Genomic DNA, 288,358 nt, shown 5'->3' on the forward strand with positions numbered 1-288,358 from the left:
GAATCCACTCGTCTTTACACATTGCCACTCACCACCACCTCCCGTTACTTCATCTCGCCCTCCTCAGTTATCCCTAGCTGAATTGTCTTTGCTGTTTCTTGACATCAAATCACCAAACATGTTGATGCCTTGAAAATATATAGCCTGGTGATGGGTATTAAAGAGGGCACGTTCTGCATGGAGAAACGGGTGTTATATGCAAATAATGAATCATGGAACACTACATCAAAAACTAATGATGTAATGTATGGTGATTGACATAACATAATAATAAAAAAAAGAAAAGAAAAGAAAATATACCCACTTTCTAGACTGCTCTTCTCAAATCACACTCTCTCAGGCCGTCTGGGTCCCTGCCCTGGCACATCTCATGCTTCTGACATTCTTCTGGGTAGCATACATCACTCTTGGCATATCGTTTATTTTACCTATGTGCTTTATTTATTGCTTATATTTGCAACACTGCAATACAGGCTCTGTGAGAAAATGTTTTTTGTTTTGAGTATTTTGTCTTCTGTAACATGTATTTGTTCAGAAAATACATTCATCTCACTCATTGACCAGGTCCTTGCCCACAGTAGAAGAACAAGTTGGTCAAGCTGCTTGATGCCTCTGTGTGTCAGTATCTTCATTTTTATCATTTTTTTAAGGTGAGTTCGACTCCCAACATGGAGCTTGAACTCATGAGATCAAGAGTCGCATGCTCTACCGACTGACACAGCCAGGCACCCCAATACCCTCATTTTTAATAGGAGCATAATAATTACATTTATCCCATTGAATTCCTTTGATGGTTAAAAAGAAGAAAATGCACGTAAAAAGAGTTGTTATTATGCCAGACACATAGTAAGTCTCCATTAATAATAACTACATTAATAATTATGGTGAATGATAATGATTTGCTACATGATTCAGGGAATGCTTGGTTGGATTTGGTTTCCTTCTTTTTTTTAAGATTTTATTTATTTATTTGAGAGAGAGAGAGAGAATGAGAGATAGAAAGCACAAGAGGGAAGAGGGTCAGAGGGAGAAGCAGACTCCCTGCTGAGCAGGAAGCCAGATGCGGGACTCGATCATTATGACCTGAGCCGAAGGCAGTCGCTTAACCAACTGAGCCACCCAGGCACCCCATGGATTTGGTTTCTTAAAAAACAACCAAAACCAAAACCCGACTGCCTATTCCTTAAAGAGCTAGCCAACCAAAGGCTAATTGGCCACGAAAGACTCATGTTCTCAGAAGTTTATTAGCATTTGCTTGCCATTCTGCATTCGCCAGGACAGTACACTTCAAATCTATCTTGCTGATTCACTTTATTATAACTTTCCTGTCAATATATACCGTCCAACCAAAAATCATCTTCTGAAACAAAGGATTCTCTTTTCCCTGGTTTTATTATTCAAGCTGTGCAGTCCAAAATGCACAGGCAAACATTTCATCTTCCCAAGGATTTAATTCTCAGAGGGAATTGCAGCCTCCAATTCATTCATCCCAAATCATTTCACTTTTTTTTTTTAAGATTTTATCTATTTATTTGTCAGAGCACAGCAGAGGAAGCATCAGGCAGAGGGAGAAGCAGGCTCCCCGCTGAGCAAGGAGCCCAACGCAGGACTCGATCCCAGTACCCTGGGATCATGGCCTAATCCGAAGGCAGATGCTTAACTGACTGAGCCACCCAGGCATCCCTCATTTCACTTTTTAATATAACTTCTGTTTAAATGTATTCCATTTCCGCTAAACAACAAACCACTTTCCCTTCTACAATATTGGAATGTTACTTACATGTACCCACCCTTTCTTGTTGTCATCCTTAACCGTATGCTTTTACTCTTTTGCCACACAGCCTAAAATGTCATTCCCTAGAGAACTGAATACTATTTTACCAGCAATTTAGTAATACTATTATTACTTCATCAAAAACCTTAAGAACACAAATGTCAAAATTATCAGATATTACTATTCTGCAATCAGCTTTATCTAAAGATCACACTGATTTTAGGTATACTATAAAAGACATCATCTTAGGGGCACCTGGGTGGCTCAGTCGTTAAGCGTCTGCCTTCAGCTCAGGCCATGATCCCGGGGTCCTGGGATCGAGCCCCGCATCGGGCTCCCTGCTCCGCGGGAAGCCTGCTTCTCCCTCTCCCACTCCCCCTGCTTGTGTTCCCTCTCTGGCTGTCTCTCTCTGTCAAATAAATAAAAATAAAATATTAAAAAAAAAGACATCATCTTAAATATGTTCCAAACACATTTTTGTATCGAATTTTGCAAATTAAAATTTCAATATCAGATTTGAAAATTGAACTCAGAAGCTGAAATATGTATATGGTCCATTTCAACAGTTTTACTCAACACCATTCAAATATAAACACCAAAAAAAGTTACCTTGTTTTTACCCAGAAAAATGAAGATTTTTAAGGCCACACTCATAGGTTGTTTTGTTTAAAAAAAAAAAAAAGAGAACAAAACAGAAATAGACTCACTAAATATAAACAATAAACTAGTGGTTGCCAGGGGGGTTGGGATTTGGGGGATGGGTGAAATAGGGGAGGGGATTAAGAGGTACAAACTTCCAGTTATAAAGTCAGTCAGTCACAGGGATAAAAAGCACAACATAGGAAATATAGCCAATAATATTATAATAACTTTATATGGTGACAGATTGTAACTACACTCTTCACAGGTGAGCATTTTGTAATGTATGTAATTGCCAAAGCACTATGCAGTAACCTGAAACTAATATAATATTGTGTGCCAATTTTACTTCAAAAAGATTAAAAAGGAAATACATAACATTAAAAAAACTAGTGAACTAAACATTGAACTAAACTTTTAAAGTTTAATTGCGCTTTGACCTTACCACAAAGAGATATGTTTGCTGATTAAGTCAATGTTAAAAATCCTTGCTGTTTGAAAGTAATTATTGAATTCCATGATAGAGTGGACTTGTGTATGCACAGGCTTGTATTGATCCTGGAGTTTCTTCTATAAGATATGATTTAAAGGGGAAATGAAAAGCCTAAATTATCAAAGAAATAATTCTTGGAAAAAATCATTCCCTTTTGATGAAGGCATTGTATAATCTATGTACTTACGGAAGATGCCAAAAACAAATTCAAAGCATAGAGGATAAATGCCGTTTTGTTTTTGGGAAAGAGGATAATGTTTAGTCTACGAATGTGAGCAAAAACTGTCATCTTCTTGGGTGCCTGGGTGGCTCAGCTGGTTAAGCTTCTGCCTTTGGCTCAGGTCATGATCCCAGGGTCCTGGGATTGAGCCCCATTTGGGTTCTCTGCTCAGGAGGGAGCCTGCTTCTCCCTCTCCCTCTCCCCCTGCTTGTGTTCCCTCTCTTGCTGTGTCTGTCTCTGTCAAATAAATAAATAAATCTTAAAAAAAATTGTCATCTTATTGGCTATTTTTATGGGAAAAGCAGTATCACAATTGTTATCCAGATAAGGGTGTTAAAATGTTCATATTTTAGTTTGTGAGGTCTTGTGGTGGTAGGGGTAGTGGTGGCTGTTATGTTTTCTGACTTACAGAGGCAGGCTATGGGATAAAACTACATGAGCCTAGTTATTCTGTAACCGGTTGTAGAGAGTATAATTGACGACTTCATCTATGGGATCTGTCAAGCCGTCCTTTGCAAAAATGCATGTGGGAAGTTAATTTTCATTTTTCTTTTCTTTTTTATACAATGTTACGCTTGCCAGATTAATCCACATTGTTATCTGTGGTCTAGTTCCTTTATTTTCATTGCTTTATAGAATTCAATTACGTAGACTTACAATTTATTTTTCCTTTCTACCATAGCAGGACATGTGGGGTTTTTGCTTTCTCAAAATTATGGACAACGCTACTATGAATATTCTTTCATGGATCCTGGCATGAATGTGCCTGAATTTCTCTAGTGTATGTATGGAGGAGTGAAAACGCTGACTACAGATGGAGATACCTTTAATTTTAATACATAAGGCCATATTTTCCTGTAGAAAAATAAATAAAATAACTGTCCCTCATATCATTTTGCCTGCAAAGTCAGCCCAAATTCTCAGTCCAGTTAAAACACAAGGTAAGACCTTTTAAGTCACATATTTCTGTTTCTTTTTTTTTTTTAAGATTTTATTTATTTATTTGAGAGAGAGAGAATGAGATAGAGAGCACGAGCGGGAAGAGGGTCAGAGGGAGAAGCAGACTCCCTGCTGAGCAGGGAGCCCGATGTGGGACTCGATCCCGGGACTCCAGGATCATGACCTGAGCCGAAGGCAGTCGCGTAACCAACTGAGCCACCCAGGCGCCCACATATTTCTGTTTCGTTTCTCTGTCCTTTTAGTTCGTTCGGTCATGTTCTTGTGTTTGATTTTTAAAATAATTTTATTTAAATTTTGCAATTCTTTGTATTTAAAAGGCTACCTCAGAGTCTTTGTGGTTAAGAATCTAAAAAGCAGGGGCGCCTGGGTGGCTCAGTCGTTAAGCATCTGCCTTCAGCTCAGGTCATGATCTCGGGGTCCTGGGATCGAGCCCCACGTCAGGCTCCTTGCTCAGCGGAGAGCCTGCTTCTCCCTCTCCCACTCCCCCTGCTTGTGTTTCCTCTCGCTGTGTCTCTCTCTGTCAAATAAATAAAATCTTTAAAAAAAAAAAGGAATCTAAAAAGCAGAAGAAAGAGTAAAATAAAAAATAAGTACACAATAAATAAAAGGGGCAGATATTCATAAGGGATATAAGGAAGGGAACATATTAATTTGAGAATAAACAGAAAATTATATATGTATATCTGTTTAGCAGTGATTAGGTGAATATATATATTTTTATATATAGATATATATATATAGAAATATATATATGTAATGTATGTATGTATTCCAATAAAAGTCTCACTTACCATCATGGGTAAGATCTGACTCAGAGGTATAGTTCTCCTCTTCAAGTCATTTTATAAATCTCAAAACTTCTATACGACTGAATAACAATGTAATTCTGGAGGTTTGTGTGGAGTGCTACACATTTCATATTTGATATTTTTTTAAAGATGGAGAGAAGAGCAGAGGACATATTCTGGCAATTTCCTGTCGGCCTAGAACTTGAGGAATTTATCTGTTCAAATTGTTAAATTATTTTCAGAATTATCATAGTCTCCTAGGCAGACAGAAAAAAATTCTTCATGTGATCCCCATCTCCTATTATCAATGCTTTTATGTAATCCCCAGACTCGAGTGTGGCAGGACCTGTGGCTGGCTTAAACAGAATGAGTGTGGCAAAGCTGATGGGATTTAGATGGTTACATACATGTGACACATAAAACCTGTGGCACCTGTCTCTCTGTCCTTTCCGGGCTTTGAAGAAGCAAGCTGCCATGAATCCTATAGCCCCAAGGAAAGTAATATTTCTTACCTGTCTTGATCATATTACTTCTAAGTAGGAGAGTTATTATAATGCATAACCTAATTATTTTTTTAAAGATTTTATTTATTTATTCATATGAGAGAGTGAGAGAGAGAGGCAGAGGGAGAAGCAGGCTCCCAAGGAGCAGGGAGCCCGATGCGGGACTAGATCCCAGGATTCTGGGATCATGACCTGAGCCGAAGGCAGATGCCTAACCATCTGAGCCACCCAGGCGCCCTGCATAACCTAATTATTAATCAAAGATAAGCAGGCCCATATATTTCTCACCCAAGACTGGAAGACCACAAGAGTCATTTTAATTAGACTTTATCAGAAAAATAGCACTCAGCAACTACACTGAATCTTTTCTGTTAGAAGCTACCATTGTGTTGATAATGAAAGGAATGAGGATTAAGGAAGAGTTCAGTGGGCTTGTATCTAAAACCTTCTGCAGGATGGGTGGAACTGTAATCACACACCCATTATTACCTGAGGAATGTTTTCTTGTACCATAGTTCTGGAAGAAAATATGATATATCCTCACTGGCATGACATTAACTTCTATTTGGAAAATGATTATGGAAAAGAAAATTGTTCTACAGTTTGGCAAATAAGATGTCATCCAATTACCAAAAAGAATTATTGACAATTTAAGCCACAGCATGAAGCGTACGGTTTGAACCATCCAGATTGTTTACACAGAGGTCTGGTGCAGACTAGAGTCACTGAATTTTCTCCATTACAATATTAGTTTCCTCCTCTAGACTGAACTGAAATTATTCTATGATCTGAGGGTCTCATTTGTAGATAAATACAAAATAGTCCTCCTAATGTGTTAAAAAAAGGATCGGAGTATTTTATCTATTTTTCATATCCTCTTTTCACTTGCATATTTATTTTGAAATCACATAGATGTGAATGCAGGCATCTAAAATAATAACTGTTGCCTCTTTCTTCCCTCTCAAACAAAGAGCATAATTTTCACATTTCAAACTTTCTGGAAATGTATATAAATATATGTATACCAAAAGATATTAGGTCATTTATTATTTTGAAACTATAATCTAGTTAGTTTTTACGTATTGAATAGACATGAATTCTAACACTAATTAAAATAAACACTTGGCTTAGTGATTTGGCAGCTTAGATTTTTTTAAAAACTATTCTGAGGTGGAGTTTGGCTGACTAGCTTCTTCAGTATTGTTTCCTTTTTTGGTTTTTGCCAAGTCAGCTGTCAGTAAACATTTTCAGGTAAGTCCATAAATGAATTTCCTCCAAGAAAGCCTCTACACTGAGGAATTTTTTTGAGAGAAAACTGAAAACAAACCTGTTAATCATACCAAAATGTATCTGCCATGTTTAATTTTTTACTAGATATAAATTAAACTTGAGTTATAACGAGAGACTGGATAGAGGTTGGCACATGTCTAACCTAACCAACCAACTCAAAGAATATACACTGTATTGGTGCTCATTTTCCAGATATTGATTAGGGTGGTCAATTCAATTCAATTTCTACTGACATTCCCATTGATCTGTCTGATTTTGAGGAGATCGAGATCTATCTACACCATTGATTGGCTATGCCTTCATTTTTCTTTTCATAGATGTGAGAACTTAGCTGTAAGTTAAAATTGTTTTTTTTTTTAAAGATTTTATTTATTTATTTGAGAGAGCGAGAATAAGAGAGAGAGAGCACATGAGAGGGGGGAGGGTCAGAGGGAGAAGCAGACTCCCTGCTGAGCAGGGAGCCCCATGCGGGACTCGATCCTGGGACTCCAGGATCATGACCTGAGCCGAAGGCAGTCGCTTAACCAACTGAGCCACCCAGGCGCCCTGTAAGTTAAAATTGTAAAGGGGCAACTCTGATTTTCATCTCGTCAAAGCTCACACAGTTACAGGGGTGAAAATATATGTGGCTTATATATGAATATCAGTCCACATGTGGTCTACATTGATGGGTCACTATGCTGAACCCCTAGGTTGAATGAAAGGGTGAATGTGTAATCATTTATTACTTAGTGAGAGGTGATAACAAGTTTTTATGTCTATGCAAGTAGTTACTGGAAAAATATATTTTACTGCATACATTTTAAGCTCTAGTAATTTAACCAGTGAATCATTAATTATTAAAATATAAATAATGGAAAACCTATGATATTATGTCAGAGGACTCCAATTTATTTGCCCACATTGGGTATTTTTTTTTATTCCATCTTGTAGCAGAGATGAATAGGAGTTACTTTTCTGAAACATGTACGTGATTCACTTTTTTTAAAATTTTATTTTATTATGTTATGTTAGTCACTATACATTGCATCATTAGTTTTTGTACCTGATTCACCTCCAGATTAACAAGTGTTCCAATATCAGAATTGTTGTTTTCAATCTTTTCTTCTTTACAATTTACATTTTACCATTGTTATTTAAATTGATTTAATGCACTTAACTGTAACAAAAAGAAGGAAAAGAGAGGAAATAAACTTTCAAATAACACTTCCCTTTGGGGAATGGTTCAGGTAATTTGGAGTGCTTGATTGCAGTGCTTGAATAAAGAGACATTTTGTGAAAGTCTAATGAGATCTAAAAAGATCTGAAATTATTGGTTCTTTGGAGAATTGTTGGTTTTCTCCTTTTCAGGTAAGGAAACCACATAAAATGATTTCCTTTTTTTTCTTACCTGCCAGGAATGAAATATTACATTCAGTTATACCATCTATATTAATCTTTACAGTTAGAGTATACTTTTTGCTTTTTTTCTCATCTCTCTTGTGTATTTGGTTTTATGTATATTTTCCTATAACATTTTGTAAGCCTCATAAATTCTTTTTTCTGGGGGATATAAGCTATAAATAAAGTTTAATGAAAAATATATTGGTTTCAGGGGAATGGAAATTGGGGAGTTCATTTTTCCATAGTGTATGTTGGAAGAGCCAACTTTTTAAAATACGTATCTGATTCCATCATCCTTTTAAAATTTTAGAAGTTGTTTTCAACATAAAAACCCAACTATTTTCTGTGGCTTATAATATATTTTATGAATGGGTCTCTACTTACCTTTCTAATTATCTTCCATATTAATCCACTTCTCACATCCCATGTTCTAGTCTTTCTGAACTACTTATATTTGCAAACCATAATAAGGTTTCTAAACTCTATGAATCTATACACATGGCTTCCTTTACTTCTCCTCCTTTTCATTATCTATGTAATTTCCTCAAATCTCTGTGAACAGTCTTAGTATTACTTACAGCAAAATACTTTTGAAGATCTTCCCACCTTCTTTAACTTCACCCATTCCCACCCACACAGGTCTGAATTGCTCTACCTTCTTTCTCAAGCCCCCACAGTACCCTGTGCAGTTATGTTTCAAAACATTCAGGACAGTATATTTTAATTATCAGTCCATAACTCTCAAGCAAGAGCTCCCCCTATATAAAAAGGCTGTTGGACAATTGGAAAGTTTTAGTAGGAGATTGGAGAATTTAGTAGGACAAGTTTTAGTAGGGAAAGAAACCAAATAAATTATGTAACCGGTGACTAAAACATAACTTACTGGTTAATAATAGATGATTGATATGAATACTGGTCATTCGCAGTTTGTGCTCCATTTCAACTGCAACCAACATTTTGACTCTCATCTCTGGAGAGAACTGCCCTCTTCAAGACTATATATAATGCATACTTCCTGAAGCAATTTTTTCCCTCCAGCTTGGTCATCAATAATTACTTTAACCAGATATTAACAAGACTAGAGCTTATAATTAATTCTAACTTTTTTTTAAAAAGAAACTATATATTCCCATCATGGTATAGATCTCAATTTACCAAATATTTGGCACTTGATGTCTTCTTTATAGCTGAATATCAACTCTGTAAGTGGTCCAGAATGGAAAATGCCTGTGTTAAACATGATGAGTCTTATATTAGTTAAAAAAAAAAAAAATAACAGCAACAACAACAAAATAAACTGGCTGGATGACAACCAGTTCAGTCACATATCCAAATCTAGATATTTTAGGTAAAGGTGTGGATAATGTGAAAAATGAATCCAGAATGTAATGTTAACATGTTACCGTACTACAGATCTTATGTGTAGGGAAATAGCGAGTAGAGTCAAACTTATACAGGCTTATAAAAATATGACTCTATTAACATAATTGTCTCATTCTGTGCACAATTTCCCCTTAATATAGCTTTTTATATAAAACTGAGAAGTCACTTTAGCAGTGAAGAGGGGAAAGAGATAAAAGTGGATAATAAAAATAACATTTATTTAGGAACGTTCAATAAGAAAGGAAGCCATAAATCTCATTAGACTTCACAATGGGATATAGGGTGGAGGACAGGCTATCTGCTTCATTTACAAAAATAAACCTGCATCTAAGTGACATTTTCCATTTTGCCCTTCTCATTTGGTTAGCCACTAAAATTTAAACCTGATCAAAGTGCCAGTGCCCAAGGGCCCATCCAGAGTCTCTGCATGCAGTTCATTGATCCTTTGGTTAAAATACAATGGGATTTATTTCTAAAATTAATTTCTAGGTTACAAGCTTTCGGACATTTTAAGGGTCTATGTAGCATAGTAATATTTATCTGTCAACAAATACTGACACCAGCTTGTAGGTTGATCTACTGAAACTTAAATAAACCCTTAATATTATATTGTTTGCGGATCATGGGGTGGGGTGACCAGCCAAGAAAACAGTGGCCTTGACGTCAAACACAAGCTTGACATACAATGTTCAAGACATTGAAGTTATGGGTGCTACTTTCATTCTATTTCATGAAACCGTTTTGCTTTTGTTTTATTTTGTTTTGTTTGTTTTTTGTTTTTTGTTTTTTGCTTCTCTATGAAGAACTATAAAATAATACCTGGTCAGACATTTGCTCACAGACTATGACAAAAATAGATTCCTAAGGGAATAATTAAGTAATGTCTTGTTAAATATGTTTCCTCACATGGAAGGATGTTATTAATGAAAATAAATGCCTGCCCTTATTTTTAAATCTACAGAAAAATATATTTAGATTTGAGGAAGAAAGTATTTTTGTTCAAATTATATTCTCTTTAGATAAAAGATGATAAATAAGAAAAGTGAGGTAGTCAGAATAATAACCCCTCAAGTCCACCTCCTAATCTCTGGAACCTGTGAATATGTTAACTTACTTGGCAAAAGGGACTGACATATATGATTAAATAAAGGACCTTGACATGGGAAGCTTATTTTGAATTATCTAGGTGGGCCCAGTGTAATCACAGTGGTTTTTAAAAGTAGAAGACCAAGGTAGAGGAGTCAGAACAAGATGTGTTCATGGAGGAAAAGCACAGAGAGATTCCATTTTTCTGATTTTAATGATGGAAGGAGGGGGAAACCAGCCAAGACTGTGGCCTCTGGAAACTGGACAGATCAAAGAAATGAATTCTATTCTAGAACCTTTAGAAAGAAAAGCATCCCTAGGAGCATACTGATTTTAGCCCAGTGAGACCCCTGCTCGACTTCTATCTATAGTCCATAAGATAATAAATTTGTATTATTTATGTTGCTAAATTTGTGGTAATTCATTATAACAGTGATAGAAAACTAATACAGTTAACTAGGGTTTCTTCTCAAAGTGGCAGATCAAATATAAGCATTAATCTCTGTGGCTTCCTGGAACACTGAAACAGAAGGCTTTTAGGGGGATTTTAAAGGCATAGCAGAGCAAAGATGTGAGGAAAAGGCACGCTTTCCTTTGTTCTAATCAAGTCAACCTGTTAACTGTCCCTTCCGCACCCTGGTAAAAAGAACTGAAGATTTATTTTTGTTTGAGGGGAAGATAGTATTTAGAATTCAGAACCTACACACAACTAAGAATGAGGATGCTGTTCTGAAATCCAGGGATAAAGATAATCTTTTCCTGAACTCACGTGGCTCTCAGAACACTGGTCACCAGGTACCCCTTCTGCAAAGAGGTGATTAAAAGAATCTTATCGGGGCAATGTTATTGACCTTAAAGAAGCAGCCCAAAGATTCTGACTTCAGGTACATAGTACAAACCTGTCACTCAACAGTGAAGAGGGTGGTTGGACTTACCCCATACATTTGCACAGAGCCTCAATCATCTTTGTAATTGGTCCACTGGAAAATAGACTAAAAAACACATATTAAAAAATAGTAGAAACAGAATGTAGAAAAGAAAACATTTAAAATACACTACAATTAATAATTCGAAAGACCTAAGATCCTTTATCCATGATACAAGGAAAAAAACCTTTAAAAAAAGAAACATGTGGAGAACCAAAATTTTTTTAAAAATCTTGATAATTAAAATTATTATACAATAAACTAAAATCTCGGAAGATAAATAAAATCAAATAAATGGACATAAATGGTCATAGATGATAAAATTAAGAAAATCTTCAAGAAAGTAGAGAAAAAAATGCAGCGATAACAAAAGTGCAACTATGAGACTATTAGAACATAATTCTAAGAATTCTTACATCCAAATAAGGAAAACCCTAGAAAGAGAGAAAAAGGAAAATGGTGGGGAATAAAGAAACAACTTAAGAAAATTTCCCTGAAGGATATGAGTTTCCAGATTGAAAGGGCACTGCAAAATGGACTAAAATGTGCTCATACTGAGGCAGATCGTCTTGAAGTTTTAGAACACTGTGGAAGACCAGCATATTCTAAAACCTTGAAGGAGAGGAATGCTTCATACAAGGGACTGAAACTCAGAATGGCGTCACACGTCTTCATAGCAACATTGTCACTGAAATTCAGAAGGAAAGAAATTTCTACACGAGGTCAAACTATTAACATTAATTATGAGGAAAAGATTAATTTATTTCAAGATCTTGAGGACTCAAAAAGTTCACTGCCATATTTTCTTTCTCAGAAACTTCTAGAAAACGTGCTGCACTAAAAAGAGTAAACCAAGAAAGATGAAAACCTGTGTTCCATGAAACAGAGAGTGTAAGGAAAGGAATCCTCCAGGATGATGATAAAAGGAGATCCCAAGACAAAAGCAGCACAGTAAGACTTAAATTCACGTAATTTAGCAAGTCAGAATGCTTTGGGAGAGATTTCCTCAAGAAGATAAAATTGTTCAAATATTAATGTGTTTGATGAATTAATAGGAAAGTATTTCTAACTGGGAAAGACACTGTGGCTGAATTAATGGCAAGTATACATATAAATAAGCAAAGAAAAAAACAAGACAATTATTAACCTTATGGGGGAAAATGCTGTGAAGGGTGAAAAAAAGGATCAAAACACATGAGTTCAATTGTAATAGCACTAATGAAAACACTGATAATTAATAAAAAAATTAACACTATTGGAAATTTAGGGTAGGGTGGATGTGGTGCAGGTATAGTAGGTAGCAGGAGTTGAAACTGAACTAGATCTTTATCTACCACAGTAAAAAGTAAATAGATAATGCCCCCCAATGGAAACTCAAGAAGAAATATTATAAGAATGGTTAGAGATTTGCATATAAATAACAACAGCACCACCCAGAGAGCAGGGACTACTCGTGTTTGTGGATTTAATTTAACTAAAAACTGGCTCAACAGCCTCTCTGAGAATCAGTTTCTTCAAGCGTGAAATGGGGCTAATCTCTACCACGCAGAATTATTGTAAAGATTCAAATAATGCGTGCAAATTGCCACACGAGTGATTGACACAGGGAGCTGGGAAAGAATAAGAAGGGGCTAAGGATGTGATTTGTAATAAGCAGTGAGGAGCTAATGGGCCTTACCGTATATGCTGTTTATAGCATCCACTGATCATGTGCAGCCCAAATATTCTGAAACAGCCATGATTTCAAGGCAACTTTTCAGGTAAAAAAATCAGAATTTGGAGAAAAAAAATTCTACTTACTGAATGATGAGGAGCACATTCTTTGAACTCCACTAGGCCAGAAGCTTCAGGAACTTGGCTTTTTAAAATTACTGCTATGCGGTGCCAGGGAGCTGGACACATTACATACCACAGAACTCGTCTGATGCCAAATTAGGAACATGCTTTTTTTAAGGAACATTTTTAGGAAAAATAACTCAACACTTTTTAAAAAGGTGATTTGATATTTAAACAAAATTCAGAAAACTATGTATTTATCTGTTTTACTTACTATGACTTTTGAAACACTGATTCAGCGAAGGACAGGATGGTCCCGAAGATTCCTTTAAGAAATGCAGGTCGGAAATAGTCTGCATTATTATGTGCAGGGTCCATACCACTGAAGCATCTCACCAATAAAGAATAAAAACGAAAGTAACCCTCCAGGAATGAGTTGTGATGGATTGAATCGTCTTTTAGGAGTTAAGAGTCTCGTGATAAACTGAATCGAGGACTAAGAGTAATTCACTGTTGGAAAGTGGAAAAATGATGAGCACACTGTAAAAATTAAACCTAGTCATGTTTTGAAAGTTTAATATAGTTTTTATAAAACTGAATTTGCAGTATTGAATACATGAATTTATATTTTTGTAACCTAAATGACCTTGCACATTTAAATAATTAATTGCATGCCAGAAAATGCAATTAGCTTGATTCTAATTTGAATACTATGTACAATGTAATTCAAGCACAAATTCTGAAGTAGAGCCCACAGAGTTGCTGTGCAGTCAAGCTGAGCACAACTCTCAGTACTGAGACAACTAAATACCTTCAGTACTGAGACAACTAAATACCTTTCTTAGGATTTAAAGCTATATATGGATGAATTCAAAGCCACAAAAGGATTTTTCAGAAATAACTAATGATAAAATATCCTTATTTTTAATTTGTATATACTTACAAAACTATTCACATATTGCTGAGAAGAATATTTCAATTGAAGATAGACATTATTAAAATAATCATATTTCTTTTATTCACATCATTTTGATAAATAGAATGAAATATTTTACCATGACAGGAGCTATACCATGAAAATCCCACAAAAGGGACTAGTTTCCAGTTGGTAAGTAGAGTTATTCAGTTCAATGAACATAATTACATTTTGCTTTCCAATAGTCACCACATTGGTGGGCTGACAATTATCCTGGCTTCTGTTGACTTTTATTCTATTTGATTTGAGTTCTTGTAACTTCCTGGAATGGAAATACCAGAGATTTATGTTTTATGCAGTCAATAAAATTCATTACTTTTCACTGCTGAGAAAACATGTCATATACAGATTGAACAAATGTTACACGAAATCACTTTGATAAGAAGTCCTGGAGGCTGAAATATACGAGACGGAGATGATTTTTCTTGGAATGATCAGTGTCAAAAAAATCAGCAAAAAGAGAAGAAAAAGCAATTCTTTATTTTTATCCAAATATATCAGACTTCATAATTTAGTTAGTTTCAACAAAAACATTGAGTCACCATATAATGTATCATCCAAACCAGGACATTCGAAGAGTGAAAGGGAGTGCTATTACTAATTACACAGATACAAGAGGTATAAACTGCGTTCCAGTCCCCGGGGAAACTGGGACCTCCGATCAACTTAGCAATACGCGCTAAACTGCAATTACATGCAGAAATCATACCTTTCCCATACATATGTGGAAAAGATAAAGGAATAGCATCACTGAGAAAAATTAATTTTGGCAACAGTGGTTCTTTCTCATTACGCAGATGTCTGTTGAAATATCACTCCCTCCCTAAGCCAGTCACCTCTTCTAAAATAATCAATTCTTAGTCCACCTAGTCATTTTCCATTTTGATGTCTTGTTTTTCTTACCTTAAACTGATATTTTGAGTATCTGAAATGATCTCATTTGTGTTCTGTCTCCACAGGGCCCCTCCCCACTCTCCTAACAATACGCAGTGTTCAAATGGGCAGCGACCTCCTCTGACTTAGTCATAGCCAAATCTCCAGGACCTAAAACTGCCTAGGACATAAAAGGCATGCAAAAATTTTGTTGAATGAATGAGTGAATACATTCAGAGAGTTTGTTTTTGGTCCCATATTCTCCTTGGTACCAAAGACAATAGAATGACTCCTCAAATTAAATTATGGCTCTGTTTAGTGTTAAGTGTTTGGACTAAATGATCTATGGAGTTTCTTCCACTGATAATAAATGTCTCATGCCCCCTAGACCCCCTTCTCTCTCTGCTATTAGTTCATTTTCTATAACCAGCAAATGGGATCAAGGGGTAGAGCAACTAGCTCTATTCACAGTGGATGAATGCTCAAGGTTGATCATTTTGCCAGTAACAGTTCCCTGGGATATGTTTGCACCTACAAAATTTGGTTGATACAGAGGTAGCCAGAAGGTATTATTGAAGTTATGATAGAATTGTTGATGTAATCATTTTCCAATAAGAAAATCATCACAGGATTGCTAAAAAATGGGAAATGATGGGAGCCCAAACCAGCCATTAAGGATTTAGATATTAATAAGGAGAAATAGCTTAATTCTGGAGAGACTTACAATGCAATGCCCAAAGAAATTTTATAGGAAAATCCATGATATTTTGATAAGGAACACTTATAAATTTTCATAAAAATCTCTGCATTCCAAATCTTTATTTTGTAGGTGTTCTTCTGAGCAATAGTTTTTTTTGTTTTTTTTTTTTTTATTTCCACTAATGAGTAATAAGTATCAGACCTTGGGGTTAGAAAAATAGTACTGCTAAAATTACTTTGGTAGGCCAGGGATCCAAGACACCCATAAAGTCAGTGTTTACCAAACAAACAAGCAAACAAAAAAAGCCCACATGGGTAAAATATCTTCAATTCATCTAATTTAAAATTCTCTCAGGTATATACAGAACATTCTTCCTGAATGGAGTGACAGGCATGGGTGGGATAGGTTCCCCAGATGCGGGAAAAAGTCTGTCCTGATACAATAAATGCCACAAACAAGAGAACAGCATTAAAAAAGAGACTCATTTAGACATACATATTTTAAGCATAAATATTTATCATCTGTTTCATTGTGTTGTTGTATCTCCTCAAAATAAATTATTGGTTTTTAAACTGACAGAAATTTCAGAAAAAGAGTGGAAATGTTACCAATTGACTCAGTTTGAAACAGGGAACATTAATTATGTAATTTCAAGCAGATTCTGATATATTCAATGTAAGTTGGCTACTGATGATTACAGTGATTCAGCATTTGTTCATAGCTCATGTTTGTGTTAGATCATATACAAAACAGATTTCCAGACTTCAAGTAGTCCAGAAAAGGACCAATTCTCAAATTAACCAATTTTTCCCTAGTACTAGCAACTTTTAAAAATCATAAGAAATTTTTAGCATATTGGTATGCTCTAAAATTTACAAGTTAAATATATAATGGTTATATTTATGCGGGGCCAAAAATAGCATAGACTCGTGTGACTCCCTCATATAAAGTACAATTGATAACCTCCCAGGACCTTAAACAGCAGAAAACATTAAATCAGATTTTAAAATGACAAATAATTTAAGGCTAAAATATTTGGTATTAATAATTAATGCCAGAAGCCTTCCTAGCCTAATAAAGTAAACATGCACAAGAACTACAAGTTTGAACAAAACATCACAATTTTATCGGATATATATATGTATGTATGTATGTGTGTGTGTGTGTGTGTGTGTGAGTGTACATATATATATATGTGTGTACACACACACACACACACACACACATATATAGTTTTATCGCCCTGAAAACTATCCACTCATGTTTGGCTTAATATATATGTTAGAAATGTCGTGAAGAGTACCACCTCTTTAAATATATATATATTTTTTTCCATAATATACAATATAAATATACCATATATAAATCATGCCATAAAACTAAATGCAAAATTTGCACATTATTGCATGCTTGATGTGATAATACATGCCCGTTAATAAGAACTTTCTTAGGATGTCTTCCCTTTACATAACTTTTGCTTTCTGCACAGTGGCAATACTTGGGAAGAAAGGGTTCTCAAATAAGCATATATGACTGGGGGGGGTGGGAAATGTACCTTTCGGATTCCTTCGAGAATTACCTCATCAGCCAAATATTGGACTATTACTAAATCAAACAGCAAATAATGCCAACGGGGGTGTTTTGTTATGTGAATCGATCAGAGTTCATTTTTCTCAGTTTGGCCGGGAGATTCCCTTCCATCCTCGCTGCTCCTCCAGCCATCTTTTGAAGCTTTGGTGGCAAGTCAGCCACGGACTGGCTCATGGGGTCAGACAACATCTTGGTGGTTTTCGATACCAGTTTTTCTTCTGAGTTACCGGGAACTGAACTTATTCGTTGAAGTTTCATGGGCAAATCTCCCAAGCTGTAGGCTTTTTCTGAAGTTGTAGAACTCATCCTCAAGAGTTTTTTGGGAAAGTCTTCTCTTCCGGTAATTTTCTGCAGTTTAGATGGAAGTTTTGTAGTAATGTCATCTAGTCCATCTAAGCATTCCACAGAATTATGTCTTTCTTTGCTGTTAGTTATGGCTGGTGCTATTAAAGGGGATGACATAAGGAGCATCTCCTCCTGTTCTTTCACACTATAAGGTGGGGTGGGGACTTCAAATGTCGCATGGAACTGGGAGTAATCGACTTTAAAGAACCCTTCTTCTAAGGAAATCACAGGAAAAAAACGATGACCCCAAAGAACTTCATCTTCAGTGTAAGATGTTCGAGCTTGACAAGTCATCCCTATAAGCAAAAAGAAAATCTTTGATAAATTATGCGTAGTAGAAGGAAATACAAAGCCAGTTTGACCTAAGGAATTCATTTTGCTTTCTTATTTAAGCTTTGAACTGTTTGTCTAAGTAAACTGAATAAAAGAATATGTTAAATTTTTTCATGTTAATAGTTTTGATACATATACTTTCTTCCAATGAAAAATACAGGGAGCCTTTACTGTACATGTTTGGGGGGCAGTACATCGAGGTCTAATTAATTGCTTTGCATCCATGAACAAAAAGTAAAAATGGCACAGACCAATTGCAGAACATATGTGTCTCTAGAAGAAGTGGAGAAATCACAAAATCATTTTCCCTTGTTCACGAAGCCATGTGATAATATGAAACAGACCTGACTTCGCATCCAAACTTCACCACTGTGTAAACTTAAGAAAGATACTTAACTAAGTATCATTTCCCTCTTCTGTAAAGAAGACTGAATATACCTGTATCACAGGACGGCTGAACACGACATCAAATAACATACAAAAATGTAAAATGTGTCATATAATGTCTTATTAAATGGGGAGCAAATATAACTATCCCAAGTATTTGCTTAATTAATGAAAGTTGAAAATATTGGGCGCCTGGGTGGCTCAGATGGTTAAGCGTCTGCCTTCGGCTCGGGTCATGATCCCAGGATCCTGGGATCGAGTCCCGCATCGGGCTCCCTGCTCCTTGGGAACCTGCTTCTCCCTCTGCCTCTCTCTCTCTCTCTCTCTGTCTCTCATGAATAAATAAATAAAATCTTTAAAAAAAAAAAGAAAGTTGAAAATATTTTTATACCGGATAATGGAAGGTCATTGCAGTGGTTCTATTCTTCTGGACCTTTAAGGCTAGAAGGAACTTGGGCTCGAGTCTTAGGAATCCATATGCTAAAATGAGTAATCTGTGACAACGTGATGTTTCCAGCTGTATTCCTGCTATGGGAATCTCTGAGCCTGGATGCTGGATATCAGATCTAAAATTTTGCTATTTACATGTTATTTGGGTATCATTTACCTCATGCTACTCTTTTTTTACTCAACTATATTCTCTTCACAAATTATATATTTAGAGTGGGTTACTATTAAATCAGTCAACCTCTGATCTAGACGTGAACACTGGAAGTAAATGAATACACTTAAAACATATTATCAAATTTCAGTCTTATTTTAGCCAAAAGATATAATTTTCTGTAAGTTGTAAAATTCACTCTCTTCCACTTTTACTATCAGACTTCTAGTAGAGCCTATTAAAGCGTAAAATAATAGACATGTTGTAAAAATGCACCTCTGTAAAATTAAGTATAATTTAACCAAACGATGACAGTCTTTCTGCGTACATTTCTATTCTCCCAGTGTCAGCCTATAAATAATTTCCATTGTGTTTAAGCCTGGAATAGTCTGGATAAAGGGATATTCCATCTTTCCCCCTGACTAGTGATCACACAAAGAATACCTGAAATTAGGATAAATGCATAACTGAAAAGCAGTATTGAAGATAATTTCTTCCTTGAATCTTTCCAAAATCTTGCCTTGTATATATCACCAAGGAAGCAGTTATTACACTTACATACCATCTTTTCCAGACGTTTTAAAAATAACTGATGCAGAAGATGAATGCGGATCATATCTCAGGCACTGGGTTAGGTGCTATCTGTATATTATTTCTGATTCTCAATATCATCCTAATAAGAAAATATTCCTATGTCCAATTTAAAGATAAGGAATATGGTGCTCAGAGAAATGATTAACCCTTGACCTTCCTTGGCCACAGCTCTAGGAAGCTGTAGAAAAAAGTACCGTATTATTCTAATTTCTGGTTTGATTTGGTTGTTCTTTTTACTTTGCCATCATGTCTCTGTTACTTTAGTTAGGAACCCCATTCTAAACAACCTATCCAATTAACTGTCACACTGAAAATCTGATACAGGCCAAATACCAGTCTTCACAGTCAACATCTTATCAGGAATTGTTCCCGGAAACATTTATATATGGGATAACAAAACTAGTTTAAAAAGTAATTTGTAAGCCTTAGACAGTAGCAACTGTCTTTTCAAACAATTTTCTAGCTTCTATTTCATGAAAAAAATTACAGATCAATACTTATTCAGAAAAGATTCAAAAATGTATATCCTGATATAGTCACTGGACTTTATCTTGAATAGTTTAAAGATCTAGCAAAGTACCTAGAATAAATGACAACTATCAACGTACCTACCCATTAAGTTACAAAAAATAAAATAAATAAATAAGTACCCTATATTTGTTCAAAGAAGTACCCTTTTGTTTCTCTCCAAAAGCAATCACTCTTGTAAATTCTTTATGGATCTTTCCAGCCCAGGATATTAATTTAAATTTAAGAAAAAAACCATAAATATATATTTATTGCTAAGTAGTAGTACTTCCTTTATAACCCCATTTTAATTTTTAAATATTATTCCACTGAGAATTGATGGTGGAGAGAATTACCTGAAGTAAGGGTACACAGTCAACATAACACAGCATAACAAGGTCTGTAGGTTTGTCCTTTGGTCACTATATATCCATGCATATATTAATAGTCGAAGTAAATTCAGATCCTAAACTTTGTTCAATTACTTGTAACAGTAAGTGAATAAATATTGAAACAAAATTTTATTACTATCACCGTCTTAGCTCATTTCATTTTAGTGACTTTTTTTACATTGGGAAAGGAAGATGAAATTAAAAATCAAAATTCTGTCCCCATTATTTGTCATTTTAACATACCACATTGCTGATCCTTACCCTGAGTTGTTTCCTGTGAAGTTATCAGAAATCATAGAAAAAAACACTAGAGAAATTTAAATGGTGGGGAAAAGTGGGGGAAATAAAGTCTTACAAAATTTTCACTTTGGGGAAACAAGCCATCGATTATTAAGGTGCTTATGGTACAATGTCAGTGGGTATTTCAAACATTTGTTCACATACAAATACCCATAAGCATTGTTACTCAAAGCCAGTGGATGATTCTGACTGAAAAGTATGGTGGGGAGATTTTATTCTACTATATGAAATTAACTAACTTCCCTCCGTAGCAAACTGTGATACTTGTGAGGCAGCATCTTTATAAAACTGAAAAGTATATAAATTTGGCTGTCAATTCTATTACTTAAGTAGCTTGTGAAAATTACCTGAAACTCCCTGAGCTTCCGTTCTCTCTTCTACAAAGCAGAGTAGTATCCTCTCATAAGAGTGTAGAGAGTTTGGGACAAGGGCACAAAACAGTGCTTGGTATTTAGGCAGTGCTTAATAATGACTGCTGGGTTTACTGTTCTGTAGTGATCGTTTGCATTTCCTATTGTCTCTGAAAATTAGTGTTACTGCATTAACATAAGTGGGGAATTTTGACATATTAGTAATTTGTGCCATATTAGCAATACAGAAAGTTAAATTCAAAAATGGCTAGATATAAGATAGCAATTCCCTTTTTGGAAATGTCAGTTAAATATTCAAAATTTTTTAAAATATAGAAAAACGGGGCGCCTGGGTGGCTCAGTTGGTTAAACAACTGCCTTCGGCTCAGGTCATGATCCTGGAGTCCCGGGATCGAGTCCCACATCGGGCTCCCTGCTCAGCAGGGAGTCTGCTTCTCCCTCTGACCCTCTTCCCTCTCGTGCTCTCTATCTCTCATTCTCTCTCTCTAATAAATAAATAAAATCTTTAAAAAAAAATAAAATAAAATATAGAAAAACGTACATTACTCACATTCCCAATTTTTAGGGTTTCTTATTTTCCACCTAAGTATCTGTAGTAGCTTGGGAGACTGAGTGTAGAAGCTTGGGGTGGTATTAAAAAGCCCTGCAGCAAGGTGACTAAACCCATGACAATACTTTAGTAATTATACCAAGAACATTTGCCAGCACTTTAACCCTCGTTTGTTTTCTGCTGTTTCTTTTACACTTTCATTAGATGTAGGCACACAAATATAAACATTTCCAATTCAACAGCATCATATTTATTTTAAGATTTTTTTTTCTTTTTTAAGTTTTTACTTAAATTCCAGTTACCTAACATATAATGTTAGTTTCTGTAGTAGAATTCTGTGATTCATCACTTACATACCCAGTGCTCTTCACAAGTGCCCTCCTTAATCCTCACCATCCATTTAGCCCATTCCTCTGCCCACTTCCCCTCTAGCAACCCTCAATTTGTTCTCTATATTTAAGAGTCTGTTTCATGCTTTGCTTCTCTTTTTTTCTTCTCCCATGTTCATCTGTTTCATTTCCTAAATTCCACACATAAGTGAAATCATGTGGTATCTGTCTTTCTCTGACTGACTTATTTAGCATAATACATTCTAGCCCCAGCCCTCAGGACACTTCTCAATCCCCAAGGGCCTGGCCCTGCCCCTGCACTACCCTTCAGACTCCCTGGCACTTGAGACCCCTACCCCCGCCCCTGCAGTGCCTTTCACTTTTATTTATTTATTTTTTTTACCCAAATATCCAGGGGGGTTGGTAGGGGTAAGTCCTGTCAAGGGGGGCCCAAGGGAGAGGAGGGGATAGGCTTTCAGGGATCCTTTATTCTTGTAGTAATAGTAATACTAACAGTGGGGAAATTGTGTGGGGGAGAAAACCAGACCATTAAAACTGCTCGTGAGGGGTACCTGGGTGGCTCCATCGTTAAGCGTCTGCCTTGGGCTCAGGTCATGGTCCCGGGGTCCTGGGATAGAGCCCCGCGTCGGGCTCGTGCTCCGCGGGAAGCCTGCTTCTCCCTCTCCCACTCCCCCCTGCATGTGTTCCCTCTCTCGCTGTGTCTCTCTCTGTCAAATAAATAAAATCTTTAAAAAATAAAATAAAATAAAACTGCTCGTGGTTTAATCCCCATTCAGGCTCCTCCTACGTGACCTGGACATTGTGGACTTGACAGGGAGCGGGCAAGAGTCAAAGCAGGGAGGCCCTTCCCAGGACAAGGAGACACTGACCAAGACAGACAGGGAAAGCAGTCTTCCTCCACCCAGTTCTTTGTGGTGTCTTTTGCATCCAAGACACTGAGGCATCTACTCATACTCCTCACCTACCCCCCCAACCCCTGAAAAAAAATACAATGCAGAAATGACCAAAAAAAATATATGTATGTATGTATACACACATACCACTGCTTCTTTATCCATTCATCATTTGGGCTCTTTCTATAATTTGGCTATTGTTGATAATGATGCTATAAACATCAAGGTGCATGTGTCCCTTTGAATCAGTATTTTTGTATCCAGCATCATAGCTTTTAAATCTGGTTTCAACTCAGAATATTAATGTGAAGTTAACATATGGATAATGATATTAAAGCATTGTAAGTTGGATAACAGAGAAATGCCTTTGATGGTCAATCTGCAGTTTAGACAATGTTCTAAGATAACACATAATTGACAGACTACCTCTTTTTACAAAAGTTTTCCCAAAATGATGTTAAAAAATAAAATACAATTGAAAAGATTTAAAGTAAATATAATTATGTTTCCTAAGAATATGTGTGTAACATAGTATTCTTCCTTGTAGTTTGCGTTATCTTATGCTTCTTACTCTAAATCATTTTTAAATAATCCATGCTTAGATTCATAATTGCAAATGCCATTTGAATCGAAATAAATGCAGGTAGGTAAATAGCATTATTCACAGGGTAGTATGTGACTGCAACTCTTAACCGGCAGTGCGGCTGTTTGCGTATTTTAACCAGGTTCCAGACTTGAACAAATGTGATGAAAATCAACACGAGCTCATCTCTGTGGAAAATGGTAAAGCAACAGATGCTGCTACTGGAAATAGCTGGGACTTTTGATCCTCAGATGAAAAACATTTTGTGAAAAAAGATGTATTCTCTGCATTAATTCTTAGATAAAAAAGCTATATATTTCTGCTTAATGTATTCCAGCACTAGTGTGTTGATCTAAAATGATAGAGGCAACGGAGTCTAACCTTTTTCCTTTTGACTTTCCCCCTTCTTGATTCTACCTGTATAGTTTCTCTTTAACTGAACTGAACACTCATTCAAATAACAAGTCTGAGAGCTTTTTAAGTGAAAATGGCAAAGCGAGTTGCTATTTGACAAGTCCTTAATGAAACTTTCAGAATGCCTCCAATTCAGTTATTCTCTGTTGTTTCTGCTAGTCAGAAATGGTCGCCTACATGAGGTGGGTATGAGATGGTTAAACACAATATAACCACAGGCCAAGAGGAATGTCTGAATGCTGTGACACAGAAAACATCAAATAATCAATAACTTCTGCACAGCAGAGGATTTATCTAAACCTTAATATAGAAGTTGCTGAGAGAGAGAGAGAGAGAGAAAGAAGAAAGAAAGAAAGAAAGAAAGAAAGAAAGAAAGAAAGAAAGAAAGAAAGAAAGAAAGAAAGAAAGAAAGAAAACTCCCATTAGGGTGGCTGTGTTTTATGTGTGCACTAAACAAAAGGGAAAAAAAGAGAAAATCTCTTTTAATTAAGCCATGTAGTAATGATGATAGGTAACAATAATAACAAGTAATATTCCTATAGGGCTCACTGGGTCCAAGAATCTTTCTAAGCACATTGTACATGTTATCTTGACTTCTCACAACTCTGAGGAAGTACTTGAACCCCAGTTCTGCTACTAATTAATGTGTGACCTTTAAAACAACTATTAAATCTCTTTAATCCTCAGTTTCATCATCTGTAAATTAAGGCCCACTCTACTGATTTTACATAGATATTGTGAGGATTAAATAAAATTAAGTGATATGTATAAATTGCATGTGCAATAAATATTGCTTATTTTCTTCTAGAAGAGTCCCTAAATGGAGGTTACCTGACTATGCTACAAGTTTCATTTATATGCATACACACACACACACACACACACACACACACACTTGCAAATTTTAGCCAAATAAGACATTGTTTTTCTTCATCAAATCTGTCTTTTTGTCTTTTTTTTTTTTTTCCAAATCGGCAGTGGTTTTTATAAATGAATCGACTAACAGCTTAGCATGTGTAGCATGTGCTATTACCCCAGCAGTTTCCTAGACTGCCCTACGTTTTTTGCTCTGAGGATTACTAAATAAAGTCTGTAGCCACTTCTTCCCTGCAGTACTCCCAAAATTTTGCCCATCCCCCAAGCTACCATAACTGTAAGGCTTACTTGGCATTCTTTGCCTGGTCTCTGTTGTGGTGCACTGAGCTGAACCCAAGTTTAAACTATAAACTTTCTGAAGAAGTATATGATGTTTGGTTTTTTTTTTATCTTGTTTATAAAACAAAGACACTGTGTACACCACTGTTCAATAATACTAAGGTTATGGCATCAGGCTCCTCTGGGATATAGGTTGCAAAGCTATTAAGAATATATAAATTGCTTCCAGAAACTGCAGTTTTCAAGTAGATGGAATCCCTTTAAAGCACAATATATTCTGCTCAGACACTTTTAGAGAAGAGTACAAGTTTCTGGCATGCATTCAACCCAATATTATCCTCTATTATTTACAGCACTTGGTCTTACAATGTGTTAGCAGACATAAGCTTGCCATTATTGCTCAAGCTAGGTCAAAAAATTCTAAAAAGATTAAAAGATAAACGGAAGAAGAAAAACCCAATTACATTTGTTAGAAAATAAAATGTCAATAAGAAACTTAGCAACAAAGATTTCAAATGTAATACTTCAGGTTTCTCGGTTTCCAGAAGAAGAAAAGAAAGGAAAATAGATTTTTAATGACAACAAAGAAAATGTTAGACTCCCAAAAAGGAATATAAATGCAGGTGTGAAGAGTTAATGGCAGGTAGAAAATATGACAGATAATTCATGGTCATACTGCTGAAAACGTATTTAAGAGACTCAAGCTTATATTAAGCCAAAGAACGCGGGCTTTGAATATTGAGGTTGCTGTGGTTTTAACCACACACTATTAGTAAGACCTTAGGCATATTATTGAAATTATCTGAACCTTAATTGCTATAAAACATGGACAGTTATAAGGGATAAAGATATATAATTTATAAGGTTATTGCAATTACAAATTATATGATCTATTTAATGGGTCTACTATATTACCTGGTAAATAACAGAGGCTCAACAATTGGTAGCTATTATAATTATCATTATTGGGGTTCCAATTAGCTCAAAGGTCATTTTTAGATATATTTTGATTCTTTAGTGATCACCCCATTTCTCAGAAATAACTCCCAAGCAAATGAAATAATTTTTGCATTTTTGGTTTCTATTAATTTGACATAGACCATGTTGTCCACATTTATCTGAAATAAGTGGAAGGCCCATTAGTACATATAATATAAACAGAGTAATGCCTGGCACTGTCAACATGGTGTACCCTGCACAAATGTGACTGGCTTTACAGTAGCAAATACTTCCCTTGAAATACAATTAACCTCTCTGCTGTGTTGACAAGGCACTACAATCAGCTATCCACTCCCACTTCATACAGAAGCATTCCAGGATTTGACCAATACACTTTCAACTGATTATCATTTCCTTAACCCAACAGTGGAAATGTTCCATTTTGAGAGTATCTCTTTCTCTTTTCCTGTATGGCACCAATTAAAACATGTTTCCTTACACTGACAATTACAGAACCAGAACAATAACTACCTAAATCTATTCCTTCTATAGTTTTCTCCTGTTAAAATAGGATTTTTAGCTTCTAAAACATCTTAATGATGTAAATATAATGGAACCAAATTACTGTTGGGGAATACCCCATATTATAAGACTGACATCAGAAAAGATGTTTTTCAAAGGGCAAATGTAATACAGTTCTCACTTAAAAAAAAAAAAGAACATTTTTCAGATAATGCTGGAATTTAATTATTTTGAAGAACATTATCTCTAGTCATAGGGAAGAAAACTTTTTTAAATATTGTCTAAAGCAATAACACACATCAGCTTTTAAAAACTGTTACATATAAATTACAATAATTAAATGCTTACATTATTTCCTGTTTTTTTTAAAGATATTCCTAGAACTGTACTTTAAAAAATGTCATTCATATCCACTTTGTATGGGGTTATGAACTGAAAGTTTGTGTCCCCTTAATATACAGGTTGCAATCCTAACCTCTAATGTGAGAGTATCAGGAGGCAGGGCCTAGTAGCTTTTAAATTATGTGATATTTAAACAAAATAAATAAAATTTAAACAAGAAATAAGAAACAAACCCAAAACTTACCAGCATATCTTCCTAGCTCCTTCAAACACTAAGTGTCCGTTATAGTTTTATCTCTTTAAAAACTCTTAACAATAACTACAACACACAGTAAAAGATATATGCTATATCCAAAGTATTTTCTATGTATATTGTAATTCTCTCCACCATTCTATGAAGTACGTAGCCTTCATTTTCTCATATGATAGATAATGATACTGAGGTATTAGGAGGGGAAATAGCTTGTCCAATGTCACATGACAAGACACGGTGGTAGTAAAGGTGTAAAGTCAAGCCCTCCAATTCCATGCTATTCTTTTTAACCTCTACATTATTCTGCTCCAATTTTCTTTTTTTTAAAGATTTTATTTATTTATTTGAGAGAGACAATGAGATAGAGAGAGAGAGCATGAGAGGGGGTTGGGTCAGAGGGAGAAGCAGACTCCCTGCTGAGCAGAGAGCCCGATGCGGGACTCGATCCCGGGACTCCAGGATCATGACCTGAGCCGAAGGCAGTCGCTTAACCAACTGAGCCACCCAGGAGCCCATCTGCTCCAATTTTCTTGAATGGATGGCTTTCCCATTAAAAATCACTATGTTCTAGGGGCGCCTGGGTGGCTCAGTTGGTTGAGCAACTGCTTTCGGCTCAGGTCATGATCCCAGGATCCTGGGATCGAGTCCCACATCAGGCTCCTTGCTCAGCAGGGAGCCTGCTTTCTCCCTCTCCCTCTGCCTGCCACTCCCCCTGCTTGTGCTCTCTCTCTGTCAAATAAATAAATAAATAATCTTAAAAAATTACTATGTTCCAGACATATTACTTGGTCCATGTATCAAATACTTGAAATGTCCTCTCATCTCTCCACCTCTTGACATAATTCCTCATATTCAAAGCTCAAATCAAATGCCATTAAATGTATGAAATCTTTCCTGATTTTTCTACTTTAATGTCTTTGAAATATACCATATTGTCATGCACACACACACACACACACACACACGTATGCATAGGCACATACACCCACATTTCTCACCCACTAGTACTATAAATATCTCAGTGACATGCATAATTAACTTCATTCAGTAATAACACTTAACATTTATTAATTTATTAAACATCTCTTTTCTGCCAGGTACTCTTCTACATGCTGAACGACAAGATGCTATGGCAATGGAATGAAGGATCAACCCACTCAACCTCTATGTTTAAACCTAGTCTCGAAAAACAAGTAGTAGTTTGTTACACGGTCCCTGTCTACCATGTGAGAAAGACACATTCTGGGGTGGGTAGAGAGCATATGCAAAAGCACAACCAGCTGCACCTGAATTTAAGACACAGTTTCTTTTTTTTTTAAGATTTTATTAATTTATTTGACAGAGAGAGAGAGCACAAGTAGGGGGAGCAGCAGAGAGAGGGAGAGGGAGAAGCAGACTCCTCATCAAGCAGGGAGCCCAATATGGGGCTCGATTCCAGGACCCTGGGATCATGACCTGAGCCGAAGGCAGCTGGTTAACTGACTGAGCCACCCAGGTGCCTCTAAGACACAGTTTCTATTTGTCCATTCGCTGCAGTTACAAACACATATCAGATTGGAATAAGCTTCTTAAGGGAGCTCTTATCTACCTTGGCATCCCTAGTATCCAACACTGTGTCAGGTATTAGATGCTCAATGCATTCTTCAGTAGAGATACTAGGAGGAATGGAGGAACAGGAAGAATAGGAAAGTTAAAAATGTCAGTGCTGGAGAAGTCAACTTTTTGAATGACACAGAAGTCTCATACTGGTCAGTAATCTACTAGATTGCCAGATCCACTAGAAGAGGTCACTAACAAAAATGCAAGGGACATAATGATACTAAGAGCTTCTTATTTTGATTAGTGAAGTGGGGCAGGGGAGAATATAAAAATAAATTATATATAATCACTATATAAAATATGAATGACTCTTCTTCCACAAAGAAGCAAGAGACACTTGCTCATAAATCACATTCAACGGTAACCAGTTAGTTTTTTCCTCACCTTTTTGTGAAAATATACATGGACAGATGTAGGTCTAGATTTATTTTCTAGAGAGGTTAGATTTATTTGCATTTAACCATTAAGCCACATGATAATTAAATTAATTGGATATTTTGATACACTTGAATACTTGACCTCTAGTTAAATCTAAAGTTTTGGTGAAATTTCTATCCCTCATGCCACTGTAACTGTTCACTTTAGAAAATGCAGTTATATCCATTTTTACCTGACAATTTAAAACTTGTTTTCTCCCAAAGTTATAAGGCTTACTTTTTGTATAGGCTGCTACATCTTTTTCAGTCTCAAACTATAGCTATTTTTTGACATCTCCTTTGGCAGAAATTCAAATATTTTTTTGTTTGCTTGCAGGCTTAGAACAGAACCTGGATAAATATTTATAATTCAACAGTTATTCTGGTTCTGTGCTTTGCAATCAAAAGAGACTTTCGCTTCTAATTTTTGCTCTGAAGTTATATATAGAAACTTATTGAAGTGTAAAATAAAGTCTCTATAATTTTATGGACACTATTACCGAGTGCCTTTTATTCTAGATGTGAAAATGTCACTTCGAAGTAATAATCACAAACATATGATATTTAGCACATGTATTTTAAAAGAAAACTGAATGATTGGCTTGAACATGTACATACATGTCTTATGAAACCATTTAATTTTCTGCCATGACGTAAACAGGTGTTTAAAAATTAAAGTATTAAGTTTCCCTATCAACATCACTCATCATCAGGGAAATACAAAGCAAAACTCCAATGAGATATCACCTCAAAGCTGTCAGAATGGCTAAAATCCAAAACAAAAGAAACAGTAAGTTTTGGCAAGTATGTGGAAAAAAGGAACCCTACTGCACTGTTGGTGGGAAAGGCAAACTGGTGCAGACACTGTGGAAAACAGTATGGAGGTTCCTCAAAAAATTAAAAACAGAATTACCACATGTTCCAGTAATTGCACTACCAGGTATTTACCCAAAGAATATGAAAAAACAGAGATCTATCTGAAAAGATATACACACGCCTATGTTTATTGCAGCAGCATTATTTACAATAGTCAAAATATGGAAGCAACCCAAGTGCCCACCAATAGATAAGTGGATAAAGAAGTGGTGTGTGTGTATGTGTGTGTGTGTGTGTGTGTGTGTGTATACATATATATATATATATAATGGAATATCACTCAGCCATAATAAAGAATGAAATCTTGCTATTTGCAACAGCATGGATGGATCTATAGGGTATTAATGCTAAGTGAAATAAGGCAGTCAGAGAAAGATAAATACCCTATGATTTCCACTCATGTGGAATTTAAGAAACAAAACAAATGAACAAAGAAAAAAAAGACAAACAAAAAACCAGACTCAAATACAGAGAACAAATTGGTGGTTGCCAGAAGGGAGATTAATGGGGGATGGGTGAAAGAGGTGAAGGGATGAAGAGTACACTTATTGTGATGAGCACTGAATAATGTAGAGAATTACTGAATCACTGTATTGTACACCTGAAACTAACATAACACTGCATGTGAATTATACTAGGATTTAAAAAAGGTTTCCCTAAACCACATGGTTTCTCAGCTTCTTTGATATCATTTTAATTCACTTTAATTTTTTAACAAAAGAAAATCACTTAAAAAAAGGCACAATATAGAAATGCTGAATAATTAACATATGGGATGCAATCAGAAACTTCCTTAAGATTGACATTTTCTAAAAGGAAATGATAACTGAACTCCCTAAAGTTTATCTTAAAATATAACTGAACTCCTAAGGCAGCCTAGATTTTCTCCCAGATTTTTAAGTGAAAAATGATCTGTCTACAAGCATTCTGTTAATAGTAGAGAACCACGGTATACTGGCAAAATTCTTATCTGACCTGGTGATCTTTGGGGGAAATTTTATCTTATATATCTTTGCAGAATGTTTTGACATTTGTGAACAGAATTATTTATATCATACAAATAATACTAAGAGAAACAATATACAATAATGTCTAATAGTCAAAGGCTTATTAATATTACAAAACAATATGTTTAAGGTCTAAACAAGGAAGAGAGAGAGAAGGAAGAAAAGACAAGTGAGTTAATCTACTTGGAATAATAGAAATCAAGCTCTCTGGCCAGATGCCTACAAAGGAATCATAAGATAGAATAAATAATTGGTGAAGAAGCTTGCATTTTGTGGCCGTACATACCCACAGGTATCAATTTTCGTGTCACTCATAATCAGAAACTGCATTCCTATATATTGTACCAATTTTAATAAACTTTGAATTAGTGGTGTTTATTCTTAGATATATCACTTCTGAACAAGCACCAAAAAAAAAATTAGAAAATAATTTAATCATGCAGTTACTTTCTCTGCCTAATAAACATTTCAGAAGTTAATAAGGTAATCCTTCATTTGATCAACGTGCAAGATATATGAACTGTGTCTGATTAAATCCTCCTATATATATACGTACATATATATATGTACGTATATATATATATATATATATATGAGAGAGAAAGATAAGCACCCAGTATCATTCTGAGAATGTTTCATTTATTAATTCAAAAATTCCATAGGAAAAAAAATGACAAAATTTCTCTGCATTTAGGTGATGTGTCGGGAATAATAGAAATATTTTAAGCCAAATCACAAAGAAGAATATTGAGAGACTATTTTTTTTTAAATGGGAAAAGAAGCTGGTTGGTGGGGTGGAGTGGGGAGAATATTGTTTCAGACATGTTATGAAGTTAAGCAGATAGTTTATAACAAAAATATCATCTAATATTTACTGTACCTATATTCTAGGGTCTATGCTAAGATATCTAAATGAATTAGTTTATTTTCAAAATCCCTGTGGAATAGTTACTATCCTTTCTTTTTTTCAGATGATAAACCTGCCCCTAAAAAAAAAAAATGGGCAAAAGATATGACCAGACCCTTCATCAAAGAATATATACAGATGGTAACTGATCATATGAAAAGATGCTCCACATTATATGTCATTATGAAGCTGAAAATTAAAACAACAATGAGATACCACTAGGTACCTATTTGAATGGCCAAAATATGGAAGACTGAAAACAGCTGCATTCTGGAAAATGCAACTATGCAGACAGTAAAAAGATCAGTGATTACCAGGATTTGGAGATGAGTAGGTGCCAGGCTATTCTGTCTGATACAATAGTGGCTACATGTCATTATACATTTGTCAAAACTTAGAATGTACAACACAAAGAGTGAGCTCTAACGTAAACTCTGGACTGAGGTTGATAATGATGTGCCAATGTTGGTTCATTGATTGTAACAAATGTACCACGCTGGGCCTCTATGGTAACAGTGGATGAGGCTGGCAGGGCAGGTGCTGCTGGGCTGGGGGATGTATGTATCTCCTGCACAATTTGTGAGCCTAAAACTTCTCTAAAACATAAGGTCTATTGATAATAAGTACATTAAAAAGTTAAAAAAAATTAAAACAAAAATAAAAAAGTCAGTACCTAAGAGAGATTATGTAACTTGCTCAGGGCCTCATGGCTTGTAAGTGATGGAACCAGGTTATTTCTGTTCTTGGTGTTCACTATGCTGCATCTCAAGAGCCCTCATCCTGGCTTATATGCTATGTTTCAACCATTCCACTAAGCCATAAATGTGGACCTATATACTACGATGCATATGGTGAAAAAAAAGACAATTAATATACAAATTAGCCACCAAATTTGTCTTTTTCTCTAACAAGTTCTAAATTTTGATTATTATAGTTTAGGAAGCCATAAATAAAGAGGTTTTAAAAACTTAAAATTTTACTTTAAAAAATTGCTTTTGAGGTTAAAATGAGAAGTCACATAATCAAACACCCTATTTTGTTGTTCTCAAATGTGTATATTCCAAATACCCTGCTTACTGTGTTCGACCATATCTAGCGTATTCATACATATACAAGTAGGCACATCAGTTTTGCTGTACCTATGTTGTATCTCCATGAAATGAATGGAGGCAAGAAATAGGTATGTTTTCTATGCAGGCTAAACTAATTTCCAAAACCCATGTCTAATGTCAAAGTTTCCACAAACAAAGTTTGTGTTAAAATTACATAATTATTCTTTCACAATATAAAGACAATTTCCCCTCTGTGATTCGAAGCCATCATTATCACTTAACACCGTCTTTGAGGGCTCCATTCTCGCTGATGCTGACAGCTCCTGGTTATTGTGGAGGCTGCTATCATGCTCTTTTAAATCCACTTCTTGCCTCCAGCAATATATATTGTTTTCTTAGTCTTTCTTGAGACATCAATTCTTTTAAGTGTGTATAATATCTAATAAACTGTGGAAGAAGTAGAACTCACTATAAACTACCCCAAGATCTAAGTCTAGCGCCGTTATTAGAATATGGTAGGATTTTAATGCAGAAATGTTCCTATCACCATAAAAGAAAGGGAAAAGTACATAGACTATATTTCAAGACAAACACAGTAAACACTCAAAGGTTCAAACTGCCAGAGGAGGACTTAACATGACACTTAACAAAGCTTAGGTTTCAGAGACCTTCACTAGCACAGTGAAGCACATTTTCATACATTTGATGTCATAATTTTATATTATTTTTATCTTAAAGAGAAGCCCCCAGATTATGCGAGCGTCCACTGCTAGATAGATTTGCACCTGCAAAGTGTTATAACATGTAATCCAAACAAGGCTCAGTGACTCAGACTGCATGCAGTTAGAAAGATTTGCTATTCCCTTGCTGATATCATTTTATACTTCATCTGTCCTTAATATTTATTAACTCCAGAAGGAGAGTACACATTCAGCATACCTTTTATAGGCATTTCCTATTTCACCTCAAGTGTGTACTCACATCTCATCCATACAAATTGCTCACTGAACACTGGTCTTAACTTGACATCATGCTCTCCCACCCAAAAGCTGTGCAAGAATCGGCCTTCCACAGCACCTGACAATGATCTTGACTATGGACTCTTCCTCACAATTTCCATTCCTGTCTTTCATAAAGGACTCAATAAGTGTTAGCTGTGATTACTATTACTATTATTTATGTTTTAATATCTACTTTCAGAGACCAAGATCTTATTATGCAAAACTATTTTTACAGTGAGAGGTTAAACTTTTCTATTTCCTTGGAATGCTGAAAACCTCTATCGGATAAGGAGTATTTGGTGTTGTATCTTGAGGGGATATTGTACTTATCACTTGAAAAAACACATCAGTCCACTCACTGGGGGGCTGGGGGCATAACTGGTGTGTTTTATCAAAGGCTGTGGCACAGTCTGACAGTGTTTGCTAGAAATCACCTCGACTGCTCTATGAAGAAAAATATCTGATCAGGGCAAGACTAAAGCAGGCAGACCAGTTGGGAAGCTCTGGTGAGGGACGATGGCCAAACAATGGCTGTGGAGATAGATCTAAAAGATATTTAGGAGGTGAATCTTTTTTTTTTAAAGATTTTATTTATTTGACAGAGAGAGACACAGCGAGAGAGGGAACACAAGCAGGGGGAGTGGGAGAGGGAGAAACAGGCTTCCCGTGGAGCAGGGAGCCCGATGTGGGGCTCGATGTGGGGCTTGATCCCAGGACCCTGGGATCATGACCTGAGTCGAAGGCAGAGGCTTAACGACTGAGCCACCCAGGCGCCCCTTAGGAGGCGAATCTAACAAGACTTGACAATTGATCGGATGGAGAGGGTTAGAAAGACTGGCGACCAACAATTTCATATTATTAGAATGATGAAAATGGACATGCCATGAAAGTTTACTTGTACTCATAAAAAAGAGAAGCTAAAAATAGTAAATTAAATCATACCCTTTTATTTTCTCAACTTTCTGATTAAATTCGTCTGACAGTTTTGTACTGTCGTGCCTGCCAACTTATAGTCCGAGCAGCCCGTAGCATGAGAAAAATAACCATTCTCATCTAATCATGTGCCATTAAACTAAGAACAATTACTTCCAACTAAACTGTCTCTCCATTCTGCTAAACTCAAAGGAAATGTTATGACCGAAATGTCACCTCAAATCTCAAGTTTCTATATCTGGCATTAATTTCATTAATTATAGCTTCATTGTTTTACTCCTGATCTGCTGACAGAGCACTGGCTGGGTCTCAGCCAACTAATCAGATTAAATACATTGTGTCTTTGAAATGTACGATGTGCATCTTAATGAAACTGTTTTTCCTAGGCTCCTTTCTAAACAAACAGGTATCAATAATCTTATGGCGATTTGGTGACATTAAAATATGTTTTTAATGGAAGGCTTTAACTTTCTTATAATCAACGGGAATCTGTTGGAGTACAGCCAAATTCACTACTTCTTTTTCAGGAATATAAGAGCGAAACAGGCAAAGAAAATGTACTTTATTAAGAGCTTTATTGAGACAAAGAATTATGTCTGTTGTAAATCTAATAACCTTATTGCCTGAATAGTGCAATTAAAGAAACACATAATAATTTGAGTTAGAGAGGCCTTAGGAAACAATCTAAAACACTAACTTGTATCAAAGAGGGTAACTGAGGTACAGAGGAGTAAGAGACTTTACCTATTTTCACTTTTTTTTTTACCTACTTTCACTTATTATAGCACAATTTGGTTTAAAGATGATGTCAACACTAGAGAGGTAAAAGGACAACATGGGCTCAACGACCAGATGATTTGAACACAATCTAAATCCTTCCTCTAAAATGAGAAAGGTTATTTTGTCTAAACTCTCCATATTAACTTAATTCTCTGTATAGGTTTAGTCACATTCTGAGCTGCCCCTTACTTTAATTAACAGCTCTAGTTGCTATTACAACATGTGAAGGGAACAGCCATCTGTCTCTTTCTCTACTGTCATTTAAAAATAATAAATTTGTGTTTCGGTTCTTGGTATACCTATTCTGAGGTCCTATCAGCTCCTTTGAATTCAACCTCTACTCAACTAGGGCAAGGAGGCAAGTTACAGAACCAAGATGGTGTGGTGGATGAAAATACACTATCAAATAGATGATTTTTTTTTTAGTTTATTACTTTAGACCTAAGTATTACATAAAATCTACTATATGAGAGAGCATAATAATATTTTTGATATAGTGATTTGGTTAAAAAATCTGTTTTCCACTGTCTTCTGTTTAAAAAACTCAAACTAAATATTCTACTCCTAAATCTATCTAACAATATAGAGCAAACTTTATTGATTTTGAAGAATATAAAATTTTACATGTCCAAACTATGGACAAGAAGAGAGAGTAACAAGAAAACTTCCAGCATTGCCAGAAGGATCACCACTCAAAAGAACAGCTTAGGGCGCCTGGGTGGCTCAGATGGTTAACCTGAGTCTTCGGCTCAGGTCATGATCCCAGGGTCCTGGGATCGAGTCCCACGTTGGGCTCCCTGCTCCTTGGGAGCCTGCTTCTCCCTCTGCCTCTCTCTCTCTCTCTCTTTCATGAATAAATAAATAAAATCTTATAAAAAAAAAAAGAACAGCTTAGGTGCAAAGCTTGTGTTTTCCACACTGGAATAGAATAACCTGGTTTTACTTGAGCTAAGAGTCCATGTTTATCTGCTCTTCTCATTTCCATTCCCTGTTGATGTCTCTCAACCCTGGTGGTCCTAAGTCAACTGATTACTTCAAATCTCCTGACCAGTCTTGACAAGTGACCTCACAGAAATGCCAACACTCCTCCCTCATCCAGCAAACTGATGATCTTGAACATATTTAAAACTTCTAACTCAACCTTCTTCCCTCCCAGCACTGGGGAATCCACCTTTCCCTGCCTTGGTTGTTCTTGCGTGTAGGAAGTGGGCAAGACAGAGATCACTATCGGTCCTAGTAGACTATCTAAAGCTCTTTATAACCTATTCTAAACATCTGGGCAGGCTCTCCAAGGTTCAGGTACATAAGGTTTTCATATGATGGCTCTTGTCAATGAAATCTACACATCCAGTGATCTTGTGAAAGCCATGCTTTATAATTTTTAAATGCAGACAATAGTAGATAACTAGTTCGTAGTGATTTCAAGGAGTGACTCATTGTATTCTGGCTGTTTATTTAATCTTCCAGGATTTAATTTGAGCATAACTACAATGCAAATGTCAAAACTGTATCACCTATTTAATATGAAGGTAATAGAGCACAGAAATGCATTAGAAATCATATTCTTGAATCTAACATATTATTAGACTCACTAACATATAACATGTTAGTGTGTGTATATATGTATGTATACATACATATGTACTATATGTATACATACATATATACTGTTACTGATATATAGACACCAGCGTATATACACACTGGTGAATATATCAGATGTAGCTAATGTGATAAAAGCCAGTTAAGAAGGAAATATTTTAAATGCACATGTTTAATAAAATTGACAATTTTCTGAACATTTATAGAAAGCACTTTTATAAACCTGTCTTCAATTTGTTGACCCCTCCCCATCTATCCCGTGTTCTACAAATCTCACCAACTTGTGAGACTCCTAGAGATTTAGAGCCTGCTGTAAATTGTATTGCAAGCAGAGACCATCACTAGAAAGGGGCAACAGTCTCTTCATACTTTCCAAGCAGAGAGAGTTTCATCAGCATGGGGCAGCCCATTTAGTAAAAACATCCGTTAAGCTGATTTAGTAAAAATATCCTTTAGAAGAACTGGGGGGGGGACTTTCTAGGTTATAGCACTAAGCCACAGAAATGGTGATGGCTTTTATCAACACACATCAAAAGGAATGAGGGCCTCTTTAGAGAACTTCTTGATTGAAATATATTTTTAAATAATACTGCAAGCCCCCCCCAAAAAAATTATTGCAAGCCCATGCCTAGAACATTTTGCCTCCAAAAGTTAGATTTTCTCAGCAAATCAAAGAGAACATAAATTAGTTAAAAGACACGCTTATGTCATACCAGCGGAATGGGAAAGTGAAGGAAAATGAAGGCAGATTTATTGAGATAGAGGAATGAAGGATTTGATTTGTGCGCGGCTGGGCCGCGGGTGATGCTGCTCCGGAGTTTGGTTGGGGGAGGCCGGACGGCGGCCGCCACTGCCTGCGGTCCGGGGCCACGTGGACCCTCCAGCTGAGACAGGTGCCAAAGGCTTCCTGGAGGTGGCAGCGTTCTTTACAGGCCGCATGCCTGGGTCCAAGTCCGTGAGGGCACAGAGATTTTTGGGAAGGACCATGTAGAGGAGGGCTCTCAATCAGGGGCAGATGGCACAGGGCAGCCCAAGTCGTCCTTGCCTGGCAGGGGCCCTCCAGAAGCCCTGTATCCCCCGCCGCCTGAGCTCCAGCCCCCAACAAACTGCTGCATGAGTGGCTGCCCCAACTGTGTGTGGGTGGAGTATGCAGATGCACTGCTGCGGCATTACCGAGACGGTGATCAGAGGGCCCTGGCTGCCCTCGAGGAGCACGTGGCTGACGAGAACCTCAAGGCCTTCCTCAGGATGAAGATCCAGCTCCGAGTGAGGAGTGGAGGCTGAGCCGACTTGCCCAACACCCACGCCAGCTCCAGCCTGACAGCTCCTTCTCAGGAAGCAGCACGGAGCTTTACCCGTGGCCCTTCGTGAGGCCGGAGTCGGGAATAGAAGGAATTATTTAATGACTTTATCTGAGAATAAATAAGTCTCTATGGTGATTAAAAAAAAAATCTTAGGGAACAGACACTACCAATAAGAAAGGGAAATGGGGATCTTGGAGGCTCAGATAAACAGCCACAGAAAGACAATGGAGATGTACACCCTCTAACCTGCTCTTGAATGTGAAACTGTACAAGATGCCTGGAGGCCCCCAAACCATGTATCCTGTTTGTGAACAGTCACTAGAAATATATGCAAATTTATTAAGTTCAAATTCCTGTTAAATGAAGTGCACATGCTTTCAGTGAAAATGAAGCTGCAGAAAATATCCTCCTACAAACACACACACATATAAATATACAGGTAGCTTTATTCAAAAAATGAAACGTTTGGTCAAAATACTCATCACAGCACCGGTGCTCTCTTGGATTCAACATGCAGCATTTTGCAGCACGTTGGCACAGGATGTGTTGCCCGAACTCAATCCTACCCAATCTAACTACCATGATTATCAGGGTGCTCTTGTCAAACAGAAACAACTATTCAAAAGTATCCATGTGTATTTATTTCTAGTTCAATATAAAATGGGCTTTAGCATTACGTCTGAAAAGCAAATTTTAGTGACAATTCTCAACAAATCATCTGTGTGGAAACAGTAAAGGTTTTTCGCACGTTAGATTAAATGGGCAAAACTCCATGAGCCGACACTACAAACGACTGACATCTTCACTAAATTCCCTTTCGTGTAAGTAAAAAGAAAATAAGGGTTAAAAAGTCTGTAAATATTTATAAGTATCTGAAAATTTTCAAATACAAAGGTTAACATTTCAGAGAAAAAAAAAAACCTGTTTCTGCCCAAAGTGCTATGTTCTCTAAACTGTTTCTTTATGGACATTTGGACATACCCCATTGGACAAAGACTATTTCCTATTCATCTGTGCCCTTTCTAATGATTATTTGAGGCAGGTACATACTTGGCTCTCAATAAACAATTCATGAATCTTGAGTAGCAATCTACCAAGTGACCAAGGATAACAAGAGGAAGACAGGGCCTCAGTCTCTCTTCCTCATTCTCCCCCCTAAACCAAATATGCACCAAATCTACCCTGTAAGATTAATAAATGGGAGAGAAGTATTGCTGAGGATTTTTTTTCAATAAAACAAATAGTGAGTTCATGTCAGTTAACCACTGATCTTTGACTAATACAATTTCTATCCCAGCCCTGTGTTGGTGGTGGAGTGCAAATGTACAATTAAGCTTGTTTGTAATAAGTGATCGCTAATGAAAAATTTTGCATGGGCCCCTGGGGCCCTGACCCTTCATTCCTGAGATTAACTTCTCAAAACTACCACTTGCTCCTTAACATTCCTCCAAATATTTTAGTTATGTCATCAATATATCCATTCACACGTGTGTGAGGTACCATACGAGGTACTCAATATAAATCAGTTAGCAAAACAGGTTTGTTCTCCACTCTAGTGGATGTATGAGTCTAGCACAGAGTAGATTTTTAAACACAACATTTCACTGAAGTGTGATGAATTCCATCCCAGCCCTTTTGGAACACAAAGTTGAGTCATTCACCCTGGTTATTAGAGGTCAGGGAAAGTGAGCTTCCCAAGGTGGGTAGTACGTGGAAGGATGATAAAGAACAGGTAAGTTGGAGGAAGACTGGTCCAGCCCAAGAGACCTGCATACCAGAATGCCCAGAGGGGAAGCTAGAAGGCACCTCGAGTATGCTGAAGGAAACCAGTCATGGACAAAGAAAGCACAGGCTGCTAAAAAGAAGGAAGGGAAGAGACACCAACTAGACAGTGACCAGGCCACAGGGAATGATGAAACCATAGTAATCACACTGAACTTTAAGAGAACTATGTAAGCATCAAAGGATTTTAAATGTATCACATATCTAGCAAGTGATCACTGCCCTTTCAGATTTGTTTTCCCTTTCAAAGGTCTCCCTAATACAGACTGTATAGCACTACTAGTACCAAATACATTTTATGACTATCTTCCCATAAAGGAGTTTTACATGTGCTTCACAGCAACCCTTTTGAAAAGACCCCATTATGGTCATCAGTTTATAGTAATTGCTTTGGCCTGCATCCCTTGAAAGGTTAGCTATAAATGTGTTTTTGTTATAAGCCATCTTGTAGCTACATGATCCCTCATCTGGCCCTTAGCAACATCCTTTCCTTGTGCCTGGATTCTGCTTCTTGATTTCCATGCATGAAAATGTGTATATGGCCTATGTCATATGATTTAAAAATATACACAGCTTTCTTATTTTGCAAATGCTTTTGCATTTTTCTCAATAGAAAGGATACCATTGCAAGCAAGAGGTATATCTCAAGCTTCTCATAGATTGTTCACCGGTTTCATTTCAGTGGTAGACCCTCAATGAACACTAGACTTTAAATGACTTTGAAAGAAATCAAATTTGTTGTAGTGTGACATTAATGTCAATATTACAGTGATATAAACCCAAGTGTAGGATAATTTAAGGCAAATAGACTTTCCTCAAATTCACATCCCTTTAAAACCAAAGCAAAGAAAGTACACTTAACATGAAGAACCCTGAGTAATATATAGAACTGTAGAATCACTATATTGTACACCTGAAACTAATATAACATAACTGTATGTTAACTATACTGGAATTAAAATTTAAATAAAAACAAAGACAAATATTGCCCACCAATAGTTTTACTTGAAGGAAGTGGCAGGTCTTTAATAATCTACTCATACATTCAAGAGTTCCATGATGCCAATCACTAAATGATAGTGAGACCAGAGATGAATAAATGACACAAGACCCCTGACCCCATGTATATCACAGCCTTATATAAAAGGCAAAATTATACACAAATTCCTTGCAAAAAAGTAATATGAATAAAACAAGAAATTTTCATATAAATATTAAGATAACAGAAAAAGAACTAATTAATATTGGGCGTTATGAGTGACAGCAGGGACACTATTCAAGAAGAGGTAGTAAATGAGCTGATACAAATCAACTTATATGATTGATAAGAGCAAAAGGAGACAAGGAATAGATAAATGGACTAATGAAGGCAGGGAGATGTGAGACTACATATGAGAGATGGAGGCCACATGTGAGTGATATAGGCATTAGGATCTATGAGATCACCACCTTATACGTTTAAAAAATATTTGTTGAGGTAATAAAAGACTAAATAAAACCATTAAGTTATCACTGGACTTTGGTCATTGACTAGACATGGGAAGAGAGAATGTGGGAAATCTCTATGGTATCTCAGTTGTCTTTATTTACCTTGGCCTTTGGTTTTCCTTCTGTCTTCTAATTCTGTATCAGCATTAACTGTTCCTTATCTTTTTGTCTTTCAATATTGTCTATTTATTATTCATATAATTACATTAATGTACAGTAGTAAATGGGTAAAAATCAACTCAAAGTTGCATATGCATGATTTATATACCATACTTTTTGTTAGAGTTGTGTCAATATTATTTTGCAATATAAATATTAGAAACAGCTGTTAAAATTCCAAGCTATCAAATAAAAGATACAGTGCTATCATTACTTCAGTAAAATAATACCCTTCATGTTAGAAAAGAACTCCAAACTAGCATTTCCACAAAATATCCAATGCCAAATTTAACTTACAGCCTCAACTACTGCATAGTCAAGCAAAAAACATTTATGATTATAGTCCTAAAAATTGTTTTTCTATCTACTTCTACATCGGATTACTTTATCCTAATCTTTATTGGCATGCTTATACACTCAGATGCTGATGCTTTTAGAAAATACTTTTCATTTTAATAATTTTAGCAATTTAAAATATGTTTTTAACAATATCTTATTAGCATATTAATTAAAATAAAGATTCGTTTACTTGGAACAATTAGAACCTTACTCTTGAAATCTCCTAGGGATGTTCTGTTCCCATTCAAACACAAAGTCCATTATTACACCAAAAAGTTCAGAAACCACACTACATGTATTATCAACTACACAGGCTAAACTGATTACAGTTATCTTGTCAATGAAGCAAAGGCAAATGTAAGGATATCTATTTTCCGTATCATAATGAATGGACAGGTTGTCATGGGCCCAATTCTTCTAGTATATACCACACTCACTATTTCATTTTGCAATGACAGAAACTAAATAAAACAGATTTAAATGTTATCCTAGGTCAGTTAGAGCTACTCAAATGCCCCAGTGGTTCAAGATAATTATGAGGCACATAATGATGAAGATGATGAAGATGAGGAAGAAGATGAAAACACGATGAATACCTGTTAGTATTGTAGTTTAATATTTTGCATATTTAAAAAACTAAGTGATCATGTATATATGACCTATTCCACCTCAGATATTTGAAAACCTGCTCAGTCTCATTTGCAAACATCTTCAGATATCATACTTCAAACCTAAATACTGGAGTCAGGAAAATATGACTCTGCTACTTGTTTTCCATGTTTTTGTGTAGAACATCATCATTAAGCTTGACAAGAGTATTGTAGGTAGTGAGCAGTAACAGTGGCCTGCTGAGGTACTCTGAGTCCAAAATAAGGAAGTAGCATGACGGCAGTCTTTGGTGTAGTTCTGCTGTCAGACAGATGCACACTTGTTTGAAAAAAAATTAGCATATTCTCTTTTGCTTTTCTGGAAAGATTTTGGTGCTAGCATTCCCATTTAGTCACTGTAGGCTTCTGAGGTAGGTTTTGCTTTCTTGAAACTGGAAGGCCATCCCAAGAAAGGTGCAAGATACAACTCATAAAATCTTGTTAAAGTTATTGTGCAGAAAATGATTTGGAGATAACATGATTTTTGAAGGGCTGGAGAAAAATTTTTTATTTTTTGTATACAAATTCATTTAATCTAAGCAAGGGGGTACGTTACAAATAGCTACATATTAGAATACATACACACACCATATATTTCCCCCGTGCTTTTTATTGAGGTATATTTGATATATGGTATTGTATTAGTTTCATGTGTACAACACAGTGATTTCATATGTGTATACATTGTGAAATGGTCACCACAATATCACAATGACCAGCTGTCCTGATACAAAGTTATTACTATTATTGAATATGTTCCCCATGCTACACATTACATCCCCATGACTTACTTATTTTATAACTGGAAGTTTGTACTCTTTAATCCCCTTTACCCATTCTCCCCCAACCGCCTTCCCCTGTGGCAACCACCAATCTGTTCTCTGTATCTATGAGTCTGGGTTTTGTTCTGTTTTTTGTTTTGTTATGTTTTTAAATTCCATATGTAAGTGAAATCATGTGGTATTTCTCCACCTGACTTCTTTCACTTAGCATAATAATCGCAAGGTCTATCCATGTTGTTGCAAATGACAAGATTTCATTTTTTTTTACGGCTGAGTGGTGTTCCATTGTGAGTGTATGGGTATATATGACTTAGGTTGTTTCCATATCTTGGTTTTGGTGAATAATAATGCAATGAACATAGGGGTGCATATATCTTTTCAAATTAGTGTGTTCATTTTCTTCTGCTAGATATCTAGTAGTGGAATTGCTGGATGGTAGCTCTATTTTTAATTTTTTGAGGAAATGCCATGCGGTTTTTCACAACAGCTACAAGAACCTGACACGGAGCTTTATCCCACAATCCTGAGATCACAATCTGAGCTGAAATCAAGAGCCGGACACCCAACTGACTGAGCCACCCGGGGAAAATATTTTTTTTTAAAGATTTTGTTTATTTATTTGACAGAGAGAGACACAGCGAGAGAGGGAACACAAGCAGGGGAGTGGGAGAGGGAAAAGCAGGCTTCCCGCCGAGCAGGGAGCCTGATGTGGGGCTTGATCCCAGGACCCTCAGATCACTACCTGAGCCGAAGGCAGACACTTAAGGACTGAGCCACCCAGGTGCCCCCCGGGGAGAGTATTTTTTAAATACAATTCCTAACTTCTAAACCTTGGAAGTAGGTTATTTTCTAATAGTCAATCACCTAATGTTCTGCCCAGGAAAATCATGGACTTCAAGGAAGTGTCCATGTTTTTGACACTTGGTGTCCAGGCTATGCATTCTCAATACCAATTTCACACACACACACACACACACACACACACACACACAAAGGATCCTGGGCTTTTTGAAGAATTGGCTCATTTGAGGTCTCAGATAAGAAATGCACAGGATGAGATTCTGACATTTTGTTACTCTGAAAAACAAAAAAAGTGTCGGAGTCTAATGGGGTTGTAAGGAAAGAACACAAGAACCAGATCATAAGCTAGGACTGATGAGAGATGGGGAATTTCAGTGTGAAAAAGAATAATGGGCACAATGAATGGAAAAAGCGAATGTAATGTATACAAATCTATTAACTCACAGTTTTATTTAAAAACACATCTATAGATATAGATATAAAGAGAGACAAAGTCCTCAAAGAAACAAAATAAAAGAGAAAAATAAAATCTCCAGTGTTCATTGGAGGTAGCTAGAGCACCAACCCCTTATTTTTAAAACTTAGTAATTAAAGGGAGAAAATTAAATTTCAGGGTGTTATAGATTGAATTGGGTTCCCTTAAAATTCATATGTTGAAGCCTTAACCCCCAGTACCTTAGTGTGTGACTGTATTTGGTGACAGGTCTTTTAAAGAGGCAGTTAAGGTTAAATGAGATCATAAGGGTGAAGCTCTAAGACAGTATGACTGGTGTTCTTATTAGAAGAGGAAGAAAATCCAGAGATTCACAAGCACAGAGAAAAGGCCAAGGGAGGACACAATGAGAAAACTGTCATTTGCAAGTCAAGGAGAGAGACTTCAGGAGAAACCAAACCTGCTGACATCTTTTTTTTTTTTTAACCTGTTGACATCTTGATCTTCGACGACCAGCCTCCAGAACTGAGAGAAATTGCTGTTTTTAAGCCACCCAGTCTGTAGTAATTTATTAGGGCAGCACTTGCCAACTGAGCCGAGGGCTTTCTGTGTATTATCCTTATCTGATAAATGAGGATAATACACAGGGTAACTAAATAATTCTAGCTGTTAAGGGCAAATTTCTCTTTACAGGGTGGTTCCAGATAATACATTATAAAAAGGAACATAAAAATTAGAAAAATATCACCGTTTTGAAATCCCAAACAAAAGATTAAGGCAATGATTATCAATGGATATGAAATTAAAACATGAAACGTTGATGGGGGAATTTACAACATAATAACCTCACTGTGAACACCTGCAGCCCCAGCCTATCTCCATCATTTAAATGGGATACGTGTGTCTGATGTGATACGAAATTAAATACACAGCATAGGCTTTGAAGTATTTTTGTGAAAAAGATGAACCTAAGTTGAATCAAACCTTTTTTTTTTTAAGATTTTTATTTATTTATTTGAGAGAGAGAGAACGAGAGACAGAGAGCACGAGAGGGAAGAGGGTCAGAGGGAGAAGCAGACTCCCTGCTGAGCAGGGAGCCCGATGCGGGACTCGATCCCGGGACTCCAGGATCATGACCTGAGCTGAAGGCAGTCGCTTAACCAACTGAGCCACCCAGGTGCCCCCTGAATCAAACCTTTTGATATAACTTCCAGTTCTCAAGAAAAATACTGGATCCAGGTACATAGTCAATAAATACCACGAGGAAGTAGTCGGACAAGTTCAAAATGGAGGACATTCTACCCTTCATTTTTTTTTTTATATATATAAGTTTATAAGGGTAGGCAAATATGGACTATAAATCAAACCAGGTGTCCTTTCAATCCTGGAAAAAGAAGGGCACCAGTAAAAAACAAAACAAAACAAAACAAACAAACAAAAAACAGGTAAAATTAGAATAAAGTACGTAGTTTAGTTAATAATATTGTACCAATACTAATTTCCTCATTTTTGATCATGGTTATAAGATGTTAAACTTAAGGGAAGGTACATGAAGGCTTTTCTGGAACTCTGTGTGATTTTTTGCAATGTTTCCATAATTGAAATTATTTTGAATTTAAAAGTATAAAAAAGAGAGAAAGGCAAAAGTGCACAGCATATTTGGTTCCTGATTTGAACATATCAACTTACAAGTGGACAGTTTTTAAAGACAATCTAGGAAATTCTAATATGAATTCAGTATTAGATATGCTGAATTTTGTAGGTATGAAAATGGTACTGTGGTTATAGAAAAACTCCTTACTTGGAAAAAATACAAAAGCACTTAGTGATAAATATCATGATGCCAAGAATTTAACTTTAAAATTCTATAGGAAGGAAAAAAGGGAAAATGAAGCATTGGCTATTTTCCACTGATGGGGTGAATCTGGGGATGGCAAATGCGAGTTCATTATAACATCCTTTTCACATTTGTGTTTCTTTGCAAACAAGAAAAAGCTACTAAAAAGTGTGTCTTCTATAACTTTTGCTTGGCCATGCCACTACAACAGAGTTCTGGGCATATTCTCAGTATCTACCCACAGTGTTCACTGCTCTGTGTTGCTGAGTGGGACAACTGCTTCGAGACCTTGCTAAGGTGAGGGCTTCCTGGTATCCTCTGTGCCTGCTTTTAGGTCTGCAGGAGGATTTCACAAGACAAAGAAAGATTTTTCAACTAAAGCTCAAGTGCTACAGGATTCCTATTACATTTAGTATGCTACTGAATTCTAACAAAACAAACAGAATGTCAAATGCGTCCTTCGTGTTTTGTCCACCATTATGATTTTCAGAAGTCTGAACATTCCATTCATGGAATCAGAGTAATGAAAGAAGTACAGTTTCTTAAACATCTACATACTTAGTAACATTAAGTGATAATGAGCTATGTTAATTCTGTTCTCAAGATAGAAAAGTAGATGTTTCTGTTGAAACAATGCTGGTCATATGATAGGATATAGATAGCTAATTTATGTTCACTTTTTTATTTTTTTAAAGTATGTGGTTTCCCTCACTAGCCATCTGTGTCAGAAAATATTTTCAAAGTTAACTCTAATCCAATACCCGTGATTCAGGGGGATTTCTGAGATTGGGGAAAGATATGTTGGTCCCCATAACCTAGAGGAGCCCAAAGTCATACGTGGTATGATAAAAACATACTCCATTTCCTGATATCTGTTGTCTTAGACAGCTTGGGTTACCACAACAAAAGACCATAGACTGGGTGGCTTAAACAACAGAAACTTATTTTCTACTGTTCTGGAACCCAGAGGTCCTAGATCAAGGCATCAGCCGATTCTTTTCCTGGGGAGAGCTCTCCTCCCAGCTTGTAGACAGCCACCTTCTTGACAAGGCCTCACAGGGCCTTTCCTTTAAGTGCACAAGGGGTGAGAAAAAGATCTGCCTTTCTTCCTCTTCTTATGAAGCCATCAATCCTACTGGATTCAGGCCCTACCCTTATGGCCTCATTCAACCTTAAATACTTCCTAGAGGCCCTATATCCAAACATAGTCACACTGGGGATTAGGCCCCCAACATACGAGTTTGGGGGAGAGGGGAAAAACTCAGTGCACAGTACATGTCCTGGAATATTTGTTTTAACTCTCCCTCTACCACAAAGAGAAGCTGGGTGATGGTGGTGGGGCGGAACATCTCTGATTTTTGATATAAGGACCTGGAGGCAGAGACAATTATATAAAAATGATTATCTCAGTTTCAACTACACATGAAATCAGGATATTTCTTAGTTGATGAGTAAATATGACTTTGGTTGGACAAGTTTTTTACCCTTCATAAGTTTTCTTATTGCCCACATTTTGAATCTCAATTGGTTAAATATAAAACTTATTTGATATGTGGGCTGAATATAAGGAACAGAAACAAATGGACAGTAAAACAAAGGTTAAAATAAGAGAATAGCATGAAATTAAAGGGGAAAAGATGTAGCAATTAGGAAGCACTTCCCAACAATGAAATCTATTAGAGCAGGGAAAGTTCTCCTGGGGGAAGTATAGAGGTCTTATGGACCAAGTCATTTCAAATAGACTAGACAAAATAATCAAAAATGGCATTAAGGGAACAGTCCCTCAAGAGAAAGACAGGGGTAGGAGGTTGATTAGATAATCTAATAGAGCTGTCTCATCTTTAAATTTCTTTGAGTCTAAAATTCTATGAGATTTTTTTAGACAGTTTGATCACCCAGTAGAGAGATTTTAATTTCATTTTTTATGACATATCTAATAGGTGAACAGCAGTGATCATTCAAGCTTGGCCTGGCTTGCTCTCTGGGGCTTGGATTTCTGGCACGGCACTAACTACAACTCTAACATAAACCTCAATGAAACCAATAATTACTAAGTAATCCCTGTGCAGAATTTCCATCAGACATCGAAGGCTCATACCAGCACTGCTAATGTAGAATTATTGAAATTTAAATCAGAAGTGTTTATCCAACACTGTGATGAGATAAAATGATTTGAGATTGCTTATCATGATTAAGCCTGCAGATTGCAGGTTATTATTAGGACGCAAAAGGGATATGAAATTAATGGGAGGAAAACCAAACATAGGTTCTTATTACCAGGGAAGAGAAAAAGAATGTGTCTTGAATGCAATTAATGCACTAAAACGGTTGCGGTATTCTCTTGTTTCCTCCCATTAATCACTTTTATAACCGAGGACTGGCATGGGTATGACACAATGCCTCAGGGCCGAGTGACTTGCCAGCAGAACAAAAAACAAAGTCCTGAGCTGTCTAAAATCTCTATCTCATAGATCTCATCTTTTACATGCGAAACTATTATTAGTGACTAAAGTAAAGGCCGATGAGAAATTGCAGTACGGATAAAAAAAAAAGGACGGACTCGGAACTACACTTTAAATCCACATTTCCGAATATTCCGATAGAATAATTACTCACACTTATACAAAAATGTCATCCCTGGGGAATTTTTTTTTTCCAAGACTCACATAAACTGAACATTTAATGGCAAACATTATGTGCTATGACATCTGCTGATGTATACAGAATTTTCTAATACTTTTTAACCCAAAGTTATAAAGATATCTGCAGAGAGAGTCTACCAACTCGTAAGTATTTACATTTATTAAAAAGTATGTGTATAACATATTATAGTACATTGTCAGTGCTTTTATGTTTTCAACAGTACACATCTCCTTAATATTTGTAGATGTGCTTTCATTTCCAACTAGAAAATGACCTCCTTTGGCTTAGGGATCTCATTCATCTAAATACCACATTGTGTGATGTATATACAGCAGGCAATCCAAAATATGTGTTGCATGAAGGGAAAAAATTAAAAACAACTCAAAACCAAAAACAAATTATGATTTTTTTCATCAGTGACAACCATACTATAGTGTGCAAACTATTTTTAGAAATGCACAGCTTTTGAAAAATATTGCTCAAGTCCCAACAATCAATATTCCCTTTCATATAGTAACAAACAGCAATTTTTCCTCATTGTAGCTTCTTCATAAGAGATTGTTTTGTTTGATTAGGTTAACTGATTTACTCCCTTTTATTAGTATTCTGAATTTCTCATCAAGAATTGCTTCATCATTTCAATTATAAATAATTTTGAGAATACACTTTGTAACAGGAAAAAGACCACCTCATGAAATTGATATTCTAATGGGAAAAGCGACAGAAAATAAAGAAATAATTGAATAACATCATACCAGGGAGTGATATGCTCTCTAAAGAATAATAAAGCAGTGTGATGAGGAATGCATTCACATATTAGGCATCAAGAAACACCTCCCTGCAGATGTGTAAATAAAATGAGCAAAGGAAGCTGTGAAATTATCTGGCAAAACAGGGTTTTCACAAAAGGACAGTAAATGCAAAGGCCCTGAGGTAGATGCAAACTTGGTAAGTATGAGTAACAGCAGGGAGTTCAGTGTGACTAACAGGTAGGGAGTGAGGCAATGAATACTAAGAATTGAATCAGGGAGTCTGCTCAAGAGGCCTTTAGACTGAAGCAAGGAGGGGCAGGGTATAAGGAAGACAGGAAGGGGATCTGTCCTTGGTCAAAATGTATGAGCACTTCATATATGCCTATGCCTAAGTACAAATAAGGTCAATACTGGTTGATTCATACATTTTGCATCTATCCAGCACTGACTCTTTCGGGTGAACAAAGGCATCTGTAATAAACCTATAAATAAATTATAAACAGGAACACTGTAGGAAGCTGACAATATATAATCAATATTAATATCTAATGCAATTTTTAAAAGAAAAAAGAGGAGGAAGAATAAAGACCTGAATGAAAGATGCAGAACCTGTCTGCTATCACCAGTTACTAATACTGACTTTTGAACAGAGTTAGCAGTTGAGATTTTTTTTTTTAATTCCTGCATATTCTCTATAGCAGAATTAAGAACCCATGTGTATTCACCTTTTTAGGACTGAGTTAAATTCAAAACATATGTTGAAGAAGTTAAGACGAACCTCTTCTTGAGAAAAAAAAAATGATACAGAGAAATAATTTATATAGAAATATGGCTTTAAAGGAAATGTTTATATCAAACAGAAGTCAAATCAGGCCACTCTCCTCTCCTATCTGCCTGACTCTGGGGGGCAGCTGCAGCTATTCCTGCACACTCAACATGCCATAAATACACAAGCCTCGCTTCTGGCTAAGTCACGGTGCCGGCTTTAACTCTCTTACCTATTTATGGCTGTGATCTTTTCCAGAATGGCTTTCTGGCTCTGCAAGTAGTTTGTTAAATTGTCTACCTTACAATACATCCTTTTGTTACCACTTTATTCTTAGGATTTAACAAAGATTCTAAAACATTTCAGGGTGGCCATCTTTCACAATAATGCACATACCATCACTGATTATTAATTTTCACCTGCAGGCCTTGAAAGGCATTTCCACTCAGATCATTATAAAAGAAAAAGATCGAAAGGAAGCAAAAATAATTTTTATCAACTTAATACACTGAAGGATTTCCTCCCTTATCCGATGTTATTTTTTATATTCTACAAATTCACTGTGACTTATACTACTATTATACCAGGCACCATACATTTGAAAGCTTTGCTAGTAATGCATGGAATTGCATCTGTCCCCTGGGAATGGAGCTATGACATCTTTTGTCAAAAGTCAGACACTTAAGTAAGAAACAAGAGAAATCATTAAATTTAAAAAGTTAAATCATTTAATTTAAAAAGTTAAGCTACAAGATAAAAAAAATGTGTATGAGGTAATAATCTTGACAGAAGAGCTGAACCATTAATGACAGTGTGGGAGAGAATGTGATGAGACCAGAATTCGTGACATAGATTAATTAAAGAGACGTGCAGTCATTGCCCAGCGAGTGGCAACTACGTAGACAGCAGCACTACTGGTTCATTAATATACACATCTTTAAAGGTTACAAGTTGTGAGTATTCCTCTAGGACAAGTAAGTTCAATTTTGTAATATATTATAGGGACAATGCTTTTATGTTATTTCTATATGAGGAAGATATTGACACCATCAGAGTTTATAACTCAAGCCCTCCCCAAATCTTAACATCTTGTCCTTAGGGCAAAAAGGCTGAGTTTACAAGATCAATATGAGGAGTTACGTATTTCAATCTATAATGTGAAATCTGATTCAGCTCACTGGATGATATCAAAACCAAATACATGTTATTTCATATTTTGCTGAGCAATTTATAAAACTGGTCCCAAATAATAACAAATTTGTCTTGAATAGTGGCCAATTATATATCTATCTAAACCTACACTCTACCGGTAGGCAAAAACATGTAAGAAAAATGGGAAAAAATGAGTTAAACATCGGATCTTAAAAGAAGTAAATTCTGCCGAATAGACTGTAGAAAGTATCAGACAATGGAAAGATGACTCTGGTCATGATTCCAGGTATGGTGCAAAAGCCTGTTGGGGAAACAAGGAGAGCAGATCTCAGAGGTCCATGGACAACATGCTCTATCTTGAAGAGGTCATGGGCAGTGGGTTCTTAGCAGCTGTTCTTGGGTAGAGGCTTCAGAGGGCTTCCCATGGTTTGTGCTTGGAAAGGCCACTGTGCCAGGCAGAAAGAGGGGCACGGCTGCAAGGTGGTTACTAATGTGGGCAAATAGGCTCACAAAAAGAGGGTGGACTGCCCCTCCCAACTACTAAACACAGCTATCCAACACACCACTTAGGAGTGTGAGTTCCAGCTACTTACTGGCTATGTAACCTGGGTTAACAAGTTAACATCCAGTCCTTACTAACATCAATTTCTGCATCAGAAAAACAGGAATGATAATAATAATATTAATTTTGTGGACACTGCCTGGATTAGTGGATACTCTGAATGTAAAGCACTAAAATATATGAGACACACAGGAAGTACTCAATAAATATTGGTCAAGATTATTATTAATATCCATAATATCTATAATGAGGCTTTTATTGCCCTTTTCCTAGCTTCACTAACTATGTCATATGACAAGAAATCTAACGTAATATCTGGCAAAGTACATTATAGACTAACTATTTTAATATCTCCTCATCAGATTATGGAGAACCATAATAAATCAAAACAAAATTTTGTAGAAGTTCACATCAACTTCCAATATTGCATCGTGCCTATAGGAATGAGAAAACAGAAAGATCCCAGATGTTTTGTTAAAAAAAAGATTCTTTAATCTGAAACAGGGGGTTACCCTGGAGACTCACAGTTGCCCTAGAGAACCACTGTCTCGCCGTGAAATCAAGGTCCTTCAAAAAATGTGAAACAACTTTAGAAAATTTCTAATTTATCTTCTCAACAGAATTCAAATGATTCTGCAGCTTTCACAGTACAACAGTGATGATACACGAGGAAAGCTTAGAGATTATTTTAAGGTTGCTTTAAAATTAAAAGTATAAATATATATGCTATATATAGATATGTAACCTATTTGTTACAGTTTTTGTCCTTACCCTTCTTTTTCAGCTAACAAATTGGATACATTCTATGTGCTACACATTATGACAAGGCAGTTTGTCAAAATTTCACTGATTATATAAGCACCTGTTTGGTTCTACTGTGCTTTTGATTAGAATTGCATTAATTTTTGAGATCAATGTGAACAGAGTTTTCCCTTTTTAATATTGATCCTTCTCGCCTAGGACAATGGCATTCATATTTTGGCTAATAAACAGTTGATAAGCATTTATGAAAGGAATAAATAAATGCCACCTAATTATTTTTTGCAGTGTTCTTAAAAAAAGGTCTTAACATTTCGCTTCAAGGTTATTTCAAAACGTTTTGTGTTTTTGGTAAATTAAATCTTTTTCTCCTCTTACAGAATTTTCTATTTAATTGTCACTATTTACCAGTTTAAAAGATGCTGAGCAGAACTTTTTCCTTTGCCCAACAATTGACACCAGAAGAGTAACTCTTATGAAAACCCAAAGGAAGCTGTTAAGTATTTTTTGTTTTAAAGAGGACTTCATGCAACACAGCTAGATCCTTCCCCAAGACTAGTCAAGTGCGGCAGAAGTGGATAAAGTATCACTGGTCTCTCCTGTGAGCCCACAGTTCTCTTTCCACTATCCCGTTTCTCTAAGACGGCTGAAAAGCACACTAACAATCACTTCTTACGTGGACATTTCTGAGGAAGGAAGTTTCGCTGGAGTGACTCACGCTGGTAGAATGCGAACGGACAATGGTGTGGTGGGTGGGATCTCACCTTAGCGGACAGGGGCCAAAGAGAGACAAGGCTGCTACTCTCCAAGAAAGTGGAGGGACTTGAAATAAAGTTCAAAACTGTCCCCCAAACACTCTTATCTTTCCTGAGGAAGCAACTTCATTGGCAAAAACTCCAAACACATACAGAACCAATTTAGAGCCACCACCCCCTAATTCCTCTCACATTTAACATAACCTGTTATGTTATATATACACCCCCTATTTAACGCCTATCATATCTCCTGTCTCTCCTTTGACCAGGAATTCCAGCAGATTTAGAAAGGGTGGAAGGGGAGATGTCCCCAAAACACACTTTTTAACCACAAGACTCTGAATGAGTACACTATGGCCTTTCCCCACTCAGGTCCCTCACCTGAATAGGACTATGGCTGGGTTTAAATGGGTTATTATTTATCTGTGCTTACAGCAGTGTTTGGCACTTATTAAATACACACTAAATGTAATGAACATATAAAAGTGAAGAAAATTACCCAGGCTTTATCTCACACAGGAACAAACCCAGTCATCGTATTTCTACTGTGGACAAGAGAATGAAAGACATCACAACAAAATCTTCTAAAATAACATTGGAACTTGGAATAGTGAAAAAGCCACCCATGAGCAACAGCAAATAAAATGTCTTCATACTGACAAAGTTTTGAAAGAGTTTGAAACCAAAGCACTGGCCAGGAAAGAAAGTTTTATGTATTTAAATCTCCGTCTGTATCTATTATAGTTTCTTTTCACTGGCCTAGTAAATGGCCTAGCCACACTACACTCAAATATTTAAATTAGATGCCCATCTAGTTAATTTTGGTTTAAATTTTATTTTTTAGTTCATCTATACTTTAATTTAGTACATTTTTGGATATTTCTCAAAGAGTAAACCAACTGTTATAGTATCCTTTAATGATTTTACTAATATAAATTGATCTGGGAAACTAGGTTTAAGATATGCTGAATCTGTTTCTTGGTCTCCTACTTTGATCAACTGTCTGGTCTAGTCTTATGATTGTATTTTTTAAGTACATAATCTCTTAATCTCATAAATTGCTTTAATAATTGCCTTTATGATATCCTATCTAATAAGATATGATTTTTAATGTGTTCTTGTCTTGCCTGTTTTTCTTACTCCCTGACCTTAATGTGGAGAACACGTCGTAATTATTTTAAAAACCCTTTTTAGTGCCCTGCACATATAAATGCTCCATATATGTGGCACTGAACTAAATTTTGGAAAATGTAAGTAAGATAAATATGTGTATGCATGTATGTGTGTATATCTGTAATTTTCAATGATGAGTAATTTCATATGCGTTATATGAAATAGATAATGTTATTTCTTTATAAAGATTCATACAAAGGTATAAAGCATGTATAAATTTGGTATGCAATGCTGGCTCTTTAAATACTAGACAAAAATAAAATATTATTGTGGATAAGACACTATTCTACCAAGTATGTTGCCGCTCTGCATGAGGACATCGTCAAGGTGGCTTTGGGTTTCAGTTTAAAGTTCATAAACAAACAGACACAATTGACCCCTCTATACTTCTGATGGAAAACCGGTGAATAAAGGAAAAATACCAAGCTAAGGTATAAGAAGTTCAAACAAAAAAAACTGACTACTCTTTTGTCAATCCAATGCTACTTATTCTCAGCTCTCTATGAGTGTTTCTAATTTTTGCTTTGTAGCCAATTCACTTTGCCTCTCAATTTGGTTAATTAACCTGATTAACTTATGTAATTAGCTAACTCTAGCCTAGTCGTTTTCACAGCACAGTTGTAGGTGAGATCCTGCCCTCCTTTTCCTAGTTTCCTGCCTATCAAAATGAAGTTCTAATTTCTCAAAGGTATTGGGAAAACTCTCACTGGTCTTACTTCTCTGAGTGGTCAGGAGAAGGATTTATCAGGAATTGCAGATATTCTTCCTGCTGCCCCTCTATTCTGCACGAAGGTGCCCACCCCTGGACATGGCTACCTACGGTGTGCGGGGCTGCTTGAATACGCTGGAGGGAGGGCAGCAGTAAGCTGTTATTATTCCAGACTCATCAGCCACCCTCCCGCCACATCACTGTGGCCTGTGAAACTAAATTATGTGTATGTTCAGCCTTCAAGATCATTTACCCACTAACCATCTGACAATGGTGCACCTTTTGTCACAAAGGTGGCACCCAACATTGGGTTAACAGTCAAGGTAGTCGATGGACAGTGTAGAAAGTGTAGAATGTCGATGGACATTCTACACTTCTTTCTTCCTGAACTGTCAGTATCATTAAGAAGTGGCATGGTTTAAAAAAAAAAAAAAAAACACCGGAAAGATTTCTAACTCCACCTTCTTCACCTTCTCCTGATCCACTTACCTTAGTTAAGGCGATTTGTTCACTAAATGTCGCAGTTCCCCCAAAATGGTTCTTTTCCTGGTTACCTCCTGAATAATGATCAGGATCACAGGGTGGAGGAGTTGCACTGACCCTATTTCGAAAATTTGGGATTCCACTCTACCATTTCTGGCCATGCCGTTTCTTTTCATCCCCTAACAACAGCCTCAGGTTGGCCTGGCACATACTCTGGGTGGCATCCTGGCCAAAACGTGGCCTACAGAATTCAAACTTAAATCTAGTTCAGCCACCTGAATTCTCTTGCTGGGTTGTTACGGTCATATAGATAATAATTATTAAGTTGTGTACACTGATTCTCAAGTGCATGACAGAGACCCACGTGAGGGAAGGTGGGAGGGAGGGTAATAATGCATCTCAATACATTTTATTAAGACAGTCTTAACCCCTTTGCATGTAACACTCCAGCTGAGAGGTCTGGGTACAGGGAGATGATGAGGGGGAAAGGTGTATTTATAGCTACTAGAGTTGGACACACTGATTTGGGGGAATATAGGGAGAGCAACAACTCTGACATCTGGGAGGGAACACCTTAGAATCTGGGTGCAGAGCAGGGAGGGACACTAATGATCTCTTGTCTTTTAGAACCACCCTGGAATCTTCTTTCCTGTTCAAAGAAAAACATCCTGGTGCAGCTTTCACAAAAGATAGCAGGCTGCTTAATTCAAATGACACCTAGATCTGCCACTCCTCACCAAATGGTAGGTGACCAGGACTTGATATCCAGTCTCTCTAACTTTACTGAGAAGCCAATCAGAAATATTAGGGGGTGATCCCAGTTCCTGCATCTCCCATACAAAATGATTGTCTGCACCTCTAAATGTCTTTCTACCTCTGTTCCTATCTCTATCTCTGAGTCATGACACGGGATGGATGAATACCACTAGCAGGTGGTGTAAACAAATACTGTATCTCAGACTGATGCCCTTATGCAATCCCACCGAACACAGGCTGGACCAGAATTAGGAAAACTAATATTTACCAGCTGGCCACGAAGGCATATTGGAAACTGTTAACCTGTGTCCCCTGACTCATGTAGGTCATATGTGCTGTGAACAACAACTGCAATTAACGCTTTCCTTCCAGGGGCACCCAGCTGCCTTTGGGATTGAACTAGGGACTGAACTTCTTCTGTGGAAGCTAGACATTAACTTATACGCACTTGCTGTGATTTGTAGCTAAGGAGTGATCATAAGAGCTCTTCAAGTGTTTAAGAAAACACCACCAGCAGATCATGTGGCTCCCAGATGACTGTGGAGATCCCTCTGGTACCCTTAGAGTTCTAAAAGGGATAAATCACTCACTGTATATGCACTCATTGGGTAGGTATCCCTACAGTGGGAACCATCCAATCAGAAAATTTGGCAGGAAATGTGTCCCCGGACTTCAGCTGAAATTATCAATGATACCATTTGGATACAGAAGGCATTCAAGTGAGTTTCAACTCACTGGCCAGAACTGCTATGGAAGACAGAATTGCCCTCCACATCCCTCTTTCAAGACCAAGGTGAAACCTGTGCAATCACTTATACATTGCTACACCTGGGTTAATTCCTCTGGAAAGGTGGCAAGTTCAGTGCAGAGACTCAAATAGAAAGACATGTGTCTTTATGTCTTTATGTTTATGGGATTTCTTCAGCCTGCTTTGTCTTGGGCCCTGGGGGTCATGATTGAGGTCAATACTGCAGGTTGGCTCCATCCTGCCACTTGCAGAATTACTGATAGCAGCTTTAATTAAATGTTGTCTGAGACAAATTGAACAAATATAGGTCTAGTCCCTATTGATAAGATTAATCAGAATGGCTCACAGAGCGGCACACTCATGTGAAAATTTGAGTTCGGCTAAGAATGTGTAGGGCTAAGGGGTGGTTTTTGGGAAAGGCAGTCTGCCAGGGCTCTGAGCATCCCTGCATATTCTTGCTGAGTGAGCCAAATTGGAAAGCTTACCAGTCTCCTGATACTGAGCAGTTTTTCTAGCTTGTCACATAAGCAACTAAGTAGGCCAAGTCCACTAGAGTGTGACAACCATGTAACTGCTTGTTTTCCTGTGGAAGGGAAATCTGATATTTTTGCCATTTGCTATAATGTTTGCTGCTTGCTCAAAAAGTGCTTTGGCCCTGGGTCCCTCAGTTGTGAAACAAACCCACTGCATGTGCAGCATCTATCTGGGTCCATGGCAAGGCCTCAGTGGGACTTGGGAGGGAAGAAGGACCGGCAAATATGGGGATGCTCATGCTTCTGGCTGTGCCAAGAGTGATAAAGTTCTTTGTCTCTGACCCAGGAGTCCTGAATCTTCTGCCAGAATGCATGGAACGATGGCTGGCTCACTTGTTGGCTTACAAGTAGGGTAAAATCAAATCTTAGAATGTTTACAGTTCTTGAGAGAAACAACATGAATTTTGAATGGGACAGAACTGTATTCTATCTAAACATCTCTTAATCATCTTCCAAATTTTTTAAATACATCCTTCCAATTAATAAAAGGCACATTAGCTGGCAAGTAGCTGGACTAGGATTTGAATTAGGCAATATGGATGCAGAGTGTGTTTTTATTCTCCTATATTTCTCTATATGTTGATGTGGTTTAAAAGCATTGGAACATTTTGCATCTTATTTAGTGATTTTCCCATGTCTCCTTGATGTGATTCTGTTTATAACTCATTAATCATCAAGTTTTTCAAAGTCCTATTTTCTAAGTTAGTAATCACTTTAAATTTGACAAATCTGATCATTTTCTTTCATTTGTGTATGATAAACATTTTCAAAACAAACTAATTCTAACATGCCCATGTTTCACACCATAACTATCATTTGAATATAGAGAGCAGTTAAAAGAAGGTTGATTCAATATCAATTAAAAAATAATTTAAATCTAGTTATATCATAGCCCTTTAATTGAAAAAATTCCAGAAATCTAGATACCAAAATTTTACAAAATAACAACATAATCTTTTAATTACCTTGTTCCAATTTGTAATTCATAAGATGTGCCCACTTCGAAATTATCCCTGTACTATCATTTACTAATTAGCCAGGAAAAGAAAAAGACAAATTTAAAATCATTTCAACGTGTTATGAAAATGTTTTCTGAGACAGAAAAAAAACGACTTACAGATATTCTATTTATGAGTACAAAATAAGCCAACTTCCCCAGACTTCTACTTCATCTTAGCCTAAGGCTATTCTACTCCTCAAGTTTTTGCTCCTATCCCGCCACTTACACTATTTCAGCAACTGAGCTACCCCAGAGTGATGACACCAAACACAAGAAGGATATCCTGCCTTAAATTCCCATCACTTCCTTTAGCCTCTCCTTTGTCTGTTAGGTCAGAGTTTTTACCAAATACTGCACATCTACCCCTATTTTTAAAATCGTTCACCACCAGTTATTAAGTCTACCTCTTTTGTACACACATCTATAAATTATGACTTTTCACCTACACACCCATTCCAATTGCTGGATAGACTTCTTACAAAAATTGTTGGTTCTTCTCAGAATTCCATTGGTTAGTCCTTCAAAGGACTCAGTCAGAAGGCCCTTTGGGAATTCTACCTATCTTATATACTAATTTGTCCCTTCTGATTATACTAGCTTTTCCTCAACTTTAAAGACAATTTTAAATTTTATTTCTTATCCTCATCTTTAAAAATTGATTTGGAAATGAATTTTGGGACATAATACATTTGTAATTGAGGACTCCCTAGAATTTTATATTAAAATATAGAAAATTTCAAATAACATAATAATGGAAAATTGATAATGTGTAAATAATTAATATTATAGACAATTTTGTCTAATGTTTAATAAGGTTAGGAACATGCCAAACATTGGCAAACATTTCTTCAGCTGGGAGTATGGCTTTGAGTTAAACTGACCCAGGTCTTATCAGTGCCATTACTTTTTAGTATGTGAACATGAATAAACTCTCTAACTCCATCTGTTTTGGGTTATTCATCAATAAATGTGCATAACACCTAGTTTACAGGGTTGGATGTTATAAATGAACCTTGCATGATACCTGACACTTGTCACAGTGGGTGAAGTAAATCCAAGCTGTTATTATCTGATGAGAAATTCAGCAGAAAATTTATCATGAGAATATGGTAGAATATGGTTTCTCCTTCATTCTTACTCATTTGCCCACTTCACATTACAATAATGTGAAATATTTGCCAGGCAATTGGGAAACAGAATTTTTGCAAATAGGGACAATGAAGGAAAATTAAGAAGTCTGTGTGACTGAAAAGCAAAGTAAGTGACATAGTATCAGAAATACCTGTACAGTAAAGTCCCTTGATTAGATTTTTATTTAAAACTGGCACTTTCAGGGCACCTGGGTGGCTCAGTCAGCTAAGCACCTGCTTCAGCTCAGGTCATGATCCCGGGGTCCTGGGATTGAGCCACATATTGGGCTCCCTGCTCCGCGGAGAACCTGCTCTCTCTCTGCCCCACCCCCTTCTTGTGTTCACTCACTCTCTCTCAAAGAAAGAAATAAAATCTTTAAAAATTTTTTTAAAAACTGGCATTTTCAGTTAAGTTGAAAATCTACAACTTTATAACTATTTCCTTAGAGATATCTCATAAGCCTGTCCCCCAGGATTCAATGTTTACTAATCTTTCATGCCACACACTGTGCTGTGCTATTTCTCATGTATTATCTTTCATGTGTCTGAAAAACTACCCTTTGGAGTAGGTATTATTTTTGCTATTTTTTTCTTTTTTTTAAGAGTTATTTATTATTTTAGAGACAGTGTGAGAGCATGAGCATGGGGGAGGTGGGAGGGGCAGAGAGAGAGTGTGAGAGCATGAGCGTGGGGGAGGGGGTAGTGGCGGGGCAGAGGGGGAGAGAGTATGAGCCTGAGCCTGGGGAAGGAGGGAGGGGCAGGGCAGAGGGAGAGAGAGTGTGAGTGTGGGGGATGGGGGAGGGGCAGAGAGAGACTGTGAAAGCATGAGCGTGGGGGGCGCGGGGCAGAGGGAGAGGTAGAGAGAATCTCAAGCAGGCTCCCTGCTGACGGGGGAGCCAGAAGCAGAGTTTGATCTCAGGATCCTGAGATCATGATCTGAGCTGAAATGAAGAGTCAGATGCTTAACCAACTGAGCCATCCAAGTGCCCCTATTTTTACTATTTTATAACAAAAACCAATGCTCAAAAAATAAAATGTCTTGAGAAAAATCATAGCTAATAAAATTCTAGGATTCCAAATTTTGAAACAGCCCCTCAGAACACTGAAATCTTTCTTAAAAATATAAAAGCTTTTTAAAAATAAGCTTGAATACCTTAATATAGAAGGCATTTTAATACTAATTAGATACTATCACAACTTAGATTTTGTAACCTTTCGTGTGCTCTTTTTTTTTTTTTCTTCTGCTCAAAAATAGTACTTAAAGTAGCACAATTTTCTGTAGCAAGAACACCATTATTATTCACGTACAATGTAATCAACATTATTTACTCATTTTTTATTACCCTCCGGCTCAAATTCAGTATTAATCTTGACTACATTTCATTTCCATACTACAACGTATCTTTATTTTTATAGACGCTTGTTAATGAGATGGTCTAATTAACTTTTCATTCTGATTTCAAATCCATGACAGAGAAAACAATGTCAGCATACCCCCATGTTTACATATGTATTTTAATAGCCAGGATTTAAATCCTAGGTTTCTGGAGTTATGATTAGAGAGATACATAATTTAGTTCAAGACTAAAGGATAAAATCATGATTAAGAATATGTAATCTAGAGGGCGCCTGGGGGGCTCAGTTGGTTAAGCGACTGCCTTCGGCTCAGGTCATGATCCTGGAGTCCCGGGATCGAGTCCCGCATCGGGCTCCCTGCTCAGCAGGGAGTCTGCTTCTCCCTCTGACCCTCTTCCCTCTCGTGCTCTCTATCTCTCATTCTCTCTCTCTCAAATATATAAAATCTTTAAAAAAAAAAAAGAATATGTAATCTAGATTTTCTTAGTCCTTCTCTGAAGCTATTTGCTCAAAAATACCATGTAGATATACAGCTGCAAAAACTGGCAATATTAACTAAAACTATATTTGAGATGACAGAACCAAGTCACAGCAGGGACCAGAAGACCAGACAGCCACAACTCTGCTTAGGGTCCCTCACCCAAGGCCCACTGAATCAAGCCTCCCCATATTACGACTCCTCTTTTGTTCCCACCAGCACTATGTTTTTTTGAAGATTTTATTTATTTATTTGAAAGGAAGAGAGAAAGAAGAGCGAGTGTGCACCAGCTGGGGTGGGGGACAGAGGGAGAAAGAGAAGCAGACTCCTCGCTGAGCAGGGAGTCCGACGTGGGGCTCGATTCTAGGATCCTGAGATCATGACTTGATGAAGGCAGATGCTTAACGACTGAGGCACCCAGGCGCCCCTCAGCAGCACTTTCTATATCACTGTAAACAACTGAGAGACAAGAAGGCTAGAGAGAGAGGAGCTGTTGCCAACAAACAAACAAATCTTTAAAACCCTGGAAACATCACATAATGGGTAAATGGGTAGCAGGTTCTTTCATCAAAGACACACTTAAGCAGCTATACATTATTCCTGACTGAACTACAGTCAGAATCAAATAGCCAGAACTGGAGAAAATCCCAAAGCATCAGCATATTGATACAAACTACATTAATACATACTAAGAAAATGAGGATTAAAAAACAAAGAAAATGGGGCTAAGGCTATTTTTTTTTTTTTTGGTTCTGTTGTAATTCTAGGTGTAACACAAAAGGGGAGCCTGGAAAACCTGAGGGGGGTAAACACAATTCCTTCCCGATACCCAAAGCTAACAACTGATATATGTGTTCTTTTTTAGAGTTGAATAATCAGAAACAAATAAATACAAACCCTGGGATCTGTAAATAATTATAAGTAAAATGAAGAATCAATTTGCTAACACATATCATTCTTACTATTTGTCAAACATTCTTTTGAATATTTAACAGGTTTTTCTCATTTAATCCTAACAATAACCCTCTACAGTCAGATGACACTTTATTTCCATTTTTTAGATCAGAAAAATAAAGCCAAGTAACTTACAAAATTAAGGTAAGCGATTTGCCTGGGGTCCTGCAGCAGACCTGAGTGAATAAAAGTGAAATTTAACTCAGGCATCTGGCTCCAGAGGACACAGGTTTAATACTCTCTTTATCTTCCACATCAGTGGCTTTAAAAAAAAAAAAGGAAGTGAGAATGTCTAAGATTCTAAAACACTTAGTGGGCACCTCGTCCAAGTCAGGGGGGAGCCAGATAGGCAGCAGGGTTCTGGAGGCAGGAATGTCATGGGAGCTTGTTCCTCTGAGAGGAAGAATCCCACCAAGTGTCCTGCTTTCACACAGCCACCTTCCAATTAGGCTTTTATATTTTCTACTTAAAACAGAATCTAAACAACAAGTAAAACCTGCCTCTAAAGGGGCTATGGAAAAGCACAACAGTAAAAAATTATTTTAAAAATAGGATTCAAAACACTTTTTTTTATTGGTTTCAAAGATTTTATTTGTTTATTTGACAGACAGACACAGCGAGTGAGGGAACACAAGCAGGGGGAGTGGGAGAGGGAGAAGCAGGCTTCCCGCCGAGCAGGGAGCCCGATGCGGGGCTCGATCCCAGGACCCCGGGATCATGACCTGAGCCGAAGTCAGATGCTTAACAACTGAGCCACCCAGGAGCCCCCAAAACACATTTTTGAAAATAATTATTTGATATCATCAAAGAGTGTCAAGCTCTATGAAACAAGACAATGGGCCAGAAGGAGAAGACAACCTAGAATGAACAAGATATTATAAAGAAGTTGGCAGAAAGAAGGAAAAAAAATGCAAAATATCCTAGACACTGATGCTCAATTAAAAATCATTTTGAAAGCAGTAAAAAGCAGAATTAAAAACTGAAAATTACTAATGGAGAGGAAAAACATATGAAGTACTCTGAAAAGAAAACCAAAAAAACTCACTGAAAGAAAAGTTACAAAAGTTGACAGATGTGAGGGAAAAGAATGGAGAGCAAACCTATACATTCATCCCCATTCCTTCATTCAGCAAATATTTCTTTTTCCTAGGACTGTTCAAACCCCAAAACTTCTTGCTTCCAAAAATCACGTCCAAAACAGAAAAGAAAAGAAAAGAATAAAGGGGTGCTTGGGTGGCTCAGTCATTTAAGTGTCCAACTCTTGATTTCAGCTCAGGTCAAGATCTCAAGCCCCACAATCAGGCTCCATGCTTAAGCAGGGGAGCCCACTGAAGATTCTCTCTCTCCCCTCTCCCATCCACAGCTCAGGCACTCCCTCTCACTCTCAAATAAATAAATAAATAAAATCTGTTTAAAAAAATAAAATCATGTCCATATTTTTATAGAATTCATAAATTAAGAGAAGCTGACCTTTCACACTTATTTGTTTGAATTGTGATGAAATTCCAAGAGTTCCCTTAGAAAGGACTAGAAAAAAACTAAGCTATATTTAAAGATATGAACTGTAAACTCTCCTGAGCTGGGGGCAGAGAGGACCTAAAGCTCTAGATCAAAACAAGTCACCGAAGACCAGACAAATGTAACACAAAGGAGCCAACATGTACATATTTTCTTGACTTCTTTTTTGGAGTTTTGAGAGTAATGAAAACAAACTTTTTACTGTAGAATCCAGCTATATGCACTGCTAGTCCTCTTGCCTCTTTCAAGACCAGGCACAAATGTCACCTTTTCATTGACTCGGTCCTGACAATCCTATTTCAAATTACAACCCACTCCCAACTTAATCCCACTCTTCAGTTTTTATTTATCCTTAGCACTTAGCACATGTTAATATGTCATATAATTTCTCATATGTTATGTCTAGAACATAAGCCCATTGAGGAATTGAACATTTTTGTGTGCTTTATTGATAAATCCCTAGTGAACAGTGCCTGACACATATTAGATATTGTTAGTTTTATTAAGGAATGAAGTGCCCAGGAAGGAGACAGAGGGCAGGCTACATACACAGAAAAAATATCAGGCCTCAAGTGCCTACACTTGGGAGAAAAACCAGAGGGTGATTTGAATGGCAGACTGGGGTCAAATCATGAAGAAGGGTGTTTTATTCTAAGAAATTTGGAGATAGTTCTAGAGACAATGGGATTTATTTATTTATTTACGTATTTATTTATATTTTAATTTTATTTTATTACGTTATGTTAATCACCATAGATTACATTATCAGTTTTTGATGTAGTGTTCCATGGTTCATTGTTTGTGCATAACACCCAGTGCTCCATTCAGTACGTGCCCTCTTTAATATCCATCACCAGGCTAACCCATCCCCCCACCTCCCTCCCCTCTAGAACCCGCAGTTTGTTTCTCAGAGTCCATAGTCTCTCATGGTTCATCTCCCCCTCCGATTTCCCCCCCCTTCATTTTTCCCTTCCTACTATCTTTTTTTTAAAAAATATAATGTATTATTTGTTTCAGAGGTGCAGGTCTGTGATCCATCAGTCTTACACCATTCACAGCGCTCACCATAGCACATACCCTCCCCAGTGTCTATCACCCAGCCACCCCATCCCTCCCACCCCCACCACTCCAGCAACCCTCAGTTTGTTTCCTGAGATTAAGAATTACTCATATCAGTGAGGTCATATGATACATGTCTTTCTCTGATTGACCTATTTTGCTTAGCGTAATACCCTCTCGTTCTATCCATGTCGTTGCAAATGGCAAGATTTCTTTTTTTTTTGATGGCTGCATAATATTCCAGTGTGTGTGTGCGTGTGTGTGTACCACATCTTCTTCATCCATTTATCTGTTGATGGACATCTGGGCTCTTTCCACAGTGTGGCTATTGTGGACATTGCAGCTATAAACATTGGGGCGCACGTACCCCTGCAGATCACTACATTTGTATCTTTGGGGTAAACACCCAGTAGTGCAATTGCTGGGTCATACAGTAGTTCTATTTTCAACTTTTTGAGGAAACTCCATACTGTTTTCCAGAGTGGTTGCACCAACTTGCATTTCCACCAACAGTGTAGGAGGGTTCCCCTTTCTCCACATCCTCGCCAACATCTGTCGTTTCCTGACTTGTTAATTTTAGCCATTCTGACGGGTGTGAGGTGGTATCTTCTTGAGGCTTTGATTTGGATTTCCCTGATGCCGAGCAATGTGGAGCACTTTTTCATGTGTCAAACTCAACACCCAAAGAACAAATAATCCAATCAAGAAATGGGCAGAAGACATGAACAGACATTTTTCCAAAGACAACATCCAAATGGCCAAGAGACAATGGCATTTAGATTTTGAGCTGTCCTAGGTAAAAGAAGTGCTGGTGTTTGAATCCAATGGACAGAGACTTAGAAACATCTGAGACTTGAGTAGACGACTGGCTTCTCCATCCCTCTTCACTTTCCCTGCCCAACTACCACAAATTCATAGAACCATACACAGCGTCCTCAAATACTCACCATCATACATACTCAGTCCTGCTTCTCCCTACTCTAACGCATGCACACCCACAACACCCACAGCCTGTTCCTCAGCCACAGCATCTTGCTCACCACATACCAAATGCAAGATACATGGTTAAACTTCAAAGGTTTCTAGACAAAAGTTTAGTACTTTAAATATGTCACCTCTTCCCAGATATATGTGAAAGTCACTGCAATCTTAATCAAAATCTCAACAAAGTTTTTTGTTATTTTTTTTTTTTTCTGAGTAGATCTTGTCAAGTTGATTCTAAAGTCCATCTGGAAGAAAAATTGTTCAAGAACAGCCAAGATATTTCTGAAAAAAAGTAGAATAATAAGGGAGGACCAGATTTCCTGACATTAAAGCATACAAAAGGTTGCAGTAATTAAGATAGCGTGGTTTCAGTGCAGGAATACCTCAATGAACGAGAATAGTGTCTGTGGCTACCGGAACCTGAGATTTAGGATAAATGAACTATATGACATTTGGGGCAACTTCACTTAGTGTTAAAAACAATAGAGGCAACCTAAATGTTCAACTTAAGAATGGTTAAATAAATCATCATATATTCCATAAAATATGGTATCTAGGGGAGAATGCCAACAATATAACTTTCAGGAAAACAGAGAGAAAGATATAGTACGTGTGTGTGTAAAGGTATATTTTATATACCTATATGTGTATGTATATACAATATAAAATATGCTTCTATTTTTATAAAATAATACTAAAAAGAGGAACAACAAAACAAAATATGTTTGCCTGTATGCATGGACATGGCTAAAAACATCAGAGAACACATTAAAACTGAATGATGCGGGGCGCCTGAGTGGCTCAGTTGGTTAAGCGACTGCCTTCGGCTCAGGTCACGATCCTGGAGTCTTGGGATCGAGTCCCACATCGGGCTCCCTGCTCGGCGGAGAGTCTGCTTCTCCCTCTGACCCTCCCCACTCTCATGCTCTCTCTCTCTCTCATTTTCTCTAATAAATAAAATCTTTAAAAAAAAACTGAATGATGAGGTTTGGGAAGGGGAAATTTTTCACTTTCTGTTTTAGAGTTTTATATTATTGGAAATATCAAATAAGGAACATATTATGTATTATATCTTTTATAATTAAATGTATATCTGTGCATGTATCATGTATCAAATTTCAGGCTTTTAAAAAATATCTATTATCTAATTTATTTTACATCAACTTTGTGAAACACAACCATACATTAATATTCAATTTTACAAACGAGAAAAGAAGTAAAATGAGATGCTCCATAAGATAAGATTGGAATGCTTATACACTGGAAAAGTGACAACCCCCTTTGTATGCCAAGCAGCTAGAACATTAAGTGATGCATTATATGTCTTAGTAAATGCTCAGTGACATGAATAAGAGATAGACTGTTTCTAAAAGCCAGGATTGTGAACACCCAGACTGAGACTCTTCCTTCTCCCACTCCCGGAACAGGTTAAACCCCTTGCTAGACACTACTGAATGGCAACATGCCACAGAATTTTGGTCAGCAATGCTACCACTCAATGGGCTCAAAAATGGGTCTAAAAGATAGAAAGGACTCAGCCAGCTATAGCCACAGATTCTGAAGCAAGAACTTTTAAAAAGACTTTTCTGCTAAAAAAAAAAAAAAAAAAAAGACTTTTCTGCTTTTAAAAGAATAGTTGACACAATTGAATTTATGGTCCCTCCTAATAAATATATTCTGCAACTCCTAAATAACCTTCCAAATTTAAAGTAATAAACAACAGTAAAACTGACAATCATTTGGTAACCTAGGTAACCTACTTTAAATGGTGCCTGCATAAAACCATTCAACTCTCTAATACAGTATCTTTTTTCATAATTATTATCACAAAGAAAACTTTAAAACATGATTTGAATACAGTGACTCAAAAATTGATGAGCAACAGAGACTTCTGTATTAGCTTTTCAAATGTTGAATGCTATGTCTGTGTTTGATAGAAAAACATAACCCAGGAGCTTCAACTGAGTTAATAGCCAAAGGGTGTCACTTCATTGAACAAGGTAGTTAGTACTCAAAAAACACAAAACAAATAATTATATCAATATATATCAGTGAAATCTCTAAGAGAAAATGAAAAAGGCAGGTAATGGGAATACTTAAACATTGTCTAGACAACATAATTGGAAAAACTGCATTTTTTACTTTTGTAAGAGGACATTATGTGGGATCTTTTCTTAAAGATTTATTTATTTATTTATTTATTTATTTATTTATTTATTTATTTGAGAGAGAAAGCATGAGCAAGGGGAGGGGCAGAGGGGGAGAGAGAGAAAATCTCCAGCAGATTCCCCACTGAGCAGAGGATCCCCACGCAGGGCTCCATCCCATGACCCCAAGATCATGGCTGTAGCCGAAATCAAGAACCAGATGCTCAACTGACGGAGCCACCCAAGCGCCCCTCTGCCAGATTGTTTAAACCCACAGAAATCCACAGGAGTTCTAGTGAGTGCCTACTTTACTTGGCATCTTTTCTTTTCTGAATGTATCCCTCGAGTGGCATTCCTAGAATGAATGCTTCTGTTGTAGATCCTGTACCTTAAAGATAGACTTTGATTTCTTCAGATAACCTCACAGGATTATGTAATTTAGCATTCCACCACAACCTTTGTTTAGCACCACAACTCAGTTGCTGCTTAATCCAACACCCATGTTATGCAGGCAATAGCAGGAGAGACACCAATGAAAGAAAGCTGCAATTTAGTAAAGAATAACAATGGTCCCAGGTTTCGTGAATTGGTCTGCAAGGATATTCCAAAGGACACCCTTCTCTTAGAGTTTGAGTTACTGTCATTCATACTCCAGTGGGTAAATCCAATTCCTCACAATCCAATTTCTCAGGTAGAAATCTAATTCTCTAAGTCTTCTCCTACTCTGTAATGATGCCTTGGGCTCCACACCAATTTAATAGGGAGAATAAAAAGGAAAGCACCTCACAAAGCAATGCAAAACTAAAACTATTCTTTAAGACCCCAGAAAGGCCTACTTTTCAAGTGTATATTAGACAAAAGTACTGTTCATAATTTATTTCATTTAGAAATAAGGCAGCAAATCAAAATGAAACATTTAAAAAAAATTTTTAGCCCATTAGGTATTCTTAATGAGCTAAAAGACTTGAAGATTTTTAAATAGGGAAAAAGTTATGTATGAATATAGTAAAAAGATGAGTTTTAGCATTGAAATTTTCTAAAACATTTATAAAAATTAATAACTATTATTACAATAGTGAGATAGCCAAAGGGAATTAATTTTAACAAATGATTGTCCACTAAATGAGAGCACTATATACATATACATACAAATGCATATAGATATACACTCACATATATGTGTAAGTATACAAATATGTATATGTACATGAATACATATATAATATACATATTATAGGCAGTAAAATATAACTTCAGCACTTTTGCAGAGGCAATTTTACTTGATTTTTGTTTTTCTAGGTGACAGATTATAGATTTGTGATCTCCAATTTTATAAAACACATTTTCCTTTAAAATTGTGGAAAATACGTCATTAATGTACACTAAGCCCATCTAAAGGAGAAATGAGAAAGTCAACATAATAGGCTTCCTTAGGCATAGAACATAAGAAAAAAATAGCAAAACTGAAAGAGGCTCTGCACAGATGAAACCAGCATATCTATTTTTTAATACTGTAAATCTGAATATAATCTACTAAAGATTCATGATGTCAACCAAAGTTATTTACTGAAGAGCACTGATTTGTGACAATGGACATGTTACAGTTCAACAATTCATACTCATTTGCTAAATTTAAAATACAAGCCTCACAGAGAAGATAAAAGGAAATTATGGTTGATTGTCCAAAAGTGTAGCTTTAATCAGATTATTCCAAGATACCTGCAAATGTTACTAAGCAACTAGCCTTTCTTGATGAAGCTTCCTTAATGTCCTGTATAACATTTCTATCTTAGAATTACAGATCTGTGTTCCTTACTATGAGTTTCCTGAGGGCCACAACATTGTTTTTTTTCCTTTTTTGGAAGATTTTATTATTTATTTATTTATTTATTTATTTATTTATTTATTTATTTATCTGAAAGAGAGAGAGAAAGACTAGGCAGAGGGAGAGGGACAAGCAGACTTCATGCTGAGCACAGAGCCTGACACAGGGCTCGATCTTAACCACCCTGAGATCACGATCTGAGCAAAATCAAGACTCGGACACTTAACCGACTGAGCCACCCAGGCACTCCCACTGTTTTATACCCATTTTTATATCTCATTACACAGTGACTGGCATATAGTTTGGGTATTAGAAAAGAAAGCAATACATTGTAATTGTTCTTTGATAAGGAAAGTACTAGGCAATGTTTGTGGATGTTCGATATGTCATCATTCACTTATACTTACTAGAATACCTACTATGTGCTGAGCACTGTGCACATTCTATGTGGACCGAACGGGGAGCTAAATTACCTTTGATTGAAAAGGATGAGGAGTCAGATGACTCATTTATTATACAACAACATTTAGTGCTTCACATAAGTTGAAATATTCATCAAAAGTAATGATCACACTTGTTCATAAATTAGATTCATTATGACTTTGAGGGCAAGATGCCATTTGGCAGGTTAATCCCCTTTGCTGGGGAAACGAAAGGAGAATTTAGCTGTTAGTGCTCTTCTAGATATATTTATTCCTGGATCTCTTTCTCTCCTCCACTCAGTCATACCGCAACATATTGCATACTGCTTTAACTTGGAACAAGCACCAACTTCAAAATTCAATTTGGAAAACCTTAAAAATAGACTGAACATATCATGACAAATCAAACATTTTGAAATAACACTGTTGGCAAGGTGGCTTTTACTTAAAATTGAAAATGTTAACATTTTGCAAGAAGGTGAATTATTTTTCTTGGCAGATATGTTTTAAAGAACATAGAAAGAAAAATACTGAATAAGAACAAAAGTTTCTAAAGTAAAATCAGTTCTCTTAAAGGAAATAAAAACATCAAAGAGAAATGACAACAAAATATATATTATTTCCTATCTGACAAAAGCAACACTATCTGAACAAAAGCTTCCTACCAATAAAGCAACAGAAGTTCTTACTCAATAGCCCAAGATATAAAATTACAGAATATATTCATCCAAGGCTTCCAGTTCTATTTGAAATGTCAGCTTTTAATTCAGTAAAACAAAACTTTCTTCATAGATTGGCTCTGAGGAGTTTCTAGACTCCTCCACCTTATACTCCTGAAAGTGAATGCATGAAGCCCTGACTATAGCAAGGCATTTGCTTGGGGGGGGGGGGTGCGTGTAGGGTGGGGGCGGGGGGGAAGAATTACCATAATGTTTGGGCTCAGAATCAGCAAGATGAGTGTCTAGAGGCATTAAATCCTAGCATCTACATTCAATCCATAGTCATTTTTCTTTTGGTACTTTTCACTCATTTACTCATTCAGCCAACAAGTATTTGTGAACTGCCAGGCCCCCTGGGTCAGTTGCTGACTTTACAGACATATGTACTGAAGGTTAGTCAGCAATCCGTGAAAATCTCGATCCCAGCCCTGTGTGTATGTGTGTGTGTGTGTGTGTGTGTGTGTGTGTGTGTGTGTGTGGTGTGTATTTAAAAGAACTATCCAGTAGCTAATACAAGACAAACATAAAATTTGGGAAGCTTATATAATGCTCTCATTCAGAACATGTCTGTTCATAGTTTTTAAACCCACAGATACTGCTTTATGAAATCACTTTAGAAAAATTCATATGTGTAAGGAATATAAAACAGGATTAAGGACCATGGAGTCATAGTAAAGTGATTTAATCACATCTTTCTGAATTTTTGTGGTGTGGTATAGTTCTGGAAATCATATTTTTAAAGAGGACGTTAAAAGGCAGGACACCGCAACACTGCGGTCAGATATACGCCTGCATTTCCCGCGTTCACCATCAACTGACAATCAGGTGTCTACAAGGCACAATTCTGACAGTTTATGCAGTTGCCTTGATTACTCAAAAACGGTTCAGTGTCTTCAGTGGATATTTTCCAGTGAGCAAAAAGTAGATTAAAGGTATTGGACTTCCTCAAAGAGAAAGAAAATACAGTGCAAACTCACCAATATAAGTCTTATGACGCTAACTTGCAGTTTTCGTTAACTCACTGATTTTCCCGGGAACTTGAAGTGTTTTCCTTTCAAGTGCCATGATATAAACCCTTAGAAGCTACACTTGATTCTGAGGGAAAAAAATACCTTGAATCAGCCTGGTGTTTAAATCTATTCTGTTCCCTTAAAACTGACCATTTTAAGAAGCACTTCCCAGTGCTCTATTTAGTACAACTCCAGGTTTTCATTTCAAATAAAACTGTTTTATTTTTATCTCCCTTCTGAAGATTTATGGTAGGGGTTTATGGTAAAGATTTCCTTTACCTCATTCCTACTTCTATGATCTTTATTTATAATCATAAAAGTTTATTTTGTTCGGGAGACAGTTTTCCATTTGAGTGGGTTGAAGTGTGTTTGAAAGCATGATGAATTAAGTTAATATTTTTACGTAGGATAATCATGTCTCTAAAAACCACACGAACACCTAAAAGAGAAATAAATAAACAAGGACAACCATTCTGTGAGGCCGCAGATCTCTGCTTTTGGCCTTGGCTATGATCAAAATTAAGGATGATTCTCCAGGTCGACACAATCACTTATAATTGATTCCCTGATTTAGACAAAGTCTGCAATGCTCCTAATAGAATTTTTTTGGAATTTTACACTACTTAAATAAGTGTGATTATGGGAAGGAGATCTAGAAGCAGGAAAATCCATACTGAAATGCACACATGAACTAATAAGTTAGCCTGTCACAGCTTTATGGATTCTCACAGAAAACATAGGATTCCTGGATCAGGGACATGGAAACTTGATTCTCATAGCAAAAGCAGAAACAGATGTCATCAGCATAGTGGTGCTGGTTCCCTGAGCCCCCAGTGCCATAGGATAACCCAGAGATCTACACGGAGGCTGCAAGTGCAATAGGTTGTGCCGCCAGAGAGGAACCCTGAGTTTAGGGAATCTGCTACTTTTACAGCAAGCAGTAAGCGAGCCTCTGTTCTGTTCAGAGGGAGACCAATAACGCAGGATGCATTCCTGAGATGCATTTCCTCACCTTTCAGAGTCACCTGCTGTACAAACAATCCCAAGAGGGGCATAGGTAAAGGAATGAGTTGGCACTCTCTGCAAAACCCATAAAAGCACAAGTGGACCATGGTGGACTGTCTTGCCACAGTTCTGAAAAATATTTTGTATGTAACCCAAAGTTGGGAAGTCCCATGCTCCTAACTAGAAACATAAAAGCAGTTAAAAACAAACCGTCCACTTCTACTTCTGCTTTGCCCTCTGAAGAAGCTGGATAAGGATGGGGCCTTTATCTGCTTTTCAGACCAATGTAAGCTCAGGACTTAGTAGGGACCTGGGCCCATAATAGGGGTTTAACACGTTTTTCTTGAATGAATAAATGAATTCTGCTTGCCAGTGAACTTGTCCCATTCTATTAGACACCCTGCTGATGGATCACATGGATCTCGTATATTTGCTGCTTTGCTGTCCTTTGCTGTAAAAAAAAAAAAAATGTGGCTTGTTCCTGTAAACTAACACTAAAGGCTTTCTAGTCTCTGCTCCCAGACCCTCGCTCTAATTCTCCTGCCCTTTATCTACCCTGGAGCTTTTACATCACTAGCCTGGTCTTGTTCTCCACAGCTGTGCATCCTTACCTCCCACTCTACTGGTTCTGACACCCATCCATACTGCTGAAAAGGGCAGATTGTCTGGTCAAAATCTAGTTTCAAAACCTTAGTCATCCGCTAGCTGCAGGAGCTATGTCATGCACTGCAATCTCTCTTGGAATCACATTCTTTAAAATGGTAACAATAATAGAATCCACTTCATGAGAATCAAATGAGGTAAAGCATGTGTAACCAGTCTGCAGAGTAGGCTGGACTCAGAAGGATTCGACAAAGAATAAAACACTTATTTTTTTTAACATTATAGGCTTCTAAAATTCACTTTGGAGCACCATTTCTTCTCTTCCCTGGACAAAATCTGGAGCATAACCTTGAGATTTTTTACAACTTTCAGAAATTAATTAACAAACATCTTATGCTATGTATTTTAAGCTACAAAATTTTTATTTCAACCAGTTAAAACTAACATACTACCCTCACTGAGGCACAACCAACCAATTCCAAAGGACAAGCGTGGGGACAAGACTTATGGGTTGCTTTTTTCATTTGTTTGTTTGTGTGTTTGTTTGTTTTTCATTATGCTTCTACTTTAAGCCCCAGTTCTTTGTCTGAGCCTCTACCTCTAAACGTCTTCTGGCTCTCACTCTCCAGATCGTAGGAAAAGAGGAGAAATGTGAGGATAAAATCAAAGTCTATTTAACTAAGGCTGTTGAAATCCAAATACTAGTAATCTCTACAGGGATACTTTTCTGGGTTATTCAAAGACCTCCCTCTCTTCTCACTGGGTCCTCCCACTATCCACTCCTCAGCAGAAGGGGCAAAACCCCTTTGGCCAGACTCCTCAGGACTCTCCCTCAACTCCTGCTGTATATTCCCTATAGCTTCTTTCAGCTAGAATCACCTCAGCCATTGGAGGTGCATGGATTTGAAAACATATGCCTTCCCACTGAGAACACATCCAAAAAAAAATCCCAAGATCTTGATCATCAATAAAAAGGAAACACTCTTACATCTTACAATAATCTTTATAAACCTGTTTGATTTCTTTGAGGGGAGAAGCAACTTTCTTCAAAGCACTTGAACCCCACAACAAAACTGCAGTGAGAAAGGAAAGACAAGCAAAATAGTTAAACATTAATGTATCTGTCATCTAACAAACTGAGGGTTCTAGAGGGGAGAGGGTTGGGGGAGATGGATTAGCCTGGTGATGGGTATTAAAGAGGGCACATACTGAAGGGAGCACTGGGTGTTATACGCAAACAATGAATCATGGAACACTACATCAAAAACTAATGATGTAGTGTATGGTGATTAACATAACATAATAAAATAAAAAAAAATCCAAAAGAAAGAAGATAGTAGGAAGGGAAAAATGAAGGGGGGAAATCGGAGGGGGAGACGAACCATGAGAGACTGTGGACTCTGAGAAACAAACTGAGGGTTCTAGAGGGGAGGGGGTGAGGGATGGGTTAGCCTGGTGATCGGTATTAAGGAGGGCACGTATTGAATGGCACACAGCAAACAATGAATCATGGAACACTACATCAAAAACTAATGATGTAATATATGGTGATTAACATAACCTAATAAAATAAAAAATAAATAAATAAAATGTATCTATCATCATACTCACTAGTCATTCTTTGGGAAGCCTCAGAGTAATTTGAGAGTGTCAGATTCAGGACAAGTATGTAAGAGGAGTAATGAAAGCAAGTGTAGGAGATAACTGAAGTTCATGCAACAGTATAATTAGGGAATCATTAAAAGTGTCAGAAGAGGGTTCAAGTTATGTTTGGCATCTGCTGCTCTATTTCCCTAGCAATTTGGTTGTCAGAGTAAGACTTACTAAATTTAAGGTTTGTTCTACACATGACTGTCTCACCTGTGATGGCAAAACACAAACTCTAGGATATCTTTTCAGTTCTCTGTATTATTTGAACAATTTGGTCAACATGTCTTAAAAGTTGTGCTATGTTTGGAATTCTGTTAAAACAGTATCTGTTATCTATCTGTCATGAGAGGGAACAAAGATCTGCCCCCCAAATGAGAGTAGTATTTATGATACATATCAGATCAGTGGCCTTCCCCTTTTCCTACATATAAAAAAACAGCTGCTTGTTATGGATCAGACTTGATGGAACCTGATTTCTATGAATTCTCAAACATCATAAAGTATTATTAATAATATTCTTATTAGAGAACCCTGATCACATTAAAGTTCATTTTATATTACTTTATTTTGCTCCAAATGCTCTCTGTTGCAAATCTCTATTCTCTTCCTCACAACTTCTTTAAACTTTCTTCTTCTACCTACCTATTTACCTCCGAATAGCCAAAGCCTTTCTTATTTGGGCACTTCAGCATCAGTGTTACACATTTCCCCATAGAATGTCAACACAGATTTTAGATTCTCGATAATAATCTAAAATACCTGGGTGAAAATACACATCTATAGAGTTGAGGACAGAGGATAAAGGAAATTAATTTCTCTATATATCTTTTGTGGATATCTCTTTATCTTGCCAGGACGAGTTTATGTTAAAATAAACTAATAATATCTAACATTTGAAAGGTGCCTCGTATATGCTAAGGCACTTTCGACTGTATTATCTCAGTAATCAGAGTGGACGTCAACACCATTCTGTGAAGTATATTAGAAGCGTAACATGTAGAGTTAGTATTTTTCAAAGAAAATAACCCTCGTTTCTGAGCTCCCTTGGCCCTGCTAGTTCCTTATAAAGCCTCCCATAAAGCAAACTCATACAATTCAGATTCCTTGGTGTTTTCTTTGCATAAAAGCCCCATGATATTCCAAAACACAAAGTAAATTCAAAGAGATAGTGGTTTAATTTCCCTGGGGGCACAGTCTTCATTTTAAGCCTAGCCTGATTACTATGAGGCCCTAGATACATAACTGCTGGGTTTGTTGGTTAGAAGGAAATCTAATACTCAAAGATCCTTGTGCTTTCTCTTATTGCAATATTATACAGCTAAGAAAAATATCAGCCACCAAATCTCTGAGTCCTCAGCAAATTAAGGATTATGGAATTAATATAACACAGGATAACCAATAATAGCAAAAGTTAACACTCATATCAAAAAGTTATTGACCACCTGGTAAAGGTTTCTCACCCCCTAAAACTGCACTTCAGAGTGAAAATCACAAATAAGTCTGAATCAAGAGCAGATTACATAAGTTTGTTCAGAACTCTCATATCCACATCAAGACAAATTTAGGGTAACTTTTTTTTCTCCAGTACATCCTTATTTTTCATGCAACACGTTACCTCATTTCTTGAAAATCAGCTGTCAAATACATTTGACTAGTAGTTCTCATACTTGAGTTGAAAAACATTTCAAACTCAAATAGTGATATTTCTTCATTCATCTTAAAAACTATAGTAATATTAATTGTAGGAAACATAAATATATTTGAAATCAAGATTTTAAAAATAGGAAGAATGGATGACTTATGCAAGCCACATGTCTACAATAAATATTACTAGCTATTTTAAATTTTTCCATCAACATTTATTTAAGACTAGTTTTGCTAGCAGACAAGCAGCTGTGGGTATCAAAGGAACAGAGAAAATGACAAAACATCCACTTAGGCTCAAGAAAACTCTATCCAGTAAGTTTGCTTCCTCTGCAAATTGGGAAAAGACTGCCATATTTCTCAGTTCTTGCAGTACAGCACCTGAACTCAGAGTTGAGAATACCAGCAACCTATGGTATACACGAGGACCACTTGCTCAGTTCATAAGCTTACATTTAAGCAGCCCTTTACTATCAAAAAGCAATGGTATAGAATTATATGAAATAATTTTTACTGTTTTCTTTATTACATTTCAATAGTTCTACTTTGCCAGGTGCACACTTTGGATAAACTATATTTATGTAGATGACATTTACTTTATAATATGGTAAAGACTACAGATACATGATATGTGTGTGTTTCTTCTTACTCTCTCTGATTGGCCTCCTTTTCTGTATCTTATATATTGGTCATCTTCAAGGCTTTGCCCAAGCACCTCTCATCTAGCTTTTCATGCATTTTGTAGCAATATCAGCCACTCCATTTCTTAAATTTCCAAACTGTAGAAATGGGTGTGGATGAATGTCTAGGTATCTTCCTGAGCACTCTTCCCTCCACTCGAGTTTTGGGCCAGTTAACACTAGTGTATGTTGGACTATATTACAAAGAAGGGTAATATTATTGTCAAAAAGTATTGAATCTCATTTAGTTGGAAAGTACCAGAGAATGATAGTTAGAATACTTGAAATGATTAGCAAAGGATGGACAGCTTTTCAAAAGGCAAAGATGAAAGATTTTGTGTTCCACTTAGAGGGAAAATCATAGGGAAAAAACATCATGAATGCAGAAGGACAAAGGGTAGGTTTAAGGAACCTGAGAAGCACAGGCTGAACGGCGGGTATGGTACCCAACACTATCTACATCTAAATCCACCCAGATATCGCTTTTCCATCTATTTATTACTGCTTGTTATGAGAATTGGATTGGGAAGTTTGAGAAAACAGGAAGAATCACAGGGGTAAATAAACAACTCTGTCATGCTTGGAGCAGTCACATTCCTATGTGGCTCCTTGTTCACTAGGGTTTCCAAGAGGCCCCCAGTGGTTATTGTGGTGGGAGGGAAGTGGAAAAGGAGGGAAAAGTACACAGGGTTTACCCAATCATTGGGGCAGAGAAGCTCCATAAAGATATGTTGAAATTCTATTGAAGTTCTTATTCAAAAAGAAGGTGAAAGGGCAAAAAAAGAAAAAATATATACACTTAAACTCAATTTCTTAGAAAGAATACTAGGAGAAAAAGCCATTGGCACATGAATGAATGAAACATCAATGAGAGGAAGACAAGGTCATGTCAGTAATACCTAATGTTATAGAAACACAGGGAAAATGAAATGGAACCTTAATTCCAAAACAGAAGAAAAAACATTGTGTTCTTTCATTTTCTAATTATAAAAATAAATCTTTTTCCCTTTTTTTAAGATTTTATTTATTTATTTATTTATTTATTTATTTATTTATTTATTTGGCAGAGAGAGAGAGAGAGAGAGAGAGTACAAGTAGGGGGAGCAGCAGAGGGAGAGGGAGAAGCAGGTTCCCCACTGAGCAGGCAGCCTGATGCGGGGCTCGATCCCAGGGTCCTGGGATCATGACCTGAGCTGAAGTCATACGCTTAACCTGGCTGAGCCACCCAGACGCACCTAAAAAGAAATCTTTTTCATCTCAATTTACTTTTGAGCTTTTTTTTCAACTGGCACACATTCTTTCTAGTGGCAAAAACAAAACAAAACAAAAAAACACTTAGTAGAAGATTCCAACTAAAAAAGCCAACCAATATCATTCATTAACAGCAGGTCCCCACTTGATAACTCAAGATTCCTCTAAATTGTATAGTAAACTACATTTGAAAACAACAAAATAATATTTTCTGGTGTATATTTGCAAACATACTGTTAAATCTTTTGCTTCCCCTCTAACATGGACATTATCCTCTGATATATTCTGGCTACTTCACTCTGGGTTTGCTCTTCAATTACAAACACTAAAATTCATAATTCAGCTTTTGGAAAATGCTATATTAAACAAAGGAGTATATATACTGCCTTGTTTTCTTTTCCAGTTGACTAAAATGAAGTTATTTTTATGATGATACCTTTATTACAGCAATCCTGATGTTATCAGAAAATATTTTGATTTGTTTTGTTTTGGCCAGAGTAAAGTAATAAATAATAACAAAGTCTTATGTAGGTATGTGTATGAATATATATTTCTATTTATTTATTTTTTATATTAAGACTCCTCTCTCTCTTTCTCCATATATACATATATATGTATAGATATATGCATCTCAATGGTGCAAAATACAGTAGCCTCAAGTACTAAGAAACAATTGGACTGCAAGTAACCTGGGGATGACATTTCATTCCTCATGCAAACTATGTCCAGTAACCAATTGCTAATTATATAGCTTTGGTGGATAACACCATTCATCTTGAAAAACATTCCTAAGGTCCAATTTCTAATTCCCAGAAATTAGTGAAATATTTATAAACTTGAGTAATTTTTTTTCAGGGAATGTTTGGTCTTCGATATCTGCTATGTTCCCACAGGTCTTTGAAGGGAAATTTTTTATAACTTTCTCCCTTTGTTTCTCAAAGTGACAGTATAAACATTTCATCAGAAATTAATTGAACACTGAAAGGAACACTGAATTTTCTAACTGATGATTATTTCAGTTGTAAATATATGGAGTCAAAAGTCCATTTCAAAAGTTTCTATCAGATTTGGAACTCTTTAAAATAGCTTTGGTCTGATTATAGCATAATCAATCCATTACCTTAGGGAATAACCTTCATATCACAATAGGCAATCTTAAATTTCAAGATTGAGGCATTAAAAAGAGATGAATGACATCTGGTCCAGTTGGTCCAGACATTTAGTTACTGGTCTTCAATTCCTTTGCTTCAAATATAACTGTTATAGCCTAAACTGTGTTCTCTCATAACTGTTACATTGAAGCCTTAAGCCCCACTACCTCAGGATGTGGCTGTCTATGGATATAGGGACTCTAAATAAGTAAGTTAAAATGAGGCTATTAGGGTGGGCCTTAATCCAATCTGACTGATGTTTTTATATGAAGAGGGAATTTGAACACACAGAGAGACACGAGGGATGAGCCCAGACCAGGGAAATCCTTTGTGAGGACACAGTGAGAATGGAGTTATCTGCAAGCCAAAGAGAAAGACCTCCAAATAAACTAAACATGCCAACACCTTGATCTTGGAGTTCTAGTCTCCAGAACTGCTAGAAAATTAAAAAAAAATAATTTCCTGTTGCTTAAGCTACCCAGTCTGTGATATTTTGTTATGGTAGCCCTAGCAAACTAATAAATGATTTCACCACACATTGTCACCATTCATATGAAAGAAAATTGACATTTTCTTTAGTCATCATAAGTTCTCTATGAGAGAAAGGTTGATAGCTGCAACATTTGGAGTAATATTTCACTTCCATAATGTTGCCCTGTCTTACCTTCTATTTAGCATATTTAGATCAGTGTCCAGTAAAGCTCTCCTCCTCCTCTTCTTCTTCCTCCTCATTATCACCACCATCAATCCAACAACACCAAAATCTAACTAGAATGTTGTAGGCACTATTCTAAATGCTTTATATATGAAACCATTTAATTCTCATGATTCTACAATTACTGTACTCATTTTATCAACTGGGAAACAGACCTAGAGAGGTAGGTAAGTTGGCCAAAGACAGAGAGCTAGGATAGAAATCCAAGCAACCCAATCACAGATCGTTCCTTGACCACTACTTTATAGGGTTTAAAAACACCTTTCTGCCATTTAGAAAGTGAAACTCTCTTCCATTTTGGCTCAGTTACTCTCCTTGGATAACCTGAATCTTTTTTTCAAGTCTTGTCTACTTTTTACACAAAGACTTTTCTCTTTTATATAATTTCAATAGCTCTTTGGCTGAGATAGACAAATAAGCTAAAGCTAAATTTTGTCCAGTTTAGAAAGGGTCATGAATAATATTTCTGTGATACAGGATAACTTTTAAGTATTCAACATTGTTTGAAAATCCTTGGTAACTCTACCAATTGGAAAACCAAATTTACCCTTGCCACAATTATTGATATATCATTAAAGCACTACCTTAAAATATAAATCGGGTATATTATAAACCTCAAATTTTATCTCCCAACAGGAAAAAAATTTAAATTAGATTTTTCTTTAAAGCTTATTAAATGAAAAGAGTAGCAAACTCTTCCATCATACATTTATAAATCAATGTTAAATTTCATTACGATATGTGTTTGAGAAATTTTTTTCTGACATCTAATCCAATCAAATAACAGTAATCCAAATACATTCTAAGGTTGCAGCACACGTAGAATTTAAAGAGGGCATTTAAAAAAAGACATTGTAGGGGCGCCTGGGTGGCTCAGTCGTTAAGCATCTGCCTTCAGCTGGGCTCATGATCCCAGGGTCCTGGGATGGAGCCCCGCATCAGGCTCCCTGCTCGGCGGGAAGCCTGCTTCTCCCTCTCCCACTCCCTCTGCTTCTGTTCCCTCTCTCACTGTGTCTCTCTCTATCAAATAAATAAATAAAATCTTAAAAAAAATGTACAAACACGGGGGCGCCTGGGTGGCTCAGATGTTTAAGCGTCTGCCTTCAGCTCAGGTCCTGATCCCGGGGTCCTGGGATGGAGCACCACATTGGGCTCCCTGCTCAGTGGGGAGCCTGCTTCTCCCTCTCCCTCTGCCTCTCTCCCTGATCATGCTCCTCTCTCTCTGTATCTGTGTGTCTCAAATGAATAAATAAAATCTTAAAAAAAAATAAAAATAAAAAAAGACCTTGTAATGGAAATAGCTATCATTGAGTTTCTTGTATGGAAAAGAAACACTGTCTCTTGTAGTTCAGAAATGTAGAGTAAAGGTTACTTGAGCTGAAATCTGACTCTACCACTTTGTAGCTGTGAGATCTTGGGCAAGTTCTTTAGCCTCCTGCTAAAGCCTCAGTCTTCTCTTCTGTGTGTATAATCGTAATGCGTACCTAGGAGTTTTTATGAGGATTTAAGCAGTTAATATTTATAAGTCACTTAAAACTATAATTTGGCCACAGTATCTTCATATGTCTTTTAATTCTGTAGTTAACCCAAGATGTTAGTGGTGGCAGAAACACCTGTAGTAAGAAACCATTTCCTTACTATGGTCATGAGGAAACCACATCGCCAACGTTTCCTTGTCTCTGTAACATTCCAAGAGAAACAAAGAATCCAAAAAACAAGGGCTAGATCCTTGAACATTACTAAAACTCATATAAAAATATCTGAATCATGAAAAATGCACCAAGGGATGCAAATAAAAAACTTTAAACATCCTTGACTATTCCAACACTTAAAATCCAAGCTACTTTTTGTTGCTCCAATGTCACCTCTGGATGTTTCTTCACCAAAAACATACTAAAAGTACTCTTTCATGATTTAAGTGCAGAGCTCTTTATTCAAAGGAATTATGAAATTATGTCTTAAGCAATGTAATTTTAATCCTTATTCTCCTTTTGTATCTTTACATACCCTGATCAATGGAGAAAGTAAACAAAATAAGGATGGAATTCTCTGTGCTTTGATCTGAGTAAAACACTACAAAGAAACTGTATCTCTCAGCCAGATCTTTTCACTGAGGCAGACTGCAAGGAAAGGCTTTATTAGTTCCCATGCATGTTACCAGACAGGCAGCTGGGGACATACTTTTACTAGTAGTTATTTTATCATGTCAGTTTGCCTCCATTTTCTGATTTATAAATCGTATGCTGGAGGTAAAAGTGTGTATCTGTGTGTGTGTGTGCACATACTTTGTCAGAAAATGAATATGTACATATGTATGATGTATGTGTGTTTCATAACAGTTCAAAATATATGTTTCAGTCATTTTTAATCACATGTGATGTAAATAATTATAGCTAGCATTTATTTAACACTTACTATGAGCCAGTCACTGTTCTGAATACCTTCATTATATTAACTTATTTAATCCTTTTGACGTGCAAATGAGATAAGCAATATTGCTATCCCCATTCTACACATAAGGAAGGATAAGGAACTTGCCCAGAATGGAAAAGTTGGGCAGGCAGGAGAACCACATGTAACCATATGCTGATTCTGCAGTTCTTCTCTAAGCACTGCCAGTACTTCTTTAAACTACCTCATCAAATAACGCTTCCTAATAACCACGATGTGCATGAGCAAAATGAAGCTCCTAAACAACCACAAATTAAATGATACTTTAATTTCACTGACAGGCCAAATAATTACAAGAAGAGTTGAAAATGCACTGAGAATTATATACCCACTTCAGAACATTTCTCAGCACTCAAAGCCACTGAACATTCTGTCCAGGAGGACATACTGTTTCAGCACTCACCAGTTCGTCTGACCCAATTCAACACTGAACCAAAGCAACTTTATTCATTTAAGGTTTACTGAGTGCCTAAGTAGAAGTAGGCATAGTAAAGAAATAAAAAGTCACAGATGTACCCAACATTTACATCATCAGTCTCTGTGTGGATTAAATACAGCAATAGTATAAATTATCAAACAGTTCAGGCAAGTAAGAATTAACCAAATATTGATGTTTTTCCCTTTAAGATCCATTTTTATCTTACTATATCATCAGTAGCCAAGAAGCAAGCCAATTAAAAGCCAAGATCTTGCATGCTTTTGAATTCTCCTATCATTTCAGTAATTAAAATGCACATTACTTAAGTACAAATTTCTAAACAGACCCTCATGGCTAATTTTTGCATCTATACTTTTGTTTCATTGGGTGCTGCTTCTTTTTTCCTTTTTAGACTGTTTCTTCTACTAGCAAAAGACTAAAATTCAAAGGTAAAACTTCTTTGGAAAGGTTGTATATGATGTTTTAGTACTAATGTATTACTTGTGATCTTAATGTAAATAATTGAGCACGGATGATAGAAAAAAAGTTAGTCTTAAGGCTCATCTTATGTTCCAGCGATGAGTTAATTTCTTAGTGCTACTTTAACAAATTATCACAAATTTAGTGTTTCAAACAAATTTATTATCTCACAGTTTTATAAATCAGAAATCTGAAATGGGTCTCTCTGGGCTAAAGTCAGTATGTTGGCTCGGCTGCAGTCCCTACCGGAGCCTCTAGGGCAGGCTCCATATCCTGGCTTTTTCTTCTTCTAATGACTACCTTAATATTTGGCTCATGGCCCAATTCCATCTTCAAAGCAGGCAATAGCCAGTTGAGTGTTTCTCACATCTCATTACTCTGACACTGACTCTTTTACTTTTCTTTCCCTTCCACATTTAAGGACCTCTCTGGTCACATCAGGCCCACCCAGATAACTCAGGATACTCTCCCTAATTTAAAATCAGCTCATTACCAACATCATCTCATCTACCACTTTAATTCCCCTTTGCCATGTGGTATAACATAATCAGTGGTTCTGGGAGTCATATGTGAATATCTTTTGGCGGACCATACCCTGACTACTGCAAGAAGCCATTCTTTCTTTGATATTTAGAAATCATTCCTATCAGTCTTTCTTTAAAAGCAAGAAGAAAGACTGAGAGAGAGTTTCTAAATTGATATGTATCATATACTTCTATGACATATGCATAATATGTAATATATGTACAAAACAAGGACATCATAACCACAAACTTCCTGAGAGAAGTTCCTCTTCGTCATTTAACTCCAATATTTCTTCATAAGTAAATTCTTCCCTGGCCTTTCCAAAGTGGGATATTTCTTCCTCTGTATTCCCTTAAATAAAATGATACATTTACTACTCTACTAGTGAGTTTATCAGATTACTCTTGAATAAGTATTCTCCCATCTCTTTCTCTCTCACACAGGGACACACACACACACACGCACACACACATGCGCACACACACACACATGCATGCACACGCACACACACACACACCCTTCTCTCCTCTCCTCTCTGCTACTGTCTCTTTTCCCTCCTGTCTGCCTGGGATTTAATCCCTTTGAGGGCAAGGGCTATACAGTTGCCATTTTTCAATCTGTTCAACGTGTAACATTCTTATAGGTGGCACTTAAATATTTGTGAAATACAAGTTATTCTTTTATTATACTATTTATTATTATATAATGTTATACATGTATATTATGTATAATTCTTATCATATTGTTATTATTAGTATTTAGTTACCCTAGCATAAGAAAACTGACTTTTCCTCACAGGACAATAGTGCTGAGGCATATTTTGAAACCCATAGAAAATAAAATTCCCATACTTCATCATAATCCTAACTAGAAGACTACACGAAGAGTCAAACTATTTGGGAGTCTGACTCTGGGAGCTAACTTGGGAGATTTCCTAACCAGTGCATTATTCAACTATCACACTAAGAACTGGCTTGATAAGTTACCAAGTATTTAAGCCCATTGGGTTGGTAGTGGGAGCTCCCATGTTAGAGAAGCAAGTATCTTCAACAACTTCAGGTTTCTAAGCATCACCCGGTGTGCTCTCTTCTTATCAATGACTCTGTACAAGGTTCACAGACACTGATTCCAGGATAGAGATAAGTAACTTCAAACTGACATACTTAAACATCTCAAATCATTCTGAATTCAATCAATCTCCAAATTAGACAATGTGATGAATAGTCAACATACTGTGGTTTCCTCTGTACCACATAAAAGTAAAATAAACTACTAATAGATTAGTAATAAGTCTTCTTTCATTTTTGAAGAGGTAATTCTGTTTTATTTGATGTCTATTACGTTTGTATGGAATTTACACACATTTAATCCTTATAGCAGCTTAATGAGAGGCACACTAGTATCTCTATTTTATAGGAAGAAACTGAAGTTTAGGGTGTTACACCAGCCCCTTGTTACTAAGGTCACAAAGCGTTAGCCCCCTCCAATGACTAAGCACATGCACTTAAACAGTAACCTTTTCTACTTCCCATGAACCTGAACAAATTAAGTGATAACACCTCTTTCTGACATCAGAAAAGGAAGAGAAGGGAGAGTATACCCAATCTCAACTATATAGTCTCCAAAAGAGGCCTATGCATACATACTATGATGATTAAATAAATCAATAACAATCAAATAAAACAATCTCAGTTCCTAAAGCTATTATATCATTTACATGTTTACATACTTAACTGTTTTAAGGGAAAACTATCCATGCCTAACTCTATAATAAATCCCATTATAGGTTAAAAGTTTGAAAGAAGATTAACATTAGACATTACTGTGAGATTCATACTTTGGGGCACTTTGGATGCCTACAAGGACAAAGGGAGGCCACAGAACTAGGAGAGGAAGAAAATGGGAACTGAGACAAGTAATGATAAATAGAACAATGGCTCATTAACATATAAAAAAGGAGTCGCCCTGGCTGGGACCCCATGAGAAGATTAACACTTTAAATGTCAAAAACAATACTCTCTGAGTGATACTGCAGAAAACAATTCCTATTCTAGAGATTTCAATCTACCAGATTAATATAGTAATCTATATTACTATTCAATATAGTAATCTTGGTAACAGCATACTAACCAGAAGCTGTGATTGACGATTAACTCCGTTTTCATTTTTTTTAAAAAATGAATGGTTTCTTTATATTAATCTTTTGAAATTTATTTTTTTTCAAAATACAAATTCTCTCAGTGAAAATACAAAATAAGACTTTGGTTGTAAAAATTTTGAAGAAGGATTTAGTGTTTAAGTAATCATACTGTATAAACATAAAGGTTCTTCAATAAAGAATCAGAAGGTAACACAACTTTACAGGTATTATGCCTCGTGTCTTTCCTTTATGATTTCTGCTTATTCCTCTTCTTTGTGAAGAATAAGTAAGAAAGAATAAGTCACTGAACACACTAGGGAATATCTATTACATGGCATGCAGAGTTTGTGGATGCAGTGGTTCATTGACTCCATTTTTGGCTCTTGTCATTAAAGTTCCACCATCAGAGCTCCATACTCATGTTGCTGTTTTATTTCCTAATGGTACCATAAAGCCAGTCACCTTTATCCCTTCAGTTTTCTTCTGTCAACTTAGTCTATAAATTAAATTGGTTCAATTGACTCAGAGTAGATGAAGTTGAAAAAAATCAGCAGGTTTATACAAAAAATCTTTTTTAAGCCTTTGAAAAAAGCACTTCAAAAGAAAAATAAAATAAAAGTTAAAATACACCCAAAGTCACATCTTTTTTAAGAGAATATGACAAACAGTGGGGTTCAGAAGAAGGGTGGTTGCTGATTCAGCTAATAAAATTACCAGTTTCTGATATTCTACACTATGCAGAACTATAAAAAGTATCAGTTCACTGGCAGGAAATGGAAGAGGGGAAAAGGGTGAAATTAAAAAAAAAAAGAATTTGATAGAAAAGAAGGAAGATAAGTTATGAATTTCACAGGATTGTTGACGGCTGTATAGCTTGCACCAGGTCAGACAAAGCCAACCCGGCTAAGCCAAGAAATGCAAGTAACATTCACTAACAATGAAAAAAATTAAAAAAAAAAAAAAAACACTTGCTGACAACGTATGTCTGTCTGACATACCCACATGTACACACACACCCACTATACATACATCCATATGTTTAAAAAAAAGCCCAGGAATATACAGGAATATGATGTAGTCAAAGTGAACTAACAAGGCCTATAGCAGTTCAATCCACACATTCTCAAGGAAAACTATTTGTAAAGACCCTACTTACACAAAACATTTTTATTTATGTGTGCTGTGTATGAATAGATGTTTTTAGCATGGGTTTACTATTTTGTTCCATCAGACAAATTTAGGTCATGCTTCAACTGCATCTTTCCAATTTGATGACCTGTGTGTGTACATGTGTGTCTTGCCGGAGAGGGGCAGGAAGCAGGGGAGAAGGGTAGGGAGAACATCAGGTGAGAGATTTCTCAAAAAGATTTCTTTAGAACATTTAGAAACTAGGTGATTGATATGTGTGATGATGCCATTTTAAAAAAGAATACTAGAATATAATTCCACTGTTGTGGATTTTTTTTTAAATATAGAGAGTTTTTTTTTCTGTTTATTGCCAAAGGATTGCTAACAAATGTGAAAATACAAGACAAACAATAATAAAATATCAATAATCTTGTGGGACATTGCTAAATATTTAGTACTGTCATCTTTTTCTTTCATTATCTTCATTTAACTATAATAATTTTTTAAGTTGATATTATATATATCTTTTCTTTAGTGGAACCAAGATATTAATTCAATGTAATCAAGAATAAATTTTTAAAGTACTTATGTGTCCTTATTGAATCATATTGTACAGATATGACCATGCCATTGAAAGAATGTTTCATATATTAGTTATGTGACAATTTCAACAATGGAAATGACCTGTTTTACAAAATATTTGTTTTGAAAATTACCATGAAATGTCTGAAATCTTCAGCTTCAAATGAACTAAATTTAATTAAATAGTTTATGAATTAATTCATTAATATGTATATCAATATATCATGTATACTCTAGGGGCCAAGGCAGGCCACTCCCAAATTTGCCACTTTGGCATGCACTCTATGCTGACTGAAAAGAATCAAGGCCCAGAAGTCCTAGGAAGAAACTCTTGATACTGTTCTCTTCCCCACAACAGCCCAAAAGATTTAAATAAAGAACCTGCTTCAGGAAGAGAGCTATCAACACAGATAACTACATTATAATATGAACTAGGTCTGGCAGACAGGGAGGAACCTCCCAAGGCCTGCGTAATCAAAGTCCCCTTTGTTGTTCCCTTGTTTCCATATGAACCAGCAAACATTTGTTAACCAAACATTTACTCTTTTTCATCTTTCCATGAACTGCAGTCATTCCCCATGAAGTTCCAGACCATACCCCTCTTCTCCTTAGTTTAGGATGACATATATACCTCATTCTGTTTGTCTTTGGAATCTCATGTCTGTGTGGATTTTCCATACCTACGGAATGAAATTTGATTTTCCTCTATTAATCCCTCATGTCAATTCTTAATTCAGCTAGAAGAATCTTGAAGGATAGAGAAAACATTTCCTCCCCCACAGTACCTATCGGTCTTTATCATGACCAATAGTGAACCACTGCTTTTGTTAAGGTCCTTCCCTATTTATTCTCCAAACTTTCAGGCAGATAGGGAGGGTGAGAAAGGGAACCATAAGAGTAAAAGAGCAGAGCATCAAGTATCCCTTCTCCTGAATTTCTTTTTAAAATGTTGTTTTTTTTTTTAATTTTATTATGTTATGTTAATCACCATACACTACCTCATTAGTTTTTGATGCAGTGTTCCATGATTCATCGTTTGTGTATAACACCCATGGTTTGACAAACAAAGATGCTACTATGAACACAAAATAAAATAAGAAACAAGCAACCTCAGTATTTTGGAAGGAATTTTTGTTTGTCTCATAGACAAATTAGATTTATCTAAACTCTGGTTTCTCCCTCCTTCCCGGTACTTTTATCTCCCAAGTTTGCCCCAGCCTGGGTCTTGCTTTTTCAATGTTCATTGAAATTACTTATGCCCAAATCATTTAACTGATTTGTTCTATAAAATCTCAAAGGGACAGGCAGCTGTCCTTTGCTATCTGAAAGTAGAGCATTCTTATGAAACCTTTCATAAGCCAAAATGGTGTAAAGCAAAGAAGCAATTATCATTAATTTATACTGAAAATTTTTGAGCATTCTCAGACCCAAAAAATAAACTCTCTTGGGCTTTTCTGATACCTTAGGACACATCTTGCTAACGATACACAAAATAAATTGAGATAAAAAAAAGATGGTCACAGATAACACTTCAAAAACTATGGTAGCTTGTTGCTCAGAAGCTGAATGTAGTTCCTGTGGATGGAACTGGGTGGTGCCATTCTTCCCGCTTCAGGTGAGTGCTGCCTCTGTAAAGGCTTGTTGCAAACCATGCTTAGCATTTTGCTTTTCATTGTCTTTGCTTTCTGCCTTCTTTAGTAAAAGAGAAAAACCTCTTTGGATTTCAGTGAAAACAGGTACTAATGTAGATTTTTCACAGAAATGAAGTGGTATAAAGTGAACTTTTGAAAAGCAAACTTTTTAAAAAGCAGTATACTGTATACTGAATTCCCTTGATTCTAAAATGTACAGTGAATTCCCTTGATTCTAAAATGAATGTTGACACATAATGACATTTGTAAAAATGTGTTCTAAATTCAATAATGTATCTAATTAAATAGTATTATTTGATTGTTTTTGATGTTAACTTAGCTCACAAAATGTGCTGTAAACTCACTTTTTTATACTTTAGCAGTCTATGATATTTAGAAAAGGGGAAAACAAGACAAATTATATATTAGGGAAACACTCTACATAGGATAAGACAGATACCCAAATTCTGAGAAGCAAACAGCACTGTATTACATAAATAGAATACAAAAAACAGAGATGAGTGGTCTAGCAAAAACTGTTCTGCAAAATGCTGGTTCCTGAATAGCAAAAATAAACTGGTCAAGTTTCTTCATGATTTTTTAAAATTTTACGCAACTAGAAAGAAATACAATTTTCTGTGATATTCCATAAATATTATGAAGAAGGCCATTCTTCTATCTTGAAAAAAAAATAAAAGCAAAAGTAAAATTCAATGGAAGAGGTTTAAAAAAAAGAGGAATAACTTCATGTGCTTACCTGAATTTAATAAACAATAAAGTGTCCAATTATTATATTGTCATTATGAAAGCTAAAATAAGTGATATCCAAAAAGGCTAAACATGGTTTTAAGAAAACTGTCTTTTCCCTTTTTCTAACAAGTTCATAATTCTAAGTTTTTTCCATGAATACAGAATTGCTTCTAAACATTACTTATAATACTGATCATTTTAAGTGGAGTGCATGGTTTCCATCAACTGCTCATTATAGTTTTAACCATTTTATCAAAATACTTGCCTCATTATTACTAGTTAATCTCAGAACCAATGAGAACACATTATTGCTCTAAAAAAATAAGTATTTTCACTATAATGATTAATTAATTTACTTTTAATTTATTTATTTGACAGAAAGAGAGAGAGCCCACATAAGTAGGCAGAGCTGCAGGCAGAGGGAGAGGGAGAAGCAGGCTCCCCGCTGAGCAGAGAGCCCGACATGGGGGCTTGATCCTGGAAGCCGGGATTATGACCTGAGCTGAAGGCAGATGCTTAACCAACTGAGCCACCCAGGCGCCCCTATAATGATGAGTTTAAATAATTAAATCCTAAAGTTAAAGATGTTGCAAGAAATTATAACATTAGTCAGTTCTAAATATAAAACACTAAGGAAATCAACTATCTTACTTTGGATACTTGTATTGCTGGGGTAGGATAAATATTGTTATATGTAAAAATATCTGATGTAAAATATTATATTGACTCATCTGACCACAAATCACTACATTAAATTGAAACACTGAAGCAATGCATGTAACCAAGAGGTAGTACAGGAATGCAGCCTTCTTTTATTTGAGTGTTGTTAAAACATTCTTGGAGACGAAATGAGACAGAGTTTACAGGCATGGCAATTAGTTTCTATTTGAGGGAACTAATTCTACTTTCCTTTAAAGCATTTGTCCTGGACCAGCGAGTTTTTTTTTTTTTTTCCATTGGGAAGATATGTGTCATTTTAAACCTTATTTGCTGGAAGAAAATTATGATTGGCAAATGAAAGTTGGTCTACTTGGAAGTAATTAAAATCTTAAAGCATTACTCTCTAATTTTTTTTAATTTAATAAAATGGGAGATCAACATCCATCCTTGGCCAACTTAATTTGTCAAAACTACATCTGATGACCTTTCCTGTAGCTCACTGGGATGCCATAAACAGAAATACGAACTCATAAGAAAGGACAGAATTAAAGAAAAACATTTTAGCAATCATGCATTGGTGGTATTAATAGTTGCATAGTAAGTTTAGAAATAGCTGAAGACTAATGAATTTGTATCTAAAAACTTATTCTCTAACAAAGTATTAAGAAATAATGTAATATCATAATGATTACACAAATGTTTTTAGCAGGTGTAATTTACATATTAAGACATGCTTTCAAGTATGAATATTAGATATTCAATCACCTTAATAACTCTTTAAAACTTCTAAAAGAGCATAAAGGAAAAATGTGCAACCAAAAAAGGAACAGATCTGAATTATTAAAAAAAAAAAAGAATACTAGTGCTATCCAAGTCAGAATAAAAAGGCACTTGGTGTTATACGCAAACAATGAATCATGGAACACTACATCAAAAACTAATGATGCAACGTATGGTGATTAACATAACATAATAAAATTTTTAAAAAGGCATTAATTGAAACACAATTTCACATGACTATAGCTCAACAGTTCTTGACATTTGGGAGACAAAAATCAATTTGGCAGCACCATGGATCTGCTCAAAACTGAAAAATATTGCAAAGGCAAAAATCATCTCCAGATCATAAAATCTGTCCCCATATTCTAGGTACCTCATATCCTAAGGCTGTCCTCAAACTACCCTCAAATTCCTATTTTCAAAATCACACTTAAGCCAACCACTTAGTAAAACAGCCATGGTCCAAAGATATCCCAGATTTAACACCACCCTTCACACACACAGTCTTAAAAATCATATTTTGGTGCTAATCTCAGCAGCTATGAAGAAGAAAGCAATCCCATGGTGTCATGTGTGGAGGAAATACAGTAAGCCATTCAAGGAGGTGTTTATAGATTAAAAACAAAGACTAAATGTATTAAAATAATTAAACAATTAATGTAAATTGAAAGTTAATTTTAATAGTTAAAATATGCCATTTCCCCCATATTAAATGTGATAACTTTTAATCCAGGGTCTCTTCTTATGTCCCATGCTTAATACATTGAACTGCCCTGTCCTAATCTGTTGGAATTTGCCACCCATTTCTTAAAGACTAATGGATTATATATTACAAAGCATCAAAGACTCCAGTGATGGGATGCCTGCGTGGCTCAGTTGGTTAAGCATCTGCTCTGGGCTCAGGTCAATCCCAAGGACCTGGGATTGAGGATCAAGTCATGATCCCAGGGTCCTGGGATTGAGTCCGGAGTTGGGCTCCTTGCTCAGCAGGGAGCCTGCTTCTCCCTCTGCCTGCCATTCCCCCTGCTTGTGTGCACTCTCTTTCTCTCTCTGACAAATAAATATATAAAATCTTTTAAAAAAAGAAAACAAAGACTCCAATGATTTTCATGGAATAATAATAAGGTGAATTTAAATTTGCAACTGTTATTTTAGGGCAATACTGGGTTAGTGAAAATATTTTGTTAGTGAAAAAGAATTCATCAAACTTGCACAGCTTGAATTATTAAAACTTTCTGCTCTTTTTATTTTTTTATTTTTATATTAAATGCCAGTTAATTAACATACAGTGTAACATTAGTTTCACATTTATAATTTAGTGATTCAACACTTCCATACATCATCCAGGGTTCATCAAGACAAGTTCATTCCTTAATCCCCATCACCTAGTTAACCCATCCCCCCAACCACCTCCCCTCTGGTGGCCATCATTTTGTTCTCTGTAGTTAAGAGTCTGTTGCTTGGTTTGCCTCTCTCTTTCTCTCTTTTTTTCCCCCTTTGCTCATTTGTTTCTTAAATTCCACATATGAGTGAAATCATATGGTATTTATCTTTCTCTGACTTATTTCGCTTAGCGTAATACTCTGTAGCTCCATCCAAGTCACACTGAGATTGGTAAAGAAAAGAAGGCTTGAAAAGTTTGCCACTGCCAGCTTATGAGAAATGGCCTCTAAAAGCAAAAGTTTAAGGATAATAATTCAAAATGAACCTCAGATTTCAAATTGCTCTGATTTTCTGAGTTGATGTTTAAATTCAAAATATTTTAGATTGAGGTGACCACGCAGTATCATACTGTCAAAAATCACACTTTGAGAACAAAACCAACTATTAATGTAGATGTAGATGTTATATTACTTGTGTTACAACCATTCCAAACTCCATGATGCATTTTTAATACCCATGAATTGCACATTAGAATTTTCTTTATTCCAGCAGTTGTTAACAAATTTAAAAAATGAACTGAGATAAGAAACTGTTATCCATAGTCATTCTCATCTTTTATCTCTTGCTCTCTCTTTCAATCCCATTGAGAAAATAAATGTAAGGCAATGAAGATGGGAGGATGAGACTGATCCCTTGAGTATATCACATAAATTACAAAGATACCCTGCATCTCTGCAAATGATCAGAAAAGTATTTATCACTGTTTAGATGTCTCCCTAAATTCAAACTTTCATTACAGATGATTGAATGTCAGTGTTGGCTTAAGGCCTCACTCAGAACCAGTCCCCTTTCCCAGTATTGATTTGTGTATTTTTAGCAGCTTGACACCAGATCTTTCATTTCCGTCTCTGCATCTGTTCCAGCACAGGTGGGGCTAAACCTCTAAACACCAAGTGGTTTCTCTGATTAATTCCAAGCATAAGCAAGAGGAATTCAAGCTACTATATTATTTAGATATTTAGTAACAAGCCACCCTTTGTGTGAAGCTACCACTAACATTGGGCTCCAAATTCCCAATCTAGTAACATGCGTAGCTCACCTCGCTAGTATCAATTCCTCCTCTAAGGAACTAGAGTCCAACCCCTGACCTCAGCCTCAGGCTATGGTCCTGTCACCTGGAACCTAGAATCTACTTCCCTTTTGAGCAGTGTCCATTCTTTTTCCACTGGACCTGTAGAGCACAACTTCTTGATAGCTGGCCCAAGGTATAATGGGTTTACCCTTTTAAAATACAGAATCTATCAACCGTGTGGTTGGGTTTGTCCTGTCTGCCCTTTCACCCTTATCTTTTCAACTATCCCAGCCCAGTAGTTCCAAACTTTCCCATAGATTCCTTCTCACTATCATCAAATTAATTTTTCACAGTACCATTCCATATTTACAAAGTAATTCCCCCAATGTTTTTATCTAGTATTTTAATGTTTTAATGTTTATATTTGAATATTTGATAGTTTTACAATTTATCTCACGTAATATGAGGTATGGGTCCAAATTTATTTTCCTTTCCACATGACTGCTTACTTGTCCCAACATTATTTATCAAAAAGTCTTTTGTTGTTGTTGTTGTTTCATGGGGGATAGAATCACTAATGTTTTTTCCATCTTCTGAACAAATTATTTTTAACAAATAACTATTAAAAATCATCTTTTTGAAATTTACTATTTATGAAAGGAAATTTAATATTTTAATCATTACAAACATATTACATAAATCAAATTCTGTTGGCACTTTCAAAATAATGGTTTCAGTAGTTTGCTCTAAGAGAACACATCCAGGGACTAGAGTAAGGAATAACAAAACTGTTTCTGATAAACGAGTTAATGAAAATTATAGGATCTTTATTGATTCTTATGATTCCTAACATACCTCCAATTCACTACTTCTCCAGTACTCCAAGAAAATAACAAAAAAAAAAAATACTTTAAAAATAACAAGCAATGGAATGACTGAAACAGAAGACAATCCCTTATATCAGAAAATCATCTCATTAGCAATGGCATGAAATGATCAAGATACTATACAATAATACATTTTCAAAACACTGTAGGCAAGAAAGAAAGAGAAAAAGAAAAAAAAATCTGAGGCAAAAAACCCTATTTCTCAGTTTCTTCAGTCTGCCAAATATGCTGCATCCTGCTTCCAAGAGCTGTGCTGGAACAGAATTTAGGACTAGGCCAACTTCTACCCACATGACTTCTATTCATCTTTCCAAGAAGTTTTGGTATACAGATTCCTAACTAGATGGGTTGGTGCACAGTGTCTGGAATTTCACAGAGAATTGTTGAGGAGAGCAGTGCAATGCAAAGATATGACAGGGCACGAGAAAGCAAAAGAAAGCTCATTATTATACGTATTTTTTGTAAGTATGTTTAATACTAAGAATTGCAGATTGTTGAATTTTCTCTAAATGACACTGTTAAGGTGTGGAACTCATTCTGAAATTTAATCTATCATTGTAGTACTTTCCCAGAACTAGTAATAATACAAGTTTGAAGATATAATCACCTTACAAAAGAAGTCTTTTAAAAGGCTTGAATTTATTACTGAAAATTTCTGAATTAAAACTATCAATGGGGAAAGGATATCAATAAGCAAAGTTTATTAATAATTTCAAGATTCATATAGTTTCCCTCTCACCCATCTCTACAGTAATTCATATCACCCCAGGATGTTGGGATTGGTCTACAGAGTCCATTACAAATGTAAAGAATGTACAGGCATTAAGTCAGAGTTGGATTTTCAGCTAATAAATTTGATTTCATTACTAATGACATTTACTCCACCTATGGCACAATTTAGTGAAAGTTATTGAAGAAGCAAAAGCAAGGAGATTTGGAGTTTAATGAAAAGTGATAGTTAAGGCCGATTTCAAATGAATTCTTCCAAGAGCCTTATCCAGTACAACCAAAGTATTAATAACTTATGAGTACCTCAGGACCCCTCTGGTAGATACAGTGCTAAGGTCTAACTAGAGACAATAGCTTAGTTTCAGTCTTAACAGACAGACAGACACTGTGAAAATGAAAATATAAATAACAATGTTTTTTAACTAAAATTTCTTGTTTTGAGTAACCCCAAAATCCTCTAAAATCAACCCTATTTTCTTTGAGAATTGAGCTTCAACATAATGGCAGGAGAAAACCTGCAGCCCACAACCATTTTAAGTCTCTTATCATATTTTCTTTTCCAAATCATCATGATGCATCACATCATAAATACATTACAGTCAGACCGCTTAAAATATGTTACTGCTTATATAAGGAACTAGAAACTAGTGTCTATAAAAAGAAAGCATTTCGAATGGAAATGGTTAAAATGGGTAATGCTGAGATTTCCAAACTGTCTCTCCTTGTCACTCCCTGTTTGCCTTAGCCATTGTCTTCTTTAGTCCTTTGTCCAAAAGAAATACCTAATTGTCTATTCATTAGAGAGTTAGTTCAAACAACTTACTAATTATTTATGTCCTTAACAACTTGGTAGTCATTTTAAAGACTAGTAACAGAAATCAAAAGAGAAATGGTATTTTATTCCATTTTCAAATAACCACAATTACTTGCTAATGGCATGTGTGCACCTGTTGTCACAAAACCATTTCTCAAATCCTAGAATCAGTTTGATCATGACCCTCATAATCTGTTCCATATTGATTTTTCTTATGGTAGTTGCTTTGTATCACAGCAAATGTCAAAAACCTAGCTTTGCAAATAGGACATCATCAATAGTAATGTAATACAACCTAATGTTGAAACTGAACTAACTTGAGCTAGTAGTCTGCAAGGTGTGTGGCAAATATTACTCTAGTTTCCTGAAAAAAAATTTAAAATATCCCACAGCTTCTGTGAGTTTCCTGGGCCACCTTAGCATACGGTTTGGGAACCACAGGGCTAAAGATTATTATAATGACAATAACAAAACTCAATGTTGAGACCCTAATGATTGCAAAGAATAACTGATTTCAAAAAACTTTAATGTTATATAGTGGAAAACAAAGAGAACCCAAATCAAAGTTCATTAAGTTTACAAACGCATAATGAGTGCCAGATCTATGCAAGGTGGTATGCGAGGCACTAGGAATATAAAGTAGAACCAGGCAGCAAAAGTTACTTCCTCTCTGGAATTTACATTATAGCAATGAAAACAATTAATGCAAAATATGGAAATAAGTATTCATTCCATAATTTTATTTGTGACAAGTTTTACAAAGGAAACCAATAGACAAATAGGATAGACTGATTTTAGAATAATGGGTTGAAGGAACCAAGTTATTTTAGGACACAAAATAAGGAAATAATATCTCCTTATTTATAAGGAATAATAATTCCCTCAATAAGGAAATAATATTTGCAATAAACTCTAAAGTAGTGGTTCTCAATCCAAGGTGAGTTCACCCCCCATGGGACAGCTGGCAGAGTTCGGAGACATTTTGGTTGTCATGAATGGGAAGTATGCTATAATCACTCTAGTGGGTAGAGGCCAAGGATGCTGCAAACATCCTATAATGCATAGGAGAGTCCCCAAGCACTACCACTCCCAACAAAGAATTTCTGACCCAAAATATTAATAATACTGAGAAGGATTTAAATAGGCAAAGGTATATATGTGGTTGTACATTTGCAGGTAGGGGGCATCAGCAGACATTCCAAGAAAAGGAACCACACATGCAAAGACTCTTAAAGGGTAAGAATACAGTACATCTAATGCACCAACAGAAAGCTACTGTAGATGGAGGCTAGTGTAGACAATTGCAATAATTCTCAAAAGTAACTCAAGGAACTTAGAAGGAAATGTAATCAAAAAGGAGATTTCACCTAAATAATCCTTAGGGTAGAAGGACAAAGAGTAGTGTTTGTTATTTTAATTATTTAAGCAAATGCCTATATATAGTATTCAACTTTTCCTTCTGCTGTAAGTTGTGACACAGCATGCAAAATAAGCGATCTACACAAAGGCCTACTTAGTCATTAAATGGCTGCATCATGGCTTGTGTTGGCCACTGAACAGCTGTGAGATTCTGCAGGTTGATCAAGCATAACTTGATCAAGCCAAAAACCCTGAAGGGGAAAAGAGAGGGCATTTTATAATCAGAGATGTTTTCACTCCTTGGCTTGCATTATACATTACTTCCATGACTTTTGTCATTGACATTTCTTTTCACCCAGCTTATAATTGAGATAGTTACAGCATTTTTAATAGTTAAACAAGTCAATGATGTAGTAAGCTGACAACAAAGATTGATACCACCACTGAGGAGAGGGAGAAAAGCTCATTATTTGAGTGATAACTTTGGATAACTCAGAAGCAGAAGAAATGGCTGGAGGAGAAGGAATATATAATCATGTTGGTAAGAAATACTGGGACTCCTAGCAGCAGAGACCTGTGCAGAATCACCTGAAAAGGACAAAATAAAAGGGCTACATAGAAAAAAATCCGATGGGGGAGACGAAGATTCCATTTATTTCTTCTCCACACTGCACTGGCTTCTGAGCTTTAGTAGGTAGCCACAGGCAAGGGACTATATTCATTCTGATAGCATCATAAAGAACAAATTAAAAAGGTATACTCTAATGTATTTAAGCTTTCAATATCTAGGTGAAATCCTCATAAAAACTGTCAGAAACTTAAATCCCAAAGTTACAAATACAAACATACTGGACTGATGAGTATTTTCATTATTTTGCCTTATTTTATCACCACAACAGCTCTGCAAAGCTTTAGGATTGTCTCAATGTTACAGAGGAAGAGACTAAGTCTTGGAGAAATTAAGTAATTGGCCTGAATGGATAATGGATGGTAGAATGGACAATTCTCTGCACTTTCCTGCAAACCACCTGTGGGCCACTGTTCCCCATCCCGAATCCCCACCCAATATCCCACCCCCTTTCTTTCTCTAGGTCAAACAGCTTAAAGCTTCCCGGTCCTCGCAATAAGCAAGAGAGGTTACTTAAAATATTTTCAAGTCAATATCCAGTGTAATATCATGGTCACAGTTAGAAAGGATCTATTCCATTTTGATTACCAATTTGTTTCTTCTTTCTTACTATCTCCCTTTGTTTAGGCCTTGGGAAATAGTCTTTCTTACCATATCCCTCCGTATATCACCTGACAGCTTCTATACAAGATCTGACTTGTTTTTCCTAACAATTCCCAGAGGTAAGGGATGTTATAAATTCGCTTGTGTATGTGCACATGCGCGCGCGCGCGCACACACACACACACACACACACACACACACACACAGGCTCCCAAGAGGTGAACTGGCTGGGAACACTTTGTAAATAAGTGACTATCAGGTCTTCAAACGTCTAACTCCAGATATCACTTATTACAAATGACTGCCTTTCATATTTTCAAACAGGCTTAAGCCATGGCCCACTCTCCAGGGGTCTGTGGATCCATCACAGATGAGCAACTGGTAATGATAACCCATCTCTGTATGCCTAAACTCCTTGATCAACTTCACTAAAATAACAAATGTTTTAAAATAGATACATTTGTTATTTGATAGACAATATTAAAGACACTTTCTTCTTCACCCTGAATCTGATCAGAGCCTTGCAAAACAATTTTATCAGAAGGTGTATTTTTTTCCTATTGCTGCTGTAACAAATAACCACAAACTTAGTAGCTAAAATCAACCCAAATTTATTATCTTACACTCTAGAAGTCAGAAGTATAAAACTAATGTATTGGTAGAACTGAGTTTCCTCTAGACACTCTTGGGAAGATGCCACTACTTGCCTTTTACAGCCTCTAGAAGCTACACACATACACTGGTTTGTGGCCACATCAACCTAGCCTCTACTTGCATCAGTTCCAACTTCTTCTCTGTCTCTTACCCGTCTCATTCACTTATAAGAACCCGTGTGATGACATTGGGTCCTCCTGGATGAGCCAGGATAATCTCCCCCTCTCAAGATCCTTAACTTATATGTCTGCAAAGTCCCTTCTGCCATGTAAAGTATATATTCACAGGTTCTGAGGATTATGACACAGATATCTTTGATGGGTCATTTTTCTGCCTACTACCAAAGATAAATTTTAAAATGCAAGTATCAAAACAATCACTTTTTACATAATTCTCACAGGCTCTGACATAGTCACTTCAAGAAGTAAAAACAAAAACAAAAAACAAAACTAATCTAATTCATATTTGATAAAAACTAGAAGCATTCCTTTTAAAGTACAGAATAGAAGTAATATCAATGTCAGTGAATGTCATCTACTTTATTCAATATGCATGGGTGTCCTAGAAAGCATAATAAAACAAGAAATATGTAAACCATATAAAGATGGAAAGATTATGAAGTTGCAAGTCTCCTAAAATAAGCCTAAAAGTTCAATGAAATTCTGATCACCATTCCAATAAAAAATTTTTTCTTAGAACTTGATAGGCTGATCCTGAAATTATAGAAAAGATGAAACAACCAAAAATAACATAGGGACACATGCCTTATAAGATCTCATGACTTATTTTAAATCTCTAGTAATTAAAATAGTGGGGACTTGGTACAGGGATAGAAAGAACTCTGAAATAAGCTAAAAGACTAAAAATTGATGCAGGTATAAACAGAAACTTATGAGGCTGGAAGTGGCATTTCAATTTGGTGGAGAAAACATCTGATATTTCTTCTACCAAAGTCAGCCAACCACATGGAAAAAAAGATGACATTAAATCATTACTTCACATAATATAAATAAATGAATTCAAAAGGGATTACAGACTAAAAATGAAAAATAAGGCTTTACAATATTTAGAAAAATAAAAGAGAATACCCTTAGACTATTAGATTGAGAACAGATTCCAAAGATAAAAGCAAACTAACTTTAAAGAAAAAGACCAAATTTAACAACAAATTGAAACCTACTATATAACAAAAACTCCTCCATAAGTGTTTAAAGCCAAAAACTGGAAGAAAATAGTTATAAAACACATATTGCATAAAAGATTATATCCAAAGTATGCCTGCAAATCAAAAAATAATAGGCAATTTTGGCAATGTGTTACAGTACTTAGAAAATCTGTTGAGGTGCACTCCCTACCACCCCTCATTTCCTTCCACAGTTCTGTAGCTTGTACAACTGTCTTATCTTTCTAAAATAATATTCAGTTCAGCAAAGCTTATAGTACTTGAAACTGGAAATGAACAAAGCATCAATAAAACACTGATGAATGAACATTTTATTCATACCATGGAAGACTACAGAGCTGTTAAGTGCATGAACAAAATCTAAGTTTCCAGAACATATAACAAAGTTTAAAAAAAAAGCAAGTTGCAATGATATAATTTGCCTACATTTTAACAACAGAAAAACCACTATTTATAAGGATGCTTATAAATATGATGAACATTTTTTAAAAACTGTTCATGGTATTAATACATGTAATTTCAGAATTGTAATTTCCTTGGGGGAAGGAAGAAATGGAAAGAAAAGTATAGTTAGGTCTCAGTGATTTGTGTTCTTAAAGCACAAAACCTGAAACAAATATTTCCTAAGGTAAACAACTGTTAGATTCTGAATAGAAGATACACAGATGTTTCTTTTTACCCATATGTTTGAAATATTTTAAAATTAAATTAAATTGAATTAAAACCAATATGAAGAAAGGCCCTTTTAGGTATATTGCAAAAAGAACCAGCTCAAATGGCAAATAAGCAGACTTCTAGAACCACATTGATATCAAAAGTGCAAAATCCTGGTATATCTGAAAGTCATCCTCAGTTCAAACACTGGACTGAGGTGTCTGTTCAACTCCACGAAGGACTAAGAATTGACAATAACGTCCCAGTACTGTGAGCTTGTTCCAAGGTTCAATCCAATTCCACACAAACCTGTGCTTTACAGCCCTGACACTCATTCTGGGCTGGGCACAGATACAAACATTATAAAAGGGAATTTAATGGAAGGATTAGGAGCACCATCTGTTCATGAGCCAGCAAAAACAGAGAATTTCTATCAAGCATTTTAATTCTTTATTTATGAAACTTGTTTTATTGTTGTCAGAGGCCTCTAGGGCAAACCCAAGAGTCCAATCAACAGTGTAAACTGCAAACTTAAAATCACTAAGCATAATGCCCTGAAGAAAAAGCTAAAAAAGAACTGTCATGACAAATACTTTCAAAGCACCCTTTTGCTTTAAACTGGGCTCCCATATATCCAGCTTATTATGTAATCCAATAAAGGGATCAGCTTTTGTTTCACATCAAAAAAGAATTTTTTTTTTTCCTTAACACACTTTACCTATTGTCCAAGATGGCAATTCCTCTAGGGACACCCAACATTAGTATGCAAATGTACTTGGTTAGACACAGCTCTTACATCACTACCCTGTGTGGTAATCGCATTTAATCTACCACTTCTTTTTTTTTTTTAAAGATTTTATTTAGTTTTTTGAGAGAGAGAGCATGAGAGAGGGGAAGGTCAGAGGGAGAAGCAGACTCCCCGCCGAGCAGGGAGCCCGATGCGGGACTCGATCCCAGGACTCCAGGATCATGACCTGAGCCGAAGGCAGTCATCCAACCAACTGAGCCACCCAGGAGCCCTAATCTACCACTTCTTTGGAAGTCAACACTGGGTATAAACTCTGAACAATGGGCTGACCAAGTGCCATCCTCACTTACCACACTAAAAACAATCCTTATTCTGGAATTCTGATTTGCCACCAAAAGCCCTGTAAATACACTCAGCTTAAATGTAAAAATATAATTGTCAAGAGATTTTCTATTGTCAAGAGATTTATAGGAACCTCACTTGGTTAAGATTATGTTCAATAGGCTTGAAATGCTGAGTATTTCTCCAATCTTAAGCAAATAATTTTTTAAGATGTCATCAAAATCATAGATTAAAACCAAGTTTACAAAATAGAGCAGAGTATCCCAATTTTTTTTTCTCCTTCATACTCCATAATGATATCTCACAGGGAGAGATAAAAGTCAAAATGTGTGTATTCACAAAGTTGGGAGATACAGAGAAGAATTTAAGGAGGCAAAGGGGCAAAGAGTTTACTTGGTTGAGCGAAAATTATATTTTAAGCTCCTATTCCTACTTTTGATAGTCTAGAAGCACTATTTCTGATAAGGGAACAGCCTGAACCAGCTGTCGTAATACTAAACCTTCCTCCCCAAAATATTCCCTTCACTTATAATACTGCTCTACTGCTAACAAATACAAAATCAGCAGCTTTCCTTAGTTGCTCATCTAGAAAGAGCCAAAAAAAAGAGGAATGGAAAGAACATTCTGTTGCATTTAAATATATCTTCATTTATACTATTTTATCTATTAATATGTTATAGTTCACTCTGAGAAATCCATACTTGCTGTGAAAATATTTATATAATACTTTGACATTTAAAAGTACTTTTTAAATTCATTATTAATGTCTTTGTAATGGCCTATGAAGTTATCATTATCATTCTTCTTTTTACCTATTTCACTTGGAAGGACATAGAAGCCTAGAGATCTTAAGTTCTGTAATTTTTCCAAGATCATGTAGTTCCCCAAAGGGGATCTGAGTCAAAATCCTCTCACACATATCTTGAACACTTTCTACTATAAATTTCTTACATGTTAAAATTCACAAATTTACTTTTGTCCTAAATATTAAATTAGACTGAAAAAAAAGGGCTTTGTTCTCTTATACCACATACCATGTTTAATGAAAATGGCACTATGAAAATATAGCTACTTATAGCACCAGTTTTACAGAAATCTAATATAGATGTTCCCAATACACAAAAATATGAATTTGATATTCATTGAATTGTCAAACATGAGTCACAACTAGGCTAGAGGATATCAGTGCTTGAGTACATAATACAGTGTTGTTTTGAAAAATAAAATGACATGCATAAAGTTCTTAAAATAGAACCTTCCAAATAGGAGGTAATTAATATACATTTGATAATTACTACAGTCACCACCATTAGTATTTATATTCATGGATATTCACTAACTTCCTTTGGTATTGGTATCAAGTCATATTGCATTTACACAAAATGAGGAAAATAATAAACTTGTAGAATGAAGGTGGCATTCACATCTAAACATGAAATTCCCATTGCTTTGAGGTGAGGACAACAGAGATTAGATTCTAGGATTGGTCAAATGCTGATAATAAGAAAAAGTGTGCCATGTATGCTGTTTATATAGAATTATATAAATTGTCTGGAAATCCAGGAACCATAATGTAAAATGATGAAGACCATCAGGATGAAAGGAAAAAGAGAATGTCCTCAAAGTGGCAAATGGTATGGAAGAACGCCAGCATCCTTAAAATGTAACAAAACTAGTGATAGAATCTTCCAGATATCTCTGTCTATATTATCACCAATTCATAAATAAATAAAGTGCAGGAAAGTTTAATTAACTTACCTAACATAAAAAAAGCTAGTAAAAGCCAGAACCAAATTCCAAGCCCAACTGTCCAATCTAACACACTAACCTTTAGATGGAATTATTTGTTATATTTTTATATTCTTTTTGTGTAAGTTCATGTCTGTGTAAACTTAAGCGCAATAAAGAACATGTCAGTCTAGATTCAATATCAAACAATAAAGAAAAGCAGGTTTGTGAGAAAAATGTGAATGAAAATCTTAGGATAAAATAAATGTCTATGTTTGCCCTCACAAGCTTTATGAACATAAAATGCTGAGCATGATGAGAAACAATTTAGTATGCTATAATAAAAATCAAAATTATTTGAATTTGACTACTTTCTGTGGCCACATATATTCACAGGGATTCTTCATCTTTTGGGTATGAATTTCTTAGACAGAATAATGTTCTTAAATACATAAAATAACAGATTAAGTAAAATATTCAACTAATCAGGAATTTAGCAACAAAACTCGAAAAAAAGTCTATGTGCCAAAATTTGTCAGAATAAAAACTATGTAATATTTTGAATTAAATGAAAAGTCAAGAATCAGTAATCTAAGCTTTCAATTCAAGAATGTACAAAAATATGACAAATCAACCTCAAGAAAAATTAGAAGATAAAAAGAATGTTAATAGAAGAAACCAATGGCAAAGATGGCAGACATACAATAGAGAACCTCAATAAAGCCAAAAGTTTAGTCTTTGAAAAGCTTTAAAAATGTTGAAAAACCTCAAGCAAGACTGATGAACAAAAGGGAGAGAAAAGACACAATATCAATTACAGGAAGGAAAAGAAAGGCATCATTATAGATCTTACAGATATTACAAAGATAATACAAAAATATTACAAAAACTTTTCATCAATAAGTTTGACAACTTAAAATAAATACACAAATTGCTCAGTAATACAACTCACTAAAACTGATACAAGAAAAAACAAAATCTGAATAGTGCTATATCTGTTAAAGAAGTTATATTTGCAGTTAACACCTACTACATGTCCTACAATGGATGAATGGATAAAGAAAATGTACACACGCACACACAGAGGAATATTATTCAACCATAAAAACAAAGGAAATCCTGCCATTTGCAACAACATGGATGAAACTGGAAGGCATTAATGCTAAGTGAAATAAGCAGATTTCATAGAGACAGAGAATAGAACAGTATTTGCCAGTGGCAGGTGCGAGGGGGAAATGGGATGAGGTAAGTTAAAGGGTATACATTTCAGTTATAGGAAGAAGTTCTGGGGATATAATGTACAGCTTGGTGACTGCTGTTAATAATATGGTTGTGTGGGGCTCCTGGGTGGCTCAGTCGTTAAGTGTCTGCCTTCAGCTCGGGTCATGATCCCGGGGTCCTGGGATCCAGCCCGGCACTGGGCTCCCTGCTCCGCAGGAAGCCTGCTTCTCCCTCTGCCCCTCCCCCTGCTTGTGTTCCCTCTCTCGCTGTGTCTCTTTCTGTCAAAAAAATAAATAAAATCTTTAAAGAAAATAATATGGTATTGTGTATTTGAAAGTTGCTAAGAATAGATCTTAAGCCTTCTCACCACAAAAAAAGAAAAAAAAAGTTAGAACTGTTAATTTTGTGAGTTGATGGATGTGCTAATTACCTTGATCTTGGTAATTGTTCCACAATGTATACTTCTATCAAATCATCCCATTCTACAATTTGAATATACCCAACTATATCTGTCCATTACAGTTGACCCTTAAATAATATGGGTTTGAACTGCGAGGGTCCACTTATACGTGGATTTTCTTTGATAAATAAACCACAGTACTGTAAATGTACTTTATCTTCCTGATGATTTTCTTCATAGCGTTTTCTTTTCTCTAGCTCACTTTATTGTAAGAATACAGTATATAATACATAGAACATACAAAATATATGTTAACCAACTGTTTATGTTATTGGTAAGGCTCCAGTCAACAGTAGGCTGTAAGCAATCAAGTTTGGGAGGAGTTAAAGGTGTACATGGATTTTCAATTGTGGGAGGGGTCGATGCCCTTAATTCCACATTGTTCAAGGGTCAACTGTATTCCTCAAAAAGTTAAAAAAAAAAAATGCTACAATAAAAACTCTAGAGCCAGATAACCTCACTAATGAATTTTATGAAATGTTGAAAGCAGAAATAATATCAATCTTAAATTCATTCAAGAAGAGAAAATGTCTTAAACTTGGCAGGTATATATATATATATATATATATATATATATTGCAATATAGTATATAACATATATACTTGTTACATAGATATAACAAGTTGTAGACTAATATATCTTATATAAATTGACAAAGACTCTTAAGTTAATTCCAAATCAAATTCACCATTATATAAAAAAAGGATATTGAAGCATTTACTAAAGGAATGCTTACTCAAGGTAGTTGAAGAATGTTAGGTTGATTAAATACCCCAAAATCAATGTATCTTAGTACATCTATGGAATAATAGTACTTGATAGAAGTCAACAATTATTCATGAAAGAAACTAAAAATAGAAAGGAACACTGTTAATCTTTGCAATTTTCCTATAAATCAACACTATTATAAATTAAAAGTTTATTTTTAAGAAAGATATTAGTGGGAAAACTTGGAAAGCTCAAGTAAGGTATGTAGTAAAGAATTATTGAGTTAATATGAATTTCCTGGTTCTGACACTTATACCGTAGCTATGAAAAATAACATCAAGAGAAGTTAGGTGAAGTTTAAGTGGAAATTCTCTGTATTACTTATGGTAACTTTTCTATAAATATAACACTATTTCAAAATAATAAGGTTTTTAAAAGAAAAGATAAGGCAAATGTTATGGGTAAATGAGCATCTATGTATATACGAGAAAATACAGAATTTTCTTGAAATATCATCTGAATGATATTTAAAATCTGTCATATATTAATGCCAAAAAGTCCTTCTCCCGCACCCCCACCGTAGCCTCTGGAAGCGTTTCCCACTTGCATTCTTTCGGAGTTTCAGATACACTCTATTTTCAAAATGCAATTTTAAAAACTGGGAGTAAAAGCCAGTCACATGGTTAAAACAAACCAAAAAAACTATTTGCACGGTGGACTGCAGTTTGCAGAAACAGGCTAAGTATGAGAATAAGGAAATTCCCACTGGAAATTAAAAACTGGGTGAAGGACAAGACATTTATGCTTCAGTGCTAAGACCCAGAACAAGTTCAACAATTAAGAAAAACTCTTAACATCTTAAATCTGGGTGAAGGCAAAAATAAACAATAAATGAAATAAAGGAGAAAATGTTCCTAATGTTAGCATCAACACAATTTGAATAAACCAACATGCCATGCTTCTTCTAAATGGCAAGTCATTTTGAATTTCAAATCAATCATAAATGCTATTAATAAACATTACTATACTTCAAAGGAGGGGCATAATTGGTATAACCTGTATTGAAAGCAATAGGGAGTTGTCATATTATGGGCCTGTGATCTTGTAATTATAATTTTAGCAATCCATTACAAAGAAATATTTCAATAGCCCAAAAAGGCTTGCTACAATAATAGTTATTACATTATAATTCACTAGACAAAATTTCTGTCCAGTAGAGAGGATTAGGGTCTTCATCTGAGGTCAATGATAATACCAACCAAATAGGATTGCTGTCTTAGGACAATAACTGGTACATAAAAATTGCTTAATATTACTTCTACTAGACTGTCTCATACACTGATTGTTGTATCTATTTAATGTTTTAGACATGATAATTTGTTACATTTCATGTATGTTTTCTTTGTGCCTGCCATTCTTCTTTTAACTCTATTCATGACATTTTTAGGTTACAAAAGATTTAATCTGCATATAGGCATATTATCAATAGCTTTTTTTACTTATTTAGTTTTATATCTCTATGTTCAATAGTTTAATAGAATTCCTAACCCCTCATGTCTTATTGGAACAATTATTATCCCAATTTTACAGTTGAGAAGACCAAGGTATAGAGAAGTACAAAGGATTACAAAAGATCTTACAAAAAGCAAATAACTGAGAAATGTCTGGACCCAACAAATAATACATACTTGAGAAACTCTAGAAACTAATAAATAGTAAATATTTAAGGAAAAGCTAGCAGTAAGCTATTACTAATATTATAGTCCAGGATGCACCAAAAGAATATTTTTAGTAAACTACTCTTTTACATATAGAATTTTAATTTAACTAGAAACATGTCTCTCTCCATTTCTTCAAGTCTTTTATATCCTTCTATAAAGCTTTACGTTTTCTGTGTACCTTCTACATTAGATTTATTCATATGTATTTTGTAGTTTGTATTGTAGTTTATGTTGTTATTATGAATGGATTTGATTTTTCCCTTCACATTTCCTAAATGGTTATTGATGTTGCAAAGGAAAAGTAATGATTTTTGTTGTATTACTTTTATAATAACAACTGTACAGTTTAAAAGAAAAAAACATTATCACTTTGAGTAAAACAAAATGTTCTTTCTGTATTCAGTAATATTTTTTTTGTTCTGCACTCAAGATAACATCAAGCCACTTCACTTACCTGGATAGTTATAAGAAGAAATTAGTTGAAATGAAAATAAAAGAAGCAACATTTCTTTAAATGATTCAAAAGTAATTTTAATAGATGTTATAAGCTGAATTGTGCTTCTCCAAAATTCATATGCTGAAATCCTACAGCCAAACACCTCAGAATGTAACTGTATTTGGAGATAGGGCCTTCAAAGAGGTAATTAAGCAAAAATGAGATCATCAGGGTGGGCCCTGGTCCAATATGACTGCTGTCATAAAAAAAGGAGATAGGACGGACAGACACAGAAGAAAGACCATCTGAAGACATAGGGAGAAGACACCAGTCTGTAAGCCAAGGAGAGAGAACACAGAAGACACCAACTCAGCCGAGACCTTAATTTTGGTCTTCCAACCTGTAGAACTGTGAGAAAATACATTTCTGTTGTTTCCACCACCCAGTCTGTTGGCCTTTGTTAAGGCAACCCTAGCAAACTAATATAATAGAAGCAACAATGAAGTCCCTTATTTTATTCTGGAAGATATAATTCTATGATTTTGTGACATGTTTTGAGAGATCATTTTAGTCTTTTAACATTTTACAGCGAAATGTAATTAATAGGCAAAAAGGATCACATAATAATAAGCTGTAATATACTGGATACCAATCATATACGGCATATTCTTTGTCTGGAAATCAATTAAGGGAAACATTAATAATGAGGTTTAAATTGTCACAAATTGGGGGAAATTATGCAATAAACTTCTCAATACCCTAGTTTAAAACAGTAATTAGAAAATAATTTTAGGAGCACCTGGGTGGCTCAGTCTGCTAAGTGCCCGACTCTTGGTTTCAGCTCAGGTCATGATCTCATGGCTTGTGGGATTAAGCCCCAGGTCCCCAGGTCAGGCTCCATGCTCAGCAGGGAGTCTACTTCCTCTTTCTCAGTCTCATTCTGCCCCTCCTCCCCACCCCTACCCCATGTGCTCTCTCTCCCTCTCTCTCAAATAAATAAAATCATTTAAAAAAAGTTTGTTGACTGAATAAAGGAAAAGATTTTTTAAAAAAGAAAAAAATATTTTTATATTTAATAAAAACTTACTATCCTATGAGACAGAGCTAAAGCTTTCCTGAAGGGAATTTGTATCTTAGGGGGAATCTTATTGCATATATCTGAAAGAAAAAGGGCTGAAAGCCAATAGGCTAAACTATTAGAAAAATAAAAATTCAGCCAAGTGTTATAGTTTTAAAATGATATAGATAATAAAGTTTTTTGCTTTATAATGATTATAGACAAAGCTCAACTTGCCAAATCCCAAATACAATTTTTCAGTTTATTTGAAGGAAAATAATTCTTTATGACTAAAGGCAAAAGTGAAAAATATAATTCCTTACTGGAAAATATATGCAATTATGAGGATTTTTGTTGTCCTTCTAGTTATAAAACTTATACCTTTTTTTCATTCTATTCATGACCTGTGAAGAAAAGAGTTGCAGTGAAGAGGGAACTAGCAAAAGTTTAGTTGATAAAAAAAATCTGTAAAGTAAAACAAAGCCATATCTTTCATTGTTAGTTCCATCTGGTAATAAGGTTGTATATAGGAGATACAGCAGCTATAAGATTGAGGATAAATTAATAAAGTGGTGTTTTTGTTGTTGCTTATGTGTTTGTCTATTTGTTTAGAATGACATGAAATAATGGAATCATGCCACAGTTCAGAAACTATTCCAATAAATGGTGTAATTTCAAGATAAAAATTCATAGCCATGGATAAAGAATTTTAATCAGTTTTGAAAGAAGTCACCATTGTATTAAATAACCACAGAACATGGGACGCCTGGGTGGCTCAGTCGGTTAAGCATCTGCCTTCACTCAGGTCATGATCCCAGGGTCCTGGGATGGAGTCCCCACATCAGCAGGGAGCCTGCTTCTCCCTCTGTCTGCTGCTCCCCCTGCCTGTCCTCTCTCTGACAAATAAATAAATAAATAAAAATCTTTAAAACAAAATAAACCACAAAACATCAAATTTTTTAAAGTTCCATGGTTTACATATATTTGCTTTATCTAAGACCTTTTTTCAGTGTTGATATTTTAAATATATTAACAATAGTTAATAGTACAATATTATTATGAATTAGCAAAGCTCATGACCAAAACCTGTAACTACTGAAGCTAAAATAAAAGCTTTTGTTAATTAATCACCTAATTAATTATAGTACCACAATATAAATGTGTTCAAATAAAATATAAAAAAGCCCTTTACATGGGCCTGTTTCATTTATAAGTTGCACATAATGTTTATATAGGTCTATAGTTTAATATTGTTTGATGGGAGAGGGACGCCTGAGTGGCTCAGTCGGTTGGGGGTCCTACTCTGGGTTTCAACTCAGGTCATGATCTCAGGGACGTGGGATTGAGAGCCTTGCTTTGCACTCCTTGCTCAGTGCGGAGTCTGCTTGAGATTCTCGCCCTCCCCCTCTGCCCCTCCCTCCTCTGGAATAAATAAATAAATCTTAAAAAAATATTGTTTGATGGGAGAAATATGAGAAAAAGATAACTCTGGAAATGTACCATCTTAATTGGAGGGCATAATTTACAGTTTCAAGTTTATACAAATGTAAATGAGTAAGTATTTAGTGGTTAATATACACTCATCACCACTCCCTCAGAAATAATCTTTTCTCATTTTACAGATGAGAGAAGTATGTATCAGAGAAGTCACATTTCTTTGCCAAGGTCATAAAACTAAGTGATAAAACCAGTGCCCAAGCACAGTTTAAAATACAGAAAAGCAAAAGACAAGATGTCTTGAGTTATAACCCTCTGAAGTGAATTACATTGTCACACAGTTCAACAATTTTGAGTTACATTTATGCAATATGACAGATACAACCAAAAATTGCACTGATTATTTGTCCATAGCACACCTGTAGAACACTGAGATCAACAGAGAACTGGCTTAAAATCCTAGGGGTTGGCAAACTCACTACCTTCATGAACCATGATGAGGCACATCTCCTGAAACTTCTGAGCAAATCCAACTTTTCCATGGAGATGGAGATGAGCCTGCTACAAAAGTGAATATCTGAGAAAAACCTTAATGTTTAAGGGTTGCTTGATCTCAACTAAATGCATTTGAAAGGTTTCTTACTTGTTGGTGAATCTAGTAGTTACTGTTCAGTGGCTAAATTCCTAAGTGATAATTTATACAAAATTAATAGCTTCTATAAGAACAGCCTGATTTCTTTGTTGACACAAATTCACCCCATCAACTGCCCATTCCAATTAAAAATAAAAGCAGTGATTCTCATTATGTGATACACCTGGTACCTTTAAAAATGAAATGGGAGGGCGCCTGGGTGGCTCAGTCATTAAGCATCTGCCTTCGGCTCAGGTCATGATCCCGGAGTCCTGGGATCAAGTCCCACATTGGGCTCCCTGCTCCGCGGGAAGCCTGCTTCTCCCTCTCCCACTCCCCCTGCTTGTGTTCCCTCTCTCGCTGTGTCTCTCTCTGTCAAATAAATAAATAAATCTTTAAAAAAAATGAAATGGGAATGATCTCTGCTAATGTTGAACAATGAAAATATTAATAGCTCTCCACTGGAATAAGTCTGGTCAGCTGAAACTTGCAAAGCGCTTTGCAAAAGTTACTTCGTTTTTCACTATTGAGCTAGGGAAAAATCAAGTAGCTGACAAATAATTGTTAATATGTTCATATCTGTAGTCTATTTATCAAATGTCTAATCTCTTAAGATCATATGAAACAATTTGTGTTTTCTTAGTATGTCTACCAGTGTTCCACTGACAGTCTGGTAAAAGAAAGAAAAGGAAAAGAAAATTTGGATTTTATCACTGCTTCTTGAGCATGTTATTACCTATTTTATTTGCCTAATACAACTGACTGAAGAAAAGTATCGGTTTCTAAGAAATTTGTCAATCATTGTATAACTGATAGTTTTCAATTCACTCATTTTTATTTTTTTATTTTTTTAAAGATTTTATTTATTTATTTACTTGAGAGAGAGAGCGTGTGCATGAGTTCGGGGAGGGGCAGAGGGAGAGAATCTGAAGCAGACTCTCCCTGAATGTGGAACCAGATGCAGGGTTCAATTACAGGACCCTGAGATCATGATCTGAGCTGAAATGAAGAGCCAAATTTATTTTTTACAAATTTTTATTTGAAAGGGTGTTATATCTCTAGCCCATAAAAGAGAAAGTGGAAAAAAACAGGGAATCAAACTATTTTAAATTGGTTTAAAAACAGGAGGTCTGTTACTTTTAAAGAATATTGCTTAATAGGCATGTGTGCAACATGAATTTGGTTTATGAAAGGCAATCAAGTGGAAGAAAAGCCATATTTCATAAATTTTTTAGAGATCAAAATAATCTAATATGGTTTATTTCTCCTTGTCACACAGGGATGACAGGAAATTCTTAATCATGCATTGTATTCTGGGATGGGAGATGATAGAGGTAAGGACCTTTACTAAAGTCCCAGGGAGGCATATTTTGTCCAGAAAAATTTGAAGAACTTTGGGTTTAATGAGAATTGGTCACTGCAGGGATGTTCTCTATGTTCATGCAGTTCATTTGAAGATGAACTGCTTTCTTGCCTTGGGCACTTTATTTCCCAAAGCCATGAGCCTTGGTATTCAGCTCCCAGTAGGTACATACCACTCCATCAAACATCTGGCCTTCCTTTGGGGCTCTGTAGGGTTCTGGGCTCAAAGTTTTGCCACTACTATGACCTACGGCTGTAAGCCCATTCCTCTTGGGAAATTACTCTATGTTGGGCTACTTGTCCTTTTCAAATTACAGCAATAATCTCTCCCTTCTCTTCCCTGAAACAGGAATGAAACTGTAAACTCTTTTACTTGTAGGAGGGCAGATGAGTAGTGTAAAGAAAGCTCAGGCTTTTAGCAACACTAATGTTGTGTCCTACCACCTCACTCCACCCCCATTTTCCAGAATAGTAGTAGAAAACAGATTAGATTCATTCTTGCTTAATGGTCCACAGCAAAAGGAAAAAAAAGAAAAAAAAAACCTGTACACCAGTTTTCTCCTTAAAAGTACACCTTGTTACATAAGTTTTATTTTTAAAAAATAAGCAAAAGATAAAAAGTGAAGTAGAATACTAATTAAATTTTCTCAATTTCCCCCTCAAGAATTCTTTAGTCTTATCTCTTACTTTTCTATTTTGCAAATAATTCTATAAGAACTAGAGAATAGTGCCCTAATCACACTGAAAAATGAGTAAAAGGAACAACTGTTAATAGCTCAAAAGGTTTGTTTGATGACAAGTATAATACTGACTTCTCAAGAGAGACATTATTTTCAGTTCACTTATAGTTAATAGACTATATAGAACAACTCTAAAGTGGTACCAATGAAAGTAGGAATGAAAAAGTACTACAAGTGTGGTACATATCATTTATTGTACAAAAAGTAATATTCTGGGGCTTCCCTGATTTTCAATAACAACAGCAGGAAGTAGTTTGCCTGTTAGAAGCTCTTACTGTCATTTTACAATAGACAGACTGGATTTTATTGTTATGATCTGAGCAATGTGCTATTATTGCTCATTTAGATAAAAACTTGCCCATAAAAATTATGGTGTAATAACTTTGGAAATTTATTTTGATTTTCCAGGAAGTTATAGCAAGAAAATATCCAAGGGAAGAGTTTGTGGCCTATTAATTTCCTATACTGTTTCAGAACCGTTTATGAACATTCTTGTATCCACTGTGATCATCTTCAAAATAAATAAATTTCAGAAATGTATATATATATGATGTATGTTTGTATATCCTTACCACCAGTAATGATAATGGAAGTAATGTTAGTACATGCCTTTATCATTTTAGTATATGTTTGTCTAAGAATCAAAAATTTCATAAATTTCCCTGGAAGGCAGCCAGCAAATTGATTACATTAAATACCTTTTATAAATAAAAAAAAAAATTCAGAGGGACTTCCACTTCTGGGAAGACAGACTAGATATATTTATTTCTGTTTTTCTGGTTGAGTATAACTGAAAACTCTAAACACTACATATTAAGCAAACATAAGAAAACTGAAAGCTAGAGAAACTGAAAAAGGGAAAATGGCAGTGGATCTCAGGGACCAAAGCAAGACATGGAAATTAATTCAGTGATCTGGTTTTTTTTTAAAGATTTTATTTATTTATTTGAGAGAGAAAGAGAGAGAGAGAGAGAGAGAGAGAGCGCGCGCACAAGTGGGGGAGGGGCAGAGGAGAAGGGAGAAGCAGATTCCCCGGCTGAGCAGGGAGCTCAGTGAGGCTGGATGCCAGGACCCTGAGACCACGACCAGAGCCTCAAGCAGATGCTTAACCCACTGAGCCACCCAGGTGCCCCAATTCAGTGGGTTTTGTTTTTGCTTCATCTATTCCAGACTTGAAGCAAAGAACTGGCAACAGAGAAACTCCAATGGGCACAGATAGAAAAGCCCCAATAAAAGTCTGCTTTCTCTAGCCAAAGGACAGAAGAAGGGCAGTCCACCAAGATAGAAAGCTTTTAGGCAATAATCACTCCACACAAGTCAAACACCACAGAAAAACTTTGGCCCTGCCCCATGCATACCTACAAATATTACGTGAGGAACCTATATTCCCGTCCTCACTGGGCTCTAACAAGGTACCCCTAACTCTCAGGCTGGAGAAGTCTCAGAGAAAACTGAGTAGATGCCTCCCACCCTCACCTCTGCTGTGTCAGTCGAGATCACATGAGGAGTCTGGACTTTATCACCAACTGGTAGTAAAAAGGTGCCCTCCTTCCTTCTGTTGTAAGAGTGTCATAGTGTCAGGGAGGCCTACTCAAAAGAAAGGATTTTCATCAGTAACCACAACGACCCCTTCAGCTCACAGAGTCAGTGGAAGCCACCTGAGAGAAATAGAGTGGCATTCCTACACTTCCCAGCCACGTAGGCATTAGTGGAGGCCTAGCAGGGGACAGAATTGCCACCCCTGTCTAGTAGAAGGGCACACCAATGTCAATGGAAGCTGAGTGAGAACCCAGGTTTCTAATTCCCACCTTACCTTTCCCTACCAAAATGGTGTCAGAGGAGGCCCACTAAAGTGGAAGGGTTAAGTAAGGTCCAAAGTCTCATAAAATGTCCATTAGTCGGGCACCTGGGTGGTTCAGTTGTTTGGGCAACTGCCTTCAGCTCAGGTCATGATCTTGGAGTCCCAGGATCGAGTCCCGCATCGGGCTCCCTGCTCAGCAGGGAGTCTGCTTCTCCCTCTGACCCTCTTCCCTCTCATGCTTTCTATCTCTCATTCTCTCTCTCTCAAATAAATAAATAAAATATTTTTTTAAAAAATGTCCATGAGTCATTCCAAGAACTAGGAAGGTCTCAAACTAAATGATAAAAGACAACCAATAGACACCAAAACCAAGAAACAAATATATTAGAATTATCCGAGAAAGAATTTAAAGCAGACTTCCTAAAAATGCTTTAATGACCAATTGTAAACATTCTTGAAAAAATGAAAAAAATTCCCAACGAACATACAGAAAATATAAACAAAATGAAATTTTGGAAGTGAAAAACACAATTAACTGAAATAAAAATTATCAGGAACAAAGAAGGACATCAAATAATGATAAAAGAGCCAATCCACCAAGACATAACAATGCTAAATGTGTATGTACCAAACAGCATAGATGAAAACTACATGAAACAAAATCTGATAGAAATGAAAAGAGAAATACACAAATTAACAAGTAGAGTTGGAGACTCCAAAACCCCTCTTCCCACAATTGATAGAACAACTACACAGAAGAGTAGGAAGGATACAGGACAATTAGAAACATCATTAACCAACAGGATCTAATCAACATTTAGTAAATATTCTACTAACCAACATCAAAATATGCATTCTTTTCCAGTACGCACAGAACCTATACCAATATAGACCATATACTGAGCCATAAGACAAACCTCATCAACTTTGAGAAGTTGGAAATCATGCATCAAGTGTTCACTAACCACAACCAGAAATCAGTGACAGAAAGATAACAAGAAAACTTCCAAACACTTGTAAATGAACCAACACACTTCTAAATAATTCATGGGTCAAGTGGAATTTCTAGGAAAATCAAAAAAGTACACTGAACTCATGAAAATGAAAATACAATGTATCTTATGTAGTGCAAGACAGCTAAAGCAATGCTAGAGGTAAATTTACAGCACTAAACACACACACTAGAAAAGAGGAAAGTTCTCAAATGAATAAATTAACACCCTACCTCAAGGACCTAGAGAAAGAAAAGAAAGAAAAAAGCCCAAAGAAACCAAAAGGAAGGAAATAATAAAGATAAGAGCATAAGTCAATGAACTGAAAGCAGAAAACTCAAAAAAATAAATGTTACAAATAGCTGGTTACAAAATAAATGTTTACAAATATTACAAAAAAATAAATGTTACAAATCACCTCCCAAAGGGCCCCTTCCAAATACCATATCATTGGGGATTGGGTTTCAACATGGGGGGTGGTACAAACATTCAGTCTATATCAAGGTAGAATATAAATACAAAAATACCTATTTTATTTCTATATACTAGCAATGAACACATAAACACCCAAATAAAAATACAAACCATTTACAATCAATTAAAAAATACTTAGGAGTAAATCTAACAAAACATATACAGGATTTTTATGCTGAAAAACTACAAAATATGATAGAATAAATCAAAGAAGATTTACATAAATGGGGAGACATACCTGTTCCTGAATTGGAAGACTTGAAATAGTAAAGATCTCAATTATTCCCCAAATTGAACTATATGTTTAAAGCAATTTATATTAAAATCCCAGCAAGATGTTTTATAGACATAGTAAGATTACACTAAAATTTATATGAAAAGGCAAAAAAAACCCCACAAACCTGGACTATTCAAAACAACTTTGAAAGGAAGAATAAGGTGGAAAGAATCTGTCTACCTGACTTTAAGATGTATTATATAGCTATAGGAACTAAGATTATTTGGTACTGTCAAGGGAAACACATAGATCAGTCGAATAAAATAGAGAATTTGGAAGCAGACGCACACAAATATGCCCAATTTTGACAAAGGTATGGAGGTAATTCAAAGTAGGAAAGATGGCCCCTTCGACAAATGCTGCTAGAGCAATTCAATATCCATTGTCACACACGAAAAAATGAACTTTGAGCTAAATCTCACACTTCATACAAAAATTAATTCAAAATTGATCAAAGATTTAAAGGTAAAATATGAAGCTAAAAAATTGTTAGAAAAAAATAGAAGACGCTTTTTGGGATCTAGAGCTAGGGAAAAAGTTCTTATACTTGACACCGAAAACAATTTGTGAAGGGCGAAGTTGATAAATAGGACCTCATTAAAATTTAAAATTTTAGACCCTGTAAAAAGGATAAAAAGATAAGCTACAGACTGGGTGAGAATATCTGCAAACCATGTATCCAACAAAAGACTAGTGTCTGGAATTGATAAAGAGCTTTTAAAACTCAAGAATTAAAAAAATACAATTAGAACATGGGGAAAGGAAATTAATAGACATTTCGCTGAGAAAGATATACAGATTTATTGATGGCAAATCAGTTCAATATAGTTAACCATTAGGTAAATGCAAATTAAAACCACAATGAGACACCTGTAGGAATATCTAAAATAAAAAATTTCATCAACACCAATACTAGCAAAGATGCAGAGATATAAATGGGACATTATGCAAAACATGTTGGCACTTTCTTAAAAAAAATAAACATATGACTACCATCTATCGTAGCAATTGCATTCTTGGTCATCCAGAGAGATAAAAACATACTCAGACATAAACTTATACATGAATATTACTAGCTTTATTCAAAATGGCCAAAAAATAGAAAAAACTCAGATATCATCCAAAGGGTGAATGGTTAAAGTCTGCTAGATCGATACCATAGAACTGTACTCCCAATACAAAAAAACACACTAGTGGTACACAAAACAATCAGGATGAATTTCCAGAGAATTATGCTGAGTGGGGAAAAAAAATCATAAAATGTTATATATTGTAGCTTCTATTTATATGAAATTCTTGAAATGACAGAATTAGAGAATTTGAGAACAGATTAGTGGTTACCAGGTGTTAAGGAAAGGGAGAACGTGGGAGGGAAGTAGGTGCGGCTCTAAACAGGCAAAATGGGCAAGCCATGTAATATGGAAATGTTCTGTATCTTGATTTTTCCAGTGTCAGTATGTTGTGATACGGAACTGTGGTTTTGCAAGAGGACACCATCAGGGGAAATGTGTCAGGGGTACACGGGCTCTCTAGTATGTCTTTGTAAGAGCATATGAATCAACAATTATCTCAAAATAAAAAGTTTAAGAAATCAAAGCTCAAAAATGTTAACTGGCCCTGAAATCAGCAAGAAATATGCCCACACCCTTTCTACTGAGTCACTCTGCCTGAGTTAATCAGAGTAAAAAGATAGGATAGAATCAAAATAAATGCTTGAAATGAAAGAAGTCATCAGAAAGCAAGGGCTGACTAGTTCTAAAAAAGGCAGATCAGGAGAAAATGCCAAGTTGGAAACAAGGTCAAGAATAGGAGATCTTCATCAAAAGGTCAAACCAAAATTTTAAGATTTCTGCCTAGACTACCGGAAGCCAAAATAGTGGACAATAAGGAAGAGAAAATTGCCTGGGAGTTTCAAATACTTGGCTACCTTACTCCTGATGGCACTTCTACATTTTCACTGGTTCTAAGGTTAACTCCCACATGACAAAGCTACCCCTCTCCCTCCAGGGACCAATCTGGACCAGAAATCAACTGATGAATATTTATGGAGGACTCATCAGAAATATTCAGTACTTGGGAAAAGCTTTGCATCAAATCTGTCCAGAAACATTTAAAAATGTAAAAAGGATACAATTACAAAAGAAAGTGTATAAATAATACCATTATGAACATTAAGTTCAAGAGTAAACAGGTCAGCAGCACACACAAGAACTTGTCCCAACATTTACTAGCTATGTACCTTTGCACATAGATTCTCCATTGATAAAACTAGAAGATTGTAAACATAGTGTTTTTATAAAGATCAAATGAGATAACAGACATTGATTGTGTGTAAAAAAATGAATAAAAATCTATTTAAATTGCCTTACAATCTTAAAAAATAAACAACTACATTCATATTTCTACCCTAAAATATGATTTTGTGCTTTTTGAAAACAGTAAATACACTTTTTTTTTAAATGAGTGATCTAAGTAATGCTTATGAAATTCATGAGTTTGCCCAGATCCAGATCTTGTGGACTCGGCTGAACTGAACCTAAACTATATACTGGACTTCCTAATGGAAATATCAAATATAGTTCCACTACAAATTTGAATAAGAAATTTAAAGAGAAAACTGTCCTTACTGAGGAATCATCATGATTATAAAGCAGTTGACTGAGTCTGATTTTTTAACTCTAGCTCAATACTATAAAGAACCAAATAGGTATTCATGTTAATTTCTAAGTCCTTTCATTGGCATACTTACACTATTATTACGTATCTATTTATGGTACTTAGGTTCATTGCTATAAAAATCATGAGACTTTTACTGTCATATACATAAGCCTATATTTGTAGACATGTACTTTTTTATAGATCACTTTAGCAAAAATAAAACTATCCTAGAAATCTATAATTATAAATAACTATAGGATATAGTTATCAATAATTTAATGCACACAGAAACTTTGTCTCATGACAAAAACACCACAAATAAAAGATTCTAATTGGTAATCTGAATATATTCAAGTATTTTTCCATTAATGCAATGTTATTTTATTTTATTTTTTTAAAGATTTGATTTATTTATTTGACAGAGGGAGAGACAGCGAGAGCAGGAACACAAGCAGGGGGAGTGGGAGAGGGAGAAGCAGGCTTCCTGCTGAGCAGGGAGCTACGGAGCTCCATCTCAGAACCCTGGGATCATGACCTGAGCCTAAGGCAAATACTTAATGACTGAGCCACCCAGGAGCCCCAGTGCACTGTTATTTTAGAAAACAGGGTCATTTGAAGATACTATGTTGCCATACAGAAATGTCTTTATTTTTCCTTAGGAAGTTTTATAATCTGAAATCAGTAATTCAGTAAACCCTTTGTGATTTCAATTTTAAGAGACTTCTAAGTAAGTTAAGCAAACAGGTGACATGCAAATGCGTCTTGTGACTAGCAAACCTTAATTCCAAAATTGTACTATGCATTCTTCATCTTTGATTTGTTGCTGATGTTGCGATTGCTGTTCACTTTTCTTCCCAAAGAGCACTTTGCACAGTGTGTTCTCTCCCTCCCATCCTTCCCTCTTCCTCCCTCCCCACCTCTCTTAGGCTTGCCAATAATTTGTCAATTTTCTTGCCCATTTGAACAAATCAAGCTTGGAGTTCAGTGCTTCCTTTCTGAGATACAGATTCGGGTTAGGTAGGTAAAGAATGAGCAACAGTTCTGGAAATATATTGGGATTTTCTCCATGACCTAATGTATGTGTGATGTCTGCAATTAGTTATTCCCAGTAGGGCATAGCAGTCACTTTACAATGTATCTTAATAAACTAAATTTTCTAAACTTTGTGAATAATATCTTTTATATCCCACTTAGATTTTGTTGTTGTTGTTGTTTATTACTTTGGACAGAAATATTGTATCATTGTAGATTTGTCAAATTGCCCTTGTATTTCCATACTTTTTATTCTTTTTTATTTGTTTTTGAGTCTGTTCTATTTTATCACCTAAAAGTTAGTAAGAGCACTATCATCTAATATACTGTACCTTTTTTTGACAATTGTTTTTCTATTGAATGCATTAGTCTCTATATATTACCTGGTATTTTCTAATCATTGAGTTCCTTTTGCCTGGTATATCTTTGTCTATCCATTTGCTATAGTTTCATCTTTTTAACTGACCTTTCTTTGTTACGTTAAGCATTATAGCGCTGGGTTATGAACTGATCTAAGAACTCCGTTCGAACAGAAAATGTACCTCTGATTTGATTTATCAGATGTCAAGTACTGAGGTTTCAATGGGCTTTGTTTTGCTCTTCTTTTAGTCCTTACTAACATTATCTTTCCCTCGGTCTCCAATGAGGAAATTCTCGCTTAACCTTAACAACTGTTCTCCCAGGTTTACCAAGGTTACAAACACTGAGGCCAGCAGAGGGGTCCAAGTGTACCAATGCTTTAGCAGATTCTTCTCTGGGGGAAAGAATTCTGTTGTGAGTTCCATAGTGAGTAATGTCTTTGCTCTGAAGCAAATTTCAGCTTCAATTTTTGTGTTCTAAATTTTTCTGCTCTGAGTTCTCCCTCACCTCATTTGTTTAACACATTTTAGAAATTCATCAAATTGTCTTATTTTCTGATTGTATCCTTTCCGGCTTGACCAGATTCTTATAGCTTCCTTTATCTGCACATACATTTTTCTGTCATTTCAATGAAATTCGGGGAAGGGTGGGAGCTTAAACTCATACGTGTAACATGCCATTTTGAACCCCAGGTCAATACTATAAGTTACGTTTTCAGCTATGATTTTCCACATAGACATCGGGAAATAAAATTTTTTTGCTCAAATTTATCCAATTCCAACTACTTCCATATCCCAGAAGATTTTAACGAAGAAATTTCCATGTCCCAGTATCAATAAAACAATTCAATTCTCATAATTTTTAACACAATCAATTCCCTACCACCCATTTTCAATCAAATAAATAAATAAAAAGCCTGAGTCGGGGTAGGGGGCAGGGGAAGCAAAACTTCTATTAAAATACAAAATTGGAAAATGACATAGCAAAGCTAAAAATGTATATTTTTATTTTCCTGTAGGAGAGTTTGAATTAAACTCATTGGGCAAATGTGGCACGAGATGGGTTCGTAGAGTCTCCTGGAGATAATCAAGTACTGCAGTATACTACATACCAGCACCTGGCCTAGAGTCGGAATGGAAGGACTCTTAGCTCAGATGCACCACTAGCTAGATGTGTGGCTTTGAGCAAGTATTTAACTTCTCTGATAATCAATTTCATCCATTGTCTGTAAAATATAACAGTGTCTACCTCACAAGGTGATGAGAGATTTAAATAATATATGAAAACAGTTAAAGTAAGGACTAGTACATAATTGCTCAATAAATATATCCTAAGATTTCGTAAGATTATTAAAGCTGTTTCTCTCAGAAAGTACGGATGTAGTCCTGCCTCGAAACAGTACTACATTAATTTCAGTTACAAGATTCTCTAGAAAGCTGTGTTGTAGTGAGTAAAATATTCAGCTAAGCAGTACCTAGTACAAAAGCTCAAGAAAAATGACTGAAGTGTTTTGTATTGGTCTTATTTGTAATTTGTATTATTTTCTGTCTGGCAGAATGCAGAGCCAGAACTTGTAGACTCTGCCAATACAAAATTTGTGGTTTTGATTTTATATCATGTGCCACAGTAAAATGATTTTAGATGAGAAACTTGTCATTTTTTTGTTATATAAAATTTTCACCAAAAAATATAGGAAGAAGATTAAAAAGAGTCAGTGCTAAAGCAGACTCTTTAAAAGCAAAAACCCACCATCTGTAGCAGGAGGACTTCATAAAACCCAGGGGTGTCTTCTTACCCAACTGTCAACACCAGGAAATGTGCCAAGGGGACAGATGCTAAAATTGGAAAGTCTCATCTAGGGCGTGACATCAGAGTTCTATAATTGCTCTCTAAAAAAGCATCAGTCACCAACACAGCAACAAAGCATTAAGGAGAAAACAAAACCACCCTCCTTAATGAAGAATGGTTTCCATTAAATAGATATACTACTAAAATTCTATTAACAAAAATGAACATATTGGTTTGTGGGATGGGAGTTAAAATCTGTATTGAGGTAGTTTCCAAGAGACCAGGAGGTATTTTTTTTTTTAATTATTGGCAACAACAGGGAACATATGATCAATAAGGAAAATAATAACAGAAGCCATAACCAAAAATAATTTCCATGAAAGTGCAGAGTCAAAGGAAAACAATAAGGAAATCTCTCCTGCTGTTTTAATAATACACTAAGACCTGATAATGAAAACTGATAACTCAGATATTGCATTCAGCACCAAAAATGGAAAACAATCGATAATTAACATTACATGGGGAACCGATGGTCCAGAAAAACAGATATCCTTCAGCAAAACATATTTCGTGCTCATTCAAGAACTGTTGAATTTGGATTTTCACTCCCATTAGACTTTCACTTCTATCAGAGAAATTTGGCTTTTTTAGAGTCTTCAACTGTTTTCCAGCCAGCCTGAATCTGAAAGTGTACTTGCGGCTTTACTATCTAAAGCAGAGACTGCAAGTGCAAAGCATGTGCCAAACAGGTAACATGAATGAGTGAAGCCAACTGTGCGAGAACTGTGGGAACCCAGCGAGAGGGTGCCACAAGCACAGGGGATGGATGCTATTTAGCAGCATGCTAGAAAGCAAGCCTGGTATTGTCAAATCTCATTTTCTAAGAGGAAGTTTTAAAATCCACACTTGTATTTGAATCACCAAGTTATGTAAGTGTTGGAAGAAGAGAGAAAGAAAGAAGAAAGAAAGAAAGAAAAAAAGAAAGAAAGAAAGAGAGAAGAGAGAGAGAGAGAGAAAGAAGAAAGAAAAAGAAAGAGAAAGAAAGAAAGAAAGAAAGAAAGAAAGAAAGAAAGAAAGAAAGAAAGAAAGAAAGAAAGAAAGAAAGAAAGAAAGAAAGAAAGAAAGAAAGAAAGAAAGAAAGAAAGAAAGAAAGAAAGAAAGAAAGAAAGAAAGAAAGAAAGGGAAGGAAGGAAGGAAGAAAAAGGGAGTGGGGAAGAAAGAAAGGAAATTTATTTTAAAACTATGCATTATTTTAAAACTATGGGTGCCAAATATGACAATAAACTAAATCCAACACACAGGTTACCAGATGGTAATCTCAGAAGGGTTTCCATTATAATTAAAGCTCATAAGGGTAAATATAGCTGTTTTGTTTGTTTTACTTTGTTTGGGGAGTATGATGATTTAACCATACATGCCCCCCAAAAATCATATGACTTTTTAAATGAAGATAAAGCCTGTGATTTGCAAATTCTGTTCAGTTTTTGGTATGTGTGTATATAAAAGATCTAAACTGGCTAAGAAAAACAAGATTATAAAGCTTTATTCAGCACCCCAATATCAGAAATAATGCTAGATTTCTCAAGAAATCAAAAGAAAATGAGAGAAAGATAGCAGTTATTTGCTCTATTTCTAAAAGGTAAAAGAATAATATAAATTTGGGGGCACCTAGGTGGCTTAGTTGGCTGAGCTGTCTGCCTTCGGCTCAGATCATGATCCTGGAGTCCAGGGATCGAGCCCCACATGGAGCTCCCTGCTCAGCAGGGAGTCTGGTTGTCCCTCCACCTCTCACCCTTGCTCGTGCTCTCTCTTTCTCGCTCTCTCGCTCTCTAATAAATAAATAAGTAAAGTATTTTTTTAAAAAAGAATAATGTAAATGTCTTTTTGTGTTTCAGGTAAGAATAAGCACTAATGTAACCCAGTCTGGTTGTTGGTTGGCTTATTCAGTGTTTCAGAGGAAAATAAAATCATGAATAATGAATGTGTTTTAATGAGATATGAACCACTAAATACAACTCTAATGAAAGAGACTTAAATAAATATATCATTTTTTCTCCTTTTTAATATATGAGTAAAAACAAAAACCACAAATAAAAACATACCAAAGGGAAAAATTAATATAAGGACTACCAAAGGTGAATATTTTATCAATTTCAACTGCTACTTCACTCCAGGAAACCCTTATTACCCACTTTCCCTTCATTTCATTCTAAGGAAAAGTGATAAGGAAATTTTCTTACCCTCAGGCAGACTTTTCCATTTCTATACTTCACTGCTTCTCATTTCTGTTTACAGGAAAGGAAACTCATATACGCCATACTAATATAACACAATGTTATTTAGGGGCAGTCGTAGGGCTCACCTCATTTGTCTCCTGTCTCTCAGGGATCATTGCCCTTCCTCTTTTGATAGCCAAAGTCCTGAAACTTGTTGTTTAATATAGCTTGTCCTTTTTTAGATGTGTCAGGTGAGAGAGTATACCTTGTCCCTGTAATGCCATCTTTGCTTCATGGAATTTTTTTCTTTTGCGGATATATAATTTAGAATAAGAATCTAGGGGCGCCTGGGTGGCTTAGTCGGTTAAGCATCTGCCTTCGGCTCAGGTCATGATCTCAGGGCCCTGGGATCGAGCTCCATGTGGAGCCTGGTGTGGAGCTCCCTGCTCAGCAGAGAATCTGCTTCTCCCTCACCCCCCCAACCGCCACCTCCCCAACCCCCGCTCATGCTCTCTCTCTCTCTCTCCCTCTCAAATAAATAAAATATTTTTTAAAAAAAAGAATAAAGAGTAAGAATCTGTTCTTTTCTCCCCACATTCATTGCCCTTTATAATTCCTATTGCTTCATTAAATATGCACATTTTAAAGCTTCAGGGTGGGGAAGTAGTACTAGAAGAAGTTAAACCAGGGTGTCCACAAGCAGAATCCAATGTTAGGTCTTCTTGTTTGTTTTGTTGCTTTTTACCTAGGACTAGTGACTCCCTGTCACTTTCTCCCACTCTAAAAAGGCAAGAAACAATGGCAAGAAGGTAAGAGACTTCTTAAGGATCTGATGTGTGTTTTGAAACACTCAGGTTCTAGACGTTAAAATGACTGCATCAAGAGCTGAAATACTTACATTTGTGATTTATTATACCAACCAATGTATGCTAAGTTCAGGAAAACCATATATATAGTCTACAGCAATGAGAGAAAAAAAGGAAGGAACAAAGGAAACAAACTCCAAGAAGGATTCAGGAGATACTGAGTTTCTAGAAACTAATGTCATAATAATACATTGGATACTGTGCCCTGGGGCATTAACAGAAACATAGTAGCCTTTTTCTTACAGTCAAGAATTATAACACAAAATTCAAAGTTGAACTTACTACATATCTTATTGTATCAAATTAGAAGGATAGAGCTAAAACTGCTTAAGCCACACCATAGCATCTTTCTATGAAACAGACCAAAGCCAATCACTCAAAATCAAATTTTCTCAGTTCTGTCCTCTTTTGCTTCTTCTCAAAGATATTAATGGAGATAAAAAATGAAATATACACCAAGGATGACTTTCTTCAGAAATTCTGACAATTCCGAAGGAAATAAATATTAAAATGGTAATTAAATGAAGTCATCTGTGATAACATATAAAGGAAAAATTAAATCCTCAGAACAATTGGCGACGTCTCTATAGATGCCTAGTTCTACTTTTAAATTGGCCTTCTTAATATTCAAAAACAGTTTGTACTCGCATCAATAATTCAAGCAAATTTAATTAACTACATCCCAGATGAAAACAGAATAATGTAGGATTTTTACTAAGTGTATTTCCAGGGTTTTCCCTTCATGTTGGGAGAAAAGCTGCCACATAATTAACCTATTCTTATCCTGGGAGGAGGACTGTCTTGCCATCTCAGGTGGTTTGTGTCACCAGGAACACAGACTGATGCTCACACCAGTGACCTGGAGACAGGCGCACAGCAGGGACGCAAAGCGCAGCTAGCTAAAGCCCGCACTATTCCTTGACTGAACATACATGGACCTTGTTTCTTGAGCAGCCTGAACTTGCTGTGGATAGGAAAAATGTCCTTTTTTAACCCTATTTTCCCGCCTTTCAATTCACTCGGTGGGATCTCAAATCTTCAGTAAATGACAACATCTCAGCTTTTGGGGAGACTTTGGGTAAAGAGCAGTCCTTTCCTGATCATTACAATTCACTTTCACTACTAAATGGTTCGGTCTCATCTAAAGTCAAACTTCCATCTCCTACGTAATTCTTTTTAGTCCGCATCAGCAGGGGCATGTGGTCTGATCCTTCACTCTCTGTCTCCTCCCTCACCCTCTTCGTCTGCTGCTTCTGTGGAACTGGAAAGGGTGGTGGGAGGAGGGATCAGAGGGAGAGGAGTGAAACACTGGCACCTCCGGTTCTGGCTTGTCCATCACAGTCTCCATTCTGGCGATCACTAGTTGCTGGTTCTTTTATAGGACACATGTATGTGTATGTTGGGGGGGGCAGGTTGAGGCACCTTACCATTTCTTATGATTGGTATTTCACTAATTCCCTTTCTTTGTTGAGGCAGGCAAGTGGGAAATAATGACTTAGAAAGAAGTCAGGGGCACCTGCGTGGCTCAGTCAGTCAGTCAGTTAAGCATCCGGCACTTTGTTTCAGCTCAGGTCATGATCTCAGGGTCCTGGGATTGAGCCCTGTGTCAGGCTCCCCACTCAGCGGGGAGTCTGCTTGTCTCCCTCTTTCCTTGCCCCTCCCTCCCATCACACACACTCTCTCTCAAATAAAGAAATAAATCTTTAAAAAAGAAAGAAATTTCAGACCATGGGGAATCATCCAGATTTTCTTATGTTAGAGTCTCTCCTCCCCTCCAGCAGGCAGCCTTCTTGGGCAGGATTCCCCTCAGGATGGTTGCAGCCTGGCTCCTTCCTCTGATATGCAGTTAGCTTATGGCAAACTAAGGCATCCTTGCCATGCAACATGATAGATACGTTAGCTCTTTCCAGTCCTGTAGAATTCTGTCACCTCAAGCATCTCCAGCAAATTTCCAAGAATTCCCATGAATTCAGTAAGCAAGAAGCAAGTATGAGTTTATATTAGAGGTGGATTTATCATAAAAATAAGGAGGTTTAAGCTTAGCACCCCCTGCCCCCATGCATGGGCCCTATCTAAATCTCTGGAAAGGGCCTTAACAATGTGTTCGTATGATTAAATAGTTTGTAAAATTTGCAAAGCTAATGTAAAGAGTAATATAATTAAACTGCATACTGGATAAGCTCTAGGTCCCACAAAACTTGGGTCTTCTCTATATTCATTTATGCTCACGGAACTGCAAGAGGGACAAACACATATCAACTTCTCTAGGAACTCTCATTAGGATTTTTCCTCATCAACCTTCAATGGGATAGGGGTGGACAAATGCCCTAGGATAACAAACTCCCCAGGAGACTGACACTCTACATTAATAAATCTCAATACTACTCTTCAAAGTGGAAGTTGGCAATGGTCTTTAATAGTAACTGAACCAGTTTTGTTATTTTTTTTGAAAATCCTACATAAATATATGGAGCACCTCCTTTATATATAAACGGGACATATCACTTAGTAAATTTCAGCTTTGGAGCTTCAGCTTTAAAATGCAAGGCAATAAGGAAATGTCCATGTAATTCCCTATTACATAAGCATTCACCTCAGACAGCATGGGTGGTTAGCACTGACTCAAGCTTCCTTGGCCATCTAAAACATCTTCCACTTAAAATAAAAATGATAAAACTATTCAGGAGGATATATTTATATTTCATATTTAATTTATTTTCCTGAATAAAAAAGAAAAAACACTTTCTCTTTAAGGGACAATGAAAACAAAGCTGACAGTTCACCAAAACGTTTATTATATCTCAATGAAAAGCAAAACACTGTAGATTATTTTGCAGAAGGTAAGAATCTATGGTTTTTAAATTTAAATTTATAATTAATAGAGTAAGACAAAATCACTTAAGAATTGGGTTTGAGGGGCACCTGGGTGGCTCAGTCGTTAAGCGTCTGCCTTCGGCTCAGGTCATGATCCCAGGGTCCTGGGATCGAGCCCCGCATCGGGCTCCCTGCTCAGCAGGAAGCCTGCTTCTCCCTCTCCCACTCCCCCTGCTTGTGTTCCCTGTCTCGCTGTGTCTCTCTCTGTCAAATAAATGGAGTCTTAAAAAAAAAAAAAAAAAGAATTGGGTTTGAAATAGCCAATTCAATAAAAGTTATAATAGAGTAACTAAAAAAGTAAAATTAATTCTACAACTAAAAGAAAAGGTAAAGTGGAATCTGTTAAAAATAAAATCTGTTTCAGTACTCAAAGTGGGTTTTTACCACAGGTAAACAGGCTAGTTTAATCTCTAAATCTGAATAAAGGAAAGCAGATTTTGAAAACCAAAATGCGTACATACCAGTAACAGGCTAAACCAAAAATCAATACTGAAATTTTCATTTGTTTGCTTTTTCCAATGTTGTGCTGGGCAGATTAGGCCTCTATTTCTTGGAAATGCACTAAACATCTGATTTATTTTCCACTTTTTAAAATAAGTTACTGATAAAAGCTAAATGTGTTTTTGTACTTTCCATCCTTGATTAATCCCTAGTGCTTTCAAGTGATCTGTAAATAATACAGATCACATAATGCTTCTGAATGATATCTTGCCCTTTTGTTTTTAGCAGGCCCAGAGCCACACACTGAATTTTGATGGGCAGTTAGTGAAACAATGTGAAGATGAACAGCTAATGAGGTACTTGGGATGCCAACCTGGCATTTTGTCCAGGAAAAACTTCAAACCAAGTGGTGATACAAAGGAAAAAAATGATTAAAGCCACAAATCCTTTGAATCCTATTCTAAAATATGACCCTGCAAGATGTTTTTATGTTTCTGAAGAGTCCACTGACGTCTGGAATTGTCTTTCATTTACCTAAACACCAGTGGGTAAGAAAAGTATGGACTGCCAGGAAGAAAAGGAAGTGAGGGTTGAAAAAGAGTAAAAAACAAAACATAAATGCTATGCTAATTAGGAAACAATGACAAATTTCATAGCAACAAAATTGTACTGGGATATCTGGGGCATTTAGAAATTTAAAATACAAAGATATGCAGAACGAGACAAGGTGCAAAACTTATTTCTTAACAAGCTGTGCTTCTACAAAGAGTTTCACAATGGCAGGAAAAAATGAATAAATTGTACGACCAACACTTTTTAACCTACTGAGCAGGTATCTTGGCTTATCTCACAAGGTATAAATGAAGACTTTGACATATAAAAGGCAAATACTCTCAGATTGTTTCCTCATCCACAGATACGCGAAAAATACTGTCTAACTCATGTGGAGGTTGTTGAGTAAACAAAAGGCATATTTCGATGTGTTTAACCTCTTTCCTGGCACATTATAATCAATATACTATAACTGTACTAGCACTACATGTCTGAAGAGCATGATGCTGACTTTTTGGCACACAAAGACTCCCGAAAATGAATTAGCATTTTCATCTTGACAATTCTTTTAGTAGGAAAAAAAAAAATGTTTGTCTGAGAATGCATGGGTGATCCAGGAATTCCCTTCACTAAAAAAAAAAAAAAAGAGAGAGAGAGAAAAGAATTGAATCATTTTGTTTGAAAAAGTACTGAGAGACAATTTTCCCCCCCAGAGCAAGATCTTTGTCTCCTATTTGAAAAGGTAATTTCATTTGACAACAACTATTTAAGACAGTAATGCATAAATATGATCACTAATTCTATACACAATAGGTACTAGTTATATATATTTAAAAGATACCCAAAGAAGTTATCTGGCTTATTCAGAACAATTCAAGTATGTATATAACACAAGTATTTTTAAAAATTTTCTTGAATTAACTCGGTAAATTCTCTTATTCACAAAATAGCTAAACTAGTATATGAACTTTGGCAGAAAGCACAAAGAAAATAGGCAACAGAAGTTAGTAATTTTAAGATAAAAATTTTTACCATATACATTTGAATTTTTGAAATAGTCCAGAATTCTGCTAATCCCAAAGATGCCATTTGAATAGGCTTCATTATCTGACAACCCCATCTCTTATTTTGTGTCCCTTACAGAAGGGCACATAGCTACCCAAATGATACCACATTGCCTGTCCTTCAAGCCTTTGCTTTTGGTGCTGGGTAAAATTCTATTCATCTTTTAAAATCCTAGTGAAGTAGTGACACTTCATCTGAATAGGCTGCCTTGACCTCGAACTCTCAAAGCATTTAATCATACTTTCCTTTACAGGACATTTCTTTATTCCATGTCCTCCTATTATTATATGAACCACACCAGAGAGTTAAATGAATTACACATTTTTCCCTTTGCAGAAAAAAAAAATGCTAAGTTACTTTTTAAATATGACTGAAAGTTTTAGTAGACCCACTGCACCACACCTCAAGTAGGGAGTAATTGCAGCTTATTGGAGGATATGATTTAACAATGTCTTATAGATAAAGAACCATCTACTGAAAGTACATTTCTAATCTGTGATGAGATTCAAACTAGACTATGTTTAGGGGGGAAAAGTTCCTTGTATGAATGCACCATTAAGGATAACATAAAATTGGATATTTCCATAATATTTTATATGGGTTTTAACATTTATTGCTGTACAATTGAGACTGCAAAACAAGTTTATGCTACTTTTCTTTCCTTAGACCTTAGCCTTATTCATATTTTAAAAAATAATTGTAGGGTAACACCAAAATACTAGACTGAATAATTTTAATACTCCTCTACCACTAATTTTCTTACTTTGCATTAGCTTTTACAGGAAAAATATAAAACTCTTACATTTGATTATTTGCATATTTAGGTAGAAGAAATATCATTTAAAATCAGTACTTTGCATTATATTGCCTATTCATACAACCTTTAAAATTTGGTTAAGCAAGGATTTCCTTTTTTTTGAGATTATCCATTCTCCCATCCCATCATTCTTACTGAAAAAAAAAAAATTACCAAGCAAACAAACTCACCTTACTTAAATCAAGAAATTATGTACAGCTAAAAGCTATCAATTCCTAAAACTCTTCTGGTTGGGGCAAGGGAGTCAGAGGATGTTCAAACCAATGCAATGGAGAGAACTTTTCCTAGGCAATGTCTTTCCTGAATACAACATCGCAACCTCCTTAGGAGAAAGCTCTGTTGCCCTTTCCTCTTCCCCATTCTTTCCACTTGAAACTAAAATGACAGCTGAAGGTGGAGTAGCCCTCAAGACCACTAGTAGGAAACACAAATGTTGAAGATGGCAGCGCAGGAAGACTGGAGGCATCTCAATACTCCAGGAGGGTCTTTGATGACATCCTGGAGCAGCTGGACCAGCCTGACTGCTGGCTCTGAACATATTGTTATGGGTGAAAAATAAAGTTCTAACTGTTGAAGTCACTGTTGGTTGCATTTTCTACTATTTGCAATCAAATGCATGCCTAACTCATACAATCTTATTTAGGAGGAAACATATTGCAAATATAAATCAAGCTTTCTGATTTAAAGTTATTCTGATTAGAATTATTTCATTAGGATATGCCTTATAATAAAATATTAATTATTTTTATTCACCCTGTTTTTAAAAACCAATTTATATAGTGCATATTATTCCAGATATGCAGTGGGTTAGCACCCAGTCCTTGCTTCTCATGGATGATGAGAAGTCACAATAATTAACCTTTTTTGTCAGTCATTATAAGCCAATATACTGTCTCATGGGTGATGGTTAATAAAAGGATTAAGCTATCAAAAAATATTTTAAAAATTATAGTATAAGAGAATTTTTTTCAAAAGGCCTAAGTCAATTATGAGTTAAATACACAGCTGCTAATAAAATAAGATCTCAGATTAAGAATTCCTCATGTCAGTGAGATCATATGGTACATGTCTCTCTCTGATTGACTTATTTCACTCAGCATAATACCCTCCAGTTCCATCCACGCTGTTGCAAATGGCAAGATTTCATTCCTTTTGATGGCTGCATAATATTCCGGCATGCGTGAGTGCATGCATGTGTGCGTGTATGTGTGTGTGTGTGTGTGTATACCACATCTTCTTTATCCATTCGTCTTTTGATGGACATCTAGGCTCTTTCCACAGTTTGGCTATTGTGGACATTGCTGCTATAAACATTGGGGTGCACGTACCCCTTCGGATCCCTACATTTATATCTTTGGGGTAAATACCCAGTAGTGCAATTGCTGGATCGTATGGTAGCTCTATTTTCAACTTTTTGAGGAACCTCCATACTGTTTTCCAGAGTGGCTGCACCAGCTTGCATTCCCACCAACAGTGTAGGAGGGTTCCCCTTTCTCTGCATCCCCGCCAACATCTGTCGTTTCCTAACTTGTTAATTTTAGCCATTTTGACTGGGGTGAGGTGGTATCTCATTGAGGTTTTGATTTGGATTTCCCTGATGCCGAGCGATGTTGAGCACTTTTTCATGTGTCTGTTGGCCATTTGGATGTCTTCTTTGGAAAAATTATTTCATGTCTTCTGCCCATTTCTTGATTGGATCATTTGTTCTTTGGGTGTTGAGTTTGATAAGTTTTTTATAGATTTTGGATACTAGCCCTTTATCTGATATGTCATTTGCAAATATTTTCTCCCATTCTGTCGGCTGTCTTTTGGTTTTGTTGACTGTTCCCCTTGCAATCTGAGGGTTGCTGGAGTGGTGGGGGCTGGGAGGGATGGGGTGGCTGGGTGATAGACATTGGGGAGGGTATGTGCTATGGTGAGCACTGTGAATTGTGTAAGACTGTTGAATCACAGACCTGTACCTCTGAAACAAATAATACATTATATATTTAAAAAAAGAAAATAGTAGGAAGGGAAAAATGAAGGGGGGGAATCGGAGGGGGAGACAAACCATGAAAGACTATGGACTCTGAGGGTTCTAGAGGGGAGAGGGGTGGGGGGATGGGTTAGCCTGGTGATGGGTATTAAAGAGGGCATGTACTGAATGGAGCACTGGGTGTAATATGCAAACAATGAATCACCGAACACTACATCAAAAACTAATGATGTAATGTATGGTGATTTACATAACATAATAAAATAAAAATAATAAAATACTTAAGAGACAAAAAAAAAAGATTCCAAAATACATATAGGATTCCTGGGAGGCCATTTGGTAATACCTTTAAGATGACTGTTCTAGGAATTTATCCTAACGCAATTACTAAAATTGGACTTAACAGTTTACCCAATATGGTTAAGTGTGACGTAATTATAAAAGTGAGGGATTGAGGGAAATGTCCAGCAACAGAGGGACAGGTTAAGTAATAGACAAACTATGGCGGGTCCAGGGGAAAGAATACCTAAATAGCAATTGAAAATGAAGCTGTTTTGTTAAAAATAAAAAAAATGTGGAAAGCTGTTCACAATAAATTAAGTAAAAAACAAAGACAAAATAAATTAAGTAAAATTAAGGGAAAATAAAAGGGCACTAAAAGCATGTTGAGTTTTACCACAGATGTGCGTATCTGTGCACATGGGTGTGCATGTGTGTGCAAGGGCATGCAAGCCTACACGTGTGGGCCTGTATTGGAAAAGTTAGTCACCAAATCCATAGCTGAGGTTATTTATGGGTGATGGTATTACAGGAACTTTAACTTTTGTCTTTTTGCTCTGATAAGAACAATAAATGTTATCTTTAAAAAAATAAAATAAAATAAGATCTCAGAGAAATATTCTGAATGTTGGACACTATATTTAGATTCATGGACCAGTTCTAAAGGAACTTAATTAAATGACCATGACTTAGTTAAAGGAAAGGCCCTTACTCTGTTAGCACTCTATGACATTTTATAGCATTTAATTAAAGGACAGGTGAAATTCCTCTACATCTGGCTGGCAAAGGTAATTGTAAAAACTACAAATTTTGCATGCAATCCTTCCTGGTATAAATAAATACAATTTTCAACTATTCTAGTATTGCTAAACCTGCACTTGTCCATTAAAAACCTGCTGGAACTGAGGAAGCCTTCATTTCTGGCACTTACTAATAAAACTGCAATGTAATTCACATAAGGGCCAATCTTTGGTCAAAGTTTAAGAAAACTAGTCCAATGATATTGGTATATATTACGTATGTTAATGCATTATTATTCTCCAAAAATGTGTTCAACTAAGAACTCTCTATTAATAATGCTTTTGACAATATCAATAACACTAATTTTATTGGGTGACCCTTAAGTCCTAGATAATATACTAAGCACACTCACTATTGTATCTTATTTTAATATAGTTAGTTTAATCCCCACCCCAAAAAAAGATATAGAAATAATTTATACCACAATTTTACATATGAAGATCCTGAGGAAAGGGAAATTAATCAACTTGCCCAGAATCATGTAAATACATGGTGTCTAGACTCTAAAGTCAGACAATCTGACTCTGAAGTCTATACCTGTAATCACTGTGTACACCTATTTTCTCAATTCAATAACCCAATCTCCTCTAACACCTGACATATTTTAAAATCAGCAGGTTGAAATATCATGCAACACCTTCTTCTATAGTAAATCAGCTCTTCAAATACTGAATCTTTTTACTAAGCATGACAGATTTGTGCCGGTGGTTTCAGGAACCCACCATACAAATTCCCAGAAAGTGAAGTTAAACCTGTGGTAAATTAATAGAGAAGAAGTTTACTGTAACACCACCAAAGTTTTGAAAATATATAATTTTTTTGATATTCCCCTTCCAAACTGACATCAATAAAAAGTGGTCCAGAGAATTATATGGCTACTCCAACATCAGACCAGAGTGTTTTAAAATACATAAAGATGAGCATATAACATGGTAGACAAAAGTAAACCACAAGGCTATTTCTATAGAGAATAAACAATGTCAAGAGCATCATTGGTTTTACTGGCTATAACTACACTGTCATTAAAAAAAAAAAAGAGGTCACAATAAATAACAAAGATTGTATTTTTACTAAACATATATGCAAGGACAAATACTATTGAAATTTTGGTACAACAAAACAAGTTAAAGAAATACACCTGAACAATAATGACATAAATGAAATACTAATAAGTTGAAAAAATGATATTTAAGTCATTTTCATTCATAAAATCATTATATTTTACATATTATGGAATTTTATGATTTCATAAAATATTAATTTCCCTTTGCCTTAGCAAAAACCAGACAAGGAATATTATTTATAGATTATAAATAAAAGAATTTACTCAAGAATATTATTGGACTTAGTAAACATAACATGGCCAGTTAGGGGCAGAACTGGCTTCTAACTCAGAGTTCTTTCTACCATAGTAACCAGTCATGTAGGTATAAGACTATTCGAAATGCTATTTTACAAAGTACCATGTATAACCTCTGTACCCCAGAAGTTTTCAATATAACCAAATTCTCAAGGTGAGAAACTATATAAAAAGACCTACAATATTCTCTAAACACTGAAAGGATACAGCTTTTGAATAAATGTAGTTTATGCCTTTTCCATACATTAATTTTCAGATTATTGGCAGATCTTTGTAGATAATAACAAACAGTTAATAAAAACAGAAAGTCAAGAGTATTGCCAAGAGCTAGTGAAATAGTTGGACACAGAAAATTAATTAAATATTTCTAAAGAAAAATATTGTAAACATGACCAGGAAAATTCATGTCTTTAAATAGGTGGTACAGGGGCGGAGGGGGTTAGTGAAAAATAGCAGACACCATGAGTTTGAAGATGTTCTCCTATACAGGGCTTAAATTCTGCAATGCATGGTCTATACATCAGGTCTTTGAACTCTTAGGATAAGTTTAAGTGGTAAGCGGAGAGAAGAGGATATGTATTATTACCATTTCCAAAATAAAAGGAGACTTTCAAAGAAAAAAATATCTGCCCAAAACACCCAGTTAGTTGGTGGAGGATGCAAGATATAAAAAGTAGAAACAAGCAGAAGATAATTTTGAAGACAAAACAAACAAGAAACATATATTGTGTGACTAGTGAATGACAGGGCAGGAATGTGATCAAACTAGTAACAATCTGAAAGATTTGATTTTTGGGGAAAAAAAGGCTATAGAGGATATTATTACCAGTGAAATTATATTTCTCAAAGGAGATTTTTAAATGAAAGAAAATTATTTTGAAACATGGACCATTAAGCAGCAAAAGAATCTCCTATGGGAAACATTAAGAGCCCAGATGAGTCATTAAAAACTCTTCAGAGAAAGATAATACTTCTCCATGTCTCAGCTCTGCATTAAAATATATACATAGGTTTAAAAAAAAGTAACATTTTATTTATATTTATAAAGAATGTGAAGTAAAACATTTCATGGGTAATGTAACAGTAATATAGAATTTACTTTCACCCATTACATCAGATTTTATTCTCCCAACCAGTTAAGATCCTGGTTTTCCAATCTGAAACAGTATTATATAGGAGCATAGCAAAGTTAATGCAGAAAAGCAATCAACCCATTCCTATGGCACATAATTGCTGGCATTATTTCAGGAAATGAAATGAGTCCGAGAAGAGGCATTTTTCAACAGGTTATGCTCTCTTCTAACTTTTGCTTGCAGAGCAAAAGCCACTGCATGAGCAGGAAATTGTATAACAACTTAGATTGACCTTGGTAACACATCAGAAGAAAATCCTTCAGCCCTTATAAAAATGGACTTACCTATGCTTTTTTTCCCCAAAATCAAGTTGAAATGTATTTGTTTCAAAAATAGTGCAGAATTTGTCTATATTCAGTACCTACTGAATTGTTACTCTTATAACAACACAGATCAAAATAATAATAACATAATAGCAATAACAGACATAATAGCAACTCTTGGTTAACCTTAGGTGTGCTCATCAGAAGACATATATGTACACATACATTGACACTTTGTAATTTCAGATACTCGTAGTATCTTTTAATTGGATATTATCACTAATAGACTAATCTCCATAATGATAAAATTTGTCATTTTATCTTCAAAGTGCTCATCTAATTTTAACATATATCAAATTTCTGAGATTTTTTCTTCACAGAGTCATAATACTATTTCTTAAAGAACTCTGAAAGACAAGTGGGGCATGATTCAAAACCATCTAGAACTTCATGTTAAACTAGAGTACAAATGCATAATTGAATGAATTCAAATATTTTCACAGATTTCTTCTAAATAATGTTTTTAAATTCCACTTCTAACTGAACACTATTTTTCATATCACTATGTAGAGGATCTTCAAAAGATCATGTTAAAGACAAATTTATTTTAAGTATCTAAACATTTTTTAAAAGAATAAATTTGTGCAACAAATTCTGGTTAAAAAAATCATAATTTAGCAAATCTCATCTGATATGTAAAATGTACCTATCACATTGATGTGAGGTGTTTTTTTCAAAAAGCTAAATGAAATTAGAAAGACAATGTTATATACAGTATCATTTATTTTATACATTATAAAAGTACAGATCTCATTGTAGTTTTGGATCATCTGCTCAGAAACCTGTACTACCTTCCTTTCTGTCCGATAAATTGAAGTCCTGGAACTCTTGGCCATCCACAAGCTTCTCTCAGTACCTTTCTGGCCTTACCTTTTACCCACATTTCCTACATCACACACTTCAGTCCAAATCTGAATTTAGAAGCTCTTCTGCTCGGTAGTCCCTCCATCGTCACATGTCAGGCCTGTACTCTTTCTTCATAAGTAACTTCTCCTTCACCTTGAGGCATCAAACTTCATCAAGGGCAACGGGAAAGTTTACATACTTCAAGTTTTCAACAAATCTTCCTTTGTAATCCAGCCAAAAGTGGATGCTTCTTCAAATTTCCTTAAGCGACAGATTACCACCTCTCATCTGAATTACTGTGACAGCACCCTAACTGATCCACCAACCTCTGGTTTTGTCCATGGTCAGTCAGAGTGATTATTTTTCCTAAAACACAGCTGTGATCATGTCACTTGCCTGCTTAAAAGCCATCTGTGACTCCCAGTTACTCATAACAATTAAGTGCCAACACACACATGACTTAAAGGTAACTACATTTTCCAGCCTTCACTTTTCTACTACCATCATCTGAAACCTCTTCTTCCCATACCCCATATGTACTCTGTCTTTAGCCATATGAATATTACACAGGACTTGAAACATAGTAAGTTTTATCTTTCTCTTACTGTATTTGACTAAAAATGGACTTGGAAATGCTGCTCAAGCCCAGGCCGATTTATAAGGCATAAATCTCTTGATTGCCCTTCCCCTCTGCTCAGCTAAGCAACTAGCTGATCTGATCAAAAACTTCGACCCAAAATCCTTGACATGTCTTAACAAAATACAGTCTCCATCATTATAAATTATGTTAAATTAGAGAAGCCAGAAATGCATTTAAATAGCTGAATCATTGTTAGTAATGAGAATGCCAGAATAAGAGTTAAAGCACAAAAGCATATTCCAGACTGTTCCACCAACTGCTTCTGAAAAGATAAGCAAGTTGTTTTACCTCCCTGAATCATGCTTTCTATTTCCCTAAAATGGAAAGTTTTAACTAGATTATATCACTAAGAAGCATTTTATCTTTATAATTCGATCATTCCAATTCTACTATTCAATTATATGGCAGTTGTTTCAAAAATCATGAATGTGTCTCTTTTCTTCTTCCTCCCAACTTTTTCTGGTTCTGATGATATTATGATTTCCAGTGTAAAGGAAGAAATATGCTTCTTCAAAGCTAAAAGTAGCATATTAGATTTTCCCAAGTGTATCCATACCAGAGAAGACATCATATCAGGCACATATAATTAAATGATCAATTCAAATAAGAAATAATATTTTAACCGGTATCTGTACTACTGGTCTAGTAGAACTTGGAAGATAAGGAGGGCACTCTATGAAGGCACTTGGTGCCTTCCTATAGAACATTTTAGACACATTTAAAGACAAGCAAAATTCACCTTGGCTAGATTGAATTTAAACAATATTCAATAACTGAATTAAAAACAAAAGAACATCAGTATACTGCATAGAATGGACATAAAAAGCTCTGGACCAAAGTGTGTCCCCAATTTTAGCAAGTTAGCCTGAAAAAAAGACACCTAAACTTTATTATAAAGGACTATCGTGAAGCATTACCAGTCTACAATTTACAGGCTATAACATATTAAACTCTTAACTACATGAAGAAAATAAGCCATATACGTGTAAGAAAGCTTTGCATTTCATGTATAAAAATGCAGAATGGAGAGTAATGAAGCATATTTGAAAAAAAGGCCACTGGGAGAAATGTAGAGCAAAGCAAAACCAGGAAGAAACAGATAACACATGTGAAGACATTTTTGGAACCGATAATGCTAATCTGAATAAATACACATATACAAAGAGGCTACATCATTTTCTTTCTACATTTTCTAAGTAGTGCTGCCAAATATGGAAGGATTGGAGCCATTTCTGGGGAACTGCTGAATCAGGAGCCTGAGTCAGAAAGTAAACCCTCAGCACAGAGAAAGTACTAAAAAAAAAAGAAAGAAAAGAAAAAAGAAAATGTTGAGAGCTCATACGCAAACAGACATTCAGTTCATAAGGTCCAAACCTTCTCTAGTTATCAAAGCACCATGCACTCTTCCCTTCCCAAACTGATCCCCTCATATTATATGTATCTGGAAGAAAGTTGTCCTTCCAAGAAACCAGATTACACCTGTATCTAAATATTAAGGTACAGCACAGAGTCGGTACTACATGTGACTAAAGATGGCTCTGAAAACTAATGGCAGGAAGTTTTCCATCTTAAATGACAAGAAATCTAAAATAAAAATAAAATTAAACAAAATAAAATAAAGGGCTTATATGATATTAAAAAATAATTCAGAGACATACAAAAAATTGTTTGACAGTAATTTAAGGGAGACTAAGATGCTCTTTCTCCAAAAGCCTTTAAGATCTGATTATCTCTCTGAAATGGTCTAGACATCACTCTTCTCTGAAGAGTGGCAGCAGGAATGGATCATGAGCTATTCTCAGGCTTGAGAGTATATTTTTGGCACAGGAGGTTCAGCAAATACACCCATACATAATCAACACAATTAAGGTAAAGCTCCAAGGGTTAAGTCACCTTTGACCAACAAAACAATTATTTCCCTCTTACTCCTCTGCCCCATACAGGACCTTCTCAATTTTGTGACGGCACTCTGAATCATCATCAAGAGATATTAAAATACCATCATTTATATACTTTATATAATTTTTATCTCATTCAACATTTATTTTCAACAGCAACAATGACTTTGTACTTGATTTTCAGTTCTAAGCTCTACTGAGCTAAATGCGCCAATGATCTTAGTTCTTTTTCAGACTACAGCATAGAAATCACAAAGTAACAACTAATCAAAATGAAGCAATGTCAAATTGCGCCTATGATCCCGATTTGTCAAAATAAACTCAGTCTATCTGGATCTCAAGTCTTATTCTCTCATTATCACTTTTTATTAAGAAACATATTTACATTTATATTTAATCTCTGCAATCTCTACAAAATTTATCCCAGAAAAGAAAACTCTCAAATAGTTTAGCTTGAAGGACTAAGAGCCAGTGTTAGTCTTAGTACACAATTGTGAAATTGTTCTTTTGAGCTTTACAGTAAGCATAATGATATTCTCTGCTATGAAACAATAAATAACCAGAGAGTGTTCTGGTCTAATGCATGTGTTGCAATTTCAGTGATCAGAATTCTCTCCATCAGTGAGTGGCACTAACATCCTTGCTTGGCATTTATATTACATCTTCACACAATGTTCCACAATAGCTATCACATCTTGTTCTTGCTTATGATGATGAAGAGCAATGCATTTTAATTCATACTCCTGATTTTCGCTGCTTTTCTACCCATATTAATTTGCATTTGGCTACATTGATCGGCACAGTCTGAATTGACACAAAGCTTCATCTCTGAAGACTTCAGAAATTTAACGAGCTAAGTTCTCTTTCATTTTTACAACATATCAATATGGTAGATTAGGCCAAGATATTATAGTTGAGTAGTTAATTCAGTAGCTATAAGTGGCTTTTCTAGTTGCCGGATTGAGGCATTCTCAAACTGTAATGGTCTTAATAAGAATCACCTGGGTGCTTATTAAAAATGCAAATTTCCTGAGCCACAAACACCAGACATTTTAACACTGTAAATGTAGGTAAAAGCCCAGAAGCCAGTATTTTAATAAGTATACCATGAGATTTCCACATACATAGTCCCAAAACTTCACACTGAAAAATCTCTGAGAATGAGTTAATGTTTAAACTGTGAAGTTCCCAGTCATCGGACTATGCCACATCTTATCCAAAACTGCTTTACCTAATTACAATTCTCCTATGCCTATATTTAACAATTAGCTAGATTATCTATAAAGTTTGCTGACTTATGTTATTCATATCAGCCAAAGGTCAGATTGTGACAAATTTGGTCTTACCCTCCCTAACCCACCTCACCCCCCGTAATTGACCCACACCAACCTCCTGCAAAACAAATGAGAAACTTCCATCCTAAGATGCTAGGATTGTATTAATGAAATGTTCTATAAAATACAGCAGTGAAAATACTCGAGAAAATAACATATGTGAAAATACCCTTTTTAAGTATTTTTGGGACTCCAGTGCTGACACTGGTGGAGTAAGTCCAATCATGAGTTTGAAAAGACCTACTCCACTATTTATAAAGTAAACTTCTCAATTCAATTGAAGCAGGCATTTAGGAAGGCTTAACTAATATTCCTGACTCTTAAGTGGGATAACCAAATGCCCCATTTTGCTCAGGACTCCCGTTTTTTTTTTTTTTTTTTAAGATATTATTTATTTATTTGTCAGAGAGAGAGAGAGAGCGCGCGCGCATAGGAAGAGGCAGAGGGAGAAGCAGGCTACCCGCTGAGCAAGGAGCCCGATGCAGGACTCAGTCCCAGGACCCTAGGATCATGACCTGAGCCGAAAGCAGATGCTTAACAGACTGAGCCACCCAGGCATCCCAGGACTCCTGGTTTTAGCACTGAAAGACCCATACCTCATAAAGCTTTCAACTGTCTTGGTTGGCCACCCTACTTCATGCTTCAGTATTTAGGCATAAAATTTGTAAAGCATATTAAAAATCCCTACAATGGCCTATCAAAAGAAAATCCTGATAAAGTAAGATTTTATTGAGGAATTGCTCATGAAAATTAAGGCTTTAGATTTAAAAACTAACCATGGCACCCCTAAAGTTTGAGCTTTATTTTGATTCAACAACTCACTGAAAAAGGGTCTCTAAAAAAGAAAAAAAAATCACAATTAAGAAGCAATAAATACTTAACAAATATATAATCATAGAAGTTACCAGGAGGAATGTACTTTGACATTTCCAATATATACAGATCCAAAATATCATGGACTTTTAGCTGATAAGATAGAAAGTCTTCTGAAACACCAACAATAACTTTAAAAGGTAACACCACGAGAGACTATGGACTCTGAGAAACAAACTGAGGGTTCTAGAGGGGAGGAGGGTGGGGGGGATGGGTTAACCTGGTGATGGGTATTAAAGAGGGCACACTCTGCATGGAGCACTGGGTACTATATGCAATGAATCATGGAACACTACATCAAAAATTAATGATATATGGTGATTAACATAACATAATAAAATAAAAAAATAAAAGGTAACAGCAATCTGGGCAGGAACAAGAAAACCAAAGAGTTAAACAAGTCGCCCTTGATTTAGGTCCTGGCTGCAACAGTTATGAGGAGCTCAATGCTAATGATTTAGAACCTGCAACGAGGAAGGAGAAGTAAAATTTCCAATGGTCAGAAGAGAGCTACCTCATTTACAGTTACGACTAGGGGGGCTGCTGATCACTATTTTCTGACAGATCACTGAGGAGTAATGATTAATTACAACTAATAAAGTTACATAGTGCAATGATTAATTATAATTAATAGAGTTAAATAGTGTAGGGGAAAACTAGAGGCACATCTCAGTTATTCAAAGTTGAACTTCTGCTCTGTGATTTATTCATTAGAAAATTTCAAACTGTTTTTAACTAGTTAGGAGAAGAGTCAGTGTCTTCTTTGTGCTGTTTTATTTATTTTTCTCCATTTATCTTTTTGTTTCTTTGGGTGCCTCGGCTTCTAAGTAGCCTGCAGAACTTCAGTGGTAAGGATCCTGGGGCTCTTTTCCCCATTCCTGCTTAATCACAACTAACCGCTTTGAAACCAGAGGCTTTTTTCCATTATTTTCCACATGGTTGCCTGAGCCAGACAATTTCACACAAGACCCAATTACCTCTGGTCTGGTCCTACTGTAACAGCCTAATAACTGGCCTGTTTCCGGTCTCAGCCCCATTCAATCCATCCTCCACCTGCAACCAGGACCTTTCAATCATGAAAATATGATCATGGCATTTTACTGCTTAAAATCTTTTAAGGGATCTATTGCCTGCAAAATCAGGCCCAAACTATAACTCACAGATAGGTTCCTCTCCAGCCAGGTCCCCTCCACCTGTTCTATACTCTGACCATACCAAATTACTTGACTCAACAAAATGAAGTCTCACTTTCCGTCCCTCTGGCCAGAATGCCCAGCAGTCTACCCTCCTGATGACCTCTGCTTGCCCTTCCTACTCATACCATGTCCTCTGGGGGGGCCTTCTCAGACCTTCTTAAGAACAAATCCATCAGTGATCACTATCCTAGGCCCCTACATGGGCCTGACACACATCTGTTTGAGCATTCATTGTTAATACTCAGTGTCACTCAACTTCTTCCTCCCTGTGGGTGTGGGCTTCTCCCTTAATCATTTCTATACTATCTTACACTTAATATAACATGGATAATCAACAAGCATGTATTGACTGATTTCCTATAAGAAACAATTTGTGACCCAGAAAGCAAGCTTATAAAAAGAGAGCAACTCTATTAAAATCAGTTAAAAATAACAACAAACAGATCAGAAGTGTTTACTGGGATCTATGAAATAAAACATAAACAGCCATAAAAAAAGTCCTCAATCAGTCCCTGTAGATATAATAAAGCACATAAGTGATGAAGGTGAAAAATCATACACACACACACATATATATATATATACACATACATAAAGAAAATATTATTACAATAGTAAAATAGTACACAGACTACTGTATACTGGGGACATGGCTGCTCATAATGCTCTAGTTATGCAAGCAACTTATACATAAAAAGAAATGCAGGCAAATGAGCAATATGAACTGAGAATTCATGAAATAAAACTAGTAGCCCATAGATACAATAATTTCAACCTCACTAGTAATCCAAAAGAATAAAATAATGTCAGATTGGGAAAAAAATCAATTGTAATATCCATCGTTGGCAAGGGTATGAGGAAATGGGCACCTTCACAGTTGTAAACTGTTACCAACTTTCTGGATAGCAATCTTAACATATGCATTAAAAACTAACAGATTTACATGCCTCTTTATCCAAGAATCCTATCTCTAGGAAGTTATAGGAAGTTGGTGGTAAATAAATTAAAACTATGAATATAAAATATTTACATTATTAAAAGGAAATGCCTAAAACTCCTAGACTAGCATAGATCATAATAAAGCCATTAAAACTAATGGTGTAGAATGATAATTTGATGTGAAAGGTGTTAATAATATGCAATAAAGTAAGCTATGAAACAGCACATGTAGCACACTAACAATATATCTGAACGCAGACACCTGAAAGGTTAATGACCAATAAGGTAACAGTATAGTGGTTGAAATTAAGAGTAGTTTTTATTTTGCATATTTGTGGCTTTTATTTGTTCTATATTGAGCTTTATTTAATAGCCCTTTCATAACCAAAAACAGCTTTTTAAAGTGAATTATTAAAGAAAAATATAGATTAAAGAAAAACACATACAGGGGAGAATGAATATATATGGCAGTGAAAATGGCATTATTGCAGACATGGGAGCCAAGAGTGAGCATCAGTATATGGACATTACAGTAAAGAAGAGCAGCCTAATTTTCTCAGGAAGAAATACATGCATTTTGATATGGCAGTCATTAGGGAATTTTGAGCACAGATGTATCATGAAAGTAGTGTTGTAAGCAAATTTACTGGGCAATGGTGTGTAATGTGCATGTAAGCAGAGATCCTAAATCCATTCCTGAGACAAGTACTGTAATTTAGAAGTATTATTATCTGGGCTTAAAGGAGAATTGAATTGAGAGACATCAATAAGAGAGAGGGGCAGCCAGTACCTTGCTCCTTTGGAGCCTTTAGTAATACCCATAACTGGAATGCCCTTCCCTTAAGTTCTACTTATGATCTGGTGTTTGGTCTCGAAGTTCACTTTCTCATTGCAGCCCACCCTGATTTGCCTATGCTCCCAATCCCTCTTGCCTTGCTTTATTTCTTCCACAGCACTGATTACTTTCAACATTCCAGATGAAACACTTCATTTTGTTTTCTGTTTCCTACATAAGAATAGATGTACCCACAAGGGCCAGAATTTTTGGTGGTGTTGTTAACTGATGTGTCCCCTAGGGTCAGAATAGTGTTTAGCCTACAATAGTTATTCAGTAGGAATTCGTGGAATGAACAATTGGATCTAAAAAGGGAAAGAGGTGGGGAGTCTGAGATAAAACTACAAACACTAATAGTGACAAACTTTCCAAAATGAGGATGTAATCTGAATGTAAGATGATGATTAGGTATTTGGACAAGCTGACTCTGAATTGAAACAGTGGCATCCAAGTAAGGAAAGTGCCCAAGACCATAACTGGTGAGAGATTTCATAGCTGAAGATGAAAGGAATGGTGGACTTGTATTTTGTTAATTCATTAAAAAAGGGGGGGTATCTAGATTTGAAAAGAAAGAAGGCAATGGCAGAGATTTACATTTACAGGAAAGAGGAAGAGGCAGTGATGCAGGATACAAAGAACATTTGGAAAACATAAATTAGAAGAAGCAGAAAAAGAAAGACAGGGAGAACGTGATGTCTCCAAATCCAGGGAAGAACCTGGAGTATAAAGGGACAAATAATGGGTTTTGTATTTTTGTCAAAGAGCTCGAAAGGTTTGAGAGCAAATACAGTCAACAGGATTTTAGGTATTAGGTATGTTAAGTATAGGAGCTTAAGCCACGGGTGGTAGGAAACAGAACTAGCTGTAAAGGAGATGGTTTTGGAGAAGAATAAGGACACTTTTCCCCACAGACATCCGGAAAGGGAAAGAGAAGATAATTATGAGAAAAGGATAAGGAGAGTAAAAAAAAAAAAAAATGTACAAAAATTGAAGTGTCACATTCTTTTTGATAGAATAGGTGGAGATGATATGCCAAGGAAAGGACAGGACAGCTGGGACTGGGGGCAGGGAAAGAGAGAAAAGGTCTAAAATAGCTCCCGCAGGGAGAGAGCCTGGGAGTACAGAAAAGACAATTAAAAAGACTGCCAAATAGCAGCAGAGAGCAGATTGAAGTTTGAAAGCATCCAGTTCTAATGAGCCAAATCTGCAATGCTGTTTGCCTCTAGCAGTGCTCTCTCTCCTGGGAAAAGAAGCAAAGGGAACCAGAGTTAGAGGTAACAAAGGTTTAGGAATTTGCTGGACCAGTAAAGAAGCAAAGGTTATTAATGAAGAGGCAAAGCCTGTGCTGCTGGTTGGGAGTGAAGATCCAAAATCATTTGAAGCAAGGAAGGCACCAGTGCCGGAGTCTAATCACGGACGAGTATTTCCAAGGAAGGAGGGAAAGTAATTATTGTGAGTTCTAAGCTGAAAGCTAAAACTTTCAAGGAAATTAGAAAGCTTCTCATTTCCCACCACCACCACCATCACTCCTGCTGAGACTGGAGGAATGGGAAGAAGCAAATCTAAGAGACCAGAAGATATTTTTTTCCTTTTTTATGTATATCGATAGGAAATTTTTTTTTCCAGAGGACTGCTGTGAAGTGAGCAACTTTGTGTGTGTGTGTGTGTGTGTGTGTGTGTGTGTGTGTGTTGGGGAAGGGGGGATGAATATTACCACTAATACAAAAAAATTGGTAATTGCCTAAAGTTTTATGCACTTCGAAGGCATTAGGGTCACTCATTTTTAAATAAACTACAAGGCAATCCACTAGAAAAAAAAGTGTATTTTGTTTGTTATACACAATTAGAGATTTCTACCATATAAATACAGGCTTTGCTTTTGAATCAAATCCCAATGCTTCCCATTGGTTCAACACAGTCTTCTGTAGTGCAGAGATGGCCTCTCCACCTCTCGGACCTCTCACTCCACTCTCCACATTGTTCACTCTGCTCCAACCACCTCGGCCTTCTTTTAGTTTCTGAAATAAATCAAGCTGATTCCCAACTTGGGACCCTTGCCGGCCATGCTGTTTTTCCCAGACAGGCCCGGGAGGACCTTCTTGACAGTCAGGTCACCTCAGAGAGGGGTCACCTCAGAGAGAACTCTTCTGTCAACATAAAGTGCCCCGAGATGCACTCTTTATCCCATCACCTGGTTTTGTAGTGCTTTTTATTTCTGACACATTTTACCTGATAATAGCTTGCTTATTTATTTTTCGTGTTTTGCCATCTGCCTCCTCCACTCAGAATAAGACCTCCATGAGGAAAGGGATTCTGGCTGTCTTGGTCACCACCATATTGCCAGCATTTCCAATACTACCAAGCACACAGCATACATTCAATTATTTTCTTAATGAATGAATGAATGAATGATAATGAACTTAGTATTTTAATGTTAAACATGATGGAAAGTTAAACTGTGTATATGTTCATTCATAAGACTGTGTACCAAAAAACATGAGAGGTAAAAATGATTATTATTGCTATCTCAAAACATCCCCAAATACCATATCTGTCTTATCATAAGCAATAAATATATTTTTTAAAGATTTTATTTATTTATTTAATTGACACACAGAGAGAGAGAGACAGCGAGAGAGGGAACACAAGCAGGGGGAGTGGGAGAGGGAGAAGCAGGCTTCCCACAGATCAGGGAGCTCCATGCGGGGCTCGATCCCAGGACCCTGGGATTATGACCTGAGCCGAAGGCAGTCGCTCAACCAACTGAGCCACCCAGGTGCCCCTATAAGCAATAATTATTATGAGAAAGAAAACTTGATTGTGAATGGAAGGATAAAGGAGGAAATCTCCCTGAAGATGAACCTAAATATATCTCAGTAAAGATACAAATGATCAAATGGACAAAAAAAATGTTTCTGCTATTTTTGCCAGGCTGAGAGAGGTCCAGAACTATAGACAGATTTTACAGAATTTGAACAGTGTGGGATTTAATTAGTTAGGGCACATACACAAACAAGATATCAGATAAATTTTCCACAAAATAATTCTATAAATTATGAGTAATGTTTTTGCTGTTTGTCTTGCTATATTATAGCTAGAAACAGGCTTAAGTAAGAGGTTAAGAAGAAGCAGATTTTAATCTTTTTTCCATAAATGGCAACTCAAAATAAGAAATTCAGTCCCCAGTCAAGTTTCACACTTTCTGTGGAAAGTATTCTCTGCCAGTTCATTGTTACCAAAACAAAACAAAAAGAAGAAAAAGAAAAAAAAAAGGGGGGGTAGGAAACGTTAAAATCTGCAGTCTTAATGAACAGTTTTATGTACAAAACTCCTAATTACCTTATGTAGGATATTATTAACCAAAATCCTCTGAAATCTGATGAAGATGTATCAATTAAGTCCATACACAGGTATATTTTCAAAACAGCCCACTTCAGTATTCTCTTAAGATGCCCATGTAGAAGTCAAAAATCAAAAGGTTAATGAATAAGGAAACTTTAGATGAATCCAAATTGAGAGACGTTCTACAAAATACCTGGCCTATGCTGTTGAAGTACATCAAGGTCAAGAACACAAAGTAAGGTTGAAGAACTATTCCATCTTGAGACTGAGGAGACAAGTAAACAAGTGAAGGGCATAATCCTTAAACTGATGTTGAATGGGGCCGGTGGGGTCAGGGTACTGGTGGAGGGTAGCTACAATGGAAATTCCTAGGACAACATGAAATTTGAACAAGGACTGTGAGCTAAATGGTAGTATTCTATCATTGTTACATTTCCTAATTTTTTTCTTAATTGCACTGTGATTTTGTAGGAAAATTTTCTCATTCTTAAGAAAAACAAACTAGGGATAAATAGGAAAAATTAATGGATGGATGGATGGATGGATGATAGATAGATGAATCAATCTGTCGACTGACTGGCCTAATGAAATATTTCTAAGACCATCAACTGAAACAGAGACCTCACTCATGTCAGTGATTAGAATAACAATAAGTAACTAGTAAACAGATGTGTCAAAGACAGAACCATATGCTATAAGAAATAAATCAATAGAAATTACAACATCTGTTGTTTAAGCCCTAACAATATATTATTACTTCATTAAATGAGACGAATAAAAATTAAAGATGAAATGTAAGATTTATTGAACTAAGAACTTTTGTAATTGATTTCATTATTTATCAATAGATGGTATATTAGAAATATACAATGACATCATTTCAATTTTAAGTTAAAAATATAATTGGAGGATTTAAACCATAAAATAGTCCACAGAAATAGAATTCCAGATATAGATTGCTGATTTAAATCTTTACTCACTGTCCTTAAAAAAATCTTAATTTTTAAACTGAAGCACTAATAATAATAAAAATAATAGTAATACAGCAAGCAGTTCTGAGGTGGTTATTACATCATTCTGACTTTACAGAGAAGAAAAAGAACCTTATAGAGATTAAGTATCTTCCCCAAAATTGAAACAGTGGTATGTGACAGATGTACAAAGATTAAAAGGCTTGCCTTCTGCTCCTTGGACAAAACTTTATTCCATGGTGGGAGGTTTTTCATTATGTAACATCTCCCATCTTAGTATAAAGCTTGAACATGTCCATGTTACTGCCAATGTTACTTTCAAAATTGCTATAGTTTTACATAATGATTAGCATTTTAAGATTGAAATGATATTGGTAGAAAAAAAGGAGAGCTAAAATATTTCTTGCTTTTCATTACTCGTAGAAAGGGCAAAATTCAAGATACACATACATGCATTTATTGTATATATATATATGTGTGTGTGTGTGTTTGTGTGCGTGCACGTGAGTAGAGATGTATAGATATTATATTGTTCTCAAGTATCTAGCAGGTTCCAAACCAACTGGGCAATACTCAGACCCCAAATAATATACTCTGATTTACTGTTTCTTTCCTTTGTAACCTTATTCTCCCCACAGTGTAGCAAACTGTGAATATTTGGAACATACCAATGTTATAGTGCATCTTGAGGAATAACATAGAGCACATAGCTATACCGAAGCAGAAAGAGAAGAAAAATCTCTTTAAAACATTTTTTTGGTCAAGGTTCAGCTGAGGAAATCTACTGACCCACTTTGAAATTAAAATGCTGCTTTAGCACAGACACACATAGGAGGGAATTTTCCACTGAGGCTGCACATAGTAGCATATCAAAGCTCTACCAGTGACACCCCAAATCACCAACCCCAAGGCAAGAATATGCATGCTGAGTTTAGGCAGCTCACTAATTACCCTGAATTTATTTTAACCTTAAATCTTTAAAAAAATATATGATTATAGGAAATCCAACTTTGCAATTAGACTAGAATATCATAATCATTTCTAGGAGTCATCTGGGTTTCCTTTTTTTTTTTTTTGCTGTATTCCTGAGTAAACATTACATATGCAATTATGACAACAGTAATCTTCATTTTCAAAGTGTTATCAACTTAATGTCACAAAGAAATAAGAGATAAGTCATTACTTTCAATATTGTGAACTGAGACATTTTGACCAATTCATGACAGATATTGTGCATGTAATATTAATGTTATTATAGAATAAAGAAACTTGATGACATATCTGTTATTACTCACCAGTTGTTTCCACAATGCCTTCTAGGATGACGACAATCTCGAACTGTTCAGTTTGCATGCTTCGCTGCGATAGGTCATAAAAGGGGCTTTTGGCATCAATCACGTGGCAAATTGTGAGGGGGGAAACAAGAAAAAGTTGATCTGCCCCTGTACTAAAACCTACATCCAGTTCAAGTTGGTCAAGGGGAAGGAACTCACCCTCAGGTGTCTGCCGAGACTAGACAAGCACACAGAAAAAGAGAAGAAATCACCACTTGTACTGAAATTTTCAAGGCAGCCCAACAGTAATTTACATCATTGCCAACATTCTGCACTATCAATCATCTGCAACAAAATCCAAACAAATCATTATGCAGCTATGTTCTAGCAAACGGGCCGAAATCCCACATAGCTCATGGGGAACATACATGCATTATTTATAATATACGACTTACTATAATTATCATTCCCTAACTCATGAGCTTTGGAGAAATGCCTGGTCCAACAATGGCTGTTAGCACAAACTGTGGAACTGAGTGTACATGTGCTACTGCCTGACATAAATCACTTCAGGATAACTCACTGCATGCCAGATTTGTTTTCCTCACAAAGCAAATAAGCAGGCAATTCTTAGGGAGTTTGTTAAAGCTGAAAAAGTTGATCATTAATTTCAGAAAAGATTTACTGCATGGTTACAAAGCAAACCAATAATTTTTCTAGGGTAACAGACAGATATAAACTTTAATATAAAAGTGAAGATGATATCCTATTATGTTATGTACCCAACAGTTCACATAATACAAAGAAAAGGCTGTTAGCTGATGGCTTTCAAACTCCCAATAATAAACTGCATTAAAGTTGTTTAGCTCTCTATTTATCTCATGAATTTAAAAAACATAGTGTAAAAACTGTGCTACATCGAAGTTTTTTAATCAAAATACAATTAAGAATCTATACTGGGTAAATTTTCAGTTTCCTAAAACTTTCATAAGGTAGTGGCATTCGGTATCAGCATAAATCATGATAAAACTTAAATTGCTTACACGCTAAAACTCTGAACAATTACCTAAAAATGACTATTAACAATTAGCAAACCATGAAAGTTAAATTCTTTCTTTTCTATTCATTCTTATTTTATTTTCCATATCTGTTCCTTATAAAGATCATATAAGCAAATATTTGTTTGATTTAAAAGATGGTGCTGGTAAAATAAGGGTTAAATAGTTGCATACAGAAAAATCTGCAGGGTTGGGAGCTTGCTGCTGCTCAAATCTGCAGGGGTGGGGCTTGGTAGAATCCAATATATTTAACAGAATCTGCACAGTTCATTTAATAAACAAAACCCGAATCTGTAACACTGGTCTGTCCAATGAAGTGACGGTTTAAAGACAAACTCCTTACTTTTTGGTAAGGTTAGGGTTCCAAAAAATACCTTGGCTTTTTAAGTGGAGTAAATGAGTCTGAAAACACTAGGAAATACAGTTTAGTAAGCTGCCCTCTTATGGCAAAACTGAACCAAGTTAGTGGTAGACTGTTAATGGCAGCAACTGCAGGGTCTTAACAGCAGAATCAATTTAGGCAGGCTACTTTGTAATTAGTGATACTCAGGAATTTTATTTGTGTAGAAAAAAATCCACTGAAAATGTTGGGACTATTCTTCTTGTGAGTAGTTGGCTAAAAAAGAATAAGAAGAAAAAGAGGAAGGAGAAGGAGGAGGAAGAGAAAACAATAATTAGTGACAAGAAAAAAAAAATCCATGGAAAAACCTGATGGTCCAAAAATAAAAACAGTAGCTCTAAAAACCAATGTTGGAGAAAACTAGACATTTCGAAGCCAGTAGAAATTAACCTATATTTATAACTTATTCACAAATTAGTAAAATATGGATGAGACCAGCATCCTTCCAACTAGAAAACTGTATAACAAGTATTGATTAATACTACAAAATAAAAGCCAAAAAAAAACAAAAACAAATAAAAACAAAAACCCTGCGTCATTGTTCTCTCACCTAGTAAGAAACAGGTGCTATATAAACACAAGGTGGTATTCTGATGTTTATAATTAGTGAACAGTATTTGGGTCATTTCACTAATTATTCTAAGGTCTGCTTTTTCTGTACTAAATGAAAATGATAAAAATAATTCCTTAAAAACTCAATTTCCCATTTATTTTAAAATAAGTCTCCCCCCAAAAGATGTACTTTTCTAATTTTTATATATATACACACACATCAAAACTCAAATCAATCTTCCCTTTTTATATATTTGCTATTTATGCCTGTGCCTCATTCTAAAAGGCTGTAATCTATTAACTTTCATATTTCCTGATCATTCATCAAACCATGAAGAGAAGTGACCTAGAAACAAGCTATCAGGAGAATGCCAACCTAGAATAAGAAACGTTTCATTCTTAGCAAAGCAGTTAACTCATATATAGGTAACTTAGACTTGAATATATATGACTCTGTTCCATTCAGACTCCATCCTCTGATTTTAAAAATTTGTTTTATATATTCAAAATTATATCTATGTTCCTCTTCCCAAAAATACTTTATATCCTATCCAAGTCTTAGCAGAAACAAAGTTGACAACTGTACCTATTATGTGACACTATGGGGAAAGTAAAACTTTCATTACTTTAAAAGGTGTTTTCCATGCTTACGTATTTTTCAGATGAGTAAAATTCTTGGCATATTCCTTGAAAATTATTTTCCAGTGGATGCCATATAATTTAACCTTTCTTTAAATGATTCTGAGACACTACAGATATCCACAATTTTATCTTTTGGGTCTTCTTCCTTCATGTTAGGCCAGCAATCTAAGGTTGACTTTATTTGGCGAAATAATCATTTAGAATCTTAAAATGACTGAATGAATAAGAGAGTGAGAAAGAAGCACAAAAACAAAAGAGTTCATGGAAAACTGGTAATTCTTAAAAATTTAGCACACAATTTAAAAACACTAGGACCTGAGAATGACTTCCATATGACTTTTATTGTCAATTGTATGGAATTTGGGGAAGCAAATGAGCACTTTTCTGGTTGACAGCATTATAGCAATTCCTGGGAGATAAGAAAACAATTTTAAAAACCTAAGGCTTAAAATTTAAATTTACTGTATAAAAAATTATAAGTAGAACATCATGGATTTTTGAAATGGTTTTGTACAATTTAGAATGTGTTAATAATTTCTAAGTTTTTCTTCATTATAAAAATATTGCTATTTAAAAGTAGTATTTCAATTATATACATTTTAATTATATGTAAATGTGGATATGTGTAAAAGTTAAGGCTTATGCTTCATCTTACAGTTACATGTACTGATTTCAAAGAAGCAGCTAATACCAGATGACTTTGAACTCCCTTAAAGTCTAAAAGAGGCCTACCAGATAATCAATTACAAATCCTGATTAAAGGTGGAAAAAGATTCAAAAGTCACAGATGCCTGGAAGGGATTATCAATGTCATGGACTTTACAGATAAATAGCTTTCATATTACAGATGAAAGACTATTGAGTACATGTCCAAAGACACACACACACACACACACACACACACACACACACACACACACACACTCTGGGATGCACATTTAGAACTGCCCTGGCATATGCTCCTTCTTTGAGATTTGTGACCAGTTGTCCACATTCATTCAACAGAAACACACTCTACCAATACAATCAATCTCTTTGCAGCCTTTCTCCCATTTCTCTAGCCCATAACGGTGTTCTAATTATAACCATTGTGCCCTTTCCTAGCTCGGAGGGAGGCTAAGGGAATGTTGAAAAGAACATTTAATCACTACCATCTGATTCATGAGATGTTCCTCTATCATACTCTAAGGTTTGTCCTGTGCCCCACCACCTCCCACTAGTGTCCACTGGAAAAGGGTGCTGAGGGCCAGTGGTCAGGAAAGGAAAAGACAGGAAAGGAAACTAAGATGGAGAGGGCAAGCCCTCCTTGACTTCCACCTCCCGCCATTTTACATTTATCTGTAATTTCATTTCTCCTCTTTAAATGTGCAGTGTGTGTGTGTGTGTGTGTGTTGAATATATGCTGAAGTCACCAAGAAAAGCACAAATGAAATGAGGTTGGAGTGCTATCTGCAAGCTAAAATTAGGAAATAAGCCAAAAGCAGTACTAGAATAAGGAACAAGAAATGCCCTGTGACTCAAAGCAGTTCTGGCAATGGTTTTGGGACTCAGACCAAAATTCAAGTCAGGTAGAGGAGAGTATGGACCTAGAATTTTATCTGGGCTGTCTTTAATTAAATTGTGCGTTTCTTCTGGACTCCATAAGTTTGAAATTCTGTCAATATTCAGGTCGAAAAAATATGACTAACATCAAGTCTAAAATAAAAAATGTAATGCTAAGATAATCATCCCATAAAAATATGTTTATTTTTATGTAAAGAAAGCACTTTACAGAATGGAATGTAATTTATCTTGTAATAAATTATGTGAGGCTTTTATACTTTTCAAATGAAAGAACAGCTTTATAATTCCTTGAGGGTCTTTTATGGAATTTATAATAACTGTGGACAGGATTTGTAACCCTACATGCACATTTTCCTCCTACTCACCAAACACCCTCAAATCCATCACATGCTTTTTCCTACTTCTCTTTATCATTTGTTCTTACCTACTGCTGTTTATTTGTAGGTCTTTATGTTCCTTATTTCTGTTCACACTGTATTCCCCTGAGCACAAGCCACCCTGTATTTTTCAGGAACCATATTAAAAAAAAAGTTACTATTATTTTTTAAAAGAATGAAAATTCTACTTTTAAAAAAACTTCTGTACCTATTGGAGAACTGTACTTGTGTCAAAGAAAGCAAAGCTAGACTAAGTAGGAACTGTGCTTTCTCTTTAAAAACATAATGAATCCACCTGAAAAAATCACCGAACATTATAGCATCTAGCCCCAAGAGTTCTGGGGAACTCAGTCTTAGGTTCCTTGAACATTTTTACTGACAGCTTGTATGATACTGAGAACAGGTGTTTATTAAGTATCCATTTGTGGATTTAATTTTTTGTTAAAGGAGGTAACTAATTATCTCAAGATCAAAACTAAATTGGCCAAGACCAATTGGTAAAAAGAGTCAGTCGTACAAAATAAAGTCACATAGAATCAAACACCTAACTGCATTTCAGTGCATGGTATGAAATGAAGACAAACAAATAAATATATGAAAAAAAATCAGGAATCATGTGGTCCAGAAATCACTGTGGTTAAAAACTTAAAAGGTTAGGACATATGAAGAGGATGAAGAGCTTATTGGTTTCAAAAACAATAATTTTGTTTTTTATTGCCTCTGCACTTGCTCACATTCATATGGGGAAACCAGATAGCATCCAAAATGAGTATCCATATAAGCAGAAAATAAAAGACGTGAATACGAAAAGAATATATATAATACATCAAAAGGTGACTGCACACCATTACCTTTCAATAAGTGAAAGTTAAGGGTTGCAAAGCTGCACTCCTAGGAAGGAAAGATAACTATTTGCAATGAATAGCAATATGAAGAAGTATAATTATACTTCCATGAGAAAAATTTATCCTTATTTCTATCTTTTAAAATATGGATCCAACAATAATTGATTTTAAATTTATTTTATGTACGTAAATATAGTTTGCCTGGGTGCCTATATAAATACATGATGGCTTCTGGAAAATAAGCTTCTAAATTCGTGAACAATGTATCAAGAAAGATTATTTAAATCTTCCCTAACAAGATGTATATCTAGGGCAGTCAACCATTCCTGTTAGATTTATAGAAAGGAGTAAGATTTCCAAATCCTTTAAACCCACCACTAAATGACAAGGTCCAGAGTTTGAGCCATTAGCCTCATGTCTCAGGCATTTCTATTAACACTTTCAGCTAGATGATACGTTAACTTAACATGACCATGCTATTCATTAGTTCCTAGCATCTAGAATTAAAAAAAAAGAAGGTAACTAAAATAAATTGAGAATCCAAGTAAAACATCGATATGGGGATGAGAAGAGGAAAAGAGAAAGAATATTCATTTTAAAAGAGTTTTCTGTAGTTTTATTTATAATCGAATTACAAATTTCAAAGAATAACTTCCAATTATATCCTTTAATTTTTTATTTCTGAGCAGAAAAAAGACTGACCACTCCAGGCATAAGGCTGGAAGATCTATATTTGAATATCGAATTTAATTTCAGTATTTGCAAGCTTGAAAGACAGGAATAGAGTTGAAATAAAATTTGCCTTCACATAGGGGCGTGTGGTTGGCTCAGGAGGTAGAGCACGTGACTCTTGATCTCAGGGTCCTGAGTTCAAGCCCTATGTTGGCTGTAGAGATTCCTTAAAAAAATTTTTTGCTTTCATATAAGTCAATAACATAATTAAAAATAAGGCAGAGAAGTTATAAAAAAAACTTTTAGCAAAACTTAGAGAATTCAAAATAAATATGCATGAAAATTCATAGTAGCAAGGATAAGAAAGCCATATCCATGTTCTTACAGTCCTCCCAAGAATAGAAAGCACTTTATAATTATTAAATAGAACTCTTACATTAATACTGATAAGCTTTTATTCAAAAAATAAGAAAATAACAATAGAAAAATATAAATGAAATTAAATTAGATAATAGGAAGAACATAGCCTATATTTATTATCATTGAATATGTTTTTGTTGCCATAAAATTCCAAATATTTCTCTATATTAAAAATACATCAATCTTAGATTTAAAATGTCAAACAGGGGTTAAAAGAGGGAGCTAACTATGTGTAATAATATTTAACAAGAAGACTGCCTAAGACTGATATCAAAACATTCCACTTATTACTTTAAGATTATGGTATAGCTCCTCTTTCAAAATATAGGTGGCTGTTTTAGGTCACTTCAATCTCAGTCCCTAAGAGAACATGAGAGTAACTTATTAAAGGCAAATCTCCCCTCTAATTTTGCTGAATGTTACTAGTTCCCTAATAAAACAGGACTCCTTTTTTAATGAAGTCTAAGGAAATGACAAGAGCTATGAGAATTCATTTTAATTACTATGGCTACAGGAAAAATCAACTCAAACAAACAACTGGCTGGTGAAGGGCTGCCACTGACCAACCCTCTCACTTCACAGACAGCAGGGCATCATTTCACCATAGTTCTGCTTAAATATAAATCAATACCACATGTCAATTATTTTTACTCCTAGCACTGACATCTTCTAACAAAAGTAAAGAATTTTATAAGAATATTATATATGTATCATTTTAATTAGATGTTGTCTTATCACCTTGTGTTAATATAGCACCCTGCTCCAAATTTGTCAACACCATAAATCTTTTCTTGTTTTTAATCAGGACACTCCTTACAGTATATGTGGTACATGGCCTTTGTACAAAAAAATCATTATCAGTGTCCTGAACCACAGTTAGCCTGGATACTTCAGATTCATGGTACATTCGTAAAGAACAGAACAAAACAAAACACACACACACACACACACACACACCCCAAACAAAAAACTGGTATGTAGATTAATTCTAATTATTCTGGCTCTGTTAAAACACAATTTAATAAAGTCTAGAAGCATCTGGAATACGTTGCCTCAAAAGATACTTGTTTTAATAAATGACTTCATATATTTGAAAAACTAGAGAACAGCAATAAATGACCTTTAAAGCCTAATTTTAAATTTCCAATATCCAATCACTATCGTAAACTAGTCTTCAGTAAGAATCTCAAAGTGACACATAAACATGAGTTCCTTGACAGAGCTGTTTGCACTGTATTAACGAGGTGTTCCTCTCCTCCACGTAGGCCTGACCTAAAAAGAGAGATTATATATCTTGATCTATTCATAGAAAGGCACATACAACTAGCACCAAAGCAATAAACATGTCTATGATACAACTGCTTTGCCTAATCCAAACAACTCACTTAGTTCAAATAGTGGTCAATAACACAATGTGCTAAGTTACATAAAAACCAGTATGCAGCTCATTGAAATTAATTATGAAGAACATGACCTCAAATTGCTTATCCATAGTTATCTAAATGAACATGCACACCAAAACTAAGTTGAAAATTTGCCACTAAGCTCTACAGAAGTTAGTGTGTCTTCCTGTTTATAGTGTATGATGTGTAGTGACAGGACAACTGAATTATGTTAAGTCTAACACTTTACTGAGCAACATGATGAAGAGTAATTAGGGTAAGATCTTATAAATAAATAATGAAAATGACAGAAGAGCCAAACTTTTTTAAAGCACTTTTAACTACAACATAAGTTGAGGCTGTGTAAGACAATATACTTGCAGAGTGGAATTGAAATTTCAAAGGCAAAATCTCAACTTAAATATTCATCAGATTTTCATTTTATTAATGCTAAATTCTGAATCTAGCTATGGTTCTCTGTGCAACCTAGATAACTTTTTAAGATTTTATTTGAGGTCATCTTTTTCAATTTATGAACATTTGAAAACTACCTAAGGCAAATGCCTCAAAAAGTTGAATTAAAAAAAAAAGTTGAATTGTAAATGACACATAGAGAGAGAACTGAACTTTTTATTTCTCATCCCCAGGCTCTAACTGGGTAAATGCTTAGGGTGGGCTTCTCTTGTTTATAGTGGTGCCCTTTAAGGACTAGATGGACCTTGCTTTAATAACCACTCCGTGTGCAAGCTGTCTTAGCATTTATACTGAGGATGGTAAGAAGCAATCTTCTTTAATGGATGCTGAAAAGCTTCAAGCGTAATCTGTAATTGACAAAGGCTTCATAGTAACTGGCAATTAAGAATAAAAGTAACAAGAGGCTCTACAGAAAAAGTACTCAAGCTTTCACAGAATAATTCTCTAGGAAAATATTTAGTAAAAATAAAAATTTAAAAGAACCAGGTGTTGTTTCGTCCGCATTAACTGCTTTTCGGGTCACTGCGCTTGTTAAAAAGATGACCATACAGTTAATATTATTGAGTATAAAGAAATAATCCACCTGCTAATACTGTTAGGAGGAAAAAAAGAAATAAAGAAAAAATAAAGCCCTAAGCGAAAGTTAAGGCAAGTTCAGCACCTATTTCTTCAAAATAGAAGCTGCTCAGTTTTAGTACTTCAAGATTAGTGGAGCGGTGTGTATTGACAACATATCAGAAACTCTTTAAAGAGCAAAGCAGCAAGGGTAGGGAGGACAAGGCACTCTACCTCAAGGCTCCAGGAGCCAACACCACTCCGTAAGTGTTACTAGTCAGAAAGTGATAAAAGCACATTCGAATAATTAATTTAAATAAGAGCACGAGAGTGAGTGGAAAAGGAACAGAACTGTCAGCTGTCCTCTAGTTGCGCAATCCTCCACGCCACCCCACTCCACTCCACCCCCTGCGCCCTCAGGGACGTTTACCTGTGAGTAAGGTTAGACTAAAAACCGGGGAAGAGTCCTCCGGTGAGCTATTTTCCGCCGTTGAGGGTGGGCGGCAGCCAGGAGGGGAAGGGGCGGGTAACACTTACTTTGAGCAGCTTACAGCGGATCTGCGCGGAGACCATGTGGCTGTTGCGCAGGTTGCCCACCCGGAACATGAGCGTGAGTTTTCCGTCCCTCATGGAGATGACCGCGTGCTCGCTAAACATCAGGGTCTCCGCGCGCTTCTTGGGCTGGGACATCTTGATGAACATGCAGCCGATGAGGAAGGCGTCCACGATGGAGCCGAGGATGGACTGGAAGAGGAAGAGGATGATGCCCTCGGGGCACTTGTCGGTGATGTAGCGGTAGCCATAGCCGATGGTAGCCTCGGTCTCGATGAAGAAGAGGAAGGCGGAGGGGAAGTTATAAACATTGGCCACGCAGGGCGTGTAGTTGCCGACGTGGGCTTTGTTCAGGTCGCCCCGAGTGTAAGCGATCACCCACCACATGGACGCCATGAAGAGCCAGGCCACGGTATAGGTGAGGATGAAGATGAAGAGGTTCCAGCGCCACTTGAGGTCCACCAGGGTGGTGAAGAGGTCCGAGAGGTAGCGGCTCGTCTCGCTGCCCAGGTTGCCGTGCTGTACATTGCACCGGCCGTTCTTGTCCACGAACCGCTGCCGCTTCTTCTTGGGCACAAGCTGCTGCTGCGGGCCCTGGCCCGGCCCCTGGGGCTGCAAGCCCGAGCCGCTGGACGAGGTGGTCACTACCTGGTAATCGTCCCCAAATTTCCTTCGGAGTGCAGACATAATACGGAGGGACGAGCCAGATTCAAAACGCGAAGCGGAGGCGCAGGGGCCGAGCGCTGCAAACCAGCACCAATAAGGAGGTGGGGGCGGGGGAGAGAGGGGGGACAAAAGCGAGCGCGCCCGGGGTGGGGGGCGCACCCGGCAGGTAGCTGCGGTCTCTGCCCCCCGCTGACTCCTCTCTTCCCCTGGGACGGAGGCTTTCTCTCCAAGCTGAGTCTTAAAACAAAAAAGTGTTCTCCCGCACTCAAGGTAGGAGGGATGCAAGGACCAAGAACCCAAGCGCAATTTTGCCTCCAAGCTTTTCGAGGCTTCTCTTTTCCTCCCCCACCATCGGCATCCCGGGCCACCTCTCGCCTCGCCACAGCCCTCCTGACTACGCTGCAGCACTCCCAAACTGACTTTTAAAATTAACGAGTTGACGGGTGAGTCCCACCCCACCTGCCAACTCGCCAGGCTGCCGAAACTGCGCTACCTGCTCGGACCCGACCCTCCCCCCCCTCCCCGCAGCTCCCCGATCGCCCGCCCCCCGGAATAGATCCCGGCCCCCCCCCCCCCCCGCCACTCCCGCCTCCTATCTTTTGGCCAAAATCCCGCCCAGAGGCATGTCTGCAGGGCACTGGTGCAACACCCCCCCACCCACGCTCTCCGGGCTCAGAGTCCCCGGCTCCGGACTCCAGAGACGCGCTCGCCCGGCGTCCGCCGGCCGCAGAGTTTCCGCGGGCGCCCCCGGGGCCCTCCCGCCGACTCTCAAGGGCCCCCAGGTCGCCCCCGCGCCCAGCGGAGACGCGGCGGTGAGCGAAACCCGAGCACTCACCCACCGGGAGAGAGCAGGAGGCGGCGCAGCCGGCGGCAGCGGCAGCCTGGCCTCGCACTCCGCGCTCAAGGCTGTTTTCCTCACCCCCACTTTTCCTGGTGTACCACGGTGGGCACCAGTGCAGGTCCCCCAAGCTCCACACCTCCCTGAGGGCACCACGCTGCCCCCAACAGGAGGATCCTGGAGCGCCCGCACGGACTGACTTGGGCGCGGGACTTGAGGGTTCCTTGGCGCCGTGCTCTCTTAGCAGGCGACAGCGGTGCTGCTGTAAGGGGTTCGAGCCTCGAGCTGCCGGTCAGACTTTCAGGCTAAATACCAGCGCCGCTTCAGCCCTTCTTCTGCTTCACGGTGCCTACCTTTGCCTCTTCCCTCCTCGGTCCCCCACTCCCTGTCCGCGCCTCGGTGGCTCCGGGTAAGATGCTTGGAGCGAGCAGGGGCGGCGGGAGAGTGGTGTATGCGCTGGTGCGTGTGATCAGCTGCAGAGCCGCGCTAGCCCCGCCTGTCCCTGCCTTCCCCCGCTGTTCCACCAGCCTGAATTGCACCTCCGCGCCTCAGTTGAGCCCGCAGTGTCTGACAGCTCAGGAAAAAGCGAACCCCTCCAATGAGGTGCAACTCTACATCCGCTCCCGAATGCCAGCCAACAACTCTCCTTCCTGGCCCTCCTGCCTCAAGTCCGAAAGAGCCCAGCAAGCAGCAAATGCTGCCCTCCGAGAGAAGTAACAATACGTCCCTGTAACTAGGGCTCTCATTTAAACCGATGGGTGGATGCACCATAAACAGAGAAACCAACTGGCTCCACAATGAGCATGTTCAGAACTCAAGAGTTGCAAGTAGCAGAGGGGGCCTTAGGATGGGAACTGAAGGGAGGGGAGACATTAATGGGAAAATTCACAATCCTCTCTGAAAATGGCTCTGTTTGAAATGCTCAGAATGAACACAGTTAATGTGTGGCTGTAAAGGAGGGAAGAAAGCTGGACTTTAATGACCCCGGGCCTGGCAGTTAACTTAATGGAGGGGCAAAGTGCAGAAATAGTTAATATAGTGCCCATGTGTCAATATCAGCTTATTTACCACATTTCATGTTCGTTTTAAATTGCCATTCTATCTTACAGCCTATTCCCTTCAGTTCAGATTCGTGAAATTGATTTTGTTGGAAAATCATCAAATCGTGGTGTTATAAAAGCAAAGGGCTGCTGTGAGACTCCCATGCAAATGAAAATTAGTACATAATCATTCTACTAGTTCTCTGCCAATACCCCCTTCTACCTCTCTAGCCCTAAACCCTAATGCAGGTAAGCCTTGCACCTTGTCAGCCATAAGTAGAGAACTCTCACTGTCATTTGGTCTCTCACTGTCATTTGTCATCTATCCCAAGTTACAGAGTGTTCTCCTGCAGGCTCTCTGATAAGAGGTCAGTAACTCTTATTCTTTAGGATTACATAAGAAGGGAAAGTGACACTGTGGGAAGTGGAGACTGCTGTGGGTCTGCAATCATAAGACCTGATTTGAGTCCTGGCCTTGCCATTTACAAACTCTGTGACCTTGAGCAAGTAGCTAAACATCTTTGAGCCCCAGTCTTTGGCTCTGGAAAAGCAGAGTCTTAACATTTTCCCAATGTTGGTTTTATTAACTATTTTTGCTGTGAAGGATGTTATATACTGGGCTGTAAAGTTGCAACAAGGCCAAGAGATTAGGAATGAGTTTTGGGGGTTGGCCCCATGCTGTTACTAACACATATATTCCCTTCTCGTTCCTGACTACTCTCCCCCTAACTCCCTCTGCCCTTGCCAGGCTGGCTTCTTTCAATTCCTGAAACCCACAAAGGCATAGGCCCCATCCTTGTGCCTTTGCCCTATCTGTTCCCTCTTTCTGGAGTGTTCTTGCCCTGCTGTTCCATGTTGCTGGCTCCTTCACAGTCAGTCAGCTCTCAATCTGAAAGCATCGTCCTCAGGGAGGCCTTGGCTGTCCCCCAAGTACCCCCATCACACAGCGCAGTTCATCTTCATTTCATTTTCCTAGCTGCTGTTTTCTTTGTTTGTTGTTTCTCTCCCCCCCTCCATCGCAGTTCCTGGCATGTAAGCTCTAGAGGAGCAAGAACTTTGTCTATTTTGTTCACCGTTGCATCCCCAACACCTGGGACACTACCAGTCACATACTTGGGTCACCATAAATATTTGTTGAATCAACAACAGATATACCAACCTGTAACAAATGTACCAATCTGTATCACTAGAAACTCCATGTACACTGAAACTCTCTCTGAATAATACACAATTAAAAGTCATCACCAAATCAACTACATGATTTAATATAAAAGAATGTGTCAATTTTTAAAAAGCAGTATTTTCCATGCTTATTAGCTTTGGAACTGATACTCAATGAGCTGCCAAATCCTTTTGATTGTACTACTGAACTATATCTCATGAGTTTCCTCTCTCTTTAAAAAATGCTGCTTTCTTCAAATCCCCATTTGACTTTAAGCCTCAAGTCAAATGTTTTCTTTTCCTCAGTCTTTTGCTCCTTCAAACTGTCCAATATTACTAGACCTATCTCCTTAGAATCAGATAAGCTTAGCAGTGGGATGGAAACCAAAGAGTTCTCTGATTATTTCATTTCCAAACTTTTATGCATTCCCACTTTTCAAAAAACACTTCTCTATGAAAAACCTTTGTCATTTTCCAACAACCGAATTTATAAACAAATAACTTTATGCTTCGAAAGACATGGTCTAGTCTAATCCTCTCACTTAACAAAGGAGCAACTCGAAGCTGGAAAGAGAAAATAAAGTTGCTCAATGTCACAGTGTGGATAAGTGGAAACCTTGAGATCTGAACCCAGAACAATGCATCTCCATAATCTGGGTGCTCTGCCATCCCTTACCAGGTGCCTAGAAAGGAGTGTGGCATTCCTGCTTAACAACCAGGGTCTCCTTCCACTCTGCCATCTTCTCATACAGGTTGAAATCAAAGGGCCTCCAAAATATGGCCTAATCTATCTTCCCAAAATCATCTCCCACCTTCCCTTTAGTGTGGGCTCTGCTCCAGCCAACTTTGACTCTTAGCAGTTTCCCAAACATACTCTACATTAACTTCATTTGTTCACCTTCTTTCTTGTCACATAAATATCCTTTTTTCTATCCCTGCGAAGTCCAAATCCCATCACTAGCATGCGAGGAAGGGAAGGATTTCTTCAGCTTTTATTTTAAGGGCCACCCCCTCCATGAAGCTTTATTTTATTCTGCCCCTAAAAGTAATCTACCTCTTCTCTGAATTCTCATTCCCCTAGATTTGCAATGTGGCATTTATTTATTTATTTATTTATTTATTTATTTATTTATTACTCTCTAGTCTGTATTTGAGCTCAAAATTCACCAAGATTTCCCCCGTAAAATGGCAAGCACCCTGACTATCCACCTCTTAATATTTTGATACTGCCCAGTACTCTGGCTCTCCAATTTTTCCTTGCTCATGGTAAATAATTAATAAAATTTTAGAGAGAACTGCAATGTTTAGCCTACTTTAATGTGTCAGGCAACATGCTTGGAACTTTACAGTTAGTATTTACATAGCTAGAAAGATGGTGGAGTAGGGATTTCAAAACATGTGTGCCCATTTTCAAGTTCCTTATTTTCTTAGAGGAACAGTACTGCCTGATAAGTTACATATGTTTCAGGATGCCATCACATCCCACTTTAAATGTGACTGAGCCTTTGACCTGTTTGTGACATTGAGTCCACTCCTTGGAAATGTTTAAAGATGAACCAAACTCATCTTCCCCTGTCAGGACAGCTGCTTCCATGATGACGTTCTGGAGGGCAGCCAGCCCCACTGTGCTGAGGCCAGGCAGGATGTGTGGGGAATAGATGACAGAAGGCCACCTAATCAGGTGCTGTTTGATGAACTGAAGTAGAAACACTGTAAACAGAATGGGTCAAAGGAAGGAGAGGCACACAGTTTCAGCCAAGGCCACAAGGCCAGAAAAATCTGGAAAATATATAACTACAGAATATACAATCATTTGGAGTCTAACATTTAAAGATAGGGTGGTAGGTGATAAACAGACTACCGTGCAGTTCTTTGTGGGGAGGAGACAGGCCAGGGAAGGGGAATCAAGGCTACATTTAACAGCAAACTCAGTTAAGAACAAGCTTCATACTTATTCTGCCCAGAAAGTGCTTCTGGCAATAGCTTATTTGCTGTGTCCAGAATTAGTAGTACCACCAATAACTAGACCTTCAAAAATAAAGGATATGATTCTGTGTCTTAATACTAAAAAGGCATGGCTTTGCACAGGCATTCACCCTATTATGTAACTGAACAGTGTAGGGAAGAGTATATTTAATGTAAAAGGAAAAAAACCCTCTGCCCTGAGAAGTCCAAATTCTAAAAATGACTTAATCGGCCAACTGTGAAAAAAAGCAAGGCTTTGAACATCTCCGGACACCTGGATTCTTCTTCTCATCATTCACTTATTGCCACTGTGACTCCTACCATGTGATAGTCTGCGTGGCCAAAAACATTAATTACTCTCAGGTGAAAATGACATTGTACTTAGTACCTCTTTACTCCTAATCCTATCATTCTCCAAAGTACAATGAAGACATGGGCAGGCCTGGAGATCTGAAGTGCTTATGCTTCAAAAAGGTGACACATTCCATTGCCACCATAAGTTCTGCTATATCTGGGAAGAGGTCACCCTTTGAAATTCTATATGCAATTTTTGGCAATAGAATGGTGTTACTTTTTTTTTTTTAACCCTCCTAAAAAAGAATACTGAAGTTATTTTCTCTCTTGCCAAAAAGAGGAGAAAAAAATGAAAAGGAGAAATCAGTTGGAGATTTGATTGCGCAGACTTGGGAATAGAGAGGCATTGCCATACCATGGCGGATGACTCATCTAGCCCTTAATCTTGGCTCCAAACCCTGGCCTCTGCCTGAGGATTCAGAGAAAGGCAAAACACCATTGTCACTTGGAAGCCATTTATTTGACAAGGTTTTCCTGATTTAAACCCTCTCTTTACTCCAACCCTGTACATAGGAGTACTCTGGTTTATGAAAGAATAAGGACTTTTAAAAGAGCCTTCCAGAACTCAACATCTGTTAAAAAAAAAAAATTATAATGATGATTGTTTTGTCAGCCCCAAGGGTTTGTTGGCAAGGCATCAAGGAAAAATAATAAATTCCCATCCTTATCCAAGTCAGTCAAAGTTCTATTTCTAAGGATCTCTTCCCTGGGAACAGTGAGGTCCCAGATATCAAAATATGTACAAGAATGTTGCTTAGGTCAATACTCAACATGCACAAACCATGTGCCTAGCACCATGCCAAGGGTTGGTTGTACAGGTCAGAAATTAGGACAACATCATGCCAACAAAAAAGTTAACAACAACAATAATAAGTAATACAATGTGGCAAGTGCCTAAAGAGGACTGCTGTTAACATTCAGAGAAACAATTCTTTTTAGGAAATACTTCTCTAGCTAATATGAATTTTCCAAAACTACTAAACAGGCATTACTTACATTTTATGGAGCATTAAATTAACGCAGTCCAAATGACTTTATTTTAGAAATCTGCAGATTTGTTTTTAATGACAAGATTTCCAAGAGGAGAAATAATTTGTACTCATTTTATAGAAACTTACAAACATAGGTTAAAATACTGGAAGAAAAACTACAACCAGTAGCATTTTGGAGTGGGTAGAGTAGATTTCCCACTCTAGTTTTTTGTGTTGGTATACACAGAAATGATTGGAATTATTTTCCAAGGTTGGAAAATAAAAATGCAAATTCTGTAATTTTATTTTTAAATGTTAAAAAAGATTGACAGATTGTGTCAATACAGTTTATCTTGGAAGCAGATACTGAGACAAAGCTAGGAGGGCAAAAGTTTTCTTAGGGAGGAATCTCCATGAAAGATAAAAGGGAAGGAACAGGATGGAGTAGAAAGAGCCCATACACTGTCGTTCTGATCGGACGCCAGTGAAAGGAAAGGCTGGAGAAGGCAGAATTGAGTAGAGTGATGCTCTAACTATGGTGCCAATTTGGTAAAGTCTTGGCCAACCCAATGGGGAGCTCCAGAGCAAAGGTCACCCACTGGAGTAGTACCATATTGCGCAGGGATGGCCCTATCCTAATGGGCCTGCTGAGCTGTCATTGGCTGGGGGCTACTCTCAGAAGGACATGACTTCTGCTGAATTCTACATCAGATTTGGAAAGGTGCTATAGCTGGAGACCATCAGCTAAATACACTTCTGCCAGCAGAAGGGCAAGTTCTTCTTGAAGGGAGATCAAGCAGCACAACTCCATGGCTGCCAGTCAGAGTAGAGAAATAGAATTTATCAGTGTCTTTCCAGAAGTTCTGTTACAAATATCCAGAAATACTAATAAGGTCTAACCAATGGATGAGGAGTGTATGCCTAAATCTTCAGTTTTGTCTGAACCACATGAATCTGGTAGAATCATGAGTCTTTTTTGGGGGTGGGAGGGACAATCATGTTGATTCGGCTTTGCTTATAGTCTGCTAGAAGGTAGGAATATACATACGCATATATATATATATGTATATACACACATATACACACACACACACACACATATATATATATGTATATGCTTGTTGACTACACCAATGAATGACAAGGCTACCTCTATGGCTGAGAAAGGCTGCATATCAATTGTGAGAGGTAACATAGATGAAGGACAATGTAGACATCAGAATTCATTTCAATCGTGCCATTAAATTAGATATGTTACCAGTAACCAACACAGTAAATGCTACTTATAATTCCCCTGAAAGAAAAATATCATACCTTTTAGCATCTTCCAGTACTGAGTCCACATTAAGACTGCACGAAGGAGGAGGAGAGACAGGAGTAATGGAGCAATTGGGCCATAGGACAAGGTAGGAAAATAAAGAAGTCACAAAGACTGTGGATGACAAAGGGACGGTAAATAGAACTCAAATATTTCACAGCATGTGACCCCAGGCTAGAAAGGAAAGAAGGACGATGACTAGAATTTTCTGAAATCTGATTGCCCTGCTCACAGTTCCTAGCTATGCATCAGAATTGCCCCAGATAATTATATCAGGTTTTGTGGGCATAGAGCCCAGCCATCAGTATTTTTCAAAAGCTCCCTTGGCGACTGTAGCAGAACAGCAAGAATTGAGAAACCCTGTTCTGTGGGAACTCATGTCTAATAGTAGAGGAGCTTCCTGAGAAATGTCACAGGTGGAAGTACCATTAATCTTCCCTCCCCACTCCTCAGAGCCTTCATCCTTTGGCATCAAAGAGAGACCCTTGAGATTAGTAAGCCCCGGTCCCCACACTCTCACATCACCAGAGTCCAACATGTACGGACCTAACTTCAACGTGCAGGAGGCTCTTCCCCTCATTGGAAAAGCACATGGCCAAGCAGGGCACATTGTGGCTTGACTGCAGTTTAATCCAGTCCTACCACTCACAATCCTAAATCAGGAACATGAATGGAAGAATCTGGGGCCACCGAATTCTAAAGCCCATAAATGTTTTAAATTTTTTTATTAATAATGTTTCTACTGCTTTCTGTGGATGTGGATGTGAATTGTAAGAAGTCTGCCTTTACTATCTCTCTTCTCTACTATTTATCACGCTGTCCTGAATTCAAAAAGGTGAAAAGAAAGGAGGGGTGGAGGAAGAAAGAAGGGAAGAAGAAAGAAAAGAAGAAAGAGCACAAAAATTAAAATTTTCATAAAGATTACTGATCAACCAGTGGAAGAACACTGGTGAAACTGTGGCCCCAGTGGCAGATAGACAAGCTGGGATGGGCACACTTGGTCATTTGCTTTACATTATATGATTATTCAAAGAGGGAGGGGGAAGAATTATAGAAATAAAAACAATAACCACGAGAAACCAGAATGTTATTTTTATACATGCTTATTTCTAGATTTCCTCCCAGTTTTATTCAGGGAAAACTCTCAAAAATTTTTCTTTAGCTTGTCTCAGGGAAAAATAACTGATTGGAGTTCACCCGGTAAAAAGCCAATGTCAACTCCCCCACGTTAGTGATTACCCAGTAGCCCACAAATCAGTTTTATGTTGCCTACAAGATGATGGAGGAGGCTTTGGGGACTAGTTTCAGGGGTGGAATGGAAAAGCATTAGAACACTTCCTTGTTATGTGGTTCCCTCTCCAAATTACAAAGTAGGTGCTTAAAGCCATTCACATTTCTAGTTAAGTAGCAATTGTTCAAAACTGATCTGAAAGTAAAAATTAAGAAAAAAAAGGAAAAAATTTTATGCTAATCATTTGTAGGGAGCTTCTACCTATTGATTATGACCCCACAGATAATAATACCGTGGCTCTAGAAATAGCTTGGAATTTGGAGTAATAATTAAAAGTAATGATTCTCTAAAGCTACTCTTTTTCCTTCTCTCATCTTTACTAATCAGAAAGCCAAACAGAGCTGAGATGATTGACGGATTTTTTTTTTTAATTAGTGAATTTCTCTGTTGGAGTGGATGGGTGTTAGCACTTTATTGTGCATAGAACAGAAAGAGGATGCCTGCCGTTCAACCTTTACATATCAGTATTGTTTTTGTTTCACACCAAGTTTCCTTCTGCATCAAGATTAAAAAAAGAAAGAAAAAATATGCTGTGAAATGACCAAATAATGAATTGATTTTCTCTACCTGTGGAAAGAAAGTTCTTTCAGTGAGTTCTTTTTAGTAAAATCAGAGAATAAAGATGTAGCAATTAGCAAAGAGGAGAGAAAGAAGAAAGATGTAAAGGGGGGTCAGAGCCCAGTCCCAACTCTTAGTAACATTCATATTCTTTTTTGCATTCCGTGAGGCTGGAGTTGCTGTTGATGAAATGTCCTCACATATTCTGTCAATGTCAGAATGCAAACATCACTAAATAAACCCTTGTGTCAAAATGTCACGTAGTGATTATTTATGCTTCTTGACAACACCAATGAATGACAAGGCTGCCTCTATGGTTGAGAAAGGTTGCATACCAATTGTGAGAGGTAACATAGATGAAGGACAATGTAGACATCAGAATTCATTTCAATTGTGCCATTAAATTAGATATGTTACCAGTAGCCAACACAGTAAATACTGTTCTAATTTTCCTGAAAGAAAAATATTGACTGCACAACATAATGCAAATCATTTTGGAATTAACATGCATTTGTGAATCTCTGCTATCAAGTAGATAGTATTAGTGAAAGAGAAGTGTCATTTATTTTTCTTCTTTATTTGCTCACTGTTTCAAAATGTTCCTTCTTCTGGAATTGAATTTGGAGTCCACATGTTTAGAGAAGACTGCAATTACTGATGAAGTTTGGGTAACACAGAACAAACCAAATGACACAGTGATAAAGTCTTTGCAATATATACACAAAGTGGCTAAGATATTCAACCCCTTGATTGTTCCCAAATCCCATAGTGTCTCCTCTTCCAACTCTGAGTACTCACTGAGGAGTAAGAGGCATAGCATCAATCATTAGTACAAAAACGTATATTGTGAAAATATTTTATCAAATTAATCAGTAAAATTGTAATGTTATTATAAATTTGTCATCATACATTGTAAATGTTAGAAGATAGTTAAAAGGTACTGTTTTATTAGGGTTAACATTCTACTAACATACCACTCTACTAACCATACTGACACATACCATGCTCAAAACACAGTTCAAAGTCACCTAAATCCCTATGACTTTTAGGATCTTGAGCAACACCTTTGATGCTGCCATACAATTGCTGGAGTGTGAATCCTTGCTTTGAAGTTTCGAGCTGTGTGATGTTAGGCAATTTACTAACCTCTCTGGGCTTGGCTTTTCTCATTGTTAAAATGAGATAGAAATACCTTCTACCTCTTTGATGTAGTCTAATGTGAGAATTAGAAGAGAAAACCTACATAAAGCATACAGCCTAATATCCAGCATAAGATATTTTCAAGTTCAGTGAAAAGCAAATAAATTCAAAAATTATCTTTAAATGAAGAACAAATCCACACGGAGAGCTTCTAATTTACTATAGCCCACAAATGATTTTATAACTTCAGATATGTACTGAAATGAAAAAAATAATTCAAAACATTTCTCATGTTTGCACCTTTCCTTACAACATTGCAGGTTCATAGGTTACATACTCTGTTTCTTCAACTCAACTCAACAGAAATAAGAGTATGCTTGCTTTTATTCCCTACACTCTCCCATTGTCTTGCTCCTTTCTTAATATTGGCTGTATCTGAAGTGATCCAACACTGGCTCTGCTATTCGTTGTCTAATTAATATCTTCATTTACTCAGGATACCTTTGCCTATCAATGGAGAAGAAATCACTTACCATCCCATCCCACCACCACCCCACCCCACTCCAAGTGCTTGCCTTTATATAAGAAAAAAATGGGCCTCTTGGCAGTCCAACAAAAAGATGGTCCCCACCCACTCCCAGCAACAACCAAAGTACTACTAGAAGCAAAGCAAAACAAAACCTTTCTTAATTTTTCTCTGTAATAAAATGGTGAAAGATCCATTCACCAAAACATTTCTTATGAAGGGAAAGTGTTTGGGCAGACTCTGGGACATCAGTGAGTGGATAGAACTACTTCAAGGTAAGAACTCAAGAATTGCTTGTTAGTCCTGGAGGCAAGAAGAAAAAGAAAGAAAGAAAAAGGTCAAGGTGGCATTAGCACTGGGATGGATTGGAGGCCTGCCACTCTGGGAGGTGACCCCTCCCCATGATAGTCATTTATAAAGTTCGTCAGTCTGATGATTGGTTTTGATACCAAAGAACTGCCTGGACTCACCTTGATACAGGCAAAGCCAAGGTGATTCTTGCAGGTGTAAGAGCTGAAAGGTAAAGATATGCAGGAAGAGATAGCCCCTAAAAACAGAGAAATCTTTTAGAGGGCTTTGCATTGGATAAGGCCATAAGGTTCAAATCGAGCTGGAATAGTACAGTGAGGGCCAATGGGCCTCCAAGGTGACCGTTGCTTTATTCATGGTTTTGTTTTGGGAGTTCATTTAAAAACACTTTGCTAAGTCAAACAGATGATCCAAATCAGCTTTTTCCCCCATTAACCTTTCATTGTGTTCTATGTTGTGTTCAGTGACACAACTGAAAAAAGGAACAGTTTAAAATTCAGAGATAGGTGTGGGCCAGGCCAGTAAAACAACTGTGCAAATAACTATCCAGAAACACTAGCACAGTGTTTCAAATAATGACCTGAGAAAGTAAACCCACCTAACACAATAATGCACATTTAAATTGGTGCTATTTAAAGGCAAAATAGCTGTACTATACAAAGTGTCACTGATACTTCACTTCTACATGACTTTCAAACAGTATATAAAGCTGTAACTTCAGGGGATGCTCAAATAAAAGGAAAAAAATGTAGCAGTGATAGAAATAATACATAATTTCCTGAGAAACATCTTCATGAACACATTCTAGAGCAAGAAAATTTCATTTTCAAAAGCAAGGACACTTATATGTAATACATTAGCTTCATGTAACTGTTATGATGAGAGTGTGAGGGGAAGAAATATTTTATATTGAAAGTATGTTTCTCAGAACTGCCTACTATTCACCATCTATTTGCAAGAAGTTACAATTCGCTGCATCAATACCAGGGCTGCTGTTAGTAGTTACCAGGGCTAAGTAACTCATGACCCTAAGCACCTTCTAGAACTGTGATTGAAGGTAGGGGCAAATAAAATTCTTAGAACTCCTTCTTAAGGAAAATTTTGAAGGAGGAAAAACAAAACAGATAAAAGCAGAGCTACCCCCATCGGAGCTGGGTTGGGGCACAGAACCCCACCAGCTTAGATCCTCCCTCCTTTCTTATGGTGGTCCCAGGAAGGCTCAGAAACTGCAGGGCTCTGAGGGGCATAGTCTATCCTCTATGATTCTCTGGAATTCAATAGATAGAATGGAAGGGAGGTGGAGTAAGAGAGAAATGCCAACTTCATCCCAAACCATGTCCTCTTCTGAGATTCTCTGACATTTGGAAGAATGATGAGACCAAACTGATGAAAATGAATTCCTTGAGGGACTTGAAAGCCTCATGAAAGGTGCTCGTTCCTTAGAAGAGAAGAAGGAACAAGGCCAGGAAGCCAGTAACAAAGCCTTAGTCACAGAGGGATGAGCAATTCTGCCATAGTTACCTGTTACACAGAATGTCTCTCATCCAGGCACTAATGGTCTGATATAATGCATGAATATTACAAATGTGCAGGTGTGAAAAAGAGTTGACAGTATCCCTAATAAAGAAAGAGTAATCTTTTTCATTAAGAATTGTGTGGGGAAAAATGTAGAGTAAAGCAACATGCTTTGGTACCCTTATGAAAAAATACTAACATTGCAGGAGAGAGTTGTTTTGAAAAAGCTTGTTCTGAGCATCAGGATATCCAATGAATGCCTACCCTAACTGCTGTGGGCAGAATGGATTTGACCCCAGTTTCAGGATATGGGTAGGGGATGTCACTACTGGAGAGTGAAATGCCCAGGAGAGACAGTGCCATATGCAATTCCTCAAGCGGCACCCAAGAAAAGTGACAGAGTTGGCAGCATAAAGAGGTTTGAGGTTGTTTTGTTCTATTTTGTTTTCTCTGTTGGGACACCTTCCACTTCCTAAGAGGAGGCAGAACAGGAAAAAGGGAAAACCATGTTATTTGACCAGACCTAGACTTGCACATCAACAGTAGTAAATGACGACCAGAAGATTCCTCTAAAAATGTGATGGACGGTAGAAGGTGCATTAATTGCAAAAGAAAATGCTAGGATCAAATAGCAATGAAAAAGAGGTTAACTATGAATCATGGAACACTACATCCAAAACTAATGATGTAATGTATGGTGATTAACATAACAATAAAAAAAAGAAGAAGAAGATAGCAGGAGGGGAAGAATGAAGGGGGGGAAATCAGAGGGGGAGACCAACCATGAGAGATGATGGACTCTGAGAAACAAACTGAGGGTTCTAGAGGGGAGGGGGTGGGGGGGATGGGTTAGCCTGGTGATGGGTATTAAAGAGGGCACGTACTGCGTGGAGCACTGGGTGTTATGCACAAACAATGAATCATGGAACACTACATCCAAAACTAATGATGTAATGTATGGTGATTAACATAACAATAAAAAAATTTTAAAAAGTGGTTAACCACAAGAATGGGATTGTATACATTTTATTCTTTCAAGTTTTAAGAAAATCACTTTCAAGTTTTAAGAAAATCAGATTTTAGGAAAATCGAGTTTTAAGAAAATCAAATTTGTTGCCCTACTTGGAATATTCTAATCATTTCACATTGTGTTAGGTAGAGCTATGGCCCTCTGGGGCTCACGTGTAGTTGGTGCCTTTCCAGCCTAGTTACCTTATAAAAAATTGGATGTGTGGGTCCCCTCCACCTTTCTTCCTAAGTGTGAGAAGCTGATGCTACATTACAAGACAAATTAAGATAGGAAGTTACTATGGAATCACTGAGGATAACATTGTTTAAGAGAGTAATCCATCTTGGAATCACTGGGAGTTACTCTCCTTAAGCACAGTAGGAGGCCATAGCCTTAATTTGGTGAAGTTTGCAGCCCCATGTGGGTGACAGCTAAGGCAGTAGAAGCCATGTGTTCTGAAGTGTCAGGGAGTTGGCTTCTGCCCTGACCCAGTGCTCATGAGACTTGTCTTCCTGGAAAGATAGCCATATATATGATAAGAAAACCCTAGTTACCAGATCTGGACTCAGGATGGAGAAACAGTCTCTTAGGTGTACTCCAGATAGAGCTATCAGGTGCTAGATAAGGCAACGCCTCTCCTTGAGCCCCATCGGTCCCCTCAGCAGCTCCAGTGTGCCCCTACTGCAGCCATCCACGACAGCCAAACCTCACTGTCTCAAATTCATGACATGACAGAGAATTAAAAGGACTTGAAACTCAAGGGTATTAGCCTCTTTGATTGAAGATACTCTCTTTCAAAGAGGTTTTGAGTGTTCTTTTGGAGAGCCCTCAGAATTTTCCTGCTGGTATCCTCCAACTGCAGATGGACCAACTGTGCTGGCTGCCCATAACTCCTCCCTCAGCTTCCCACCTTTGGGAGTACATCTCCTACCTTCTTTGCTTTCTTAGCAGGAACACCCTTGGAGCCTTTCCAAAATGGCTCATAGACCCCTCTCCAAAGACACTTTGTCCCACCAAGCACAGCTTGCTCACAGTGAAAGCCTCTTATCTGGCTGCCCTGACTGTCCATCCGGGCATAGCTCATCATTATACTTTCTAGGTGTGATCCAGGTTCTTGTTCCAGTGTTCCTCAAGCCCCAGGGAATCCATGGCAAGATTCCCAAAATAGTCTCTTGAAATTCCTTCCATCTGGCTTTATCTTCCTCTTTCCCTCATGGGCAATTGTGAAGAGGACACATAGTACTCTGTCAACTCTTTACAAAGCAGGTCTCACTGCAGCCTTTTAAACCTCAAATAATTCTTTTTCTCAAAACCAACTGGAAATGGCTAGTGGAATAGTACTGGTTGAACCACTTTCATAATACTTGAGCATGTCTCAAAGAGGTCTGGCACTTCATTTTATTTATTTTTTATTTTTTTAAAGATTTTGTTTATTTGAGCGAGAGTGAGCAAGTGAGAGAAAGCATGAGCACAGAGGGAGAGGAAGAAGCAGACTCCCTGCTGAGCAGAGAGGACCCCCCCCAACTCCCCACCCCCTACTCCATGCGGGCTCAATCCCAGAATCCTGGGATCCTGACCTGAGCTGAAGACAGACATTTAACCAACAGAGCTACCCAAGCGCCCCCTGGCACTTCATTTTAGAAATGGAATGACTTGGTAACTATTGTATTGTTTACTTCTGAGTCCTCTGATAGATGAACCACAATGACAACACTGATCATATTACACAGGGATCACATTACACAGTGATCATATTGTATATGGATAACATTATGCATTAATAGAAAGAAGGAAGAGCATTTTGAAAATAAAGAATAATGTGGAGAGAATTGATAAATCCCATATTAAAATGTGATATGTGACCATAATAAGTAAGCTAAAGAGACCTCAACTGGACAGATTATATAGCCAGAATCCCACTTAATATCCTATTATATTATGAAAGAATTCCAAACCAGAGAGGCAAGAATTGGTTTTTAGTAAATGTTGTTATTGTTGAGTAATGTCTTAGCTTCGGATCCATGGAAAGTAGATCCTGAGGCAAAGACTAATAGGAATCACTTTATTAGGGAACCTGATCCCAGACAGCAAAAGGAAAGGAAATGGGAATGAGGTAAGAAAGGGAGAAAGCCAGTGGAAGGTGCAAGAATTGTATGGACTGGCTGACTGCTCCAACTCAGAGGTCGTTTTCTTTTCTTTTATATTTTTTAAAGATTTTATTTATTTATTTGCCAGAGAGAGAGGGAACACAAGCAGGGGGAGTGGGAGAGGGAGAAGCAGGCTCCCCGCCAATAGCCAGGAGCCCGATGCGGGGCTTGATCCCAGGAGCCCGGGATCGTGACCTGAGCCAAAGGCAGATGCTTAACGACTGAGCCACCCAGGCACCCCCAGAGATCGTTTTCTAAGAGACAGTGTAGACTATTGCTTCTCATGACACATCATCTGAGGTCAAAGGCAGAAAATTGATCTTTAGCTTTCCCCTCTACCATCTGTCATTGGTCAGTCAAGGAAGTGACCCAAGGAGATTTATTCCAGTTACAACACACACAGGAACACACACACACTGTTTACACCTATTTCCTCATTGAACAGGAACAATCACCTTTCACTCCTCTGCATCAGTAAAGAAGACCTAAAGAAGGGTGGGAGGCCGGAGGCCCCTGTGAAGTGGGTTCCCCAGTTAGTCCTGACGATCGTCACAGGCTGGAACAAGTGATTCAGATGACATGGATGATTTGAGATGGGCCCATTTTGATGTGGTGCATATCTGAGATGGAAAAATTAACTTCTGGGTGGAAGAGGGGCATCAATTTAAACCTATATGCCACATTTTACCCTAAAATGAATGCCATTAGATTGAAGAATTAAATATAGAAAATGAAACTATCACATAGAAGACAATGTTGGTGCATATTTAACACATCTAGAGAACAGCTTCTAAGCACACCAGCAGTGGAGGAGACTGCAAAGGAGAAGAAATGATAAGGAAAGTCAAAACTCTGTGCATCATTTCCTGAAACTCTTTCCTTCGCCCTCTCCTTGTTCTATTGAATGTTTTCTAATTACATTTTCTTGGTCTTCTTCAAGGGCTCTCCCTGCTTAGTTCATATTATACACATTGCTCTTTTTTTTTTTTAGATTTATTTATTTGAGAGAGAGAGAGAGACAGAGACAGAGACAGAGACAGAGACAGAGCTAGGGCAGGGGGGCAGAGGGAGAGAGAATCTTAAGCAGGCTCCCACCCAGCGCGGAGCCCGACATGCGGCTTGAGTTCATGACCCTGAGATCATGACTTGAGCCAAAACCAAGAGTTGGACACTAAAGGCACGCCTATACACATTACTCTTAGCCAGATTCCTGTCTTGTTTCTGTTTCCCCCTTATTCTCTGTGCCCCTGAATGTTCCCATCCATAGTCCCAACTTCAGGTTATCTATTGGTTGATGACTTGCAAACAAATTTGTCAACGCTGATCTCTTTTGAGATCAGTATTTCTGCCTCCAGCTGGGTATGTCCATGTTGTTGGCCCTCAGGCAACTTTGTGGGTTCAAGTTTGGAATCAATACCTCCTTTCCTTCCTCTCTGTCCTGAAATGTTATTAGAATTACCATCCATACCATGTCCTAAGGTATAAATCATAGAGTGATCTTCGACACCCCTTATATCTCCCTTCCTTCCCCATATTCAATATGTTAGCTTTTCCTATCAGTTCTCTTCAGAATGTCTCTCATATCTGCCCTGTATTCTTCAATTCTATTGCAACTGCCTTAGTTCAGAAACTCAGGATCGCTCATCTGAAATATTGTCATAGCTTCCCATCTGTTCTTTCCCTCACAAGGCTCTCTACACTAAAGCCCTTCCACCATAGTTCTGCCAAGTGATCTCCCTGAAAGCATTTGTAATTGATAATGTCTCTATCCTGCTTTACAACCTCTTTTTGTTCCCACTTCTCACAGCAGGATTATTCAAAACCATAATTTTTTTAACCTCAAGTTTACCTGGAAGACAAAATATAACAACTCTTGACCCCTTGCAACACTCTGACTGGGCCTCTATTAAACATCTAGGTCATAGTTTTGCAATTTATCCATTTATGTGTCTGAAAATTCCAAACCATGCCTTCCCTTATAGCAGGAGCTCTATATTCTTCATATGTGTATGTCCCAGAGCATAATATACTGCCTAGAACAGAGAGGGATCTCAAAAATGGTTATTATTGAATGAATACTTAAAGACAGGAATTGCTAAATTAGCATCTTTCAAAATGTGCTCCAGAAATATACTAAATAATGTCATTTAAAAATATGGTTTTGTAGATAAACCGATTTTAGGAAAACAAATGGAACAACTTTATTTTTTTAACTGGAGAACTTCTTGAAAGCATTAATAGCCCTTAATGTATATCATGACTTTTAAAAAAAATCAATGCAATATAAAAAATTCACTGAACTTTTTGACTTGTGAACCAGTTTTTGAGATAAGTACTGTCCCAAGGAAATGACTTTGGAAATGCTTTTATATACAAATTTACCAATTCACTATAAGAAGATAATAAAGATAGCTTCTTTTCATTTGTGTCTTTATTCTTCAGGAGAATATATAACATGACTCAAGGTATAATTTTCTTAAATTTAGAAATTCTGCAAGGCAGGTGAAAGCAAGGGCAAGGTTAATTTTCCAATGCCATCCCAAGCAAATATCACAGATGATGTCCTATTCCATGCAATCACAACAATAATATAAAGGATCATGTAATTTTTTTTCCTGGGTTGTATTCATATCCTTCATGAAACTGGTGGTTCAAGCCCTTGAGAACTCCTTGAGGGCAATGCTGATAATGCAAAATACACACACTGATCATTACTGTGTCTATAGTAAAGCAAACAATTCAAGAAAAAAATAACTACCACATGATTCGATGATTTCAGAAGACAAACAATTATTCTCTAATTTCACGAGGTAGAAAAATGATTTGCTGTGTTTATCAAAAGATAAATTCTATTCCATCAATGTGTATAGGGCCTAGGAATCTATCCTTTAAGAAGTTTTCCTTGAAATTCTTGTTCAAATGATTCAGAAGTTAACAGATAACACCTTACACACTCTGACTTCAATTTTAACAGTCTATTAAAAGGCTACATGAAGGAAAATAAATAAAAGTGTGATGGACAATTTTATGTGACAATTTGGCTGGGCCATGGTGCCCAGATATTTGGTCCAACATTATTCTGGACGTTTCTATGAGGGTGTTTTGAGATGAGATTTGCATTTAATCAGCAAACTTTGAGTAAAGTAGATTGCCCACTGCACTGTGGGTAGACCTTATCTAATCAGTTGAAGGCTTGAGTTACAGCAAAAGGCTGAACATCCCTCTACCCCCTGTTCCACTCAAGTAAGAGGAAATTCTCCAGCAGACGGCCTTCAGACATCATCTACAACATCAGTTTTCTCTGGCTTGCCAGACGACTACCTTTGGACTGGAACTACAACTCTCCTGAGTTTCTAACAGGCCAGTTTCCTTCATCAGAATTTTGATTTGCCAAGACTCCTCAATCACAGGAGCCAATGTTTTAAAATGAGTGAATGAATGAATGAATGAATGATCTTCTTAGTTCTATTTCTCAGGAGAACTCTGAATGATATATAGGGGAACACATGACAGTAATCATACAATGACTCTAGTCCCAACCTTGTCAAGCTAGAATATGGAATTCCTACCAATTGCTTTGCCTGCACTCTATAATCTTCTGGGAATTCCCATTCTATTTATTCTTGTACCTGTCCTCTCCACCATGTATGTCTGGTTAAATCAACCAGACTATATCCCTGGAGCATCAAAAATAAAACTGAGAAAGGGAAATCAACTTCCCTTGAGGTTCTGAAGGAAAGCGTCCCAGGTATTTATAATTTGAAGCCAAGGTTGAGAACCATTGATCCAGGACCTTATGTGTCATATCAAGACTGATGGTTTGTTGGCTTCTTTGTTTTGATTTTAATTCTAGGAGCCGTGGGAAGTCACTAACAGCTCTTAGATAAAAGAGTGTCCTTATCAGGGTTGAGGGTTTTTTATATGCTCATTTTGGCAGCTGAGAGAGTGTGAATTGGGTGAGGAGGGATATGTGCAGATACAGAAGATTAAGTGACTTGAGTGAGGGAAGTAGCAGTGAAGAATGAAAAGTTGATGGATTCAAGGTTTATTAAGAGATGAAACTGACAGGAAAGTATCAATTGATTGTCTGGGTGTGGCCTTTAGAAAGAGTGAGGGCGTCAAAGCTGACTTCTAGATTTCTACAAGCAATAGACGATGACAACAACATTCTGACATTTACTAAATAGGAAATGATGCAAGAGGATCAAGTTTTGAATTCTATCTTGGGTACTTGAGTCTGAAATGCAAGAAGTTGACTATGTATGCGTAGAATACAGATATAAATTTGGGAGTGATTATCACACTGACAAACTCGGTACTCTCTCTTCTCTAGTAACACACTGGTTCCAGGGAGTATGAATTATTATAGAGATGAGAAAGGGGCTGAATTAGAAAGAAAGTAAGAAATGTTGCAGTAGGGACAGGTTTTGTTTTTTTTTTTTTAACTTATTTAAAGTATGGTTAAGATGTGCTTCTTTTAACTGTGCTTAAGATACTGCATTGCCTGATCTGAGAAACAGGAAAAAAAAAAAAAAAGGGAGAGAGATCAATATAGTTTCTAAATAATCCTTCAAAGCATTTCTTCTTTATTTTTTCAGAACAGAAGGGAAGTCAGAATGAATAAGCAGTGCCCAGTGGCAGTTAAAGTCAATAATAATCTAACTCTATCATTTCAATAAATGTTTCTCTGGTTTTTATTTAAGATATTAAAAGATCTAGGGGCACCTGGGTGGCTCAGTTGGTTAAGTGTCCAACTCTTGATCTCAGCTCTTGATCTTGATCTCAGGGTCATGAGTTCAAGCCCCGCATTAGGCTCCATGCTTGGCATGGAACCTACTTTAAAAAAAAGATATTAAAAGATCTACATATGCCAATATGATTTGTTCTTAATGTTAGAAAAATATCTAAATGTTGCCCAGCTGGGGTTCCTGTATGGCTCAGTTGGTTAAGCATCCGACTCTTGATGTGAGCTCAGGTCTTGATCTCAGGATCATGAGTTCAAGCCCCGTGTTCACGATGGGTGTGGAGCCTACTTTAGAAAAAAAAATAATAATAAAATAAAAAATTTAAAAAAAAATGTCACCTGACCTGTCAAGGGAATCCTGACTCTAGGCTTTATTTTTGTGGTAAATCTGAAAACGGTGACCATAACATCAGAAAGTTATGGGTGACTAGAGAACAGTAGTCACCAAAAGTCCTTCAGAAGCTATCAGAAGTGCTCTTTGGGGAAAACTGAGTTTCCCAACCAAATGATCATTCTCTTGTGGCTTGAACGATTTCAGGTGTAGCCCTATAATCACTCATGCCTAAAGCTGACAGAGCTTGGAATGCAAACAATGGTGGATGGCAGTCAAAGACATGGTGGCTTTCTCTCAGAAAATATATTCTTCCAAAAGATAAAATAAAAGACATTGACAGATTATTAGCATAATGCAACTGATGAAAAACAAGATGAAGCAACTGATGAAAAACAAGATGAAACAACTGATGAAAAACAAGATGAAACAAAGAATTGGTTATGAACATAGGAGAAATAATTTATAATTTGGAGGTTTATTTTTCTGTTCTTCTAGGTCAAAAACTTAAGTCTATTTGATAGCCATCTATTTTTTTTTTAAGCAACTTAGACTTATTCATCGTAATAGAAAAGGTCAAACCAATAGTGAAAAACCAATGGTGAAAGAAACCCAAGTGACCTCATACTCACAAATATCAAGCCATTTGACATACATTTTTACCACTGGAGTTGCATTTTTAAAATAATAAATCCTTTTTAGATCTTAAGAGTTCACTGTAACTACTCAAGAGTTCCCTGTGGAAGGACCTAACCAGACTGTCACTTAATAGAAATCATAGTTTAGGGATGTTAACTGCCAACCCATCTCCTTGGCTGTGGGCACTGTGATTGGCAGAAGCCCTGTCACAGCAATTGTTAAATATTTTGAGCATCTCTCCTGGGCCTACCTAAAGCTATTATTGGTTAAAACCTGAAGGAATAGTCACACCTTATTCAAGAGATTTGGTTAATCCAAAATGATACCTAGCACAAAGAGTATTCATATTTAGCTTTGAAATGTATTTTTGTGCTAACATTTGAATGTGTGTTTGATGTTCGGAGAAATTACTTCAAAGAAATTAATGAAGCCATACTGTGAAGACCTGACTCAGGAGAGCTGGGAAATTGCCAGCTTTCTCTTCATTCTGCTTCCCTGCTGAACTCCTCTTTGACACGCACTCTCTGACACCACAACCAAGAGCTAAAATGTCTTTTTAGCATAATGTCAGTCCTTATAGAATGAGAGATGAGAGTTTGAGTACCAGACTACCTTTTTTGCAGCAGACCATGCAGATTTAAAATAAAATAACTATATTTGTTGATTATAACATTATTTAAGTATGCATTTTGCTTTTCTCCTATTGTTTTTCAATTGTTCCTGGTTTTCATCTTAGAGATCCCAGGGCTTCCAGGAAAATTGGCTTCCCTCCCAGCTTCAAATGTGGGAATGTGACCATGACTCAGTACATCCCAGGCCCTTCACCAGTCATGGGGTTCAGAGCTAAACATTCATTCTAAGCTGGCCCAATAACAGTAAACCTCACAATTTTGCAGTGTTACAGCTGGGTTCCCTTTCCTTAGATAGATGTGAGGCTTACATCTACTGTAGTCACTTGAATAAGGTCATACGGGAAAAACCAATATCTGAAGATGAACAAAGCTGAGAGACACAGAGCTGGATCCCTCATGATGGATGAAGCCATGCCTGAGCCCTGTCCCTCCTCTTCCTCCAGTACATGTACTCAACCAAAAATTTCCGGGATTCTCCCAGCCAATTACGGTGGGCTTTCTGTTATTTGCAATGTAAGGCCTCCTAATTAATACAATACGTCAACAAATAGATAATTAAGCTGATTAGGAACTGTCAATTATGTTAAAATATAAATGCTGCCAATTAATATAAAACAAAGCTTCACCACAGATTATCACAAGTTGACACACACATACATCCATTTACTTCCCTCTTCACACAAGCACATGTATTCACATGTACACACAAACACCACCAATCTATATTGGCTGCTATATTTTCATTCATTTGAGCTGTGTATTTTCTTTTTTTTTTAAGATTGTATTTATTTATTTGAGAGAGAGAGTGAGAGAGAGCATGAGAGGGGAGAGGGGCAGAGGGAGAAGCAGACTCCCTGCTGAGCAGGGAGCCCGATGTGGGACTCGATCCCGGGACTCCAGGATCATGACCTGAGCTGAAGGCAGTTGCTTAACCACTGAGCCACCCAGATGCTCTGAGCTGTATATTTTCAAAGAATACATGACAAGAAGATATAAAAGTAATTTCTATGTTATGAGTTAAGGTTCACTTGTTCCTGGGAAAGCAGCCTATGAGAAAGCTGAAGTATTCCAAATATTGGTATGTTCACCCTCCGAAGTTCTAGTACATTAAGCTTCTGCACTAAAATGAGAAGTAATTTGAATCTTTTTGTACAAAGATGTATACAGATTTTGATTAGTAGAAGGATAACCAGAAATGGCATTAGCAATGAATGAAAATAACAAATCAAATGCTGTGAATTAGACTTGCCTTGATGCAATCGTAATTATACTCGCATGCCATCATTGTCGATACCTTGAAATATTCTAAAGTAAGAGTTTTATGTCATTTATAGGTATTTCTTTTGTTATATCACATAAGTAGTGATTTTCTTACAAATGTTAGAACCAAAGGCAAAAATAAATCAATAGTTAATAAAGTTAATGAAGTGAAAATAATGCTTTGTCATTTTTTGAAATATGATGGTAAGTATAACTATATAATGAGATTTTCCTTCCAAATTTTGCTACAACTATTTCTTTGACGTATGATCCAGGGGTTGCACAAAAACCAATTCACCAGATAAAATGTTTCCACTGTGACTGGGTAACTGCTCAGAAGTAATTAAAACATTAATAAGAAGAGTGTCATGATCAAAGGTTGTATTGCTCTTGTTCAAGCCCCATAACTAGGAAATTGCACTCTCCAGGAAAATTCTTGGAGATTCTTCATTAGCCTGGCCCTGTAGTAAGAACAACCGTAATGAGGCTTCTCCTAAAAGTGCTCACTGACACATGCTTCCAGGATAATGGCTTTCATAGGCACTCTGCTTTCAGCTGCAGAGATGTGTGGGACCAACTGACAGGTTCATCATCAGCAACAACTGGGAAATAGGACTAAGGACACAATGGAAAGAAAAATCCATTCCAGCCACAGCAGCCAGACAGAAAGGCAGAAAGAAAAGTTCAGTGATGGAGGAGGCGGTTTGGGTGGCTTTAGTTGCAGACTATAAGATTGAGTTAGCAACTAAATTCTGAAATTCAGCAGAATCTGAGAGATTTCAAAAAAGTCATTGCAAATCAACAGTTGGTTTTGGTGTGAAAGTGTTCTAAAGAAAGCAGCTGTCCTTACTCTATAACTAGGCAAAAGAATAAATGGTCTTACCTATAGAGCCCTGACTTCCTGTAATCAAAAAATTTATTTATAATATATAATTTAACATGAATATATAAATATAAAATTTATATCATGTTATATCATGTTGTATATTGATAATCAAATAAATTGTATAATATTTAGGAACATTTTTTTTCTTTCTTTAGTACATGGGACCAATGTAAGGTGTTTGTCTCTTAGTCCTAGCCGTGAACCTGTAAATAAAAAGATAAACAAAACAAGACTGTGATTGAGTTAAACTATAAACACAAATTGTAGAGAATTAAAGCAGAAAAACACAAAGCACCATTATCATTTTAGCCACAACATCATTATCATTATGATCGCCATCATCTTCATAAGACAAAGGACTGTCAGACAGCTATGTTCTACAACTATACTCTTAACTTGTAAGAATTAACATACATATTGTGACACTATATTATCAAGAAGTGGATTTCTCCACTGTGAACAAAGAGGAAAAGTAAGCCCAATAAGCAATTATTGAAGTGCCAACAGAGCTCCATAAACAGGATCACAGGTTCTATATAACAGACATGTCCAAGTATAGGGAAGTTTGCATTCTGTTCGTGGCTCAGTAACCTTGGCCTTAAAGAAATATTGCAACTAACTCTCCACTTTCTAACTTCATGTTCACTTGGCATATTTTTACAATAATTTGGCTTCTCACATGACATTCCCTATAGCAGTGAATATAATTATTCCCCTCACTGCTTATTAGTTATTTGACATTTATTTTTCTTCATCAGCTTCTTGTTAGCATATTTAGTAGGAGACTGTCCCCCACAATTGTATGGATCTCTAAATTTAATTTAATTTCTAGTCCTGAGTAAAGGAGGAACAGACTTTGAAATAAGGACACTGATCTATGAAGCAACACATTTTGTCCAGGTAGCATCCCATTCATTTTCTCTGTGCCTTTGGTTCTCTGATGTTCATTACCCTTCCCTCCCATTTACCAAAGGAACCATTCTTATTAATAATGGTTCTAATCGTCATTTTTGTTAATTCACAATAATTATCCTAAAAATATTGGTATATGAGAAAATGGTTGCAGAGGAGACTAGGAAAGGAATATGCACATACTCATTCAAAGGAAAGTATATATTTGATAAGTAAAAATTTCCTTAGTCATAATAGTAAACTGAAATACTAGAAAAATTCACAAAACTATGATAGGAGGGGCTAAAATATGAAAAAAATGGGATCTCACTTTTGTCAAGTTTATAGATTTAAAAATTATATCAGTTCTAAGGGGAAATGAACATAAATTTTTTTTTAAAGATTTTTTTTTTTATTTGACAGAGAGACACAGCGAGAGAGGGAACACAAGCAGGGGGAGTGGGAGAGGGAGAAGCAGGCTCCTGGCTGAGCAGAGAACACAACATGGGGCTTGATCCCAGGACCCTAGGATCCTGACCTGAGCCAAAGGCAGATGCTTAACCAACTGAGCCACTCAGGCGCCCCTGAACATACATTTCTAATGGGGGGTATATGTTAGTATCAATCTTGTGAGTAGATTTCAAGTATCTTAAAAATGTCCACAGACTTTGAACTAGATATTCAGTTACTCAGATAGCATTCTAAAGAATAATTCCGTATGCAGAATCAAGGTTCAACCACAAAGATATTCATTGAGAAATTTCTTACAACCTAACAAAATTGATCACACTCTATGACCAAAAAAAAAAAAAAAGTATTTAAGTAAACAATGATACGTCTGTTGGCTCAATTATAAAAATAATATAAAGATATTGGAATAAAATAAAATATTTACCTTAGTTTTTTTATTTTAATTCCAGAAAGAAAAAAAAAAAACTAAGCTTTTAACTTATATAGCGCTGTATGTTAATATACAGCGCTATATTAGTTTCAGGTATACGATACAAGGATTCAGAAGTTCCATGTGTTATTCAGTGCTCATCAAGATAGGTGTACTCGATCCCCTTCACTTATTTCACCTATTCGCCACCCACTTGCCCTCTGATAACAATCTGTTTGTTCTCTATAATTAAGAGTCTGTTTTTTTGGTTTGTCTCCTTTTTTTCTTTGTTCATTTGTTTCATTTCTTAAATTCCATGTATGAGTGAAATCATATGTTGTCTTTCTCTGACTTGTTTCACTTAGCATTACACTTTCTAGATACATCCATGTTGTTGCAAGTAGCAAGATTTCATTATTTTTTATGGCTGAATAATATTCCAGTGTGTGTGTGTGTGTGTGTGTGTGTGTGTGTGTGTGTGTGTGTGTGTGTACATATATATACTACATCTTCTTTATCCATTCATCAATCAGGTAACACTTGAGCTGCCGCCATAGTTTGGGATTGTAGTTAATGCTGCAATAAGCATAGAGGTGCATTTTTCCCTTCAAATTAGTGTTTTCATATTCTTTGGGTAAATAGTAGTGCAATTACTGGATTATATGATTTTTAATTTTTTGAGGAATCTCCATGCTGTTTCCCACAGTGCTCCACCAGTCTGCATTCCCACTAACAGTACACAAGGGTTTCTTTTTCTCCATATCCTGATCAACACTTGTTTCTTCTATTTTTGATTTTAGCCATTTGACAGGTATGTGATGATATCTCATTGTGGTTTTGATCTGCATTTCCTTGATGATGAGAGATGTTGAGCATCTTTTCATGTGTCTGTTGGCCATTTGGATGTCTTCTTTGGAGAAATATCTGTTCATTTTTGGGATTTTAAGTTGAATAAGTTCTTTATATACTTTGGATATTAACCCTCTATTAGATATATCATTTGGAAATGTCTTCTCCCATTCAGTAGGTTGTCTTTTAGTTTTGTTGGTTGTGTCCTTTGCTGTGCAGAAGCTTTTATTTTGATGTAGTCCCAAGAGTTTATTTTTGTTTTTCTTTCCCTTGCCTCAAGGGAAAGAAAGATGTTTTTGGGACCAATGTCAGAGAAACTACTTCTTGTGCTCTTTTCTAGGATTGTTATGGTTTCAGGTCTCACATTAAGTCCTTAATCCATTTTGAGTTTTTGCATATGGTGTAAGAAAGTGGTCCAGTTTCATTCTCTTGCATGTAGCTGTCCACTTTTCCCAACACCATTTGCTGAAGAAACTTTTTCCCATTGCATATTCCATATTCTTGCCTCCTTTGTCAAAAATTAATTGACCATATATTTGTGAGTTTATTTCTGAGCTCTCTGTTCTATCGATCTGTGTCTATTTCTGTGTCAGTACCATACTGTTTTGATTACTGAAGCTTTGTAATATAAGTTAAAGTCTGAAATTGTAATACCACCAGTGTTGTTTTTCTTTTTCCAGGTTGCTCTGGTGACTTGGGGTCTTTTGTGGTTTCATACAAATTTTAGGATTGTTTCTTCTAGTTATGTGAAAAATGTCGATGGTATTTTGATAGGTATAGCATTAAATGTGTCAGTTGCTTTGGGTAGTAGAGACATTTTAACAATATTTATTCTTCCAATCCATGTTTTTATGTGGTCTTCAGTTTCTATCATGAGTGTTTTATAGTTTTCAGAGTACAGGTCTTTCACTTCTTTGGTTAACTTTATTCCTAGGTATTTTATTATTTTTGGTGCAATTGTAAATGGGATTATTTTCTTAATTTCTCTTTCTGCTGCTTCATTAGTGTGGAAATGCAATGGATTTCTATATTGATTTTGTACCCTGCGACCTTAATGAATTCATTTATCTGTTCTAGTAGTTTTTTGGTAGAGTCTTTAAGGTTTTCTGTACATAGTATGATGTCATCTGCCACATTAGTTTTTTTAAATAAGTAGAAGGACAAAAATTTATAGGTGCAATTTAACTGATACATATCATATAAATTCATATTTAAGAAAAAATAATTATATTAAAATATTAATAAGATTTATCTTTAGGTGAAATGACTGTGGGTTTTTTTCCATGTTTTGCTTTTATATATTTTCAAAAAATTTTTTTTAAGATTTTTTATTTATTTACTTGACAGAAAGAGAGAGCACAAGCAGGGGGAGCAGCAGAGGGAGAGGGAGAAGCCGGTTTCCCGCTGAGCAGGGAGCCCAATGCGGGGCTTGATCCAGGGACCCTAAGATTTTGACCTAAGCCAAAGGCAGATGCTTAACTGACTGAGCCACCCAGGTAGCATCAAGTATTTCTTTTAAGCATTTTCAATCTTTGAATCAAACGTTGGTCTTCCGGTGTTTAATAGAATTAAGCCTATAGCAATAGCTGTTCTAACACTGTATGAAATAACAAGTTATAAGAAAAGTTATTTATTTTAATTTCCTAAAATCAAGGCAAAGAACTTACAAAGCAATACCACTTGGCCAGGAGAATATATATAATTACAGAAACTAGACATGATATTTTAATATTTTTAAATTTTTCCCAGCTACACTGTGATATAATTGGCAAATAACTTTGTGTAAGTTTACGGTCTTCAACATGATTATTTGTTACACATATATAGTGAACTAATTACTACAATAAGATTAGTTAACACATCTACCACCTCATGTAATTACCACATCTTTGTCTATACTGAGAACATTTAAGATCTACTGTATTAGCAACTCATGTGATATTTGGAAAACTAAGTACAAAATGTCAGATGAAGGCTGTTAAAATGTTTTTTGCTTTGCTTTTTGTTAGGTAGAAAAGTTACTTTAAAATAACATCCAGGGGTGCCTGGGTAGGCTCAGTTGGTTAATTGTCCAACTCTTGATTTCTGCTCAGATCATGATTTCAGGGTCCTGGGATAGAGCCAGGGCTTGGGGCATGCTTAAGTTTCTCTCTCTCCCTCTGCCCCTACCCCCTGTATATACTTGCTCTCTCTCTCTAAAAAATAAAAAATAAAATAACATCCAAAATAAACTTATCAGATTTGGGAATAAGGAAAAAAATCTGTTGTAAAGAACCAAATGATGACAACATCTCATAAGGGAAAAACAAGCAAACAAACAAACATACCTATTTCTAAAGAAATAGAGCCAAATATTTTTATTTGTTAGCAACTAGTTGGAATAGTAAAAAATATGTTAATGGTAATGCATAAATTCAAATTGATAATAACCCAAATCCTAAAGTACGAAATAGAGGAGCTTTTATAATTTTTGAAGGAAAAGGCCTTTGGCATCATCTATTACACTAAAATAAATGATCGGTGAGCATTGTCTACTTGGGAAAAAGCATAAGCATTGACCACCTAGTTAGCTCAAAAATTTTTTCTTGATCACATTTGTATCTCTAAAGGAACAGTTACTTCAGTTTTGAGTTTACTGAAATATACAGCATTGATTTTTGCTGCTATTCACGGTCCCCCAAAATATATGAACAGAAGAGAGATCAGGGTTAGTTTACTAACACAACACCACACCCTTCGTGCTCTTAAAGTAGCATTTTCTTATAGAGATAATGAGAAAAAAGAAGTGACTTTGGGATCAAGAATGGTATTGGTCACAGGTTTTGAAGAATCTAGTTGTCCGGACCAAATTTCTCTTATTAAATAAGAATAAAAATAGTACCTGATGTAGGAAATGGTTGGGGTTCAGAGACAACGTCCAAGAAGGAATTCTTGAGACGTCTTCAGTGCAAAAATGCGGTTTTATTAAAACACAAGACAGGACCTGTGGGCAGAAAGGGCTGCACCGGGGTGGTGAGAAGTGGCTCATATTACACTTTCAAGTTGGGAGGGGGTTAGGGACAGCACAAGCCTCCAGTGTATTTTGGAAGCCAGATTTCTAAGACTTTGAGGAGACTAGCCATTGTTAGGAAAAGACCATTTATTATTGCATAACAACAACTCAGTCATGAGATCCTTTAGATGTATATCAGTGGGTCATAAGCTTGGAGGATGATTGCTAACACGTTATCTTGGGGGGTAGAGATAAAGGAAGTCTCCAAAAGAATTTCTATACATTTAAGCAGACTCACAGGATCCTGGGGGTCAGGTTAAGATTGCCTTTTGCCCTTGGCCAAGTGTCAACATCGAGGCAGCTGAGCTCTTAGAGGAAGGTCACTCTGTTTCAAAGACTTGTCAGTGGGCTGTAGGCAGTAAGGACATTTAATTTTTTCTTTTGTCTTTGTTTCCCACATCAGTACCTACTATTTTTAACTACTAAGGATTAAATAAGACAATGCCTATTAAGTGCTTAACTCACTACATATAGCTGCATAAAAGGAAGGCTTTTCTCCTATTCTTCACCTTCTCTTTTTTTTAATCCAAAGGCCAGGTGGAAGGGTAGTGTTCTGGATTTTTGGAAACCAGGAATGTGGAAGTCATAGCAAAATCCAAAATTATTATTATTATTTTAGTTTTTGTGTCTTTTCTGTATGTAAGACCAGCCCTAATATTTCCTGTAGGTTAAAAAGTTGTCTCCAATGCAACATTTGAAGGTAAGTACCAGGAAAGACTTCTTTCAAAAAATACCTACTCTTCAGGTCTGTTTTGTTATTTTCTAGGACTTCACATTGAATAATTTATCTGCTGAAGTCAAGCATTGATCTGTCTTCTTTACAACAGAAGTATCTTTACAAGAGTAGGTTTCAAGCCTTTCTCTTTGGTAGCAGAATGCCTTATTAAAACAAGCGCTAGTGGCATTTGGAAAAACAAAACAAGTAAAAACAGAACTGCTCTGATAGAAGGAGACTCAGGAAGCCAGGAGTCCAGAACGCCAAGCTAAAATAGCAAATTTGGAATACCATTATCTTATAGAATGTCATGTTTCCCTGTGAGTGAGTTTAGCAATTCATTTTCCGCAAAGGCACAAAAATGACAGGTGTAACTGAAACACAAAGACAACAGAAAATAAGGTGTCTTTGAAATTGAGGCTAATACTAGTTGGCCCTCTCTGAATCTTTTTTCTGAAATGCTTTTTTCCTGTGACTCAGCTATGCTTACAAGACGTATATGGACAGAACTTACTTATTTTCCAACAAGGCTGCTTTTCCTAGAATTATTTTATCAATGTTCCCAGTCGCTAACCAAACCAATGTGGTTGTCTATCTCCAAGAAGTACCTTTTCATTCAGAGACTTCTTTAGAACTATATAATATTATACCTTGTCCAAATAAATATTTCAAATAGGGCTACTGATTTTTCAATGCCTAGGTGGGACTGAAGTACTCAAACTCAGAAATTAACAGCCGCCACTTCATTGACTGATTTAAAAATTATCTACTCAATTATAAGGCATGTAGCCATATCCAGATGTTCATTAGTTATTGCTTATTCAGAGGATTGGCTATATTGGTCTTCCTATATTTTTAGGTTTATTAGAGTGTGAACATATACTGTAATTACGAGATGCAGATGAGCAACCATCTGCAGATATTCTCTTCCTCTCAAGGACTTTCAGATCAAACTGAGTCATATTCCACTGATGAGTTTCCCCTGGATTAAAGCTTTAGAGCACTGTAAATGACAATAATTATGGTGCTGAAAATATGTTTCTTTGGACTGGAAACTTCCTTTTCTGTCCTTTCATGCTTTTAAAATAACTTTGAAAATAAACAATGTCTTGTGTGATAGGTTAATAAGCCCTTTAGGTCAAAATTATTAGTTATGTTTTAAATGGACCGTTATTGATAAATGAGCAATTAATTTTTAGGTCACAATTTAAGGACCATAACAGCAACGAAAATATTTGATAATAATTCTTAAAAATATATCTTCGTACAGCTAGGTAGTCACCTCAACACATCTTTCTTTTTGATAAAAAGACTCATCCCTTCTCAGTTGTGGTGTGTGTCTGTTTTATGGTATTTTGAGAAATATTCTTTGGGAATGTCTACGGTAGAAAGGTCCTCTGGGAGTTCTCCAGGAATTCCTGCCATAACTTAACATTACATGGAAGAGTCTGATTCTATCAGCAATTTTTGCTCATGAAAATATGAATTTACAGAGATTATTTGAAACAGAAATATTTTTTATTTTTTTTCCTCTGGAGGATTACAAGCTCAGATATATGTCATTTCCATATTATGGAGCAAAATAAGATAGGCATACCTCATTTTATAAAGCATCTCTTTACTGCATTTTATTGCATTTTTTACAAAACTTGCAGCCAGCAAGTTTATCAGCATGATTTTTCCAACCTCATTTGCTCACTTTGTGTCTGTGCCACATTTGCTAATTCTCACAATATTTCAACCTTTTTGGTTATTATATTTATTATGGTGATCTGCAATCAGTGATTACAACTTACTGAAAGTGCAGTTGATGGTTAGCATTTTTTTAGAAAAAAAGTAATTTTTAATTAAGGCATCCACATTGTTTTTTAGACATAATACTATTGCACACCAAATAAACTATAGTGTAGTGTAAATTTTAACTTTTATATGCACTGGGAAACCAAAAAATTCATCCGACTTGCTTTATTGAAATACTAACTTTATTGTGGTGGTCTGGAACCAAACCCACAAAATCTCTGAGGTATGCCCCTATGATTTTTGGTCTCTTGGAGAACACCAGCTTTGTTTTTGAATTACAACAAATTAATGGGCTTTGGGAAGATAATTCAGAGAACTATAAAGCTAGTATATCCAGTTTGAAAGATTTCTTTTTTTTTAAAGATTTTATTTATTTATTTGAGAGAGAGAGAATGAGAGATAGAGAGCATGAGAGGGAAGAGGGTCAGAGGGAGAAGCAGACTCCCTGCTGAGCAGGGAGCCCGATGTGGGACTCGATCCCGGGACTCCAGGATCATGACCTGAGCCGAAGGCAGTTGCTTAACCAACTGAGCCACCCAGGCGCCCCTCCAGTTTGAAAGATTTCATCCTAATCTTGATGTTACAGTATTCAACACACATCTAATGCATGTCTAAAATGGGCAGAGATCTATTGAATATTTGGCAGATCAAGAAAAACCAAACATGGTTTTTGATGTTCTGCTTATGAACTAGCAGGGGCAGATGGACATAAAACTGTTCAACCATAGTAAGAAGAATTAAGCTGATGCCAGAATATAGACTCAAGCAATATCCTGGGGAAAGGAAACTGAATAGAAAGGATTAATTCTGGTTGGGATTTCTCAGACTCTTGTCTGCCAAACAATTTCCCTTCTTGTTTTCTAGCTTAGCTCTTTAAGTATTTATTTTCTTTTTATTTCATTTTTATAAATTAGGTGTAAAGAGTCAAGACTCCCTTTTAAACTCAGTCTTGAAATCAGAAAGTCAACAAAGGACAAGCTACTTAACATGTCCATGGAAATGCAAATTAAAGCAAAAATAATATTACCCCCACCGCCCCCACCAAGAAAAGAAAAAAGAAAAAGGTTGATAAATTTTGGTGAAAGTATGGAGAAACTGGTATTCCCAAACACTGCTGATGTGAGTGTAAATAATAGGTACTCAATTTCACAATGTCTACCATAATTAAAAATTATCTTATAACCTTATATAGCAAATTCAGCTTTTGTATATTCATCTTAGAAAAACAGGCATATATAACCACAAAGAAGAATGTATAAGGTGTTCAGAGCAGCCTTTTTGAAAGAGTAAACGTTAGAATTGAATTTCCTCACTAAATCTCCATCAGGATGTGAATGGCTAAATTATCCAAGAATGAAATAGATCTCTAGATATTAAAATAGACTTCTACGATATCAAAATGACATTTGTTATACAAAATAAAAAAAATCCACACTTAGAAATAATATATATCTCTTGAGGGGTACATACATATGTATATAACTGCAAAGCAATTGTTCTGCTGAAGTAGCTTAACCAGGGAAAGGGAAAGAAGACATCCTTATTAGAGGTAGTTCAGCATTCAGTCATACATTGAATAAAGCAAAGGATGATCAGAAGCAGAAGTAAAGCAAAGGGACTATAGCCAAAAACAGTTCTGTGATCCCCAGAGCTTGTTTTTAGTTCCATGTTGTGTAATTTTTACAGGATTAGAGTGGATTGCTAGTACCTTGATTTTAGATTTGCCCTCCACTAGTTCTTTCTCATTAAAGAAATCTTTAGAGAATATGGGGCCAAATACAGAGGGTTATCTGATTAACAAGCCCCAAATTCCTACCCCATCCTCAAATTTCATATCTCTATTGCCTGCTTAAAAGGCATTTGCCATTATTGACTCCTGATTAAACTGTTAGACCTTTGAGACTAAAGGCTCCAATGAAACCTCTGGTTTTTCATTGCATTGTAAAAAAAATTTTTGACCATCTCCTTTGTCTCTTCTTCCATTAGTTGGTGAGCTTGAAATCTTGAAATCCTATACTACAAATTGAAGAGTCCAACTTCTCCTTGATTTGATTCATTCTGTTAGTAAATGTAAGATTTATTCGAGCTAGTTACTTCTTTTTTTTCCAGTGTCTCCTGTCTTTGGCAATTTTTCAGCAATATTCACATTAATATTCATGAGAAGGTGGATTAAACTTGAAATTCAGATCAAATACACATTTTGCACTATAGCAGAGCTAATAAAAGTTTATGTGAAAAAGACATATTTCTACATGACCAAAATAAAGACATTGAATTTTCCAGAATTTATCTTCTCATTAATTATAATCCTTGTCTCATTTTGCCAAGATATTCAAAAGATTACTTATTTGCAAAAGTCATGACATTAATATTTGCGAAGTTTTTCTCTTAAATTCAGTGTTCACATTTGCTTTCTTATTTGATGAATGCAATGTATAGGAGCTCATTAAATATTTGTTAATCTAATGAATGACAAATGAATGCATATTCAAACTGAATCTGCCCCAAACAAGAATATAAATCTACCAACATTCTATAATATTGATTGGTTAATTTACTTAAGATGACTCTGACTACAATGAAAATAATCTCATCTGATTTAATATCTGTGTTTCATCCTCTCTGACAAACATCATAGCTACTTTTTTTTTTTTTTATCCAAGGCCACAGTCTTAATCCATTTGGGCTGCTATAACAGAGTACCCATAAACTGGGTAGCTTATAAAAGACAGAAATTTATTTCTTACAATTCTGGAGGTTGTAAAGTCCAGCATCAAGCACATGCTGATTCCGTGTCTTGTGAGAGCCTGCTTCCTGGAAGTCTTCTCACTGTGTCGCCACATGGTAGAAGGAGTGAAGAAGCTCTCTTGGGCCCCTAATGAAAGCACTAACACCAATAATGGGGACTCCACCCTCATGACCTAATCAGCTCCCAAAGACTCCACCTCCTAATACCCTCACATTGGGGGTTAGGATTTCAACATGTGAATTTTGAGGGGGACACAAACATTCAATCTAAAGCAACCACCTTGTTATGCTCATTTTCAATTTAATATGTAGCATTTATAATGGGGAATACTACACATTCCTAGAAATAAAGAGTTTGTGTCTGGAAAACTAGTGGTGCAATAAAACCTTAATTCTGTAGCAGCCATGAAGAAATGCCATAAGACCCTTAAAATCTCTGAATTAAATACAAAAGTACCATACACCGAGAGGTCTCCTAGGAATGACCCAGAAATAAAAAAGGCTATTGAACAGATTCTCTCATTCATTCTTTTTACTCTTATTTATCTTGGGAACTGGAACAAAACCATGTTAGCCACAGTGCTGGGAAGATAAAACAATATTTATCCAAGTTTATATTTTAATGGTTAAGTGCATAGACTCTAGAATAAGGCAGAGTGAAATCTGGAGTCCAGTGAAATCTGGAGATCTGCTACCTACTAGCATATAAACTTGTCTTAGCTCAGACTGCTGTAACAAAATAACATAGACTAGGTGGCTTAAACAACGGAGACATTATTTCTCACAGGTCTGGAGACTCACAGTCCAAGATCAAGGTGCCAGCAGATTTGGTGCCAGGTGAGGGTTCTTTACCTGGATTGCAGATGGTGGCCTTCTTTCTTTGTCCTCACATTACCTTTCCTCAGGGTGTGTTCCTGGATAGAGAGCTCTCCTGTCTCTTCCTCTTCTTATAAGGGTACTAATCTCATCAAAAACACTTCACCCTCATGACCTCGTCTAAGCCTAATTATTTCCCAAAGGCCCTAGTTCCAAATACTGTCACATTGGGAATTAGGGCTTTGACATATGAATTTTGGAGGGACACACACATTCAGTTCATAAAAAAAGAAACAATGTAATTAATCTAAGTTTCAGTTGTTCTATCTGAAAATCAGAACAATTGTAGTAGCCATGATAAGGTTTTTATATTAAATAAGATAACACAGGTAAAACATGTATCATCTCCATATATTTTGGCATAATCTGTATATTAACTACTAAAATTGTTATTTGTTAATTGTTTACTAGATTATCTTTTCTTCTGTGGGACAACTGTTTGGCTAGTATCCTTTTAATATTAACTTCAGCTATAATAACTGGTTTTATTTCACTTACCTGTAAAATAGGAAAACGTCTCTTTTTACCTATGCCTGTTCATTTGTCAAGATAGATAGATGACAGATAGGGAGATAGACAGAGGTGATAGATTAGATAGATAGAATTTCTCTATTGAAAAATCCATATTTAAAATCCACATGTAAAATGTTATTCTTTTATTTTTCTCCAATGGACAAAAAAGTTCCAAGAAAAATGTACATTCACTGTTGTGGTTTGAACATTTTCTTTTGCCAGTCTTTTTACCTACATTTCTTGACACTCCAAAAACTAACTCTTGCCTCACCTTTCAAACTCAAAAGAATGGTCTGCTCCTAGAATATTAAGAATGAGGGAACAATGATGAACTACAAGTGTCTGCTTGAATGTAATTTTAAAAGTCAACAAAGCAATCTGAATCATTTTATGGTATAAATTACACTCTGTTATAATTACACTCTGAGCCCAGTGTATCAGAAGATATGAAGTAACATATATTCCTGAATGAGAACCTGAGTTCACTAGCCCAGAGATAAGCTCCACTGAAACTTAGATTTAGAAGACAGAGCTACTGTAGAGAAATGAACGAAGTAAAATGCTGGGTTGCTCAGAAGTGTCTACAAGGACAAGATTTTGCTGAGAATGCGTAATCGAAACAATAACAACAAAACAGTTCTTAGAGGAAAAAAGATAAATTTCAAAAGTTATGCCTAAGGCACAATTGTCCTTTTGCATTCCACAGTTTTCTTGTGAAGGTGGAAGAATGAAACCTTTTAAAGTGTTAACCAGTTTTGTTTCAGCGCTCCTGGATCTGTTGGCCTAAATGCCCTTGACTGTCAAACATTATGTCAGCATCACATTGTGGCAGAGGGTGGCCAAATTTAGAATTATACTGAAAAAGAGAACAATAAAAAATTATTGTAACCACCCAAGCCACAGTATCTCTCAGCACTTATTTTTTTGTTTATTTTTCAATAAAATTTGGCCAATGGTGAACTGCTTCTACTTCAAGTTTATATTGCTTTAGGAAAAGCATGATGAATTTTTCAAAGTGTGTTGTCACACAAATCAATGCTGGAAATATCAACCAAAAAGGACATAAAATTTGTTTATAATCCTTCATAATTTAAATAACTCCTAAGGAAAAAAGTCTACAGAGCCTCTATAGAGCTTACCACAAAACTTACAGAGGCTGGTACCATGTCTGAATTCAAGTTATGAAGTCAAAACACTCTGTGGTGTGTGTGTGTGTGTGTGTGTGTGTGTGTGTGTGTGTGTCTGTGTGTGTGTGTGAGAGAGAGAGGGATATGGAGAGACAGAGAGAGAAAGGAGAGTGAGGAGAAAGTTACAGTATGTATTTGTGATGAAAAATGGTGGTTATGTAGAATGGTTTAGTCTTTGAACAGCGAGGATGGACAGGGAGAAGATCTGAAAGTTTCTTAAAACTTACACTTTTCTTTCTATACTCATAACCCTAAGCTTTCTTTGTATCCATTTCCCTATTTATCAATTATGTGGTCAGTATACAATCACTCCATCTAATTCACAGAATTATTGTGATAATTTTAATTCTACGCACAAACATATTTTGTGTCAGTGTCACACATTAAATATTACATCATACCCTAATTGTTTAGAAGAGTGGCAGACAGGTTCAATATGTTTTGATATATGCAATTTCCAAAGGTTTTATACCAGGAATGTTTCATGTGAACTCTGGTTTTGTATATAACGAATTTTACTATCTGTTATCTTGTTATTGTAGCAGCAGCATGGGAAACTGGGAAATGTCACAACTATAGAGTTAAGACCTACTTATGTTAAAATTGCAGCCCCAATACATTATATGACTTGTTCTTTAACCTTTGTTTCTTCTGAATAATAGATATAATAACATTCATCCATAGGATTATGGAAATGCCTGGTTTACCACAAAACAACTCCTTAATAAATACTGGTTGTATCCAATGGTCTATTGAATAAAACATTAGTTGCTTTGCAAAAAACACATAAAAATCTCCTTGGTTAATTTGGTCACTCTTCCAACTTCTAAATAGAGGATCAAATTAGGGGGAAAAAAAAGAAAGAAAGATAAAGCTTGGAGAAAACAAACACTTCACACGATAATTCTAGCAGAATGCTAACAATAATGGCTTTTCATTCTGTCACCTCAATTGTGAAATAAAGCCCTTTACCTTAAAATACTAACTCTTAGAGAATAGTTTTAGAACTCTATCTTTTCTCTACTCAGTTTCATCTTTATATGTATAAGGAAGGAAAAAATAACCCTAAATCTCTAAATATGATGTAAGAATCACGGAATCTTAGCAAGAAGTAAAATCACCGTGCAGGAGTACCAATTTTCAAGTGTTCCTATTCATTAACTTTAAAATTAAAAAACTATTAAAAAATAGGTACTAAATAAAATACTTTTTTTTAAAATGATAAATACCCTAAACTGCCGGTAAACACTGTATTTACAGAATAAAATTTTAGCTTCAAATAGTGTTACAGTTTTAGGATATTCCAAAGTAAAAATCAGGTTAAAGTATGCGAAAAATTGAGGAGAATACTTCAGATCCACGTTTAGGACCACTTTTAGCAATTTAGTAATCTTTGGAACTGTATATTACAATTTTTGCAAAAGAAAACCCTGCCAGCAAGATAACTATGATTAGTAAGCAGTGTTTTCTATTACCCAGAGCTCTCCAAAAATTCTCCTGCTGGGATGACATTTGCAAGGTTACTGTATCAGAAAGCAGTTCTCCTTTCAAAAAAAGAATTTAAATATATTTTTATCGATCCAAAAATGAAAATAACTAAAAACTTCATTTTCTATAAATTGGAAGCTTATATTACATATCCTAACATGAACATCATACATAATAGTAGGAAATGCTTTTAAAAATATTTCAACTGAATATCTAAGTTTAGTTTTGAACTTAAATTCAATTTAAAAACGGAGCAATGTATTTTACCAACAGTATTCACTTAAATAATTCATTTATATAATTAATATTATAAATCACATTAAAATTAGAATCCTAAAATGAACTAAAAGTAGCCATAACATTTTATGTAATTGATCTATTATTTCTCAAGATTGAAATTCAGAGTAAAACAGACATGTACAGCCATAGACATGTTTGATTAGGCTTATTTTAAATCCTTCTAAGAGTAAAGGCATGTTTTCCTGAAAACATGCTGGAATTACTGGTACAGCTTCCGAAGGCAGAACTGGAATCTGTCAGTACCTGTCCTGGGAGACAGACGTAAGCTCAGTGCAAGGGGACAGTTTCTAACAACTGGAGTTCTCTGCCCTGGGGTGCAGTGATTTGGAAGCAACCACCAGAAGACTGAACTATCTTCCAAGGATGATCTCTAGAGGATCAGTGATCCAGAAGTCCCCTTAGAGGAATTTCATTGCTTGTTTTCACGGACCAAATTGAAAATGAAGTGGGGCTAGACTAATTGTCGGGAGAGGAAGATTGGTTTTAAAGCAAGGAGAGACCTTATTTTTTTTAATTAAAGCCATAATGTCTCAAAAATACTATTATTATTATTATTATTATTATTATTATTAGGAAAAAAATCATAGTAACATATCTATCTCCACTACTGCAAATAGCTATGTAATCCTAGCCTAGCTGCTAACACGTATTATAGAGCAGCATTAAGTGCACTATATTTTTGTTTTTCCCAGTTAATATATTATGAACATTTTTGTAAGATTTTCTCTATTCTTTACAAAAGTTGATGAAAATGCAATGATAATAAAAACATTATGATCATGAAGACAGGGATGATGATCACCTCAGTTGAATATTTTTTATATGCTAGGCACTATTGAAAGTATCTGGGGATGATTATCGTACTTAATCCTCACAACCCATTTACAGATGGGTTATTTAGTCACAGAGTTTAAATATTTGCTCAAGCATAGAAATATTATGTGGTATAACCAGTCTTTACAACAGGTAGATTCTCCAGGCTGTTATAGCCTAATTTTCTAAATAATGAAAACTTACTGTAAAAACCTAATAGATGCAATTACCCATCAAAATGTGAGGGGAGGAGAATTTCTGATGCCAAATCTGATTTAATTTGCATTTTCTCTATCTTCTTAAAAATAAGGTGTATGCATTTCTGTATAACCCTTCAGTCTATTAAAAGGAATTAAAAGATGATAATCTGCATTCCTTTTGGAGACTCTTCAACCTGACATGTAGGAATTAGCACTACTCTGATATTCCTAGGAAAAATTCTAGGATTCTAGGAATTCCTCAGGAGCATAGGTATTAGCATGCCTAGATGAACTTAGAACTTCTTCCAGGGTGGAAGAAATGGTACAATGTATCATAAAATCTCACAGTTTCTTAAGACTAAGGCAAGATTCTTCTCTAGAAAGGACTCAAGTAAATACCCCTGAAGGGGCAGAGTCAGGTGCAACAGGAAAGCTTAGTTCTTATTTGCGTCCAGATGGTAACAACTTGTATGGGTTGGTTTTGTTTTATTATGGTGGTAGTGGAAAGGAAAGAAACTGACAAAAGTTTACAGTGTTGCAGCGGAAGAATTATTTTAGAACTTACAGAAAACTCAGAACCTGCTCCAGTGTAGCAAGCAGCTTCATGGAGGTAATAGCTGCAACATTTTCCTTTGTCTTCAACAGAATACACTGGAAATTCCAAGGACTAAAACTGTAGAGGAAGATTCTTCCTAATTATTTGGTTTGTTGAAAGAGTAGAAAAGAAAAAGAACATTTGTTTGCAAACAATTAGAACCTCTTTCATTCTACTTAAGTCTATTCATTATCTTCCTAATGCATTTAAACTATTCATATCCTGGAATAATGCCCTAAGATTTCAATAATTTGCTTCCTTTGAAATACCGAGTCTAGAAGCTTTGCGTCTGAGTCAGGAATTCCTCCAGTGTCAATGTTTTTCTTTTCTTTTCTTTTGCTATCTCCTTTCTGAGCATTTTTTCAGCCTCACATCAGGCCTGGAATTAAACTCACAGCTCCAAAATTAATTCCCAGCTTCTGGGTTGTGAACAATTCCCTGACTTGCTCTGACATACTGTCTGTCCTGTGGGTTCCTGCCTGTCCTTGAGGGAAAACAGTGAGACTGGAGGAGGTCATGAAGGGAGTGAGTGCGGATAGAAAAGAGGGCATCGAGCTGAGACAGTAAAGTATTCGGAGGTCTGGGAGATGAGGAAGAACCAGTAAAACAGACTGTTAAAAGTCAGGAAGGGGTTTAGAGGCAATAAAGCAGAAAGAAGAGATATTGGTCTGAGGTGGTAACACAATTATTAATAATAACAAGATATAGGTGAGTTACAACCACAAGAGTGGGAGTGGAGAGACCTTATTGAACGCATGGGACATTTAGTAGAGATCCAACTGTGGTCATACCTTGATAGTGGTATGCTGAAAACCAACCTTACAGTCAGGGCTACTCCAGACCCCATTTTAAAAGCTTAAAAAGAAGCTTGAAAGCATAACGAGAGATCAGATCAGAAAAGCCATAGACGTGACTGGACTAGGTCCTTCCAGGTTCTCGGATAGCCCCAGCATTTTAAAGGTTACTTAGATAATAATAATGATATATTGATTTTTCTCTCAACATGTTTCCTTCATTTAAAATAACTAACTAGGACATCTGGGTGGCTCAGCCAGTTGAGCGTCTGCCTTTGGCTCATATCGTGATCCCAGAGCTCCAGGACCAAGTCCCGCATCAGGCTCCTGGCTCAGCGGGGAGTCCGCTTTTCCCTCCGACCCTTCCCCTTCTTCATGCTTTCTCTCTCTCAAATAAATAAATGAAACCTTTAAAATAATTAACTAGCATTGATTACTATGATCTGCTGAAAATTGGTACTTACTTTGAAGAGCATACCATTGGGATGAGAGTGCCATTTTAGGAGTGATAAGAGCAAGGCTCAAGGAATCACTTAATATAGGTGAGTGATTCTGCCAAGCATGAGGAAAATGAATTGTGTCTCCATCCCAATGGAATTAAAAAGGTAGTTAATGTTATCATCAAATCATTGCTGTACAAGAGCTAATTTGTTATGTTCTTTTACCATTCTTTTCTACACTTTGTTCCCCACTCCAAACACAAATTCTATCAGATACTCCTATAAAATAAATGCATAAAGTAAAAGTTTAAGAGGAGACAAATTCGGGGGGGGAAAGGTAATGAGACATCATCATTTAGCAATGAAATATTAATGCCATAGAGAAATTCTCTCCATGTAATTCAATACTCATTGTAAGAGGGAAATTTCAGAAACAGGTATGCGACATGATTCTTCACATAGATTATCCCTGATATTATTAATTGTATATCTTTACTTATTCCAAAGCAAACTTCTGAGAGTTCAGAAGCACAATGAATGCATTTACACTTTGATCCAGCAACAATTCCATATCTAAAAAGTTATAGAAATATATATATTCTCACGTATGTGAAATGACATTGGTGCAATGACATTGATGCATTGTTTGTAATAGTAAAATATTAGATACAATTTAAAGTGTTTAAATAAATTACATGCAATCACTAATGAAATACTACAGAAGATTGTCCAGCAACAACAACAAAAAATATTGTTAGGGAACTAAAGGGTTGTATTGTGAAGTTGAAGTTGATTCAAAGACATCTTTTCTCTCGGCTCTGACACAATAATCTATGTATTTTATCTACTACACCAAAACACTGATTTCTGAAACACAGTGCATTACTTGGTTATATGAAATTTGTAATTTTGAGACATCTCCATTAATCAGGCCTTCTTTAAAAATCATGGTACATTGTATACACTTCTCTTCTGCATTTTAATAACAAATATGATTTTCTTCCCACTTATGTTTGCATTGATAACTTTTAATTTTATTTTGCTGTTACATTATGTCTGTGAGTAACAAACTAGTGATCTATGTGATATAAAATGATGTAATTTCCCATCTTCTATTATTTAAATCCATTTTTAAAATGCATTTTTGAGTCAGGAGTTTTATTGAGAATGGTCATATTCAAGACCTCCCAGGTCTATCAACAGTGAATGAAAAAGTGCTAATTTCTCAGAGCATCTCAAAAAGTATTTATTACTTTTTATAGCTTCCCTATTTTCTTTATTCTTGCCATTTGCAATGTATTTAAAATGAGAATAAAATAATACTGGAAATATCTTGTGTGCTAAATCAGAAATATAAACATTGACTCAATGTCTTCTAACAGTGGTCAAGAAATGTAACAATTGTCACTTTTATTTATTTTAATATGTTATAATCACCTCTAATTATGACAAACAATATATCTGAAAGGTAAAAATATATACACATACTTATACACTCCATATATGTAATAAATACTTGCAGAGTGGATGCCCAGAGAGCAAACCACAAGACTCTGAGGGATAGATTAATAAGCTTGATGTTTTAACACTTCTTTCTCATAGCTTTAAAGAAAGGAAGGATATGGTGAAACCCATTTTAATCAAGGAAGGTGATATGCAAAAAAACAAACAAAAAAAAGATCTGGAAAGAATTCAACCACAAAATTGATGTGTGCCCTGTGAAATAAAGGATACATATTGAACATGTGTAGTGATATTCTTGTTTGTTCTTTTCAAATTGGTTTTGGCTACATATTCATATATATCCAACTTACTGAGTAGCATATTTTTAAAGTGTTTGATTCTTTTTAACTACCCTGTGGGTGATAAAGAGCTAGGAGAGGAAAATCATTAAAAGGATTCAGTTTCAGACATTTACCTGACTTAAAAGACAGGAACATATCAAGTACAATCAATTGCATGAACAATGTCCCTATTTTGTGTAAGTATTATTCCTCTAAAATGTTTTACAAAAAAGTGGCCTCCTGAGAGCATCAGAATCCCAAAAGAGCTGGTTATAGCAAGCTTGAGTAAGAAATAATACAAATAAATCTGTAACCAAATTAGTGACATAAATTCAGATTGACAGATTAGAAATATCAAATGGTTTGGGGAAAGGTATCTTTTTCTTTATGTCCTATAGATGGGGTCTAGAGTTTGCAACTTGCCTTGGTTTTAAGATAACTTAACTGATAGATATCAATAGTCACGATTCGTCAACAGTACAAGCTAAGCTGAATTTGTGTTGGCTCTGCAAATTGCATAAGTACTCTATTTTCAACCACATAAATTATAGGCTGAGTGCAAGTAAGGTCTGAATTCCTTCCCAAAGTTATCATAGTGTATTTTCTGGCTTTGATTTAAAAGTCGGTTTAATTCTTAGAAATAAATAAGAACGTTAAATCATTAATACATATCAAATGTTTTCTTTAAAAGCCATGATATATAAACTTTTTGGCCTACAGAAATATGTGCAAATCTATTTAAAGCTACGGAGAAGTGAAGCTGACAGTGACAAGTGTTCTCTCTCCATGTTCATCTGTGAGGCGGGGCAGTGTTTTTATTAATAATCAGATATCTCAGGCATTGGAGAGAGCCCAGGCTTAGCCTCCACTGGCCCACTGGGGTGGAATGGGTATCTAGAATATTCAACACAGCAACTGACCTGTTTGTTCCTTCTATTCACTATTCAGACCCAGGGCAAGTTGAAATAGTAGGAGTTTAGGGTTCAGGTCCTAGTTCGGCAGGAATCCAGTTCCGAAAGGCAGATGGAGGAACACTACAAGTTTTTGGAACAGAATAGGATAAAAAATAGGAGCTGAACCATGAACTAATGAACATAAGAAAATTCAGGCTTAGGCACACAAGGCAGAGGTGAAGATGCCAGAAGAGGCTCTCTCTGAAGGCAATGGAGTTGCAACTCAAGAAATGGTGTGGAACTCAGCAGCCAGCATTAGGATATGAAGTTCCAAATGAGAACTAACTATACGAAAATGAAATCTGCCTTACACTTTGGGATCTAGATAATGCTGATGGATGAAATACTAAAATCTTAACAAAAGCAAGGGAGGCTAACAAAGCATAAATACTGCATGAAGAAGTTTGATTTGGGAATTAGCATGGGTTTAAGACTGTTGGTCTTAACTCCCTCTATAAAGAGAGGATGGATGCTAGAGACTTGGCAATTAGCCAGAGCTGGAGATGCTTAGCAACATGCGAGGGAGTGGTATTATTAAAACCCACCTTCTTTATACCTTTTCAAACATAAGCATTTATGTTCTTACACAAAAAATCCTTTATGTCTTTGGGCCGATCAGGGCTCAAATATGAACATTCTACTCCCTACGAGACGAATTGCCATTAGTCTCAGCAACCATTGGACACAAATATTGGGCTAAGCAGTGGGAACCTCTGTGTGTACCCAGCAATAGCCTCTTTCAGTTAGTTATGGGGATTTTAAACTGCTTGCCAATGACAGCAAATCTGTACCACAACGGCCTTTCCCTAGTGATTATTATTTAACCAGAGATGAGCACATGTTTTACTTGGTCCTATCAGTCTGAAGGGAACAGCTTTTATTCTCGCTGTTAAATGAAAGAACTCTCTCCCTCTCCTTTTTTTTTCTCTCTCTCCCTCTCTGTCTCTTATTCTCTCTCTCTCTCTCTTCCTTTCTCTCTCTCTCCCTCTCCCCAAGCATATAACCTCAATTGCTTCTAAGCAACCATTTGGTGTTTGATGAGGAAAGCAAGTCTGAGAAAGAGTTTGAAGTTGAAAACTCACTGCAACATTTGAGATAAATACTCTACTTATGAAACCAGTCTGAGTCGGGTTTTTTGTTCACTGCATTCAAAAGCATCTCGACTGAGAATGGTTTTCTTTTTCTTTCTCTTTTTTCCCTAATCATCTGACCAGATCAGATAATTCTGATCACAGTCTTTTCTCTTTTCTTGACCTATATGCCTCCTTGCTTGAATTCATCTATTCCCACGGCTTTAATGACTTTCTGTGCATTGACATAGTCAGGTCAGAACGCACTACTGAGCACCAAACTCATATTTCCAAATGACATTAGTTATCCCTTCCTGAGTCACCAACAAGCTTCTCAAAATTTGCATTCTAGTACCGAAATTTTCGTCTGTGTTCTTACTACCTCTTCCTCTACCTACAGTCTCATTGTTTGTTGTGTTGTTATCCGTCTTACATGAGACTTCAAGATTCCATTCTCAGCCTCTTTCCAGCTCTTAACCAATCAGCACTACATATTTGCCTTTTCTATTTCCTAAAGTATCCCCAAATTCATTTCTTCTTTGCTCTGTAGTATGTAACTCTGGGGGCCAAGTTCTTCATCATCTCTCGCAATAAGTGTTCTAATCTCCTCTTGTTTGAACTCCCAGCCAGGAATTTCTCCTTCTTTCTATCAATCCTTGAGACACAAATACCAGAGTTATCTTTCCAAATAAAAAATAATAATAATTCACCCTTTTTCCCTGTGGGAAAATCAAACTGCTCAGCATGTTTTCACCCCCAGCTCTTCATGACTAGACCCCAATCCACCTCACTGAGCTTATTTTCTTCTACTATCATTCTTTCACACATTTCTAGCCTCCCATCTAGAAATGTTTGGTGTGCATGTCTTACTTTTCTCCAAGCATGCTATCCTTCCTCTTGATCTATGCAGTTCTACATGTTTCTTCCGCTGCTTCAAATGTCCTGACCCCAAAACTCTGCCTGGACAACTTAATTATTCTGCAACATCCAGCTCAGTAACTTCTCTGAAAACCTATCCCTAGGAACAAACTCAGCTCTCAGGGCAGAATTAATGCCCCCCTTGCTCTGCATTCAAATCACATGTTCTACATAACTTCTCATGTAGCATTCCCCACATCATGCGATCATTCATAGTTGGTGAAGCTAAGTCTACTCTTAAACCATTAGCACTTTTAAAAAGACAAAATGCACAATTCACCTGGGAACCTCTCAGACCAATTAATGCAGTGTCTGGCACATAATGATATTTCCATAAAAATCTGCAGGAAAACAGCTGCAGGAGCTCTCGGGGCTCCACACAATGGGAAGTACAGCTTTCTCAGGAAATGTTCAGATTTGTGTCAGTTATAGTTTGGGCTAACCATCCTCATATTCTGTCATCACTCTGTCACTGGGCCATGCCACTTCACCTTTCAGGTTATCCTCAAGGACAAATAACTTGGAAACTCCTCTCCCAGCTACAAGCGGAAAGAGTACAAAAGCTATGTCCTAGATCTAATGGAAGAATAAAGGTAATCATGAATTCATTTCTAATAAACAACCCATCACATCCTAAGGCTGTTACAGGTGAAAAATTCATAATATGCACATCTACAAAATGTAATGAGGTTTGAATAAAATCACTGGAGAACCACAAATTGATATAATGGACTTTTCTCCCCTCTATTAGGCTTGCCTTCCTCCCACCCCCCCCAGAGTACAATTCTTTCAGGGTAAATGTGAGTGTTTTACCAGAGCAGGGCAGGGAATGCAGAGGCAAACTTGTCTTGACCCAAACACAGATCACCTCTTAGTAGCCTTCATAATAACAGCTCACCATATGTGCTGTAACACCTTGTGGGACACAGTGATATTGTTTTCAAGCTTCCTAACAGATAATGGTCTGCTGCCAAATACTACCTGCTCTATTCCTAAGTAGTTTTGCAATGGTGCTAAATTCTTCTAAAGCGTTGCTTTGCCCTTTCGTGCATGAAGGTCTTGGCACATGGATCAGGAGACACTATATGGTTTATGACAATATAATTATTGAGTTTCATGTAGGCCTGACACATTCATGAAAATGACAAAGTTACCTAGACTGAAATGAAACGCAAGTTGTCATCATGAGACAATTCTGAATAACAGGCATGTTCCCAGATGAATCCATGCTGAAATAAAGCTGTAAAACTCCATAGTTTATGTGTGGCATATTTATATATTGTAACCACATTCTAAGCTTTTTTTTTTTAAGATTTTATTTATTTACTTGAGTGAAAGAGAGACAGAGAGAGTGCACACAGAGGGAGGGGGAGAAGCAGACCCCTGCTGAGCAGGGAGCCTATCATGACCTGAGCCAAAGGCAGATGCTTAACCGACTGAGCCATCCAGGCGCCTCTCTAAGCTTTTTTTAGTAAGAAGACAATTGAGAAAATCTAGAATAAGTAGTTCATTAATGCATTTAAATGTCACAAGAATCTTGTGAAGTAAGACACTACTATTATACCCATTTTAGAGAAATTGAATTATAGAGTCTTAAAGTAACTTGTTCAAGGGCACAAAGCTAGGAAGTGACAGAACTAGTAATAAAATCCAGTCTGGCTTCACAGACTCCATATTTTATCACTATGCAAATTGCCTCTCTATTTAGTGAGGTCCAAGGAGAATAATTGGCTTTCTGAAAAAGGTGGGAAAGTTTATTGCACATTGCTGAGTGTTGGGGTTAATGTAGAGCATGAAATCAGCCATAATACCCGGCTTGCTAAAATGTCACACAGAGGCCGCTGGGGGCGAGGGAAGATTTCCGAGAAGGGCATGGGCCTTTGGAATGCCGAGGCCCGCCTGACCACTGCCATTGGAAGGCAGCGGGGAGTTGCCTTCCCGAGGTTTTCTTAGCCCAAACAGCCGCCCTGTGATCTAAGAGATGTAGGCATTGTCCCTTAGGCTATGTTTGGCAGAACTTGTAGAACATGCAGATTAGCATATCGTATCTTTCCTGAAAATAAATCCTCTCAGTTTCAGTAAGACCGCTTGTCACACATCACGTGCTTGAGAAACAGTGATAAGGATTTGGATATCCCGAAGGACCAACAAAAGCGGGAGCAGAGAAGAGCAAAGGGTCTTCACCTCTGAGCGTTGACCCCCTTGCCTTCTCCTCTCTTTCGTAGCAAAGTTTGGAGTCATCCTTCATCCGTCGGTACAGGGATTGCTGGCCATTCCCAGCAGCTGAGGTCAAGATTTAATGCCAATTATAAAATTTACTTTATTTTGGCCTTTAATCATACCATTTGTACTTGTGCATAACTAGGTCCTGAATATTCAGCAGTCGTTTACATGTAAATTATCTTCACCTAACATGTTAATTTAACATGATTTAATCATTGAATTGTATATTTGAAAGTAATCTAGAAAATACACAACAGCAAAGTCCTCGATGTTTCAAACAGCTAATTGGAACACTTCCAAAGCAGTAAGTAAGTCCTTCAAGGGTTATTTTGAGGTCCAACAGAAACCCAGCTCAGGACGTCATGGTCAGGTGGACTATACCGCAGGGTACAAAGGAGACTGCAAGGAGCAGTTCCGAAAGAAGACAGGTGTGGGCTTCACAGTCACCCCAAAAGGGAGTCTGCAATCCACTTAAGTGAATTAAATCATTTAATTCAAATTATAATTAATGCATCCCAATGACCAGCTTGCCCTATTATTATGAGCAATGAAAAGGAAACTCTGAAAAAATAGGAAGTTTCAGCTTAGGAGACCTGAATCAAAAACTGCTAGCATATCTCCATATCAAGTTAAGAGACCCTTGCCAGCTCACTATGAGAAGGGATGCTACCCAGTGTTCCACTTCCTAAAGGAGCTGAGAAGTAAAGTATGTTCAGAAAGCAGAATGAAATCGATATCGTAGCAACCAAATTAATCATTCATTAGCAAATAAAAACCACATATCCTCATCCAATCTCAAAAGCTAAATAGTAAAAATCCCAGGAGCTTAAGAGAAAACATAACATTAAAGCTCGACTATCCCATTTATGAGTAAAAACAAGTACAGAAATCCAACCCTTAATGCTATCCTTTTCTAATTTTTCTAGTCCAGCTTCCACCTCCAGCTAATGTGTCTTGGGTAGAAAAAACACCTTTATCTGAGCGATGCTGAGGAAGAGAATGAAAGGTTTGTAGAGTACAAAGTTCGATTCAGAAAAAGGAGGAGATACTAGCACTAGCGTTTTCACATCAACGCTGCAAGGAAGGGGAGAAGGCCCGCGGCCACACAAGCTGAACTAATTCCAAGGAAGATTAAGGGAAATACAGAAACATTTCAGACCTTTGCTTTGACTGAACCACCAAAGCAGGCAATCTGGTCTTTTTAAGAAGGAAGGGAAAGGGAAAGGAAAATGAATATATATATACACATACATAGTATATATACACATATAGATAATATATAAAAAATACACATGCACAGACTCTTAACTGACATTTTGAATGTCATAGAAAGAATGCCAAATTGTTCAGCAATAGTTTTCCAAATATTACAGGGCCCACCACCATAAATGCAAAATGCAAGGTTAAATTGGTTTATACAATAAGGGAACATAGTAGAAGGCTCTCTGCTATGAGAGCTTACAGGGGACAGGAGTCAAGGGGGATGTGGTAAAGAGAAGTTCTGTGCCCCAATATTTTACAGGTCGCCATATTTTGTTAATTAATTTTTCAATGGTATTGTTCACCCAGTCTTTCTAGCATACTACCTGTTCTGTGCACTGAAATTAGAATCAGAAAACACAGAATCAGAAAACATGGGCTTAAGCTGGGCCTTGTCATGTGCCATCCTTTAGGGAAGGTAATTTCACTTCTAAAATAGGGAAAATAGAAACAAAATGACATATTTGTGGTGAAGGTTAACTGAGGTTGCATGTGTGAGACCAACTTATAACCACACTTGTTACTATACTATAAACTATAAAAGGTTAGACTAATAATAATGCTATTAGTAATATCAGTAATGATAATAATAGTAAAAGTTACTTTTGGTTACCATTTGTTAGTATTAAGTTATAATAGCACATTATTACCTGGCTCTAAGGCATGGATTTTGTAACACTGAATTTACAACCAGAAGAGATGAATTAACTTTCCACATATGGTGAAATTTTGTACAGAAATATAGGATTCCTCAGTCAATATGGAAACAAGATTTTCCAGCTTTAATGCTTGTTCTCTACACTTCCTGATAAAATGTCTATGAATATATCCAAAAAAGCCAAAAGAAATAGTAACACTGGAACTAAAGATAAAATTAAAATCATGTATCAACAGGCAAAAGAAAGTTCATGAACTTTGTTATTGGTGATAATTTAATGAGAGGCAGAGGCTTGAGTTAGGCATGATGTGCTTTATCTTTGGTAAACAAAACAAACAAACAAACAAAAAACCCAAACAACATAAAAACATACTTCTGAAATTCTCAGAGTATGGTCCTGGTACCATGAGACTGGCAGAATTAGCCTCAACTGGGAATTTGTTAGAAGTGCAATTACAGCAAATTACAGGCTCCTAGCTCAAGGCCCATACCATCCTCTCCAGCTGATTTCCATACCTACTGAAGTTTGGGAACCACTAGCACAAAAACAAAAAACATAGAGAAAAATATTTTTGATTCATGCCCATCCTATGATTTAACTCCGAAAGAAGAATTTGCAGTGACCCGAAACAGATGAGTATTATTATTCCTACTTTCAGGTGAAAAATTAAGAAACAGGAATTAAGAGATTTGACCAACCCAGCACATCAGGAAGAATCAGGGTTAATGTGCTAATTATTTGACCTTGAAGATTATCTCCTTCTTCACAATTTATATATACTATCTCCCTAGCTTTAAGACCAATAGTTTGAAAACTACACCTTTAAGTAAACAGAAAAAAAAATTTTTTTTGTAAGCTTCTTGCTTGTTGTCTTCAAAAGCATTGTAAAGGACACGGTCCAGATATTTGTAAGATGTAAACAAAATTAAATGGGAAGAGAGAGACAAAAAAGATGGGTGAGGAAATAAGAGTGTGAGAAATCCCAAAAGACAGTGGCAGGATCGAATTTACATTAATAAGAACAGAATAAAGACAAACAAACTGAGGAGAAATACAGAACAGAATATGAAAGTAATAGACGTATTGTCGAAACCCTGACAGAGAAGATAAAAGGTACAGAATTCTGACACCTGAGACCTAAACATGACATTGACTTTCAAATAAAATATAAAAACAAGAAGAGGGGCACCTGGGTGGCTCAGTTGGTTAAGGGACAGACTCAGTTTCAGTTCAGGTCATGATCCCATGGGATCCTGAAATCAAGCCCTGTGTGGGGCTCCGTGCTCAGCAGGCAGTCTGCTTGAGATTCTCCCTCTGCCCCTCCCCACCCTGGGCTCTCTCGTGCTCAGGCTCTCTCTCTCAAATAAATAAATCTTTTTAGAAAAATAAAATAAAATAAAAACAGGAAGAGAAGAGAAATACATGATACAACATGGAAACAGTCTGACAACGAAAAAGGACTGAGTATACAAAAGGGTAGTAACCACAGAATTCCACATAAAACTGATGATAGGGGTGCCTGGCTGGCTCAGTTGGTAGAGCATGCAACTCTTGATCTCAGGGTCATGAGTTCAAGCCCCACACTGGGTGTGGAGCTTACTTAAAAAAACAAAAAAAAACAAAAAACTAATGATAAAACACCAATGTACAGCACGACATACCATGCTTATTTTATATATAATTCTAATTCCAAAGGTAGAAAAAGAAAATTCACAAAGCATCCAGGCTCAAAATGCATGTCACACTGGAAATAAATGAAGACCACCAAAATGAGAACAAATAGAGGCTATTTATTCAGTTTGCTATAGCAAAGGACTCAGCTACCATCACTTGGATTTTCCAGAGCCCTAAAGGTAGGCAAGGAAGTGGGAAAGCTCTTAGTGAAAAGAAAAAAAAAGAAGGCTCCAGGCATGTTCTGATTGGAAGTTGATGGCAGGAGGAGGTAGGCTAATTAGAAATAGGGCATCTAATGTGCTTGATTAGGGGAACATAGCTGGCTTCCTCTGGTTGTTCTGGTTGGTCCTGAGTTAGAAGTAGCGGCAAATATTGGAGAAGCTGGAAGTCATTGACCAACTCCTGACCATGCTAAGCTGAGGTCTCCAGAGGTAGTGTTTGGCATCCCCAAGGCCTATTGCCGCAGAGGTTGTAGGTCAGGGCTCCCTTGTCATGTATAGTCTTATTATTCATACCAAATGAATGAAATGGTTAAATTTTCCTGTTTCTAAGTATAAGCTTGCAGGCAATAAAAATTCCATTTGGCCATAACCACTTCTGTATTTATTAGACTTGTATAGATTAAATGCATTAAAAGATATTTATAGTATTTCAAACATTAAAAAAACATTTTTGATAGTTTAAAACATTTAAACCAATAAAATGCAGGAAAATTATACACGGATATTTAACTGACATTTAGATAAAGAACGACTTTCTAAGCTTAATGGCAATAGAGGATATCACCAATATCTCCAAGGAAAAGATGAGTAGATTTTACTGCATAGACATTTATGTAAATTGAAATGAAATGTAATATTAAAATGTACAATATGAAAATAAAGGGTTTTTTATTATTTTAATTCCAGTATTGTTAACATACAGTATTATATTAGTTTCAGGTGTACAATATAGTGATTTGACACTTCCATACATCACCCAGTTCTCAACACAATTGCCCTCCTTACTCCCCATCGCCTATTTCCCCCTCCCCCCCAACTCTCAGTTTGTTCTCCATGGTTAAGAGTCTCTTGGTTTGTCTCTCTCTCTTGTTTTCCTTTGCTTACTTGTTTGCTTTCTTAAATTCCACATATGTGTAAAATCATATAGTATTTGTCTTTCTTTGACTGACTTATTTAAGCTTAGCATTATTTTTGAACATCTTTTTAGTTCGTCACCTTATTTTTTCTTACTTTGTTTCATACAACCTGCACTCTAACAATGAATTTCTAAGGTAGTATTGTTGATCCGCAAACTGACCCCACACCTGGAGGGCAATGAGAGACTGAAGAAAGGGACAGACAAGACTGGTAGGTGGCAGGTTTCGTAAGTGAAGGAACTCGCGAGCCTGGTCTCGGGCAACCACAAGACAAATAAATCTAGGCCCTCGTTCCCCAGAATCTTAAAAGTTTATACAGAGGCTTTACCTGGGTTCAGTCATATATATCCTACAGATAGTCTCCCAACAGCACATTGCTCTCTCAAGGCTGAATCCTTGAAAACAGTTCTCACTGTGGGAACAGTAGGCAGAACTTATATTCCAAGGACAGTGGAGAGAGTAAGAGGCCTCTGATTGCCTGGTTCTGCTCCTGGGTCAACAGGCGGTCATTTCCTCTCAATTACCTATTACCTCCTGCAACAAAGGAAGTATTTTTTACATAAAAATCCACCCTGCCATCCCCCCACCCCCACCCTCTGCAGAGGAGGATACTCAGGTGGATAGGATGACCTGTCACAGAAGGGGCAGCATTTTGTCTTTACTAAAATAAACACCCTAGATACAGATTTGCCTTCCCTGCACACAATGCTGCTGCCAAACTATTACCCTGGACTTACAGAATGCCTTCTTCACCATCATGGTGTTCCACACAGCATTACCTCTGATCAAAGAACTTATTTTTCATTAAAAAAAATATGTGTCCATGGACCCATGTTCATGGAATTCACTGGTCTTTTGACAGAACAGTGGAATGACCTTTTGAAGGCCAGCAGAAGCTAGGTGATAATACCTTGCAGGGTCGGGGCAAGGTTCACTAGAAGGTCATATATGCTCTGAATTAGCATCCAAAATATGGTGTTATTTCGCCCATTGCTAAGATTCATAGGTTCAGAAATCAAGAGGTAGAAATGGAAGTGGCACCACTCACTATTACCCCTAATGACCGACGAGCACAGTTTTTGCTTATGGTTCCCAAGACTTCATGCTCTGCTAGCCCAGAGGTCTTTGTTCCAGAGGGAAAAATGTTTCCATCAAGAGACACAATGAAAAAAGAAAAAGAAGAAGATAGCAGGAGGGGAAGAATGAAGGGGAGTAAGTCGGAGGGGGAGACAAACCGTGAGAGACGATGGACTCTGAAAAACAAACCTAGGGTTCTAGAGGGGAGGGGTGTGGGGGGATGGGTTAGCCTGGTGATGGGTATTAAAGAGGGCACGTACTGAATGGAGCACTGGGTGTTATATGCAAACAATGAATCATGGAACACTACATCAAAAATTAATGATGTAATGTATGGTGATTAACGTAACAATAAAAAAATTTTAAAAAAAGAGAGACACAATGATTTTCCTGAACAAGAAGTTAAGACTGCCACCCAACCACTTTGGGCTCCTCATGTCTCTGAATTAACAGGCAAAGTAAGGAGTTATGGTGCTGACTGGGGTAATTGGTTGTGACTACAAAGGGGAACTTGGACTACTTCTCCCCAGTGCATATAGGGAAGAGGTTGTCTAGAATACAGGCGACCCCCCCCCCCAGATCATCTCTTAGCATTTCCATACCCTGTGACTAAGGCCAATGGAAAACTACAATAACCCAATACAGGCAAGACTACTCAAGGCCCAGGCCCTTTAGAATGAAGGTTTGCGTCACTGTCCCGCATAAAGAGCAATTACCAGCTGAGGTGATTGCTAAAGGCCAAGGGGATACAGACTGGAAGGTAGATACAAATATCAGCTACAATCCTATGACCAGTTATAGAACTGAGGACGATAATTGTCTTGAGTATTCTCTCCTTATTTTGTTATGAATATGTTCGTGTATGTGTGTTCATGCATTTTTGCTTTCTTCCCTCTCTCACTTCCTTATCATGTAACATAAGATGCAGGAACTAGATCATAGAATTTAAGTTTGTTAATTTTACATCATAGTATTTAGGTTATAAGATATCAAGAAGAAGGGTAAATATCACTCAACTGCTTCTGAGGAAGTATATTTTCGGTTATAAGCAGGATATTTGCATCATGTAAGGCAGAGTTATTATCTTGCTAATCTATATTTGAAGATTAAGAATGGTTTAAGGAAGTGTGTATCTGTGCCAAGTCAACAAGGGGTGACGGCCAAATTGCCTGGGCCACAAGATGCCCAGATAGCTGGTTAAATATTATTTCTGGGTGTGTTTGTGAGTAAAGCAGATGGCCCTCCCCCGTGTGGGTAGGCATCATCCAGTCATCCCGTCCTTTGAGGGCTTGAATAGAACAAAAAGACAATTTGAATTCTCTCAGCCTGATTATCTGCTGGGCCATGACTTCTGCTGCCCTCAGCACTTCTGGCTCTCAGGCCTTCAGCCCTGGACTGGAATCTGCACCATCAGCTCTTTACTTTTCAAGCTTTTTAAACCCCTGGCTTTCCTAGGTCTCCAACTTTCAGAAGGCAGATCATGGGACTTCTCAGCCTCCATAATCATGTGAGGCAATAATTCATAATAGATCTCTTTTTCTTTTTGTCTGGATAAACCTAACATACCCTATCTTCAAAAATAGCAATTGTATGATTCCGATACTGATAAATTTTATAAGGAAATGGTTAACTCTAAAATTTAAAATAGTTAATTAAAATTAAAACATCAAGATAAAAATTTTATTTTTGTCTATATTTGGGATATTTTGCTTTTTTATATTTGGGATATTTTCCAGCCATATTTTATATTAACTCAAAGAATTGAGAATATGAATTTTCTAAGGTAACCACATACTAAAGTGAAAACTTTAACAACAAGCTTAATTTTTTGAAGATTATAAATTCTTTTATACCAAATATATCAGACAGGATAATAGCCTTACTCTGTAGAATGTGTGAAATATTTCCTGAAGATCCAGACTGCTTTACCACATTTTAGTAGTGGCAGGCATCTATACACAAATGCTAATGAATGACAAATTGCTATAAAAACAAGTGATTTAAAATGTTCAATTAATCAGCCCAAAAATGTGGAATAAGTATTAAAATGAATTAACTTCCATGTATCTGATGCCATGTATCTGATGTAGGGCATACACTATATTGTGCAGTGTTAGTTCCAGTGATATAATGATTATGATCTTTTAAATTGAATTATAATTGACCATATAATATTATACTAGTTTCAGATATACAAGATAGTAATTTGATACTTTTATACATTATGAAATGATCACCATGATAGGTCTAGCTATCATTGGTCACCATACAATGTTATTATAATGTAATGGACTATATTTTCTATGCTGTATATTATATCCCTGTAACTTATTTTCTAACTGGAAATTTGGTACCTTTTAATCCCCTTCACCTGTGATGCCCATATCCCTATGCCTCTCTTCTCTGGCAACTACCAGTTTGTTCTCTGTGAGTCTCGATGAGTCTGTTTCTGTTTTGTTTGTTCTTGTTTCTTATATTCCACATATAAGTGAAATTATACAATATTTATCTTTTTCTGACTTATTTCATTTAACATAATAACATCTAGTTCCATCCATGTTGCCCCAAATGGCAAGATATCATTCTTTTTTATGGCTGAGTAATATTTCACTGTGTGTGTGTGTGTGTGTGTGTGTGTGTGTGTGTGTGTGTGTGTGTGTGTGTGTATCACATCTTCTTATCCATTTGATGGACACTTAGGTTACTTCCGTATCTTGGCTATTGTAAATAATGCTGCAACAAACATAGGAGCATATATCTTTTCAAATTAGTGTTTTTGTTTTCTTTGGACAAATACCCAGAAGTGGAATTACTGGATCATATGGTAGTTCTATTTTTAGTTTTTTGAGGAACCTCCATACTGTTTTCCACAGTGGATGCACCAATTTTCATTCCTACCAACAGTGTATGAGGATTCCCTTTTCTCCACATCCTCACCAACACTTGCTATTTCTTATCTTTTTGATACTAGCCATTCTGACAGATGTGAAGTGGTATGTCATTGGAGTTTTGATTTGCATTTTCCTGATGATGAGTGATGTTGAACATCTTTTCATGTGTCTGCTGGCCATTTGTATGTCTTCTTTAGAAAAATGTATATTCAGGTCCTCTGCCCATTTTTTTAATCCAATTATTTGGTTCTTTGTTATTAAGTTGTACGAGTTCTTTATATATTTTGCGTATCAACCCCTTATCCCATATACCATTTGCAAGTATGTTAAGAAGGATATATTTGTATATTGTGGGACATATGTAATGTCTATGTCATTCATTATAGTACTTAAAAATCATTTGTCAAATGTCTTTAATGTACCAGAACTTGTGGTAGAGAATAGAAAAATGAGCAAGCTATAACTCCTCCTCTCAGAAATTCTTAGTCTAGTGAGCCCCAAAATAATGAGAATCAAAAGACACAGGTTCAAAAAATGTGGACTCTGAAGAGTGAAAGAGAATTATGGAAAAGAAACTGAGGAAGAGGTGCTCTGAATCTTTCTGTTTGAATGGAATATGTAAATGCTTTAGTGTGGTATGCTAGTTCCTGGATGAGGATTGTGTGTGTGTGTGTGTGTGTGTGTGTGCACATGCACGTGCATGGGCACTCATGCCCATGGGCACAGCTGGTGGAACGAGGCAAGACCTGCCCATGAGTAGAAGCTACAGAAGCAAAGGAAAGGCGGACACAACAAAAGGCTAGCCTTTTATGCCAATATTCCTTATTTCTTGATACCCACCTGAGAGTCACATTTAGAAATCATAGCTTTTCCTTAATTCACTGAGTTCATGATACTCTGGCACATGAAAGATTGATCTTACAAAGGAGCCAATTCATCTTCTCTAGATGGGAGGTTTGTTTCACAAAGAGTCATTCAGAGAAGTAAAAGGAAAATTATGAGTGAATATTTATTGAAAACCAAAGAGAATAAAGAGAGAGACACATATTACAGCACATATTGAGAAATACGCTCGAGAACAATTGTACTAGATGCCAATTTGCAGTGTACTCTAGGATAAAAATGTGAAGAAATGGAAATGATTTTCCAAACCCAAGGTAAAAATGAATACAAAGTATAATAACACTAATAATATTTGTAAATGAGGCACTCAATTATAGAATATTTTTATACCCTGAATCTTTGTGCTTTTTAATTTTTAGATACAAATTTGGTTAAATTTCTTCTATTTTAAAAATGATTCCCTCTGTTATAATCTTTTTTAATATATAGTAATAGAACAGCTTGAAAGCTTCCTCACAGAAGGTTGCCACAGCAACATCCCTTCGATATGTATGCATGGAATTGGGGGAAGGGGGGTAGAAATACAGGTGAAATGCAGTGGACTGTGGAATGTAATTTAGTAGATTTTCAAGGGAGGAATAAAAAAATCCAAGGTACATGGGGAAAGGGGAAAAGAGCAGACTGCAGAACATGCAGACTCTTTTAGTATCAGTCACCTCTATTCTCATATAACTCTGAACATACCTCTAGATAACCTAAAACAGAGAAATGTTGCTTCTGAAAGACAGGCAGGATGATTCTTAAAGTAGGAGCAGGGAACACCTTAGGTCTCCAGGCTGGCCCACAGCCAAACAGAGCTCATGTGAGGTAGCTACCCAAGAGGGAAGCTCAGCCTACTTTACTCCCAGCTGCCTTGAATGCCAAGTGTTCAGATGTCTTTGCCAATATTTTTATGCTTTTTACACTCCAAAGAAAAATTGACTTGAACTTAGCTATTTCACCCTGCTCTTGAATACTTTGGTCCCAGCGAAAGCCAGTTAAATTTATAAAGAAGGCAGTGTTTGACTTAAATATCACATCCCTGCTTCTTTTGAGCATTAAAAAACCCTCAGTACTCAGGTGTCTAATACCAGCGGACATGCTGAGCAGCATCCGAATTTCAATACCCATCATTTCATCTCCTCCCCAGGATTTCCTTCCTGTACAATTTTCCCTTTTTTTCTATTTACATGGAAATTCACATGAACTTGCCCCTTTTCCTCAGGTAAATAATTTCAATCAATCTAATAAGAAAGGCTAAATTTTATTGAGATGCTATTGGCCTATTAATGCTAAGCCCTTTATAGGCATTATCTTATTTAATACTTATAATAATACTATGAAACACATGTAATTCTCATTTTTAAGGTCAGAAACATGAGTGTTAAAGGTGTTACATCCCTTGAATAATGTCACACAACTAATATGTGAATGAGTCAGGAATCGAGCCTGGCTCAATTAAAGTATGATCTCAAGGTTCACGCTCTTAACCATCACATTCATTACTTCCTACGGACTAACCCATGTGAGACATCTATGATCTATGATGCCCTAGAGTGTCTTTTTTTTTTTCTTCTGGAAAGTATTTCAGAGAAATCTTGAATGTATCTATCAGTAGAAAGAATTGGTTATAAAAGAGATTTCAGATTGGAATATGTTTGGCCCAGTCTCTCCAATTCTTCCACATAGTAACTGTTTTTTCCATTTTCACTAGCATTTTTGTTTGAGTCTCTGCTGTCAGGGCAAACTTCACATTGATATTTGTGCATCTGTCTACTTCAGAGTCCAAAGTCAAGGGTGTAGGCCATTGAGACTTTTCTGGGTGACACACTGCTCCCTCTGCTGGACTGTGGAGGACTCAAAGAAAAGCATCTTCAAATGCTAGTTTGACAAGGTATCTTTCTACAGTTACTGAGAAATTAGGAGAGACAAAGATCACAAAGAAGTCAAGCGTATGATGGCTTAACATAGCTGAAAAATAAGGGATTCCAAAGAGACCTGTCCCTAGCACAGACGTGCCTTCCGTGACTAGATTTTATTTTTTTATTTAGGAGGAATAGCAAAGATACATTATTCGCACCAATAGGAGAAGCTGACTATTGTCATCGTGATCTCTTTTGAAGATAGAGCTGGCATCATTATCTTAAATTTCTGTTATTTGTGATCCATTTCTGGTGTGTAGACTGCACATGCTTTATTCTTCTGGGAATCTTTTATAATCTGGAAAAATACCAAAGTTAAAGAATATGCGCTGACTAGGTGAAGCAATTCATAGCAAAGATAATCTAAGCTTACTACAATGTAGACGTGATTCTGAATTATGTGTAGTGTGAAAATATGGCAAAAGTAGTGGTTGAGTCATTTCAAAGCTTAAAAGACTTTCTATAAATTCAAGTAACGTGGCAAGATTCATGGTTTGTTAATCTTACTGATTTATTCATCTATTCATTCAACAGACACTAATACAGTTCTATGTGATAAACTCAGAGTTGGCCACAGGGAACTTTTTTTTTAATGTTTCCCCCAAAGCAAATCCTGAGACAGGGTTTGGTTGTAAGTTGTGTTTCTCTGGGAAGTGATCTCAGGAAGTACCTGGGTAGGGGAAGTGGCAAGTGAGATAGGTAAGGGATGGCGGCCAATGAAGGGTGTAGTATTAAGCTAGTTACCACTGTGGGTCATTAAAATTTAATCATGCTGGTGAATTCTGGAAAGAAGTGTAGAGCATGTGCCTCATAGTTTTCCTACCTAAGGGACAAGAGTGCTATACTATTTATATATCAGCTCTTTAAAATCATCAGTTGAGGGCAGAACCCTGGCCAGAGGAAAGAGGTGATGAATCTCCAGGACGTTCACATAAGGCACTGCCCCCAGAGAAAGCACAGGCAGAGACATAAGAGTTAGCACAGTAAGTGGTAAGTCTGAGGGGATACAGGCAGACCACTCACACATCTGCTAGAGGACACCAAAGTGGTTAGGACACATTAGCTGGCCTAGAAAGAACTCACAGTTTAGTGAGAGATAGAGGTCAGGGACAAATGGGGTTGTCCTGAAAAAAGAGAAATAACCTGAATTATTTGCAATTAGAGGCCAGATGATAAAGACAGTTGACAGATAAGTCTGTCATTAGAAGGATAAGCAATTAATAAATTAAAGAATACAGGCCTCATCTTCTGAGGAAATAGGACCTTGATAACCCATGAGAGTCAAAAGAGAGAGAGATCCAGCGAGAGATGTTCAGGGAATTAGAAGGGGAGACAATTAAGTATTTTTTTTTTCTTCACACATAATGTTTAAGATAGAAGAGTATAGGAAAGCAATTTATAACAATTTTAGTTGCAAAACATAAATTCTGGGAGTCTGTCAGACCACATGTGTAGAGAGATATTTAATGAAGAGTAAATAGTGTATATACTTTTCTACAGAATATCATATCTGTCTTGTTACATGCTCAGCTGGTCCCTAAAGAAGCTGGATTTTTCTGTGGGTGGGCACTAAGAATACCAACATTACTAACCTACATTAAGTCACTGACTACTTAAAATCTTAGGTTATGGAACTAATATTCATGGAAACTTGTTTAAGCAAAATGCTTTCCATCCTTCATCCACTTCTATGAATGTTTTCTTACTTGGATACAATTCTTATTTGCATCACCAGAAAGATGCATGCTCAAATCACATTTTTTTAGTGCCTCTTATGACAACTTTCACGGAATTATGAATATTTATTGTATCTCCACATACTATTAAAAATCTGAAATAGCCATATTAAATGTGCTTCTATTTTGTTATGAATTTTTCATTGATGATATTGCTCATTATATCATCCAATGCCTGTTTTGAAGACACATATGAAAAATTTTCTTACTTCAACTGAGATAATGATATGCATTCTCCCCTCTGATGACAGAATGCTATAACTTCTTTTGCCAATATTACCCTCGCAAAAAGGAGCTTGAAAACAAACACGAAGGTTTGTTTTTTGATTGTTTTGTAAATTTACCATATGGGTCATTCACTGTTTTATTCAGTTATGATTTTCTAACTCTATTTTTATTATTATTATCACTGTGAATTTGTATATGGCTGCAAGTGTCATTTTAGAAAAATAAGCATAAATAAATTCTAATGTGAAAATAATTTTTGGAGCAATGTAATCTTTTAAAGAATTATAAAATATGAATATCCAAAGGGCATATGGCTATACATAGAATGAAGCCACTTATTTATGCTAACCCCAGGGCATCAAAATCCCTGCTCTGTCTTTGCCACCACAAGTCTTTTCATGCTGATGTGATTTACAGTCTACAGGGAGTCTATGATATAAATATATTTGCATTTGAACATAATGAAGCAGCTCATTTTCTACCTCTACACACCTAGGAAGAAGACCCAGATTCTGTGAGACTTAATTTGTCACTTTAAATTTATCAATGTATCACAGCCTCAGAATAATCCCATGAGGTGAACTGCATTTCATACAAGCTAAGCAAACTTGCTAGTAACAGAAGAGGTCAGGATTCAAACAAGTCTGTCTGAATTTAGAATGTTCTCTCTGCCAAGACACTGTATTATGACTTTTCCCTTCCAACTATACAGATAACAGTACATAAAGAAGAAAAGAAATGTGGTGTATTAATACACATTCAATGCCTGATGATTATGAAAGTATGAAAAGCTTCACAATGGCAGTCCTAGCACAGACAATTAATTGTATCACATCATTAACTATTTTTGTCACATAAGGTGCCAATTCATTCTTATGTGATTTTAAAGAATAGTTCATAAGTCTCTACAAGGCTTTTCTCTTAAGCTGTGTCATAGGAAATCATTAAATTTGTAATAGGTATTTTCTATGGAAATAGAGATGACGTCAGCTCAGTGGATGATTCCGATGGCCAGACTGAGGCACCTGGCAGAACTGAAAGCAGAAAGATGGATGACGGTGAGAAACACACGTGTGTGTGGAGCAAAGGAGCCACCTAAGAAATGGAGTCAACACATCTCTCTTCAGCAGCTTGGGTATAAAGGATGCTAGCTATCAGTCTTCCTTAATTTGCACATTGGTGTGAGATAATCAGCACATTGTCATTTATGCTGAATAACAAAGACAGCCACTAATAGATGATCTTAGCATAAGGAAGGACTGGTGGCTAACAGTAAGGTGTTTCTCCTTTCCAGGTTCACCTGATTTCCTCCATCCTTTCGCGGACAGTAATAGCAGTTTCACAGGCCAGGGGTAGTACAAAAAACATCATTTACAGTACTTACTTGTGATTGTTTGGGCAAAGATGCCTGGGGAGAATGCTATCTGTTATTACAGTCAAAACCCTGTTAACAAGATCGATTTTTGCCGAGAGGGAGGCTGAAGTGAGAGGTACATCTCAAGTGATGGGTCACCCACCCAGTTATAATTACCAATGGGGTCGGAAAATGTCAAGAAAATGTGTGATATGGTCACCATTTACACCACAGCACTATTCTCCAATGTGGTCCTTGAGCTTCTGCACCAGAATCCCGTAAGAGTAGGTTTTAAAGTCTGTCAGATCAGAAATCTCTGAAAGTAGCAACCAGATTTTGAGCAAACATCATTTTGAGCAAACAGATCAAGCACATTGGCCACCACTCACCCTAGTTATGCCATCTATCTACTGCAGCCCAATGGGAAAGAAGTACTTTTCCTTACTCCCTACCATCAAGTAAAATTGTCGCTCTAATGAGGATTGTTTATAATGAATGAATGCCTCTTTTTCATATAAGTGATCAAAATTTTAAAAATTCTGAAGCCTAGCTCTCAGGCTCTTAAGCGAATTCTCTTCTGCTACCATATTTAAATAATTCGAATAGTTCACATCAAATGATACTTGTTAAATAATGTTTTAAATTATTACAAATACTTTAGAAAACATGACTAAACCTCTATATCCTTCAAGCTGGAGCTATCATTTTAACAAATTATCCTTGTCTCCCTTTATACCAAAGAGGATTTTAGTAACTTTTGTGATTGGTTTATCATGGGGCTAGCCAGAAAATTCTGCTAGTCTGATTAATATGGTTATGAATCAACCATATATTTTCATTGTGGTTCCTAGATGGCTAATCCTGTCACTTGCTATTTGTAAAGTTCACATAAAAGGAAAGCGCCTCATTCTCTTCTGAGATTCTGAGCAATTATGTGAGGCCCAAACTGATTAAGACAGCTACAGGTAGAATAAGGGATAGAGACCGGGGAAAAACTAAGGGGAAAAAATAAAACAAACAAAAGAGTGAAGAAACAAAAAGTTGGTGAAGTCTTAGTTTCTTGCAACCATCTTAAGGGTGAGATCATTTTACTGTGAAATTGTTTTAGCATCTATATCCCTTGAAGAGGATTTGATTCAATAGTGCTATGTGAAGATTTCAATATCGTTCTCTCACCTGAGAGGTATAAATTAGGAATTCATTTTTTTGAAAGAACAAGGCAAAATTGAATTAACAGATCCTGATAGGATTTCTAGTTTTTCAGAACTAATGACCAATTTAAGTTCTACATGTTCTTATCAAATAACCATTTAACAGAATATTAGTATGAGAATGCAAATGGCATTAGTATAACATCAGCTTCAGAAATTGTATGATAGGGGTAGCTGGGTGGCTCAGTTGGTTAAGCGTCTGCCTTTGCCCAGGTCATGATCCCAGGGTCCTGGGATCGAGCCCCGCATCGGGCTCCCTGCTCAGCGGGAAGCCTGCTTCTCCCTCTCCCACTCCCCCTGCTTGTGTTCCCTCTCTCGCTGTGTCTCTCTCTGTCAAATAAATAAATAAAATCTTTAAAAAAAAAGAAATTGTATGATATTTACAATGTATTCCTTCTAGCCCAAGCAGTTAAAATGGACATATAACATAATAAATCAAATTTTTAAATCCATTGTTTACTTATTTACCTAAGCACTGATTTTTCATCTACATCAATTAAGCATCTAATAAATGTGAAGTTTTATACAGACACTCAGTAAATTGAAGAAAGAAACAATTATTTGATCTATATCATTTATGTGAATTCCCGAGCATTTGGAAGAATAATCTGTAAGTCTATTTAATTTTACATTTGCACAGGGCTTACAAATACTAATTCGTGTAATCCTCAGAACAGCCCTATGAGGTATGCATTATCTTACCACCTACGATGGATGCATGACCCATGTCTTCTCCATTTTTCATATAAGCAAAATCACAGCCCAGACAAGAAGTTGCCCAGGGTCACACAGTTCGTAAGCCATGATGGAGAATGATTCAAACCTAGTCTAAAGTTCATGTACTTAATGGTTATGCGCTATTGACTCTGACACGGGACCACTGTTAAGAGGTAAAATTACAGTCATTCATATAAATCAATTTCTTCTTATGCTTTTTGGCCTGTATCTGTATTTTAATCTGGAAAAATTACAGGCCCTTTGGGAAACCTTCCTACCTACTACAATGACATTATGACACTGGCATAAATCATTAAAAGCTCTCCACTCTGTTAAATTTCCAGAAAGTAAATTCAAAAAATTTTAGAAGATTTTATTTCTTTATTTGAAAGAGAGAGAGAGAGCACAAGCAGGGGGAGGGGCAGAGGGAGAAGCAGGCTCCCCGCTGAGTGGGGAGCCTGATGTGGGGCTTGATCCTGGAAGTCTGGGATCATGACCCGAGCCGAAGGCAGACGTTTAACCGACTGAGCCACCCAGGTGCCCAATTCAATTTTTTTTTACTCAATAATTTATATTCTATCTCTTTTCTATAAGATATCTTCATTAGTGGCTATAGAGAGTAATAATTACTTATAATTTATAGAAATCACAGTAGAATTTATAGAACTCTAGAGCTAAAAATAGATACTGTGATGATTATTCTGAATAACTAATTTTGAAGATAAAGCTCAGAGAAATTAAATATTTTGTGTTTGTTTGCTATGCAATGGACATTAGTCAACTTCTGTCTACCAAGGATTCTTGCCTTCTCCCTCTTAGGACCTCAATTTTCTATTGAGGAATGACTTGTCCCCCGTTTTGGTCACCTTGAAGGGAGTGAACAACTGACATTATGAATGTTGATGGGTCCATATCTTCCCTCTTCTTGGACAACTACACTTGTGGCCCACATATGTCATAATCTTCTCCCAACAAGGGCATTTAATCTTGAGCATCTGAGGTAAGTATGAGAGAATATGTATAGATGAGTTATCCCAGTGGGACGTGGTGACAGTAGCTGATTACACGTGGTGTCTCATACCTGCAGCTGTCTTAGCTTTGAAACAGTTTGTTGTTCCTATTTCTAGCCCTTCAGAAGAATCACTAGTTTTAGTTTATTCTCCTCAGTCTCCCAGCCTTACATAAATCCCTACAATAAATCAGGGTCCCGTTAAAAAGCTGGAATTGGTTTCTGTTACTTAAAACTGTGAATCCTAACATAAATATCTTGCCAATTTCTTTGCTCTGGTCACACAAACAGAAAGCAGAGAAAAAGGGCTTTAATGAGCCCTGCTCTCCTTACTTGAATTTTCATACCTTTTCACAAAGGAATTCTGCTTCCCCCGTGTACACAGTACCCTCACCGTCCTTTACACCCAAACTATTGCTGGGTAAACTCTTGGTATCAAAAGTCCCAGAACTCTTTCTCTCCAAATTATTTATCCAAGTGATCATTATTCAAAATAAAGAAACAAATGAATGAAGAGAGAAAGGGATACATTATGGGTAATAAACTCGTTCTATAATATTACCCATATTGCATAGCAAATGTACATGAGCAAATAAATTTTCTGAATGAAGAGCAAAATTTCTTTTTTTAAAAGATTTTATTTATTTATTTGACAGAGAGATAGAGCCAGAGAGCACAAGCAGGGGGAATGGCAGAGGGAGAGGGAGAAGCAGGCTCTGCCCTGAGCAGGGAGCCTGATGCGGGGCTCAATCCCAGGCCCCTGAGACCATGACCTGAGCCAAAAGCAGATGCTTAACCATCTGAGCCACCCAGGTGCCCCAGGAGCAAAATTTCTTACTGAGACTCAGACAGCAATTGTAGAATTAAAGACTTCTGAAAAATGGAGTGAGAGGGCAGTACAATATCCTTTCAAAAAGCTTTAATTCCTTTAAAATGTATTCAGTACTCTGTAATAAGCATTATATGTACTCACCCCCATCCAAAGTTCTCCCGGGAAAATTTATGACTCATTATAGGAAACTCCCTAAAAATCTATACCCCGCACTAAGACTCTCCTGAACCATAATTACAAATCGGTACTTTAGAAGTTTTTCATGTAAGAAGAACATTAGAAGTTTCAATTCCTTCAGATTAGATAAAATAACCTAAAATAGAGAAATCTATTATGTTAACAATTGGATATTGCTTGACTTGCAAGGAATCATAGTGATCATCTAGCTCAAAATTTACATACTTACAAATATGGAAACAGAGGGTCAGGCTGATAAACTGACTTGTATAAGATCATAGGCTTGTTAGTGTCCTTTTCTGACTCTAGGGCTAGTGTTTGCCCTATTACACTAGATTTATGGTTGACAAATAACTTCTATTTTGTTTTTGGTTATTATAATGTTTATTTCTCAAATTATATTCACTAAATTTCATAAAACTTTACAATTTACAATCATGTCTTGTTAGGCTCGCTGTAGCACCTATTATAAATCATCCTGCGTTCAGACACTTAGGGCTTTGGAACGTCCTATTCCACTGAACAAGTCCAGGTTACAAAGAAATAGTGTGGGTATATGGAACTACGGAGCAAAGAAGCCCAATGTAAGAAGCAATGCAGAAGAAAAGTAAAATAGAAAAATACTCCAAGCAAAGATAAAATACATAAGGCTTAAGTCTAAAAGAGAATAATGTGGGTTTCTATTTGACAGGGAGAGGATATGCTCAATGGGAAACATTAAAAAGGAAATGATTCATGGCACTTCACTTTAGTCTTTATACATAAAAGATGTCACTTGTGTTCAGACAAGTGGAGAAGGCCACACGGTAGGGAGGAGGGCAGGAAGTAATCCTGAAATAGAGAAGAATAAGATGACATGGATGGACTCTTTATTCCTGTAGGAGCTACATTTTAATAATTTAAATAATTTTTCAATGCCCTATTGAGTTAACATAAATTACTTTGACATTCAGAGAAGAAAGATAGTCAGATGTAAAATATGGAAAAACTAAAGAAGGAAAAATGATTAAAGAAATAGAAACTCTTTTAATCTACCATCAAATCTTTCAAATAGTGTTCTTGTTGTTATAATTACTCAGGACATTGAAGATCCACCTTCTGTTAAATTTCAGAACTTATATAGTTTGCAAAACAATGCATTTATTAAGCAGTGTGGAGTCTCATCATAATTTCCTTCTGTCTCTCTCTATATATACAGAGTTGCTGATCTCTAATTGATTTAAGGCTACGTCTCTTTACACAAAGCAATGACATTTAACATAATCATTATAATATTCATTTTCTGACTAGTGTCTCTATACCATAGCTGTTCATCAATTGTAGAAATTAATTTGATCATCCTTGGGTAACGGAGCATCAAACATTAACAGTTCGTAAAATAGTTACTCTGTAGCTTTCCAGAGACATGAGGAGGGTGGTCACTCCATAATTCAGAGATTTTTGACACCCTGACTTACCAGTTTCCATACTTTGGTTCTATTGAAAATTGAAGTTAGCAGTGCCCGAATCACAAATCACTATAGTCATAAGCTCCTAAACGGCATCTTCTGCCCCAAGTTCCAAGAAGAATTTCTTAGTGGTGGATTAGGGAGGACCCCACAGTCCTCCCACATGTTTGACAGTGCCCTATCAAACATATTATTTCACCTAGTCCTTACACAGAAGGAGGTGGATGGGATGTCATTTTGAGATGTGAGTGCATGGTCAAATGTCAAGTAGACAGCAGACTAGAAAATTTTGCTACAGTGAGTGCCCCCTTTGGATCCTCCACACTTTTACACCTTTGTCAAAATACACCTTTATTGCTTGAGAGATGCTATTTAAAAAAATCCACTAATCCCAATGAATAAAAATATAGAATTTAGTTTTTTACATTAAACAGAAATGGTTCAGAAGATAGAAAATAAGTACACTTTAATCAACAAACCTAAAAGTCAACCTATGGAATGGGAGAAGATATTCACAAATGACATATCAGATAAAGGGCTAGTATCCAAATGTATAAAGAACTTATAAAAATCAACACCCAAAACCAAGAAATCCAGTCAAAAAATGGGCAGAGAACATGAACAGACATTTCTTCAAAGAAGACATACAAATTACTAACAGACACATGGAAAAATTCTCAACATCATTTGGCATCAGGGAAATATAAATCAAAACCACAAGGAGATACTACCTCACACCAGTCAGAATGGCTAAAATTAATAACTCAGAAAACAACAGATGTTGGGGATGATGCAGAGAAAGGAGAACCCTCTTACATTGTTGGTGGGAATGCAATCTGGTGCAGCCACTCTGGAAAACAGTATGGAGTTTTCTTAGAAAGTTAAAAATAGAACTACCTTACAACCCAGCAATTGCACTACTAGGTATTTATCCAAAGGACACAAAAATAGTGATTCAAAGGGGCACATACACTCCAATGTTAATAGCAGCAACGTCCACAATAACAAAGATATGAAAAGAGCCCAGATGTCCATTAACAGATGAATGGATAAAGAAGATGTGGTATGTATATACATAGGAATATTCCTCAGCCATCAAAAAGAATGACATCTTGCCATTTGCAATGACATGGATGGAACTAGAGGGTATTATGCTAAGAGAAATAAATCAGTCAGAGAAAGACAAATACCATATGATTTCATTCATATGTGGAATTTAAGAAACAAAACAGATGAACATAGGGGATGGGAATGAAAAAATAAGGTTAAAACAGAGAGGGAGGCAAATCATAAGAGACTCTTAACTATAGGAAACAAACTGAAGGTTGCTGGAGCGGAGGTAGGGGAGGGTGGCGTAATTAGGTGATAGGCATTAAGGAGGGCACTTAATGTAATGGGTACTGGGTATTATATGCAACTGGTAAATCACTAAATTCTACCCCTAAAACTAATGATACACTATATGTTAACTAAATTGAATTTAAATTAAAAATTTCAAAAAAGAAAATAAGTACACTTTGATGAAAGAGAGAAGCTTAAAAAATAAAGCTATTAACTAGAGAAAATATGTAGATGAGAATCTCTGACAGTTACAGAACAGCATGAATGCACTAGATTCTAACAGCAAATGGTTGAACAATGACCAATATTGAAATTTGCTAATGTCTTGTTCAAATTCATGAGACTATGTCCGAATAGGGAGCACCTTTAATATCTGATCTTCTCTACATTCTCCATTGAGTGACCAGTAAATCTTGGAAGCTCTGAGGTTTGGGCAGATATTAAGGGAGGATTATCACCCAGATATCGTGCTATAGAATTAACAAATGTAAAAAAATATTCCAGAAGAAACATTCTTCAGGTATACTACAGTGGTGAATATAGGTGGTTGCCTACCTATAAGAGCGTTCTTTATGCTCTTCCATCCTTGCAGATGGGACCCTGATTTTGTTCAGGTATTAGATGGCCACGTGTTTTGGGGGAAGATGAACCTAAGCCAATCCTGATAGTCTCATTACTCTTGCCATTATACTTGATTGGCTTAGACTAAGCAAGTGTTTAAATTCTGGCCAATGAAACATAAGGGCAAGTCTAGTTCACACCACCCAATTCTTATAAAGGGACACAATATAAGAACCATCAGTTCTTCTGTGATATCTGGAACTACAAATCATCTCAGGGCCATGATTATAGCCAGTATAAAAAGGCAACTCAGTATAATGAGAATGGTAATAAAGAAAGATTGAAAGAAACCGTATCCTTGATATGTAGCTTCTGAATTAATCAATCTCATAGTTGCCCTAGTTTTTTGGATTTACTAGATAAAAATATCTTATTTAAAAAAATAGTTGTGTTGGTTTTTATTTTTCATGGTTGAGTAAATCTTAACTTTCTATAGTAGCCAATTTATATCACCAATATGGATTTGCAACTCCATTTCTTCCTTAGATTGGAGTGATTGAGATAGATGGAATATAAATTCATGAAGAGAAGATGTGAATCAGCAGCAAGTGAAAAATACGGCTGCTTTATGAAGCAGGACTCCAAAACAATATGTAAATCCATTGCCTGTTAAAAGCAAAAGACTCAATCAAAATTAATTCTTCTGTGAAGGAGACAATGAATATTAAATATGCTGACAAAACTAATAGGAAGCAGACATTTCCAACTCAAGCCACAGAGCATATTACACCCAGCTTGAAGGAAGTCCACATTTATTATGCAAATGGAAGAAAACACTGTGGGAGAAAAAAAGAGACAAAGTCGAGGTGATTATAAGGAGATTTGGAGGAAGTTCTAGTCTACTAAGTGACTATATAATCCTTAGAAGACCTTCTCCTGGGTGGGTCAGGTAGTAAGTTACTTGATTACTGGAATCCCAATCCAGCAAGCAGTCTAAGCCTGAAGCTTTATAAACTTCTTTAGCCTCCCTTCTCCGGGCAGATAAACCTGAGTCGATCATTAACCCGGCCATTTCTACACGAATGTGATTCTTGAATTCATCCCTATTTCCTGTGTGTATCCCCACTTCTATAATCCAGACCTTTAACACACCTGACGTAGATCATTTTAAAGATGTCTAATGGATCTTCCCACCGCTAATCTCCACATCCTTTCTTACCATTATCTTTCTAAAACACAAATTTGGTAAGTCAAACTCCTGCTCAAAAATTATTCACTGACTCTTTCACTGAGGGCCTAAAAATTAATGCTCAAGCTCCTTATCACAGTTTCAAATATAAAGCGTTCAATTTCATTTCTTACTGTTGCCAGTGACATTAAAAATTTCCCTTTTTTCTCGTAAAGTCATGTGCTTTTTGTTCTATTTTTAAAATCAGACACACTTATACTTACATGCTTTACTTCATTCTGCTTCTTCTTGTATTTTAGAGATAATTTCATATTCCAATTTGCTTTGCCTAGAACCTCTTTAAGTCATCTTTAGGCCTTGCTCAAATACCACATTCTCTGTGATATCTTCCCTAACTTCCCCAAGTCAGAAATGTTCTCTCCTGTTTCTGTCCTTGTTATGCTGTGCTTGCACAATGATATAGCTCTTTTCAAAGTCTCTCTGCAACATTTTTGATTATGAATTGACTGAGAGCTCTTTGAGGTCAGGAACCAGCTGCCTTTAGATTCATACCTTGTTGGATGGGGTTGGTGGTGAAGAAGAGGTCCATTTACTAGACACATGGACGAACTGGTCTCTGTGTCATTGAGTGGAAGCTCCCTGCTGTTCAGGCCTGAAAGGCCAGAGAGAAATGAAAAAATACCAATAAATGTAGGTATAAGATACAAACTTAAAGGCTTCTGACTGAAACATTATTTTACTTCTAATATGAACGATTCTACAAAGAATCATGTAACTGCAGCATATTGCCTTTTAAATAGAAGCAATGTTAGAGCAGGTTTACCTGAGTTTGAGCCAGTCACTCTCCATATGGTTTAATTAGAGCCCATTCTTTCTATCTTGTAAAAGCATAAATTAGATCCTATCTCGCCCATAATAAAAATCCTACTGTCATATTATTAGAAAACAAAAAAAAAAAACAAAAATAAAAACAAAACCTCCTTCCTTACAAGGTCTATAACATCCCTTTCAATTTGGCCACTGGTGCTTACCTCTGACTCTTACCACTTACTTCATTCATTAGGCTTCAAAAATCCAACCTTTTTACAGCCCCTCATCAAGCCTATTCCATGCCCAGAGGTTTAGGTCTTATAGTTTCCTCTGCCTGAAGTCTTCTTAGACCAGACATTTGCACAGTTGGCTCACTCATGTCTCAACTCAAATGTGTTCTTCCTGACATGGTTTTGCCACACAGAGTGTTTGGGTTTTTTACTGCCTAAAAATATTTAATTACTAATTTGTTTTTATGCTTCCTATGGGTTTCCCTGATTAGACTATAAACTCAATGAGGGTAAGACAGATTTTGCCTTTCTTGTTTACTGCTGTATCCCCAACACTGAACTTGAAGAACATAAACATAGAACACAGTTGGAGATAAATAGATATTTGTGGAATGAATAAAAGGATGAATGAATGATTAATATTATTTTCTTTTTTAGTTTCACAATACCTAAATCTTTTTTTTTATGTTCAATTTTCTTAAAAAGATTTTTGGAGCATGCTTAGGAGGACTGGACCTCAGCGTTCTACTGGAAGTGCAAGAGTATTATGTAAACTGAAATTGTGATGCACTGGCCTTTCCAATCTCCTTCCTGATTGAAGAAAAAATTGATTGAGGGAAGCTAAAATATGGAGATTAAATATGTTGAATAGACTTTTCTTTACAGTTTCCAATAGAATTGAGTGTACTCTTTTAGATTCTTTAAAAATATTATTTATTTACACAGTTAACATCATACTCAAAGGTGAAAAACTGAGAGCTTTTCCCCTAAGGTCAGGTATACGATGAGGATGTCCACTCTCACCACTTTTATTCAACATAATACTGGAAGTCCTAGCCACAATAGTCAGACAACAAAAAGAAATAAAAGGCATCCAAGTCGGTAAGGAAGAAGTAAAACTTCCATTGCTTGCAGATGACATGATAATCTATAGAGAAAACCCTAAAGACTCGACAAAAAACTACTAGAACTGATAAATGAATCCAGTAAGGTCCCAGGATATAAAATCAATATACAGAAATCTGTTGCATTTCTATATACTTTAATGAAACAGCAGAAAGAGAAATTAAGAAAATAATCCCATTTACAATTGCACTACAAAGAACAAAATACCTGGGAATTAATAAGACCTGTACTCTGAAAACTATAAAATACTCATGAAAGAAATTGAAGACCACACAATAAATGGAAAGATAGTCCATGCTCATGGATTGGAAGAACAAATATTGTTAAAATGTCTATACTACCCAAAGCAATCTACACTTTTAATGCAATCCCTATCAAAATACCAACAGCATTTTTCACAAAATAGAATAGACAATCCTAAAATTTGTGTGAAACCACAAAAGACCCTAAATAGCCAAAGCAATCTGGAAAAAGAAAAATAAAACTGGAGGCATCACAATTTCAGACTTTCAGTTATATTACAAAGCTGTAGTAATCAAAAGAGTATGGTACTAGCACAAAAATAGACACATAGCTCAGTAGAACAGAATAGAGAAGAGCTCAGAAATAAACCCACAATTATATGGTCAACTAATGAGTGTGTTTTTTTAAAAAAATGAGTTTTTGACAAAGGAGGCAAGAATCTGCAATGGAAAAAGTCTCTTCAACAAATGGTGTTGGGAAAAGTGGACAGCTACATGCAAGAGAATGAAACTGGACCACTTTTTTACACCAGACACAATATAAACTCAAAATGGATTAAGGACCTAAATGTGAGACCTGAAACCATAATAATCCCAAAAGAGAGCACAGGAAGTAATTTCTCTGATATTGGTCCCAAAAACATCTTTCTAGATGTGTCCCTAAGGCAAGGGAAGAAAAGCAAAAATAAACTATCGGGACTACATCAAAACAAAAGCTTCTTCACAGCAAAGGAAACATCCAACAAAACTAAAAGACAGCTTATTGAATGGGCAAAGACATTTCCAAATGACATATCTCATAAAGGGTTAGTATCCAAAATACATAAAGAACTTACACAATTCAAAACCCCCCAAAATGAATAATCCAATTTAAAAATGGGCAGAAAACATGAACAGACATTTCTCCAAAGAAGGAATACAGATGGCCAACAGACACATGAAAAGATGCTCAACATCACTCATCAGGGAAATGCAAATCAAAACCATAATGAGATATCATCACATACCTGTCAAATGGTTAAAATCAAAAATAGAAGAAACAAGTATTGGCCAGGATATGGAGAAAAAGAAACCCTTGTGCACTGTTGGTGGGAATGACAACTGGTGAAGCCGCTGTGGGAAACAGGACGGAGTTTCCTCAAAAAGTTAAAAACCATATAATCCAGTAATCACACTACTAAGTATTTACCCAAAGAATATGAAAATCCTTATTTGAAGGGATATATGCTCCCCTCTGTTTATTATAGCATTATTTACAATAGTCAAATTATGGAAGCAGCTCAAGAGTCCATCGATAGAGGACTGGATAAAGAATATGTGGTATATATATACAGTGGAATATTATTCAACCATAAAAAGGAATGAAATCTTGACATTTGCAACAACATGGATTGAACTAGAGGGTATAATGCTAAGGAAAATAAGTCAGAGAAGGACAAATGCCATATAATTTCACCCATATGTGGAATTTAAGAAACAAAACAAATGAACAAAGGAAAAGAAAGACAAACCGAAAAACAGTCTTCTTAACTATAGAGAACACACTCATGGTTACCAGAGGGTAGGTGGGTGGGGGATGGGTGAAATAGGTGATGGGGATTAAGAGTACACATGTCATGATGAGCACTGAGTAATGTACAGAATTGGTGAATCACTATATTTTACACCTGAAACTAATACAACCCTGTATGTTAACTCTACTGGAATTAAAATAAAATAAATATATTTTTTTAATTTTTAAAAAATATTATTGTCTTAATTCTGACATCTTATTTTAGGCTATCAGAGCGCAAAACCATTCAAACGCTCCAAAAAATATCAGTTTTTGTTTCTTAGCTGCAATAATTACCTTTAAGGTAAATTGTATCAATGCTTTGTCTTAAAAGGTTTTCTTTAGGCTTTTAACTTGGAACTAATATAAGTAGAACATAAAAACTTAAATAAAAATGTTGAAATTTTTAATGCTTTCACAGAGAATGGAAACCACATTTAACTTGAATTAGTTTTTTATTCTTAAAAATAAAGGTTATATATATATTTTTATTATTATTTTTTATTATGTTATGTTAATCACCATACATTACATCATTAGTTTTTGATGTAGTGTTCCATGATTCATTGTTTGCGTATAACACTCAGTGCTCCACGCAGAACGTGCCCTCTTTAATACCCATCACCAGGCTAACCCATCCCCCCACCCCCCTCCCCTCTAGAACCCTCAGTTTGTTTCTCAGAGTCCATAGTCTCTCATGGTTTGTCTCCCCTTCCAATTTTATAATCACTAATTTTCCTTATTTTCTAAGCTACTGGGTTTTTTTTTCATATTATTTATTCTTTCAGTTGATCTCACAAATTTCCTTCATCTAATGAGTTTTGAGACAAACCTGATTTGAGCAGTAACTGCCTTTTAAAACTATGTTTTTACCAGAAGGCAGAATTTCTGGCAGAAAGTTACATGAGTGTAGAGTCAAAGGTTTGGCTCTCTAGCCCTACAATTCTTACAACAGCTTTGTGTGGCTCATTGAGACATGCTGAATTGTAACAGGTAAAAGAGATCCTGGACTTTACTGAAAAACATAATAAGCTCACATCAAAGCAAAAAGCTTAAAAAAGAAAAAAAAAGAACATAGTTACCATAAAGATAGATTCAAAATTACTATCCTTTCCCTCTTTAAACATGTTGACTTAGATGACAAGGATACAGTTGGGTAGCTGAATTACTTGAATAGTTACAACCTTCATTGCTATGTCTTGTTTAAAGTCAGGTATATCTCAATATAAAAGCTGATTTATTAATCCTGGTACGAGGTGGACAGCCATTATTTAGGTAAGTCAAATGACAATGGAGTGTAGAGCCATCCCTCGTGGCAGTAGTCAAGAAACTGCTTGAAGTCACGGTGTGAAGACATGGGCAAAAATACAAGCTCAAGGGGACAAAAGCTAGATGTTAAACAATTAAATGTTTAATTGCCTGGCCACTAAAACCAAATAATTTGTTGATTTATTTTTCAAGAATCATGCTGATCTACCAAGTGCTTGTTTGGGCATCGTATCGCTTAAGAACACAAAAGTGACTCCATTATTATGGCCATATAAGCACTTCCGGATGAGCAGTGGAAGTATTAGAACAGCCAGGTAGATCAGGAATTAGCTGCCCCAACAATGATACTGGGCTATCACAATTCATAAAGGTAGCATAAGCTACAATGCTTTGGAAAAGTTAGGTAAATAAATTGTGTTAAATTAATTAAACAAAGAGGCCATCAGACAGAAGTGACTTCAGTGCTTTGATGACCTATGTAAGCAAACCAAAACCTAATGCTGTAAAGGCCTCAAGTTAAAAAAAATCAAAACTGAAGGAAAGTCGATTACAAATAGCCAACTATACTTTTCCAAATAAGGAAAACACATAAGCCACAGCTATTCAAATAATTTCCTTGCTTTCCTCCCATATCCTATAAAAGTTTCTCCTCAGTTCCTGTATATAGGTAGAGCACTCCTAACCAATCCCATTTTGGCCTGTCCAATTAGAACTGATTTTTACTCAATTACACTCTTAAAATTTGGGGGGTGCTTAGGTGGCTCAGTCAATTAGGTGTTGGTTAGGTGTCCAACTCTTGATTTTGGCTCAGGTCACGATCTCAGGGTCTTGGGATCAAGCCTCACGTCAGGCTCTGTGCTCAGCTTGTCCCTCTCCCTCTGCTCCTCCCCTAGCTGGTCCTCTCGCTCGCTCGCTCTCTTTCCCTCTCTCTGGAATAAATAAATAAATAATCTTTTAAAAAAAATAAATGAGGTCTTAAAATTTCTAATATGCCTTGGTTTATCTTTTAACACTTGCAAATTAAAAACTGTAGAGGATTCTAATATTCTGGAGGTGAATAAAGAAGAATAACAAAAAAAAAAAGAATGAAAAAAGATAGAGTTACCAAGCTTTTGCTTCATTAAGTGTGAAAAAAATATGAAGATAGAATTTGACTAAGTGTATTTAATCTTCAATCAGAATGTGCTGGAAGGAATAAAAAACTGTTAATTATTGAGGTTTTCCAATGCTGTAAAAATCAAATATCAGGTAGACATTTGTCATAGATTTATGGCTTGGGAAATAAAGAAGGAAATACATATATATATATATATTATAAAGTCTCTCCCCTTCCTGAAGTCATACTGGGTAATGTTTTCTAATATCCCCAGAGCTGTCAGTGGAATCATTTTTGGGAACAGAGTTGCTCGCTTTCCTAATGGTTCATATTAGCAAGTGAGGTAGCAGTGAGGGTAATGAGAGCTACTATTTATGTATGCTACGCACAAAGGAAAATTTGGTCAGCAAGGATCTCCACCTACTCATCTGAATATTGAGCAAGTTGATCATACTGGGGAAATCTGACAAGACTTCAGGAAAACTGTAAAGAAGAAACACATTGACTTGAAAAATAGCAAAATGCTCTAAAAATATTATTATGGTAAAGATCACATGAGAGATGATGAGATTTCAAAGAGGCACACATATGCAGTCTTCTGAAAATAGCACCATTCAAGAGTCTTAGGATGCTCATAACATCAGGGAAAGAAAAAGAAAAACCCAAGTATTTTACTACTTACAGTGTTTTAATCTGTACTTTTGGGGGACCCAGACAAGGGTGAGGTCATTTGGTGTTTTGAGTGTTCTGTGCAGATATTAGAAACAATCTCTTTCTACATGAAATATAAAATTTTAAAACTTGACAAAACTAATCAAGTCCTGACATATCTCTATTTAAAATATCAGTGTATCTACAAACATGTTCAATGAAAAGCAATTCATAGCTACTGTTTTGTAAATTAAAACAAAGTTATCCTGTCTCATGTGATTATTATGATTCCCACCAATCTAGGTGTTAGCAACCTGATCACTGCCTCAAATCTGCTTTTACCTTTTGTTTCTACTTCCAGAGATTGGTGCTTAATATGCGTCTATTAATGAATAGATAGAGGAAAACATACATGAGTAAGTAAGTAACTGAGTAAATGCCAAATCCCTCATATTTTCACCGTAGAAATAATACTATTTTAGCTTATTCTCTAAGACTTGTCTAACAAAGCCTAATAATTTGTTTAGCTAGCTCCCAATACATTTTTACAAGTCAGAGGTCAATCTTCCAATTGCTGCTACTGTTTAGTTGCAACAAATATTCCAAGTCTGCAGTTAGCAAGCCCAAAGTTTTTTCTTTACTCTTTTCCTTTCTTTTGTGACAATTGATTAAGAAATCAGTCTCCTTCCTTAGTATGGTAATAGCTGATGTACCATAGCCTACTGAATTTTAAAAGTGCAATCTGCTCAAGCTCACAAAGGATCTTGTACAATTGAAATTCATTTCAGTATAAGCTAGTTTAGTTAAATATCAGATTGCCAGTCAATAAGAAAATGGCAGAGATATCTATGGATAGTGATCATTTGCTGCTTTAGAAAAGATCCCAAGCCACCATTTCATACATACTTACAAATATCATATTGACATCTACACAATGAAAAAAAATGTATAGATTTCTGTTAGACTTTTACCATTTGCAAGATTTACTTGATTATATTATATCCTGGTAAAGCATTTGTACTTCACTAAATTCTTGATATATTCTGGCACCATGTCTTTTGGCTAGTAACTACTATAACTTGTTTAATCTTGGGGTCTTAATTTGTAATTTCTGCAAGTGGATAGGTGACTGAAGGAGACAAACAGTCACTGAAGAAATGGAAATGGACTTTAAAGGAGACTGACACTAGGTTTGCTAGAAATACCATGTTTAGGGCACCTGGCTCAGTTGGTTAAGCATCTGACTCTTGGTTTCCACTCAGGTCATGATCTCAGGGTCATGAGATTGAGCTCCATGTTGGACTCCACTCTGGGCATGGAGCCTGCTTAAGATTCTCTCTCTTCTCCCTCTCCCTCTCCCTCTCCCACTCCCATCCCCAACCCCTGTGCATGTGTGCTCTCTTTCTCTCTCTCAAGAAAGAAAGAAAGAGATAGAGAGAGGGAGAGAGAAGGAAGGAGGGAGGGAGGAAGGAAGGAACGAAGGAATGAAGGAAGGAAGAGGGGCAGGGGTCGCTCATTCAGTGAAACGTCTGCCTTCGGCTCAGGTCATGACCCCAGGGTCCTGGGATTGAGCCTTGGAGCAGGGAGCCTGCTTCTCTCTCTGCCTCTGCCTCTCTGTCTCTCATGAATAAATAAATAAAATCTTTTAAAAAAGGAAGGAAGGAAGGAAGGAAGGAAGGAAGGAAGGAAGGAAGGAAGGAAGACCATGTTTAATTATGAAAAGGCAGGGTGCAAGTTGAGGACAAGTTATAACCCTCTGCACTTGAAAGAGAAATAAATGGTGAGATAGAACATGAGTGAATACATTGCTATGGGTTTATTTGCTTGAAAACCCACACCTACTCTGACAGCTATAATATAAATAGAGTTGGTGAGCAAAAAAAAAAAAAAAAGATTTAAAGGGGCATACACAGACTATTTTCTATTCTCATCAATAACTTCGATATTTCAAAAAAAGTGTTTCCCTTCTGCTATTTGGTTAGTCTTTTCTCTTAATTAAAACCACTGTGAGCTTTCCCTTATATAATCAAAGTGTCTCTATTCTCTCACTTCTTTTAATGCAGATGTCACTCAGAAGGTAGACATATAAATATAAATCTACCTTTCTACTGATAGGTTTCCTTCTTGTCATGTACATTGTAGTAATTACTTTTTAGGTATTTTCTTTGCTTTGGAATTTTTCCATTTAAAATGTGAAGTGCTAAGCTAGGAAATGGTAAAAACAAATAGTATAAGAGAAAGTTTTTACTCTTTCGGACACAGATGGTAATCAATACTGAGCTTTGCATCTGCAAATACCTTTCTGCCCCAAGCCATGCCTATGGTTCTACAAGCAACCAGGATGGGAAGAACAAGTTTGTAGGGGACGAAATAATATCTTTTTCCTCTACCTTTCTAAATTCTTGACTGGCACCCTTGTAACAAAAGACAGATTAACAAGAGAAAAGCATATGAATTTATTGACTATAAGTCTTACATGACACAGAAGCCTTCATAAGGAAATGCAGACTCAAAGAAATGGTTGTTTTTATTCTAGGTTTGATGAAGGGTAGAAAATTGTGGAAAGAGATGAAAGAACAAAGGTGAGCTAAGTATAGCAAACTGGGGGAGAATTAGGAAGGTCTGTTCATTTAGATGCCTTCTCTGTGTCTCTTTGTCTTTGGAGATAAGGATGCTTGCTCCTTTCCTCTGGGTATAGGAAGGGTACCTCTCACAAGAGGGTTTTTTGACTTGCTTCAGGGAAGGATCAGCAAGCCCTCCTTCACATGCCATTTCTCAAATTCCTACAGCTTGGAAGTATACAATAAGCCAAGGTACCATATTTTGGAGTAGTATGTCCCGAACCACACTGAGTCCCATGAAGCTATTTTGGAATTAAAAATAAAACTAAACAGTGCAAACAACATACAATAAAGTCTTAAAACAGACATGCTCAGGCACAGGGTTGGTGGGATGACCTGAAGAGAGAGATTCTGGCCAGGCAGGGCTGGATTTACAATGGGTAATCTCATACCCTCCCGTTTTATGTTTGCTAGGATTTGGGTGGAGCAGGGAGAACACCAACCAAGTTAAAAGGGGTAAAACTTTGTGATCAAGGTTTCTACTTGCTACTGTGAGAAACCAGCTATTTTGGGACACAAGTCTGGAGAAGCTACATAGGAGAGGTTTTACTGCTGTTTCTGCATCTGGCTTGGCCACCTAACGGGGAACTGCTTGGAGCATTCAGCTCCAAAATAGGTGTTGTCTCTCTGTGGTTATAAGACCATGAGTTTCTCAGGTGGTTAATAGCTCCACAAAGAAACAAGGAGGCCCCTGTCTATACCAGTGTTCTCACAACTGTTTATTTGAAATGATTTCTCCCTCTCTACTTTGTTGCCTTACAAAAGGCAAGAAAATTCTAGAATGAAGGGCCCAAGAGTGCTCAATGAGAGATGTGCTTTATCTCTGGGTGAAGGCTCAGAGTAAGGTTCTTAAAAGGCACTAAGTAAGAAAGCAGGCATGATCTCAAGTAAAAGAACCCACTGAAATTCTTATCTCTGCATTTCTCTCACTGGTAACCCTATAAGACCATCTGTTGTATAATAAGAGGAAAAAATATCTAACTCACGAGGCTGTTATAAAGGTTCAATAAAACATCATACATGAAGTACTAGTCCAAAGCTTAGCAAATACTATGGGCTAAACACATGCAAGTTTCTCCTTCACCTCTAAATGTCCAGAGTTCCCTCTGTTAGAGTAGGCAGCTAATTAGGCTCAAATAGGATACCTGGAGAGCAGCACTAAGGAAGGAATGGCCAGCTATTAGGCAAGTCAGAGACCTGTCCTGGCAGCACTCCACAAGAAGCTGGATCAAACCAAGCAGGCCCAAGATGGCGGGTGCCATGACAGGAAACCTCAGACCAAATAAGAACAAAGAGGCGAGAAACCCTGCTTCCAAGAAATCCCTGCCCCAAGTAATGAATATTCCACCCCCTAGTTAACAACTGTCAATTAAAGATAGAAACTGGATGCCTAGAGTGTGCACACTCTTTGTCTCTCTCCACTTACTTGTACCACTCAACCACTGCATCAGTCTGTCCTTGAATTTTTTCTTGCAAGGAGACTAAGAGCCTCTGGCAACATCCCAAGGATAGGCTAGGAGGTGGCCACAGGGCCCAGGGGGTCTCCCCAGTTCACCCAGTAACACCTTCATATCTTGACATACTTCCTGAAATCCAAATTTTACCTAAATAAATCTATGGATTCAGGAGGACGAATTAATCTCCATGGCTCTCCCCGAAATTATCCAGTTAGTCAGGATCACATCTTCAGCTTAGTACTTAAACCACATCATATCTCATAGCCACCTTTGAGATAGTGCCTTAGATTTAATATCCAATAGATACTCAGGCAATACCACTGTATATGATTGGAAAAGGAGTTATTTTATTTAAGAGAGCAGATGCAATTTGAATCTGTTTAAAAAAAACAAAACAGAATTTGACTGAGCACGTTGTAAAGATCTTATTGGCTTTATTCAGTGATTCATGAATTGGGCAGCATTTCATTTAGCAGAAAGAAAGGAGCTCTGAGGGGCTATACAAAATGAAGGATTTCCATATGCAGAAAGGAGAGGACAAGGAAGTTATAACAGCAAAAAGAGGATTGGTTGTGGCAAGTCACCTTCCCTTAAGGGAAGGCAGGGGTCTATCAGGCGAACTCCCCCCCTAGTGCTGACCAGGCATTTTTAAATTGACTAGTTTTAAGACTCTATTCTTGGGGGAGGCTAAAATGGAAATTAGGTTAGGTATTAAGTCTTGGTTTGGTGACTTGGGGCTTAGCATAAGAGACTCCATTTGAAGTATGTTGTCTTTTCTTTTAGCAAACCTGAATGACAACCTAGGATTTTTATTTTCAGTTTAGCAATTTGCTAAGGAAATTTGATGACCTTGAGGAGTTTAAGAAAGCTAAATTAACAAAACTACATCTGTGACCCCCGTCACCAACAAAATAAAAAATAATTATAAGTAGACTTTTGTTTTATTTTATACAATCTCAAATAATGACGGTAAAAGGACATGAAAACTGATATGTGATTGTTTCTCTAGGTATCTAGAAAACACATATAGATTACTCCCACATAGTTCATTGGAAAAAGCAACAAAGCCAATTATTACTTTCTGAAGCAAAAAAGAAACAAAAAACCTCTACAATTTAGATCTATAGAAATCTCCCATTGAAGGAAGAATGAATTATTACAAAAGACTTGGAAGAAGTAGTTCAAATCATCACACTCATATTTAAATATGGGAAATTCTAGAATGTTCTAACATGTCTTAAACTCAATAAATTCTTAATAACTCTTTATTGTTAGATGTGCATGCTCTGACCTTTGAAAATAGAACATACATTTAATTTCCCAAGCTTCACACATAATGCCAAAACATAATTCTGAATATAGTATGATTCTAGGAGACAGTAGTCAGGAAAGGAAGGAAAGACAGTGATAAGTTACTTATCAAATAATGTTCGTTTTGAAGTCACAATGACTCAGTTAGTAGTGCCACAATTTTTATCATGTTAAGTATATTTTTCCCCCAAAATATCAGATTTAACAGCATGGTTATGAGGAAGAAAATATCTTAGTGATAATGTAGTTATAATCCCAACTAAGTTATATGTATAGTTTTTGAGAAAATATTGGCCCTTGCTACAATCTATAATAGGAGGTTTAGGTGTTCTGTCCATAGTCAGTGAACCCATTCCTTTCTACCATTAGGACACAAGTGGCATGTTTATTTACAAGTAAAACTTTTATTTCTAGGATATCAACAAAAAGAAATCGAAGACATTCTCTTTCTCAAAACATCTTGGAATTTCATCTCCTGTTCTTTGATGATAATCTTTCTGGTAAACCAAGATACTGTGACAATGGATGTTATTGAGTTTCTGGTTAACGGTCTGATTTTTATGTTTCTGGAGACTCTACCTTTTTGAAAATTATTTGGTTTGGAGGAATATCAGAAATATCAGGAATTTAAACCCTCAAATCTCCATAGCTCAATATTATTGAGGTTTATTTCTTGCCTATTTAAAGTCCAAATCGAGGCAAAGGAAGAGATATACTCTATTTAGTGATTCAGGAGCTCATATAGATGGAGGCTCTGTAGTCTTGAATACATGTCCTACAAGATTGCCTTGTGTATTGATATCCAATCAGCATGCAAAGAAAGATAGAATCTGCAGGACAGAATGGGAGATTTTTACAGACCAAGCTTGGTAGTCATGTACATCACTTCCATGAACATTCTACTGGCCATAATTCAGTGACCTAACCCTCCCAATAGAGGTAGGCTGGGAAATAGTCTAAGAAGACAAGAAAAAATAGGAAAACAGTTTTGGCAAATGGCTAGCCAGTGTCTTTTGAATTCCCTAATTCCATTAATATCCCTATAATTACATTATAATTTCAACGTGTCTTCCTTTAAAAATATTTGATCCCCAGATATATTTTTAAGCTCATGTAAAAAGCAAAAGAACATCCTTCTAAATTTATGTGTGACTACAGATTAGTGAATTTCTTATAAATCATTCTAATACAATAAAGGAATATTATATACAACAAGAAGTTATGGTCAACAATGAGACAGGTATTTGTTATAAGCACTGGTTTATGTAAAAGAGAGCTCTCAAAGGACTAAAGATATAACATAGGATGGCACCTAAGCCCATGCCCTGGAATCACTTGTATGTTCAGTGTGCCCATCCCTCAGCAGACAAAAGTGTTGCTTAAGGCTCACATCTACAACTTCTCCAGAGCCTTGCCTTTCGGTGATTGGAACCACTTCTCTGGGACTTTGCTTGGGGTTACACAGTCAGGTGCATATTCAATGAAAGACCAGTGGGGGTTAGAAAAGTCTAGCTTCCTTACCTAAAACTGGGACAGAATTATATGCAAACAATGAATCATGGAACACTACATCAAAAACTAATGATGTAAGGTATGGTGACTAACATAACATAATGAAACAAAATTTAAAAAAAAAAAGGCATCTGCATTGCAGAGTAAGCTGTAGTTCCTTGTGGTATACATGGAGGCTGGAATCACCTAATACCAGGGATTTGTACTGCCGCTTCCTCTATCCTGTCTACTCTTCTCACTCCCATACAGGTTTTGTCTAATGTCATTCCCTTAGCAAATCTCTTTCATCCACGCAAATCCTCACTTCAATCTCTGTTTTTAGGGAAACTGACTCAATACAGAAGATAAGTCATTAAAATTATGTTTTTAAGTCCCCGGCATTTCTAGACATATTTAGCACAGGTAGTAAAGCTGCAGACACTGCACTGACATTCTGGAAAATATGTCTGCATCATCTCTTTACAAATCAGGTTTTTCTTGTTTTGCAACTATGCTGAGAACCTTTGGTTTCCTTTATACTCCTCAGGAACACTCATGAAAAAGCTGTGAATAAATATAAATTTAAAGAATAAAGATAGAGAACCAAAATCCAAAGAAGAAAGTTGGCCTCAGCAAGCTGATGAACAGAAAAAATGGAAGGCAAGGAAATTGATTATCAGCAGGAATTATTGCAAGTTAACCCTGAATCAGTAAGTACATTTATAACTGGAGCCAGGTATATTTAATGTTCTAAAACAAATGGGGCATACAATGAATGATTCTGACCTATATAAAGCTAGCCTGTTTTAATAGAATTTTTTGTAACTTGATGCAATTATTTAGAAAATCCAAATACACCTTCTAAATCCTAGCGATTATGGAAAACAAAAATATAAAAGTGTTACATTTTGCCAAATTAATAGATAGATGTTTTGCCATCAAAAGAAAAATCTCAGGGGAACCTGGGGGGCTCAGTGGGTTAAGTGTCCAACTCTTGATTTCGGCTTAGGTCACGATCTCAGGGTGGGGAGATGGAGCCCCAAGTAAGGCTCCATGCTGGGTGTAGAGGGTGCTTAAGATTCTCTCCCTCTCTCCTCCTCCCCACCCCAGTCACATATTCTCTCTTGCTCTAAACAAACAAACAAATAAACAAAGTATAAATAAATGAATCAATAAATCATACTGAGGATTTTTAATATTTTTAACTGAATCATTTAAAATGCAAGGGATTCAGCTAAAAGATTACTTTAAAGGAAATTTATCAAGCTAAATATATGTATTAAAAGAATAAAAACTTTTAAATTAATAAGGTATTTATTCTAAGAACTGGTTGGGGTGGGTGGGGAATCAGCAAATAAACTCAAAGTAAAGAGAGGGAAGGAAATAATAAAGATCAAAGTAGAAAATAATGAAATGGAGACACACATATAATGAAGGATCCACAAATTGATTAAGAAAGGAAATTAGACACCATAAAACAATTTCAGGAATGGGAAAGGGTACATTACTACAAATCCTTCACATTATAAATATATAAAAATATTACTATAAACATTATACCAAGAAATTAAAAGTGTATATAAATAAAAAGATAAATTCCTAAAAAAATCCAACTTATAAAAACTGACTCAGGAAGAAATAAAAACATTGGAATGGAATCCAGAATTTACCAAACCATGCTGATCACTGTTCTAGTCACTGAACACATGTAAACTATGCAGTACCAGTGAAAGTTTTGTTTCCTTTGGTTAAATAAAATTCTTATGAGTCTGCTTTGGCAACTCAATTCTTTATGTAAACAGTTTTATGTCTTCTCAAATAAAATACTGGATTTAAATTTCACTGAATACTGATAATAGTTTTTGCAGGGAATGCTGTATTTGTGATATTTGAGGGGCTTTTATTTAGTGTTTTATTTTATAAAATAAAACTTTAAAATAATGTTTTATGAAATGTAACACACTGAATACACTCCATTTTTTAGTTCCAACATATTTTATTTGAACGTTATTTAATAGAATACTGCATAAAATTATTTAGCAACTTATGTAATGTTTAGCAGCTTGCAATTGTGACAACTTTCTATGTAGCAAGTTGTTATGAATAATTCCAAAAAACCTGAAATTAAGAGTATATTATAGAAACATTTATTCATAGCTGGTGCTTCTAAAATGTAAAGTGATTTTCAAGGAAAATCAGGGACATATTTAGAAACCCACTATCACATGTATTCACTATGCAGTATCAACTGGTCTTCAGTGTTATAATATTAGTCAAGTACCATCGCCAAAGAATCATCTCTTACACAAATGACTCAATTTTCTAAGGCTGGCAGCTATTCTGGGCTTTAAAAATAATTTTAGTATTCTGAAAAACCTGCTTTTCCTCCCTCTTTTTATTTAAATGTCGTTTCATCATCTACACTCAGGAAATTGGAAAGAAAAGTCTTTCTTTATGAAATAATATATGTATATATAAAGATATAAGTATAAAAATTAGGTCAATCTTAAAATTGCCCTTTTAATGAGTAGTAATAATTTCACTTTTCTGTATCTGAATAATAAATGTGACCACTATCTATGGTTTGTTCAATATAAATTTATTTTTTTATCTCTCTGTTTTTTGAGGAACAATTTAAATTGCAATAGTATATCATGCTTCAAATACAATCCTGTACATTGTTCACATCAAAACTCCATTATCAACAATAATCACATAACATAACTAAAAGTATACAAAGATTTGTTTATCACATTTGAATTTATTTTCTGAAAACCACTAACTTGACATTTTGGAAGATTCCACTGCTATTCTCATCCCCCTTCAGAAACCACCTATCTAGGAAGAAACACTAATTCCTCAGTATAGAATCATACAGTGCTAAGCATAAAAATGTCAAGTAAAGGAAGGGACTCCACAATTTAAAAAGAAACACAGCATATAGTACATCACTGGTTTTTGATGTATTGTTCAACGATTCATTAGTTCCATATAATATGCTGGCTAATTGAACATAATAATAAAATAAATAAATAATAAATAAATATAAATAAAAAATAAAAAAATGAAATATAACCACATTTAAAAAATTTTTTCTTAAGAGTGATTGAAAATGTTGGCACCATTTGGAGGGAAAACTCCTCTCATTCACTTGCTTATGTTTACATAAATTGTCCTAAGCTTTTGGAGGAAAAATTAGCAAAATTTTGGAAATTTAATATGTGCATTGTCTTTGTCCCCAAAACTTCATTATTTAGAAATCTATACTAATATTCTCACATATACAATAATACAAGAGTGTTCATTGTCATATTGCTTGTAGTAGCCAAACTGTAGAGATAACTTAAAAGGTTATTAACAGGAAAATGGCACTCGATCACATTACCATGAAATTCTAGGTGGCCATTCAGTATAAAAAGGTAAATATCTTTGTACAGGAATGGAAACATGGCTTAATTACACTGTTAGGCTTAAAAACTCTCTTTACATTTTACAATCATACATACTGGAGAAATAGAAGTATTTGCACACTGGAAGGTTAAAGAGAATACAAAATTGTAAGAAGAAAATACAAACAAAAGAGCAGAGAAGGGTATCAAGTTTCCAGTTTAAATGTTGTCTCTACCTTTGAAGAAATGGATTCTAATAAAACAGTTCTTATTTTTAACTCTTTTCTCTCTAATGAGTCATTTAGGAATAGTAGTATGCCCTGGTAAAGTACCTGACTTACCATTATCTGTAAAGTGTGTTATAGATTAATTTCATGGCATTCTGCAAATTCACTGCTGCCACTTGCATTCACGATTGCTCTCATCAGAGTTAAGGTGTCTCACCAATCTTCTGCCAGGTCTCCTGCAGCTAAACACCACTCTAATTGACCTGTTAGGGGGCACCTGGGTGCTCAGTCAGTTAAGCATCTGTCTTTGGCTCAGGTCATGATCGCAGGGTCCTGGGATGGAGCCCTAGGTCTGGCTCTCTGCTCAGCGAGGAGCCTGCTTCTCCCTCTCCCTCTGCCTGCCACTCCCCCTACTTGCGCTCTCTCTCTGTCAAATAAATAATTAAAATCTGGAAAAAAAATTGACCTGTTAGGATAAACTGAGGAATTGAGATAAAAATCTACATTATATAAGTAAACTTAACAAATTTGTCATCATTTTAAAATGAAAAAATATGACACACAGAGATCACATGCTCCATCTAAAGCATCTGAATAAAAAAATTAATATTAATCTCAATTTGACAGTCATGACCATTTATGGCCTTAAGGACGGTTTTATTCAAATAATGTCCACAGTCATTTCTCCTCATTAGCTGGGTGTGATACTTAAAAATGTGTACCTCCCTAAGTTTCTTTCTGACCACACAAGAATATCTGTACAAATATTTCATACAATGGAGAGTTGAAAGGACTGGAATGAGAAGTTTAGGCTGATATATTTTATTTTTATATAATACGCATATCTTAAGTCCCCGAATTTCAAACATGAACAATACAATTTCTAATTTCTCCTATTTGCAGGTGCCTCTTTTGACAATTTTCAACTCTCTTGAATATCCAAACCCTCAATCATGTAAAATAATTCAATGTTCCTTAAATCACTCATTATAATCAAGATGAGATGCCTGATTAGTCATTGTTATAATGAAAGGGGAAGATGTAAGTAAATATTTATAAATGATAGTCAAGATGTGATCACTCTGATGAAATTCATTTCTCCACAAAAGGTGATGAAATAATCACCTCAATGTTGACAATCTTTTCTTTTGGATATAACACAATTAAAAATAAATATTAAACTATCAAAATTGTAATTTATTCATCTTATGAGCTTAAATTGTTTCCCAAAGTACAAAAATGTTTCCATATAGAAACCTTCATTTTAAGGTGCTACATGTTTAAAAAACAAACAAACAAATAAACAAAAAACTACCTTTGGTCTCTGTAGTATGTTATTTAATCCTCATAAAAATCCCTTATAATATATTATGTAATTTTCATATTGGAGATGAGGAACCTAAAGTTCAGATATAACAGGGATCTTGCACAAGTTCTAGAGCACAGATTAATAAAGTATGGGCTTGGGAACTAGATTGTCTTGATTCAAGTTTTTCTCTACTTTCTATTTATTGGGTGACTTCATTCAAGTGACTGAACTCTCTGTGTCTCAGTTTCCTCATCTATACAATGGGGTGATGGATATGATAGTACCTTTCTCAAAGACTTATTATGATAACTAAGTGAGTTTAAATGTTCTTGGAACAGTTCTTGGTACACAGAAAGTGCAATATAAGTATTCAATATTATTACTATAAAACTGGTAACTGATGGAGTCTAGACTTGAACTGAAGTCTTCTGATGTCAAGTTTGGAGCGAGACAAACCTGGATTCTGATTCTTACTGCACTGTGCAAAGGCTGTGTGAATTTTTGGGTGAGCATTTTTCTTCATCAACTGGATGGGAATAAAAAATACACACATACATAACAAACGACTTATGAAGTTAAATTTGTCAATATAATAAAGTACACGATGTGGTCCAGAAGCCTGATGTACACCAGCAGTACAGTAGATTATTCCACTTTCAAGTCCTGAGCAAGTACTTTAATGTCTCTGTTTACATATGAAATGCTGAGTAACAACAATTTCTATGGAAAGCTTATTGTACACACACAGGGCTATGTTTACGGACTCCCTTACTTCTTAAAGTCGATCAGTAAGGCATCATCTTCATTTTAAGAAGAGGAAACCAAGGCAGAGGAAGGTTAGGCAATGTATCCAAGATCATAAAACTAAGTGATGGGATGAGAGTGAGAATCTGAACAGTTTGGTACCAGACACTGTACATTCTGCTGCCTCTGAGCATTTCCATATTTAGAGGTGATACATAACGAAGCAGTTCTTAATGTGATGACTTTTTTTTTTAAAGGAACACATAAAACTGCTATCTATTCTGGTAACCTAGGAGTCAAGGAAGCCTGAAAATGCTTCCTCTATCAAGTATCTAGAAATACTGGAATAAATACAACATTCTTCCGAATTAAGCGATATGCCCAGAGGCCAAAAATGACAAGGCATGGAAATGAAAGTTTTAATCAGTTATTAGGAGTATGCCAGTCTCCATGGCTGAGAGACTCGTGACTTAAAAGGCAAGCTATAAACAGGAGACGGGGCTTTGGACCCAAGTAAGGTGGAGAGTTGATATGCCCCACAAAAGACTGAATCTTACAAAATATGGGCTAAGGATCTATTTATTGGCCAGCAAAAGGAATGGGCTAGAAATACATCTCTCCTGGCCAGGGCTCTGAGTAGGAAAAAAGTCTCTGAGAATTCATAATCCCTAGTTTGTTGTGCAGGTTTATACCCTGTGTGGTCCAGGAAATCCTAAACAAAAGAATGGTTCAAGCAGTCCAGATTTTAGCATGGCAAGGCCCTTAGCTGAGGTAAACACAAATCATTTCTTAAGGAATTCACCCACAACAGAGAGCTCATATTATTTCCATGTATTAAAATCAGTTGAATGTAAGCTCACAAATCACATTTATAAAATAAATGTGCAGTGAATATTGTCAATGAGAGTTGGTAAAAACAACACACATCAGTCCCGCAAGGATTTTGTACATTTAAATTTTAAAATGTGGAATAGAAAATAGCATATCAAAGATAAAGAAAGGCAGGATTTTTAAAATGCAAATTAATTAATTAAACTGATGAAGTAAATGCTTCAACTATTAAAAAGAAAAAAAAGAACATGGCTGAGGAACGTGATACAATTTTAAAAAGTCTAGGCAGATTTGAAAGGAAATTAAATAGTACTTCAGGAAATGAATGCAACCATTAAAATAAAATATAACTCCAAGGACGGGTTAAGCAGCATACTTGACACTACTGAAGATGGAATTAATGACATGGAAATATGGATCTGAAAGCATAATCCCAAATGAAAGAGATGGAAAATAAAATTGAGTTTATGCAACGTGAGAGAGTGGACGGTCTTACAGAGGTCTGTGTGACTTCCAGTAGTCTGATTCAGGGTGCATATGGAGGCAGACTTCTTAATAACAGAAGACAAAAGAGAGGAAAAAATATTTTTAAGATGCTGTGAAAAAGTCAGAATTAAACCCAAACTATTAGTGAGAAATGTGATTTAAATATAGTCATCGAGATGCCAGGGTAAAATAAAGACACTTTCAGACAAACACAACTGATTTTATCACTGACAGACTCTCACAAATGGACTTTCTGAAGGATGCCCTTCAGGAATAAAGGAAATGTGAAGATGGTCCTGCAGAGATGTCTAACATACAACACAGTAACATAAAGAAATGGGAAACTATGTAATAAATGTAATCAAAGACTAATTGAATAAAACAACAATAATAGTAACACCAGCATCTGTTTGGGTAATAAAAGCTAGAAAGAACTGTGACCCTGCACAAAAATAATAGTAAGACAGGAATGAAGAGAAAGATATGAGACATTTTTAAAATTTTATATTATTTAGAAAGAAGGTAGAGATTGATTTAGTTTAGACTTCATGAACGTGGAAAATTTTTAAAGTAACCATGAGTATATATATAACCAATATATATACAATGTTTAACATCCAAACAGGTATATTATAGAAAATGTAAGTAATATAAAAGAGGGGAAAAAAAAGAAAGAAAAAAAACAGGTCTTCGCACAATAAAAAGTGTTCAAAATATATCCAAATATCAGTAATCACAATAAATGTGAATAGAAAAAGAATGTTTAGAGACCAAAGATTGAATGCAAAAGAAAATCAACTTTCATTTTGTTTTATAAAATTTACTTCAAAAAAACAAAAACAAAAATACAGTCCTTTTACACACAGTAAAAAAAAAAAAAGGAAGAAAAAAGAATACCTAATAAAATAATACCCAAAAAATGCTGCTGGTGATATACTAAGATGAGGCTAAAAGAGTCTTTTAAGACACAAAACATTGTGAGGAACCAAAAGGGTCACTACTTAAGGATCAAAGGTTCATTTTATCAGAAGTGTTGTACCTTTCTTGACTTAAAAGTACATATTAACATGGCCTTGTAAAGCAAATACTCTCTATCAAACAGAGATTTTAACTTGCCCACTAATTGATAGATGAAGCTAACACAAACATGGAAACTATTTTTAACAATACAAATTATCAGCTTGATTTCTCTACCTCCAAAGTTAAAGAATGTATACTTCCCAAGCTTGCATTAAAAAATAAACAAAATGTTATATTTTAAGGCATAAAGACAGTCTTAAAAATATTTTAATAATGGTTTCATATAAATTACAATCCAGTAAGTTAGAAAGTAATTTCAAAAAATTAGAGTAATCAGAAAAAAAATACACCTAAAAGTAAAACTAATAAACCACTTCAAAATAACTCACTGACAAAAATAAATGAAAAAAATTGTAAAAATTTAAAAATTTATAGTGTGAATTGAAAAATACAAAGAACTGAATGATAAAGAAAATACTACAAATCAAAATGTAATGAATACAGGGGCACCTGAGTGGCTCAGTTGGTTAAGCAACTGCCTTTGGCTCAGGTCATGATCCTGGAATCTCAGGATCGAGTCCTGCATCCGGCTCCCTGCTTGGTGGGGAGTCTGCTTCTCCCTCTGACCCTCCCCCATCTCGTGTTCTCAATCTCTCTCTCAAACAAATAAATAAAATCTTTAAAAACAAAAACAAAATGTAATGAATGCAGCCACAGGAGTTAAAGAAAAATTTGTTTTCTTAAAGTTTTTATGTTAAAAGAGAAGCAAAAAAAATAATAATAAGCTAAGCTAAGCTTTTAATAGAAGACACATACAAAATTAAAATATAAGCAGAAATTAAAAGGAAAACAAAAAAACAATTCAAAAACTATTAAGTTGTTTTCATTAAGTCAACTAGTCAAATAAAATAGAACCAAACTTCTGATCTGAACACAAAAAGACAACAAATATAGATATGGCATAGGTGAAAGAGAATTTTGTAATTACTTTTATGCCAAAACAGATGAAATGGAAAGTTTATAAGAAAAATAAAATTAGCAAAACTGACACATAAAAAGAAAATCTGAATATATCTATAACTATTTAAGAAATTAAATCAGTAGATGTTAATCTATACATTCCCCCTCACCCACCCCTGAAAAACAACCCCACAAACTTAAGAATATAAAGGATTTACTGGGTATTTACCCCAAAGATACAAATGTAGGGATTCGAAGGGGTATATGCACCCCAATGTTTATAGCAGCAATGTCCACAATAGCCAAACTATAGCCAAGATGTCCATCAACAGATGAATGGATAAAGAAGATGTGATACACACACACACACACACACACACACACACACACACACACACACACACACACACACACAATGGAATATTATGCTGCCATCAAAAAAGTGTCATTTGCAATGACATGGTTGGAACTAGAGGGTATTATGCTGAGCAAAATAAGTCAATCAGAGAAAGACATGTATCATATGACCTCACTGATATGAGGAATTCTTAGTCTCAGGAAACAATTTGAGGGTTGCTGGAGTGGTAGCAGGTGGGAGGGATGGGGTGGCTGGGTGATAGACATTGGGGAGGGTATGTGCTATGGTGAGCACTGTGAATTGTGTAAGACTGTTGAATCACAGACCTGTACCTCTGAAACAAATAATACATTATATGTTAAAAAAAAAAGAAAGAAAGAAGATAGTAGGAAGGGAAAAATGAAGAGGGGAATCGGAGGAGGGAGACGAGCTGTGAGAGACTACGGACTCTGAGAAACAAACTCTAGGCTCTAGAGGGGAGGGTGGTGGGGGGATGGGTTAGCCTGGTGATGGGTATTAAAGAGGGCATGTATTGAATGGAGCACTGGGTGTTATACACAAACAATGAATCATGGAACACTACATCAAAAACTAATGATGTAATGTATGGTGATTAACATGACATAATAAAATAAAATTTAAAAAAAGTGATTGGCCATAAAAAAAAAAGAGAATATAAGGGATTTCAGACAAATTCACTAAACATTCAAAGAATGAATGTTATCTGCATACAAGTCTTTCATAAAACAGAATATTACTGACCCCCCTTTTTTTTTAATGAAGCTAATAGAACCTCCGTGAAAAATTCAGGAAAAAAATTATAAGAAAGGTAAATTGATGTTCAGTATTATGGATACAGTACAAAAATCCTGACTAAAATACTAGCAACCTGAGTCCTTCAACATATAAAAATAGAGCAGGTCATGAGTAAGTTGGATTTTTACCACTAATGCTAGGATGACTTAACAATTAAACATAAATTAATATCACTTATCACATCAACATATTAAAAGACAAAAACATGACCAGTTCAATAACCATGGGGATGTAATTTTACAAAGGGACACACCTATTCATAATAAATATCATTATTACATTAGTAACTTATTTCATATATGATAAAAGGTGTTGGTGACAGAGACAATATCCTCATCAAATGTTTCATTTTCCCCTATATTTCCCCATCCTTTGTCATAAGGCAGAGCCATATGACTACTTATGCCCATTGAATTGTGAATGGTCTATGGACAATTTTCCATTTTTCTTTCCCTGACTTGATCATAAATGTGCCATAGTTCAACTTCAATCCCGAAAGAGCTGTCTGGACCTGAAGTAGAATTTGTGTCAAGCCAGAAACAAGATGCCGATGTGTTAATTCACTGACATTTTTGAGTTATTTATTAGTGCATCATAGCCTACTCTATATCATCAGTAATACAGACACAAGACTTATAACCAGAATTTATAATGAAGTGCTTTACAACTCAATAGAAAAACTATAAACTACCTAATAGAAAAAATAGGCAAAAGACATAAACAGACATCACAGAAGGTGAAATTGGAAAAACTGAATACGAAATAAACACAAAAGAAAATCCTCAACCTCACTATGAAATGGAAGCATGCAAAACAAAACCATAAAGGTTTGTAATCTCATACCTACATATTGGCAAAACTTTAAATGTCTGATAATGTCAAATGTTGGCCAGAAAGTGGAGTACCAGGAACTCCTATATGGCTGGTGGGTGTGAATTTAAGACAACCACGTTAGTAAACAATCTGGCAATATTTTGTAATCTTGAAAGTACTCATGATTTCAACATATGCTCAAATGGTAGGACCCTCTATAAACCCTTCCCTGCTTCCCAAACAGTCTGAGGCAAATTTCTTATATTTGTGCTAACTTATAGAAACTTTCATTAGAATTACAGCAGACATGAGTTACCTCGGGCTTCCCAGAATCCAAACAGACTCTCCCTCTTGGGGAAACACAAAAAGTTAACCAGGGATGGTTTTGTTATTTGTAAACAACAGTCTTGTTTTCTCACTAACTTACTTGGGGTTAAGGCAATTATCTTTTCACAGCTGTGTGCTCAATATCTAGCAGAAGACCTGGCTCACAGTAAGCATGCAAACATGACCATTTAATTTAAAATTGTTGTGTAGTTCCTGGGCACAAATTAGATTCTATTCAATGTGGTTCATTAAGACATTACTTGTAATACTGGCACAGAAACTTAATAGTCATCATTCTAATAGTCTGTATGGTGGTTATTCCTTAGTGAGGAAGTTGTTCAAAAATAAATTTATGCAACGTGCAAGATTGGGTTTATTTTATAGAACCTTCTATTTCTTCTTAATGTATATGTTATTTCCAAGATACTATTTCTCTCTACTGGGAACAAATTATTTTTGAACTCCAAGAACCCGAAGTAACTGTCAGGATGTTATATTTCAGATGTGACAAAAATTCATTTAATTTAGAAATAGAACTAGAAAAAAAAATGCCACAACTTACATATATGTGAAATGTTTTCCACTTTACAGACTTATATGGCCTTTCCCTGTCACAGGTTTCCTGTTTTCAAATGTCCGTGAAACATCTGATAACTTTCTGAATTGGAAATCACAGGGATCTTATAGAGCAGGGAAACATCGCTTTATTTTCTAATTTTTGCGTTCTTGTACTGAGTATTCCATGGCATATTCTGACAGATCAATCTAGTTTCAGCTGTGCTTTATACATCCGGGCAGGTACAGTGGTGACTGAAAGTTCATCTGGGTTTTTAGTTGATGTGCTCCTAGAAATGCACCAAAACAGATCAAAATGACTTGCTTTTAATTTCCTTTGGGGGTAACTTGCTGGAATGGGCAATGCTGAATTACCATCTTGCCTCTTTCTCTTCTTTCTGAGTTTGTCCCTTTGAGCAACGCTGCAATAGCTGCCGGCTATGCAATTTGGCATCTCTGTCTGCCTCCCCTTCAATCTTTTTCTCCTTACTAAGCTAGTAGGAAAATGTTAAGCCCCTAGGCATTTGCATCTATTAATAGGAAGAGAAGATTAACTGTCACTGTTGCATAGATTCATGATTAGTAGACTGCTTGTGGAGTTCTCTTTTATTTCCTCCTTTTTAGTAACAAGGAGGCCATAGGCAGCATTGCAACGTCATACAGTGGCTCTGCAGTAGGCCCTCTAATCTGGTCTCTGATGGGAGATTATTGGTGCTCCGCCTTGAATTGTCCATCCACAGGATTAAAACAAAGGAAACGATTAGACTTAGTCCAAGATTCTGATTTCACAGAAAAGTAGTAGAGGTCATGTGACCTGTCAGAGGGCAGGCAGGTAATCAACGACAAAGAGGAAACAAATACAGTGTCTAGGTCCCTGGCTACTTTTAACCCATCCTACTGAACTTGTTATATTGCTTATTATTTCAGCACCAGGATTTAACATTTTCCATAACCAAATATTTAGAAAATTATTCTTTCTGGGATAATAGAAAAATTTATGCACAGAATTGCCTGAACAGAATTACTGCAAAAGAATTAGCTGTAAAGTCTGATATGAGGAATTCCAAAAGATGTCTTACTTAATTCCAAAGTGCTATTTCAGTTTACATCATTCATTTGGGTCTAGCTTTTTCTTCTTACAAAAGGACAATTTAAAACATAATTATGTAAGTTAAAAATTAGCAAACACAGAGGCGTAGTATGTCTCATAATAAAGTGATTCTCCAAGTGTGATGCCTGGCCCAGTCACCTGGGAACTTGTTAGAAATTGTCAACCTGAAAATAAAGAGGCAAAACGAGAGGCAAAGGAGTGTTTACTTGGGATTAAAGAATTGCAATTCGGGGAGCAAAGATTCAGGTAGAAACTCAAACTGTCTCCCACTGGTAAAATGAAAGCAAAGAGGTTTTATATGGAAAAGGAAGAGAGACAATTACATTGAGTTGAAGAAAAGGAAAAAAACTTTCTAAGAATATCCACCAATTAAGCTAATCTGGGTTCTACATTGACTGACTACCGATTTTACCTTCAGAAAATCCACAACTATCAGTCTTGCGTTTAGGATGTCTGTTCTTCTGCTGACTTCTCACACAGTCGCTTGAAACAATTGCCATTTTGCCCAGTCCAAAGGTTTGGGCCCAGTTTAAATAGAGACAAATAAGGCAGGTTCTCTGCTGTAGCGGTTCCAGGGTTATTTAAAAATGGCTCTGGTCATGTCAAGTTTTCACAAAACGCAAATTCTCAGGACACACTGCAGTCCTACTGCATCAGAAATTCTTGGAAAGGCATTTTAAGAAGCAGTCCACATGATTTTGATACATGTTGGAGTTGGAAGAACCTTGGCTGAGTCCTTCAGAGCACGGTCTCTGAAGTCAGTCACTAGGTTTGAATCTTGAATCCCAGCCTGCCACTTAGGTATGCGAACAGAGATAAAGACTTTATCTCTGTGCACCAGTTTCTTCCGTAAACTGAGGAAGCCTACGTGAATACTACTTATTCCATGGTGTTGTTATGAAGATATATGTAGAGTAGGTACCTAGCACATTATAATCATTATTATGTACATTTTATACTCTTATTATCTACATGTCATCCCACTACAACTCATCTACTAGATTAACTGACTGGAATTTATCATCAAGATTTGCCCTGAAGAACAAGATTATTAGAAATAATGAACGAAAAGAAGATTTTAAAAGGTTCTATGAGGAAGACAAGCCTGAGTTGAAGGCCTCACTGGGCTACGTGAGGATTAAGGCTGCTTATGGACCTATGTGTCTCTACATACAGTTAAGACGTATTTGTCACAAAAATGCAATAGAAAACAAGTTCGTTGCTTCATGTCTCATCATGACCTTTTTTTTTTTTTTCCCATCACGAGCTTTCTAAAGAAATGCCTACCTTCTCTGAATAACAGGGCTTTATTTTCCACAAACAATTCTCAATTTGTTCCACTGTTCTTTGAGAAAACTAACATGTTTTACCTGTGCCTGGCCTCTGATCTCTTCATGGGAATTTGTAAAGAAGAAAATATTGAAACATCCTTTGATGACAAAAAAAGGAATGAAGTCTGTCCTTTTTACTCTTTCCTGCTCTTTGGCTCGTGCTCTTCAAACTGGGCTATGCATACATATCACTTGGGGACCTTGTTCAGACACAGATTTTGACTCCCTGGGTCTCCAGTGGGGCCGGAGATGCTACTTTTCTTAACTGGCTTCCAAGGGATGCTAGTACCACTGGCTCAGCCTCCACACCTTATGTAGCAAGGATTTCTATCACATCGGATTACTAACAAATCCTGGGCTCAAAAACTTTCAGTAGATCCCCTGCCAAACTTTCATTTACTGGCCATCAACAATACGATGGGATCTCTGTTCTATTCTGGGAATACAAAGATTAAAAAACACAGGTTCTATCTCTGAGAAGCTCAGACAGAACAAAACAATTTTAAAATAATAAAAAGGACAATGATATAGATATATGCATGAAGTGTTATTAAAGCATCAAGAAAAGGTTTAGAAATTAATTATAGAGGTTACACATTAGCTGAGTTTTAATGGATGGATGAATAGCTTTGAAAATAAAGCCAGGTGAAAATAGGGAAATTCATGGAAGAAAAGTGATCAGCAGAACAGGGGCCAAAAGGCAATGGTCAGCTGCTAAATGTTTCACAGTGGACTCTGGGAAGAATATGTGCATACTTGGCTCTTTCCAGCAGCTAGGAGCAGACTTCAGCATATCATTTAATAGATGTATGCAGCAGTGTGGAAAGGTGAGCAGGGAACTATAAGTAGTTTGGTGTTACCAGAACATAGAGTATGTATTTGGCCACTATTATTCAAGATTTTCCATAATTTAACCTTTTAGGTCTAAAAATCTATGGAGCCTTGGGTTAGTCACAAAACCAACTTTCTTAGATTTCAATTTACTCTTAAAGAAGCCAAGAGGTGGAATCAGGCCAACTCTAAAGGGCACTATATCTCAACTCGTACAGGTGTCATTGAATTTTAGTCATTATTTACTATCATTCACCCTCATATGCTCCATATTCTAGTGGTTAGATTTTCTAGACCACTCCCCAAAAAGCTTTGTGATTTTCCTTTCCCACAATCATCTTATAATAGTAGGGATAACAGCTCTTCAGCCAAGCTTACCGTGTATAATATACAGTCAAAATTGTTATTTAAGTCCATTTTCATTAAAGCAACCATTGCTACCAAAGCTGGAACTGTAGTCCTTTGGCTGGTTCATTAGACTCAAGATACAGAGACAGTAGGGTCAGTTAGCATGACATGGTAGTTTCACCACCTCTGGGAACCAGACAGATATTGTTCCACCACTTATAGGTAGGATATTTGGAAAAGATACAAACAGCTGGGGCTCCTGGGTGGCTCAGTTGGTTAAGCAACTGCCTTCGGCTCAGGTCATGGTCCAGAGTCCTGGGATCGAGTCCCACGTCAGGCTGCCTGCTCAGTAGGGAACCTGCTTCTCCCTCTCCTCCCTGCTTATGCTCTCTCTCTCATATAAATAAATAAAATCTTTAAAAAAAAAAAAGGATACTGAACAGCTTTGTACCTCTGATTCCTCATTTGGAAAAGTAGAGATAATAGACTTGACCTCTCAGAGTTTCTGAGATTAAGTTGAATGTGATAAAAGTCCAGTTTAAGCGGCAGAAATATATTGGGTTCTTGGTAAATATTAGTGAGATGGCTAATTTTGTGTATTAATTTGGCTGGGCCTTTGGAAGCCCAGATATTTGATTAAACACTATTGCAGGTATGTCTAAGAGTATGTTTCTGAATGAGATTAACATTTGAGTCAGTAGACTGAGTAAAGCATCTTGCTCTCCCTAGTGTGGATAGGTCTCATTCAATCCTCGGAGGCCTGAATAAAACAAAAGATTGAGTAAGGGAGAATTTGCTCTCCACCTGACTGTCTTCAAGCTGGGACACTGGTTTTCTTCGGTCCTCAGACTCAGACTTGGATTAGGATTTACGTTATTTGGTTCACCTGGTTCACAGGCCTTTGGATGTACCACCAGCTCTCCTGGGTCTCCAGCTTGCCAGCTACAAATGTTGGGACTTCTCAGCCTCCATAATCACATGAGCCAATTCCTTATAAAAATGTGTGTGTGTGTGAATACACACACACATCCTGTTGGTCCTGTTTCTCTGGAGAACCTTGATTGATACAACTAGTTATTATTGTTATCAGAAAGAATGCCCAGAGGGACAATTCAAAATAGTCTATTCACAAAGTTAGTGGTCAGAGTGAAGGTTGTAGAAGGTCAGAAAAAAAAATTTTTTTTTTTTGCTGTGACTAAGGCTTTTCATTTTCCACAGCCATTTACACCAAATTAGCCCCACATTTGGGATGGATGACTCTAAAGTTTCAAGGATTCAAGATTTATTATTTTAGATCATAAATGATCTTTAGAACACTTTGGTGTCTGTGTTGGTTATTCAACCCATATCTCTGCTGCACTGAGAGTGAGGCCTTTGAGGGCTAAAGGGGTAGAAAAAAGAATTTTCCCTGAAACTCCCAAAGGTCATAAGAAGTCTGACTGGACTGGTGGAGAATTCCTGTGTGCAGAATCATCTACCTTTTTCTCAAGCTTCTCATATTTGAAGCTACTTGTCTCATGTTGCATACTGAAGTCTAAACAGAAGATGAGCCCCTGGTAATGATTTGAGCATTCCTTCTCCCTTACTTAAAATAGCTTTCTTCCTCTGAGAAAATATTTCTCGTGTCCTTCAAGGTCCAGCTTCTCCAGAAAGCCTTCCCTATTTATATCAAGTTTTGAAGTGACCTCCGATTCTTCTTAATTCTCAGAGGATTTCATGGCTAGACACTCAATGGGGATTTGTCATATGCTTCATTATTTTTGAATTGATTTACAAAGTTCTTAGAACTTAAAAGGCAACACTCTCTGGCATTTCTAAGTAATCTGCAAATCATTCCATATGCTAGTTATGTTAGTACTTTCATAAACACTAGATGGTGATAAGTGGGTTTGGCACTGGGATAAAGTCCTGTCTTTGGGACCATATCTGAAAGGAAGATCCCTTGCTTGAAGGACAATCAAGATGTTGGAGCCAGATATGTGTATACTTCACTTGGGGAAAATACATTTCTGGCTGACCTGGTAACTGTTTTCAAATATTGAATAACCCTCCTGGGAAACTGGGATGGATTATTATTTGTGACAGAATATTCTGTACTGTATTAGTATTATTACCTCCACTTCAGGCTAAGCCAGAAGGCATTATGGCACTTTGGTTACACAGGCAAGTTTGGAAAGAGGAAGAAGCCAGTGCATGTGGGAATCAAATCTACAGGACCTGACTTGCTACTAACCATGCACGAGGGTAGAAAGCTCACACTTCACCTCCTCAAGCTCAAAAGACTAATAAATAAGGGCTGGCTCAGAAAGAAAGCAGGACTTAATCTGGCATTTAGCAGCCTCAGTGCCTGTAGCTGAAAAGGGCTAAGGAAGGCAAGGCATAATCCGGAAGCAAGTGACAGAAATAACTATTTCATTTCAATACTTTTGGGAAATGTGCTTTAGCACTGCTAAAAAAAAAAAAAAAAAAAAGTTCTTTGCTTATTACAATGATACAAGAAATTTTATAATTCAAGTATTTCTTATAAAACAAGGCATGCTGTCAATAGGAGACAAGTACAAGGTTTTCCAAATTGTTCTGTCCACTCTACCCAAATGACAAACAGTATAAAGAAGGTAGAGAGAACCTCAGAGCATGGAACAAAGTTTATATACGATTTAAGAGCAAGCTAAGGCAGAGTCTATAGCAAAGGCTTGTAAACACATAGCTGTTTGGAAAATGTTGATATTGACATCTGATACTTTTGATATCTTTTTTTGTAAAATTATTTTTAGAATCATTTTTGATTTACAGAAAAATGACAAGGATAATAGAGTTCTCATATACCTATGTTTAGTTTCCTTATCATTAACATTAGCTTAGCATATACATTTGTTATAATTAAAGACCCAATATTGATACATATTATTAACTAACACCCCTACTTTGTTCATAATTCCTTAGTTTTTACCTAATTGCCTTTTTCAGTTAACATCCTTTTCAGGATATTACCTGACATTTAGTCATCATGTCTCTTTAGACACCTTTAGGTTGTAAGAGTTTCTCAGATTTCCTGTGTTTTTGAGGACTTTGACAATTCTGAGGACTACTGACCACATATTTTGTGGAATATTCCTCAGCTGGGATTTGCCTGATGTTTTACTCATGATCAGTCTGAGGTTATAGGTTTTGGGAGGAAAAACACAGAAGTGCCATTTACATCACATAATTTTGAGAGTACATACTATCAACATGACTACAGGAATTTTTCAAGTTGTTCTTTATCAAGTTGAGCAAATTCCCCTCTATTCCTGGTGTGCTAAGAGTTTTTATTATCAATAACTGTTGGGTTTTACCAATTTTTTTTCTGCCTCAATTGATATAATCATATGATTTTCCTCCTTACCTTGTTGATATGATAGGTTACATTGGTTGATGGATTTTCAAACGTTTATCCAGCCCTGCATACCTGAGAAAAATCCCACTTGGTAATGGTATATAATTTATACACTGTATACATTATTGGATTTGATTTGCTAATATTTTGGAGATTTTTGCATCTATGTTCATGACAGATATGGGTCTATAGTTTTCTAGTAATGTCTTTACTGGTTTTGGTGTTAGGAGACTGCTGGTCTCATAAAATGTGTTAGGCCATGTTCCCTCTGCTTCTGTTTGATGGAAGAGATTGTAGAGAATTGGTATTATTTGTTCCTTAAATATATGGTAGAATTCACCACCAGGGAAACAATCTGAGCCTGTCACTTTCTTTTTTGGAAAGTCATTAATTTTTGACTCAATTTTTTGATAAGTATAAGGGTATAATAAGGGAGGTGGTTGGGGGTGAGCTCTGGATTGGTTTGTTTGCATTTGAAAAGCACACTTGCTGGCAGGTTGCTTACTATCTCTAGATGTTGGCTAACATTGGGAAGAGAGTTCCTCCAGGGTCAGCAAGGTCCCAGATGTTAAAACATCAATAAATACAGATAACAAAAGACATCTTTGATGCATGACACCAGAGACTTCTGCTCCAAGTAAACAGATCTCACTTGTAACTCACTGAATTCTCCTGTCTCTCCAGATTTCAGGGTGGCACTTTTCCCTGCAACCCCAGTTCTCCCATGGGTCAAAGAAAAGATATTGATTTTCATTTTTTGTATTCAGCTTTTCCTTGTTGTAAGAAAGAAACTGAGGACTTTGAACCTCATTACAACTGAAACCAGAAGTCTTTAACTTATTGTTAATTGTTTTGCTGACTTCAATTTCATGCCGAACTGAAAATATTTGCAGTAGTTTCTAGTTCAATGCAATTACCCTGAGAAGTTTCTTTTTATGGAAATTTTTGCTCAACCTAGGAGTGAGATGGCAGGCAGTTCATTCATACAGTAGTACAATGTGCTTATATTTTGCTAAAATCTAAGATTAAAACATATAAAAATATTATCTCATGGTTATCTTTTTTTAAAGGAAACTGCCAGTTAATTATTTTCCTTAACAAGTTAGTTATTCAAACATTACTTAAAGCAGCTAAGAAATAAATGACACAAAACTACAGGAATCTCTGTTGTCATATGACAAAAGAATTGGACTAGAAATCCTAAGACCCAGGTTTGAGTTTTGATTGTTACTTACAAGCTGTGTATCTTGCAAATAATTCCCTCCCAAATTTCTCAGCATGTGAATTTGGATACTATCACTTATTTTCTAACTTACAGTGTAGTTAGGAGCAGGAAAGGGCATGTGAAAGCTTTAAATTTAAATTGCAAAGCAGTACAGAAATGTAGGGGCCAGGGGGCGCCTGGGTGGCTCAATCGGTTAAGCGACTGACTCTCGATTTCAGCTGGGTCATGATTCTCAGGGTCTTGAGATCAAGCCATGGGTGGAGTTCTGTACTCAGGGGGGAGTCTGCTTGAGATTCTCTCCCTCTGCCCTAACCCCCATTCATGTACATGTGCGCTCTCTCTCAAATAAACAAATAAAATCTTTTTAAAAAAAGAAATGTAGGAAAGTAATATCCTTATTAGTATCTCCTATACACACTCTCCTAAGTGTCAATATTAAAAGTGACAAAGAGCTTTTAATTCTGGCTGAAAGAAACCACAAGCTTCAGACCACACACATTGTTAAGAATGAGTACACTGAATGGCCAAAGAGAACACTGATGGAAGGGAGACATAGGTTCTATATTCTTGAATCCCTTTCCTGTGTTAAAAAAAAAAACTAATCAAGCCTTTGGTCCTAACTCAAAATGTTCCTAAGTAATTTTATTATTACATTAAAATCAGTAATCTACAGATGTTTCTATTTCTCTACATCCTCTCTAATAACTAAGGTTCTTTTTTTTACTGCTTATGACTATCTGAGTATGGGCTAATATTCAACAATGTTTTAATTTCTACTTCTATGATTACCCCTTAACTGGAAAATGTTTTTTTACACCTCTTCATTTTATGGCTATTCATCTTTCCTCTTCTCTGAATTGTCAGTATGCAGAATCCATTTTTTTTTATTTGTAGCAGGAATTTTACAGAGATTGTGTTTACACTGTTAAGTATACAAAGATAAATTTTCTCAGTCAGTGGTTCTCAACCTTGATTACACAATAGAATCATCGAAGAAGCTTTAAAAATACCAAAGTCTAGAGTGCAGATTTCATACAATTGAAATCTTTTTATGTGCTTACACTGGCTGCTACTGCTCCCATTTTCATACCTTCACCTTGGCTTTGGACCTTGCTACTTGTACATTGCTTTTGATCATTATCCCACCCATGCCCCTCTTTTTTTCAGCTTTCAGTGAAGCATCCACCCAGCTCACTGCTGGGTTTTCTCTCATTTTTGATATACAGAGCTATTTAACATATTGTTGGGTTATTGGCTTTGTTAGCACAGCTAATCCTTTTAAATATTGCTTATATGCTTTATGTTTCACTGCAATTTTTTTCTGATATTTTGAGGGGCAATGCTAAAATAACCACAAATCCCTGTTGACTAGGTCCTCTCCATTTTTCAACTTGACAACTACCTAGATCATTAAAATCAATAAGGATTTCAATTCTTATCTTATTCATTATTCAGTCAATGAAGTCATAAATACATTTCATTGGCTTTCCATTTGCCGTGCACTCTACTAGGCTCTGAGTGGAGAATGATGAAACCACCATCTTGCTCTCCACCAAAAGAATGAGAAATAAAACCAAAGAACAAAATACCTGTCACTTAGCTCACAATCTAATAGGAGAGTCAGCCATCAGATAATTTCACAAAGTGTAAAATTACAACTGTGATAAGTATTAAGAACTGGCTATCAATGAAGCTATAATAATATAAAATTTAGATAGTTAAATTGATCACTGAAGTTAGGAAATCTTTTCTGGGTTATTGATGGTTGAGCTGAGACCTAAAAAATGCATAATGCAACAGAAGAGTGGAGCTTCCCCTTACTTATTCCTGTCTTTGAAATACTGTGTGTTACTGTGAAAAAGAAATCATACCGTACAAATGATGGAAGAATGATCCAATATTAAATATTTGATTGTTATTTCCTTGATTAGATCATCAATGATGAAGACAGTCTGTTATCTTTGATTAAATAACAATAGCAGAATCTAAATACCTCAGGATAGATTCTCTCTTGATCATACATCATTATATGACAGGTATCAATCATAATTTTCAAGAGAATCCCAGATCTACTGCTCCGATAGATGTATCTTTCCACCTATAAGTACTTGTGACCTATGCTTTTGAAGAAATACCAGCTTGTGTGTTTATCCCTTACTTTGCTGTGGCTTTTTCATGTGAAAGTATTTCATGCATTCACACCTAACAGGAATGTTTGAGGTTTTTTTTGATACTGCCTTTTATACGCTCTTTGTTAGAAGTACTTTCTGATTAAGACTCAGTGACTGAAGACTCAACAAGATAAATTATTTGAGCTTAGAATTTTCTAGTGAGACTCCCCAGTGAAAATTTTCTTGTGAATACACTAGAGTTATAGGTCCAATCTATTTGCAAAAGTTTTAGAAAATAATATCAATGTAAGGAAAAGGGGAAAAAAAGAAATAATGTTGATTCAACCTCTACACAACAGAGAGGATATCACTTTTCTACAGTAAAATTTGGAACCAAAAACAAGTGGTAATGAGTGTTGGGTTACTTTCTTTCAGTTATAATCACTTGGTTCATTCATCAATAAAGTCTTTTAAAGTTCCACCTGCTGAAGAAATTCCAAGTTGTGTTATTCTGGCTTAATAAGAATGTTCATTCCCAAAAGTTAAGAATGCAAAATATAGAATATCCAATACACGAATACATCAGTATTCTATATTACAGACAAACTGTCTATAAGAAAATGTTGGGAGAGTGCAACACTCACTCTTAGCAACCAGATGCTAACAACTTGCCAACAACAATTCTGCAAACATGATTTTAAACTGATTTTGTGGGGAAGCTTCCTTATTTGTGCAAGAAACTGAAAGAACTGGAGATAGTTAATTTGCTGTTGCAGTTGAATGAAAATGGAAGAAAGAAAATAAATCCCCTGGAAGGAAGTAACAAATATATATTAAGAATGAGGATTATAAAGATAACTCAGTAGTCAAAAATTCTAGAACTTCACTCTTAAAAGTGCAAGGGATTTTATTCCAGTGCAATTAACCTTTGGGTATACACAGAAAACATTAATCACTCATTGGTTTCTCCAAATACCCAGTCTACAGTGAGTATAACTTCGGGTGCATCCACACTCTTAGAAAAGCCAATTTCTTTTTACATATATATATACATGCACAATTATGTAGCTTTCATAAATACAATTATGTCAAATCATACATGATTTTAAATATTGTAATCTTATAGTTTTCTTCCCGTTCTTCCATTGCCCAAAAGAGGAATTTTGACTCATTTGCATTCTGAGATATTCTTAAGTATTAGCACTCTTGATATTGGATGAGCAATATAAAAAAAATCTTCTACTCAATGGAAAATATTACTTTTAGCTGTTGCTCAAAGCAGGAGTGTGTCAGTTTATTATAATGGGTTCATTATTTCTTTTATCTTGCTCTTCTACAAGTTAGATATAATAATATTAGTCTTTCTCTAAAATTTTTATTTTTTAATTATGGTGAAAATTGAGAAGTCTTCAAAGCTCATCTCTCTACCATAAGCTTTGTTCTGCATAGATGTTCTAACATATACACACAGAAAGAAGATACCTTTACATCATGTTAATGTGCCATTCATAAATCATCATTGATAACAAAATAGTATAGAAAAATCAACAACTCAATTAAATAAAACTCTATGTGCCATTACATTAAACCAGATATTCTTCTCTAGTAATGGTTGAATAATTATTTTCACTGAATCATATAACCATATAGCACATTCCTTTCCACTATTAAAATATTCTTAGTTGGAAAATACTTTCAAAATAATGTTTTTAATTTCTAACAAAATAATGAATTCTTCTTCTAGGGAATGCTTTTGTCATTTGGCAAGTGTTCCACTGAACCATAAACTATAATTGCTACCTAAACACTTAGTCTCCTGTGTCAAGGGACTAGCAGGCAAGAAGAGTGACCATTTTGAAGTGAGTTATTGACCTTGATCATTAGGAAAAAGTTGGGTTGCTATTACACAGGGAGAGCATTTAAGAATATGGTTAGCACCTAAGTGACCAACTTGGGTGCCACTTTTTGCTCCCTTGGTCAATTTGATAATAAATAGTCCAAGAAAGCCATGGTGACCTAAGACAGAACTCTCAGAGACAACAGTCAGGACATCAGGAAGACAGGTCCATTGTAATCATTAGAGTTTTCTCAGACCTTATATGAAGAAATGGATCTAAGCCACACAAAGATTGGTCTGTAAAAGATGCTGCCTATATTACCTAGACCCCCTGTAGGATTAAAAGCCCTATTATCCCAAATGCAGAAATACTGCCAACAGATCTCCTTCATCTATCAGTCCCTTTGGGAGATTGCCTTATCTAATGAGACATGCCTCAACCAAGGCCATTCTTTCTTCTCCAGGCAGACCTCAAACAGTGCCTAACTGACATGGGGTAAAGGACTGGCCCTTTTGACCCAGCTTGGGGTAGCTCTCAAGTTTCATCCCAGTAAAGTCAGCTGATACTTTTTTAAGACTGTATCTCTCTCTGCCTAATTTTGCTCCCTTTCCTTACCTTCTACAAGTGTTTCCCCCAACAGCACTTCATGACAAATATCCCACTGGCTAAACAAACAAATCAACTATGGAAAACAGAAGAGGATTTAGAGTGTATATTCCAACTCTTTATTATTAAAAAAATAATTTTTACATTATTTTTGTTCTACACATGTGCTGTATATGATTGTTCAGTATCTTCCTTTCCATCCTCCTTCATATGTTTACACTTCAGAGGCAGGAAAGCTAAACATTTTCCCAGCCTCTGTTATAGCTAGAGTTCTGTATATTGTTTAGGTTTTATCAACAGTTGGAAAGCCAAGGGAGAGGCCATTCTCCTGGTGAGAAGGAAACCATTCTCCAGAAGCTGTTCATGCTGTTGAACAAGGGCAGAGATATGTCAAGCAAGAAGGAAGCAGAGTTCTATAGATCTACTTGCTCATAACTAAAATAGAGGTAGCCTATTAACAGGTGCTTCATTTAAGATAGCACCCCCAACTATAAGCTGTTTAGGGACTATACACTTAGATTTCTCATACTTCAACCTTAAGAGTTTTATTTTACAGAATTACTTGCATGTATTTTTTTCAGCTTAAAAATTGAGACATAAAGCATTAAAAATAGTTTATTTTTCAAATTTGCATCCATAAAATGGATGACTGATTTTTTTCTCTTATTATCTGAATAAGAACATGGAGCCACCACAATTGGTTTTGTCCATATGAAGCAATGCAATGCATCTTTAGAATATAAATTCCCAATCCCTGTGCCAAGCGCTCATCACCAATTTCTACAGAACTTTCCAGCAGACTTGTTATATGAAATTTTAGGAACTGAAATTAACTTGTTTCTATTTTCTGTATTAGACTTTCTATTTAGAGGAACAACACACTTTAGGTTATAACTTTAGGTTAAAAAGTATGTATTTCTAGAAGACCATAGTGATACACCTGAGCATTTTTAAAATAGCTCATATAATAACATTATTTCCATCTGCCAGGAATCATTTGCTCAGTAGGATAATTCTAACACTTTAGGTTGAAGTGTATGGTTCTTTGGGTAATGTGTATGGTATTGTATTTCTATACTTATTTTACAAACACTATCGATCGCAAACAGATCTGTACATACAGAGCACATATTTTAGAAAAATGATACACAATTTCAAATAAGTAAGCTTTCCACTTGCATAAACCTATGAATCTCATTCCCTTTATGGCATCCACTTCACAGGAAACTCCATGTTGTAATTCCTCTATTTAACCTCTCACGTAAACATCTTCTGCCATCTCACCCCACACTCACTCCCAAACTCCTTCCACAGTAATGACATCTTTTGGCTTCTGGTGCAGTCTACAAAACTGGGAAAAGATAAACCCCTCAGAATTAATGGACTACTTGGAAGTGAATAAGGTGATGTCTGGAGCTCTCCAAGAAGTATGTTTTGATGCATGTTGGTATCAATTACAAAAATACCATCACTAGGATGAATATTTATCTTGAGTCATGTATTCCTGGTAAATAGTTTCTAAGAGTGTTTTCATTTCAAGAGCTAATTTTAGGATGGTGTTTTTAAAATCCTAATTTGCAAGAATTTTGCATGCCAGAGGAAATCCTACTTTCCTAATAGAGCCAAAAAGGCTATAGACAAAAAAAAAAAAAAAAAAAAAAATGTGGTAGATTTCCAGAGCTGTCATAACCCAATTGGTTAATGAAAGAAACACAAGAGCCCATGAACTGAGAGTTAGACTTTCCAATTATCATCCCTCCTAAAACAAACCCCTGTAGTTAATACAGGTTGAGAGAAATTCTGAAATGGTACTACTGTCCAACAAATAAAGAAAACAAATAATAGCTTCTTGTATTTCTTTAGCACTTACATGCCCAAACTCTTAACTACAACACTAGACTTCCTAGTTTATTCAGATTTCATATTTGTCTTCTATAAACCTCTGAAGTCATCAAATTCCTTTATATCTCATTGTATCCATCCAGGCTGAGAAACAGAAACCACTCTAGTATCTCAACAAAGAGATGTTAATAGAAGAAAGAACTGGTTATCAAAGTGTTGGAAGGGTCAGGGAATGAAAGAGAAAGCAGTATTACCCACAGCCCATCTCCAAGTCCACTACTGTGTCCGCAGAAAGCTGTGGAAATGTCACCCAGGTAGAATAGCTGGCAGCTAGGAGTCTATACTGATACCACCATGGGAGCTTGAAGTCTGTACTCCATCTGCAGCGATCACATACCCCCAGTATTCCTAGAGCCAAAGGTCAATTCCAGTCCTCTGCTTTTGCAGAAGACAGAGCAACAATAACTTGTCTTCCTCTTTAAATTCTACTTCAGGAAAAGTGCCTCACTTTGGCAGAATTTAACCAGCAAACAGCTGGTGAGAGAGTCCAAGAAATATAATTTTAGGCTTCCAGCCCATAACACAGGGCAGAGTGAATGTGGGATTGAACTCAGAGACATATTTAGCACATTGATGTATGCACTATTCCTAGAGAGATATTGAGTGATTTTGTTTTAAAGTTTGTTTTGGAGGGACTAATGATATAGATTAGTATGATATATAATATAGGAAATGTATGCTGTGCTGGTGTTATCAGAAGCAGTGTTGGGATAACAGTTCTGTAGGTTTGGGTTGCTACTGGTGGACCCTCAGTCGCTTTTACAGCTTCTGTTGTACACTGGAATAATTTTACCTATTAAGACCAGCAAATGATGCCATGAGCAAGGGTCTGCCCCATAATGAGCACAAAAACTGATCCTTAAATATCGCATCACGGTTAGGTCTGCTAACAGTTCTGTGTGCCGCTACGGGCACAAGTACAACCTGTAATACAAGCTATCAATAGTTCCATTAAGGTCTTCGGTTAGAACAGTCATAATGGAAAACAGCCTTTTTTTGACAGCAGCCCATACGTTATTCAGTAATAGATCATTTCTCAAGCACATCGATAGTTGTTTATGGTGCACTGTATTCCAGATTCATGTATTTCCAGATAAATTTTTTAAAATAATATTTAAATCGGACAAGTGTGGGGGGGCGCGCGCGCGTGCATGTGTGGGCTCGCGTGTGTGCCTCTGTGGGCGTGCGCGCGCACATGCGCCGAGGGAGAGACATGAGACGCGTTGGGAAAATGTAACACTAAGATCTAAATACTTAAGGATATTAATGTCAAGGCTATAATATGAAAATAATACCTCCTAAGAGAATGCTGACCAAATAGAAATCTGATCTACATGGGTTTTTTATAATACTGTAAGAGGTAGAACACTAAGTCATTTTTTTTAATTGTTAATTGACTTTAGAGGAAATAACTGCTAATATTACAACTCTAAATGTAATGTTTCTCATATATGTCTGGTCTATCAAGTTTGGACATGTTCTTTGTTTTTCTGGCTTACTATTCTGAAGTTAGACATATCTAGTAAATCCTGTCAAATGCATTGCTTATCTTTTCTTGAGAGTCTTTTTTAGTATTTTAATTTATTAAAATAGTTAAGCTTATATGTAGCCCAATGCTATTCTTGGATACTTCTAGGAGAAGTGGGGCATGTTGTATTAGTCTGCTTATACTCTGTTGGATTGCATAAACGAATGTATATTTGGGATATTTGTAATGATTTTGAATTAAGTGGAGATATGGTTATTTTCTTTTGTATTTCTAATATTCTTGTTCTGTTATAGAATCTAGGGTAGTATTCTGACAGAGTGTGTTAGAAAACTGTATTTTTCTGTGTTCTGGAAAAAAATGTACATACATAAAAACTATGTTACTTGACGTTGCCTGGGTCTAGAGACTTTAAGGTTAGAAACTAGGATGAAGTTTTAGGTTTGAATACCATTGTTTTTAATTAATAGAAGATTCAAGTATTATACTGTATCATGAATAAATTTTGGGTATTTTTGTTTTCTGAGATTTATTGAATCCATTCATAAAGTTTCAAGTTGTAAAATTTTAATGTCATTTTTATTAAAATGTCTATTTTCCACATATGTGGTTCCAACCCTTTTCTCATGTTTAATATAGTTTCTTAATATTTGGTGCCAACCATTAGGGACCAAATTGTGCTTACCCCTCAAAATTCATATGTTGAGTTCCTGACCCATAATACTTTAGAATGTGCTCTATTTAGAGATAGAGCCACTGAAGAGGTAATTAAGCTAAAATGAGGTCTTCATATTGGGCCCTAATCCAAACTGAATGGTATCCTTATAAGAAGAGAGGGTTATGACATACCAGAAGAGACATCAGGAATGCCATCACAGAGAGGAAGGGACATGGATGGACAAGTAAGGAGACAGTCATCGTTAAGCCAAGGAGAAAGTCTTCAGGAAAAAACAAACCTACCAACACCTTGATTTGGACTTTGAGCCTCCAAAATTGAGAAAATAAATTTCTGTTGTCGAACCCCTCCCATCCACCGTATTCTGTTATGGCAACACAAACATACTAATATATCTTGTATTGATCAGATTTACCAAAGGTATATTCTTTTATTTTTCCTTCCCCTAAGACCGATTTTTAGTTTTATTTCGTTTTATTAAGTTCATGGTTTTAAATTTATTTTTTCTTTAAGCTATTTCTGTTTTGGTTTTTATTAAGTCTCCTGTATTTTAAAATGTAAATTATTTCAGCTATTTTTTTTCAATTTTTTTCTAAACTTCCATAGTTTTATAAATATATACTTAAGGGTCATTCCATCAGTTTATCTCTGTAGTCCCTACTTTCTATCCATTTCTAAAATTTATAATTTCAGTGATATTTTCTTTTTCACCTCAAGAGTTATTTATAAGGGGCTTATATAGAAATGGATTTTGCTTGTTTCTTTTTTTGCAATCTCTTTGTGACTCAATTCTAGAGTATTGCATTGCTTTCACAGACCATATTCTATATAATTTCTAAAGAAATAATATTTTCCTTATAGCTAAAAACATGGTTTATTTTTAAATATTCCATGGGTGCTTTAGTCACTTATTCTTTTAGCAAACTTCTATTGAGCAAAATTCTTTTGTGTGCCGGGCTGCAGGAAAAGGAGGGAATAGCACCATGAACAGGAAACAAGGTCACAGGGATAAAGCTTACAGACAGACAAACAGAAGTAAGCAAATAAAATAATTTCAAGTCATAATAGAAGTTCTAACAAAAACAAATAAGGGCCGAGAGAGGGAATAGCAAAGGGAGGCCTAATCTAGGTAGGGTGCTCAGGGAAGTCTTCCCTGAAAAGATGACACTGTCTGAGACATCAAATTAGAGAAAAGCTCACCGTGGGAAGAGTTGGTTAGATGTCAGGGGAAGGATGGAGTCTCACAAGGAGCCCAAAGCCAGGGCCACACAGGGGAGAGCTAGGCTTGCCAACAAGAAGCCTTTCCTCTGGTGTTGTGACTAACTTACATTTTACGCTAAGTGGAATGGTTTATCTTCTACTTAGGCCTAAGTAACTCTGTCACTGTTCTGCCTCTCTGGCCCCAGTGCCAATTCCATGAGTCTCCTTGTCATAACATCTGCCTTATTTGGAGAATTATATGCACAGATTTAATCTGGGAAGTTCTTCCTCATGGCCTTTTCTTTTGGTCAGCCTACACCACTTCTGATGATGGAATTGTGTTTCTATCAGAGAAATTCAGCTTTGGGGATTTTCTACTTTTGAGTTGGCAGAATCCTCAATTACTTTGGGTTTCTTCTTCAAATCGATGGTGTTTGCTGTATAACTCCCTGAATTCCTATTTTGGCTTGTTGGTGGCACATTTCTAGCTGCCTACTACTGTTATGAATTTATTCTCTTAATCATATTTTTTTCCCCTGTCATTTCAATGGGATTTGGGAAATGACTGGAAGTAAGTACACAAGTCAACTCTGTTCAGGGTGGGGGAGGGAATAATTTTCCTTCCACCCTTCTGGATTCTTGGATAAGATTATCCTGTAACAAAGGACAAATTAACAGGAGAAAAACAAACAGAAGTTTAAAAAATTTTATACCACCTGAATACATAAAAGTTACCCAGGAAAACTCAGTAACTCAAAAATAACTAAAGCCACCAACTTGGAGATGTTTCTTAACATCTCCAGCTAAGGAAAAGAGAAGCTGCGGGTGTGGGGAACCAGTTATGGGAGGACACCAGGAAAACGACAGTAAACAAGGGTAAGGTTCTTATCAGATTTAAGTCATTGCCTTCTCCACTGATAAAAGTTTCTAGACATTTAGAGTCACCCTTCTTTTCTAGGTACAGAGAGGGAGACACCCTTACAAATGAAAATGTCTCTTACATTATGTAAAAGGGTAACTTCTCAATTTTCAAAATTTCACCTGTGTCTTCTATTTCTTCAAAAATAACCAGCTCAAAATAATCAATATGCCAAAGAGGTCTATTTTAGAGTAGAATCGTCTGTTCCAGTTTATACTGGAGTCTTAAAATGTATTTCAAAAGTATCCTTTTATATATTTAAAACATGCTTTATGGAGTTCACAAGCAATTGCAAATATGTTAGTACATTAGTTTATGAAAACCACTATGAATTGTTGTCATCTGCTTTTAGAACTTGATCTTTATTTCTTACTCTTCTATGATATTACTACTCATTTTTCTGCATTTCTAATTAGGTGTACGCAATACTGTGATTTATTATATATATATAGTCATTCAGATGACGAAAATATACTCCTCATATATATTTGTTCTTGTCCATGTTTTCTGACTCACAGTTGCAAAAACACTTGGAATTTTCTAAGTGACAAAAGTCTAAAGGTATCTCTTATGTTAGAAAGGTGACTTTTGGAAGGCACCTAAGGCTGGGGCCCGGTTGCCAAGGGAATTAACCATGTGATTAGAAGGTTGGAACTTTCAGCCTTACCTCCCCCCCCACCCCTGACCTCCCGGGAGGGGAGAGGGGCTGGAGATTGCTCAGTCAACAGTGGCCAGTGATTTAACCAATAGTTCATATATAACAAAGCTTCCATAAAAATCCAAAAAAGACAGAGAATTTCCAATTGATGAATACTTGGAGGTACTAGGAGAGTGACATGCCTGGAGAGGGGATGGGAGCTGAGTGCCTTGTTCCCATACATTGCCCTATGCATCTCCTTTACCTGGCTGTTCCTGAATTATATCCTTTTATAATAAGCCATTGATCCACTGAGTAAAATATTTCTCTGAGTTCTTTGAGTCCCTCTAGCAAATTAACTGAGCCTAAGGTGGAGGTGGGGGGAACTTCTGATTTATGGCCGGTCAGAAGCACAGTAACAACCTGGGCTTGTGGCTGGCATCTGAAGTGTGGGGGAGGCATCCTTGTAGTACTGAACTCTTAACCTGTGGAAACTGATGCTGTCTCCAGATAGATCAAGCCAAAATTTAGTTGAATTCTTGCGGAAAGCCTGCTGGTATCCCAGAATAGTTCATTGGTGGTGTGATGAGCTCTCCACCATGCACATAAATTGGAATTGGTACTAGAACCCATCGGGTATAATAATTGATATTCCAGTGAATTATTTAATAAATGAATGAATGCAGAATGATTTGGTACCTCCTACATAATGCATATAAACAGAAGAGGAAACCAACCTTTATTGTGCCCTTACCAAAACCAAAGCACTTTGTACATATTTTATACAATTATACATTAAAACAACCCAGTCTAATTATAGCTCTAATATACTTGTTTTTTCTTACCTAAGACCCCAGAATTAACAGCTGGTTTAGCCAAAATTGGAACCCGTGTTTACTGTTTTAGGCACAATTATCGTTGTTAAGAAACCGATCCAAGGGGTGCCTGGGTGGCTTAGTCGGTTAAGCGCCTGCCTTGGGCTCAGGTCATAATCCCAGAGTCCTGGGATCAAGCCCCTCATCAGGCTCCCTGCTCAGCAGGGGAGTCTGCTTCTCCCTCTTCCTCTGCCCCTCCCCCACTCATGCTCTCTCTTACTCACTCACTCTCAAATAAATAAAAAAAAATCTTAAAAAAAAAGAAACTGATCTGAAATTCTGAAATAAACTGACATGGAAAGACTACATTATATTCAGAAAAGGATGAAAGAGGGAGAGAACAGTTAACTACAGAAGGGTGCTTCTAATAAACAGGAAAGTTACCATGTACTGCCACTAGTATTAGCCCAGAATTCCAATCCTATCCTGTGACAGTTTACAGGAGAAGACAATGGTTTCAGCATTTGTTGCCATGAGAACACCGATTATATTTGTTTGTTTTCTATTTCAAGCTGCAGATTTCTCACTCCAGTACTTTTAATAGTGACAAAAGAATAATCAGTCCGCTCATCACTCATCTTTCCCTTAGTATGCTTTAAAAAAAGAAATTGGCAAGGATAATATTTTATAAGCTTGGTAAATAGCTTAATTTTTAGCAAAATATGTCCAAAATATTAGGTAACATGGCAATAATATAATGTTAAGTAACATAGCAAGTAACACAGTAATATTTACATCTATTTTTAAATTGAGGTAAAATTTACATATAATGAAGAACAGATCTTAAGTAAACACTGATGACTTTTGATCGATATAATCATTCACATTAACTACTAACCTATCAAGATATGAAGCATTTCCATCACTCCACCAATCAGGACAACAGGTTGGACAGCACCTAACTATTCATTAATAGGCACTGATTACATCAATTATGGCAAAACAGATTATCCACTCTTTCATTTTAATAAAGCATATCTTTATATATTAACTTGGAAAGTGTTCCATAGGTATTAAGTGAATAAAAGCGACTCCCATAGCCTAAGATCAAATGTATTTTTTAATCTCATATATGTGTATGGTGATTGACTTAAGCAGGACATAAGGATCTATATTGATATTCTTGTAATTACCTCAAATTGATCTGTTAATGGCACTGTTTCTGGGAAACAATTGAGAATGGAAAGAGAGTAAAGAAGTATCTGTTTCAAACCGACAAATGATGCTGTTGAGATAAAGAATAAATAAAACAAAGAAGCTAAATAAAACAACGAGGCAAAAAGAGGGAAGCACCCTCTGAGAACCTAGCTGTTCTCTGCAAATTGCCTGCTGTGAACAGCCAGGCCATACAAAACTGACTTTGTAGCTTTCTGCAATTTGCTCATTTTTCTGGGTAACTTGGGGACTTTTTGTCTGAAATCTCTGGATATGAATTAGATGAATAACTACATACACAAATTAAAGTACCCGATGGAGATCATTTACCCAGCTTAATTCACGAAAACGGGTAGATAGCAGGGCATCTACTTTACCCTTTACTTAAATATAGACTTTAAAAGATAGCAGTAGCCCTGGAAGCATCTCCTAATGAAATATGAAATCTAGGAACTTTATCTTCTTCTATTACATCTTAAGCATTGTCAAATGCCCATACTCCTTCCCCTGCTGAAGAGAACTGGTTACTATAACAACCACTGCGGCAGTATTACTAACCACACACACACAAACAAAACCCACAACCTCAAACTGACGAGTGTTTCTGCGTTCACAGTTTTATCAGGTAATTTAAAAATGGACAGACATGTAATAACAAAGGAAGAAAATGCAAGGGATTTGAAATTAGATATTAACACAGAAAACAAGTTTAAACAAAATAGAGGACAGAGGAAACGAACGAAACAGCTAGGGTGGCTTCCTCGTTGCACTTCAAGCCACACCGTTCCAGCTGGGGAGGGCAAGATGGCAGCGTTACAATCATCCTGAGAAGCCAAGTCACAACCTCACTTTCCAACTGATGTTGTGGCTGTGGGATAAATAGGGAAAGCTAACCATTGATGCCAGACAGAGCAATGAACGTCTATTTCCAAAAATGCACCCAGATTTCATAATAAAGACTACTGGTCGAGGTGAGAGCATCTGAAGTAGAATTTGGAAGCTTTCGTTTTGCTTGCTATAAAATGGAGATAACATTTCTCCTCCTTCCCTTACCACTGTGAGTATAAATTTACATAGCTTTCTTAGAAAGTGATTTAAAAGCAATTAAGTTTTATAAAATAGAAGTAATATTTCTTATTAATAAAATAACCAAATATCTGTAATTCACTGATAAGCTGCTTTTTGTCATAATGTTTTTAATATTGTCACTTCTCCACAACAAAAACATTTACTCATATCTGAGACTCAATACCCTTCCAATACTTTTCAATAAATTTAAGACTGTGAGTAAAAAATGAAAATAAATTAAAAAGTGTATCCAAGAATGAGTAGATATAGAGAATTTTCAAATAGAGTCGGAGTCCGAGTCAGATTATAAAATATTTTTTTTCCTCTAAATCTCAAAAGAATCACCTTTGCTTAAAGTCTCTCCATTATATGTATATTTGGTAGTCAATTAGTAGCCTTTTACCTTTCAGAATTTAGCTACATTCAAAATATCATATTCTTATTATGCTGCTAGACATATTTCCCTCCACATTAGAGTACAATGACCCAAAACAGTTTTACTCATTTAATGGAGCCATTTTTATAGCTGTGAGAAAGTATAAAAATGACATTCTCTCATTTTAGCCCAGCTTTTCTGAAACTAAGTAGTCAAAATAGCTCATTTTAAAGAGAAACAAAAAGATACATGATCACCTTGTCTCAACTGAATTCATGTATACCAAATTCTAAACTATAAAGGTATTTTTATAGTGAACTGATAGATTTTGGTAAGCTTTTACTACAGAGCTGGATTGTGTTTCTATAAACACCAGACTTAAAAAATCCTAGATGATTGTCCTATATGTTTAAACAGAGAACACTAGAAAACAATGTGAAAATATAATAGGGAGAGTGTGAGTGTGTAGCTTTAGAAGTAATGTTTGGTTTTGTTTGATCAAGTAATATCTATGATTACTTTCATGCATCACCCACCATGTTAACAAAGGCAGAGTCTATAGAAAACTAGGAAAGATACCCAGCTCATAACTTCTTCCCACAGCCTGCAGAATGTCAGCTTCTACATCAGTAAAATAGCTTTTTCTGTGGCTATGAAAGCAAGAGTATGTTTCTAGATTTTAGATTGATGTACTCTTATCTTTATAATAATAGTAAAGATAATAGTAGGCATAGTAAATTTCTATTATTCTATATATTTTTTTCTTCTACTGAAATTTTTTTCTGTCAGGAATTCTGTTAACTTTTGTTGTTGTTTAATATTTTCTAAGGGATTTCAAATCTGCATTTTATTCTTTGCTTTCATTGTAAGAGAGATTCTACTGAACTGAGAAAAATTAAGATTCTTAATCTAATTAATGAGATTTGGTCCAACATTAGCTAAAAATATGGCACAATTTCAGATGGCATTTTTGAGCAAATGTGATCAGAAGATAACATTTTTCTGCAAAGGTCCTAAGTCCTTTATCAATTTACCATTATCCATGGAAAAGTCTAACCTCTAGCTTGGCATTCAAAGTGCTCTGCTCTTCATCGCTGTCTCTTTCAATGTATTTCCTATTATTTCTCTACACAAATCATTCCAGCAGCCAAATCTGCAAGTCATCCCCCATTCATATATGTCTGTCTTTGTTCATTTGATTCTTCCTTGGACTAATACCCTTTCTGTTTCATTCTACTTGTCCACACTTAACTAATCCCACAAAGTCTATCTCAAGTTCCTTCTTCATGAGGTTTATCTGTTTACATCAGCCTTAAGTAATCTCCCCTTCAATCCAAATCTTAAAATACCTAATGCATTTTGCTCATGTAGCACACATTTGCTAGTAGACAGCAGTCATTTACATGAAGTCCTTCTCTAAGGCAGTAGAGAGGAAAATAAGAGTCCTATAATTTCATAATTCCACAGGAGCTAGCAGATTTTCTTGAACACAATAATAGTGATGATAACCAGATACATTTATGGACCTATCATTTTATTAACTGTGAAGGAAGATACGGATGTGAGTTTAAATCCAAATTCCACCATTTATTAACTTTGAAGTTTTGGTCAAGTTATTTGATATTTCTAAGACAGTGTATTAGGTATATTCTAAGACAGTATATTAGGGCCTTCATAAGTGTTACCTCACTTAAGGTTCAACATAACCTTGCATAACAATTTCAATTATTAACTCAATTTAAGACTGAAGAAAGTGAAGCCTGGGAACTTGTTTAAGGACCAAAGCTACTCAATAAAAGAGGGTAGGATCTCCTTGATCAAGAGCCAGAGCTGTGGTCTTACCCAGATAGAGGTGTCAGTTTACACAGAAAAACAACACGTTGGGTGTGTACTTGCTAGCAAAATGGATTTTAAGGTTATTGGGGGCTGACAAGAGGAGGTGAGCCTTCCTAATTACAGTAAGAACCAGGCACACAAACTCAAAGGGCTTTCTAACATTAACAAGCGAGAACTGTTGAAGGACTACTTCCTATTTGCAGAGCAAAGCTAAAGCCTGCAATTCTCCCTTACACTGGAAGCCTGGGTACCCTTGGTTAAATTCGCTCCCAAGTTTTGCCAAAAAGCGTAAGGACGTGACCGGCCAGGGGAGGTCTGATGTCAGCTAGCCACAATTACAAAGGTAGTTGTCTTCAACTACACCTGGGCATTTGAAGTTGAAGCTGGTTTCCAATTAACCATTCAAAATTAAAGCAGAATGTAGAAAGGG

General features: G+C 36.3%; 1 protein-coding gene and 1 pseudogene across 1 annotated transcript; one reads left to right on the forward strand and one right to left on the reverse strand.

Annotated features, from left to right (window-relative positions):
- Positions 1-17,414: 17,414 nt before the first annotated feature.
- Positions 17,415-164,542, reverse strand: KCNJ3 (potassium inwardly rectifying channel subfamily J member 3). The gene is made up of 3 exons (XM_028113122.2): positions 163,841-164,542; positions 154,385-154,601; positions 17,415-18,001 (listed from the first exon to the last, which is right to left on the reverse strand). Exons 1-3 carry the CDS (start codon positions 164,540-164,542, stop codon positions 17,415-17,417), a joined length of 1,506 nt encoding a protein of 501 aa, XP_027968923.1.
- On the forward strand, positions 38,169-38,648 carry LOC114216517 (oxidoreductase-like domain-containing protein 1 pseudogene; annotated as a pseudogene).
- Positions 164,543-288,358: the final 123,816 nt, after the last annotated feature.

Source organism: Eumetopias jubatus, unplaced genomic scaffold, assembly GCF_037043125.1.
Source record: "Eumetopias jubatus isolate StellerSeaLion01/CBP00866 unplaced genomic scaffold, mEumJub1_p1.0 scaffold_3, whole genome shotgun sequence".
In the NCBI taxonomy this organism is placed as follows: Eukaryota; Metazoa; Chordata; class Mammalia; order Carnivora; family Otariidae; genus Eumetopias; species Eumetopias jubatus.

Bases quoted from the DNA above. Each gene is read 5' to 3' on its own strand.
- KCNJ3 (XM_028113122.2), bottom strand. From the start codon at position 164,542: ATGTCTGCACTCCGAAGGAAATTTGGGGACGATTACCAGGTAGTGACC. The intron at 154,602-163,840 runs GTAAGTGTTACC...GTGCTTGTCTAG, and splicing joins TCCGCTGTAAGCTGCTCAAA to TCTCGGCAGACACCTGAGGG. The intron at 18,002-154,384 runs GTGAGTAATAAC...TTTTGCTTATAG, and splicing joins AGGCATTGTGGAAACAACTG to GGATGACTTGTCAAGCTCGA.